The sequence below is a fragment of the Ictidomys tridecemlineatus genome, chromosome 7 (genome assembly GCF_052094955.1).
Source record: "Ictidomys tridecemlineatus isolate mIctTri1 chromosome 7, mIctTri1.hap1, whole genome shotgun sequence".
NCBI lineage: Eukaryota > Metazoa > Chordata > Mammalia > Rodentia > Sciuridae > Ictidomys > Ictidomys tridecemlineatus.
The window spans coordinates 170,267,630-170,491,598 of NC_135483.1; the positions used below are offsets into that span (position 1 = coordinate 170,267,630).

The following is a 223,969-nucleotide window of genomic DNA, read 5'->3' on the forward strand; positions in this document are numbered from 1 at the left end:
ATCTATGCGGACAGAAAGCAGATCAGTTGTTGTCTGGGAACAAGGGGAATTATTGTGGAGAGGGATAGGAAAGAGTTTACAAAAGGCCACAAGGATGCTATTTGAGGTGACTGATATATTAATTATTTTGATGATGGTGATTTTTTTTTGTGTATGTACTTAGGCCAAAAACTCATCATACTTGGAGTTGGAGAATATAATGCTAAGTGAAGTTAGCCAAACCCAAAAAACCAAATGCTGAATGTTTTCTCTGATATAAGGAGGCTGATTCATAGTGGGGTTGGGAAGGGGAGTATAGGAGGGGAGGAATGGAGGAACTCTAGATAGGGCAGAGGGGTGGGAGGGCAGAATGAGAGGGACAACATTACCCTAAGTACATGTATGAAGAATGGTGTGAATATACTTTGGGTACAACCAGAGATATAAAAAATTGTGCTCTATATGTGTAATATGAATTGTAATGCATTCTGCCGTCGTATATAACAAATTAGAATAAAAAATAAAGAGAGAACTGATATTTATGTTTATATACAAGAATATAAATATATTAATTTGTCAAAATAGTATACTATAGCAAATTAGTTCTATTTTTTTTAACCAAGTGTCCAAGTATTTTAGTGTTGTATACTGAATAAACTTGTTTTTCGAATTTTAGAAAAAAACTCATCATACTGTTTACTTAAATAGATACAGTTTATTGTATATCAATTACATATGCAAATAATGCTATAAACCAAAAAACCACTAGGCAGATCCAGACGAGTTAGGTAGCTTGTAGAGGCAGGTTTAATGAGAGTGCTGGCTGAAAGTAAGGAGGGGTGGAAAGTGGTTTTACAGAGGCATGGAGATAATAAGAGCCAGACTTCTCATTGTTGGAGATGAGTACAATTATAGAGAAAAAGGAAAACAGAATTAACTCAGTTATTGGATTGGAATTTGTGGTATCCGTGTAAGCTTAGGTTTTTTTTATGTATGTATCTATAGAACTATAGAGAGACTTGATGTGTGTGCATTCATATATATCCTACCTCTGTTCACAGAAAGGGTCTGGGAACAGTCATACCCCAGTTATAACAAGCTCAACCAGAAATACAGATCTTTTTTTTGGATTCTTTTTTTTCTTTTTTTATTGGTTGTTCAAAACATTACAAAGCTCTTGACATATCATATTTCATACATTAGATTCAAGTGGGTTATGAACTCCCATTTTTACCCCAAATACAGATTGCAGAATCACATCGGTTACACATTCACATTTTTACATAATGCCCTATTAGTAACTGTTGAGAAATACAGATCTTGAGCAAAAGTTCTCAGAAGCCTATGTAAAGAGACTTTCATTGGTCAACTCTGATAATTTGAGCATCAAGATAAATACTGGACAGTTATAGATGATAACCCATAGAATAAAATATGAACACGTGGCAAAAGAAACAAAAGAATAAATGAATAAATAAATAGGAAGACGAGAGAAGTGTCCCTAGGAGTAGAATGCCAATTAATAAATGCAGAAGGATTGATGATATCGGGAAATTTCCACTTGGCAACAATCACAGTAATTAAGTTTAATGGATTCGAACCAGTGGGTGAAGGTACGATGAAGAATGAGATTTTTACATAGACTCAAATTACCTTTCTGCAAAACATTGTTGATTGAAAAAGGGTGAAACATGACTTTATAATTTAGAATCCTGGCATGCACTGTCTTGACCAAGTAAAGCTACCACTGCCAGTAATGGACTCTTCAAATGTGAGATGGACTCTCCTCATCCCCACCCAACTGGGTCTGAGGTCTCGATTGATGTGGCCACGCACACACCAAGAGAATAGATGTGATTTATTATTCAATTTTGAGGCTTTCTGGAGAGAGTCAGGCAGACCCCCAGCCAGGTCTGAAAATGACTGGAAGAGTAAGGGGATGGTGAGCTACGACTTTTGCTGCAAATAATGAGTGGGATGAGGTCAGGGTTCTTGAGCATGGGCCAAGGCTTATGAGGTTTGAAGCAGAGCGCACCCAGTTGTGGGCAGAAGGGAGAGAAACAGGGCTTGAGTCTGTCAACTATCAGCAATCACACATCAAAATAGAACCAGATTAGGAACCAACTGATGACATATTTCACCCAATAGTGGCAATGAAAAGGATACATCTGTAATATTCCAGCCAAATACACATTATCTGGGACTAATTATAGAAATTGTAAACAAATCCACTGTAGAGATAAGAGTTAACATCGGGTCTGAGTCTGCTTGCAAGGCTGACCCTTGGTTGGTGGCTGGGAACTTGTGTATGGAAGTGTTCTCACCATACCAACTGAGTTGAGTGGTTCCCTGTGCCTTGTCTGCTTGTAAAAGAAATGTGGTTTATGCTGAATCTGCTTTCCTTTGGAAATCTGGAATTTGGGTACTTGTTAGAGTGTGCTTATGAGACCATCCCCATAAAAGCCTGGGGGCACTGATCTCTAATAAGCTTCCTCGGTAGGGAACATTTCGTGTGTTATCACCACTCACTGCTGGTGGAACTAAGTATGTCCTTTGTGACTCCACGGAGCAAGGGCTCCTGGGAGCGTGCCCTTGATGTTTTCTGGAGTTGGTCCATCATCTCTCACCCTTTGATGATTTTGCTTTGTATTTTTTGACTGTAATAAATGATAGTCAAGAATTCAACGATGCTGAGTCCTGGGAATCCTCACAGCAAATTGTCAAGCCTGGAGGTGATCTTGGGGATCCTGACACCTTTGCCTTGAAGATAATATTCGAAAAGATTGTCCTATAATCTTAAAAAAGTCTAGATCATAAAATTCAAGAGGCTGTTAACAATTTGAAACAAAATAAAATCTTGAACTGGATCCTTTGCTTAAAAATAAAAGGGTATTTCTGGATAATGATAAGTATAAGGTGTTCTTTGTGCCAACATTGCAACTTTTTGGTGGGTTTTGTTTTCCAAATTGAGAAAACATTTTATTAGTTATGTAATATTCAATTGCATAACAACTATCATAGTTTCCTTAGCCCAGTTGTTCCTAACTTGTAAGCACCTGAGGATCACTTGGGGAGTTAAAAAATACATGTCCAGATTCTACCTCCAGATATTTTTTTTCCTAAACTAGGGAGATTTTGATTCTGTTGTTCTAATTTGAGGACTGGGCAGTCTTTAATAGTTTCATATAAGCGCTTTATCATATATAAATGCAGCTTTTTCTTCAATGTGTGATTTATTTGCCTTTTAATTTTGGCCATTTTACTCTTTATAAAGAGTTTTTACTTGAGGATGAAAAAAATGTGCTGCATTAGTGAGAAGAGTTGCCAATTTCTAGGCTTATGATGTATGTGGAAGGAGTGCCAAAGAGACAGGAAAACACCATGAGCCAGAGTTCAGGGGTTTTGTTCAGAGGGTGATTTGGGGGTAAGGAATGTATATCAAACTCAACAGGATGTATTTTCTACTTCATAGGAGTAATGTAAATCCTCCTTGAAGGACTACATTAGAGTGAATGACACACACACTTGAGTTATTTTCTCCTTGGTCATAGAATATTTGGAAAATCAGATACTACCAAGTTAGTTGTACCACAGCTCCTGAAGATAAAGACTTGCTTAAAAATTAGTTCACCTTGGAAGTGTAGTGTGGACTGACAAAATCAGATGAGAATAAGCAGACTGTACTGAGAAAATATTCTGAGCTAATCCCAGTAACCATCACCACAGTATTCAATATTATTGAACAAGAACTCTTATCATAAAATGTTACTTCAGAAATCCCGTGGAAAATTTAGATCCAGAGAAGGTTAAGCGAAAGGTTCGGTCGACTTGAGAAATCTAGGCTAGTCTGCAAAAACCCATCAGCCCCACCAGGGGTAGTGGAAGGCTCCCACCACCAGGGGGAGCTCCCATCTCACTTCCCTTAGCTACCACTCCTCCCACAAAGAGGTTGACCACTGATAGTGAATTGGTCAAGTCTAACAACACAATTGAAGTCGCTGTTCTTGGAGCTGGAACTTTGGGCTGAAGGAAAGGCTAAACATGATTGCTGGAGCAAATTTGTCTTTTACCTCATTTGGTAGGGTTTTCTCACCTTGACTGGCTTTTGAAGAAAACAGGATTCCCACACAGCTGAGGTGATAAAAGAATCAAGTGTTCTGCTTAGATCCATGGATCCTGCTGCCCCCTGGAAGGTCTTCCAGGGCAACAGATGGATGGTTACCAGGAACTGAGAAAAACTCTTCTTTCCCTCCCTGCTTTAATTGCAATTTGAGTTGAATTGTCTTTTCTTTCCATTAGAGCCAAATGATAAGGCAGACTGTGGGCCAGGAATACCCTCTGGGTAATGAGCCAGAACTGTTTATTGTGGGTTAGGAATTCATTCAAGGGCAAAGGAATTGCTTCTCTCAAAACAGAGCTTCTCTGTAGATAGTTTTGGTCTGGAGGTATCTGCAACCAAGGGCAATAGGGACAATTCCAGAATTTTTCTTTTTATCTCATTTTTCTCAACCTGGGACAAGATAAAGCCTGATAATGGCATAGGTTTTGGAGTACTATATGTGTCTGATTAACAAGAGATGTGACGTCATCATTAAACAGATGCTGAGGGGGAAATGCCCTTCCCTGTCCTTCTTGTTCCCTCCTTCCCTCCCTTCTGTTCATTCATTCTTTTCCTTTTGGAGATGGTTCCATCTAAGACATCTCAATAGTTGTTTTTCCTATTTAAAATTGATTTTCAACCATAGGAGTGATTCCTGAATACTTTCTTCATCCCCCAATCTGGAAACCAACTGCTAAAGCTGCTGTTAAGTTATCTTTGAGCACCACCTCATTACCCCAATGCAGTAGCTCAGGCATCATAGTAGAATAGTTATGAGAGGGATTGTAGCCACATTGCCTAGGAGCAAATTTACCCGTACCAGTTAACTCTGCAACTTTAAGCAAGTTACTTAACCTATCTATGCCCAAGTGTCTTTATCTGGAAAATAGATTTTAATGCCTATGTCACAGAATGGTTTTGAGGATTAAATATAATAATGTATGTTAAACACCACATGGCACCTTGTAAGCCCTTAATGAATGAACGGTAGCTACAATAAGTCCACTTACTACTTGTGACATATACTTCTCTCTAATTCCTAGAGGTAATCACTAGTATGAATTTTCAGAATATAATTTGAGTATCAATGGTATGTGTGATTGACAGAATGGTACCATATTGTACATATTCTGCAGCTTGCCTTTTAAAATTAGCAATGGTGTTTTGAGATTTATCCATGTTGACACAAATGGATCTACTATCTACTTTTGACTGCTGTATATCTATAATTGTATATCTATTTTGACTATTGTATATCTATAATTGTCTTATTGTAGTTAAAATGCTACTGATTTTTGTCTATTATAAATTTTACCACATGGGACCTTCACATAAGTGTTTCTTTGTGCCTATGTGCCAGTTTTCTCTTGAATAAAAAAATCTATATGGGGAACTGCTGTGTTGTAGGGAATGTAAATTGTCTGAACTAATTTATACTTCACTAATAGTATCTCAAAAAGCCCACTTACTCAAAACCTTACAAAAATACTTTAATAACATTAAACTATTTTTCTCCATCTAATGGAAAGACACAGAATGTCATTTTTTGGTTTAATTTGCATTTTCCTGGTTTCTAGTGAGCTTGAGCATCTTTTCATGTTTATTGGCCATTTGCATTTTATCTTTTTTGAATCATCTGTTCATAATCTCTGCTCACATTTCCATTGTATTCTTATATTTTTATTATTGATCTAAAGGACAATATTTATTTTATCATTTATTTTTTTGCAGTGCAGGCAATCAAACCCAGGGCTTTGCTCATGCTAGGCGAGTGCTTCACCACTGCAGTACATCCCCATGCCCTGAAGGATGATTTTTTATTAAGTGTGTTCTCTTAATTACTTTTGCTCCTCTTTTAGCTTTGTTTGTAGAGTCTTTGGTCAAACAGACCTATTTTTCCCCCCAATATTGAACCTATTGATGCTTTACCACTAAGTTATATCCTAGACTTTATTAGTTTTTGACAGGTCTCACTAAATCACTGAGGCTAGCCTTGAACTTGTGATCCTCCTACCTCAGTCCCCCAAGTTTCTGGGGTTATAGGTATGCACCATTGCCTAAGAAATTTTTAATGGAGCCAAATTGATCAGTCTTTTCATGGTTTTTGTTTGTTTTCCATCTTCTTTAAGAAAACCTCATATGCATGTTATCTTTCTTTTTCCTAAATGGACCTTGCCTAGGCAGGAATGCATAATCTTCTTAGAAAATATAAAGGCCTTTGGAGCCAGAGTGCTCTGATTGTATATATGCTTGCTCAGAAGCAGGGAAAAAACTACAAAGAGGAGGAAGGATTCAAAATCTGATCTGGGAACAAAAAACATATTCTTTGACCGTTGGAAATGGCCAGTCTGGATGTGGAGAGGAACAAGACTTTAAAAATAGATTTGTTTTTTCTCTTGAGATCAAGTGAAAACAGAATGTAATTGGAAGGATGACATCAATCAGACAAACGTGTTAGCCTCCACGTTGTGAGGAGGACTGGGCCTACCGTAGGAACAGGTGAAAGTTTGGAAAAAAATATGAATCTACCTGCAGGAGACAGGGATTCCCTGGGGAAGTGGAAATGGAACATGAGTAAGGAATTAGATTGTGCTGCAGCACAGAAAAATGTTGTGAAAGGAGCACTTTTGCGGGCCAGCAAGAAAGCTAGGAAACACACGGGAGACAACATGTAGCTTGTCCTTGCACCATTAAAATCTTGAGAAACACCTCAACAGGAATTCTAGCTCAGAAATTTGTTGATGATGGATTCTTCAGCTGGTACAAATGAGGAGGCAGAAGGGCTATGTAATTCTGGGAGTGGAATTATTAGGACTGAAAATTTTCGAAGTATAAAATAGTTGCAATATAGATGACAGACCGAAAACAAATGATAATCCATGGTATCTGTTGGGAGATAGAGAAATGCAGAGGAGCAGGAAATTAGGACTCTGGGAAATACAAGGTCAGGAACATGGGATGCTTAGAGGTACCTTTCAAAAAAATTTTTTTTTAATTTTTAATTTTTTAAAAAAATTTTCTACTTTAAGGATAAAACCCAGGGTGTGATGCATATTAGGCAAACACTCTACCACGGAGCTAGAGCTGAGTTGGAATTTTCACATGGGGTTTCAGCTCAGTTTAGCATTTGGGCACCAAGAATATGGAGATAAATAAAAAAGCAAATGAGGAAGTTTTTAATATGCAGAATGAATACAAATAGGAATAACACAGCCCTAGGGATTAGTGAGACTCTCATTGCTCATTTCTGAGTCATGTAAGAAGAGGAGCCAGACTATAGGAGTGGTGAGTTTCTCAATGCAATTTGAAATTTGGTATCACAATTAATCTCTTGATCATTTTTTTCCCCCTGTATTTAAGGTCGTAGGAGTTGGCGAGGATAGAACCTAGAAAACAACACAGATTTTCTGGCATTCTGGCTAAGCTTTCTCCATTCCTTTCCTCTTTAGCCTATCTCTGTATTAGAGTCTTACAGCAAATGAGATTTGAGCATCACTGATTTCTTAGCTGATACATCTGCTATCTTTGGTTAGATTATTGCTGTCTTGGGAAGCAGGGCCATCCTGAAGCAAAACGGATGTCCTTTAATTTCTGACCCCTGATTTACAGGTTTATCTCTAACTATCCCCTTCTTAGCTTCTTTTCAGACTTCTCCATTAGTGGTGCAGCACACGTATCCTCAAAATGTTCTTCTATGTTCCAAACTTAAAACACGTAACTGTTAAACAAACAAACAAACAAACAAACAAACAACAACAACACACACATACAAAGCAAAAAACACCCAAACTAAATATTTTCGTGGCCTAGAAATAGAAACACTCCACAGTACATGGGGACTGCAGTGAGGCCCGATGGGCTGTGGGTCCAGAAATAGGTAGGGCTAGGAGCATGACTCCCACAGGACAATGAAAACCAAAGTGGCTGGCAGGTGTGGGGCACCAGAGCCAGCATCACTGTGCAAAACCAAAGGCTGGGTGGGACTGCCCTGACCATGAAAGGAGGTTGAAACGGCTCTGATCACTACTTGAAGCGGTGACTTTCTAAAGCTGAATCCCTGTAGGGGACGGGAGGAAGTAGAGCAAGCTGTGCGGCAGGACCTATTATTTTTTGCCCAGTAACTAGTTCCACAGTAGCCCCATCCCTCTGGGCCAGGAGCACCCTCCCTCCAAAGCAAGAGTGGCTTTTGGATCTGAGTGGTACTTGTCCCTGGGGACTGCACAGTGAAGGCAGAACACAGAGGAAGCGACACCAGACAAAATAACCACAAACCCCACCGGACCCAAGAGGAGCCCACCATCCCAAACGTAAAACCACTCTTAGGAAAACGGGAATGAAAAAGTCAACAAAATCAGAATTAGGAGATGAATGGACTCCCCAGTGAAACACTAAAGAAGAGAAAAATATCAAGTGATTTAAAAATTATGTTTCAGGGTTGGGGATGTAGCTCAATGGTAGAGAGCTTGCCTAGCATGTGAGAGGGCGTAGGTTTGGTCCCCAGCACTTAAAAAAAAAAAAAAAAAAGAAAAGAAAAGAAAGAAAGAAGAACAAGAAGCTGGGTGCAGTGGCACACTCCTGTAATCCCAATAATTCAGGAGCCTGAGGCAGGTGGATCGCGAGCCAGCCTCAGCAACTTAGTGAGACCCTAAGTAACTTACTGAGACCTTGTCTCCAATAAAAAATAAAAAGGGGCTGGGAATATGACTGTGGTTAAACACCCCTAGTTCAAGCCTCAGTACCAAAGAGGGAAAAAAGAAAAAGAACAAGAAGTGGTTATCTGGACTTGGGACTTTGGCGACAAAGGGATTGGTTACCATTGTGAAATAAAAAAAATTAAAGGGGAAATGAAAACAAAACCAAATAGAACCAAATAATTTGAGTCCTTTGTATATATTTGGAATAATGGACTAATTTATTCAAATCAGGATGCTCAGTTTTGACCTGTAAGGTGCTGAACACTGTTTGAGGCATGTGGGACACACCAGTGAACAGAATAAAGAATCTTAGCCCTCCTGAGCTTACATCCAGCAAGAGAGAGACAACAATTAATAATAAAAATAAATAATCAAATCACATAGCATTTCTAAAAGGGATGGGTATTGCAGGGGTGAGTATACAACCAGAGATATGAAAAATTGTGCTCTATATATGTAATAAGAATTGTAATGCATTCTGCTGTCATATATAAATAAAAATTTACATTAAAAAAAGAAAAGACGGAGCAGGATAAAAGGAAACTGTGGAGTGGGTGGATTAGAAATAAAAGTCTTCTTCATTAAAGGTTCTTTAAATAAGCTATATCTGATAAAATTTTAAGCCCAATTTAAGTTGCTATGTATATATTTTGAAACAAAACATGTCATTTAAAAATGAATTCCATATTTCCATTCAGCATGTAGGCTGTATTTACCTAACTAATGTGGCTTTAAGGTTTTTCTGCTTTTCAGTTGAGAAAGGAAATTCACTGAAATCATTTTTGCCTGGGAATATGTATCTGGCTTACTAATGTTTTTTGAGTTCTGTGGATTTATGACTTGTCAGAGGAACCACAAATCAGTGTTCCGAGAATTGACAAACCTAGAAGTCTCATTTGAGCTGGCAATCTGAGGAGAAAAGGTAGAGAGCAAAGGTCCAAGTGGGAGACACAGACCTAAGACACCAAGAGATTTAGAAATAGAGAATGGAAGCCAGAGGTGGGGGGGGGGTAAAAAGAGAGGGAAGGGGAGGAGCACTGTGGCTGCTCCTTACAGGGGCCTCTGGCCTTGGGTCTTGGTGGAGAAGGCAGCTTCAAGGGCTTTGCCCTAGCCTTGACACTTATATTTCTTTCTTATTAAAAAAAATGATTTACAATAGTCTTTTTGGTACATTTTTTTAAAAAAGAAATCTGCAAAATGATTGTTTTAATCTGTGGTCAGGAAAAGGAGAATTCCCACCAGGAAGTTGGATGATTCAGTCCTCTTCAGGCTGCTTCCCCTCCTGCTAGATCTTGATCGATAACAGCCAAAGGGGGAGATGAGGGCCAGGCACATAAAGGAACAGACGTGTACATCTGGGATATAGCTCGAGAGCCAGGCACCTTGATGTCATCTTTGTCCCCAAATTCCTTTTGCATGACTTTCCATCTTGCCTGAAATTCCCATTCATTCAGAGTAAGACACTTTTCATTGGAGAATCACAACACTGAAATGCAGTGTGTCACCTAAAAGTTCAGCTACAAGTTCATTTAGAAAATAAAGAACAGGGTCTACAGATGTAAGGACGCTGAGCAGGCAAAGAATGGGGGAATGGGGGTAGAAAAAGGAGACAAGAGTAAACCCATAGAGAACAGCTCAGGAGAAGCACTTTCTTGAGGAATTGTAATAAAATATTTCTGGCCCCCAAGAGGATGTAGGAAATTATCCAAAGAAGGCATATAGGAAAAACTTCCTTATATTATACTTTGTTTCTGCAACAGACATTCATAGATAATATTACCCTCGTCCATTTTCTGCAGGTGTAATAGAACACCACAGCTTGGATAAATTATAAGCAGTGGAAGTTTAGTGGCTCAAGAGTTGTGGAGGCTGGGAAGTCCGAGATTGAAGGGCTGCATCTGGTGAGAAACTCCTTACTGTGTTCTACCATCCATGGCAGAAGGCATCATCACATGGCAAGAGATCAAAAGAATGAGGAATAAAGAGATGGAGGGTGAGAGTGGGGAGAGAGAAAGGGTGTGTGTGTGTGTGTGTGTGTGTGTGTGTGTGTGTGTAGGGAGGGATGTGCATGAGAAAGCTCACTTTTTTTTTTTAATATTTATTTTTTAGTTCTCAGCGGACACAACATCTTTATTGGTATGTGGTGCTGAGGATCGAACCCCGGGCCGCACGCATGCCAGGCGAGCACGCTACCACGTGAGCCACATCCCCAGCCCGAGAAAGCTCACTTTTATAATAAGGCCTCTCTTGAGACAACTAACCATCTCCAGTGATAACCATGTTAATCAATTCTTGAGGGGGAAGCTCTCATGACCTCATCATTCTTAAAGGTCCCACCTCTCCATATGATGGCCATGGCAATTGCATTTCAACATAAATTTGGAGGGGAAATTCAAACCCTAGCAAAAATTCAAGAAATTTACCATCCATCCATGGATACTACTTCATTTGTGTTTCTAGGTTTTAAAAACGTTTACTATGGAAATCAAGATATGGTAGACCTTAGAGATCCAGGGAGGATTTTTGTATTTCACCTTACAGCTTGCAAGAGAAGGTGTGTCAAGATCTTTGTTAGCATAGCTCCAGTTCTGTTGGTCGCAGGACAGTCAAAGAAAAATTTACAGCCCAGACGATCACGAGGGGATATGGAAATTGGAAAGTGGAGAGTGACAGTGGAGCGGGTGTGAAAGCCCCCTGTTCCCTGTCTTGAGTCACTTCATGATGCATATAACAGTGGTTTTCAGGCTGTGTCTAGCTCTCAGTTAGTCCACTTAATAAAGTAGCAGTTCACCCTGAGCTATTTATCCATTTTGAGTGCAAGTGTTAAGGCAAAATGACTCGGTAACTTGTCTGAACAAGTAATTACCACCATATGTTGGAATATAGAATCTATCCAAAAGAATAACCCCCAGCTGCACAGGACAATCATAATGTGCAAACTAATCAATAAATTAAGTGTGCTAATAAGAAAACAACCACCTGTGAACTTACTGAATTAAATCAGAAGCATATGGTTGCAGGGGCGTATCAAACCCATATCAGAGAAAGGAGGCCCATAAGCATATCAAACACTCAAGACCACCAAATGATGCAGTCTCCTCCCTTGAAACACATGACAGAGAGGTATCCAAGACCCTGGCTGGGCACACACACCTCTTATCAGACCATCTGGTGAAGGCGGCATGAGGTGGACAGGCAAGAACTCCACCAACTCCACCAACTCCAGACTGAGTCCCCAGGGCTTCTGCTCAGCTTGATCTATAAAGTTTTTTGCCCTGAACACCTTTGTGCCCTGGACAAGTTCTTAGGCTGGTTTATAATCCTATCCAGCACCCCCAGGGATTCTTTTGGGTATGTCTCTGCTCTCTGCCTTTGTTCTCAGTCTGTGGAAAACCCGTGGCTGCTTAACCCTTTCTTAGCCATTCTGTAATCTATATATCATTGTGTAGAGTGTGATATGTGATAGATGTTAGTAATTAGAAATAAAACAGTATAAAAGAACCTGTGATTGCCCTGCTCAAGGCTACAGAGTGAACTGTAAGTATTCGGTGAATTAAAGTGGGTGAAAGTGATGGAGCTTCTGAACATGTTGTTATTGAATAACAATCAATTCTGACATTGTGGAAAGACACATCTGGTTAAAGGCATTGCTTGCTCATGATGGTGGGGATGATCTATTCTCTTCTTAGACTTTAGGTTTATGTGCCTGTAGCCTCAGCCTGAGGGAGGACCATAGGCCAGCAAAACATGGATGGTCAACCAGTCGGGAATGGGAGACGGCTTAGTGTGTTTTCAGATAACAAAGTTTTTACTTTGGAGTTTGCAAAGTGGTGAAATGACAAGCTAAGAAATTCTTCAACTATCCATAACTACTTTAAGATTATTTTTTAAATTTTAATGTAAAAGTTACAATCATTTTTTAAAAAAGTACACATTTCCTTGGTTTAGTCTACTTATTACCCTCGTTAATTTGATGGGTTAAGATTAATAGTAACTATGCAGATAGAATTGGTATAGAGGCTGTGCCGGGCACCCAGAGTTGGCAGTGTGTTGTCGTTAGCTTTGTTTCTCTTCCCTTCGTCCTCTTTAGAAGGAAAACATTTTCCCTCTACCCTCTTAGTTTCAATGTTAGGGGACCTGCAAACTAAACTGATGAAAGACAGATAAACAGGAGAAAAAAAGGTTTATTCATATACATATAGCAGCTAACTGGGGTAAGTTAGGGTTTATGAACCTAACCTAAAGGGAGAGGGAAGAAGCAGCTTCTATGAGGAGGACAAAGTTTCTTTAGGAAAGGCAAATGGATTTTGTAAGGAATAAGTGGAAGTTTAATAAGGCAGTTTCGATAGTGTTTGTTCATGCTGGTTCTTGTGGGCTTTCTTCCTTCTTCATGGTCATAAAACTCCCCCAGAGAAGGGATTTATGGTAGCCTCATTTCACAGAAATTGCTGCTTTCAGTCAGATATTCTGAGAAGGCTTCTTTCTGCATCTGTTGAACCTTAAATGTCTTTAGCTTAAAATAATCTTCAAACCCACTCTGGGGTTCTGAGTGGGTCCCACATCCCATTTAAATCTTTAGAATGTTTCAAAACTCCCTTATGTCAGAACACTCTTAGTTAGAGTTATAGAACACACAATCCAAACAGATTTTGAGGAAGATTTATTGATTCACTCACCTGGGAAGTTCAAGCGTAGATGTCACCACGCTCTTTATCAGCTTTTCTTCCTTCTGGGTTGTCTCTTTTCTCGGGAAACTCTCCTCTCTTGGTGGGAAGATGAGAGGGAGGTCCCTCCCCCATCTGCTCTAGCAAATGTCCAGAATTAGCTGCCCTTGATTTAACTAGATGATAGATCTGCCATTGTGTCAATCATAGTGACCAGACATGTACCAATCAGCTAAGCCTGGGTTGTATGCCCATCCCAAACCAAGTTGCGGGATCAATTCTTTTGAACCTTGTGTATTCAAAGTAGGTGAAAGATGGTTCCTGAAGAATCCGCTTACCAGAAGAAGGTAAAACAGAGTTTGGTATCCAAAACAATGCATGGTGAGTGTGTGTGTGTGTGTGTGTGTGTGTGTTGGCATATAGTTAAATAATATTTTTAATATTTATGATAAAGTTTGTGCTTTTTGGATGTTGAAGATGCAATATGATTCAGTCCTAGGATGTGAGAGGATATAGTTAATATATACAAGAGCCCCCCAAGCCAGGCTTAGGGGCACATGCCTATAATCCCAGAGACTTGGGAGGCTGAGGCAGAAGGATTACAAATTCGAAACCAGCCTCAGAAACTTAGCAAAACTGTCTCAGAATAAAACAAAAAGGGTTGGAGATGTGGGTCAGTGGTTAAGTGCCCCTGGGTTCATTTTCAGATAACAAAGTTTTTACTTTGGATTCCTGGTTAAAAAAAGAGCCCCCTAAAAGAGAAGAACAGTGGATAAGACTCTAGAAGGTGAATGAACCTAAACTGGAGAATTAGTTGTGGAGCATGGTAGCTATTGTCAACAAGGTTGCTAAGAATAGATCTTAAATGATTTCACTACAAAGAAATCATATGAGATGATTTATATAATAATTAGCTTGATAATCACTTCACAATGTTTATACATGTCAAAACATCATGTACATTATAAATATTAAATTTTTGTTTGTCAGTTATATCTTAGTAAAACAGGAAAAAATAAATACATTACCTGAATAAATATCTTTCCCCCCCAAAAGAACCACCTCAAAACTGAATTGAAAGAGATGATGTGTAGAGTCAGGTGTACGCTCTCTCCTGATAATGGTCTTTCCAATAATTGTTGGGTGTGGCTTGAATGGTGATAAGAGGGAGGAATTGACCTGGGCAGGAACTGTGAAAAATGTTATGACCCAGGCAGGGCTATAATTCCTGTACACTTCATTAAAGATGAGTTCTGGAGCTGGATATTATGAAATCAATAAAGGTCCTTAAGTTTCCATATTGACACCTGGGCTCTGGCCTCCTCGTGTTATCCTAGCAACCTCAGGGTGCTTGCTACAGAAGGTCTCAGGAGAAGTCACGTGGTTACAAGACATTTCTGCACTGAGTAAATTGGTTCTTAATATGTTTGTGTTCTTTTTCCTATTCTGTCACCTTCATAAAGCATGGTATTATTTTTCTTGGCTCTGTGCACATGGAGGGTGATTGAGGAGATGGATTGATTCCTGTAGTAGCAGAAGGACCTTTCATCACATTTGTCTCCCACTGTCTGCATTTTCAGATATCGCCCCTCCCTTTGGTTTCAGAAATAAATTTAATCAATAAAATAAAACTGGTTCTATGCATAAAATTAGATCCAATGTCAGTTGAAATGACTCATATTTTACCCTTAATATTTATGAATTACTTTTTCAACTGGCATGCAGCAATTCAGTTTCACTTAAACATAAAAGGTCATTCTAAACAACAGTGGATAAGTCTATTTAATGCATATTTGATTTCAGTTGCTGTCATTACAATTTTTATTCATTTCTGATTGCTGAAGTATTTATTTATTTTTGGGGAGTACCAGGAATTGAACTCAGGGGCACTTGACCACTGAGCCACATCCCCAGCCTAATTTTGTTTTTTATTTAGAGACAGGGTCTCACTGAGTTCCTTAGCTCCTCTCTTTTGTTGAGGCTGGTTTTGAATCTGTCATCCCTTTGCCTCAGTCTCCTGAGCCGCTGGAATTATAGGCATGTGTCACTGCACTCAGCTCCTGATTGCTATAGTATTTCTAAGCAAATGCTTAATGAGACCTACTGTGTACCAGGCATGGTCCTGGGAACTCATAGATAACAAAGATGATTAAGACAAGGTATTTGCAATAATTCCTATTAAAAGATTGACATATGCAACCGAACTCTTTCCAACAAGCTTGTGGTTCATAGATAAAATGACTTCAGCTGTTTGTATATGTTTAGATTAATAGCCTCCCTCACCTCATCTCAACTTTCCTCCTTTCTGTGAATCTGCAAAAATTGGATTTATTTTACAAAGAGTTTATGTCAGACAACCATTCTCCGTCATCCTTCAGTTTTGCTGATTTCCCTCATTCATCCTTAGTAACTATCTCTTGGCTTATCTACATTGATGATGCCTAATCTCTCTATTGCTCTACTGGGACTCTGTAACCAATGGCACTAACCTATGACTTGCCATTAGGGCTCACTGCTTTCTCTGCTTGGTGGCAAACTTTTTGCCTCACCTTTTGGCAGGATTGGACACAAGGGATAGGAGTGAAGTCGGGGAGAAAAAAGTTATCTGCTGGTAGAGTTGCTTAGGTTTATCTATCTATTCAGCACTGTTTTAGTCTGCTGTTTTGCTGCTGTGACTAAAAGACACAACCAGAACAATTGTAGAGGAGGAAAGGTTTATTTGGGGGCTTATAGTTTTAGAGATCTCAATCCATAGGCAGCAGGCTCCATTCCTCAGGGCTCAAGGTGAGGCAGAACATCATGGCAGAAGAGTGTGGCAGACGGAAGCAGCTCACATGGTAATGAGGAAGGGGAGAGAGAGAGAGAGAGAGAGAGAGAGAGAGAGAGAGAGACTGACTCTTAACTTTCCAGGTAAAAAATGTATACCCCAAAGCCACGCCTCCAATGAACCACTTCCTCTGACCCCACCACCCCACCTACCTCCAGTTAACACCCAGTTAATCTCATCAGGGATTAATTCTCTGATTAGGTTAAGGCTATAACCCAATCATTTCTCCTCCAAACCTTCTTGCATTGTCTCACACGTGAGCTTTTGGGGGATACCTCACATTCAAACCATAACAAGCACTTGTCCTCCATTCTGGTTCAGTATGGCAAACTCTCCTGTAAAGTCTGGCATATGGTAGATTGTATTAGTATTAGGGTTCTCCAAGATCCCATATATCTATATCTTTATCTATATCAGATCCTGGAAAAATGATCTTTTTGTTCTTTCTGGACCCCTGGACAATGGAATAGCTGGAAGCTATTGAGGGCAACTTCCACCTATATTGAGGGCAATTTCTTCCACATAGTCTTCTCAGACTTACATACTATGTATCTTCTGAAAACACCTTCACAGAAACACTCAAAAATTATGAGTTTATTTTATCATGTTTCACAGTTCTGTGGGTTTTCTGGGCTTAGCTGGGCAATTTTTCTGCTAATCTCCCTTGGAATCTCTCTTGTAGTCAGTTGGCAGCTCTATCTACATTTTAGTCATCTGTATTTGATTGGGATCACTGGACTTCTCATTCTCTATATAGCCTCATGGCTATTCCATGTGGTCTCTGTAGCAGGACTTCCTACATGGCAGCCTAGGGTTCCCCAAAGCAAATTCTAGATGGAAGAAACAAAGTATGTTGGTCTTTTAAAAGGCTAGAGTGGATAAAGTATTATATCATTTCTGCTGCATTCTCCCTGTTAAGTCATAGGTCAGCCCAAATTCAAAGAGGAACACAGTGCAAGGGCATGTGTATTGACTGGCTTCAAGTTACTATAACAAAATACCAGAGGCAATTAACTTATAAAAATAACTTATAAATAACTTATTTTGGCACCTGGTTTGGAGGTTCTAGTCCAAAATCAGGTGGCCCAATAGCTTTGATCCGATAGCTCTTTCTCTTTTTCTCTTACACACACACACTCTCTCTCTCTCTCTCTCTCTCTCTCTCTCTCTCTCTTTCTACATATATACAGACACACACCCATATACATATACTTATGTAGATATGTATATATATAATATTTTACTCCATATATATCATATTTTACTCTCTCTATATATACTTTCTCTCTCTCTCTATATATATATATACACACAAATGTAGATACACACACATATGTGTGTGTGTGTGTGTGTGTGTGTGTGTGTATATATATATATATATATATATATATATATATATATATAGAGAGAGAGAGAGAGAGAGAGAGAGAGAGAGAGAGAGAGAGTAAATGAAACAGTTCCATAATCTCCTTTAAGGGTAAGTCCTCAATGGTCTAAGGACGTTCCACTAGGTCCCACTTCTAAAATATTCCGTGACCTCCTAGTACTGAACTTAGCAACCAGGTTACAAAACTTTTAACACATGGACTTGAGCAAACACTCTTCATATTATAATCCATAGTAACACATGAATGTTGACAATCATGGTACAGTGCAGGGTGGGAGGGCATCTTTGGAAATTAGTTACTGTAGTCTACCCTCTGACTCCTAATGACTGTGACTGGTATCCTGGGGCAAGTGGGTCTCTCTTTCTATGTAGTTTCAGGCATCTTCTCTCCACATGGTATTTCTGTATTGTCTTTCTAGTTGAATAGCTGGACTTCTTACACTGTAGCATTGGACTCCCCGGATTGAATGTTCCAAGAGGGAGGAAGCAGAAGCAGTCAGTTCTTTGAAAGGCTGCAATAGGTAATGTGCACTTCGATTGCATCTTATTGGAAATCTTGAGTCTGTGTAGAAGGGGACTATACAAGGACATGGATAGCATAAGGCCTATGGTTTTGGAGCCATCTTTGGAGATTAGCTACCCCACAGTGTATGTCGCTAGATATTTGCAATTTGGAGACAGTAAGAATGGCATAGTTTACCTTAAATACAGTCATGATTATATTAGAAGTTCTGCTCCAGTTCAGCAAGGTACCTTCCCACATTTATTTAAATCTGTTTACCAGTGTAAACTGGTAAGCAGATTACCAGGTATTTGAAAATATATACCATCATTGCCCATGAGAGATAACACAGAACACTTACACATTGCTACATGAAGTGTTGTATAGGGGCATAGGAAATAGGAGAAATAATACACTGGGAGCCAGGGGATTCTTTACTTTACCCAAGGATGGCTATAATCCAATAGTGTGACCTTGGACAAGTTCCAACTTCTCTCTCTCTTCATTTCCTCCTCTGTAAGAACTCTTTCCTGTTGAAAATTCTAGGACAGTAATCACATGTTTTACGCCTCCTCATCTTTCAAGACAGAGCTGAAATGTTACCGCCTCCGTAATGCCTTCCCCCAAATCTAATCATGACTGTGCATAACAATGTCAAGTTCTCAGATTTGTGGCCATGAGGCTATGTAAAATAAATTTTAAGTACTTAACTACATCCATGGAATAGTGATTTGCTAAATCAAATGGTAATTTGCATCTTTTAGCTATGGGAAGAAAATACAGAATTTGCCATTTTTTAGATTTTCATCATGGATATAACACAGGTGAAGTGCTCTACATAGATGCTTGCTTCTATAATTGCTTAAATATGTATAATTAATATATTTATACCTGTTCCAGGCCAGACAGGCTGATGGCTGAAACACACAACCCAAACACTTCAGTGGCTTAATATGAAAGTTTAGTTTTGGGCTCATGCCATAGTTAGACGTGGGTGTTCATAGACAAATGGTTCTGGGCAGCTCTCGACCATCAATCCTTTTCTGTTTCTTTACTTTTTCATTATTTTAAAAAATGTCCTCTAGGGCTTCCCCATTCCACTGGCAAATGAGGTGAGAGTGGCAGAGCTATATATGGGGCATTTCTATGGTCTGGTCTCAAAGTGATGCTTGTGTCTTCTGCTTGCATTTCATTGGTCAGAAATCAGTCACATGGCCTCTCCTAACTTCAGGGGAGGCTGGGAAATGTAGTTAAGCTGTGTGCCTAGAAAAGAGGAAAATGAGATATTTGTGAGTAACTCGTACCATCTACCACAATGGCATCTCTTCTGTTCATTATATTTTACTCCACAAACTTTTGGAATTTATTTATCTCTATGTACTTTTTATTTTTTACTTTAATTTTAGAATGTGTAATTTAGAAAGCATAGAGCACATTGGACAAATTTCAAAGAATGTAATCTGACAGTGAATCTGGATTTTTGGTTGTGTGGCTCAGGATTATAGCCTCAGGGTGAGATGAGGGAAAGATCCTGGGTAAATACTTTCTCTAAGGTACTAAATGCTCCATTGGGGGTAAGGCGCAGACCTTTAGTTTAAAAGTGATAATTTATTAGCAACTAAAATGTTGTTTCCAGTAATTTCTTTGCTTTACCCCCATCATATTTAAATATATTTAAATACATATTTAATGCATCATATTTAAATACAAAACAATTGGCAGATTACAGTCTGAGGAACAGAAGACATACATTTCTCCATTTGAATGATTTTGCCCTCTTGGGTCCTTAGAACTGCTAAATTTCTAGCCCTTTCGAGGTGGTGCTGGACAGTAATAGGGCTTCCAGATGCTCATGTTGTCAGATCTCGGAAATATAAGAAAGATATGCCAGTAAATGGGGCAAAATTCCCTTCCAAGGAGGAAATGTTAACCATATTACCAGCTCCTGTCAACACAGATGAGCAGAAAGATATTCTCCTTGACCATATGCCAAAGGCTGTGCCCTTTTTTGGTAAACTCTGTACATCTGTCACTGCTTGATAAATGAATTTTAGTAAAACATGTTGAAGATGAAAAAGGCAATAAGGAGATATCATGGTTTTATTGCCTTTATGTCTGTTTAGGGAAGTATCTGTTTTTTGGAAATGCCTTACATTTAAAAACGAAGTTAGCCATTTGATGCTGGGCTGCAGAGAAAAAGTCACTAACTGTAAAAGCAGAGGAAACGTCAGAGCTTAGCTGCTGTTCTCAAGGCTGACTGCAGACTGGGGTATGAAAGTGGAGTTGAAAGGGGTCTTTTTAAAGTTCACAATGAGACTGTTTTATTCTCCCTGATGTTTTTGCCAAAGGCTTCTTCTTTGCATGAAAATTAGCTCCTCTCCAATTTAGCCTTACTTAATCTTCTACTTTGGAAATGCTACCAAGATTAGTCAGAGTTGAATTTTGAAATTGAAAACATGGGATTTTATTGTTTTTTCATCATAAAATTAATATATTTTCATTATTCCAAAATGAAAAACACAGAAAAGTGGAAAGGCAAATGAGAATTACTCAAAATTATTACCCAGGGACAATTATGGGTTATCACTTTGTTTCTCTTTCTTAATAATCACACATAGTTGAAAAGTTAAATAATTTTAGAATGATATATATATATATATATGTAACTATGCATCTTGGTTTTATTTTTGTTTACTATTATAAACATTTTTCATCTCATTACAGATTCCAGAGTCATGGTTTAACTAATATTTCATGAATTTAAAGTTAAACAATATTTCTGTAGAAAATTTGGAAAGTACAGAAAGATAAAGAGGAGAAAATAATGATTGCCCATAATCCCATAACTCCATGTTCATTTGGTCAGTTTTTGAATATTGATAAGTATATATACTTAAAATGGATAAAATCATAGCTCCTGTGCTATTTCAAATTCTGTTTCTATCACCTAATAATGAAACATAAGTGTTTCCTTATGTCATCAAAACTCTTTGTGAATGAAGTTTTAAAAACTGTGAAATTATGTCACATGATTAATCAATTCTTTGTTGGTATGCAAAATAATATTATAAAGAGTATCTTTGGCATAATTTTTTTTCCTTTTTGCATTTTTGAACTTTTTCTTAGGAAAAATTCCTAAAAGTCCAAAGGCATAAATATATGGCTGATGCTTGTTTACATTTCTATCAGTGGTGAATGTGTACCTAATTCACGCAGTTTTCTACATATTATTATTATTTAAAAAATACATGCAACTGGTAGATGAGGGTCAAGATCAAGATTCTCCTGATCAAACTGATTCAGAATAATCAGTCCAGTATCCTGGGGACTTTCTACCATTCAAATCTGGTGCTTTCCATTTGTTGTGGTCAGAAGGAGGCTACATGTTCATGCCTATCTTTCAATAAATATTTTTGGTTTCACCAGCTCTCTATTAGATTCTGGGGAAATAAAGGTAAGCAAGCTGTGAACTCTGACTTTAGGATTAAGTTTTTCAGTTGGTATGCATAGACTATCCATGTTATACATAGGCATATGTTGTGATAAGATCTTAAGCCTCTTGGCGTTTGAGGCACCTAGGTTGGACCTGAGGTGACCAGAACCACAGGGCTAGCCACTCCTGGCAGACAGCAGACTTCTCTGTTTTCCCAGATTATGAGTGAAAAGTACATAATAGTTTAAAAGTTATAGATATCAATGAGAATAAATACTCCAGGACTTCACCCCCTCTTTTAAGGAAGGGGCTAGTGCACTCATTTTAATATGAACATATCATGTTAAGAGGCAGTATGATCTTGTTTATTGTCTTAGTTTGAGATTAAGTATGATTTAAAGATATTTGTATGGTGCCAAGTTGGCGAGGGGTGACTTGTGATAGTTAATTTTATGTATCAACTCGACTGGACCATGTGTTGCCCAGATATTTGGTCAAACATCATTCTCAGTGTGCTGTAGGAATGTAGATTAAACAAAACAGATTGCTCTTTCTAACATTGGTGTTCCTTTTCCAATCAGTCTAAGGCCTAGATAGAACAAAACAGGTGAATGTCTCTTGGATAAGTAGTAATTCTGTTTGCTTGTCTGTGTGGACTGGGACATTGGTCTCTTGAGGCCACTTAGGTTGAAACGTTTGATTTTCTTGCATCTTAAGGCTGCTGGCTTCCAGACTGACATTTAGGCCATTCCCTTTCCTAGGTCTCAGGTCTTCTGACTTGGCTGGAAACATGCATTTTCTCTCTTGGGTCCACTGCTTAGCATCCATACACAGGTGAGCCAATTCTTTATAATTGGTTCTATTTCTCTGGAGAACACTGACTCTGACATAACTTTTTTTTTTTTCCTATACTAAGGATTGAACCCAAGCCCTCATGAATGCTAGATAAGCTCTCCACCATTGAGCTATAGCCCCATCCCTTTGTTTCATTTTATTTTGAGACAAGTCTTGCTAAGTTGCCAAGACTGGCCTTGAATTTATGATCCTCCTACCTCAGCCTCCTGAGTAACTGTAATTATAGGCATATGCTCTACTCCTGGCTTAGATACGTTTTTGAATAATAAGAACTGCCAGAATGCTAGGTCATGAGACCACCTTTAATCAAATAAACTGGGTAAAGTTTAGAATCTTTAATGTACTCTTCTGTAAACAATAGAGTATATAAGTATTATAGCAAAACCATTAAATTAAAACTTATAATTCTTAATTCATGGTGATAATTGTAAATTTTGCCACACATCAATTTTCTGATTAATCTAAGTTTTTCAAAATTCCATGTCTTGTCTTAAAATTTTGGTCTCAAGTCTACTACTAACAGCTAGTTTGGGAACAAGTCACTGACATTTCTGGGACTCACTTTTCCTATCTTTAATACATGGTGAAACTGAACTAAATGTTCTCTGAGATTACTTTTAGTTATAATGATCTGTGGTATTTCAAAATCTCCTGAGATGGGAAGGAATATGGCGGGTTGCATTTTCCAAAGGGCCCCATAAGTAGCTCCCCAGTTCTTTCATCAGGTTCTGTACAATTTGAAAGGTAGATGGAGGCCAAAGTATCACTCTATTACCCATGGATGCTACTAATAGAAAAATTCTGTTCTCTCTGGGTAACTCAATCCCAGAGGTGTTGTGAGCAGGTCTAGTTTAGTATTCAATTTAGTCATCAGATCAATCATATCTGAACCCAGAAATGTGAAGAGTAAAGGGCCAGAAAAAAGCCTGAAGTAGAATGCATAAACTTCTACCCCCTCGGAAAGAAACATCAGGAATGGAAGAATCGTTTTTTGTTAACAGTTTGTTACAGCAGAAGGTACAAACTGGAAGATTCAAATAGCTAACTGTGGGTCAGACCCAGACATATTTCAAATGCAAATCAATAGGGAGTCACTGTAGATACTCAAGAAGGAGCAAAATGAAAACAATTTAGGGAAAACTATAACCCAGTAATAAATAAATAAAAAAGAAAGTTTGGAGGGTAAGAACAAATAGATGGATTAAAAAGGTCAGAAGTATTAAAGGCTTAGACATAGTTTTTTTTTGGGGGGGGAGTTTAAAAAGGTAAAAAGTTTTAAAGGTTTAGACATAGTTTTTGTTTTGTTTTGTTTTGTTTTGTTTTTGCAGGGGAGGTTACTGGGGATTGATCTAAGGGGCATTCGACCACTGAGCCACATCCCAGCCCTATTTTGTATTTAGAGACAGGGTCTCACTGAGTTACTCAGGGCCTACCAGATGCTGAGGCTGGCTTTGAACTCTTTAATTTTACTTTTTTTAAATTTATTTTTTAGTTGTAGTTGGACACAATACAACTACAATACAATTTATTTTATTTTTATGTGCTGCTGAGGATGGAACCCAGGGCCTTGCACATGTTGGGCGAGCGCTCTACCGCTGAACCACAAGCTCAGCCCAGCTTTGAACTCTGGATCCTCCTGCCTCAGCCTCCTGAGCTGCTGCGCTTGGCATTAGACATTGTTTTTGGAGGATGTTTCAAGAGCAAAAAGGAAAAACAAAGGAAGAGGGTTATTCTGTGTGGCTGCATTGGGTAGAGTTACATAATGGAAAGTGGAAGTTATGCCAATATAGGCTGTGGTTCAATTTAAGGAGAAGTTTAGGATTAGAGCTTCTGAAATATGTATTGGCCATAGGCAGGATTTTTTTGTAGAGAAGAATTTACTACCATGAGCCATGTATTGTCCACGTTTATGTTTTCTTTGATTTCAGGTAGTGTTTAAAATAGAAAGAATAATTAACATTTAAAAAAAATTAAAGGCACTAAAAATCTGGATTTCTAGTTTCTCTTGCAAACTTAGAAAATCCAGCAACACTGGATCCATTTATCTGAAGACAACAATTACGTAGATTTGTATAGAGGCTGTCCCAGATGGTCAAACCATGTTTCCCTGTTGGCTGCAGTTCCCACCATTCCTCATAGTCTGGTACTTTCTCTGTTTTCACCACCTCCCTGAGCTCTGTAGGTTTTCCATGCTTTCACCCGTGTGGTACAGGGAATCCCTGCTTTGACAGGGAGGATGAATTCAATGGCTTTGACTCACAGCTTCTTGGATTCAGTGACCTTTGATTGTCTTACCTGGATTTTTAAGCATCTTAAATATGACCAGGTACCTTTTGGGATATACTATTTTAGTTTTTTATATCTCATTTATTTTTCTAGTAACATTTTGTTTTATTTGGGAACAACCATGTGAGGTTTTCATTTGGCAATAAAGCACAAAAAATGGCCAATGGAATTTGCAGATAGGTCTGATCCCAGGCCAGATGTGGATGTGGCCAAATTTGTTGAAGACATTGCTTCTTTCCCTCAGCACTGCCTTGATGGGAAGGGAGGCTCCCTTGAGTACTTGCTCTGGGAGAGTACTGTCCCAGCTTACCCTCCTTAGTCACTACTTAACATTACTTCACCGCACCCTATATAGCTCCTGATGGTCCTATTGAACAGCTTAGCCTGGCTTAACTTATGAGAAGTGATCCTAAACCCACAGTCAGCTCAAGGAAGGCTTAACCACAATGGAGTAGATGAGTCAGAAGATTCTAGAGAAGCTAGGAAGAGATGCAGAGGGCAGGAGCAATGGGGGTCGAGGGGTAGAGAGGGCAAGGGAGAGTACAATATGGCATAGGCACATTACAGAGTAGGTATAGGTTGAACTTTTTAAACTAGGGATTCTAAATACTGTTGCCACCTTTTATGTATAATTTGGTAATGAGGTGGGGAGGGTAATTTTTGTGTTTGCCACACCTTGTTGATTGAGCATGACTTGTATCTCATTCCTTTATAGTAATTGACAGGAGTCAATAAAATAGATGGACTTTTGCTTTTATATGAAAAGGAAAAAGACCCCAGATACCCTTTATCCTATAAAGAGTAAATGTCAACAGTGATAAATCCATTAATATAACATCTATATATGCAGTGCTTTACTTCATTGGGGTGACTTTTTGGCTCCCAAATGTTGCTCCATTTGTGAAATATCCCAGAAATGAAATAGGATATGTGCTCTTGGGTATCACAACACTAAAACCATGCTCTGTTCCAAGCCCACACTACAAAAAAGCATCATTTTCTTCATGACAAAACATCAAAGAGTAGAAACATATGCCAAGCCTGTTTTTTTTTTTGAATAATTTACAATGACTAGTAAGTATTTAAATTAAAGTAAGTTCCAAAATACAACAAATGAGAATTTTGCAGTGTGGTGTTTACTGAGTGCTTCCACAGGCATCAATTTCAAAACTCCTCATAAATCTGTGCCGAGACTTGACCTTTGATCCTTTGATCCTGAGTCGCATGCTCCTGTCTCTACGCGGTAGGTAACTGTCTTTCTGTGGCTTTCAGCAGCTCTTGACTTTTGCTAAAATGCATTTCCTGTAAAACCTTTAGGAAAGCAAATCATCACAAAATGGATTGTGAATTCCCAAAAGAGCAATGTAATAATTGAAGGTTGTCTTCTTGACTTAGAACGCGAAATATATCAAATAAATAAAAGATTGACTACCGATATTTCTTTTAAATGATAATAAAATTAAGTCCCATAAAGGAAGAGGAATGTCTGTATGTGTTGATTATACAAGAGCTCAAGTATACCATAAAGCCCAGAAAAATTTGAGCAATATCGGATCATAAATGTAACCCATCTAAGTGACAGAATACAACCAAAATAGAGTATCAGGTTTGACAATGTAACTAACTGTTAAGAACTACTATTTGTGTAGTATTAATAAATTATTTAATTGCTTTATATTTTGCAGATAGAAACTAGGCCCTTGTGAATGCTTGGCAAGTGCTCTATCTCTGAGTCACACCTCCAGCTCCCAAATCCATGTATTTTAATAAAGACAGACAAAGAAACGACTTGTGAAAAAGGAGTGTGGAAAAGGATCTACTATATCACCCTACTATTTTATTCTGGAAAATAGTTCTTTTGCAACATGTATTATTTCTGCTAACAGGAAATGGTTATTAGTATTATTCTAAAATTAATGAACTTTAAAAAGCTTTAAAAAATTACTCCATGAGCACTTTCTTGTTATTTTAGACTTTCAGAAACTTTTAGGAGATTATTTTTATGACCTGCATTTTTCAAAAGTTGGGCAAAACAGAAGGTTAATGACAGGTTGGGTTTTCTGGAAAGGAGACTTTGAGGTGCAGTGTCACGTACAGGAGCTCTTTAGGAAATGGCCTTGAGATCCGGTCCCAGGAAGGGAGGGAACTCAGGAGGTAAAGGGAGAAGGTGAGCAGACTGTAGGTTGGCACAACCCCCAGAAGGCTGTGGGGTGAGCGTGACCCATTAGGGTTGTATCGCACAGGGCAAGACTTGGGTTGCCAGATAAAAATACAGTCCACCTGCTTTGAATTTTGCAGACCTACTAAAAAATGGTTCATGGTTTGCCTGGAAATTCATATTTGACTGGGTATCTTGTATTTTTATTTGCTAAATGTGTTGCACCTACCCACAATGGCCAGGACTTTATATCCTCACCTGAAGCAGTGATTGGATATAATCACCCCACTCCTGGGCACCATAACTTCACCCCTCTAGCTAACCCTAAAAAAGCTGAGAGCTGGGGGTTGCCTTCAGACACCACCCCCTGCAGCTGAGGAACTAGATCCTTCCTTGTTGCTTTTAGTGTTTCCCTATAGTGACCAGGAATATTAAAAAAATCCTTGAAGTTGACCTTAGTACTATAATTAAAGATTGCCCTTCTCAACACCAGTCTTTATGGTATTCAAATATTAGACATATAAACCCACAGGCATAACCATTGTTTGTTCTTCCCACTGTGGTTGCTATCAGAGGCAGTTTCTGTTTATCAGTAAGGACTGCAGGAATCCTACATCTGAACTTGTCCAAGGCATTCTTGCTCTTTCACTCTAAGAAGTCTTGGCTCACTAGGCTGCTCTTGCTTACTGCTGGCAGACATCGTTTTGGTTCTGTAGACTAGGAGAAAAAGCTGCTGAGCTTTATATCCTCAGAGAGGGATCAACTCTATTGTCCCAGTTCCAGTTTTTTTTTTTTAACCCCAAATAAGGACTTTCATTGGCCCCATGGAGCCCATCAAGTGTGGCTTGAAGATGAAGCTCTTCGAGTGGTCCAGCTTAGGTCTGATTCCTGACACTGAATGAACTGTAGCTGGGTTTAGCAAGGAAGAGGAGGGAGCAAGACCATGTGATGCAGATATGACTTTAAGGACTTACTTCTTAAAATGTTTCCAAAGGGAGGGTATATCTGGCTAGGGAAGGTTCTGTAAGAGGAGCCCACCACCAACTAAGTTAGCATGATATACGGTTCTACTGGTTATTTGCCCAAAATTTGGGTACTGGGGATGGAACCTAGGGTTGCTCTACTACTGAGCTACATCTCCAGTTCTTTTTAATTTTCATTTTGAGACAGGGTCTTGCTAAGTTGCTGAGGCTGGACTTGAACTTGTGATCCCCCTGCCTTAGACTCCCAAATTACTGGGATTACAGGTGTATACCACCATGCTCTATTCTCCCAATTTTCAGATGCTATCCTTTTATTAAAATATTTCAGGAGTTGGATTTTTTTTTTAATCTTGCCAGATGATTTGGTTCTTTCTTATAGGGTTGTTCTCATCTTGGCCATTTAAAATGCTTTTTCATGGATTGCATCCAGTTCCTTTATAGTGGACTTGTACATCAGAGTTTGGCCAGTAATTTTCAATTTGGTTTCCGATATTGTTTTAATGGCAATTTTAGATTAAGAATAGATTTAGATTTTAGATTAAGTTGTTTATTCAAGGAATGGGCAATATAGACTCCACATTCTGCTTCCCACATTGAAATGGAATGTGTATGTTTGTGTGTCAATTTGTGTGTGTGCATGTATGTGATATTGCCAGTGGTAATTTGAATGTTAATATGTATGTAGAGATGTTTCAAGGAGGGATGTATGGCTGTTTATATATATATATATATATATATAGTTTACTTTTTCCAGAACTTGTTGATATTAAAACGCTTTTATCGGTTTTTGGGCCATGTCATAGAGCTTCAGAAAATCTGTTTATAGTTGATCCCAGTTCACCCAAACATTTAGTACATGCAAGAACTTAGTGTTTTCTGCAAGACAAGGCATTGCACCATGCACTCTTTCCCTCTGATAATTTATCAAAATAGCCAATAAAAGTCTTAGGACTGGACACTGGAGAATCCTGGAGTTTATCTTTTCCTTCTGGAGAAGTGATTGTTTGTTTCTACTCAATTTTTGTCTCTAAGCCATGTCCATATCCATGACTTGAATAGTCTAATCCATGACAACCCAACAGAAATAGTGCAGCTAGTTCAACTTTGGCCTACAAAAGACTATGCACTAAAAGACACAAGGTATGCAAAAGCATGTTGTGAATTCTAGCGGTAGCTATTCTTTTTGCCTTAAAACAGTAGAATAAAGATGTTTAATGGATTCTGCCCAGGGGCTAAACTTTTATAATTATGTTTTTAGAAATCTAAATATCTTAATATGACACAAGTTAATTTTATTATTTTTTTTTTCAAAAAATTTTAAAAATATTTTATTTTTTAGTTGTAATTGGACACAATACCTTTATTTATTTATTTATTTATTTTTTATGTGGTGCTGAGGATCAAAGCCAGGGCCTCTTCCCACATGCTAGGTGAGTGAGTGCTCTGTCCCTGAGCCACAACCCCAGATTCCTAATTTTATTATTTTATAAATGTAGGTTAATAAAGGTTGCTAATTATAATTGAACATATTAAACTAAATTTAATAGATGACTATGTTGGTTATTTTTAAGTTTAGAAAAAAGTTGGGCACCATGGTGTACACCTGTAATCTCAGTGACTCAGGAAACTGAGGCAAGAGACTGGTTCAAGACCTGCCTCAGCAACTTAAGGAGACCCTCAGCAACTTGCTGAAACCCTGTATTTAAAAAAATAATAATAAAAAGGACTAAGGATGTAACTCAATGGTAAAGTACCCCTGGGTGGAATATTCAATACTAAAAACAAACACACAAATAAATAAACAAACAAATAAACTTGAATTAACTGATAAGTAAGGATCTTGGGGTGGTTCTACCATAAGAAACAAATGTTTGGACCATGATTAGAGTTTTGTTTTGGAATTACACAAATAATTGTATATGATGAGTGTATTAAAAATCTTTAATGTAATATGAGGAACATAATTCACAGTAGTTGTGTGTGGATCAATGTCAGTGGTTTTAAATAGAAAAAAGTATAATTTAAAATTGCATATATAGTTTGAGTACCATGATTTCCAAATACTATAGTTTCTTTGTAGAGACTTTGAGGCATTTTGTTTTGGTCAAATAGACAATAGAATATCAAACAGATAATAAAATATGAGTATTTTTCATCTCTAACTTTTAACACAATTAGTTGCTAATTAAATGTGGAATAGAGAATCATATTTTAGTATTTTTTAGCATTAAAATTTTGTTTTATTACTATCTTTGGTTGACAATATTTGAGAATCATTATGACATCATTATGACATGGGAGTTTATGCTTTGGAGTCAGCCAAACATGGGTTCCTGACCTAGTTCTATTAGAGTTTAAACAAGTTAACTTCTCCAAATTTCAGTTCCCTCATCAGTAAAAATAGGAATGGTAATAATCAGCATTTCATTAGTATAATGAAATATCTGCAACAGGCTACTTTATGGAGAAAAAAAGGCTTAATTGGCTCATGGTTTTGAAGACTGGAAGTCCAAGCAGTATGGTACCACTCTGATGTGGGCCTCCCTTGGCTACGTCAAATCATGACAGATATCATGGAGATATGGAGAGACCCCATGGCAAGACAGGAAGCCAGAGAAGGGAGTGCTCAGCCTTGCTCTACCCTCTTGCAATAGCTCACCGGGATCCCATGAGGACTACTTTACTTTCTTCTGAGGACAACACCTCCAATAACCTAATGACCCTGCACTACGCTGCACCTCCTGAAGGTCCCACCATCTCTTAACACTGCCATCGGATCAAGTTTCCAACCCATGAACCCTTGAGGTACAAGACGCATTCAGTCTGAAGCATCATCCTTTTTCTTCTTATTTTTATTGCATTAGTTGATTTCTTATTGTTTCCTGAATTCTCTTCTGTTTCTAGTAAAATTCAGCACTACCTAAGAGGATTGAAGTTGGAATTGTTGAGTTTGTAAGATATACATACTAAGGACTGGATGATAAATCTGTCTCTTGGAAATATTCAAGACACAGAAGATAAAAGAAGTAGGAGAATAAAGTGGTTTTATTTAGATGGAGATCTTTCCAATTGCAAAAACATGTATGAAACTGGAGGACATGAAATTAGTCGGACAAAGAAAGATGAATACTTAGTGATCTCACTCATATGTAGAATCTAAAAATGTTACATATATAGAAGCACAATATGATGATGGTTACTAGGGGCAGGGGATGGAGGGGAAATTGGGATGAAAGAGGTTGAGAAGTAGAGTTGTAGTTATGTGGAATAAATACATTTAGAGATATAATGTACAACATGAGGACTACAGTTAGTAATATTTTACTATATACTGAAAATTTGCTAAGAAAGTGGATTTTAGGTGTTTTTACCACACACAAAAAAGGGGAAATTATATATGAGATGATGGATAGGGTAATTTGCTCAACCATAGTAACTACCATGTTTATCAAAATATTATGTTGTAAACCTGAAATATTTACAAGAAAAAAATGTTTTTAGACCTGGTGTGGTGGTATAAGCTTATAATCCCAGAGGCTTGGGAGGCTGAGGCAGGTGAGGCAGGAGAATTGTAGGTTCATAGCCAGCCTCAACATTTTAGCTAGACTGGAAGCAACCTACTGAGACCCTGTTTCAAAATAAAAAGTTAAAAAAGGGGTAGGGGGTGGGATGTGGCTCAGTGGCTAAATGCCCCTGGGTTCAATCCTTGGTACCAAAAAAAAAAATATATATATATATATATTTTAGGTTATTTGAATTTGCAGCCAGGATATAGAATCTCTGTACAAACCTTAGTCCCCTTGCATTCAAGATGGAGCTCCTGAAAAGAGTTAATAGTGACTGCTCTCTCTGCGTTGCAGGGTGGAGCATCACATAAAATAATACAGATAAAATAATTTCCAATGTGTAAATGCACAATAATTATTAAAGCATGTGTTATTAAAGGGCTTAGTGATTGTTATTATGCAAATGGAAGGATTATAATTAGCATATTAATTTTGTAACTGAAGTTCTAACCCTTGGAGATCAAATTCAGTTGCTATCTCTAAAGGTAGAAGGCTCCACCCTTCAACCCCTGACCTTAATTTGTGATCATTCTACAGAAACTCCTGACAGTGTTCTGTGAGAGTTTAAGAATTACACATCAATTTAGTGAATATTCCTAATAACATACTTGTTTATCCCTCTGTGCCACAGCTTGTAAACACACTGAAGTATGGAACAAACAAGACTAATGTTTGTGAAGTGTGGGACAAAATAACTCTGTTTCAAATTTATTGGGTTCTGTCATGATTTCCTAGTTAAATTTGATTTAACACCATATCTTTTAACAGGTTCATTTCTAGTTCCAGTAGTTTACCTCTCTTAGCTGTCCCCCCACTTAACACTTGGATGCATTTGATGTGTTCAGCTACTCAAGTAGGAATGTCTGTGATCCCTGCACTTTCGGTAATGCATACTTTTTCTTTGCCCCGTAGTGCTGGAATCAGTCACACTGTGACTTCTGAAATTGTCAAACTGTGGTCTGTCCTCCAGAATAAACAGTGGTAGATCAAATACAGACTTGGCAGGTTTATTTTTCATGAACTGCAGGTTGCCTGCGACTTCGTGTGTGGCTCTGTGCCTGGAGTGTTCACTCACGACCTCAATACCCTTCTCTGGGAGTGAGTCTGAGGAGCTCAGGCAGATCACTGATGGTGACAGGGCCCAGGAAGAACTGTCGCTGCATGTGTTACTCCATCCTCTGAACTGTCATGGTTGTAGCATCCATTCAATATCTCTCTGCTCACCAGAAAATGCAGCTTGGCAAAACAAAGGAAAAGTTTAATTTCTTTGATAGATTTTTTCTTTCTTTCTTTTTTTTTTTTTTTTTTTTTGCAAATGAGTTCTGATATTTTCTCCCTCATTTAAGCCTGGGAATTAATTCCAAAAGGAGAAATGCTTCCTTGCTTAGGAATCCCTTCACACAATGAACATCTTTGAAGAACTTAGTAACTATTTAGTGATTAAACCAATAAGTAAATTATGTGGAAGAGCAAGCTCTTCTGGAATTGGAGCCCTGTTTATTGTTGCACACACTTTTTTCTCTTCTTCTCTTCACAAACATATGAATTGATGCAGTTGATAAAAAATTTTAACCTTAACATATATTAATATGCAACTCACAAAAGCAACTTTTTTGTCGTTGTCATTAAAAATAGTGGGTTGACAAACTAGAGTCTGCAGGCTACACAGTTTCTGCATTTCTGAAATGCTATTTAAACATATAAAGCCCACATGGCCCAGAATATTTACTATCTGGCCTTTTCCAGAAATGCTTGCTGATCTCTGAACCACATGGAAAGTATCAACAATGGAGCCTCTGTACTTTTACTAAGAAACTGATTATGGTCTTCTCTTCAAAGCATCAATTTCCACTTGTAAAATCAGTCTTCACAGCCATCCCAGAAGGAGACTTTGAAAACTCCTGGGGATGCATCTGCCAGAATCTGCCCCTGCTCTAGGGCAGAGGCTGCTCTTCGGCCGGTGCTGCTGCCCTTTCGCCCCCCTTTGTGCTGTTTCTCTGCCCTCCACCTCTCCTCAGCATCAGCACCACCCACTAACTTGCACACACCTCTATGACCTTGTTTTCTAGGCCAAATGTTTGCACCATTCTCATTACGCTTATGAATCTGCTTTGCTACGCTCTTCTCCTTTTTCAACTGTTTTCATCCTCCAGAGCCCTTCTGGAACCACTTTTTTATCCCCCCACAAGAATCTCAGCCTTTTTGTGTCAGACATCTTCCAAATCTATTTCTGCTCCTATCTTTTCCTTGTTCCTATCCAGGCCCAGTTTTCTCACAGGATCCAGTTCTGCCATCTGAAAGAGATTAGCAAGAGAGGTCTTTGGGGGTCCTTCCTCTCTAGACCAGCTGCACAATCCCATTCCCCCTCCAGACATTACTTGCATGTACCTTCATTATTTTTGCCTGTTGTCCATATTGCCTTATATGATTTTCCCCCCATGATCTTCTGGATGCCAACCTTCACCTACAACCGCAGCAGTTTTCCATGTCTTCTGATGGTCCACTGATGGCCACGGGAGCCAACATGCAATTGTAACCTGAGCTGTCCCACCACTCAGACTTCATTCCAGTCCCATTTGCTGAATTCCCTCCCTTTCCTAAACTAAGATGTAGCCTTGCTCTCAGTACTATCCATGCTTGTACATGAATACAGAGCAAAGCAATAGGTAGTAAGTGATCAAGAAAGTCACTCATATTAGGAAAAAACAGAAGGAATATTTAGACATAAAATCTATAACAATAAAAATTCCCAACAACCTAATGAGAAAATTAGTAAATCTAACAAAGTAGCCTATTAAAGAATATTTGATCCTGTTTTTCACCTTCCCTTAAATCTGTAGGTTAAGGACTGCCAGTAATTTTTTTCGAAATAATTTGCTCTTTCTCTGATTCACTGTTCTATTTGCTGATGCATTATCTTTCCTCCAGTTATGTCTGTATACTTTAAGTTCTATAAACAAATGCTCTTTTTTTTTGGTTATGAAATGTAAGACAGCATCCACTGCTTGATAAAAATTAAATTGACAACAAATATATGAAAAAATGTTCAACATTTCTAGCAATTAGAGAAATGCAAATTAAGACTACACTGAGATTTCATCTCACTCCAGTCAGAATGGCAATTATCAAGAGTACAAGTAACAAAAAATGTTGGCATGGATGTGGGGAAACAGGTATATTCTTATATTGCTAGTGGGACTGCAAATTGGTGCAACCGCTATAGAAAGCAGTATGGATATTCCTCAGAAAACTTGGAATGGAACCACCATTTGACCCAGTTATCCTGCTCCTTGGCATATACCCAAAGGACTTAAAATCAGCATACAGTAGTGAAGAGGCCGCATTAATGTTTATAGCAGCTTGGTTATCAATAGCTAAGCTATGGAACCAGCCTAGGTGACCTGTAACAGATGAATGGGTAAAGAAAATGTGACACACACACACAGACACACACACACACACACACACACACACACACAGGAATATTACTCAGCTTTTAAGAAGAATGAAGTTATGGCATTTGCCGGTAAATGGGTAGAACTGGAGACTATCATACTAATTGAAATAAGCCAATTCCCCAAACACCAAACAAAGGCTGAATATTCTCTCTGATATGTGGATGTTAACACACAATAAGGGAGTGGGGAGGAACAATAGAAGTTCATTGGATTAGACAAGGGGAAATGAAGGGAAGGGAGAGGGGATGAGAGTAGGAAAGAGAGAACCACAAGAATGGGAAGTTATAGTCCATGTATGTATAGTATGTCGAAATACATTCTACTGTCATGTGTGACTAAAAAGAACAAATAAATTAAAAAAAATTAAATTGAACACTCTACCAGTACCACCATGTGCACGGAATGGTAGCTTCTCACTGGTGATATTCTGTTAGTCCAGTTCATCTGGAAGGTTTTTTTTACTAGAACAAACTTTGAAAGATTGTCACTCAATGGCAAGAGATGCTTTCTAAATAGCTTGCATGTAGGCACCTTTCTCCTTTCATTTCAGTCTCCTTTCTAATTCCCTGTACATTTCTCTGAGTTCCTTCCTCCCAGGTTCTTTTACAGGATATACATTGTATTAAAAATGAATTGGGGGCTGGGCCTATAGCTCAGCCCTGAAGCACTTGCCTAGCACATGTGAGGCACTGGTTGGATCCTCAGCACCACATAAAAATAAATAAATAAAATAAAGGCATTGCATCCATCTACAACTAAAAAAAATTTAAAAAAATAAAATGGGAAAATCTAGCAAGGACATGCTTGTCTGGAGGGAGAGGGCTGCAGGCACACTAACCTACAGGGAGATGGAGTGTTCACCACCCTGCCTCAAGCATATGTCTTTCTTAAGTGCACCACCTCCTTATTTATGTATTGTCACATATTTTCCAAGAGATATTCTAGGCCTTGGACACTATGCTAGACCCTAGGGCACACTGAGGAGCAAAAGGAAAACTGTTGCTGCCTTTATGTGGGGGAGGTAGCACCAGTTACAAATTTGCATTCATAAATATGTGTCAGCAAACACTCTAGCTCTGATATAGAAAGGAAGCACTAAAATTAGTATCTATTTCCCTAACAGCTCTGTTATCTTAGGTCTGCTTATGTGAACAACATGCGCTGTGTCTCTTTCTCCTCTTTTCCTTTTTGTTGGGTGGAGGTGGATATAAGGCTAACACTGTCCTTTCATGGCTATGGTGATTTATAGTCACATTTGTTTTTTACATCATGTAATTCTTGACACCCCCCCCTCCCCCGTAGATGGTATAATCTCAGTTTTAAATTAACAACATTATTATTTTTTAATATATTTTTTTAGTTGTAGTTGACCACAGTACCTTTATTTTATTTATTCGTATGTGGTGCTGAGGATTGAACCCAAGGCCTCGAACGTGCTAGGCAAGCACTCTACAGCTGATCCACAATCCCAGCCCAACATTATTACTCAGACTGTCATTGGGAGAGTGAATGAATGAGTGTTTGCACTGTGGGAGGTTAGGGGCAGAAATAAGCCCCAATTCTAATTTGAAGCCACCAAATGTAGTGGCTGTGAACCCGCCAAAAGCAGGAACCTTGGATTTACATTGTTTACAGCAGCAAGAGAAAATACCCCCTTTTCTCTGTAGAAGTTAGGACTGGATCTCAAAAATAGAAATGTGTCCTCCTAAACGCCTGCTCATCCCCATGGTTGACAAACAGCGATTTCCCAAGATAGCTGCCGCACACTCAGTTCCGAATCTCTGTATTTCTTCCTCTCCAGAATGTCTAAACCCCTCCTGATTGCACCCAGTCATACTTCCTGAACTCTTTGAGGAAACACTTTCAGGCTTCATATGCTTTCCTCAAAGCCCCTGGGCACAACAGGGGAGGACTCAGGCCCTGGCGGAGTACTCTTGCGTGGGGATTCCTGCCGCTCTGTGGCCCGCATAGGCCAATGTGCTTCCCAGCCATGGTCCCACTCGCTGTTAGCAAGCTGAATGAGAAGCAACGCTATTTTTACTACCCTGGCTGCAATACTTTATGTTTACTTGCAGAAAGAAAATACATAAAGGATAAAGATGGAAATGCTTGGCCTTAGTTTTTCCTAAGCAGATGGGGGTTGGAATAGGACAGGGTATGTAAGGTCTGGGATGGTGGAAAAGAAAGGTCGATTTCCTGGGCTGTTTTCTCCTGATCATGCCTGTTTCTGGCCCAGGAGTCCCCACACTTTTCTTTCTTTTCCCCAGACTCCCCCTTGATTGCCAGTCCCCCCCCCCCGCCCTCATCTTTGGAGGTGCCACCGTCACCTCTGATGCTGCCTGGGATGCTGCATCACTCTGCTGCTCCCCCTTTCCCCACAGTAAAGCATGCGCAGTGCGTCCCATGCCCGTCGACAGCATCAGCATCAGCATCAGCATCAGTACCAGGGCCCGAAACCCGTCTCAGGCGCGTTCCCGTGGGAGGGGCGCACGCCCGAGCCGCGCGTCCCCGTGCTGCTCGCTCCTGCGCGCCGCCTCAGCACCCTCAGGCCCGGCAGCAGCCCCCGCAGTCGCTTGAGCGGCCGCGCCCGCCTTGGGGAGCGAGCAACCGCTGAGGAGGCTCCAAGTTGGCGGAGCGGCGGGGACCCCTGAACTCCTCTGCCGTCCGCCCAGGGAGGGGCTGAGAGGAGAGCTGAGGAGGGCGCGCCGCCCAGTCCTGAGCCCCCAGCCCTGAGCCCCCTGCCCGCGGTGGCACCATGCGCGCCCAGCCGGCGTGACCGGCTCCGCCCGCAACCGCCCCGCAGACCAGCCTGGCGCTCTAGCTGGCCACACCGAGCGGCGCCCGGGAGCTATGAGCCATGAAGCCGCCCGGTAGCAGCTCCCGGCGGTTGCCCCTGGCAGGCTGCAGCCTTGCCGGCGCCTCTCGCGGCCCTTGCTGCGGCCCCGTCGGCCCAGTGCCTGTCCGCGCCCCGGCCCGCGCGCCGCCCTGTCTCCTGCTCCTCGTCCTTCTCCTGCTGCCTGAGCTCGCCTCCTCGTCCCGGCCCCGTGCCTGGGGGGCCCCTGCGCCCAGCGGTGGGTATGGCCCAGTGCCCTTTGCCTTGCTTTCCCCGCGGGGCCCTGTAGGGGAAAGCGAAGGGCACGCGGGTCCGTGCGCCCTGGACATGTCCCAGGCTTGGCCTTTCCGTGCCTCCCTGTCTACCTCTCCACCCTTCTCATTCCTAACCCCTTGGTTCATTCTAGTTCACTTTTGGAAGTCCATTTATGTTGCATTCACAAAAAACCCATCCCAATTACTGTGGTATCACTGGGAGGTATTTAGTGGATCCTGGGTCCTTCAGCGATCTCATGCAACTTGCGAAGGGGAAACCAGTGATTGGGAAATGCAGCAAGGAAGCAAGTTGCTTCTTGTGTGCTGGAGCCTTAATATGAATGCGGGGAGCATGCAATGATAATAGTGGCAATGGGTTGTTTCCTCAAATTTCCCACTGGGCTTATTCACTGCAGTTGAGATTAAGATGAGGGAGGCATACTTCAGGGACCAAAGAATGAAAGTGCAGAAGACATACTTTGTGCTCGACCTTTGGTTGTGATTTCTCAAAATGCATGTCATGAACAATTAAAAACAACACAATGTCCAATACATTCATGATTGGAAATCACTGAAAGCAGAAAGTTGGCCTAGGCAGGAAAATAAAAAAAGAAATCGAAGGCCGCAATATCCATATCCCTCTGTGGCAAAGGGTTTTTGCTCATCTCAAAGTTAAAAGAATGGGAAAATTTCCATTTTGTTAAAAGAATCAATTAAAATTCCATGTCCATGAAGTCAGCATTCAAGTTATCCTTGGAGTGTTCTTAGTTCTCAGATGGGATACTATGGAGCAGAGTACAGTTGAACTTCTGTAGACTCAGAGAAGGGGTGGAGATGAGGGTCAAGACCCCTGAACAAGTACTTTTAATGACTTTTCCCTAAGTACATTCTGCCCCTCCCCCCAATATCTAGATGTATAAATTTGAGACTGGCTAAAAAATGTATACTTGATTCTAGTGCATGATTGTATAAGCCTTATTGGCTGTTAACTTATTCAGGCCACTTCATTGTTGCCATAACTTGCTTTTCTCTGACTCCTCTTCTTACCTGCTTATAAATAGAAAACTTTGTTAATGTAATTAATGAAAAAATGCATTTTAGTACATATGTATTTATGGGGTGTATATATGTGTGTTTGTGTATGTTTGTGCTTCCTGTCCCCCCAGCTCCGCACTGGAATGAAACTGCAGAAAAAAAATTGGGAGTCCTGGCAGATGAAGATAATACATTGCAACAGAATAGCAGCAGTAACATCAGTTACAGCAATGTAATGCAGAAAGAAATCACACTGCCTTCAAGACTCATATATTATATCAACCAAGACTCAGAAAGCCCTTATCATGTTCTTGACACAAAGGCAAGACACCAGCAAAAACATAATAAGGTAGGCAGGAGGCTGGGCAGGAGGCAAAGTACCTGCCATTGAAGAGTTTTCCTTTACTTTGATTTTCTGCCAAAATCTGATTTCACAAATGTTACTGCAGCATTTCTTATTAAGAAATAAATTAATATTATTATAGGGGAGAAACTGGAGGAAATTAACTTGGGATCTACTGGATTACTATCTACTTGGGATAGGGTTACTGTTTGTTTCTTTTCTCTGACTAAACTGGAATTGGCAGTTTTGGATACCTTTATAAGCTTAGCAGTTGAAACATGGTCCATGTGTCTTTCAGGTGCATTGGGCACTGAGCAATAGCGTGACTGTGTTTATGTCCCGCCTTGATTCTGTGAGCCTTTATGTAAGGGTGCAGGATTCTACCTCCCAGGATGTAAAAACTCCATTCAATCTGCACACACAAGATTGTTGTAAGGGGCTGTTCGGCAGCAGTTTCCTCATCAATCTTTCCATTTAGAACTGGAGTGTTTAAGTTTACTCTTCCTTCAGTTGATCATTAGGAAGAAAATATTGCAATTCTATTATTAGTAGGTCAACAGTTTGACATTTTAAAAGATTATGAAGATTAGAAAAAATTATTTACATAATATGAACACCAGTTTTGGTTAACATAGTGCTTCAAAACTTCATCTGCATTGATTGGGAGGAGTTGTTTTACTTTCAGTTTAGTTCAGAAAGTGGCACTGATTTTAAAAAGGATATTCAGTGGAAGACAAAAGATGCTTAATGTCAAAGAGTTTAAGGGATCTACTTAAACTCTTCCAATTATTTATTTAAATTAATAATATTTTGGATCCAGGCAAGTTTACACAGTGGATTATCAGTGCCTCTGTTCTTTATTAGGAGCAGAAAATAGAGTCCACGTGTTAAATATTTCATTTTGACCTATATCTGCTCATTGACAAGCACAGGAACTGTCTAAGCTTCAAGAATTTAAGAAAACCATCTTTGGTTTATATTCTTGTTTTTACTTAGTTTTCTAAAATATAGATAAGTGGTAACAGTATTTATCCCCATTTTATAGATGGAGAGATAAAAATGTAAGACTTTGGGTGACTCTCCAAAGGCTGTGAATCAGCTACTATAAACTTCAAGAGGCCTGAATATTTAATTTTTATTATTTTTTAAAAGAAGGCAGGTCTCAGAGATGCTTCCTCCATATTGAATATTGGTGAAGTTAACTTTGTTTCACATTATTATAAAGTGGCTGCTGCCCACCTTTACTAAGATAATGGGTCTCTGTTCTCTGCCAGGTCTTTCCCACCAGAAGCTTCTCTGTTACTTAAAGGACTAACACATCATATCTACCCATTTGCCTTATTGAAATGAGTTGTGGGTGTTGCCTTTAGGAAGAGGCATCAGGGTCCCCTTGATAGAATGAATGGAGGTCCATAACTTTCCTTATGAATGAGACCTTCAGTGGTTAAGTGGCTAGTTCTCAGTGCCCTTGCATAGGCTGCTGGAGGAGAAAAAAACCTGCATTAAAGCCTATTTTAAAGTTTCTCAAGCCCTATGCAGCTGAAATGAGAAAGAAATTTCAGAAGAACTTTATAACTGAGGTATTGGGGGCTATGACTAATGCTTGTCTTATAGCCTAAGTTTGCGTAGTTGTTTTGTTTGTGGAATGTGATTTGACTAATATATCTGACTTTCTATGATAATAAGGTTGTTCAACCTTTACCCACCACTTGGGTAGAGGAATAGAATCTCAACTAGGGAGCACTCACTTGCTGTTGGAATGATTTAACCTCTCCACTCCCACCCTGGTGGTGGGTTTCTTTTCTACTTTGGAAAGAATGTTTATATAGAAATCATATATGAAAGCATTTTTCTTTTCTTCTTGTTGTTTAATTCAGTGGATTTTGTTGCACATTGTTGGTATGCAAGCTGTATGTGAAGGATTCACAGATAAGAACTGAGGGTGGGAGGTTGGAAAAGACATGCTCTGTCCCTTCAGGAGTTACACAAGTGACATAAGCAGCATTCTAAAAAGGGTTCCCGTCCAGGTACGAACAGGATTTTTCTGATGTGGGGGCTGCCTTGAAGTTGACCATTGTGTTCTGTGGTTTCCCTTCTGCTTCTGTTTTTAAGCATCTCTTGAACAAGTTGACAAAAAGGGTTCATATGTTTCCTGCTACAATTTTAGGATGACTTGCCTGATAACAGTGCTGGGAGACACACTTGTTAGTTTGGCTGCTTTACAAATGTTTCATTGAGAAAGTATGGAATGTTATTTTTTTTGCTTTTATAAAAAAAAGTTTCAATTTTAATATCTGTGTGCTATGGGTCACTTTTTCCTCCCCTAATTCCATTGCACTGAAGCACATTTTAATGAAATGCTTAGAAATGCCTTAGAAATGCTGAATCATTGTGCCTCTGTGCCTCTCTCCTGGATCCCCAGATTGGGGGTAGAAGTGGAGAGGGAAGTTCCCAAATATAGGTTGCCAGGCCAAGCTCCACATTTATGTCTGAAGCCGCTTCATAAGTACTCAGTAGTGATGGGTCCTAATTACTTAACAGCTGTGAAAGTTAAAATGTTTATTAACTCTTTCCAAATTGGAGAGTTTAAAAGCAGATCGTGTCAAGTACTTCTGAACATATGTTGTCATTGAAAACATTAGTTTCATTGTCAAAGAATGTTCAGGAGCCAGGCATAATGGTGCATGCAGGTAATCCCCCTGGCTGGGGAAGCTGAGACAGGAGGATTGCGGGTTCAAAGCCAGCTTCAGCAATGGCAGGTGCTAAGCAACTCAGAGACTCTGTCTCTACATAAAATACAAAATAGGGCTGGGGATGTGACTTGTTGAGTGGTTGAGTGCCCCTGAGTTCAATCCCTAGTACCAAAAGAAAGAAAGAATGTTCAGGAATTCTTTCAAATCTCCAGCTAGAGTAGTGAACAACCAATTGTCCAAATCTCCATTTTTTTGGAGGAGTGGGCACACTTAATAAACGTATCAGGATGAAAGGCATAAACCAAGATAATCCAGAGCAGATGGGGAATTTATAGACAACTCGGAATTAAATGATTATGTTCTTTGATTTTTGGTGGTTACGCAAATTCATTTCTTTACAGACAGTTATATTTTCTGATTATAGATTATATATATATATTTTATTACCTAGAAAGTGAATATTACTATCATGTGGCAGTGTTAATACCCCAAATGGAAAAATTTAATTTTGTGATGTGTGATATTGTGAAATATATATTGAGTCTTCATCCTGTGTTCTCCTAAAAGCCTTGGAATTTCCTGAGTGATAAAGATCTCTTGTATGATAATATGAGGACTAGTGTCTCGGGTCCTCTAGGTGCTTCAGGGTGGGATGGGTTACCAGAAAGACTGAGGAATGATTGGAGAGTTAGGACTTTTAGTCTCACCCCCGAGAAGAGGGGCTGAAGATGAAGTTGATCATAGACAGTAATGTAATCAGTCATGTCTATGAACTGAAACTTTCATAAAAACCCAAAGGAACTAGTTTCTGGAAGGTTTCAGATAGCTGAACATGTGGAGGTTCCTAGAGGGTGGCATGGAAGCTCCTTGCCCCTTCTCCAATAATGTGCTCTAAGCATCTCTTCCATATGGCCATTACTTTGTATCTTTTGTAATGGGTTTTGTAATGAGCCAGTAAATGGGCTGGGGATATAGCTCAGTGGGTAGATTGCTTGCCTCACATGCAGAAGTCCCTGGGTTCAAATCCCCAGCATCCCCCCCGACCCCGGCCCCCTGCAAAGAGTTCTGTCTCTCTTATTAAATTGATCCTGAGGAGGGCATCATGGGAAGCACAGTTTATAGCATGTCTTTCAGAAGCTCAAGCCCCCAACTTGGGGCTTGTGATTGGCATCTGAAATGAGTAACTGAAGTCTTGTGGGACTAAGCTTTCAATTTCTGGGCCCTGACTCAATCTCCAAATGGATGGTGTTATGAATCTAATCAGAGGACACTAGCATTGTGTTCAATGCAATGGCTTGGTGTGTGTGTGTGTGTGTGTGTGTAGGGGGTGCGAAAATATCCCCTCTACCTCTGGTGCCACTAGTGTTGTATTGAGTATCATGTGAAAATGGAGAAGGGAAAAAACACTTAGCTTAAAATCTATCTATCTATCTTTAACTTTTAAAAAATCAATTCTTATGAGCCATACATTTAGAAAGCAGGAGAAACCCTTAGATTCATTCATTCACTCACTCATTTATTCATTATGAGATAATCCTATGAGGTCTGTTCCTAGGGAAATTCAGAAACTTTTTTCCAGAAAGTTTTCTTTGATCAAAATTTACTTTTCCTCTATCCCATTCCCTTAGAATTCTTTTCTCTTCTGGTTGGGAAGGGATGAACGGGCTACATTATGAGTTCCACAGGGCATGGGGAAATGTGACCTAGAGTTTGGACAGATATAAGTGAAATCAAACAAAACTGCCTCCTGTCATGGAATGATATTTGGGTAAACAGGCCTTTTCTAATCTCTACCACCCCAGACCGAGGAGCGAGAGGTTTAGTGAATTCAATATTTATTTATTTATTAGTGCTGGGGGTTGAATCCAGGGTCTTAAGCATACTAAGTGTGAGCCCTGACACTGACCTACTCCCCCAGCCTAAGTGAATTTGGGTGACAGTGATTATGTATGCTTTCTACTTTACTTTTGGACAAGACTGGTTCCACATTTATTGACTTTTCAGAAGCTCCATTTTTCTTGGTGTGGTGTAAATGGTCCTAAGTGTCTTACATATGAGATACTCTCACACGATTTTAGAATTCTGGAACACATGTTTTTTGTGACACTTATTATCAGAAATCAATTTTTATTTTTATTAATTTTTATTTTTTTTAAATGTTGAGCTCTCCACCCTCCTTTTTTTCCCCCATTTATTTCTTAGTTGCAGTTGGACACAATATCCCTATTTATTTATTTTTATGTGGTGCTGAGGATTGAACCCAGGGCTCAGCACGTGCTAGGCGAATGCTCCACCTCGGAGCCACAATCCCAGCCCCAGGAATCAATTTTTAAAAGTCAATAGAAAGTCCCATATTCTGGACCATGGGAAGGTGGGAATTCAGCTTCCCAAGTAGCTGGGACTTAAGGCAAACACCACCCATGCCTGGCTGTTTAAAATTTTATGGACTACACTTTGGACATGTCCTTGCTTCTTCCTAACTCATTGTATAAAGTTAATTGTTTGACAAGTCTGAATTGTCACAGGGCCCTTCCTTAGATTTAATAGAGTGGCTATCTATTATATTATATTATAATATAATATAAAATCTATATTGTCCTCAACGGCCCCCTCCCAAATTTTCCAGGTTTTTAAAGCAGTCATTATAAAATTATGATATGTAGAATTCAGACTTGTAGTGGTTTTATTTGGAATCCTGGCTGAGAGGAGGCTTTCAGTAAATATCAGTCAAATGAATTGATGATTGAACATCCATATGTTAGAAAGCGTATAGTATAGCAGTTCCCATAAAATTTCATGATATAATCAAATCAAAATTAAAAAAAGATTTAGTGTTTTTGACACTGTGTTGGATCAATGGGAGAGGTAATTTTTTGGTCTTGAGTTTTTGGGGCACTGTATAAGTTATACTTCATGCTTTTATTGTTTAATATAGCAAAAATACCTATATAGTAGTACCCCTTATCCATAGCTTTTCTTTTTTGCAGTTTCAGTTGTGATGGGTGATTGAGGGTAAGAAAAAGGGTTAGTATGATGAGATTTTAAGAGAGAGAGAGAGAGAGAACATTTATATAACTTGTATCACAATGTGTTGTTATACTTGTTTTATTTTGTTATTATTAATCTCTTATTATCTTATTTATAAATGAAACTTTATTGTATACATGTGTGTACAGGAAAAAAATCACAATCTGTATAGAGTTTGTGACTGTACCTGGTTTCAGGTATCCACTGAAGGTCTTGTCATGAATCCCCTGAAGATTAGGGGGTGACTAATGTATTAACATTTCTTAGATGATCCCCATCACTGTTACTTACCATAATGGGCCAACCATGAGCTGACCATGTGATAGCTTTTGTCACTGTTATGAGATGGTTGCTTGATGGCACAGCAAGATGTGTCTCTCTGCTCATATGGTTTCTAGTAGATCAGATTCACATCTGTTAGGTGTTCAGGTTTGTTGGATTCAGCACACATTTACTGAAAACCTCTTTTGAATCGGGCACTTTGCTAGGCTCTGGGGAATAGGACAAGGAGAAACACTTAGTCCTTACTCTGCTCACTGGTGGGGTGTCAGGGAGCTGGTGGCTTGTGGTTCACATCTATGTAGTTACAGTTGTGAGAACAGAAGACTGTGGACACCCAAAGGGGAAAGTAATTTTTGCCCAAGGAAGTCATAGGAAACATCACAGAGGAAAAGAGAACTGGGCTGGTCCTCAAGAACTGTTAGGAAATGCATTTGTGCAGGAGGTGGAGAAAGGACAAGCCAGGGGAAGCAGAACAGAGGCTCTACTTGCACCATGTGTCCTGCTGGGTAGCAGCAGCACCTTGGATGTGGCTAAGTGTGAGAAGGGAAAACCTAAGTGTGGGAAATTTTAAAGAATCAGGCATTATTGTTATATTTGTAGTGACTTAAAAAAATCCTACTTTATTCTCTAGAAAAACTTTATTTATTTATTTATTGGTGCTGGGGATTGAACCCAGGGCCTTGTACATGTGAAGCAAGCACTCTACCAGCTGAGCTATATCCCCAGCCCCAAGACTTTTGCTTAATATTTTCACAAAGGATTAACAGCTAGTGAGCGCCACACAGAGCCAGGATTTGAACCCAGGTCTTTTCTTTGCAGAATCCATAGTGGAGGGAGATAGGAGGCATTGGGAGTGACCGGAGCAGAAGGTGAGGGCTGTGAAGGCTGTCTTGACACGAGGGGTTTGGTTTTGGGCTCATGTCTTATGGCATAGTGAGCCCTGGGGAATCTAGAGGTGAGCATGCATTGATTGAATCAATGCCAAGCATGTGGCTGCTCCTGGAGCTCACCTTCTAACGGGAGGGGACAGACCACAGCACAGCAGGAACAACAACAGCACACAGCGATTCCAGGCATTGACAAGTGCTTGAAGAACATAAAAAATGAACCGTGGTAGAAGGTGGTGGGTGCAGGATCACTCTTGACCGAGCAGAGCCATGAGGCTAAATCCACCTATTGTCAGGAAGTGGCTCCTTTTTAGATAGGGTGGACACAGGCCATTTATTGTCGCCCTCATTTCTTGTGCTGAGGTTTGATGTCTCCCCCCAAAAGTTTGTGTGTTGGAAACTTAACCTCCAAATTCATGTTAGTGGCATTTGGAGGAGGGGCCAATGGGAGGCAATTGGGATTAGAGGCAGTCATGAGGCTGAGCCCTTGTGATGGCTTCAGTGGCTTCATATGAAGAGGAAGAGGGACAGGAGCTAGCACATATGTTATCTTGTCATATGATGTCCTCAGCCATGCTATGATATGGCAGGAAAGCCCTCTCCAGGCAACAGAGGCCTGCTTGTGGACTTCCCAACCTCTGGAACCATGAACTAACTACACCTGATTTTCTTTATAAATTACTCAGTTTGTGGTATTATTCAGTTACAGCCAACAGAAATCCGACAGGTTAAGATACCTTGCTGCCCAACACCCACCCTTCTTCATTTCTGTTACTTGCTTGACTCCTGTAGGCATTTGAGTTTGGACCATAATTTTTGATTCTTTTCTTCCATAAAGTCTAGACCATTTTTGATCATTGTACCCTGGATTGATTTGAACAGTCCACAGCTGTCCTATTGAAAGTCTTGCTTCAGTGTGTGTCTCTATTTAAATAATCTGTCTGCTCAGGGGTTGACTCATTTTTGCTAGCTATGTAACTACTGGTGTTAGTCTGTCTTCACTGATTCTCAGTTCAGTTGACAGTGTGGGCCAGAGTCCTTCTCGTTGTAGCCAGTTGAAAATAACCCAGGCTAGGCATGGTTCATACCTGTAATCCTAGTGACTTGGGAGGCCAAGGAAGGAGGACTGCAAGTTCTGGGCTAGCTTCAATAACTTAGGGAGACCCTCAGCTACCTTGCAAGATCCTGTTTCAAAAAAAAAAAAAAAAAAGAACTGAGGATGTGGCCCAGTGGTAGAATGCCTCTGGGTTCAATCTGTAGTACCCAAACAAACAAACAGACCAACAAACAAACCACAAAATTTTCAGGAGCCTGTGCCTGGTGGCATTGCCCAGGGTTAGTGGCTTTATCCAATATGAAAGTAAATCGGGCAAGAAGGGAGTTCTCCTTTTGCTTAGCCCTGTTTTTCTTAGCGGTGGGGCTGGTTTCCCATCCTGAGAGTGAACCTTGGAGTCATCTTTGACTCCTCTTTCCTTCATCTCCTGCCTATAAATAGTGGCTTATTAAGTCTTGACGTTGCTCCCTTGAATCCCTTCCTCCTCCTCTCTCTGCATTGTTCTGCCCCCCCCCCTTGTTCTCTCTCTCTCTCTGTCAATCCATCCGTCTCACTGCTGACAGATTAATCTTAGTGGAACACTTACTTCATCCTGCGACTCCTGTTCTCCACATTCCACAAGCTCACTTTCAGCTAGCGACATTTTCCTGGGGGTGGGGGTGAGGGTGGGGGAGGAAGGAGAGGACAGAGACTCTCGAGAATTGGCACTTTCCTCTTCATCACGCTCATTTGCTTCTCCCTTGTCCTTCCAGCTTTTCCCCCAGGGCTCTTTATCCAAAGGCAGTCCATGGTTGGAAGTAATTTTGTCTGGATGATTCCATTCATATCTGTCCAAGTTCTGGGGTTAGTTGTGGAAACCCTTGTGATCCATGGTAATAACCACTCTGTCAGTAATGTATTCCCAGACTTTTAAGTTCAAGTTCTTGTACCTTTCTGCTGCAGGACACCCTGTTCCTTCCATTGTTAAGATATCAGTAATTAATTGCTCATTGAGGATGAGTTTTCTGAATGAAAGTATTTTTTTTCCTTTTGAGAACATACATAATCAAAAGGCTTTATTCTTACAAAGTGTTCTGTTCACGATTGCTATAGGAGCCCTTTAACCTTTTGAAAATTTCCTTCATTCCTATAATTCGTTCATTCAGAGCCCACTGAGTGTCTGAATTCTGCAATTTTACAGGGGCGCCTTTGTGTTTAGAATTTATATAAATTCAGTATAATTTTAACTGAATTTAATTCTAGGAATTCCATCATAAATGGGGGTAGACCCAGTGACCATATTTTGTATTCAGGATAATGAAAAGTCAAAAAACAATCATGTTCATTCATGGCATATTTGAATAGAATTCTCTGTCACTGGCTACCTATTCTGCCACAGTTGGGAATTAACTCAGTGCTTCAAGTACATTTTTGTTATATAGGTATCTTCACTGGCTAAAGGGTGGACGGAAGCTAAACGTTCCTTATCTGGAATTACAGAGTAAAGAATTTGAATTCTCCTTTTAATTCTATTGTAGAAGAAATTTATTTGTTAACAAGAACTACCTTAACACTAAATGTTTTTCTAAGCCTTCTATTTAGAGATGAAAAGGATGGAAATTCAAGCAAATTTCCTCTACCGATAGACACTAATTACAGAGTAATTAAGTTCAAATAAACCAGTGAATAAAGTATAAATAGGACCCCATTGCAAGTGACTACATTGCTCTGAGCTTGGCTGTGTAATTATATAGCTGGGGACACCCACCTCTTGCTTATCTGCATGGCAATGTCCACTTGAGGGAATTGTCCTGCCATATTTTTAATTCTAGTTGGGTTGTGTGAACAAGGTCATTACGTGCTCCTGGACTGCTTCCTCCTGCCTTTCCTGGAGGTAAAGATTAAATCTAGATGTAGTCAAATCTAAGCACAGCTAGAGACATATAAAAAGCCCCCCCCCCCGAAAGATGGAGAAATTGATGTTTGAGTATCTGCTGAATCCAGTGTCTGTTTTGGAGCTTCCTTTCCCTTGGTGTGGACATTTAAGAATTTGCTGTATCTAGCTATAGTCCAGGTCACTTTACTGGATTCTTTGTGCTTCTTCTTACCTGTTAACAGACCTGCTAATACACTATATGTGCAATAGTGGTATTGCCAATGGGTTCCATTAAGTTCACATCATTCAAAGCTTAGAGAAGTCCCCTCCTGTCAGCTGAGTAGAATGCCTTAAATCAACTTGCAACTCAACTCTCCAATGTCTTGATAAAATACAAATAGAACATGCAGCTTTTGTATCAAACCTAAACAATTTATTGAGGCACTGTCGTATCTATAATCTCACATGGTCCTCACAGTGTACTTACCAAGATTAGTATTTCTGTGTTCTTAAAGATGAAACTAAATCCTGGGAGGTCAGGTCAGTTGCTCTAGGTCTTCAGAATAATTGCTATGACCTGAAAGATCAGAACCTTGGTCTGTGGATTTCCACTTTCTTCTGTTTGTTTTTTTTTTTTTTTCATTGAAACTTTCTGTTCAGTGAGGAGGAGGTTTCTGTTCCTTTTAGGTATTTTTCCTCTTGATGATAAAGACCTATGGCTAATGACTTCTGAATCGTTTACATGTGTTCACACCCACACACTTCCCCTGGTATTCCTCTGCAACCAGCAAGGTTTCTAATCTCCCCTCCCCCAAAACTGAGTATTCATATAAAAAAATGTTGTTTAAAACTGGTGGCATTTGTAGGATATTTTGCTTGTCTGTTTACATTTCTTATTAACTTTAATTTTTTTTTCCTCTATCAGATTCTCCTTCCTTATATACTGAACAAGGATGGTCATGTTTGGTGTTTCCAAATTATACGCATACATTTTGAACCACTCTGAAGTAGTTTTTCTTTTTTGGGGGGGAAAAAACATTCTCTTATACTGTATAGGGATACCCAGCTTGAAGAAGTAGGTCTTTGAAACAAGCTGAATTTAATAAGAACTGGTTAAGCTACCCTTTATTTTTTTACTCTTGGAAGAAATGACATAACACCCAATTTAAACATTTTGTCAGCATGTGAAATTCAGGGTAACTAGTTTTTTGATGCTGTTTCATCTCAGAGCAAGGAAACTGGCATTTTAGTGATCTGGTATATCCATTTATTTGTGGGATAACTATGATTTGTACTATGCTGTTTAGATTATCAGAAATTCCTCGAACTTGCCTTACTACCTCTGTTGTAAGGAAGTTGTAGAAGAATTGCTGGGGGATGGGGGGTGGTTCTGAGAAATTTGCAGTTATATTTATTCAGACTTGGGTAAGTTGCTTAGTCTCTCTAACTTCTCTCTAAGCCCCACCGTCCTTATCAATAACATGCATAATCATAAAGTTCCCACCTCAGAGACTGTGCCTTGCCTAAATGGGATCCCTCATATAAGATGTGATTTGCCTAGTGTGTGGAAATACTTAGTAAGTGGTATTAATTACTGAGCAGCCTCTGGAACTGCTCTTTCTTAAATAAAAGCTTTCTTCTATTAAAACAAGAAGATGGGTTTTGAGGGTCATTCTGAGGACAGTTCTGGGGAGGGTGATTCTCAGAGTCTTCCTGGTGTTGTGGTTGCCATGTGCTTGGTTGATCCGTATAGGATAGAAGTGGCTTCAAGGAGTGACTACATGAGGATGTGTGTATGTCTAAGTCTGCAGTCCCCGAGCCATGTGAAGTAGATAAACTGGTGCTTGTACTCTGGGGGAGTAGAAAAGTGTCCCCATACCTTTGCTAATAATCTAAGCACTCAGAGAAGGTGTGGACATCAGGCATTTCAGTGAGTAGTAAGGTAAACCATTTTCTTCTTGGAGCTAATTGCTGAGTGTGTATGCTGTGGCCTCAAATACTTGTACTCTAAATAGCATACATTCCTATGACAATTTCTCCCAGAAATGTCCCAATTAGACATCCACTTCTCCTCCCCTCCCCCAATTTTCCAACCCAAACCAAACCCAAAAAATACTTTCAGCTGCCATGGACAGTTTTCTGGCTTTGGAATGAAATGTAACAATGATAAAACCGAAACAAATAGAATAGTATACAGACCTTCAAATAAGACAAAAATTAGCAGGGTAAAAATAGCAGATACACATTTCTGTTTTTGATTTGGACCCTTGGATATAATTGCTCAGGCTGTGACCAAGGGGTAAAATCTTGGGCTGTGTGCCTTTACTCAGAAGAGTACATACACTGATTCCTCTCCTACCATCAATCATTGCTAAAAACAGTGAACTCTCACTAATTATCTTGCTAATTACTGTGGGCTGTCCTGTGTGACATAATGGACTTGCATCTCTGCAGAATGTTCAAACTGTCAGGCTGCAGAAACACCATTGCTTGTTTTTTTTGTTTTGTTTTTCAGAACCAATGGGACATTGAAATGATGCTACCTTGTTCTTATTTTGGCTTCATAATGGTCTGTAGTAAAGTTTTCAGAAATGGTTAATCATTTTTCTTTCCCTTTCTAATTAAATCTATGTTTTCTTTGTATATATATATTTATATGGGTAGTAATCCTTTTCAGGCCTCTGCTGCAGTTACTGTTGCCCAAATATTAAGTTTATAAATTGTCCTGGCTGCCTATGAGGTCTTAAATTTATATTTCCACTTTAGTTTTCCAGGGGTCTTGGATTTCCCCTGAGATGTTTCCACACTCTAATGTATTAAAGGTTTATGACCTTATTTGATGGGTTTGTATGAAACACTGTTTGTGATGTAAGCTTTGAGAATCTTGGTGCTTTCACAGAGGCACCATCTTTCCCTTGTTATCTAGACTACCATTACCACTATTTATCTTAGGTTTCCATTTGCACATCTAATAGGCAACTCAAAATGGAGCTCTTAATTCTAACATCTCCTGCCCTAACCAGGTCCTCCAAGAATCTTCCAGTGGCTCAGGCTGAGACCCTTCCCTTCTTTTTCTTAAAAACAACACTTCTAGCCATTGAATCTCATTCTCATTTCAAATGCAACCGAGAATCTAAGCACTTCTCCACTGCCCTCTCTGGTCTAATCCACCACTTTATCTCTTGCTTCCATTGTTATATTGTCTTTCCAACTCTCTTGTTCCTGGTCTTGTCCTTCCTCCTCCACTCTGGTTTTGGTCTATTTTACTCACAGGGATCATGTCACTTATCAGCTCAACAACCTCCAGGAACTTCCCATCTACTTGGAGCGACTGTCCCCCCTCCAATCATAACATGGCCACTGAAGAAAATTAAGTTATTACTAGTAATTATAGTTGGATAGAAGGAAGTACTCTTTATGTTTGCATGTTTATACATATAACATAAGAAGATTAATAAGATTTAAATATCATGTTCACTGATGGTTTGAAAGTGTAATCAACTATCTTTTTTTTTTAATAGTTATTTGTTAGTTTTCGGTGGACACAACATCTTTATTTTTATGTGGTGCTGAGGATCGAACCCAGTGCCCTGCGCAAGCCAGGCGAGTGCGTTACTGTTTGAGCTGTAAAAAAAAAAAAAAAGAATCTATCAACTATCTTGAGCATGGTGATACATGCCTGTAATTCCAGCAACTTGGGAAGCTGAGGCAGGAGAATGGCAAATTTGAGATCAGCCTTGGCAGCTTAATGATACCCTGTTTCAAAATAAAAAAAATAGAAAATCCAGGGATGTAGTAGAGTGCCCTGGGTTCAAAATCCAGTGCTGGAAAAAAAAGTGTATAATAAACTAACTGGCTTACCTACTTACTATATTAGTCAGATTTTTTTTGTCACTATGACCAAAATACTTGACATACACAACTTGAAGGAGAAAAGGTTTATTTAGGCTCCTGGTTTCAGAAGTTTCCCATGGCCAACTGGCAGAAACATCCTGGTGGAAGGGTGTAGTGGAAGCAAGCTGCTCAGCTCATGGCAGCTGAGGACAGAGAGGGAGAGGAAAGGGTCCAGGAGTAAGACGCAGTCCCCATGGGCATGCTCCCAGTGACCTACTTTTTTCAGTCATGCCTCATCTACCATCTCCATCATCTCCAGTAGTTTAATTAAAAGATGAACCCATTATGTCCCATCATAACTGTTTATAGGACACCAATAAAAACTTAAATTGAGCAACTTTATGCGTTTCTTGTAAAACTTTATAAGTTTACGTTTTCATCTGCGTCCAATATGTTAGATAACGGGACATAATGGGTTAATCCATCAAATGAATAGATCCACTGATGAGGTCAGAGCCTTCAGTTATTTCCCCAAAGCCCCACCCATCTCTGGAAATTATTTAATTGGGAATCAAGCCTTGAAGTATGCAAGCCTTTGGGAGACATTCTAGATCAAAACCATAATGCCCACTGGAGACACATTCCAATTTAAGAATTTGATTTTTCTATTTTCAAATCCTAGACTATACAATTCAAATGGATTAGGTGATTTTTAAAATTGCAACACATAAAACAACAACAACAAAGAAGCAACACCTAAATGTGCTTATTAAGGTTGTGACATGTTCAGGGTTATCTTTTGCTGTCCAGAAATGCTTTTGATGTGTCAATGTCTTGATAGAAGATTGTACTTTTCACTAACCAGAGAAATAGAATTGATGCTTCTGAGTTCAGCAGTGGACTAAATAAGGGAAGTATTATTGCTGTGTAGACGTGAGGATTGGTTCTCATTTCCATGAAGAGGGGTGCTTTCTTTCTGGTGGCTGGGGAAGTTTCTTGAGGCCAAAGAAGAGAAGCTTAGTAGTGGTTACAGAAGTCTTCATGAATTATTTGGGGTGGGGCCCTTATGTGAAAGGAAAGTAGGTTATCCTGCAAATATTGGGCTTCCTAGGAAGAGAATGATCAAAGAAAATTGGGTATGGGCTGAGGTTCTGAAAAAGAATTGCTCAAAAGGAATATTTGGAGATGTGCTAAAAGTTGAGATTTGATTAGATGAACAATACAAATGAGAATAATGTTTGAAAAAATAAGGATGAATAGTTAAGTTTTTGCATGATTAAAATTGTTTTATTGTGAGAAAATTATATAACATAGAATTTACCATATTAACCCTTCAATTATACATTTCTGTGGCATTGAATATATTCACTGTCATTCAACCACAAGACACCACTTATCTCTATATCATTTTTTAAACTTTTATTTTTTTAAAAAAATATTATTTTTTTAGTTGTTGTTGGACATAATTCCTTTATTTTTGCTTTTATTTGTTTTTATGTGGTGCTGAACCCAGGGCCTCGTATGTACTAGGTGAACGCTCTACCATTGAGCCACAACCCCAGCCCAACATTTTTATCTTCTTCAACTGAAACTCTGTGCTCATAAAACACTAACTCTCCATTCCTTCCTCTCTGCAGCCCCTGGTAAATTGTGTCTCTGTAAATTGACCATTCTAGGTATCTCATATAAATGGAATCATAAAATATTTGTCCTTTTGTGACTAATTTGTTTCATTTATCATAATGTCAAGGTTCTCATGTTCTAACATGTATTGAATTTCTTTCCTTTTCAAGGCTGGCTAATATACCATTGTATGTTTGTACCACATTTTGCTTATCCATTTGTTCATTGATTGACACTTGAGTTGCTTTGGCCTTTTGCCTAGTGTGAATCATGCTGCTGTGAACATGGATATACAAATACCTGTTTGAATTTCTGCTCTTGATTCCTTTCAATGTGTACCCAGAAGCAGAATGATGGATTATATATACTTCTATTTTTAATTTTAGAGTAATCACAGAATTACCATATAATTTCCCATGGCAGTGGCACCATTTTACATTTCCACCAGTAATACCCAAGTGTTCTGCATCCTTACCAATACTTGCTATTTTCTATTCTTGTATTGACAATCCTAGTGAGTGTGGAATGGTGTCTCATTGTGATTTTGGATGCATTACCCTAATTATTAGTGTGATTGAACATCTTTTCATGTGTGTGTTGGTAATATGCATATTTTCTTTGGAGAAATGTGTATTCTATCCTTTGCCCATTTGGTTGTTGATTGAAGGATTTCTTTATATATTCTGAGTATCATTCCCTTATCAGATGTGACTTACAGACATTTTCTCCCATTCTGTGGGTTGATTTCCCATTTTGTTGATGATTTCCTTTGTTACACAAAAGTTTTTTTTTTTTTATTTTGATGATGTCTGATTTATTTATTTTTTTCTTTTGTTTCTTATGTTTTTGGTGTCCTACTTAAGAAATCACTGCTAGGGCCTATCTCCTGGAGGTTTTCCCAAGAGTTTTGTCATTTTAGGTCTCATGTCTAAGCCTTTGATTCATTTTGAGTTGATTTTTGTACTTGGTGTAAGGTAAAGGTCCAACTTTATTTATTTATTTATTGCATGTAGCTCTCCAGTTTTCCCAATCCCATTTGTTGAAAAGACTTTCCTTTCTCCTTTGAGTAGTCTTGGCACCCATGTTGAAGATCAATTTTTTTCTAGATGAGTTTTTACTGAAGGGCAGAAATTCAGCTTAATCTTCAACAGAATGAACAACTGCAACCCATTACAGTGTCTAAAAAGATATTGAATTTGGTTTTGACATGTGGGCAAAGTAAATTTTGGTTCTGTATGTTCATGGAAGGGGCCTCTAAAGGAGAGAATTAAAGTCTGTCATTAGTTGTCACACTGTATGCATAATGACTTAGCATGTTCCTGATCCATCATTGTGATAAATTATTTGTGGTTCTTTTCATCTGTCAGGGCTAGTGTGTTTTGTTTTGTTTTGTTTTAAGATAATTTGACTATTATTCTATTGGTCTACATGTCTTTCTTTATATCAATACCACACTATTTAGATTAGCACACTTTGTAATATGTTTTCAAACAGGAAGGTGGGACCTCTACTTTTGTTCTTTTTCTGTTTTTTGTTTTTGTTTTTGTGTGTGTCTGTGTGTGTGTGTGTGTCTGTGTGTGCTGGGGTTTGAAAGCAGGGTTTCACACATGCTAAGCACATGCTCTGCCACTGAGCTATGTTCCTAGCCCCTGTTCTTTTTTTCCTTTTTTTTTTTTTTTTTTTGAGACTGGTTTGGTTATTGGAGTCCCTGGGGATTCCATTTGAATTATAGGATAAATTTAAAATTTTCTATTTTTGCAAAACAGACATACACACACACACACACACATATACACATATACACCTAGAATAATAAGTAAAATCAACAAGAATTGCAAGAAAACAAAATCAACATTCAAAATTAAGCTTAACTTTCTATACACAACAACAAACAATCCGAAAAGGAAATTCCACTGGAATTTTGGAAGGAACTGCACTGAATCTGCCGGTTGCTTTGAATGTGGTGTTGGCATTTTAACAATGGTGGATCTTATCCATGAACACCTGATACCTTTCCATTTATTTGGTCTTTTTGTATTTCTTTCAATGTTTTGTAGTTTTTAGCACATAAGTCTTTTTCCTCCTTGACTACGTTTATTTATAAGTGTTTTATTCTTTTTTATTGTAAATGGAGTTCTTAATTTCCTTTTCGGATTGTTCGTTGTTGTGTATAGAAGTGAAGCTTATTTTTGAGTGTTGATTTTGTTATCTTGCAATTCTTGTTGATTTCACCTATTAGTTCTAGGTGTGTCTGTGTGTGTGTGTGGGGGGGGAGACTTTAGGTCTTCTACATTTAAGATCACGTCATCTGTAAACAGTGATAATTTTATGTCTTTCTTTCCAAATTGGATGCTTTTCTTTCCTTGCCTAATTGTTCTGGTTAGGACTTCCATCACTATGTTGACTAAAAATGGCAAAGCAAGCATTTTTATTTTCTCTTTTATCTTAGAGGAAAAGCTTCTAGTCTTTCACTGTTCTATATGATGTTAGCTGTAGATTTCTGATAGATGGGCTTCATTTCATTGAGCTAGTTTTCTTCTATTTATTTATTTATTTATTGGTGTGTTTTACCACATAGATTCCTTTAAAAGGGAGTCTGGACTAGGAGTAGAATAATTAATAGGCTCTGTATTAGGTAGCCAATTTGGGGAAAGCTATTTAACCTCTTTGGATTTAAATTTCCTCATTTAGGGGCTGGGGATGTGGCTCAAGCGGTAGCGCGGCCGGAGTTCGATCCTCAGCACCACATACAAACAAAGATGTTGTGACCACCAAAAACTGAAAAATAAATATTAAAAAAATTCTCACTCATGTGACCACCAAAAACTGAAAAATAAATATTAAAAAAATTCTCACTCACTCTCTCTCTCACTTTCTTTTTAAAAAAATAAATAAATAAATTTTCTTATATAAAGAAAATAAAGAGATTGAATTAGATTTGAAGATTTGAAACTTTACTGTGTGTTGGAACCATCTGGGGAGATAGTTAAAAAGATTTTGAGTTTGTAGGGCTGAATGTAGCCCAGTGATTTATATTATTATGTCTAAGGTCATTTTAACATGGGTGAGTTTATTCTCTAGAACCCCTGGGGATCCTAAAATTCAGTGAATTATCCTCCAATAAAAGGTGATTGGGTGATCATCAGAGATGATGAAATATGGATACTGGCTGGAGTTAGGAGTCCTTCATTATTGCAGAGATAGCTGGTTTGTGAAGTAGCTGCCCCCTGGGATGTGGGTGCGTTGGATGAAGAGTGTGAGTACTTACTATTTGAAAATGAAAAGAGGCTCAGGGTGGGGGGTGAGGTTATTTGAGGAGAAAAGAGTTTTTGGAAAGCAAAAGCAGAGGAAGGCTCAGGAAGAGTTTTGAATAGAAACTCATATGCCCCCGATTTACCACCAGCAAGTCCTTGGCAAGACAGTTTCTGATGAGGAAATTCTAAATAGCAGTGTTGGCAAACCACTGAAGCAACATTACAGCAGATGAAACACTGGTGACCCATTTGCACAAATGTACACTCTTCCATGTAAAATTGATGTAAATTGGTGTAAATATGTTGTGTAAAATTAGTGGTTACTCTGATATATTTACCTACATTGTCTAAGAATTCAGAGTTCATTAAGTTATAAAATGAACAGCACTCCTCAAAGACTGTTAGATTTCTGTTTTTAGTTCTTACCATGCTAAATAATTTATCCCTGCCCTATTTTTAGATATCCATCAACCTAAGATATTATCTTCGGTCTACTGCTAGGAAAAGTGAATTTATCACACCATGGCAAGCTTCCTTCCTTTCTTCCCTGACCTCCTGATATTTCCTTCTTGCACATTTTGAATTTTCTGTGGGCTTAGCAGGCATTCTATGGTTAACATGGACTTGGAGGGGTGGGACTTAGGGTTAGAATTGTGGTAAGTGGCTGCCTTCTGCCTCTGGGGCGAGAGGTGAGCTTGGAAATCCAGGAGGAGCAGCCAGAACACGCTACCCCTCTATGATGGTTTGCCAAGAACTACTTAGCCCACAAGGCCTCTGCAAGTTCATGGTGAGGGATGCAGAGACAGGTTTGCCAAGAACTACTTAGCCTACTAGACCTCTGCAAGTTCATGGTGAGGGACTCAGAGACATTTTGTAGAGGGAAAAATAATTGCATATTTCCTGCTTCATTATTTTTTAAAGGCAAGAAGGGGCTGGAGAATGAAGGGCCTGTTTGGTTGCATCTAGAAGCCACTGATGGTTTTTAAGGGAGGAAAAAACAGTATTTGTTTAATACCTTAAAAAAGATCCTTTTGGAAATCCTACAAAAGATGGACTTTTAAGGGGCAAATATTGCTGCAGGGAGACCAGGAAGAAGGGGCTTACAGTTGTCTGATGTGGACGTGTACTGGAGTGGTAACAGAGGAATTGAAGATAAGTAGGTCAATTTGGGATGTAATTTAAAGGTAGAGCTTCCAGCTTGCTGGTGATTTGGAGAGTGGACTAGAAAAGGAGAGAAATTGTGGTAGGCAGAAGAATGCTCCCCTTCTTCAAAGACGTCCACATCCAAATCCCTAGAACCTGTGGACATGCTACCTCTCATGGAGAAAGGGACTTAGAGGATGTCATTGAGTTAAGGAACTTAGTGTGAGGAGCTTATTCTGGGTTATCTGGATGGAACAAGGGCATCATCATAAGGGCCCTTATGAAAGTCAGAGTCAGAGAAGGAGATGTGATGATGGAAGAGGATGTATGCTGTGGGGCGTGGGGGTGGGGGGCCTGAGCCCGGGAGGACAGCAGCCTGCGGAAGTTGGGGAACACAAGGAAACAGGTTCTTCCCCACAGCATCTCAGTGGAACCAGCCCTGCCAACATCTTCACGTTAGATTCTAGATTCTGCTTTTGGATTTTTGACCTCTGGAACTGTGAGATAACAATTTATGTGGTTTGTAGCCATAACACGTACGGGAATTTGATAGAGTAGCAATAGGAAACTAACCCGGGGTGGAGAATAACTGGCAGACCTTTTCCTGGGGAACAGTGTTATCAGTTTTCAGCATGGATAGGTTGAGGAAGAAAGCTTGGAAGAAGGCCTAGAGGAAACTGAACCTGTTCTGCTCTGGAGGATGGTTGATCATCTCTGTGACTTGGTCTTGTGTCAGGGACAGGTGGGGATGAGATGGAAATGTGGGAGCCATCAGCAGGCAAATGGCACTTACAGACCTGGTAGTTTCACCCACGGAGTAAAGATGTTACATGAATCGTGGAAAGGCAACTTCGTAGCTTCCAAACAGAGGCCACATACTGACTTATTCCCTCTTATTTCTTGCTGTTTAAATTACAGTTGTTTTCTTTTGAGTCACCAAATGACATTTCAAAAGATAATAAGAAGCTGCCACTTTGGGAGGGAAGAAAGCAGCATTAAGCATCCTTTAAAAAGATTAAATTTTTGGACTGCATAATTTATTTCTTCACCGTTTTTTGAAGGATAAAACTTGACAGATTTAAACTTGGAATTTAATTTGGGGTAATCTCTGTGGGTATACATTTTTAAAAAATCTGATTCTTTTCAGGTGGATTACATTTCACTGGTGAAAGAACCATACTCCCCTTTTATATTTGCATCAGTTGCTTCCTGCTGTTTTGTTTCAAGGGTGATGGTTGCAAATGAACTTTGAACACAAGGTTGAACAAATTTTGTGTAAAGGCAATGCATCTAGAGGAACACAAATTCATATAGCTTCTGTGTATATATAGAGAGGGGTCTTAACGGGGAGCAATGTTGGCCCCAAAGACATTTGGTTCTGTCTGGAGATATTTTGGGTTGTCACAGCTGGGAGTGATATGCTACTGGCATATTATGGGTAGAGGATAGGGATACTGTCAAATAGCACAGTTCACTGATATTCCCCCTCTCCCATCAAAGAAGCATCCAACCTGAAATGTCAATAGTGCTGTCAATAGAAACCTCACAATAGAAAGCTAAACCTGTAAGTTAGGAGAACTGTTATCTTTCTGTCACTATTTCCTATGTTACAACTATTTACATACCAAGCCAGCAGATGTAGTCTTTTGCTGCCTTGATGTAAGTACTAGAGCATTCTTCCAGATTCTATAATTTTTATTTTGTGGGAAACTGGGTAATTTAGTGTTCGCTGGCATAGAGGACAGAAAGAAAAGTTTGCTAGCAGTCTCATTTAAATAGTATTTTTTTCTCTTTTGGCCAAGATAAAAGCATTAAATTTATATAGTCTTTCCATTTTTGGAAAAATTTATGTTCTCTAAGTAGTTTTTATTTTGGACTATTTATCAAATATTAATAACATCCTGTCCTCTCTAATCATGACTAAATCCTTCCCTGATATAGTTCTCTGCTTATTTCAGATAATCAAAAAAATCACCTGAAATAACTATAATTGAAATAATATAAAATTGTGAAATTACTTTATGTGTTTCTTATTCGTTGGCACTATTGAAATATTTTGGAGCACTGTGATTTGAAGAATAGTATTTCTTTCGTTTGCTGACTTAAGTAGCAGCTCAAGGGACAGGTGTGAGAAGTAGAGAAATTTGTACAATGTTGTGGAGGTTTTTTGTTTCTATTTTCACAATACAGACTTAATTGCTAAACTAATAAGAGACTTTGATGAACCTACATTATTTAGTAGGATGTCAGATGTATGCCTTAATCTCTGTGACATAAGATCAGGCTGCAGAGAGGAGATACAGATAGTAAATTAAAATCAGTAAGTGTATACCTTCCAAAATTCCTAAAATGAAATATATGATCATGTATTTCAAAAAGCAAGAAAAATTTGAAATATTAAAAGTTGTCAAGATAACTTGCAAAATACAGAAATAGGTTCTCCGAAAATAAAAAAAAATTATATTGTTGCTTAGGTTCTCATTTGATAACAAACCTAAAACATTACATAGATGTTGTGAGAGCCAACATTTGCTTATTAAAAACAGGTAAAACATTTTATATCATGTCCAATATTCTACAAATTATTTTAAAAAATTGGATGAACACTGGGTAAGTGGTTGACATTTTGCAGAACTTTATGGAAGTTGCATGTTAGAGAGAACATGAGGGTGCTTGGGTATTGCTTTTTCCACACCTAGCTTTGGGTAAAATATGTGTGTCACACATGGTATTTGTTTTGAATAAAATTGTGAAACAGGACAGATTTGAGCCTCGTGTCAGGAACAAGCCTTAAGGGCATTGCTTAGGGAAGTCCAATGGCACCTGCATATTTGAAAATGGAGAAATCGATCTTTGGCATGACCCCCAATTTTAAGGTTCCTCTTTCCATCCAATGGGGCAGAATGCAACCCATCAAATATCATAGATATGGTCAAGATTCAGAGCAAAGGACAGAGCCAGAAGCCGCTGAGGATCAGAAAAACTGACCTCTCTCTAGTCCATAGAGTGGATCACTGTAGACAAAAGGAATACATGACTTGTGACATGGATCTTGAAGAGGGTAGGCAAGGAAAGCATACCTCTTTGAAATACCATTGTCACACAGCTGTCTCTTTGGTGTGAACTTGGAGCAATCTCATCAACAGAGCCAGAAAAAGTCCTGCAAATAGAAATAACTGCTCTGGTTTAGCTATCCCAATAAAAATCCCTGGACAAGAATTATATGAGATCCACTACTGAGGATCAGTAGAATCAAGGTATTTCAAGAGAAGAGAGGTCTCGCTGGGGCAGGTCTGTTCAGCCTCCCTTAGATATATGTTTTGAATAGTTTCTTAGTAAGGGAGAACTGGAAATTAATACTTGAATCTGTTCTATATCATTTATGGTTTGCTAAATATAACAATGCACAAGTGAACTGTGTAATTACTGGACCATAATTCTCACTTTGTATCTCAGACTCATTCATTCTTAACTAATCCTTCTGTGGACGTAACATGCAAGTTAAAGAACCTTATTTGGCCCTGGAGAGAGATTTGAATTGACATAAGTCCACTGGGTTGCCGTAGCCAGAATGCCAAGGACAGGGCAACAGCCCAGGGCTCCTGATGGAGCTCTGGCTTTAGGGGGCTTTTTTTTTTTTTTTTCCCTGTAAGGATAGTATTAACATTATATAAGCAAATTTAAAAAGCTGTCGGGTAATGAGTCACAGACATTAATCATGGAGCTTGCTGGTTTTTGCTTTCCATACCCTGTTCTCTTCTTTTATTGAAATTACTTAGTGGGTGTTCAATAATTCTGTCTAGAAAGACAGAATATGTTCTTGCTTTATGACAGAATTATTAGCAGAGAGAGAAGCCCTCCTCAGAGCGGTGTGGTGCGGCGATGTAGGAATTGATGAGGAGAAAGAACAAAATGAATCACACCTTAGCTACTAGATTAATGCATCAAATTAAATGTTACTATTCAGGAAGGCGGCAGAAAGGAACTGCTTCCATGGCAACTGTTGTCATAGTTGTATTCTTACTCGTCTTTCAGAAAATATATGAAAGCTAAAGAATACAGCTGTAGTGATACTTGCAATGCTTTACTCATTTTCCCATTGCAAGTGGTCTGAAGGCTGGTGATTCATTCTCTCTCATTAGCTGGTATTGTCAGTTTAATATCCAGAAAAAGATTAATTACCAAAGGTAAATGCACAGAAGACATTTAATGTGAATGTCTGAAGACGACAGTGAAAGTATATCATTACAGGGTCCACTCGGCGGGTGGCTAAATAATCACTAAGGAAAATCTCGGTTTGTCTTCCTTCTCGAACTATTATATGAAATATAGCTTCTCTTCTTTAACATTTAAAAAATTTGAAAAGAAAATTTTCATATAGCGAACCCACAATTTATTGACTGGAGTATCCAGGCCTGTCATCTTTCTTTCTTTTCAGTGTTTTATCTTTTGCCTGTATCAACTTTAAGAGCATCTCAAACTGATGGTGGGTAAGAAAAGGGCAGGGGACGATAAAAACTGAAAATCTCTTTAAAAAATTGATTAATTTAGAAAAGAGCTCTGGTAGATGATTGATCAGAAGTTTTGCAAATCCATAAACCTATGCTTTCCTTTCTCTGTATCGCCAGATTCAGTAATTGAATATTGGTTAGGTTTTTTTCAGAGACGAAGTTTCATCTTTCCTGGCTAGGTTTCACAGACAACAGAGTCAGTGACCCGCTTCCTTTATAAGGAGGTGCCAGCCTCTGGCCTGTGAGCTGAGTGTGCTTTTCTGATCTTTTGGTCTTCTTTTTGTACTGTCCTCCAAAGGACATGGTTTCAGCTTCCTAGCTCAAGGCTAATGATACATTTGCTAACAGAATACATAAGCATTTTTTGGACTGTGTATGTGTTCACACCATTTATTGATCTCATCAAATGCTGTATTTTTATGCTCAACTGTCATGTTGAATTCTCATTGTTATCTAAATTGCATTTTAACACTCCAGAATGGAAGGCATCCTGTGTTTTACTCCAAAAGTATGTTTCCGGTACACTTATTTATTAGCAAACACTTAGGAAGACTGGGCAATTTTATCCTATTAAATCTTAGAGTTATCTGAATTCTATTTGTTGAATGCTGAGGATAACTTCCCAGTAAACTTTTCAGCTCTCTCCAGCTCCCAGAATTCTCCCTCTTCAAATTCAAATGTGCCTGTGGTCCATACTCCAAATTTCATAATTAACCATGCTTAAATTACGTGTGACATTTTTACAAAGTCATAATATTATTTTTTAATTGGCTTATTGTATTTTCACTCTTTGTGCTTTCTCATTTTATTTCCCCAATAAGATTATAAACTTTTTGATATGAATCCTAATTCTGCTATATCTTCACATCTGCTGCAGTGTTTCACACATGGTAGGTATTCAATGGAAATTCGTTAATGTCTTAACCAGTAATACTGTGAATTGGAACATGGTAGAAAAAAAAAACCATGATGATATTCTCTTCCACGAGCTACCTATTTAAATGCATCTTGGCAAGAATGTTGAGCAAATTACCTTAATTTGCAAAACTGCCTTCATGTAACGTTTGCAGCTGTTTCTCTTCTCAGGAAAATGATTCATATTGCTTTAGAGACACGACAACTTGAACAAGGTCAAAGTACAATATATAACGGTAATTAGTAATTAAAAATATAACATTTGCAAATTCTGCAGAATATAAATGCATATTGGAATTTGCTAGAAGGTGGCCAGCTAGACTGGAAGAGAATTTTAAGGTGGGGCTGACTGATCCCTTTTCCAAAATGTTGATGCAATTTTTTTTTCTCCCTTTCTCCTTCTACTTTGGTGTCTCTTCTGAATTATTGAGCTCTTTTGATGTGGCCAACCTTTTCAGAAACTTTCTGCTACATTACTGTATAATTTAATCCTCACAGACATCCTGGTGGTAAGCTATTGTTATTTATATTTTTATGATTAGGAAACATTGAGGCTTGGAGGTTTAAGGACTTCTGGCATAAACTTGGCACCTCTCACTGAGCTGAAGCTAATACTGCATAAGTCTGATGTATGTCCTTGGACAAAAACATCACTTAACCTTTCTGTGCCTTTAAAGATTGTTTTTCTTCTATAATAGGGTAGTCAAAAGCTCAGCCTTATCACCTACATGGTATATTGTCCTAGTTAGACACGAAGATGCCTGGAGATGATTAAAACAGGAGAAAACAAGGTGTTATTATTTTTATTATAACACGCATCTGCACATTCCCCAATGTACTAACTTCTAATAAGAGATGAGAACCAGACTGCAATTAAAAATGGTCTGTTGACATTTTCTTTGGGGCTTTAAAACTATATTTGGGTTTTGCATTGTATAGGAAAAAGATCTACAAGGTGGATGTTTGCTTCTGCAGTGTCAGGATAGCCTGACTAAGCATCTGCAGAAAAACCCTGTGATCTAAACTGACTTGTTGTTCTCCAGCTTGTGTCAATTTACACTCAATAGTTTATTGGTATTTAATTATTGGCATTTATTGCATTCTGTGCCTCCTGTTATTATGTAAAAGGAAATCATACAGAGCAGCCAAGTTGTCCAAAGGCTTCCTGGGAAGTGCCCTCTGACTCCAGCAGCTCAGCTCATTACAGCAAGGCAGGCTCCTAGTCTAGTCTCAGCTTCCTGGCTTCCTCTCCCCCTACCCCTAACCCTTCTTACCTGTCGGTGAATTTCCAAATCTGTCTTCTCTGAAACATCAGAAAATGTCCTGAATCTCAAAAAAAGATGATGTTTGAGATTCTGCAAACTTTCCCCACTATATTTGAAGAATATGAAATAGAAACTCTTGAAGGGGCTATTTAAACACTGTAAGTGTAAAAGAAAGCCGCATGCAACAAGGTAAAGGAAGAGAAAGCGCCTCTTGAAAAGGTACAAACCTGCTGCATACGTGCACGGCGTACATATTCAATATTTTAATAAGCTTAGGATGAGAAAAATTATCATAGTGGTGAGGGACATAAAAAATAAAAACAAGAAAAAGATTAATGCAGTTCCATTAGTAGTCAGCTTTTAGCTGCTTTACTTTTCCTATGATTCTTTCAAATGAGAAGAAAGCTTAACACTCAAATGATCACATTTTGCTCTCTCTGGCGCCCTCCTTCTTGGAAGCTTAGATCCACAGCCCCGTTTAAAGAGCAGAGCTTCAATCATTTCACTGGCATTTGCTGGGACCTGCTCGATGCCCTTCAGGGCCTCTTACTTTCATTTGGAAAACATTTTCCTACCTTATTGATTTGCTACTCTGGACATATTTTCTTCATCACTTGAACGAATGTCTCCCTAATTAGAAGACATCTATCCATTGACAAGCTGGAAAGCTACTTCCAAATTCTCTTCTGCTTCCCAAACTGTGTATGATATAGAACATGTTAAAGGTAGGCATGTGGTGATTGACAGCATAGACACCCACTTTGTCAAGTGGCTCAGTTTCTCCCGAATTATGAAATTCAGTCTGGAAATATTGTCTGAATTTTGGGAAAGTGGAGGCTTTCCATTTCCCATTTTTGGTTCCAGTTATAGATACATGCTAGAGAACTTACAGATTCTTGCTAAGTGGCAGAGAGTCCCCTGTGAAGTATAGTTACATGAAACTCGCAAACTCTCAACTGCCTGCTTTTTACTTCTATAACGAGATGGTTATTTTTCTCTTGTTTTAATGTACATATTAACTGTTCTAGAAAACAGCCACATTTCTTCAGCTTATCACTGGATACAGTGTTCTTTACACAAAATTGAGCATATACAGCTACTTACTGTCCCAGCAGTGCTTGATAATCAGGTGCAAAACAAGGCTTAGCTGAAGAAGCTAACGGTTTTCTCAGTTATTTAACATGATACCATTAGGTGCCATTTACTAGGAACAAAAAAACAGAAAAACAGAAGCACACTGTGAAGATGTGTGAATTGTTCTTCAGTGAAGGAGGTTTGTGTATATAATTGAGTTTAGTTGTTTTTGTTTATAGAACTCCTGTAATTTCCCTGGGCCAGATTCTGAGTCAAAAGAAAAATACCAATGTGCTGAGGCAACAGCTGTTCCCAGTTCTTCAGGGTGGTAATTCTGAGCCCAGTGATGTGCTCATTCTTCTTGTGAAATGATGCTTTTTGGTTATAAAACCTTGTGTTCTTCCCCAGTGCTACAATAGTGGATGTTCTTATAAAAACAAGGCTGTTTAACAGATATTCTGAAGGAGAGAATAACTATGACCTCATGTGTGGTTCATGAACCCTTCTCTGAAGTATTCCTGTAATCTGATTTTGTATTGCTGAGCACATTTTTAAACCTCACCATATAGTTCCATCTTTGTAAAAAGAAGAATAAGACTGTAGGTAGTCTTTGTATTTTCAGTAATGCTTGTCAGTTAGGCAGTGATAACACTGTATTAAATCAACCCAAAGTGATATGGCTGTCCTGTCAAAACCTCATCTCAGCTATTCTTTCAATTTCCAACTGTTAGGAAGAGGTGTGCTAATCTTATTATTAAATTTTTTTTTAATTTACTAAAAAATAATGAGGGCTCACTTACCTGGTTCTAGACCATATTTAAAATGGATATTTATCAAAACTGTATATTATTTTGTTAAAGAAAATGTGATAACTTGCAATGGAATAACATGGGGGCCAGAAGTTAAAAGCTATTTTGTGTCGAGGACAGGGCGCAAATGACAGATTGATAGGGAAAAAATAGCACTTTTCAGATATTTGTTTTGGTGTGGAGAAGAATCTGTACTCTGCACACAATTGCACAATGTAAAGCAGAGGAAGGAAAAGCAGTGCAAGGAAAGTAACATATAAATAATGTGTTGAAATTACTTAAAAAGAATGTAACTCTATTAAATGTATATACAGTTTGTACCTGATACATAGGAAAGATACATGCATGGGGAAATCTGAAATTATCTTAAAGAAAAAAGTGCAGCCTCATAGAATTAAAATAAATTAAAATGATCAAACACTTTTACTGATGAAAGTTCATAACATGAGATTCCACCCCGCCCCCTCTGTGGAGAAACCCGTATGTTGTGGCTGACGTGGTGAATTGTTTAGTTCTGATCACGTTTGATCATGTTGTTGATGGTGGTGATGATGAAGATAAAATGTGCCAGACATGCTGAGTGAGTCGGGGGAATGGACATAGCTCACTCTCTGGCTCCATGAACATATTTGACTTCATTCCTGTCATTGAGCATGTCACACAAAGCTCTCCAGTCTGCAGTCCACCTTTTCAGAGTCATTGTCATTTTCTCTGAAGGCTATTTTCCTACATGCCACATTCTTTTTTTTTTTTTAAATCAAAAAAGTTTTTTTTCCCCCACACTCACGTTTTCACTCGAGTTTAGTAAATATTTTCTGCCGCGCCCTGAATACCCTGAATGCCTTTTCTTCCCCTGACATGTGGATTCTTACTCATCTTTTGCAGTTTTGTTCATATAGCCATCCTGTACCCCTCTGCCCCTGGATGTGCTCAGTCTTGGTTGCTGTGGCCTATTAGATGCTGAGGCTTCCTCCCTGGAAAACAGCTGTTTTTTTTGAGGTCCAGGGCTGTGTCCCAGCCATCTTTTTACATAAGATGAAACTTGTGTAAAAAGTGTAGAATGAGTGAATGAAGAAGCAAAAGGAAAGCTCAGTATTATTTGCTAACTCCTTCATGAAATTCTGTCAAACTGAAATGTGTCAACTTGATTTGGCATAAATGTGTTTTAGCAATTAATCAAACTGTAAGTCCTACAGTTTGATTAATTGCTAAAATTGTTTGATTAATATAAAATTGTTTGATTAAAATAGTTTGATTAATTGCTAAAATTGTATAAAATGGGGGTACTGTGGTTACCACGGGCTACCTTATTTTGCATTAGGGTGATGTTGGTATTTGTACTTGTCTTGTTGCTTACTTGCTACAAAAGGAGGCTTTTACTGGGTCACTGACAGTTCTTACTGTTTATAAAGAAGCTCCAGGAGGTGTATTTATCAGCTCCTTTAAGAAAGGTTGCATTGATGAACTTTTCCTCAGCTATGTAGTATTCTTAGAAGAAAACATGCTTGAGGACCTATCTTTTTAAAAAAATATTTATTTTTTAGTTGTAGTTGAACACAATACTTTACTTATTTATTTTTATGTGGTGCTAAGGATCGAACCCAGGGCCTTTCACATGCTAGGTGAGCACTCTACTGCTGAGCCACAACCCCAGCTCAAGGACCTATCTTATTCTCAGAAACTTTTACATACTTTTTTTTTTTTTTTTTAACTTTTGGAATCCAGAGCTGAAAAAATCTTCCCTACAAAGTATTCATCCAGGTAAATATTTTCATGCAAAAATATTTACTTCAAGATGCAAAATAAATGCATGAAAAGATATTTGTATTAGCCAAATAAAGGTTTATTTGCAGATGACATAGCCCACTTTTGATGTGATAGATGTTTCTTTTTCATGCAGTAGTTTGGATGCTGGAACCCAAGAGAAGTCTGTGGCCTTGTTTTAAGTGGTGATTTGGAGTTTGACTTGACATCTTATGGTGTTAAACATTCAGGAATCTCTTATTCTTTTGTATTTAATATTTAATATTCATTAATTTCCTTTGAAACTTTTGTTTATTGATCTTATTGAGTGACTATTTAATTGACAGTTGTGCTTGACTGGAAGTAGAAGTCATAGTTTATTCATGGTGTTTTATGGGTTTGGCATGGTAAAGCAGTCTTGACAATAAATAATTGGGGAATTATTGGAAGCTTGGATATTATGGAGGAGGGTCATTGATCTATATCTGTTTGCAAGACTCCTGTGATACGTGTGTGGAGCTCACTGTCCAGGGAAGGATGAAGGGTAGCACTCATCTCACCAGACAGAGGGGAGAACAAATTAAGTGATCCTGAGGCTCTGAGGACCAAGAGTTTATTCCTAGTGTGTGAAGGAGGTCTCATGGGGAATAATCCAACTGGACTTCTCTGGAGGATGGGGGGAGTTTTAATAATAAAAATGGAGTCAAGGGCAAAGAGGAGCGGAGAGGTAATGGGAGAAGGTAGGCATATAAAGTACCAGAAGGAGTGTGCCTAGTGTGTTCACACTGGTATCCTGTTTCCATGTACTGAGCGCTTCACAGATGCGTCTGGAATGTAGAGAGGAAGGACATTTGTGAGTCAAGGGAGGGGGTATAAACATTGCATTTATCCTTGTCCTTTTTTTTTTTCTCTTTCTGATAGGACGGTGAAGGTAAGTTTCATCTTGAAATCCTTGATAACACTTAATTGATTTTTTAATGTATATTATTCACGATGTTTCTTTGAGCTACACTAATCTTTAACACCTCATAAATATGATTTGAAATGAAATTATCTTTGTATTTTTGAATTAAGGCGTCATAATGACAGTATTTGTAAATGTGTGACTTTTAAAGGGGGACATGGACCCTGAGTGTTCCCAGAGGGGCAAGCTGTAAGTGCTTTCTGAAGTCAGAAGACTGCGCAGTCCCATTTTACTGTCATATTCTGCCAATACATCATTTAGAGAAAGTTCCAGAGAAAATTCCAATTCCCACTGAAGATCAGAGTGATGATAGGATTTTTCACTTAGGTTTGCAGAAAGGTGTAGTTAGCTTTGTGCACAAAACAGGCTGAAATCAAGCTTTAAATTAGTTAGACTTTTGCATATTTCATCATAGTCACTTTGGAAGTCTTGCAGAATATGTTCTTGATTTTTATCTCAAAGGGTTCATTTTAAAGGACTGGTTATCTTTTATTAGTTCTTTGCTGCTCAGATATCTATATCTTTCCAGCAAAGCCATGACAACACACCTAGTCTTTTAAAGAAATGAATTGATATATAAAAAAAGTTGGTCCTGTTTAATAACATTCTTGGTATGAAAATAATCAATCTTAGAGACAGGAAAGTAAGTTAAGGTTCTTTTGTCTTTTTGCTTCTACAGGCCGTCCATCTGGCCCAGGCAAGCTTCCAGATTGAAGCCTTTGGCTCCAAATTCATTCTTGACCTCACACTGAACAAGTAAGTATACCATCATAATCCTCTAAAGCAGGTACCATAAAATTCTATCTCTAAGACACTGGTTTAGTAAAAATAATGTCTGTTACCATTGAAGCACTGTGTTTTCTATCAGATTATATGTCATAGAGCACTTAAAGAAAAATACAAAACTCTGAACAGTGAATTGTCTTTATATCCTTTTCCTAAAAGAAAAGACATTTAACGTATTAAATATCTCAAATACAGCACTTACATATTATGATTTTGAAGAGAATAAATATTTGAAGTAATGCTATTTAATTAAATGTTAACTTGAATCATCACTATATATGAGAAGTATGATAAATTACTGATTGAAGTATAATTAGACTTCAGTCTAGAGATTTCTTTCATTTTACCTTTTATAATTCAATGCACATGACTCTGTAGGAAGAACAAAGTAAGTAATGACTTGCAAGTCCCTATTTTGAGAAGGCTCTTTGCTTCATAATTTGCTTTAAAATAAATTCTTAGAAATTTGGTGCTGTTGAAAATTTACCCAGTTGTCTCCGTGCATGTGTTTATATTGATATTTAAATGCAGTTTCCTAATCTGGAACCAGTTGTACAGATGTTTTTGTACAAAAGTAAATAAGAGATGCCATCTTAACCAGGCTGAAGAGCTCCAATAGAGCTAGTGCTGAGTCTTTCTTTGTGAAAGGGATTTTCTGTGTAATTTTCTTCAGTTACAGAAACTTTAATCAGTATTTTCAGTTCTCATCAGTATTTGGACCAGGACTGCATTTTTGCAGGAAAAAAGATCACTTAATGTTATTGGACACTATAATGTAGGTGACTGTAGCCAATATCTACAGGAATTACAAAGGACTATAAAGAACAACTATTAAATTTCTTGCGTGCCAAATTCTGTGAGCTCTGCAGAAAAAAAAATGCAGAGTCAGCTTGGGTGCTCCTTACTCAAGCATTATTGCAGCTTGAAGTCAGAATGAATCAGCAGAACTTAGAATTTCCTGTGTTAGAGATATTACAGGTTTTCTTCTTTGGTTGAGTTCCATTTCACCACGCTGTATCAGCACTGTGACTGCTGAAGAGATTTGTCTTGCCAAATCAGACTATGTTGAGTAGCAAGATATGGCTAATTTTAGTTTGTTTGGGTCCTCTATTCTTTTAATGCTTACTGCAGTGCACACCATCATTCTAGAATTAGCATGATGACAGTAACCACCACTGCTATATTTTGAATGTTAAAGTATTATGACCACAGCAGAGCCTCATAAACAAATAGTGGATGACTAAGAAAGGGTCATACGGGATGTACAGTGTACTTAAGAATCCTGGGAACATACCAGAAATCATTTATCACTAATATTTAAAATGCAAAAGAATTACATTGAATATCTATTATGAATAGATATTCAATGTAAGGAATTCAATTGCATTGAGGAATTTGGAGTGGGGGAAGTTTTATAGATGGATTTTAAAAATTTTTTTAATTTAATTTTTTTTTGTACCGGGATTGAACTCAGGGGCACTAGACTACTTAGTCACATTCCCAGCTCTATCTTATTTTATTTAGAGATAGGGTCCCACTGAATTGCTTAGAACCTTGGTTTTGCTGAGACTGGCTTTGAAATTGCAATCCTCCTGCCCCAACCTCCCAAGTTGCTGGAATTACAGGAGTGTGCCACCATACCCGGCAGATGAATATTCTTTTAGAAGAGTGGGAAATGTGTCTTGCTGGAGGTTAACATGGAATGTTATGGTAGTATAACTTAACACAAAGGGTTCCCCTCTTTGGTGAGTGCAAAGCCAACTAGCATAATCAGGAGATAGAAGAGTGAAGAAAGTCTTTTACTCACAGCAAGTAAGGAGCATGTTGGAGATGACTCCCAAAGCAGCATGTCTCTGAACATGGGAAGACTCCTGCATATTTGTATAGGAAAGACTTATCCCAAATAGAGGTGGGCATATTCCTGAGCATGCTCAGTTCAAGTTCACGCTTCTTCCTACATTGCATATTCAAAAATGGTGGATGGGAATGCCTCTGGGGTGGACATTTTAACATGATAAAAAGATTATAATGAGCAAAGTTCATTGTAGGTCACTTAAAAGAGTGACTTAGCAATTTTGCCTGGTTCAAACCATTCCTTGTGGTTTTCTTTGAAGGACTTTATCTGAAACAAACAACAACAACAACAACAAAAATAAACAACTTGAAAGGATGTTAGCAGTCATTTGAAAGGGCAGCAGCTCCTTTCACTGCAAATACCTGTGTATGTCCCTGAAAGTTCCTGCCTAGCAGTTAATGGTCACATCAAGGAGAGGCAGCTTCTTGGGCTGGAGAAATGTCAAAAGGCATCTTGGAAAAGGTGATGTTTGAGCCACATCTTGGAGGACAAGTGATGGTCAGGAAGGGGAAGTGTTGGAGAATAGGAGGGAGAGGGAATAAAAGGAGAAATGTGGTCTAGGCATGTGAGGCCGTGTTTGCTAAGGAGGCAGGGCCATGTGGAAATGTGGCAGGTTGAGGGAGCTTCAGATGTTTGTTGAGCTTCCTTGTAAATTACAAGATGGCGGCAGAAAAAGATCATTCAGGAGAAGTAAAGTCTGGGATGTTCCTGGAGTCCTGGGCTAGAGGGGAGCCTTTCTTCAGGAAGTCTCTGCAAATCAAATCTGGCCACCTACCTGAAACCAAATGGAAAAAGGATTGGAGAAAGGAAGGAAAGGAATTTATTCAGTATGGTTTTACCAGGAAGACAAGGGGAATCAAGCATGCTCAGCCCTTTCCTCAGGGGTACTGGCATGAGTTCCCCCATTATATAGAGAAGCAGAACCAGAAATGTGCATAGTCAAGCAGTCTTGGTCAAACTGTGGACTGGTTGATCATTGTCTTAGGATTGGAGTGTGCTGTTGTCTGGGGTAGTTTCCACTCATGGCAGGATGTTCACTGATCAGACCTGCTGTTGCTGGCCTCCAAGGGGACTGAAGGAGAGAATGACTCAGAGAAAAGGCAGGTCAAGAAATCAAGATGACATTAGTTCCTTCAGGTTTGGAGACAGGATGTTGTAAAAATTGGCATTTGGCTATGTTGATTATGATGTCCCTTCAAATCTGGAAAATAAGGCTGGGGTTGTCACTCAGTGGTAGAGCACTTGCCTAGCATGTGCGAGGGTATGGGTTCGATCCTCAGCACCATATAGAAATAAATAAATAAGTAAAAGTATTATGTCCATCTATGACTAGAAATATTTTAAAAAAAGAAGCAAATTTGGAAAATATCTTAGTTACTCTTGTTAAGGCTTGATTCTAAAATTTCAAATAAAACTCTGGGTCTTTTTGAAGAAACGACAGAGTATTTATTCTGGTCAGGGCCAAGGAAGCAAAAAGTAGACAGTTCTGCAGTCCAGGACAAAGGGTGCAGGTGGAGAATCAAGCTTTAAGAACTAAAAACCACAAAGGAGCGGGAGGGTGAAGCATGTACATAAGTCATAGAAGTGGAAAGTACCAACTAACAGAACATTCTTAGAATTCATATTTCTCGTATCTACTCAAAACAGCTCCATAATTTCTGTGGCCAGGGTGCAAGTGGGGGTCAGCTTCTATGCAAGTGGACTCGTGAGGAAAGGGTTGGGCAATTCTGTGCAGGGTGAGATGTCTGAGCAGAATGGAGTCAGCCTGACTTAACTTTCAAATCAGCCCATAACACTGTGTGTGTGTGTATGTGTGTGTGTGTGTATGTGTGTGTGTGTGTATGTGTGTGTGTGTGTATGTGTGTGTATGTGTGTGTGTGTGTGTGTGTGTGTGTGTGTGTGTGTGTGTGTACTAACCCCAGGGAAACCCTATCACTGAGTCACATCCCTATCCCTTTTTATTTTGATTTTGAGCCTGGGTCTTGCTGAGTTTCCGAAGCCTCAGATTTATGATTCTCCTGCCTCACCCCGAGTCTCTAGGATTATAAGCTTGTACCACTGTGCCCTGCCCTTAGTTGGTGTCTTCAGCTTTAAAGGGGTAAATTACCAGCTTTAGATGAACACTACTTAAATGATTAGCATGCCTACACACAGAGCTGAGCAGGAATCTGAACCAAAGTTTAAGATAATGAAAGAGAGAGGTACAAAATGAAAGAAGAGATGCCAACCTTTTAATTTTGCTTATAGTTTACACCCTGGACATCTGCAAGCCTGTGAAGAGTCAGTGCCTTTAATAAAAGCACTGGCCTCTAAGTCCCTTTTAAAGGGACAACTCAGTGCATGGAAGATCAAGCTCAAGTGTTTGGCTGTTATCCCTTGGACTGAGAAGAAGTCAAGGGGAGCAAACAAAGGTCTTATTCTCAGGCAGGGAGAAAGGCGGATTTTCAATAAATCTTCAGTTGATAAAAAGTATTAAAATTGCCTCAACTTGGATGACAAAGCAGATAAAAGAATAAAACCAATAGAGGAGCCTTGACTGGACAGCTGGGCAGAAGGTGGACCAGCTGCCACATGCAGCTCCAGGGAATAAACAGGTTAAGTGGTGAAGGGAAGGGAAGTCAGAAAAGACAACAGAGTTGAGGGGCTTTGGGACACACATGGGCTCATATTTAGGGAGCAGTTGAAGTAAACCTTAGGGGAGAGGTGGAGGCTAGAGAGAGTAGACTTGAGAGTCACTTCCATATAGATATTAATGATAAATATGGGTATAGATGAGGTGGCCCAGGAAGGGGAGGTGGAACAAGAACAGTGGTAGGGAGAGGAAGAAGAGCTCGTGAAGGAGACTGAGAACGAGTGATTGGAGAAGTTGGTGGAGAATAGGGAGAGTGATTAAACTGAGAGTTTCAAAACAGAAAGGTGTGGTTTACAGCATCACATGCAGCGGAATGATCTGGAAGGAGCAAAAATTGCCCTTTGCATTTTCCAATCAAGTTGTCACTTATGGTCTAGAGGCAGCAGTTTCAGGGAAGCTCCCAGAGGGTGGAAGGCAGGGTTAGGGTATAGTGGGCTGGGAGTGACTGAGGAGAGGTGATGTGGAGACAGGAAGTACCCATTGAGGAGGTTTGGGGGAGAAGAAAAGAGCTGGAAGACATTGGAATTAAGGCAGTGCTTTTTAGTGATAGAGGAACAAGCTGATCAACTGAGAGATGGGTGGTAAGCGTGAGAGGTGGAAGACACAGAAGAGAGAGGAGGTGATCTGCAGAGCAGGATTGGGTGGAGACTGAAGGAGTGAGGTGGGAGTGCAAGGACAGAGTGCAGCTCTAACCAGGAGAGGCAACCCTTCTGGACTGGAACGGAGGTGTTAGGGTGTGTGCAGGGGGAGAGGGTTTGCAGAGGAGGGAAGGGCATCGAGGACATGCAACTCTGAAGATCTTCTTGGAGACAGCAGTGTCTGCGTGCGGCAGGCTCATGATGGCACAAAGGGTGGCTGGGGCTTGAGGAAAATGATCAAAGTTTAACAGCTGAGGTGAAAGGGCAAGGAAGCTCAACAAGGTCAAGTTAAAGAATTTATGAGCACCTTTCATTAAAGATCACATGTCAGGTGTTTAGTCCTTGCGGGTGTCTTCCTGACGATGTTGGTTAAATTTAGTTTTTCTTCTGATTTGTAATCTCTGGGCTCCATCACTGCGGTATTTTGAATGGAAAAGGAAGAGCACAGTGGAGAGGTTCGGTCGGTGAGGCAGCAGAGGAAGAAAAGTGGAGGCAGAGCTCTTTGCACACTGCAGAATTACTTGGGTGGTTAAGCATCAGGCTCTAGCCTGGGTAAGGAAGAGCTGAGGTCTGCAGGAGGCTTTCGGACTGGGAGAAAATGGAGGTTTCTGAAGGGATGAGTCAGTGCAGTGGGAGGGAGGCCAGGATCTCCTCTCTGCAGAGTCCTGAGCCTTCTGAGTGCAGCATGAGTACAAAACGGGTATGACCTGGAGCAGGGGAACTGTTTAGAGCATGGGATGTGTTGGGGGCGGGGGTTCTAGTTTTAATGACCTTTAATGGCTGAGAATAATATACAAATCAGATTCGTATTAGAATACACTTGAAAATTTAAAAAAATGTTGAAAGCAGACATGGAGGAACCAAAAAGAGCTTCTGAGGAAAGAGATCTCCTTTCTAGCCTGGGGTAATGATTGCCACATTGCATGCAGCAGTTTTAAATTATCAGAGGAGGAAAAAGGGAAAAGTCTTGTGGTAAGTACCTGGCTCGGTGTGTGAAGGAAGGAATGAGAGCATAAAGATGTCACTATCAACTAATCCAGGCGGTGGATGCAGAATGTGGATGTGGATTCTCACCAGCACTGGAAGGCCAGCTCATGAGGCCTGCCCTGCAGGGAGTTTCAGTTGGGAGAGCTTCTCTGAGCCCCTGCTCTCACAGATTGCACAGGGAGGCTTTGGCCTGCTGAGGCATCTCATGGTGGTGCTGTTTTATTCATTGGTTCAGCAAATGTTGAGTGAGCATCTGCTACATGCCTGTGATTCTGGTAGGTGCTAATGTTGCTGGGACTAAGACAAATGAGATCCCTGCCTCCCAACATGAGAGGTTCATTCTGGGGCAGGAAGCAGACAGTGACCCAGTACATAAAAAGTATGTGGAAGAAATTGTAACAGGGCTGTGTGATGGAGGGGTTGATCGTGGGGATGCCCAATGTGATGGTGAGGAAGCAGCAGGCTGATCTGAGGAGGAACCTTGAACTGAGGCGTGATTGTTAAAGAGGAGTCACCTGTGATACCAAGGGAGGGTTCCACAGCATGAGGGGGACATGGAATGTTCAAGAGGGATGGAGGCTGCTGTGACTCGAGTGGAGGGGGGATAGTGGGGAATGATAAGCTCAGAGAGAAGGCCACATAGCCAGGTCACATAGGACTGTGGTCCATGGTGAGGGGTTTGGGTGGATTGGGTGGGAATCCATGGAAGGCTTGGAAGTGGAGTGGTTAGATCTACATTTCACTTAGCCCAGAAAGTTCTGGTTGTGGCCTTAGGAGACTTTTAGATACATTGCTCTCAGGATACTCTCTTTAAATTTTTTTTTTTTTTTTTTTGTCTAGAACAACCATTGTTTCTAGTTACAGAGGATTTTTAGATAAAATTTTGCCAATGATACCTTTCTAAATGTTGACCACATCTCATTGACTTTTTTCTTTCCTTTTTTGGTACCAGGGATTGAACCTATGGATGCTTAATCATTATGCCACATCCCCAGCCCTTTTTAAAATATTTTTTTAAGAAACATAGTCTCACTAAGTTGCTTAGGGCCTTGCTAAATTGCTGTGGCTGAATTTATGATCCTCCAGCCTCAGCTTTCTGAGCTGCTGGGAATACAAGCATGCACTATAGCGCCCCCTTCTAATGGACCTCGGATGAACAATTTTTAATGTTCCTCAGTCCTTAGAGGTCCAATGGGTCTGAGGATGGTCTGCTAGGTCTCTGTTGCCTACTATTATATTTGCTGATGTCTTCAACAAATTTTTTTTTGGGAAAAAAAAACAAATAAGAGCTACACAGTGTTTGAGGGCACAGGTTCTGGAGTCTAACAGAGCTGCGTTTGAATCTGAGGTCTGCCATTTACTTAGCTATATGATTTTGGGCAAATTTCCAAACTTCTTCCAATCTTTTTTTCCTCCTCCTCCTCCTTTTCTACCACCATCACCATCACTGGCACCCATGCCAGAAAATTCACACCTTTAAAGTATATTTATAGAATTGTGCAATTATCATTGTGGTATAATTCTAGATCATTTTCTTCACCCCCAAAGAATGCCTGCATCTAGTAGAAACCACTCCATTCCCTTTTCCCAAGCAGAGCAACCTCTAATTTGTCTCCTTCTCTACGGATTTGCATATTCTGGACATTTCATATAAATGAATCCATACTATGTATGGCCTTTTGTGACTGGTCTCTGTTATGTAGCATAATGTTTTCAAGGTTCCTTCATGTTGTAGCTGGACAATACCCATGATATGGGCATATTTTTAACTTTTTAAGCTTTATTTTCCTTCTTAATTATAGATTGTCGTAAGGATTAAATGCAATGATGTGTGGGTACTTTTGCATGGTTCTTAATTGGAAGAGTGTGTTCAATATTTGTATTTATAATTCATTATTATTACCACAGCAAGATAGTCAGTGGACTTGGTATTGGGGAACTGAGCATCGAAGAACTGTTGTTGGGTGTATAAAGTTTATCATCTAGTTGAATAAAGCCCAAGTCTTATATAAAGGCCTGCTAGTTTTCTTTTTGGTTTCAGACAATATATTTTTTTTTTCCTCTGACTTTAGTAAATGAGGTGGGGGTGGGTGTACCATGTGATCTTTTCCCTCTTGAATGCAAACTGAAGAAAACATTGGAGATGATTTGGCAGGCCCTTGGTTGATGTGCATCCAAGGGAGTGAGCATTTTTTTTTTTCAGATGCCATTTTTTCATTGAGTTGAAAATATTTGTGATAACATTTTTACTTCTGTTGTCCCACAGCAGCTTGCCAGACATTCGTTAAAAATTTAAAAACATGGCAAGAGGTGGTTAATGAATATTTCATTATTTAAATCTCCAGGACATCTGATTGGCTCTGAGATAACTGCCCAGGTCCCCAGCATGCTCTCCTATTTATTTGAAGTGAAATAAGTCCTCTGATCTCTGCTTGGTCAGAGAAGGAAGTGAAATGAATCCCTGCACCTCTGACTTCTGCCAGGTCAGAGAAGGAAGAATTCTCAGAGTGCCCCAAGTGTACAACCCCCTATGTTAAAAAGACAGCCGTGTGTTCCTATGATAACGTTGCTCCAGGGAGAGAAAGTGGGGGGTTCTTATCAGCCTCTCTTGTACATTGACTTTCACAGTGTTCAGGGAGAACTATGTACAAATTCAAGAGCAAGTGGCTGTAACTTACAACTGGGGAGTGGGCCTGAAATTCGGAGAGTAAGGTATTTACTTTGGTAAGAACCAAAGGCTAAGAGGAAAAAAACTTATATTGGACCAGAGGGGAAAATGCTAAAAGTTGTCCTGGACCAGCAGGTATCTCAAGAAAGAAGATTGGATGTCATATTCCCAGTTACATGAGTGCACCAGCCTCAATGCTGGCCTTCTTCCATGCAAAGACCATCACACTGATTCACAGTGACGTTTCTTTTCCCTCAGCATGGTGTTTGAGGTACACAGTGACGAGGGTCAGTGCCCAGGCATGGCGGGGGCTGGGTTCAGATGATCGTGGTGATCTCAGTGTCTCTGCATGGTCAGGGGTACCCTAAATGAAGAATCGAGTAAGAAATAAAGGTAGGATAAAAATCTTGATGTGATACATCCAGTAAGGTAGTTCTGGATATAGAAAAAGATTTAGGAATAAGAGGTGTTTGATTTAAGATGAACATCTAGAAAATGCTGATTTTCAGAAAAAAATTGCATGCAGTAATTTGCTCATTAAAAGTTGTTCTCCCTGTTTCTTCTTATAAACCAAATGTCAGTCACAGGCTAGGCCTTCTGCAGGGCTGTCTGCCTGGAGCCTCCTTCACCATAGCTGTGGTGTCACAGCTTTGGATTATCAGTTTAGTAGGTGAGCGGGATATCATTCCACTGATGCACATCTGTTCCTGTTAACTGAGGGAAAATGAAATAATTTTGGTCAGTTTTCAGTAATATGAAGAAAATGCAGAAATCTTTAAGGTGGACTATTGTTATAGGCTGAACTGTATCTCCCCCCGCCCCCTAGATTAATACGCTAAAATCTTAAATCACAGTATCCCAAAAGGTAACTGTGTTTGGGATGAGGTCTTTAAAGAGGTCATTAAGGTAAAATGAAGTCTTTAGTGTGGACCAAAATTCAATGGCTGGTGTCCTTAGACACCAGGAAGAGGACACTTGGACATGTGCACAGAGAAGAGGTCATGTGAAGACATAGTGAGAAGGTGCCCATCTGGAAGCCCAGGAGAGGGCCTCAGCATGAAACCAGCCCTGCCAACGCTCGATTGACGGCAGACTTCTCAGGAGGTGAGAAAATACATTTCTATGGTTGAAGCCACTCGTCATGGAGCTTTGTTATGGAACCCTTAGCAAACAAGCCCGTCATTCTAGTCCACTGCAGTGAGACATTCATTCAGCGTTACGTGCTGCTCTTTAATGGGTAAATCTGTTTGTCTCTCTTAACGGATCACCCTACTGTCATTTCCTAGTGCTGCTTTGAGAGAGTGTTCTCTTGCATTTGGATACTTTAGGAAGGTTGGAACTATTTTGGTACTTTGAAAAAAGTTTCTGCCATAATAAGGATTCTTAAGAGCCAAAGAGCCCCAGAGTCACTATAAATATTGATTGCCACTGTGCCTTACGACCCACGGTAGTTATTCTGAGCTTTCCACTGCTGGTAGAAATGAATTGCTGTGGGGTTTTCTTTCCTGAAGATATCTTTTCCTGCTTAATTATGAGCATTTTGAGTATAGAGTGCTAGGTAGCTCTTATTTTTGCCACATAATCTCTGATCAGGTGAGTACCTATCAGGTCTTACCTCAGCATTTTGGGTTGAAAAGCTAAACTGATATTGAATACTTTAGATATTATCATTATCATTTGCTCTTGATAGCTCATCTTTGTGTTGGTAGAACAGACCCAGAAACCTCTTGAAAAAATTTAAAATAAGATAAATATTGTTTAATTTTTAATAGGCTCAAATTCTATTTAAGATGTGTATCCCTCTCTTCTTCCAGAAATGGTTTGAGAATGACTTTCACAAATAAGCATAATAATAACAAGGGCATTAAAAAGTAAGACCATTGGTATTTATGTGTGATTCATGATTTCCACAGATGGACAAGCTCTACTGTAGCTCTCTGGTGGTGAAGTGCAGGGATGTCACCCTCTGTCTGTAAGAAGACGCTTTCTTACACCTTATTGCTATTGGCAAAAATAATTTTGGGTAAATGGACTCAGAAAGATCAAACACCAGGCTAGGGAAATCAGGAGGGCCACAGGAGCTAGATTTAGATTTTCTAGGTTCCAGGAGATGAGAAGATTGTGAATGCCCAGAAGAGAAGAGCCAGACTACAGTCATTAGCACCCAGGAGAAAAAATATGGCCAGTAAGAATTTCTGGTAGAATCAAAAGGACCTAATTTTTAGTGGGATCACATTTAACTGTTTTGTCTAGGTTATAAAAGATGACCTAGAGCATCAATAGACTATTTATTTTTTGTGTATGTGTGTACTGGGGATTGAACTCAGGTACACTTGACCACTGAGCCACATCCCCAACCCTATTTTGTATTTTATTTTGAGACAGGGTCTCACTGAGTTGCTTAGCATCTTGTTGCTGATGCTGACTTTGAACTTGTGTTCCTCCTGACTCAGCTTCCTGAGCTACTAGGATTACAGGTGTGCCTCACTGTGCCCGGCTAAGAGACTATTTCTTGACTGATGGATAAAAGGAGACCCTTTATAAGTGTTCACTCCCATGCAGAATGTAGGCAAATAAAACTTGAACTTGGTTCATTCTTCAGAGTACTGCTTGGTATTTTGAAGACTAAATAATGCATAAAAATTCTATCAGAAATTAATCATGACAAAAAAAGTGAAAAGCACAGAGGATTAGATGTGACTAGGCATTTGAAATGAGTTAATTACTGTAGAATTTAGATTTTACTTTTCTGACAACTAAATGAGAAAGGCAACATATTAGGTTGTATAATTTTCATTATCTGATTAAAAAAAAGTTTGTCCACAGATATAAATGTTTCCCTATCAAGGAGGAGTTTATCCCTTTGGATATAGTAGGACATTCAGTAGCATAATGGTTAATATGTACATCCATGGTTTTGCAAATGACCAGAAATAATACTTAAATGGATTTCTCATATTGACTCTGTATTAGCCAAGTACATAAAGTTCTTTCTATGCTCAGTGGTTGATCAATAGATTTCCATTGATGGAAGTCTTTAATGAACCATTCTTAGTACTTTTATTTCACAAATGTTTAATTAGTGCCTGTGAAGTGCCAGGCTTTGTCAGAGGCACCAGAGACAAGTCTTCCTCTTATGAAGCTCACAGAGCCGCTGGGAGGAAAGACAAGTCCACAGGTAGTTAATGAAAATCCAAGGAGTACAATGGATGGGGAAAATACAGGATGCTTCTACTTCACATAGGAGGGGCACCTGACTCAGGGTAGGGGTGGGAGTAGATAGGGAGCTAACAGTTTATGGAATACATGTTTCAACTCAGACCTAAATCTTGTTTAAGAGTTGCCAAGATAGCTGGTAGCACATGCTGTAATCTCAGCTACTGGGGAGGCTGAGGTAGGAAGATCACAATCTTAGGCTGGCCTGGGCAACTTAGTGAGACTCTGTTTCAAAAATAAAATAAAAATAGGGCTGGGGATGTGGCTCAAGTGGTAGTGTGCTCGCCTGGCATGCGCGGGGCCCTGGGTTCGATCCTCAGCGCCACATAAAAATAAAATAAAGATATTGTGTCCACTGAAAACTAAAAAATAAATATTAAAAAATTCTCTCTAAAAAAAAAAAAATTAAAAAAATAAAATAAAAATGGCTAGGGATGTAGCCTAGTGGTAGAGTGCCCCTAGCTTCAATCTCCAATACTGCCAACAGCAGAAAAAGAGAAAAAGAGTTTTGAAGGGAAAGAGAAGGGGGGCAAGCAAGAGACCTTCAGCATGCAGTGAGGAAAAAAAAAAAAAAAAAAAAAGAAGGCTGCTTAGAGAAATGTCAAAACTTCACCTACTAGGTGATAGAGCAGGGATCAGAACCCAGCATTGTTCACCATCAAAACCTGGAGAGCTGAAATAGTACCTTAGTCCATTTGTGCTTCTGTAACAAAATACCACAGACCACATAGCTTACAAACAATCCAAGTTTACTCTGCAGGGTTCTGGAGGTTGGAAAGTCAAAGACTGAGGTCTGGCGAGGAAGGTCTGCTTCCGTTGTTGCTGCATCCTCACAGGGAAGAAGGGCAAGGTGTCCCTCACATAATAGGAGAGATGGGAGACCCAGGAAGCTCTCTGAAGCCTCTTTTGTGAGGGCATTAATCTCATTCAGGAGGCTAAAGCCTTTAGGACCTAAGCACTGTCCAGAGGCCCCACCTCTTAATACTGCATCACCTTGGGGTCTAAGTTCCAACCTGAGTTTTAGAGGTACACATACATTTAAACCATAGCAGATATTTTTTCAGCGATACAGAAATCTGATGTTGTGTTTGAAAACCTCTATCAAAGGAGAAACTTGGAGAAATAAAAAAAGTTTATATATTTTTTTGTCTTTTATCACTTGCTTTATTCTTACTAATTCTATTCCTTGAATAAATCTAGCTTCAAATCATAATTTATTAAATTTTCCTCTTGATTCAGTATAGATTTATATAAAGTTAGGGCTTGACATTAGATGAAATGGCTCATTAAGATTCTTGGCGGTGTTCTGTTTCCAGTAAGAATTGTTTTGATGATTCATAGACTAGAATCATCGTGGAGAGTCATTTCCCTTACTCTTTTAAAATTAATTGTAAATTACAGTCCCCAATATTAGAGTCCTAACTGTGGTTCATTATGATTTATTTTAAAAGTGCTCTTCTTAAAATGTCAGTTAGTATTAATTTATTAGGCACTGACCTGGTATTTGGCCCTGAGAAGATGCTTTGCTCTTCAGAGCTATTCAGACAATGCTAAAGGGCTTCCTTACGTGACTCCTAGCACTTGCCCACCGACTCTCCTTTTCTTCTGCTTTTTGCACTGTGCTGGGTTATGGGGAAACAAGAATTAGAGGTAGTCCTTTTAAGAAACCCATAAATTAGGGTGGGATCAAGAAGGGATACACAGAGGAGAGGATGGTTGAGCTGAGTATTTAGGCTGAGGAATTCAAGCATGACTAATTTAATATTTTTGGATGTGATGAAAGACAATAACTCATTTTCACAGATGAGTCAGTGTTTAATATGCAGTGTTTGCTAGATCTATACAGGAGATGGACTGTTGACACGGGGTAGCTATTTTGCATCTTTTTTTTTTTCCCTCTCACTAGTACCTCTGCTTGATAAACTTTAACAGCTAGAGGTTTTATAAGCCGCAGAAATGAAGTACTGATATTTCAGCTGAAGTGAGGAATATCTATGTGCCTTTATTCCTTTAGAAGGTTAATTTACTCTCATCCTTATAAGATCATTCATTAATGTATACATGAGTGAATGTAAACATTTGGTGACAGCAGTACCTTCAGAAGGAAGTCATATTTCTACTTTTTCATCCATCTTTAACTCCTGGATTCTTTGTGTGCTTTTGATTTGGTGAGCTGTGAAAAATGAGCAAACTGCAAGAAACTATTAGAAATTCTTTCTCACAAAGACAGTTTGAGGCAAAGTTTCCAGGTCTGTGGATTAAAGGCAGCAAACTGTTCCTGCACCTGGCATCGTGAATGAAATGCTCATACTGCATTTTCCTTGCTTTGAATTTGTATCTCTCCTTAAGATATGCTGTTTGGAAGAATTTTTTTTTTGATTAAAATATTGCATGACTTGTTTGAAATTTTATCTTAGATGTTCATTAAGCAGGGATTTCTTCTTTCTTCCTTTAAGGCTCAGGATGTAAAGCTTGCTTAATGCTGGGTTGTAGTGATCAGTGTGGAACATCTCATACTCAGGTGTTACATGTTGTACCCATTGTCACATAGCCAAGCCATATAGGAAGTCAAAAGAAGCCAGTATTTTTGCCTGTTTCTTTGAAGGCTATTTCCTGGTAAGTGATAATTAAATTTCATGGCTCTTAGAGTACAAAAAGAACACAAATCTTTAGATATTATTTAACATGTGTGTGGCACGGATGTGCAAGCACACTCATGAAGAACGGGTGCTCAAATGTGGCTTTTAGGAAGGAAAAAACCCTTTTATGTTGGTAAGATTTAACTCTACCTCAGCAGGGGATGATAGATGATCTGGAATAAAAAAAATGTATTTCTTAGTTTAATTTAACTAACAACTCTGTAAGCAATGTTTTCCTTGGAACAGCATAGATGCCGTCTTCTCTCCTTTGTACATAATCCAGAGGGGCAGACTCGTCCTTGCTCTGCTCTTGGCATCAGGGGAAGTCCAGGAGGCTGAGGGTGTGTGTCTTTGAACTGAGTCTCCTGCCATCTGCTTCCGCCTGGGAGGGGAGTCCATGGTTAACAGCGGGATGCTTTCCTGCCACCTTCCCCTTCCCCTGTTGACCCCTCTGTCATCAGTCATCTCTGGTAAGGGCTTGGAATGTACCAACCCCACACTTTTTTCCTTAAGTAGAAGATGTAGTTTTTTCACTATTGAAGAAAACATGATGCAACTTGTCCTTTGTGAGTTGGATTTAATCTCAGAATATTTCCTGCTTTGGTGTTCTTCTAAGTTTTAAAGTCAAGATATAAATTTCCTCTGGAAGCTCTTGCTTTTTTGTATGACTAGGGGCTGTTAGGTGGGAAGGGCTGTTAGGCTGCCCTTTTAACGACTTGGCTAAGTGTGTAATTTTTGAATCTTCACTTGGAAGTTGGATGGGTTTATAATGGCTGCTGAATTGATGAAAAGAGCTTTAATTAGGACACCCCAGTGGAAAAAAAAAATTACTTGCGTACTTGTTTCCTGTTTCCAAGAACAACTTGTGGCTTTAAAAAAAAATATGGATTTCCTTTCTATCATGAAACATCGGGGTTAGATAAATCTATACGGGCCATGCAGGCTGCTCTGCAGTTGATTCTGCTGTCCCTTCTTATCCCCACTGAGAAGTCTTCTGGTGTATTTCAGAACACATTGAAGCCTGATGTAACTGATTTTTAGACTATGGGGACTGCCAGCAAGCCCCTTTTCTTTGTCTTTCTGTAATTTTTTTTTTTGTCCTTTGTTCCCAGTTTTTGTACTTAAAAGCCACACACTCATGGACACTGAATACTAGTCTACTTTAGGCACTTAACCACATCTTTTGGAAATTGGTTCCTGAGATTGCTATTGTCCCAAAGAAAATAGCCAAAATTCTGTTCATATATGTTCACCTAGAATACAAAATAAGAATGCAGGCTATTTTCCAAGAAGAAAAGATTAGAAAGTTTTAAAAAAAGATTTTTTTCTAATACTTGAAAAATACTATATTTCAAACATGTAAGAAGCTATTTATAGTTTCTCCCTGCCAGTGTTCAGTACTAGTGAACAGCGGGAGATTTTTGTAGTCTAAAAAATGGTATTTTGAAGTCCTTGAGAATTTTCTGTAAGGTGAAAGCCATCTCCAGTTGAATTCTGCCAGATTTTTGCTGCCTTAATGTTTTTCAGATTAACTGAATTTAATGCAGTTCATTAAAAGAACAGTTGATAACTAACCATCAGTTAGAAGATCCAATGCGTTAAATATATGATAAATTGCATGGAAATGTGATAAGATATATTGCATTTTGGTGAACTGAAACACAGTAACTTAAATATGGTTTTAGTTTCTTCTTCAAACAAAACATTAGGCTATTGCAAAAATCACATTCAGTGCTAGAAATTAATCTGTACCTGACCTGATAGATTGGGAAAAATAGTATACAAAACACACTGACTTCCTTTGTCTTAGTTTGGGTAGTGATGATGTTGCATAGAAAAATAATGTAGAAAACATAGTATGAATTGTCATACTTTTGTATTTATTGTTTATTATTCTTTAAACATCTGCTATCCAACTCTGATTGGAAAGTCTCCTTTTTGCATGCACATACCAGCTTTTATGTATTAGGGTATGCTGTTTAACTGGGCTATTTGGCCATTGTCTTTGTTCCAAACAAGTCACTCTTTGATGACTTTATATAAAAGCATTTCATTAATAACTGTAGTGATTTTCTCCTGTGTTACTTACGAACCAGCAGAAACTTTCCCTCCGTGTTTAGGCATTTAAAAGGCTTTTTTATTTTCTTTTTTCTTAATTTTGTAATTATAACATGCTGTTTATTGAAATCTTTCATATGTAATACAAATATTGGTGGTAAAAATCAGTAGTTTCCATTGATTTTGAAGAACAGTAGAAAAGAGGTCAAGCACTCATAAATAGCATGTTTTGGTGGTTATAACTTGAACCCTTTTCAGTTTCAAATGAACTTCAGGCTCAAAGGGTTGCATTACTCATCCTTCTCATTCATGGTATGCTGTGCTATTGGTATGGGCAAGCCCTCAATATTTTTAAATGTTTTCCTTCTTGTCTATCTCTAGACCCTTCTTATTTTCTCTGCCCACATCCTAATAAGGTAACTATCCTAATGCATTTTACATGATCTTTTTATTTATATGTGATCTTATAAAAATCATGATTTTGTGAGCATAAGTTGTTTTTCATATAAATGGTGTTATGCTATATAGACCTCTGCTCAACACAGTATTTTAAGACCTTTGACTGTTAACTGTGTGTATCATTTCCATTATGTCTAATTTATGGCAGAGTATTTTACAGAGTGTATCCAACACTTTTTCATTCTCCTGGGGCATAAATCTAGATTCCTGTTGGCTCTCTGTGATCACAAGCCATATTATAATGTATATGTATGAGTCAGTATAAATGCAGCCCATGTGCTGTGTAAGAATGTCTCTGATGCATATAGTTAAGAGCAGGATTACTGGCATACACTTAATTTGATGATGTACTACAGGATTGTCCTCTAGAAAGTCTGCACTGGTCTGTTCTTCAGCAAAACATGTTACTCAGTAGAGTGTTTGAATTCCACATTCACTTGTGGGATGGACCAAGTGATTTATTTTTTTAGACATAGTTATTCTAGGTATGTTGAGAGGCTAATTGATTATTTTTATTGGATAATGATTTCAGAAATATAAGATTCAGCCTTATGTGTTGAAGCAGCATCTCCTTTAGTGTAAATTAGCTCCTGTGAGATTGTATTGATTTGTTCAGGTCATGATGATCTTTTGGAGAGTAAGATTTTGCTCTTCTTGTCACTATGTTGTCTGGTACTGTCATGGTGTTAATTTGAAAAGTTAGAATAATTAAAAAAAGAGAAGCATATTCACTTTTTCCATTTTATAGGATTGGATTTATATTTACTTAAAGTCGTGTGTCATTCCATGTGCCAAAAGAGCCCCCTCCCAATACATGTGGAACAAGAATATGAATTTGAGTGACTGATTTCTTACAGTGGATAGGTTAAGAAGGCACCAGTCTGAAAGTTAGATGAGAAGGGATATGATGTAAGAAAAAGAAGAGGAAAGAAAGAACACATTACCCATCAGCACCTAAAACTCTGCTGAACATACATAGAGGCTCGGTCAGAATTTGTGCAGTAAGTGCATTGGTAGTATGGTGTGGTGGACAGTATTCTTTAGATTTGTAGCAAAATATTTTGATTTGCATTTTTATTCTGGTGCTTAGGGAAATCATGAGACCATGCTGAGCTTCTGTTTATTAAACTATAAACCAAGACTGGTGGGAGGGCTAACTGAGAAACAGCATGAGAAAAGGACCTGCATACATAATAGGCACTTAACAGGTGTTCTGTTCCTTTGGCAACTTTCCATTCCCTGACCAGCAATCAATTTGTTTTGCAAATATTCCATCAAAAGTTGATTCTGGTTCTTGGCCTTTTTGATAGTTGGTAAATGGTTTATAAGTAGTCTTTTATTTCCTGTTTTGCTATTCATGGAAGCACTTGATTGAAAATATTTAAAAACCACTCAAAATGATCATGGCTTCTTTTACAATTGTATATGCTGTGACTATGTAAATTTTGACCTATTTTTTTCCATCACCTAAAAACACATGAGGGACTATTTTTAAAGATATACTGTGAAGCCTCATTTAGTCAGGGTCACTGGGATGAATTGTTTTACATTAAATGGGTTTTTCGGGTAACTAAAATTTATGCCTTAACATGCTAAACTTTTTAAGATTACTTTAAAATCTGTTAAATTCTTTCTTGTTTTTTTGGGCAGAATATATTAGCTACAATTTTACTTTTTTTTTTTTCTATACAAAGTTATTGTTTTGCCTGCTTGACCAGCAACAGAATAGGGTTTTATCACTTTTGGTGCCAGTAAAATTGTTGTTTCAGCTTAGGTTTTATTAATTTGTTCCATTTTAATATGTTAGAGCAAGAATAAGAAATAACCAAATTTTTAGTATTTTATGTAAGTTAAGGGTTATTAACCTTGAATAAAGATTTGAGGTCTCTCTGTCCCAGTGTAAGAGATGCCCCATCTTTAAAATAGGGATCTTGGGGTTTGATAAATGTTTTTGCTTTGTGCATTTGATGCTGGCCATGTTCTACCTGCTTAAGGAATCTAATCTAAATTAAACAAGGGGTTTAATTTTAAATTTTATAGCAGAATAACTCCGGTAGCTACTGATTTGACATGGGCTTTGTAATCATAGCACTTGCATTGAATCCTGTCATTGGCAGGTGAAGACTCTAAAGTTAGTAATAAATTCTTTTTTTTTTTTGGTACCATATTAAACTCAGGAACACTTGACCACTGAACCACTGAACCATATCCCCAGCCCTATTTTGTATTTTATTTAGAGACAGGGTCTCATTGAATTGCTTAGCACCTCGCTATTGCTGAGGCTGGCTTTGAACTCAAGGATCCTCCTGCCTTAGCTTCCTGGGACGCTGGGATTACAGCTGTGCCTGCTGTGCCCAGCAGTTACAGACTGTTTTGCTCAAGGTCATCCTGAGATGTGTTGAGTCCTGGAGCCCAGAACTCTATAGACCTGCAGCTCGCAGCTCTTGTCATTCTCCTTTCAGACTAGGGAGTATGGCCAATAGGGCACTTATGTATGTGGGCTACAGATTATGTACATGGAATTGTTAAACTGTGCACTCTACTTAAGTAATTCAGAGTATTTAAATAATAAAGATGGAGTAGAAAGTAGAATGAATGTGTCAGACTTTGGATGAGAATTCTGGGACTGAGAATGTGGGTTTGGAGGTTAAATGCGAGACTGAATTCCTATAAAATTTCCTCTCCCAACTTTGGTAGAGCCAGCTGGCTTGCAGTGACAGGGGGACTATCAAGCCTACCAGTTATCAGATTTGCAAGCGGATATGTATATTCCATCTCAAGTTTTTAACAATGATGGTTTAGGTCTGGTTTTCACCTCCAAAATTATCAGTGAGAGGATAAAAAAATTCAGCTTAGACTAAATTAGCAGGATTTGGAATTTAGGCAAAAATAATAGAATTTCTGAGCATTTCCAGGGCGTGCTGTGGTGTCTGAAGTTCCTTATGTGAACTGACTCTTTTATCCTCCCAAGAACCCAGGGAACAGTTTCTGTTATTATCATCCCTGTTTACATCTGATGAAACCAAGGCTTGGAGGAGTTAAGTCTTCCCATAAGTTATTTACATAGAGTGTAGCCCTGGGATTTGATGAACATTCTGACTCTTTAAAAAGGCAGCCATCTAGCTGTGAGTGCACAGGAAATGTGGCTCTTTAACCAGCACTTTCCAGAGAGAGAGAGAGAGAGAGAGAGAGAGAGAGAGAGAGAGAGAGAGAGAGAGAGAGAGATTAATATCATGGGGGCAACATGGATTCTACAATGAATTCAATATCAATTCATTGATATTCCTTGGAAGGTCCAGCCTTTCTTCAGGGTGCGTCGACACTTTATAAAATGAATCATCATGTTAAGAAGGGTTAGAGTTTAAGTTTAGAGATCTCATACAAAAAGAAACAATTTCTTTTCCCTCAAATTAAATTTTGCTTCTCAGAAGTCACCAGGTGCCAAGGACTTTCTTACCCAAACCCTAGGCAAGCTGTTTTTCTCTCACCAATAAAAGCTAGTCTTTTTTCTACATAGTTATTTTTTTTTGCCATATTTGAACTAGTTTTATAGAGGACAGGGTTTATGCAAAGGGATTCTTGAACCTGTGGGGTGGTGTGAGAAACAAAGTGAGAGCACTCCAGGAGTGCAAATAGTGGTGAGTAAAATGTGAGAGGTGATGGTTTTTGTCTCCATTCCTGACCTCAGACCTCTGGGGGTAGCTGGTGTTTTGCTCAGCAGAGAACTTCCGATTAGGAGCCTTTCCCCAGGGCTGCACTACCTACTCAGTACCAGCTCTCACATACCATCCTATTCCTAGGTTCTCTGGCTTTTTACACTTCCAGACATTTCCTCACTTATAGCTTGAAGTCTGTATTTGCATGTTCAGGTCAACAGATGACAGTCAACTACATTTTACCTTCTAGCACTGCAGATTCAGTCTTTTTGTTTGGTTTGGATATGTGCTTTCTGAAGGATAAAACTGTATGCTTTATCACCATTTGTTAAAAAAATAATTTATTTCATGTTCACAAAACAGTCTGTTTCTTAAACAGGGGTATAGTTACATCCTTTAGTTTTATCTAAGTGGAATGAGAAAAATCTAGTTTTCCAGTTAATTATACTTGTATTTTGACATTGAACAGTGGGCATTTGTCAGCATTAATGGTTGTATAAACTGAGAAGTATAAATGAAAAGAGTGAGAAGGGTGAAATCAATTTTCCAAAATACAAAAGTGATCATAAGATCTAAAAGACATTGTGGGATTGGATTTTATCTTATCTTGGAATAAAAAAAGATTCACATCTATTTTAAGGGCTCTTGGACTTTCAACATTCATGGTGGATATTGGGTTATTTTTTTTTTCTATAAGAAAGTGTATTTAAAGTTTTGACAGTTAATAAAATCATGGCATTTAGTATAAGTTGCAGTGAGATCCTTGCATGGTAGGATTTAGCGTATGGATTTTCCTAATTTGCTTCATTCAAAAAGGAAACTTTTATTAATAAAATTTTGTCTGAATGTCCAGTGCTGAGTATTTTCAAGTCATAGTTTTTTGTTTGTATTCAGTCTCTCTGATGTAAAAAAAAATGTAAATATGATTTTTAAGTTCCTACGCGTCTTTAAACTTGGCGGGAATGCTCTTTCTTCCCAGTGGACTTTATTCTAACCCTTATATGTATGAGCTGGGTGCAGATTATGATTTTAGAACACAGCTCTGCATTCCAGTGATCCTCATGCAGACTACTTGGGTTTCCTTTATTTCTAATACCTTTACCTTTGAGGTAAGTGTATTATGGGTTGGTGTTGGGGAGAGATAAAGAGGTGACTTTCCTCCTTTTAAAAAATTTCCTTGTTCACCTTAGCCTACTAATAGGCCTTAGAAATGCAAAGGGCTTAGTTAAACCTACTCTGTCTTTCAGATATCAATGCAGCGAAGAATTGTTAGCATGCATCAAGCACCCACCAAGTTCTAGGTGTTGAAGTAGAAAATAAAAATAAAATTATTTTTGAATAACAAAAACCTTGTCTTATTTCTGAAAAAGTCAACAGTAACATAAAACTTGAAACAGGGTACCTAAGTAGCTCTATGGATAGATAATTCTTTCAATGTTTCTTTTTGAGATCACCAGCAAAGGTCAGTCTTATTGATTTCCATCCAAACGTGGGGGCTCATTAAAATAGCAGTTTGACTTGATGGAGCAATGTCTCTCCCATTATTTGTTCATCCTCGATATTGAAACTGCAGACCTGCTGTTACTGAAGCATCCTGTAAGAAGCAGCTCATGGCAGATGTTTGGATGAGTTTTCTTTTTGTCATTAATCTTTGTACTTCTGAGGTATAGCAGAGTAGCTGTTAAATCAAAAGCAAGTTTTTTGAAAGAAATATCCTATTGTTTTTATAAAAATGCTACTACTGCTCATCATAAAATTTCAAAATATAAATAAAAAGTGCAAAGAAAAAGTAAAAAAACTGATTGTTATTGGGAAATAATCATTATTTATATTTGTAAGCTTAACCAAGAGCACTCTCTTTGCATGTTGATAGGAGACTTGGTAGATAGTTAGAATTTTATCATAGAATAATCCCTTTTTGTAAACTATTTTAAACATAAACAACAAAATTTGAACTTCATAAGTATTAAATTTAAAAGAACAAATAACAAATCAAAGGAATCACTGAGGGATGAATATTTATTTTCAATAAAAGATATTACTTTCTAAGAAAATTCCATTAAAGTTATGAAGATCTTGGTTTGAAGTTGTTTAATGAGAAAATTCTCAAGTAGATTATATATTTAAAAGAGGGACTTAATACACCAATACTTCTTCTACTTTCCTTCATCTTCACCTGTTATAATACTCCTTACCTTGTAAGGTTCATAAGATTTCCATTCAGTAGCTACAATTCACAGCATAAATGTTCATTTTTACCTAAAATAACTTCAAAGACCTAACGTAGTTCCTTTTATTATGATTATTGCATTCTTCCTGGGTTATTTGTGTTTTGCTTGACTGGAACTAATTGAAAAGTAGATTACCTGAGATAAAATTTTTTTCTTTTGTATTGTATTTCATGAAGGTTTTTTTTTAAGTAAATGTTTATTTTTATTATCCTTATACTTGAAGAATAACTTGGCTAATTATGAAATTTTTTGAGCCCCGCTTCCCTTGGGACTTTATAGAGATGGCTCCGCCGTCCTTGAGCTTGAGAACTGCTGTGAATGAGTCTGCTTTCTCCCCTCTGTGAGAGCTCGCTTTTTTCACCTTGGATGATCATATGATTTTTCCTTATCAGTATCTTCAACAGGATCAGTAACACCATTTATGTTAATGATGCTTTATCAATTTTTCTAGCATCATGCATGGTTTGCCTCTTTGAGCAGCAAATTCAAATCTTCTTTGATTTTTTAGGAAAGTCATGTTCTATTTTTGTCTAACTTTTCTCTTTCATGTGTTTTAAAGTTTTATTTGGGGGCATCCAGAGTGTGTGTATATATTATTTGTCTGTCATTTCTATATTGATTCCTGACTAGATTTTCATTCTTATTCCTGTTTCTGATTTGCTTTGCTTCCTTGTAATATTCATTTTTTATTTCACTTTTTCCCTCTGAGTTTACCAGCTACCTTTTCATCTTCTTTTATGATATTTCTTTGAACTCCTTTTTAAAATAAGGTTATTTCTATAATTTCTTTGAGGCCATAGTACCTGAACATTTCCTTTTTTTTTTTTTTTTTTTTGTGCTGCATATCCTTCATCTCCCCTGGACTTGGGCAGTTTTCTTCCTTTTTTTTTTTTTCTTCTTTCTTCTTCCGTGTCTATGCCTAGGTCTCTCTCCATCTTTTTTGTATGGTTCATCTGTGCATGGGGACAACCATTTGTGGAAGCAGAGTTTGGGAAGGCAAGTGGGGGGGAAGAAGGAGCAAGGTACGGCTCCTCAGCTCACTGGGGTATGTTGCTTTGCTTATTCTCCAGTGGTTTGTCCTCCTCCTTGGAGAGGAGCACCTCTCATGGGTCAGGGGAGTCAAGGCAGGCCTTGGGGCTCTGTGTGGTGAGCGGGTGTTTGCACTCCCACTGTCCTTCACGTCACCTCTGAAAAGTCCTCTGCCTGTTGAGATGCTGGGGAGGTATGTGTTGGCTCAGACTTCACAGTTTTGAGCTTCACAGATTTTAGTAGCTTGAAATTGGAAGTCATTGCTTTTTATAGGAAATGGGTAGATTAATTTATTTTTTTGTTCTTCTTTTTAATCCTTTGTTATTTATAAGGAACTTATCTGTGTAAGGAATCTGAATATGGAAAAAATCAGTGGAAGTTTTTTTTTGTTTTTTTTTTTTAGTTGTAAATGGATACATTATCTTTCCTTCTTTATTTTTATGTGGTGCTGAGGATCAAACCCAGAACCTCACACATGCTAGGCAAGCACTTTACCACTGAGCCACAACCCCAGACCCCTTGGAAGTGTTTTGACCATTATGTATTTCTCTTACTTGTGTTATAGTGGCTGTAGCCTTGGACTTCCAGAATGAATGACTCTGTATCAGTGGGGGTCTGTTGACTAGGAACATTCACTGAGTTACCCATCACTGGGTGGAGAGGACTGTGATTCTGGGAGTTCAGAACATAGCTTCAATGGCACATGTGGTGAAGCTCAGGCACCTCTAGGAGGGGATGCAATGTCAGTATCCAGATAAAAGATCTAAAGAGAACTGATATCTAGCTGCTTTTTACCTGTGGTTATAGGATAAAAAATCAGAGTTACCGTCTCACTCATGTGGAAGTTAAGAAAGATGATTTCATAGGAGTACAAAAGTAGAAGAGTGGTCACTAGAGGCTAGGAAGATGAAGGGAAGTTGGCTAAGGGTGCCCAAACAGTTAACCTGGGAGGAATAAGCTCCAATGTTCTCTAGCACAGTAGGGTGACCACAATTCACAACAATTTATTCTGAATCTTTTTGAAGAACCAGTAGAGCTAGGTGTGGTGGCACACGCCTGTAATTGCAGCAGCTCGGGGGGCTGAGTCAGGAGGATCACAAGTTCAAAGCCAGCCTCAGCAACTTAGAGAGGCCATAAGCAACTCAGTGTGTCTAAATAAAACACGAAAAGGTCAGGGGATGTGGCAGTGATTAAGTGCCTCTGAGTTCAATCCCCAATACCAAAAAAAAGGTCGGGGGGATTTGGGGGTTCCCAACCCAAAGAAATGATGGAGGCTTAAGGAGAGAGAAATACTGACCACCCAATACAAAGACACAGCAAATTATCACATTGTACCCTACAAATATGTGTATTTATATGTCATTTAAAATTAATATAAAAATTTAGAGATATCTTTCAAATTTATAAAGAAACTGTTAAATATCCTCATACCAGAAGAGTGAACTAGAATTCTCTTCTAGTTAAGAATTATAGGACCGGTCAGGCACGAAGCACTGAAAAAAGAAAAAAAAAAAAAAAGCCCCATTATGCAATTTTCACTCATCTTTTCTGATTTTGGATTGTATTTTAGTGTGGGTGTTTAAGTTATTAGCCATTTCAAAAATGTCTTCTGGTTTTAGATATGATTAATCATCTGAAAAGGCTATTAAGTGCCACTACATGGCCTTAGGATTTAAAAAATTATGTATAAAAGCAGAGCAATTTATAATACTGATCTGAACCTTTGATTACACATGCGAAAAACACTCCTAGAAGAACCCTCTTGAGAATTACAGGATGTTCTAAGTATTCTCACTCCGTGATATATTGTCTTTGATGAAAAAGTAGGAACTCTGAAGAAGACTTGTTGAGCAAAAAATACCCGGAAGTGGCTTGGACAGCGTAAGTGAGCATACTTCAGCACGGTCAGGGTCTTGCTTTTCCCCAGACCCACCACTGGTGTTCCATCCGTGGATTTCACCTTTCTGTGTACAGACACATCTCTGAGAGAAAGTGGAGTGTGAAAGGGAAGACAATTGTTGTCATAGTGGATTCAGAAAATGTGTTTTTCAATGATCATCAAAATAATTGAGATAGATATTTTCCCACCATGACAGTTTTGGTGATTGAAAACAAGGCTTTTTTTTTAAAAAAAATCAAATTTAGGTTTCTAGAGTCTTCCAGGCAGTGGTAAAGGATAGCATCACTTGCCATTTTATTTTTTAAAAAATATTTTTAGTTGTTGATGGAGCTTTATTTAATTAATTTATTTTTATGTGGTCCTGAGAATCGAACCCAGTGCTTCACACATACTAAGCAAGGGCTCTACCACTGAGCTACAACACCAGCCCACCTGCCATTTTATTTCGAAACCCGTTTTGTCATAGCTGTGCTCTCTGTGATCTATAGTCCTCAATCTTCTGTGAACGTCCATGGATAGCCAGTTCGGGGAAGATTCTCTTTGTCTCCCTCCTTTTTTTTTTCTTTTTCTTTTTTTTTTTGGTACCGAGGATTGAACTCAAGGACACTTGGCCACTGAGCCCCGTCCCCAGCCCTATTTTGTATTTTATTTAGATAACAGGGTCTCACGGAGTTCCTTAGTGCCTCGCTTTTGCTGAGGCTGGCTTTGAACTTGCCATCCTCCTGCCTCGGCCTCCTGAGCTGCTGGGATGACAGGTGTGCGCCATTGGGCCTGGCTCTCCTTTGGCTTTTTTGCTGGTTGGCCCTCTAGTTTGAGAGTTAACTAGTTTGGCAGTCAGGTCACAGGAGTCGTTTGCACTCCGTCAGGACTGTTATTTTGTTCAATTTCTGAACTTTTCTTTGCTTTACTTTCCTGTCCTCCAAGAACTTCTCGTCTCTTTCTAAGTTTTACTCTTTTAATAGAAATGGACTCCCACATGCACACTGGCATCTCCAAGCCCTGACAGTCCTGCTATTTTTAGGGAAGGAGAAAGTTGCCTTTTGTTGTCTGCTTTTCACCTCCCACGTGTTCTTTAGTTTCTTCCCCCTCTGGTCTTATAGTGACAGCTTTCTAATTCCAAATGCTTTTTCCGTGGTCTCTTTCTGGCTGTATTTGTCTTACACTCAAAATTCTTAATGTCAGAATGGGAGTAGGCTCGTCTGTTTCTTTTTTTTCTGTAGATATTTTGGGTTCCTTTTTCCCCGATTTATTAAAATCACAAAAATCTATACATAGAGGAGTGGAAAGTATATTTGTACAGTTTAAAGAAGGAGAAGAATAAAATGAACTTTCCTTAATACCCAGCATCCCTGTTGACAAATAGAACACTGGAAGCTGTCTGTGTGTCCCTCACTGTCACATGTCCTCCACTCCAACCTCCAAATTGTGGTGACTTCTCATCCTGCAGCTTAGGTAGGAGATTTGGGAATTAAAAAAAAAACAACAAAAAAACAAAACAACAATAACAACAACAACAAAATGAAACAACAACAACAGCCAAAACAACAACAACAAAAATTCTAAAAACCAAACCAAGAACAACACAATAATGAAATGGAATAGAGTCCTCAGTGATAACAATAGCATACACACGTGTGTATTTCTGATATCCATAACAAATTTTTGTTTAGAATTGAGAGGAAGAACATCAGTTGTCTGGTCTGCTTAGGCTGCTAGAACAAAATACCATAAACAGGATGATTGGAACGACTGACGTTGATTCCTTAGAGCTCTGGAGGCTGGGAAGCCTGACATCTAGATGCCTGCAGGTGCAGGTACTGTGAAGGCAGGCCCCTTCCTGGCTTGCACATGGCTGTGTTTCTGTGTCCTAATTGTGGGGACCAGGAAGAGGGAGGGAAAGCTCTCTTCTCTTGTTTTTGTTTTGTGCTGCTGGGAATCAAACCAAGGTCCTCGTGCACGCTGCTCTCTTCTTATAAGGACACTAACCCCACCATGGAGACTACTGCCGTGATTTCATCTCAACCTAGAGCCCCCCAAGGCCCCACCTCCTAATGCCATTTTCTTGGGGGGTAGGGCTTCAATATATGAATTCTAGAAGGGTCCTGAATTTTCTTTTGAAGGGTTTCAGCTGTCTTACTGATGTAGTTTGGATGTGGTTTAGTTATTTAATTGGGTCCCCCGGGAGTCCATTGTGATTACAGCTTTGGTCCCCAGGTTATGGGCTATTGGGAGGAGAGACCTACTGGGATGTCCTTAGGTCACTGGGAGTCTTGGAGTGTTGGACTCCATTCTCCTTCTTTCTGACCTCCTTTTTAGCAGAGTAAGCTCTTCCTCACATCAGGGCTTCTCTCATGGTGTGACTGCTTCCCCTGACATGAGTTCCTGCTATTGCCATCCACCAGCCATGCTGGGCCCCTCACCAGAGCCATACCCTTAACTACACTCTTTGGTCTTTCAGCCTCCAAAACCTTCAAAGGTTGTGAGCTAACCAAAGCAAACCTTTTCTCTTTGTATAGTTAGCTGCCTCAGTTACTTCACTGTAGCAACACAAAACTAATTGATACTCTTATTAGAATTAATGTAAAAAGAGTCAAACATATATAATACAAATATTCCATGGGCTGACCCCAGTCTATTCAGCCGCTGTTATAAGGAATAATTGGAAATTTCCTATTTTTTTTTCCTTTAAGTTTGAGGGTGAACAATGTCTTTGACTTCAGTGACTCTTTGCTACCACTGTCATGAGCTATCTGAGGTCCCTCATTGCTTCTCTGGATCCTGAGCTCAGTCTGTAGGACTCTTATGTTCCCGTGGATTCCTCAGTCTATAGTGTGATGTGTCACATCTTGTCACATCTTTTTAAAATTTTTTTTAGCTTTTTGATTTGCTAACTTGCCATCAAGAGAACATGGTTAGGAATGCCTATTCTGTGTAGGCGCACCTGTACCTAGAACCCTGGCTGCAATGCAGTGGCTGCCTTTTCTCTGAAATGGTAGTTTGGCAAAACTTACTTAAGCATGGGCTGGTGTGATCTGTAGCTGCAATAGGCACTTCAACTCCCGACTCTTCTCCTGACCCAGGGTTTTCACTACCAGGTTGGTAGCTTCTGGATTTTTCCTAAAGTAGTTCACTCTTTTCTGACCCCTGTCATGAGTTAGTAGTTTGGATATGGCTTTACTGGATATGAATCAGATCATTTTGGATCCTTCTCTTTTACTGTCACTTCCAATCCTGACCACTCATGGCCCTGAAACTTATATTGATACTTATTTGCTACTATGGATCATATACAGTTAATGTTAGAACTTCTACCAGTGTTCTAAAAATGTCTGGTTTTAAGATTAAACTAAAAATAGATCCCCTGGAAGACCTAAATAGAATAGTTTCTCCTTTTTTCTGTGTCAGTCTCTCTGGGATTTGACTGCTTCTGGAATTTTATAAAGGTTTTGCTTTTGATCCAAACATTGAGAGGCACTTTATGAATGTGAGATTGTCTACCTAGACAGAAATTTAAAGACTGTTTAATGAAAGTTGTCCGACTGTAGGAAAAAAGGCAATTTATAGAAATTTTCTTAAAACTCTGATTTAGAGATCTGTTGTTCTGCTTTTTTTTTTTTTTTTTAAAAAAATAAAAACTATCATTGATTTGATATCATCCCTGGCACATCACATATACATTAACAGAAGGAACATATCTGTCTATAACTTATTTTTGATGATTTTTAAAGATTCATTTTTAGAGCGCCAAGTGCACATAATGATCTGAATAGCTTTTAAAAGATAAAAATTCAGTTTTAGTATTATGCAGAATGTCTAGACTCTATAATTAGACTGGAGTAGATGAAATTACTCACCTCTAATCACTATTTTATACACGTCTTTCAAAGTGACATTAATTGTCATCAGCTTTGCTTATCATAAAATACTTTTTGAGGATGAGTACTAATTTTTCCCTGTTACACTTGGTTTTTCATGTCTCTGTGATAAAGCACGTTAATATGACGCTAAGATTTTGATTAATTTTAGTCACAGTTAAGTAATGGCTTTGTAATCGTGTTGTTTGTGTTTCAGCAGACAGACCACTTTTGAAGTTGATACAAATGTAGCTTTAGCAGATCTAGATCATTATCTCTTAGATTAGTTTCTATGTAAAAGTTTCTTGTTATTAATCTAATCTGTAGAAAGAGTGTATCTCTTTATGTCTTGGAAATTGAAGTATACCCTTTTGATGGAGGCACATAAAAATATGTAGAATTAGAACAAAATGTAGACAACTCTTTACAACATAGAGTGGAACTCTTCTTTCACCACCTTCTGGAAAAGACCGGCCTGAAGTCATCTCAGTGTACTGATAGCTGACTATTTGACAAAGCATTTACCAAATAGATGGTGTGTGTGTGTGTGTGTGTGTGTGTGTGTGTGTGTGTGTGTGTTGCCAATGCCCAACTCCTAGGTTGTGCTACCCAGAGCACAGGTTTATATTTAGGGCAGGAGTTGATGACAGCCATACTCACATTCACTGGAAAGTTTCCTTAGCTGTAATCCAACATTCTTGTTCTATATAAGGGTGACAGCTAGCTCCACGGTGCTAGGGGCTCCTCCCAGATCTGAGATGATCAGCTTCTGGATGCCTACTGAATTGGGACATCCTTCCTTGACCGAGGATGTGACTGTGAGCAAACAGGACAGGGTCTAGCCAGCAGGCTGGTGAGCCACACTGAATCCCAAGTCCATGCCAGCTGGAAGATTCCCCCCCCCCGCTTTTTTTTTTGAGAAGCCACAAATGAATGGTACTTCTTCTAATAAATTCTGTAATTTTCACAAGTCTCTTATCTTGGTATTATCTTGAAATGGCACATCATTTGGGAGAATGAAAATTGTCTTTAAAGAAATTAGTTGTGCATTAGGTAAATCATGACTTTTTTTTTGTTTTTAACCATCAAAGATCCAGTGAATAAGTTTTTATGCCTTAAAATGTGCTCAGAAGGTGGGCTTTTTTGAAAACATTTTTTTTCCTAAATCCTAACTAAAACAATAGGTGCCGTTTTGTATGATAGTTATTTTGGGTCTGAATGAAGAAACCATTAAAAAATTCTCTTCCTTTCCCTTTCTCCTCCTGCACTCCTTCTTCTTACTATGTTGTGTTCCCGTTTGCCTTAAAGATTTGATATTACTACAGAAGAATGTTTGCAATTGCCACATGGTGACAATTTCTTAAACAACCACAGTGTTTTCCCTAAGCATCCCTGTGGTGTGTGTACACGCGGTACCTTGATCGCACAGAATGTCATTTTCTGCACAGTACAGAGAAATCTAGGGTGTCAGCTTCAAATGCCTCTTCCTTTATTGGGCTGTGAAGACTCACCCTTAACCTGTATATCTTGGGGTCTTCCTCTGCAAAGTGGTGCCTGCAGTTAAGCTGGCAGATACCCTGCAGGCTCTGCTTGTGGCAGTGCAGTGTCCATAAAGGACTAGGCAATGCCTAGGTAGGGCAAAAAGAGAGAAGAGAGCACACAAAAGACAATTTTAGGTCTTCTAAAATATTAACTAGTAAGCAGCATAAAACTACAAACTATGTGTTAGCATGTGCATAACAAATTTTAGGGCATGTATCTATAATTTATAGTAAAAGTAAAGAAATAGAAACATTTTGATAAGATTAATCTTTGTTAATAATTTCTTTAATTCTCATCCTTTATTTTTCCTCCTTTTATTCTGTCTTCAGTCATTAATTGGATGAGTGAAGGAAAGTTAAAGCTACAGGTTTCATATGTGAAAAGGCCTCTTCCTGTTGTCTTTGCTGGTTGCTTGCCGGTCTCTCCTGCTGCTAACATTAATTACTTTGCTGATGGCTTTAATTGACCCAGTAAAAGAACCTTATCTGTGTGCAGCCTTCCCAGGCCCTAAAGTCTTTGCAGCCTCTGTGGACACAGACCGCATTGCTTGCTTTCAGCTTTTTATAAATAGCCTTGCACGTCCAAGGGCACTGTCCTAGAGCGCCCTTTCCTTTGAAAGTTCCAAGTCCTTGCTTAAGCCTGTGTACTCTCTGATCCCAAATCTGCCTTTTCAACATGATCTTTCCTTGTCATGGATGCCCTGGTCAAACAGAGCTTTTAGCTTTTCCTTAATATGCCTGCCTGACTTCTTGTGTTCATCCACCCTATTTCAGTCTAGAGGGTCTGCTCTTTGTGCAGACTTCGTTGTTCAAATTGTGTCTTGGAACCTGCCTGAACTCTACTTCTTTACTAAAGTGTTCCTGATAACAGTTGGTGTAATTCATTTCTTCTTTGAGGGCTGCTTCACGATTTGTTTTTTTATCTTATTAGGGTATGGGCTACTTCGTCTTATTTTATCTCTGAGCTTATATTCACCTTGAGAGTAGGGACTGCATTTTCTTTCTCTTTCTGTCCTTGCCCACTCCCTATAGCACGGACGCCTCCATGTGTTCAAGGAATGTCCATCTAATTGAGTCAGGGGACACAGAGACAGTCTAGCCCAGCTGCTGCTCTCTGTGTGGCTGGTGGTGACATTATGAATGTCTGCGGTCCTATGTCTTTCCTGGTCCTAAAATTACTCACTATTTTAATAATTCCTTTATTAAAGGAGCTTTTCTTTTCTTTCTTTAAAGAAATATAGCTTGTACTGTGGTTTGTTATTAAAAAGTGATTTATATATTCATTGTAAATACTTTAAAGAACATAAGTAAACAAAGGAAAGAAAATAAAAGTTGTACAGGAAGCAGTAATTTATTTTACATTTTTGGGTATGTTTTTTTCAGACTTTTTCCTATACGTAATATATACCTATATTAAAAAAATTATTCACATTTATTAAAAATATGTGAATATACACATATTTTAAAAAACCAATGAACCATATTTTCTCATTTGTTCTTTTTCTTGAGTGATGTTTTGAGCAATAGAAGAAGTGTCTATAAAAGTATGTATAAAGGTACTCACATCTACAACATGTGTGTCTGAGAATGTGTGCATTTGTCTAGTTATTTTCTTATAAGTAGATCTTGTGGACTCAAAGGCGAACATGCTTTCAGGGTGATAGCATTGTCAAATGTCCCCTAAAGTGCCGGTTTACCTATGTCCTTGCTAGCTTTTACCACTATCATTCATTTTTATTTTCTAAATTGAAGGAGGAAAATAATCTCTTATGTTATTTTGATTTACAGGTCTTTTATTGTTAGTACAGTTGTGCATTCATATATGATTAATCTCCATTGGTACTTCTTGTTTTCTTTTTTTTTCCCCCATGAATTACACTTTTTATGTTCTATTTTGTCAATGTCTTTTACTCAGTTTTCTATTGGACTGTTCTTATTTGGTTTGGTTTTTAAGGGCTCTTTATGTTATAGATAGTAACACTTTGTTTTTCATATATTTTCCGTAATATCTTCGTTTTCTTTTTGCAGTGGTGGGAACTGAACTCAGGGTCTTGTGCATGCTAGGCAAGCACTCTATCACCGAGCTTTATCTCCAGCACTCATACATTTATCATTTTTTTTCTCAATTTGTTTAAAAATTTTGTTTATGGTATGTATATCTTTTGTTATTTATGGAAGCCTGCATATTTTTACAGTCTTATCTATGTTTAGTTTTATGACTTCTGGGTTTAAGGTCATATGTTAAAAGACCTCTGTTCCTTAATGTTCAGCTGTGTTTTTTATGGTAAATATATTGCTTTGTTTCAGAACATATTTAGCTTCCATACATACATTCTTAGTTTGGTGTAAGGGGTAATGTAGGGATCCAACTGTCTCCAAATATTTAGTTATTTGTCTGAAACATTTATTCTTTATAGGTTTAAAATGTTGTTATTATTATATATTGAGTTTTTGATATGAACTTGACTCTCTTTCTGTCCTGCCCTCTGAACTGTCTAATTAGGCTAGTGTTCTTTATCTTTAGTTACTGTAGTAGTAACGTAAGGTCCTCTTGGTTACTATTTTTTTATTTGAAAAATGTTTGAACTAGACTTAAGCATTCTTTTTTAAAGATGAATTTTAGAATCATTTTATCAAGTTAAAATAAAAAGCTGCCTGACATTTTATTTGGAATTACATTAAAACTACAGAGTGGGCTGAGGGTAATAGACGTCTTTATAATATTGAGTGTTGCCATGGAGAATCAGGGGCTATGATTCATTCAGTAATGACTTCTTTTATGTTTTATCTTTTTAAACTAACAATTTGCAGTTAATTTCACATGCACATTTCTTCACATTTATTTAAACCTACATTTATTCTTAGATTATTTATGCCTATGTATGTGAATATATATCTATGTCTCATACTTATGAACATATATTTTATCTACATATATACATATGCAAAACTTGTTGACATTGCTAGAAATTTTTCCTCCAGATTATTTTTACTTATTTACATATAAATTATTTTATTTTTGCATATTTATCTCATAACTGGTCTTCTTAGTCAACTCTTACTATTTCTATTGTTTTTTTCATTGTTTTTTTAATTCTTTAAACATTTCCTATAAGCCTGAGAAGAACAGAATATTGTATAAACAAATGTGCAGTTTTTCTGAATAGACTAAAAAATGAAAGAAATATGGACCTCTTTACTAGGAGTGACAAGAACTGGACTTGGAGGAGAGCTGTTTCTTCTGGACAAGGTTATGAGAGGTCAAGGTTAATAATGGATTCTCCTCCATTCTCTGCAATTTTGCTATGTGTAATGCCTGGTTTAGTAGTTGTGATAATAAATATTGGGTATGTTAGAAAAGAAGCTGGATTAGCAATGTTCAACAGACTGTAATATTCATTATTTGCTTTGAAATTTGTGCATGAAAGCATTTCAGTCATGTGTAACTGGATTCAAAAGATGTGTCCTCTCTATTTGGATTCAGTTTTTCTGTTTAAAATTTATTTATTTTTTATAACCCATTGGGTTAAAACTAATTTTGTGAGCTTGTGATTCTGTCAGAGAAATCTCAGAATTCTGGTTTACTTTTAGAGACACTGGTGTCCATAACAATGGCTATTTAGCCACTTCATTTGGTCTGATGTCACCTGCTTAGAAGGGAACTCTCACTTGACTTGCTGGAGGACCAAACCAGTTGAGGGGAGGTTCTCAGCCTGTATCACCACCTCAAGATCATCCCATATTTCTCCTCTAACTCCTCCTTTCTTCACTCCACGGTTAACTTGCAGCCCCGTGTTTCTTGTGCTTCTTTTACTAGGGCTTTCTAAACTGTGTTATGGTGCATGGCCTCATCTCCTGGGATGTAGAAGCACCTACACGTTGAACTTTCTGCTGTAGTCTCTCATGTAGTTTAGGTACTCATTAAATTCCTGTTGTGATCGCAAAGAAGCTTAAACCCCTACGTCCTGTTCTTGCTGGGATTGTTCTTTTCCTGCAGCTCTGTTCCTATGAAATATGCCCACACACCTCAGCCTTTGCCTTGCATGGCATTTTTGTCTACCTTAACACAAAGCTTCTATCCAACCTGTAATTATTTTCACCCACTTCATACATCATTGCTGCACTCTATTTCCCAACCTTTCCGTATCTACAATATTTTGCCCAGCATAAACACCTTATTTTATTATTTACACACACAGGAATACATATTTTTCTAGCTCAAAAAACTTTTAACATAAAAACTATTTTAGGTAGTGTGAATCAAAATTTTTTTTCCCCTAAACTTTAAAAAAGTAGTAATTGAAAAATAATTTTACTTTTTAAGTCTGTTGTGTTCAAAAACAAAAGCAATGTAAGGACTCAAGCCTAATTGCAGGTTAGAAGCTTATGCTTGTATGAATGTACTGAGTTAAAAATCATGTGTCTATCTTCATTACCACGTACGGTAATTACTTGATGAATTCAAATTACCTTCCGTGTATAAAAGGGAAAGAAAACCTTCAAGTGGGACAAGGGAGTGGGTGTAATGCCGTTGCACAATGTCACTGCTTGAGGCCCTGTAAAGTTGAGGGTCTCCATGGTGACCAGCATTGGCCATCACTGAATGAATAAATGATTGTGAGACCTGGTGGGAAGGAGTGGCAGGGGACTTCTTGGAAGAATTTGTCAGGGGCCATTTGGGTGTGATCAGGGTTTCAAAAATTGAAAAGGTAAGCAAGCATTAACCAGCAGCAGTCAGGTGACTGAATTTGTATTCTGAAAATGGGCATTCATGGCACTCCGTTTCCAGATGTCATCTGCTGTTTTCACTCTATTTGTGTCATTACCAGTTTGAACACATAGGAAAGTAACTGACATATTTTACTACCGAGAATTAACTTTGAGTATTGTGCTACTACGTACCTAGAACAAAGACATTGTTTGGCAAAGACAAGTCCAGTGTATTACAGTGACTGGTGCCCCTGGCTTTCTGACTCCCACATCTAGGACTGTTGCCTGCTGAAGTTACATGCTGAGAGAGGGGACCTAAGCTACCTACCTAGGGCCTTCCGAAAATAGTGGCTATGTGAAGTGTAATCACAGAACTCTAAAGCAGTGGTGAAGGAGACCTATGCACTGACTGCTCAACTGATATCTCAACTAATATCTCAGCCTCTGATTATGCTTCACCTGTGCACTCTACTGCCCTCTCAGGTAGAACTTGATGTGTGTACCTTAAATATGGCTGTTAAGGTGGGGTGATCATGTGTCCTAGTTTCCTGAGGACAGTCCTTCCTGGTTTCTATATGTCTCTTTTGGTAGCACAATTACTAATATGCCTCTATCCACTCCAAGAAATGTCCTGATTTAGATGATAAATTATATGACCTTCTGGCTGGTGAGCCTTGGAGTTTCTATTCATCATCATTTCACCTTGCTCTACTGGGGAAGGAATGAATGCCCTCCACCCCCAGGTCCCTTCAGAAGAGCTTGTTCTCTCGGTTTCCTAATTAGAGATAGACTGTGGGCTCCACACATAATTTCAGAGAATATAGATTTTAGTCCTAGAAAAGACTTCTAGAGACTGTAGTTTGTTTATTTACATGTAAGTGAGTTTTTAATTTATATAGAACAAATGGTTTCCCTGGTGGTCTACTGCCTATCTTTCCTAGTGGTCTTTTATAGGTCAAGGCCCTGTTATCCTTCTTGTCTCATTCTGAGCAATTATTTTTCTTGATTAGCCCACTCCTGAACCTTCATGATCATCATTGCCCCAAAGAAGGCATATGGTTCTTTTTTTTTTTTTTTTTTTTTTTTTTTAAAGTAACGGATTTGATGGGGCTGGGGTTGTAGCTCAGTTGTAGAACACTTGCCTAGCACCTGTGAGGCACTGGGTTTAATTCTTAGCACCCAAATATAAACAAATGAATAAAAATAAAGGTCCATTGACAACTAAAAAATATTTTTAAAAAAGTAGTGGATTTGAGTTAGTTTCCAAGAAACTAGAAATCATTTACCCTTTCATCCTCTACAGGATGAAAATCATGCAGGGATTTTCTTGGTTAATAACTTTTCTAAGTATTAGGGAATCTTGATAACTTTTCCAGTTATTTAGCTTCTTGGCTTGTCCTCACTGAACCTTCTTGTAATAGGAGATGTATACTTTTGGGAGTTTTGGCTTGGCTCTTCACTTGCCTGCTTTTGTTGCACACATGAATCTCAAACTGAAGGATTCAGACAAACCTATGTATATATTTATAAAGGCAAAACCTCCATAATGCATATCCCTCTCTTTATGTGAATTTCCAAAAGATTAGATATAATAGCAGCTCTGTTTATATATTTGCTGATGATTATGAAATTCTTTGAACATAAATTTCCAAAAGGTTTCTTTGTGATAAATCCTGGAATTAGGATAGTTTAGACAGGGTTTCAGTAACAACCATGAAATCTGAGACTTAACATTATTAAATTATCATCTCTTCCACATTATGGTCAAGTGCAGGTTAAGTGGCTCTCCTAAAGCAGCTCTTCTCCAAATCCTGTCATAGGAACTAAGCCTCATCCATCTTGCAGCTATGCCATCCGCCATCTGGAGCATTGTGGCATCCAGCTTTGTCACAGAGAGAGAGCTTGGATAATCATGCAGGGATTTTAATGGTCACAGTAGAGGGGCAGACATCTCTTCCCCTCTCTCATAAGCCATAATCCAGTCTCCTGGCTATAACCTGACTGCGGGGGAAGGTGAAAACTGCAGTCTTCTGTACCAGGAAGGGAAAAATGAAATGGCTTTTGGTGGATACACAGCATTATTTCTGCCACAGTTCCCTTCTCTGACCTCACTCTTGGCTCCTTTACCACCTTTCAATAGTCTTGCTGTTCTCTGGCTCTTAGGAGTTCAGCATCTTTAAGACTTATCCTTGGCCCTTACATTTTGAGTAAAATTCCATTCAGCCCTATTCTAGAGTTCATGATCTTTTCACTTATCTGGTGGTGGAGGGTGACCATGAAGGTCCAGAGGGAGTGGGTTCAAGAGTTTCTTTGTTCCAGTTCTTCTACTCTCTTCCACTTGGCTTTGAACTTTCATCCTATACTTATCCCTTTACTCCCAAAGGTCATCCATTTTTCACTGAGTAACTTGCATGAGAAGTATGGTAGTAGCCTCCATATATAGATTTTCTGTAACTTAAATAATTGAAAAGGTGTTTAGAAGTTTACATGTTCAGAAACTCCCTTTCAGAAGTTCCTGCAAATTAATGGACTCTTCTAAACCAAACACTTAAATGGTAAATGAAAAATTTCAATTTATGTTTAGGTTAATAATTACTAAATATTAGCAGTACTGGTATTTTAGTCAGTTTTTATTTATTTGCTTATTTTATTTTTATTTTTTGTGACACTGGGGATTGAACCCAGGACCTTATGCACATGAGGCAAGCACTTTACCAATTGAGCTGTATCCCCAGCCCTCAGCCAGCTTTTTCTTTGCTGTGACCAAAACACCTGACAAGAACAATTAGAGGAGGAAAAGGTTATTTGGGCTCATGGTTTCAGAGGTCTAGTCCCTAGATGGCTGACTCCTTTGCTCTGGGCCGGAGGGAGGCAGAACTCCATGGTGAAAAGGCCCAGCAGAGGGAAGCAGCTGAGAGCACAGCAATCAGGGAGCAGAGGGAGCGCCACTCACCAGGGACACAATACAAGCCTCAAAGTCACACCCCCCAGTGACTTTTCAGCTCCAGTCACACCCTATCTATCTTCAGTTACCATCCAATTAATCCATATCAGTGGGTTAATGCACTCACCGATTAGGTTACCACTCTCCTAATCTGATCATTTCACCTCTGAAAAATTCTTGCATTGCCTCACAGATGATCATCTGAAGGACATCTCATAGCTGAACCAGAACAATTGCCACATCAGAACATTCTGTTTCTAGCAGGAGATTGTACGAGGCAAACTACTGAGATGTCAGTGTCTGTCACAGGTTCCTTGAAAAGTAGCTGTTTTTCTTCTTTAAGATTTTTAAAAGAGAATAAAATCATGGCATTTGCAGGTAAATGGATGGCATTGGAGAAGATAATGCCAAGTGAAATTAGTCAATCTCCCCCAAAACAAATGCTGAATGTTTCCTTTGATATAAAGAGGCTGATTCATAGTGGGATAGGGAGGGGAAGAGCATGGGAGGAATAGATGAATTCTAGATAGGGCAGAGGGGTGGGAGGGAAAGGGAGGGGGCAGGGGATTAGCAAGGATGGTGGGATGTGATGGACATCATTATCCAAAGTACATGTATGAAGACATGAATTGGGTGTCAACCTACTTTATATACAAACAGAGATATGAAAAACTGTGATATATATGTGTAATAATATTGTAATGCAAAAAAACCAAAGTACATGTATAAAGACATGAATTGACATGTACTTTACATACAAAGATATGAAAAACTGTGCTTTATATGTGTAATAAGAATTGTAATGTATTCCATTGTTGTGTATTTAAAAAAATAAAATCAATTAAATAAAAAAAAGATTTTTAAATTCAGGCTGGGGTTGTAGCTCAGTGGTAGAGCACTTGTCTAGCATGTGTGAGGCACTGGGTTCGATCCTCAGCACCACATAAAAAGAAATAAATGAAATAAAGGTCCAAAAATTTCTCAAATTCAAGAGTTAATAGACATAGGTATGGCCATAAGTGAAATAATCCCTTTAAAATGGCAAAATAGGATTATTAAAATGACCTTTATCAGATTTGATGACAAATGTTTTGACTGCCATTATCTACTCTTCTAACCACAAGCAAAAATAGTGGTCTAAAATAACTTTGTTTCCAACTCCTAGGCCTGCACCAGCAATTGTGTGGTTGAGAATTTTGAAAACAAGAAATTACTGGTAGAGAGATGCAATTAGATCCAGTTAGGGAAACCTCTCTGCTCTTGCTGTTGCCAATGCTTTCCTCAGAGAGGTGTTATCATCCAGGGCCCTGTTTATGTGCATCCACGGTGCTGGTAGTTGACTTAGTAACTGGCAGTGAAAGAGTTTCTGTACCCTGTCAGGCATTCCCATGTATATAGAGTTAGTAATGTCATTACTTTTACCAGTACTTAAATTTTTAAAAGGGAATTAATAGATATACTATAATTTAAGTTTTGAATGTAGACAGTTGTCAGTCAGTACACATTTGTTTTATAATAGGAATTGTGCAAATTCAGTAGGAATTGGGGAATTCAATAGGAAAATATGACTGAGTATAAGCATCTACTGTATTTCTGTGTTGTGAAGGTTGCCCTCTGCCACAGAGTACTGATCATACACTTGAGGTTCTCATTTGACTGCTGACTGGCTTTAAGCTACCCCTTTGCAACCCTCCTCACTGGATCCTGATAGAATGCATTAGGTGCAGCTCCCAAAATGATGCAAAACCAGAGTCCTCCCATTCTTCAGTTAAAGAAGAATGCCAAGGTTTCCTAATGTGGCAAAATTATAGAAAGTCAGAATTTCAGAATAGGAGGGACCTGAGGAATCTTCGGTTGTATTCTTTTGTTTTTTGCAAAGGGAAGCAAAGACCTAAATTTAGGATACATCAGTGGCTCCAAGTGGGACATACTGACCTCCGACATTACCATTAGAATTAAATGAGTTAATGCCTCTGTAGCCCTCAGAACAGTGCCTGGACACAGCAAGTGGTCAATAAAAGCCAGTATCATATGTTATCATTATTCCTAGTGGCAGACCCAAAAAGGAATACAGGTGCCCCTAATTCAGGGCTCTTTAGGAGATACAAATTTTATATTTCACACATTGTTCAGGGAACAACATTTTTAGAATTTGAGTTAAAGTCTCAGTAGTTATAGAGCCACAGTGCCTACTACTGGATACTTAGTGTTGATTTCTGGGCTAAGCACTTAATATTCATGGATTCATTTAATCCTCCCAGTGTTCTATGAGATTCACACTTTTGATTTTCCCCATTTGACACAAGTTGGGAACTTGCCCATGGACTTACCACCAATAATGAGGCTGGATGAGATTTAAGCCTGCTCTCTCTCACTTCAAAGTCTATATTCTTTACCATTATTTTTCACTAGGAGTTGCCAAACTACAGCTCACAGGCTAAATACAGACCTACCTATTTTTTTTATAGTCTGCATTCTAAGAATGTTTTTTTTATTTTAAAAAATTTTTAAATGGTTGAAAAAAAATCTAAAGATGAATATTTCCTTACACATCAAAAATAGCATGAAATTAAAATTTCAGTGTCTACAGATAAAGTTTTTTTTTTTTTTTAATACAGTCACAACCATTCATTTGTGTATTGCCTGTGGCTACCTGTGTGACATGGTGGCAGAGCTGAGTGGTTGTCAGAGATACCTGGTGGCTGGCAAAGCCTGAAATCATGTTTATCTGACCTTTATTGAAAAACAAAACTTGCCAGTTCTTGTTCTATGTTCTTCTTCACTGGTTAGGTTTTATGAAATTTCAATTATTTGAATATAATTGTGGGATTTTTGGGGGGAGGGCGGGGGTTCCTGTCTCCTCCTACTCCTTGCAGTTTAGTTTGTTCAATTTTCATTGACATATCAAATGAATCACACTTCAGTTGTCTGTGTCTTGTCTTTTTAAGCAGACTGAAGACCGATTTGTTTCTGGATGATGTTTGCAACTTGGTGATGACCTGTCTTTATACTACCGGTGGACTGTGACCATTGGTGCTTTGTCCCCCTGCGTTTATTTATTGAGCTGGCTATTTTTATACTTCCAGGGTTTCAGATGCAGAAATCACTCTATTTTCTTTCCTTTATAGTGGTTTGCTGTCTTCTGATTACGTGGAGATTCACTATGAAAATGGGAAGCCACAGTACTCAAAGGTATGGTTTGAAGCTTTGGGACAGCCTGTGTAAGCACACCCCTCACAGGACAGGCCCCTGCACCCCAGATTGCTTGGTGTGTCTGTCAACGAAAACACCTGGCCTCCTATGCAAGGTTACTGTGTTACAAGGAGAAATTCATTACAACATGCAAATATTTGAGGTAACATTAGAGATTCTGTATATCTGGAACAATATGGAAATGTTTATTGTTTTAGTCATGCATACAGTATCTTATGTAATGGTATAAAGGGCTGAACTTTCCAGATCAACACCTCAGTCCAAATTAGGCATCCCTTATTTCAAATGCTTAGCATTTTGGGGTTTGGATTTAAAAAAAGTTTCACAATGTTTTTGTAATTGTAATGAGATATTTTTGTGATGGGACCCAAGTCTAAACATGAAATTCATCTATATTTCATACACATAGCCTGAATATAATTTTATATAACATTTAAAATAATTTTGTGCACGAATCTCATAGTGTAAGATTTTCTACTTGTGGTGTCATGTTAGTGCTTAAAAAGTTTTTCGAGTGTTTTGGATTTCAGTTTTTGAGATTGGAGATGCTCAATTAGGCTCTTATAGTCACAGCATCTGAATTATAAGAATAGATGGGCTCTTAGAATGACTATTAAGTACAAGTTACTTTGGTGCCCAAGAAGGGGAAGAGGACAAGAAGAGGAAATGAGACTTAAGGAGCACTCTCTTCATAATCTTCACAGCAGTCCTACGGGGGTGGATATTATTACTCTTGTTGTGCGGAGGAAGAAACTGAGGCAGAGAGAGGGTAAAGAAACCTTCTTGAGGTCATTAAACATTGTCATATAAAGGTATTTGATTTCCTTCAGTTGGAGGTTAAACTTCCCTCTCTTCATGGAGGATCAATGAAGCGAAAGAGAGCTTAAATTAAAGCAAGAGAGAGTTCATTTGTAAGTAAAAAACGCAGTGATCTCCACCAGTCTCGGTGAAAGTCTGTGGAATGGCTACAGAAAGGGACTCTGATTTGGGTAGTGCCACTGAGCTTAGCAGTATCCATCAATACCATTGACACAGGAGAGGAAATGGAACAAAGCAAAGTGGGGAAATATCATTGATTTTGCTCTTTTCTAGGTTGCTAATGAGTGTCAGCATAAAAGTGGCATCTTTCATGTGTGGACTTGCCAAGCTGTGCAGCAGGGAGCATGGGGATCCTCAGTCTGTAGCCTCTCAGCAAATATTTATGGGTGGCCTTAATTGTAAATACTGCCCAGGGGCCATGGTATTTCTTAGGATCTATAACTGTCCAATTAACAGTGGGCACATTTGTAATTTGAAGTGTGTTTTAGTCTTTGAATTGTATGCCACAGATTCTGTTATTATTACTATTCATCAGTTCTTGTCTTAGGCTGCATCTTGGGGGTTTGTTGAATGGCCCTAAAAGTTAATGCTGTGGAAAGTGAGCAGCAATGCTAAATCAAGCACAGGAATGGTGCTTCCTGGCATTTGTACAAACCAAAGCTTCTGTCAGCTGTGCCAGTGCCCTGAACACTGCGGATGCTGAATCATGAGTCTGGAGTAGACAAGATTGCATGAGAACTTTATAGACTCAGCAAATGAGCAACCTTTGCATCCTGCAGTAACCTAATCTAAACTTCTCACCAAGAAGTTCAGTCGATTTTTTTTTTCCTTTTTTAAAGAAGCAGAATAGCTAATTGGCCTCCAGAAGTCATTTGAGGTCCTCAAAGGAAGCCTTATCATTACTAACACACTCCAGGCTTCCTGTTGATTGTAACTAAAATTTAAAACAGAGGATGGCAAAAGAAAACATGTTCACTGCAGTTTGTTTTTGTGTTTATTCCTTTTTTCTCACTATGACTCATTTTCTCCAAATAGCTCTCTGACGTTCACAGCCTAGTTGTACTAGTGCAGTGGGTAAGGTTGCTGAGAAACCAAGCAAGATACCTGGACATAAAATATGAGATGTAAGGTTACTGAAAAATTCCATTGGGTAAGATCCAATGGTGATGGGCTGGACAGATGTTTTATCAGGAAGTCCAGTGGCAACAGGGTGAACATCTGCACCTCTGACCCACATAGTACATCCAGTACCTTGTCAGGAAGTATCACCTCCTATCCCTTAGGATACTTTGTCTGGAAGCTGATGCCTGGATAAATTCTTCCCTCTCCATGGTTCTTTGGCAGTACCAGTAGGGAAAAGGGTTTTATATTAATTTGCTTAGTTCCTTATATGACCAGCATCCCAAGGAGCAACTATCTTGGCTTGCGTGCAAGAAAGCAGCTTTCCACAGATAACACTAACTTGCCCTAATTCCCAGCACACATGAGAGAAAGTCAGTATCCTTCAAGATAATACATATCTTGACATTCTGGCCCAGATGTCCTCTCATTGTTTCCTTAACCAGGCAAGTTTTTTGGGAACAGAAAGAGGCATTCAGGGGCATGTTCTTTTACTGTCTCCCTTTTTTCAAGAATTACACAAGCTTGCTTCACGGATAATGAGTTAATGGTAAATGCCTGTTTTTTATGTGTCTATGTTTATATACCCCTGCAAACCTCAAGATGATATGGTACACACAATTCTGTGGCAAGATTTAAAAGTTCTAATGATAGTATAAATACTTTGGCATGCATTAAATATCTTGTAGACCTTCACTTTTTAAAATTGCATACCATTCTTTTAAATTAGTTTGTTATAATTTGTTTGAAAATCCCATGGTCATTGACATTTAAATTGTTGCTAATCTTTCACTCCAACCCAAAGGAAAGAGCACATCCTTAATACTTCCTGTAGAATTAATTCTGAGAATTGGATTTTCTGGGTCGCAGAGTTTGTTCAATTTTTGGAAGGCTTTGGTACAAAGAGGCAGTTTTTCTTCCTGAAAGCTTATAGAAATTCACATTCCCACTAGCATTGCATACATGTTTTTAGAGCCATTTTACAGTAAACTTTATAATGATTACTTTCCATGTTGTTTAAGAAAACCTTTATACAGAGTACCAGAAAGACAAATTAGTATGTAAGAATGGCTAGGTTCAACTTGTACACATTATATAATCCTTCCTTCCAAAGATCACCAAAGTGTACACACATAAAGCCACCTGCCCACCCCCACACACCGTGTACTGTTCACAAGGTGAGAGAAGAATGGAAACACAGACACTTAGGATATTCTGGAAATTAATTGCAAACAAATGCCACATCCACCCTTGGAAGAGGGTTGTCTAGTTTTTCCCATTTCCTCTCTGTCAAGCCCTACTTCCCACTTGTATCTACAAAGAGGATAATGTCTTGGCTTTTACCTTTGTTCAATGAAAGTGGGATAAAAAGATTCCTTTCCAAGTGACACAAATACAGGAACTAGAAAGGTAAAAAAAATATATTTAAGCACATAATATAAGTGCCAGGTGTCAGTTGATGCATATGGAAGAACATTTTTCCTGTTCCCAACTCAGTACTTTTTTTTTAAAAAAATATTTATTATTTAGTTGTACACAATGCCTTTATTTTATTTATTTTTATGTGGTGCAGAGGATCGAACCCAGGGCCTCACACATGCTAGGTGAGTGCTCTACCGCAGAACCACAACCCCAGTCCCTCAGCAGTACTTTTTATTTGAGTTCACACTGCAGTACTTTTTATTTGAGTTTGCACTGCAGTACTTTGTACTTGGTTTACAATAAAACAATTTTTCCTACGAATTTAAAAAATAACTTAGTTATCTTTTGTTTGAACAAAATTATTGAGATCTAATTTGCATGCGGTTAAGTATATCATTAAATTGGTTTTAGTATATTTACAAAACTGTGCATCCATCAACATAATGTAATTTTAGAACATTTTCTTCGCCCAACAAAGAAATACTCCACTTATTAATAGTCATATCCTATCTTCTCTCTCATCAGCCTTAGGTAACTACTAAGCCACTTTTGTATATCTATGGATTACCTCTTTTGGATAGAAACAAAATCTATGTAACGTGTTGTTTTGTGATTGATTTCTTTTTTTTTTCCAGCTTTATTGAAGTGTAATTGAAAAATAGGACTTAAATATAATTAGTTACACAAGTTAGATTTTATATATGAGTTGTATACATTTAATTTGTGCAAAGCACTGTTTTGATATACATATACAATGTGAAATGATCACTACACTCAAGCTAATTAACATCTATCACTTTATATATTTATTTATTTTTGTAGTGAGAACATTTAAGTCTATCCTCCTAGCACATTCAAGATGCTATGATTAATGTAGAAACCGGTCTGCTCATTGGATCTCTCGATGGGATCTCTAAAATTCACTCCATCTAGAAACTGCTCCATCTTCAGATGAGATCTCTGGAATCCATTCACCTTGTATGACTGAAACTTCGTACCCTTTGAACAACGTCTTTGTTTTTCCTTTTCCCCAACATTCTACTCTTTGCTTCTAGGAGTTCTGATTACTTAAGATTCCACATTAGGAGAGATTGTGTAGTGTTTGTCTTTCTATGCCTGGCTTCTTTCAATTACCACAGTGTACCCCAGATTCATCTGTGTCATCACAAATGGCAGGATTTCCTTCTTTTTTTTTAACACAGAGTAATATTCCATTATATGTACATTTTTTTGGGTATTTGTTCGGCCCTCGATAGGCTGTTTTGCTGTTTTGACTTTTATGAACAATGCTGCAGTGAATGTGACAGTGAAGTTATCTCTTTGAGATGCAGATTTCATTTTCTTCTTATTTTTAACTTTTTGAGGAAACTTTATACTGTTTTCCACAATGGCTCTGCCAATTCTTATTTCTACCAACTGTTTACGGAGATTGCTGTTCTCTACATTCTCCCCACACTTCTTTAAAAAATTTTTTTTAAAATGATAGACATCCTGACAGATGTTAGATGATATCTTATTATTTAAATTTGCATCAGTTTCCCTAATAATTAGGGATGCTGAATACCTTTTCATGTACCCACTGGCCACTTTATGTCTTCTTTTGAAAAATGTCTATTCAAATCATCTGCCCATTTTTAACTTGGGTTATTAGTTTTCTTGCTTTTAAGCTTCGTTTCTTATATGTTTTGGATTCTAACCCCTTGTCAGATATGTGGTTCACAAGTATGTACTCCTATTCTATTATTGGCTGTTTCTTCTCTCTGTTGTTTCCTTTGCTTTTTTAGTTTGATGTAGTTACACTCGTCTGTTTGCTTTTTTTTGCCTGTGCTTTTCGTGTCATGACCCCTGCCCACACCACAAAAAAAAAAAAAAAAAAAAAAAAAAATGACTTCCAGGACCAATGGCTGCAAGCTTTTGCTTTGTTGCTATGTCAATCAACTTTACTCACGAGATTATTCCAAATAAGCTAATTTTTAACATTTCAGTTCTTATAAAAGTATTAGGCAGCTTGGAAGGCTGAGGCAGGAGGATCCTGAGTTCAAAGCAGCCTCAGCAAAAAAGCAACTCATTGAGATCCTGTCTCTAAATAAAATGTAAAATAGGGCTGGGATGTGGCTCAGTGATCCAGTGTCCCTGAGTTCAATTCCAGGTACCAAAAAATTAATTAATTAAATAAAAAATAAAGGGTTGGGCCCCAATATAATATTATAAAACACTTCTCAATTTCAACATGTTCCTGTTAAATCTCTTTTAGGTGAGCCATTAAGTGCATGCTAATTCTTTGATTTTTCTTCTTCTTTTAAAAGAAACTACCACCAGCAGTATATGATTGAATAGATGAATGAAATGCACCCTTCCCAGATTTCTTCCACCTTATTATAATTTCTTTGTCATTGTTCGGTGGGGAGAATGTCCTTTCTGGATGCTGGTTTCACCTTGGCTTCTTCCAGCCCCTTTTCTCACTCTTGCCCATGGGAGAGTGCACATGCCTATATAGTCACTCTCCTAACCCCCTGTTTGTGTGGGGTCCATCTAGGCTCTCAGTCGTGTAGTGACAGTCCCTGTCTGGGGGGTGTTTATTGGCTATGGGTAAGTCTGGCCCACTCAGGGAGGTAGCATTAACAGGCCTGTTATCTTCTCAACTAGTCAATAAGAAGGTGATATTTTGATCTCTGCATCACTTTCGTGTCACTCATTTGGTTTTAAACGTAGGTAGGTACAGCTGCACGCCCAGCTGATGGGTATAATAGAAAAGATGAACAATGAACGGCAAGTCCTAGAGAGACAATGGAGAAATTGAAATCCTCACGCCAGACAATTTGTCAGTTCCTCAAAAGTTTAGCCTAGAGTTACCGTATGCCTCAGTGTATATACCTCTAGGTATATATCCAAGTGAATTACAAACATTCCACGCAGAAACTTGTACATAAATGTTCATAGCAGCATTATTGATAATGACCCAAAGTGCACATGACTCAAATGTCCATCAGTTGATGAATGAATAAAGAAAATGCAGTATATTCACACAGTGGACAAAGTATTAATACATGCTACAACATAAATGAACCATGTAAACATTATGCTAAGTGAAAGAAACTAGGTGTAGAGGACCACATTTTACACTTTTTATGCAAAATGTTCAGAGTAGTCAGTCATATCCTTAGACACCGCAAAATGGGTTAGTGTTTTCCAGGGGCCTGTGGAAGGGAAGAAGCATGGAGAATAAATGCTAATGGACACAGAATTTCTTTTTGGGGTGATGAAAGTATTCAGAAATTAGTGGTGACATTTGCACAACTTGGTGAGTATACTAGATACTATGGAATTACACTTTAAAGACTAAATTTTGATGTGTGTGCATTACATCTCAAAAGAATAAAACTCTCGGGTGGAAGAAGGAGATTATTTACCCACCTTATTCAATACATCCGACCCTTTAAGATTGATCTTATGAATAAAACCTTCTTATTTACTCATTCAACACTGTCCTCTAGGTTCATCTATGCTGTCGCAATGGCAGAATCTCCTTTTAAAGGTTGAATAATATTCCATTGTATTTGCATACAGTGAAATAAACTGACACAGAAAGGAAAGTACTACATGGTTTTATTTACATGTGGAATTTAAAACAAGTCAATACACAGAAACAGGCAGGGTTTGTGGGTGAGGATGGGGAGATATAGGTCGAAGGGCACTAAGTTTCAGTTCTGTAGGATGTAAATGTAAGATATCTAATGTATAGTATGAGGACTATAGTCAATAATATTGTATCGTGTGGTGGAAATTTGCTAAGAGAGTAGATTTTAGGTCCTCTTATCCTATATAGTCACAAAAAATAAATATGTGGGGTAAGACATGGTAGTTTACTTGACTATGGCAACCATATCTATCTATCTGTCTAAAATATCTATATGTCTATATATCTATGTGTGTGTGTATATGTATATATAGTTATATACTTTAGATATGGACCATTTAAAACATTCTGTTCTTGCCCTTGTTCTTTTCATATAACCACAAAACCCTCTTAGAATGTCCTTTGTGTTTTTCTTGTCAACATCATGGCTCAGCTTGAGCTTTCATCAGTGAAGGCTATTGAGCAGCAGGAGAGTAGAGATCATCAGTGGACCCTATGTGTAGAGTTGCTGGAAGGAAGGAGTTCTGTGTAGAGCAGAGAAAATTGGAAGAACGAGTGTCCCAAAGACCCTGTTCAACGTAGTTGTCCCTCAGTTTCTGTGGGAGGTTGGTTTCAGGATGCCACTTGGATTACAGTCTGAGGATGATCAAGTGCCCGGTATAAAATGGAGTGGTCTTTGCAGGTAACCTCTGTACATCCTCCTGTAGACTGTTGATCATCTCTAGACGACTTACCATCCCTAAGACAATGTCAACGCTGTGTGAATAGCTGTTGTATGGTTTAGGGAATATGATAAGAAAAAAAGGCCCGGTGTGTTCTGAGTATTTTCATCCTGCTGTGGTTCAGTCTGTGGATGCTGAACCAAGGACGCGGAAGGCCGACTCCAGGGATGAGGGAGGGGTGGGCACTGTTGCGACTACTCAGAGCCGGGCAGGGGTCTTTTCGGTCACATGTCTTCATGTCTTTTCTAACTTTTTCTTTTTTTATTTCTTCTCTTCACTCCTTTTCTTTTGTTCCCATTCCTTCTTCTTTTATTATTTTTTTTAATAAATTTCCTCAGGCTGCTTTTCTTCATCTATTTTCCTTTTCCTCTCAGATTGTCATAATTGGATTTAAACATACATTTGTGTGTTCTTTTTCTAACCAAAAAGAAGTGATTTAAAGCTTGCTTTCTACCCTTTAGCTTAAATGAAATGGCTTTTTGACTAGTGTGTACATTTTGATTTTTTCATAGCCTTCGAATTAATAACTGGCTTTTAAAAACATTGCTCATCACTGGTAAATCATGAGCAATTTAAGTCATAATAAGGAAAGAAACCTTTTATATTAGATGTAGAATTATTGGTTATTTGAGTTTCAAATCAAAATTATTATTGCTAATTATTTTAAAAATTACCTTTCTTGGCAACATTCTGAGCACATTATAGAAAATGAAAGAAGCATGGGGTTAAAAAATGCCCCAGGAAATCAAGATAGTGACAATACTGACTCTTCAAGGCTAATTTTAAGGTTTTTCTTTTGTTTGTTTGGTGCTGGGGATTGAACTCAGAGGCACTCGACCACTGTGCCCCCTCCCCAGTCCTATCTTGTATTTTATTTGGAGACAGGGTCTCATTGAGTTCCTCAGTGCCTCGCTTTTGCTGAGACTGGCTTTGAACTCACAATCCTCCTGCCTCAGCCTCTCTAGTTGCTGAGATTACAGGTGTGTGCCACCGTGCCCAGCTGTTAATTAAGTTTGAGCAGTGTTGAACATTTATATTGCATTGGTACAGCCAGCCAAATTGTTCTGATACTTTATTAACAAACTGCTGCAAGAATGTTTTTTCCCTGTCTAATTTAATGAAGGTAAATAATTAAACTGGTGCTGGAGTTTCAAATTCCCTGATTCTCTGAAATTGTTTTTTTCCTTTTTCTCATTCTGCAGTCTTCCAATTCAGGTACATGCATCGCATTATAGATATCTTTTTTTTTTTCCTACTTATCTTTTGCTACCAGACCTCTGGTTTAAAAAATAGATTTGCATAACCAGTTAGTTGATCATTTGAAGTATTTAAAAATGTGTATGTAGAATAATAACTTGAGTATGATGTCATCATTTTTAGTCTATTCAGAACCTGGATCTCCTAACATACACCATTTCCTAGCCAAGATCTGGGTAGTTTATTTTAAAATGTTTATGCAGACCTTCAGGAGTTGATTGAAAATGTCAAGGCTGGGTCACCATGGATGTTCAGGTTTATGGGAATTTCTTAGGCTATGGGGATAATAAGAACCTGCTGGTGGAACTTTACTTAAGCAGATGAGGTAAACAGACACAATGGTGGAGTGGGACAATTTTAAAAAATTAAATGTTGGCTGGCTCCTTTATGTTTTTTTCCCCAATAGAACTTAGCAAGCCAGATGAAGCTCAAACCTGAGAGAGCCACCCCTTCCATCTGCTTTCCATCTCCTGAAATTTTATAGGCACTCCCCGTCTGCTGCCTTTTCCTCTCTTGTCTTTGTCCTTGTGGGTTTATACCCCTTTTTATTCCTTAACTGTTATTCAAGGGAGTTATTGGTGGCTCTCTTTTCATTGAAGGGAGGAGAATCACACCATTCCTGTTATTAAATCAATGGTATCAGAGAACCAAGTACTTTTTTCTCTTCCAAGTTTGGTATCACTAGAATTATGAAGTTGCTGTCCCTAGCCATACCTGATTACGAGGTGTTTTCAAAGATGCCTGTGGTCTCAGGATTTCTGTATTTGAAGAACAGGCCTGGGTTCGGAGCTTGGCTATCCTGGGGGGCAGAGTTCTGGTCTGAACATTATTTGGCTCGTGGAGTGTTCTGCTTCAGTGGAAGTGGTGGGTTGAGAAAGTTAGTATGCTTACCAGGATTTTAATTTCCTCTGCCAGTAAGTTCCATTTATCAGATGCTCTATTTTTTGTTGAATTTAATTAACTGACTCACAGTTTGGATGTGAAAATGCTGATGTCCGCGGGGGGCACACAGATAACTTGCATCATGTGCCTAATTAGCTTTCCTTGGTTCTCTTTCCTGCTGTTTGCTTAATCCATCTGTGACCACTCATAAGGGGCTGATGCTGGCCAGTCCTTGTGAATGGTCTGAGGCTTTCCTAACTGGAAAAAGAGACATTAGCTCAAGAACCTGAAGACGTGGAATTCAGTTTTGTCTATTGCTCTTGTTGGCAGAGCCTTCAGCACTTGGTGCCTGTCTCCCAATTGGTACATGGAGTTAGTGGTTTTGGTCATGCTGTGATTATTTAAGATGGCGGATTGTTGGGTGGGAGGCATTCCTGGGCTGACTATCCAGTGTCACTGGGAACCAGGCCCTCTGGGTGTAGCCCCTCTTTACTGACCCACTATCATTATGCTCCTTACCCCCAAAAGGTTGCCTCTTCTCTCTCAGGAGTTTATTTTATACAGAATACCTCAAGATCTTACTTACTTTGAGGTGGCATTTAGAAAATGCTATAAAGATCTGAAGAGTTGCCAAATAGTATTTTTTCTACAATACTTTTAAGAAATCTTATAAATTTAATATTAAGAAACTCAGAAAACCTTCTAATACTATAATTGGAAACTACCAAAATGTTAATAGTGCTTAATAAAACTACAATTTAGATAATAAGCTTTCTAATTATGCTAAACATTAAGGGGTGAATATTATCTTTGATCTCATTTAAGGTTTAGAAAACATGGTTATCCACATTCCAATATATAGAGAACTTAGGTTCTCTTCAGATAATATCCTACCTTAATTCAAAGGTAACAATGACCTTGACAGTGAGCATCAACCTTAACTTTCCATTGCAGATGAATGAAACTTAGATCTAAGAAAGGTCTTGGAAATACTTTATGGGGAAAAAAAGAATATTTTTAGGAAAATCTGGAAATAGCTTTTCTTAGAAAGGTCAAGTAAATATGAGAGCTTGCTATGCATTTACTTCTAACCATCACTTGACTTAAGATAGCTTTTTGGTGTGATACAAAGTGCTAAATAATCAATTTGATGGAATTTACAGTTACCCATGGCCATTTTTAGAACCATGTGAAGAATCTGAAATGTAAATTGCTGAATATTGACCTGAATTCTCAAGTTGCTGAGATATGTGGTACCATTTGTCCTTATAGGTTTCAGAGTTAAACACACACATAGAATTTAACATATGCAACCAATAACTCTATGCAAGTTTGCTATTTGAGGACAGAATATATATATATAAAATAACAGTTAAGGAGTATATATATACACAATGGCAAGGACAAGAGAAGAGAAGTCAGCAGATGAGAAGTGTCCATAAAATTTCAGGAGATTCAGCAGATGGAAGAAGGGTCCCTCTTTTGGCTTTGAGCCTTTCCTTTTTGCTAAGTTCTCTTGGTGGGAGACAGGAAGCAGAAAAACAATTCATGTCACTAAACTCAGAAAGGCTCAGGAATCAAAGGCGTTTGAAAAGAGAAAGTTGGTTGAAGGTTTACTTGAAGAGGAATCTCTGATTTAGACAGGTGGCCATTCCTTTCTAGTCTGGTGAAGGCGCTTAATCTGTGGAGAAACATGGAAAGGAGGAAATCACTAGAGAAATAATAAAAGGTAGTTTCCCAGAACTGAGTGCATGAGTCTTCTTGATTACAAAGTACCAGAGTGCTCAGTGTATTGAAGGAGAAATGACCCAGACCAAGGCACAGTATGGGACTGCATGAAAATGAGAATAAATAGAATTTCCTGAAGCCTTCTTAAAAGAGAAACAGCAGACTTTATAGAAACATCTAAAAATTAGAATAATGTTCATTTGTCACAGCCCCTTCAGAAATAAGAAGACTATATTCAAGGTCTATGAGATACGGAGAGAAAATAGTGTCCTATCTGGCATATTCTCTAACCGCCAAAACTGTGGATCTCCTGCGAGGGTTGAAAAAGAAATGTTTGTGCACACAAGTTTTCACTAAATTTATCTTCCATCATTGCTCTTCCAAGAAAGTACCAGAGGAAGTGAACCTCTCTATAGAGGGGAATGGGGGCCTCAGATGGGGAAGACATGAGTCTAGGACCCAATATAGAAGGAGGCAGGCAAAGGGTGATCTCAGTGCAGCACAGAGAACTCCTGAATGGCGGTTGTGCACAGGGCCTAAAAAGGTACAATGGAGACCAAAGCATGAGGCTGAAAAGAAACAAGGGGGGTGTCTCCAGGTGCAAAATGGATATGCTGTGTTACTTGATATGTTTGACCATATTGAGAGGAGTTTTAGAGTACTCTTAGATACGAGAGATGCATATATGGTAACTACGTGAAAAAATAAACAAGAAAATGAAGCAAAACTTTTAAAAAAACTTAAATGGAGGCAAGAAAGAAAATGTAATTATAGTATCACAGCTGTGAAAGATATTTGCAAAGTCATAATATAAACATTAAATTTGGATTTAACCAAAAACTGGTGATGTGTATTGGAATGCATTGAGGGTGAGAGGAGTTTTCATGATTCTGTATTAGGAAGATAATTCTAAAATGAAATAAATCATCAGGACATAGCCATATAAATATTCCATTAAAAATGCATTGGTAAACACAAGAAGAAACAACTTGAAGAGTTAAAAATGGTTGACTTGGAGGTTGGGGTAGTGGAGCAGGGGAGAAAGGAAACAGCTGTGTAGCATCTGGTAAGAATCTGCTCCTATAATACATGCTTAAGAAATGTAAATAAATTTTTTTTCACTTACATTGGTTTTATTCCCACTAGAGCCTTTACTCCTTCATTAAATTTAATGCACACATACTTTTATAGAAAAGTTTTAAAATTGTCTAGTCTCATTCATGACTCCACATAGGACCAGTTTCGAGGATTATTAATACATAGATTAATACATAGTGACCACACCTTCCCATCTTTGTTTTTGTTCGTCTGTTTTTGCTTTATAGAACCAACCAAAGAGTGATTCGCAGTGCATAAAATATGATCAGTCAAACCTTCTCTTTTGTAGGGTGGAGAACACTGTTACTACCATGGAAGCATCAGAGGTGTCAAAGACTCCAAGGTGGCTCTGTCAACATGCAATGGACTTCAGTATGTGGGGATCTCTTTGGACCCTCTTTCCCTCTAAGTTTGCTTTCATTGTTCACCCTTTCTATTTTTTTCCCCCCAGATATTTATTTCAGTGATCATCTGTGCCAGTTCCATGTTATGGACTGGATATGGAGTAGTTCACAGGGATACAGAGTTTTTCTCTCTTTAAAAAATAGGGTTTGCAGAAGATCCAGAGATTAAACAAATGATTGCACAGGATGATATTTAGTTACCATTTTGGTAGGTGCTGTGAAGGGGAAGGACAGGAGCACATTAGCTCTCTTTTTTTTTTTTTTCAGCTTCTGTTGCCATAACAAAAACCTCAAGATAACCAGTTTATAAAGAGAAAAGGTTCATTTTAGCTCAAAGTTTTGGAGTTTCAGTCTATGATTCATTAGCTCCATTGCTTTGTGCCTGTTTGGAGGTGATATCTCATGGTAGGAGCACGTGGAACCACAAAATTATTTATCACATGAACAGGAGGAAAACAAGAGAGTGAAAATGGTCCTGGGGTCCCACATGTTCTCAATGACCTACAGACCTTCCACGAGGTCACACCTCTTAAAGGTCGTACCCCTCCCAGTGGCACCATTCTAGGGATCAAGCCTTTGGCATACGGGCCTTTGGGGAATACTCAGGGTCCAAGTAGGAGGGATAAAGAGTGACTGAGCTCAGTTCAGGCAGGTTCCCTGAGGCATATTCCAGAGGATGCAGCAGCCGTTGGATCAAACCTATGTATGGCTAGGAGTTAGCCAGGCAAGGGTGGAACGATAAAGAGAGGCACTCGTGTCTTGAGTTAGAGGCAGGCTCTAAGAAACCATCTGTGAGCACTTTTGGACCCGAACACAGTAGCACCTCATGTGAACATCTAGTTCAGCCATGTGATGAAAAAGGCTTTTGACACGTTTTCTTTTTTCATACTTTATATTAAAAACCTCATGTCTGTCATAATTAAATATGATGTAAATGACACAATTGTACTGCTTGATGGAAATGTACTCACCATTTACAAGCATAAGTGTACGTCTGCTTTCCTCTTCAAAATCAGATGGTTCTGGATGATTCTTATATGAGGACCTGTCATTTCTCTTCTAGATGACACTGGATTTGCAAGCTAAGAAATTTGTACAAGTTGTACACGATTCTAAAATAACCTGAGATACTGCCACCACAGGAGTCATCCTAGATTAATGTTCTCATCTGCCCATTTGCTCTTAGAAACTAATTCTATCAAGAATATATATATATATATATATATTTGCTCTTGGTGGGCGTTTTTACACTTCTTGTAGCCTATGTGCTATCTAGCAGAGGGACACAGTGGGATTCTATACAGTCTCCACTTCCACCCATTTGCTGGATTTGGAACAGTTATAAAGGTGTCGGTTTAGATGCACTCTTTATTTTGAGGGCACCATTAGGAAGCTGACTTTTTATTTCTTGCCATTGCGGTATTTGCTCATTCTCTCCTTCGGTGGATTCTCTTGTTACAGTGGGATGTTTGAAGACAGTACCTTCGTGTACATGATAGAGCCGCTGGAGCTGACTCATGACGAGGTGAGCCTGACTGCCATGGGACATCAGTTTCCCTGTGGTGTTTCACTTTTTCAGCATCTTTGCCTTTGAGCAGTAAGAGAAAATGTAGATTGCAAAGTGTGCTTATCCATATTACCTTATTTCTAACTTAGAAGGGTCCTGTGAGTTTTGAAGCTTACATTGCATGTGCTGTGCCCACATACCAATAAGGGATAATCAGAGGCATGCAACTAGGGTTTTCTGTAGCTCAGGCCAGTTTCTTCTAGTCCACCGTGAGATCAGGAGTCGTTTTGTTTTGCAGTAGCCCTGCTCCTGCAAAACAAAATGGTATCCAACTTCCCTCTCACAGTCTCCTTTAGATAATTGTGGTTCTAACCATGTACTTAATTTCTGCTCCCTGAAAATGAGGGAATTTGATTATATGATACAAAATGTAAGTTTCAAGATAGGGAAGAAAATAATCTTTAGTCATGGGCACACCAGTGTGACCTAGATAAGAAATCACATAATCTTGGTCATGTGGTTCACTAATAGAATGTGACCAAACCTAAAAGACATCAAATCGTGTATGGAGGGTGTTACTACTTGCTGGGAACTATTTTAGGTGTTAGGGATACATTAGTGATAAAATAGACATAGAACCTCAGCCTAATGGAGCTTCTAGTCTACAGGGGCAGATGGGATGAACAGGTAATTACGTGTGGCATTTTAAATAATGATGCTTGCTAAGGAGAGAAAATGAAGCCAGGGAGAGAGGAGAGTTAAACATTATGTGCAGCGAGCAGGGAAGACCACATGGAGAAGGTGTTTTGAATAAAGACCTTAAGGAGATTAGAACATTCTAGGAGATGTGCAAATACAAAAGGCTGTGAAGCAGGAGTGAGCCTAATGTGTTCAGGGAGCTTTGGGGGACATGGTGAGGTTGGAGAGGACTGAATGGGGGAAGTGGCAGGAGGCCCTGAGAGGTAACAGTAGGGAAGTCAGATCAGTGAAGAGGACTAATAAAGGAAAAAAACAATATTTTGAGAATGACAGAGTCAGAATATTGCCGTCATTTGTTGGGGAGCAGAAAACATTTTTTTTTCTTAAAGTACACGGGAATATGGGATACCTTCCAAATCTGAGGCAGAAAAGTTACTAAATTGTAAATGGTTGCTTGTTTGAATAAACTTTTATCATTTTTTTAAAACCTAGTTACTTTCAAAGTTACCAGATAGTAAAGAAAACAGAACTTAGATTAAGATACTTAGGTTAAGTAAAGTGTTATTCCCCTGACTCCATTTATAGACAAATAGTCCATATGCAGCAAAATTTTTGGACTCATTCAGGAAAAATAAAATCACTTTGATTTTTGCTTTGATTAATGCCATCTTATCCTAAAAACAAAACCCCAAAGAACAAACAATCCAAAATAATAATTCTCTAAGCCTTAGAGTTTTAAAAATATGTAAATGAGATAATTTTACAATGCATCCCTAATAGGGTAATTTTGCAGATTCAGTGATTTAATAAATGTATGTTATGGTGCATGTTAAACTGCTGAAAAGGTTTGTGTGTATGTAAACTATGATTATCATAATGTTTAAAGAACTGCTTTCATGTTGTTAGGCCCATAATTATATAATACAGGAGGTGATTGTTACATGCTTATTATCTTCTCTTTTTGCCTGCCTTCCTACTGCCTGCCTTTTGTTCATGTAATGGTTTGTTCTCGTCCTCACCATGGGTAGAGGGAGAGGAACAGTGTTTGAAGCTTAAAAAATTGTGTTGCTGATCCAGTTGTGAATTTTATTACTCTAGATATCTTTTCACCTGTTATTAGAATCAAGTGTTTACTTGAATTTGGATTTCTTTTTTTTCCACATTTTTTTGTTTGTTCTTTTTAGATACACATGGCAGTGGAGTATATTTTAACCTATTATATATACATGGAGTATAACTTCCCATTTTTGTGGTTGTATTGGTGTGGAGTTACACCGGTCATATATTCATATGTGAACATGGGAAAGTTATGTCCGATTCATTCTACTATCCTTCCTATTCCTATTCTCACTCCCTTCCCTTCATTCCCCTCTGTCTAATCCAATGAACTTCTGTTCTTTCTGCCCACCTGCCCTTATTGTGTGTTAGCATCCAATTATCAGAGAGAACATTCAGCCTTTGGTTTTTTGGGGATTGGTTTATTTCACTTAGCATGATAGTCTCCACTTCCACCCATTTGCTGGCAAATGCTATAATTTTGTTCTTCTTTATGGCTGAGTAATATTGAATTTGGATTTCTTTTCTTTTTTGGGGGGGGTACTTGGGATTGAACTCAGAGGGACTTGACCACTGAGCTACATCTCATCCCTATTTTGTATTTTATTTAGAGTCAGGGTCTCACTGAGTTGCTTAGTGCCTGCCTGTTGCTGAGGCTAGCTTTGAACTTGCCATCCTCCTGACTCAGCCTGCCAAGCCACTGGATTACAGGCATGTGCCACCACACCCAGTGAATTTGGATTTCTTTATGTCCATATTATTTTTATTAATTTTACTATGCTTTGTAATAAGTGATACAGAAAGAATATTTCCATTGGAAATTCATTTTCTATCACAAGGAAAGTATAATCAGTAAAATTCTTCATTATTTTCTTTTATGTAATCTGTGAAGAAGGCTCTCCTTTATAAATATTTTTCTGATTATTAAATTAATATAGGAAATTTGGAAAAGCAAAGGAAATACTTAATTAAATAGTATCTATCCATCCTCAAAGATAACTTACCTTTATTTTTCTGCATAGATTTGTCCTATTTTTCAATGATATATTTCCAAACTTTTAAAAATAAATTGATTGGATAATGGTGATGATGATGATGATTGTTGCTGTTGCCCTTTCTGGGACCCAACCCAGGGCCTCACCCTCTGCCACTGAGCTACATTCCCAGCCTTTGGATCATTATTTTATAATATAATTTAACTCAAAGTATCTCTGAGTCTCAATATCTTTACTTGTTAAATAAGGATAAAATATATACTATGTGTTCTTGTTAGGAATAAATTAGGTAATATGTACTTAAATATTGCCTGGCACCTACTATCGTCTCAGTAATGAAAGCTGTGTTAGTCAGCTTTTTGTCACTGGGACCAAAATACCCAACAAGAACAGCTTAGGGAGGGAAAATGTATTTTGGCTTATGGTTCTAGAGGTTTAGTCTATGGTTGGCCAACTCTATGACTCTGATGAGATTGAACATCATGGCGGAAGGGAGCAATAAAAGAGCTCAATTCATGGCAGCCAAAAAGCAGAGGGATGGGGAAGGGCCACAGGGAAGCTGACCTCTTCTAGGGCATGGCCCCATTCACCTACCTCCTCTAGACACACCCTACAGGCCTACAGTTACCACCCACTCCATGCCAGCTAGGATGGACCCATTAGGTGGCAGCACTCCTAATCCAGTTATTTCACCTCCAGACATTCCTGCAATTAATGCACAAGCTTTTGGGGGACACTGCATATCCAAGCCATAACAAATGCTAATAGTAATGGTAATAGTAATGTAATAGTAATGGTAATATCATTCATAAAAGTGTAATTTATTAGGCCAAACGACATGAGTATTTTCAAGGTTTCTGATAGACATTGTTAAATTTTCTCTGAAACTATGATACCAATTTCCTTCCACAAACAATGTGTAAAGAATGTTTTTTCCTTGCAACACTAATTAACTATGGATATGACGATTTTTAAATCTTTACTAACTTGATGGTAAAAATTGGCATATCATTCATTTTAAATTTAGGTTTTAAAAGAATATTAAAATACTTAACATTCAGCATTTTCATATGTTTATTGACCCTTTGCGTTTATTTCTTGAGAATTTCCTACTCATAGCTTTGAAGAAGGTAAGGCTTAAAAAATAGCTAATAAAGCTCTGCTTTTATCTAAACAGGGGTATTGGAAGATGCTTTATTTTATTTAAAATTACCATTTCAATGAGACATATACTTTTCATTTTTGATAGCTTAAAGTTTGACATACGTGTTTCTGTTTCAGGAAGGACATCAGAGAAAGTTCTCACACCATTCCATAATAACTTGTTCACATCTCGCTTTTTTTATTGCCTACCATTGTTTTCATTTCAGAAAAGCACAGGTCGGCCACATATCATCCAGAAAACCTTGGCGGGACAATATTCCAAGCAAATGAAGAATCTCAGTAAGTTTTAATTAAAATAGCCATTCTAGTTTATGTGGTTGGAGCTGTGACTTGGTGGAACTCTGCAGTCACGCAGGCCAGACACGCAGGCCAGACACGCAGGCCAGACACGCAGGCCAGACACGCAGGCTTGCTGGAAAGTGGAATTACTCTGAGTTCTAGGGGTGAGACTGTGGAAGGCAGTGGAGTGAAACGAGAGTCATTTTGATGGAAAAACTGAAATATAAACCCCTGGGGTAAAACTGCACTGGGAACCAGAGAATGTGATCGAACTGAGAAAAGAGATTCACACCAAGACCCATCCTTAAATTTTCCTAATGTGTATCTCTTTGTCCAACTCTTATCACCTCCCTCTTAGGCTCTGCTTCTGAGGCATCGTGAGCATGCTCATCTTGGCAGAGGCTGCTTTTGAATTTGTGGGGTTACGTGATGCTATTCCTGTGTATTAGTGTCAGAAGTCTTTAATAATTTATGCAAAAGCTTATGTCATACATTATGTTTAATTCTAAAATGAATGAAGCATAGTAAAATTCTCTCAGATGTTCAGATATCATCATGTGGTTGTAGGCCAAATATATATTTCTAGTGAATCTTGAACACCCTGTTTTTCATGATGTTTGGAAAAAAACACATGTTTGAACTCTTTTTTTGGCCATGAGGGTGTGAAATGTATAATGAACAGTGTTCTCTTTTTCTTCTTAGTTTATCCCATTTTTTTTGTGTGTGTGTGTGATGACTTATCAAGCTGCTCTTCCTTCACATATTTTGAAAACATCCACTGGAATGCAGCCAAGCATAATTTTGGTGTTCATTTTTCTCTTACACAGGTACAGAAAGCAACGACCAGTGGCCCCTTCTGTCTGAATTACAGTGGCTGAAAAGGAGGAAGAGAGCCATGAATGTGAGTGTGACTTTGAGCCACTCGTGGGGCTGTCTACCTTAGGTTGTGCGCCTGTCCTGTGCAGTAGCTGTGTCCCTAGAACAGTTTTGATTTGGGAAATTTTCTCTTCAAAGCAAAACACGAAGAAGAAAAGCCCATGACTTAAGCCTTATCAGCACATTGCTTTTAATATATCCCTCCCTGTTAGTGATTCAAACTGATTTGTGTCCTATGAACCCCCCGATGTTATATAAATGTATTGGTTTTCCTCTATTTCAAAGTATCTTCTAAGGAAAATCATAGTATTTTTGTTGTTGTTGTTGAAGGTACAGGAGGATTTCTTGCAGGTTGGGCTGGAGGTGATATGGCTTATATAGCATCACATAAAACATTTTTGTCAACAAAAATGCAGAAAGAGTTAGGTTTTGAAACATTGTCTAATTATGTTTATATGTATTTCTACGAATTAAGAACTTAGTTATACCAAACTTTGAAGCTGGATGTGTTTTTTCAGAAAAGAATGGAATGAATCTATTTGAACACTAGTGATAAGACAGTTACTAAATAATTACATGATGAACAACTATTGTATACCTCACACATATTGATAAATATAGAGGGGTTTTGTATCTGAAATTATGTTCCTCGTCTTTTTCATAATAGCTTAGAAAGCCATAATGACGGGGACTGTTTAGTAATTACATGGTGGGTGCCATGTAACCGAGAATTAATTCCACAGCTTATAGATTGCATGGTAATTTACTAGATAACTTAATGGGTAATTATAGTGAAAATTGCACATTTTAGATAACGTTTTCCTGAATGAAAATTTTTTTGTGAAAAAATTAGACCACCAGCCCTCAAAAACTTAGTTCAAGGTTAAAGCCTTTCTTTTATGAACCTGTGTTGGTATTATGGTGATTATATATACACACTTTTTATTCTTAGAAATTTCTTTGTAGTTACTCTCGAAGAGGCTGTTGGCAGTAGCATTTTATATAGGCTTTGCTTTCCCTATGGTCTACCACTTAATTGATCAATGACTGTGTATGAAAAATAAATAAGTCTAAATGAGGGCTTACTCTTAAAAGATTTTCTGGCAATAATTAAAATTTAGAAGAATTTAGAATACAATGATTTTCAATGTTTGTTCCTTCCAGAAGTTGTGCATTCAGAACTGGTACATTATTATTAGAATTGCACTCCAGAGAAGCTAATGTTTCTGTTTATCTAAATAGATACTGTTTCAGATGTTCTGGGAGGTAATTATAATTTGTTATCCATATGAAATGAATTTTAAGTAGATTCTCTTTGACACTTTAAGTAGATTGAATATTTTTGATTACATTTTAATGCCAAAGAAATTGATAATTTACTAATTTTGATATAATTGTGCTATACATTATTGTATGGAATAATTTTGTATTTAAAGCCATCTAAAACTAAAATGGGCTCATGATAAGGAGAGACAGTGAAATATGGTTCCTTTCTGAATACTGGAGTGTTTAACAATTTTATAGTCACCTATAAAAATTTTTTTCCTTGACCAATTTCCAGATTTCTGATAGAGTTCTCTACAACTGAGCATTAGAGAAATTTTGTGTCAATCACTATTCTTATCAAATATTTTTATTTTTAACAGCCCTCTCGTGGTGTATTTGAAGAAATGAAATATTTGGAGCTTATGATAGTTAATGATCACAAAACGGTAAGAATACAGAATCATCAAGTTTTATACCCAATAGCTTACTTGAGACTGAGAACATTGTTAAGTATTAAAACCAAGATATTTAGACATTTTACTTTTTTGGAGCATTAAAAGACTTGATTTCTTGGTATTTGGAGACACTGACTGGGTTTTATAGAATTTTCACAACTCTAAACTTTTCCTCTATTTAATAGTGATTATAATGGATAGATTTAGCTATTTGACATCTTTCACTTGACTTTATTAAAAAGTCTCCTTCTTGCTGGGCGTGGTGGTGCAAACCTATAATCCCAGTGGCTAGGGAGGCTGAGGCAGGAGGATGGTGAGTTCAAAGCCAGCCTCAGTAAAAGCAAGGAACTAAGCAACTCAGTGAGACTCTGTCTCTAAATAAAATACAAAATAGGGCTGGAGATGTGGCTCAGTGGTTGAATGCTCCTGAGTTCAATCTCTGGTACCAAAAAAAAAAAAAAAAAAGTCTCATTTCCTACTTCATCTATGCCTTTGAACACTGCTTTCTATTCTATTTCTTGCCTTTGTTCTGCTAATGTGTTTTTTTTAGTTTATTATTTGTGAATAAATGTAATAAAAAGCAAGTGTAATAGAGGTCTATCTAAAGAGACTATCTGAACCAATGAATTATTTCACTGAACAATGGAAAGCTGAATAATCTCTGTTGTTGGCTCTGTGGAAGTACAGTATCTTTGGATGTGTCATTTCAGTAACACTTAAAGGAAATATGAGAAACAACCATCACTCTCCATTTACCTCTCTTCAAATTGAAGTCAAAACTCTTAACTGTACTCTACCTAACCATTTCCTTGATAAAATGCCTGGGTGGAAGACCCTCTAGGGTGCTATGTCCAGTACTAGTGGTATGTGATAAACTGTAACACCCAGTTGTCGGGCAAAAAGCACTGATTTAGATTACATTGGCTGATCTCCATAATGTAAATAAATAGTCAGACTTTGGTTGATTTCAGGCTACCAAGGTGAGACCATTAATTGAAGGGAGCTGGGAGAGGTTGGGTCCAGGTGGCTCTTGTGTGTTGCTGGGCGCTGGCGTCAGCACTACTCCACACTCCCCTAACTGTTTAGGCCACTGTTATTTCTGTCATCGTTACGTAATTTAATTCTAAAAACTGCATATGTTAAGAGTACTTGTTTTTATGAAAATGAAGTTGCCTTTATGGAAAGACTTTATAAAGATGAGAATCTTTTTAAAAATGTTTGAAAGTCAGATATGGGTAAAAACCTTGTAAAAGGTAGGAACAGAAATTCAGATTGCTTTGCACATATCTTTAAGTCTTTATTTTACTCTAACTAAAACCAGTGTTAGATTGGTAGATTAGATGATAATGTTGTTTCTCGCTAAAGTGACAACTTGAAGTTCCAGTTAGTAGACCCTACTTGAGAACTTCTTAAAGCTTGTATTTTTAAAAAATGACTTATATTTAAACTTTTGGGTCTCCTATTTAATGGATGTTTAAATTAATTATCAAATAACAATTCAGTTGTATTGAATATGAAGTTTTCCATAGAATTTCTCTTAGTTTTGTATGTGGATTTATTTTCTATGCCAGTAGGCTTTAAATACATTGCTTGAGATATGACAGTTAAGAAGCAGAATTTGGGCCTGGGATTGTGGCTCAGTGGTAGAGCACTTGCCTAGCATGCATGAGGAACTGGGTTCAATTCTTAGCACCACATACAAATAAATAAAATAAAGGTCCATCAACAACTTAAAAAAATTAAAAAAAAAAAAGAGAATCAGAATTTATCAGACTTACATACAATTCCCTGGTGAGAAGGAAAACCAGATATGTAGGCAGTGATTTCAGGTAATAGAGACTAAAATATGAGCTTCTGTAGGACCTTAACAAGGTAATCTTCTCATCTGATTATTTTTATTGATTGGAATATTGAGATTTTTTTCCCAGCAACTTCTCAAATCTGAGCACTGTGTCATGTTTTTTGAACTTATGGCTTTAGAAGCCTACGCTTGCCAGCCACAGTAGTGCATGCCTATAATTTTAGTGACTCTGGAGACTGAGGCAGGAGAATCAAAAGTTCAAGGCCAGCCTCAGTAATTTAGTGAGAGCCTAAACTACCATTTACTAAACAGCAAGAACCTGTGTCAAAATAAAAAATAAAAGGGTAGCTGGGGATGTAGCTCAATCTTCTGCTACCTTCCACCTGCCAACAAAAAGCCTAAGTTTTCCCTAAAGCTCCATTATGCAAATACTTTTAAAGCAGTGTATATAATAATTAAAATGTATGTAATTCCTTTTATTATACAAAGTACATTCCTAAATAATCAATAATCTATGTAATCAGTTCTCAAACCTTGACTTGCAATTCCAAATCTCTTCTTCTACCATACTATGTAAAAAAGTACATAGAGTAGCTTCTGTCAATCAGAGAGTAGCTTTCAGTAACTCTACAACATAGAAAACTTAAAAAAAAATTTAGATATTGTATATATTAAATTTATTCATTTAGTTTTTGAGGTGCTGGGAATTGATCCCTGAACCTAGTGCATGCCCTCAGTTGCACTACACCACTGAGCTATGCCCCTAGCTGCCCTGAATTTATTTTTTTCATCTTTTAAAATGTTGAACATTTGTATACTCTTATCTTTTTATTTATATTTTTTTAGTTGGACCCAATACCTTTATTTTATTTGTTTATATGTGATGCTGAAGAGAGAACCTAGTGCTTTGCACATGCTAGGCGAGCACTCTACCACTGAATCACAACCCCAGCCCCTATATAATCTTATCTTTATCTTACATGTAATGAAATAGCACTCTTCTTAAAATGTTGCTTTATACATAGGAAACTTCTGTAGAGTATATTGTATATTCTGTGATAAAGTTACCTTTTATGGCTATCACTTTTTTTGTTCAAAATTCAAATTTTTACCAATAAATATTGGTAATTCATCTTATTTTAATTATTATTAAAAGGGTAAAAGCTGAAAATTGAATATTTTCATGAATATTTTCTAAAAATATTTTCTTAGTTGTAAATGGACACAATACCTTTGTTATAGTTACTTTTATGTGGCGCTGAAGATCGAACCCAGGGACTTACACATGCTAGGCGAGCACTCTGCCACTGAGCCACAACCCTAGCCTCTGTTTATCTGTTTTTAAAACTAGAAATAAAGAACTGTAATGTGAACTGATATATAGAAGAAATACATGTTAATTTTTTTTTCAAAGCTTCTGGTTTGGGGTGGAAATAATGCCTGAGGTAGAAAGAAATTACTTAAGATGTTTTCTATTCTTTAAAGAAATAGAAAAAATATTCTTCTAGAATAACAAAACTAAATATTATTCTTTTTCTTCAAGAACATTACATTCTACTGTAATTCTACGTTTGATAGTCCCAAATGAGTGTGTCATTTTATAAAAATATTTTTCTTTTTAGAAAAAGATCCTTTTTTGAGGTGAAAATAGTTTTTAAATATGATTGCCACAAAGAGGTAGTAAATTAAAAAACATGGATTGGAGTACTTAAATTCCCATGTTGAAAGTGAAATTGAAGCAGAATATCTGTTCCATCTATTTTTTAATGTCTAGAGATTTGCCATTGGGATTTAGAATAATCATCCCACGGAAAACACTCATCTTTCAATGTTTACTGTGTGAGGCAGCAGTTACCTGATAACTCTTACCTTAGGGTTGAAAATAAGTTCGAATTTAAATTTTTTTCAAAAGGCAAATCTCTTAAGGTTTCATTTGTTCAGGAAGTAAAAGCAAATTTACCAGTTTAAATGTAAATTGTTTTCAGTGATCTGAAAACGTGAAGGTACATTTTATCATAATAGGAGACTGAACATTTTTCTTTATTTGCGAAATTAGTTCTCATTCATGCAGGAAATAGAAACATTTTGCCTATATTTGCATTCAAGCTTACCTCTAATTCACAGTAACCTAATATTGACTGCCTGAAAAATGTACATATCTTATTTGGAGCAGGCATCACACTATCAGAGGCTTTCAATTAGAAAGAAAAATCCATCAATTTCGTAGAAAGCATCTTAGTACCTGGATGGCGGAACCTAATTTGTGCCAATTACAGCTTTGATAAGAGTCTATAAACATCTCTTTGAACCACTTAAACTAAAACTAAATATTACAAACCCTATCCTAAGAGAAAATTGGTTGAGTTACTTTAAAGTGCATGAAAATCAAGTGTTTTGCTTCCATTTTTTTTTTTTTTTTGCTATATTCTTAAGTGGGAGCCAATAAGTGCAAATGGGTGATGATAATTCAAATATTTTTTAATGTATACCTCATTTAGTTTTCCCTACTTTAAAAGCACCATAATTTACATGCACCTAAAAATTACAAATTCTCATCAGTAATTATGATTTGTTGGGAATATATATGAACTATTTAAAAATAATTGTTAACTGAACAAGTTTATCTCCTGTCTTAACCTGGAGTAGGCTTTGAATTTCAACCATGTGGTCTTAGATGAGTTATTTGGGGATAATAAAATTACTTTCATAGAGTTTTTTTAAAATTTATTTAAAATTTTTTTTTTTAGTTGTAGTTGGACACAATACCTTTATTTATTTATTTATTTATATGTGGTACTGAGGATCGAACCCAGGGCCTCGCACGTGCTAGGCGAGTGTTCTACCACTGAGCCACAACTTCAGCCCCCTTTTGTAGAGTTTTGAGGAGCAAATAATGGTTGTAGGAGAAACTCTTATCATAGTTCCTAATCAATTCTAGGTGCTCAATTAAGTAGTGCTTCGGGTTAATAAATCTAGTGGTCACTGTTCTATCTTTATTTTACTCCCTCAGCAACATTAGACAAAATTGCTCTCTTTTATTGAAACATTTTCTTCCTCTCTTGTCGTCTATGACATGACAGCTCTTCTACCTCAGTGGCCATTTCTTTTAAATCTGACTCCTAGAATCATGGGAGTGCCCCAAGGCTAGGTTCAGAGCTCCCATTCCCTACTTCCAGAGTGATAACTTCTAGCCTCAAGGCTTTAAATAGTATCATGACTTTAAATTCTTAACTCTCTATGTTTCTAGCCTTCTGAATTCCATGCTCCTGCATCCAACTGCCTGCTTGACATTTGTACTTCAATATTGAGTAGGCATCGCCCATCTAACACCTCTCAACCAGAACCTGAAGGGTTTATATGTGTCCACTGCAAATTCCAGTGTCAAAAACTTAATCCCAATATTCACGCGTCAGTGGTATTTGGAGGTAGGGCCTTTGGGAAGCAGTTAGTGGCTAAGTGAAGTCATGAGGGCTGCCCCCTCCCCCAATGGCATTAGTGGCTTCCTAAGATGGGGTAAAGGGACAGGAGCTGGTGTGCTTACTCTCTCACCATGTGGTGTCCTCTGTCGTTATGATGTAGCAACAAGGCCCTCACCAGATGACGGACAGGTGCAGGAACCACGTGCTCAGGAAGTCTTTCTTCTCTCTACATCAACTCAGGCATTTAGTCGGACCACAGAACAAAGACTAGTTTCCTAATCCTAAACTTCTCTTTCCTACTTTCATTGTCTAAAAAAAAACCCCAAAAAACAAACAAACAAAAAAAAACCTTTTAAATTAGTTCTTCTTAGTTATGCATGACAATAGAATTCATTTTGATAAAATTATATAGGTAATGTCTTATTCTAATTAGGAACCCCTTCTTGTGGGTGGGGACACAGTGGTGGGATTCACCTAGGTGTTTGCTATCACAGTTTCCCATCTATTCAGGTTCACAGCCTGTGCCACCTTTTCTTCCTGTCCTGACTCACCTTCTACATCCTTTGGACCTGCAGGTCTTGGCATTTCTACCTTCATAATGCTTCTCAAGGTCATCTACTTCTCTCTGCTGCTGTCTGCTTTCATTACTTTTTATATGGACGATTGCAGGTGAAAAGGGGACCATTTCTCCAAAGCTCCGTCTGCTTCCATTCTTGATCTTCTCTAATTCACTCATCACACAGCAGGTTGAGTGATCTTTCTCAAAATAAAACTAGAAACTTGAAAAATTACAAATAAGAAATAAATGGAAAAAACATGGTGTTTGATAGATTTTAAAAAGACCTTATTGGGACTGGAGTTGTGGCTCAGCTGTAGAGAGCTCACCTAGCACATGCAAGGCCCTGGGTTCGATCCTCAGCACTACATAAAAATAAATAAATTATATATATATATATATATATACACACACACACACACACACACACACACACATACCCACACACCTTAGTAGTGTTTTAAACTTGCAAGTCATGTTTTCTATGACCATTATGCTATGAAAAAGATATCTCTAAAATGGATACATTTACATATTCAGAGCAAGATAAAATTCTTTTTAACAGGTATGTAACACCACTGCTTTAAAATAGGTGTCACCTAATATTTTTCTGTTCTTTACATGACATATGCTATTTAGCCTCAAGATTTTTTGAAGTCTGCAATTCATTAGCTTTTAGTAACTTCACATTGTGTGTAATCATCACTCTGTGTAGTTCTAACACATTTTCATCATCTCAAAGGAACTTTGAGAGACTTTTCCTTTTACTCTTAAAAGGTATTTTTTGAAAAATTTCAGTTTGTAGAATCTGCTAGGCAACTTAAAATGGCAAGCTATTTATAAAAATTTCTTTATAAAATTTGAAGTTTAAATCTGCTAAGATGTTTGAAAAATTTTAGATGAATGTGATATTTTATTACCCACTTATGTGCATACATAGAAACTTATTTTTAAAAGAATGCAATGAGACAATTTGGGCCCAATTGTGATCCACAGTGGTAGTAATAACATGAACAATAGTAGCAATATTATACCGGTAGTTATGAATTAATTAACGCTACCTATAGCAATATATGAATCAACTTATTACACATTTATCATGCAGCCTCTGTGTTCCCAGTGTTCTAAAAATAGGCATCAGATTTAATTTTAAAACACTTAGCCATACCTTTTTATGGTTGTTATTGTTTCAAAACCATAGTCACAGGAGTTGAAAGAGAAAGAAATCAAGGGGGTCTGGCAAATCTGTAGGGTAAAGGAGAAAAAAGAATATCATGATTTCCCAATGTGAAAATATTTTAAATCTTTATGAAAGACACATTATTTTCATCATTATAATTGAAGGCAGGTTTAAAAGACTTGTGGTACAAATCTGAATTGGAGTTTTTAAGTATATGTGCAACATATGTATATATGTTAAAAAAATATGTATTAAATATATGTATCCCCCCACCCCCCACAAAATTATAAGTTATGATGGCCTCATGGACCAGTAGAGGGCATGGTTTTCCCAAGGCAGACCTCAGCTTTCCAGTGTCCTCTTAATGACCTGTTCAGCAAAGTGCACTACTCCTGGCTAAAAGCATAGCCCTCCTGATGTTGTTGTAGAATGATTCTATTAATTTGCTTTTCTTTATTTACTTTGATAATCGTAAACGGCCATCAGTGCACTTTACTTTTATGTCTCCTCTTGTGTGACTGCAAGCTCTCAGAGGTGAAGGTTTCCTTTGGAGGTAACATTTCCTGTAGGGATCCTGCTTTCCATGTCATGGGCACTGTCTGAGGTGCTGCATGAGGAATTTTCTTGATTCATGTGTGGCCTTGAGTGTTAGGTGAGGGAAATGACCAATGAAGACTAAATATTTTGGTCTATGCCCTTTATAAACTGTGAAATGTCATTTCAATGAAAACAAAGGGTTGAATTGGTAGACATTAAGACAGTTAAAAATCTACTCTCAGGGATAAAGCTTCTCACACCTTTTCATCACCTAGAATAGCCTGGTGGGTGTTTTAGAGTTTTATTGCCTAACACACACACACACACACACACACACACACACACACACAGAGAGAGAGAGAGAGAGAGAGAGAGAGAGAGAGAGAGAGAGAGAGAGAGCCACCGTATTCAACATGGCACAAACCAAATTTTGTATTTTTGATCCTCATTTTTACTATTGTTAAGACATTTCTGCTTTTATGGAATTTTGAAATCTATCATCAAATTATAATTTGGCAGTGACTGATTTGGTCATCTTCTTCCCCCCCCCCCCAGTATAAGAAGCATCGTTCTTCTCATGCACATACCAACAACTTTGCAAAATCTGTGGTCAACCTTGTGGATTCTGTAAGTACTCAGTTTTCTTAAACCTATTTTAATGGAGATGGCACAGTTTATATCTCTATCTCTGTTTTCTGACTTGTTTTCTTAGCTATTTCCTGGGCAAAAGTAAAAATGCAATCATTAAGTTTGTCTGCTGAGAAATTTTAGGGTAGTCTGCTTCAGAAGCAGTAGTGTTTTCAGAGTTTCAGGGAGTTACTGAGTATTCTCAGAATTCCAAAGCTGCACTAGCATTGCTTCCTTTAAACCTCTATTTACTTATTTTTATTCATTATTATTCAAATTGTGTGTATTTATGGTGCAGTGTTATAATATGCTACATGTTTACAATGTGCAATGGTCAAATCAGGGTAGTTAGCATTTCTATCTCCTTAAACATGTAACTTTTTTTTCTTTAGCATGTAATAAATGTACAGTCTTGCTTCTAAGCAATATCTAAACCTTAGTATCACCAGAGTCTATAAGGGACAAAAAACAATGGATAAAATTAGCTACCCTAAGGAGTAAAAATTATACTGACAAGTAGAACTTTGTTAATAATAGGTGGAGCTTTTCTAGAATATGTGGCGTTAGAAAAGAAGAACTAATAGATTGAGGCAGAGTGTGTTTGGAAAATATAGATAATAGAAAAAGAATTTTAAAGGGAACAAATTTATTACCTTAGTATTCTCATTAGTGAAATGTTTCAGACTTTATTTCTAGATGACAGAATTAGGTGCAAGCCTCAAATAAAACTAATTTGAAAATATATATATATATATATATATATATATATATATATATATATGTATATTTTTTCCTTGAAAGGCTTCTAATTCTTTAAATCCTTACTATTGATATGTTCCCCTCCCTACCTGCCCCATTTTATGTTACAAAGAATGATTGTTAAGATTTTCTTCCTTTTTCTGCTTTGGGTAGGAACTCTGTAGAGCTGGATATTAAGCATTCTGTTCCAATGAATAATTCAATTTGACTAGCATACATTAAATACAGCATGCTACTTTCTATATTGTAATGCAAAATGCTATTTTGTTCAGCTAAATGCATTTTTATCTGATATTTATTGTATGTTCCTTCTTAATAGTGAAAAAAATCTTTTATAACTTGCTGAGCATCTAAGTGATATTTATTGACTCTAAGGAGCTGCCTTCTTTTCTGCCTTTTAAACAAACTAAGAACCTCTAGCCATATGAATTCTCATAACATACATTATGCATACCTAGCTTATGTTATGTGCCTGGTGGCCACTGAGGAAATGAATAATATGAATGGATGTGCATAGAATGTATAATATAAAGTTAAGCTTGAACCTCTGAGAGCCAGTGTACACCTGGTCGATTAATTTTAATTTCAGGTCTTGTCAATCTTCTTAGAGGAAAGTTGTTAAGTGAAAATGAAAAAGAGAATCATAAACACATCATTTTCCCTGAAAAAGCTGTTTACTTGGTAGCACGTCTTTGTTAGTCATCTCAGCATGACTGAACAGAGTCACATCTTGCAAAGTGTCATTGCCATATAAGGTTCTGGAGCTGATCACTAATTTTTAAAAGACATTACGCTTAACTCAGTTTTGTGTAGAGTCGTGATAGCTTCAATTTGACAATGGCATCATGATGGTCCCCTTCAGTGTGTTCACAGATCACCCGTTGTTTTCTTAATTCGTTGGCAAATAAGACAAAATGGAAGCACTCACTGAAGTTGCTTAATTGTGTGAGTTATTCCGTTTGGGGGCCAAATGTAGAGAAACAGAGGAGAAGGGTGACAGTGTAAATATTGGGAGTGATCCTCCCTGTGGCAAGGATGAGGTGGCTGATATAAATCTGATCTTTTCCTCTTCTGATCTCAGCTCTGTGATTGCTTCCCTGTATTATTTTACTTTTCATATAACATGGCTCCAAGAACAAGCCAGCCACTGTTTGTTGGCGTGTTCCAATCCTGCAGGAGTAACTGGTTATATTACACTTAGAGTCACTCCGTCACACTCAGCCTGTTGCCTCCTACGAGGTTTGAAAGGAGATTTTTATGAACCCTGTTCTCAATTTATGTCCTGACTTTAGAATCTTGACATCCCTACACCTGACTCTCTATACCCTCGTGAAATGTGAGGCCACCAAATGTACAGATCGGGTGGAAATAACCTTATATGAGATAAGGTGATGTGGGACTGACTTATATAGTTATTCTTTCTTTCCTTTTGCTCTTGGGAAAGAGAAAGGAAAAGCAGTTTCTCTGTGATGAGCTAATTCTGACCCCGTGTTCTCTCACCTCCCCCTTCCTGTCCTTCCGCTGACTCTGACTCACTGATCGTGCATGTTTGACCCAGTGTTTTCCTCCTGCACCTGTCCTGTTGTCTACCCTTAGATTTACAAGGAGCAGCTCAATACCAGGGTTGTCCTGGTGGCCGTAGAGACCTGGACTGAGAAGGATCATATTGACATCACCACCAATCCTGTGCAGATGCTCCATGAATTCTCCAAATACCGGCAGCGTATCAAGCAGCATGCTGACGCTGTGCACCTCATCTCGTATGTACCTGTTTAGGCTTCTGTTATAGTCTTTATTCCTTTGTGGTGTCAGTTAAATTATGTATCAGAAAATAGTGACTTGAACAGGACTGCTGTTGGTGCCTCTCTCCATTATCTAGGAAGCATAGAGGTAGGATCCCAGTACTGGGATCCCAGTGCTGGTTCCATGGCCATAAGCTCTACCTTCAGAGCATATAACTTCCATCCTCAAGGTCAAGTCGCAACCCAAGATGGCTGCTGGTGCTCCAGCCTTCCTTACGGGCAGTTGAGTCAACTTTTGTAAAGGACATTTCCTGAAAGTTTGCATGCATCAATTTCACCAGCAAATCTTTTGCTAGATCTTAGTCACATGGCCAAAGAAGGCTAGGAAAAATGGTCTTTGATGAACCACCAAATAATATAATTGAGTTTCCTCACCAAGGAGGAGGAGTACTATGCTTTCTTCCTTCCTGTAACAAGCTGTTACCTTCCCTGCTTATAGTGAAGACAGTCTTCTAACATTCTTCCTAGAATCACACCAACCAGTGTACTCCTCATTCCCCCCATCTTCACCCTTTACTTTCTTTTCTTTCAGTCTTTAATTATCAATTTATAATGATCAGTAATATTCTGTAGAACTACTAGATACTCTCTTCTAGAAAAGGATCCAGAGCTGTGGTCTGTTAATCTCTGTATCTTTAATTCCTGTGCTGGTACTTGATGCTTGCTTGGTGCTCAGTTAATGCTGGCTGAACTGAGATTGTTTTATACATCATAAAGGTATTTTGGCATCATAAATTTAAAGTGTATTTAAAATACCGTTTTTATTCCCTAAGGAGGATGGTTTTGGGGTGTTCAGTGTAGGAGAGCAGACAAGTTTAGGGAGCCATTATATGGGAGTCATTACATTGGTCTTCTAACAGCATTTTTTCCCTTAAGGCGCGTGACATTCCACTATAAGAGAAGCAGTCTGAGTTACTTCGGAGGTGTCTGTTCTCGCACAAGAGGGGTTGGTGTGAACGAGGTAAATTTTGTCAGTTTTCCTTAAGCAAAAATTTTTCTTTGCATATGCTCACTTTCTTCTTTAGGGCCAGTTTACATTCCTTCTCATGCTTGTTTTAAATTCTGGTGTTGAGACCGTGGCATGAGTGGCTTAGATTAATCCAAAATAGACGGTAGGATTCATGATGATATCCTTGAGGTATGATAATCATAATTTTGCATACTTATCAGGTAAATGCAAGCTGAAAACCAGCTTGGGAGGTTTTAGGTGTCTATAGAGAAGATGTTAAATTTTTATAAGCTTTTTAATCCTTTTCTTATAATTTTTAAAGTTACAGTGTGCTCTTCTGTCCATGTTAGATTTAATTCATTGAAATCAAAGTATTTACAATAGTATTGTGGGGTTTTTTTTCTCCCTATGCATATTTATTCATCTTTATGCCTTCTACCTTCCAATCTGTAGAATGAATCAAAACAAATATTTTCTTAATATCATTGTTTGTATTTTGATCCCTTTATTTTTATAAAGAAGATTCTTAGTTGGCCAAAGTACCTCAAAAAGCGTGACCAACTATATCTAAATTCTCATCAGTACTAGAATATGTTTTACCCCGTTATCCCAATAGCCATCATTTAGTGGGGGCCTCTCGAAACATAGTTGTACTAAGTTGAATTTATTCTTGGCTTGATATGGGCTGAGTCAGAGACTAGTTTTTTGGGACTTGTCATTATATTTCCATGATAGAGCTTGTTTTGAATGCCCTGAGAGTTCCTGCTTAGGAGGAAGGGGCCTTTTGCTTCTTGGGCCTAGTTGCAGGGAAGAAGTGAGAGGGAGCATAGGCCATCTTTAGATGTTGTGAGGTTCTGCATAGGGAGTTGAGATGATATGTGGTAACAATTAAGAAATAATAACTAGCTTTGTGCACTCTCTCAAATGTTTCCCACACACTTTCAACTCTGAAAAACAGTATGGTCTTCCAATGGCAGTGGCACAAGTATTATCACAGAGCCTGGCTCAAAACCTTGGAATCCAATGGGAACCTTCTAGCAGAAAGCCAAGTATGTACATTGACCTTCTCACTCACTTTTGTGGGCCATTCTTCTGTATAATGCATGTCTGGGCAATACATATTTTTCATTCTGAAGCCATTATAAGTTTTAAAACAAGCAACTTAAGATAATTCTTAATCTAGTCCCCAGCTGGTGTACCAAGATGGACACTACTGCAACTAAATATGGTGGAGGAAGGGGAGGGGAGGAACCATGGGGGCAGGAAAGACGGTGGAATGAGATGGACATCATTACCCTAGATACATGAATGACTGCACATATGGTACAGTGCTACTTCATGTACAACCAGAGAAATGAAAAGTTGTGTTCCATTTGTGTACAACGAATCAAAATGCATTCTGCTGTCATATATACCTAATTAGAATAAATAAATAAATTTTAAAATAATTTAAAAAAGATAATTCTTAATACATTTGGGTTATAGAAATTTCCTCTTAATAATCCGTAAATCATACTCAGTTGCTCAGGACTTGAGTTGGCTCTTTTTCACATTGCAGAATCGTTACAATTAGGAGTGATGGATACTCCCATTCTGAGTTCTAACCAGCTGAGTATGGACACAAGATGCTCGATAAAAATCCATCACCAGATTGGTAGTAGTATAGTTAGATTGGGAAATAGCTTACATCTAGAGTTAAAAAGGATCTCACATTTAAACTTGAAATAAACTTACCTACCTAGTCACATCAGAAAAGTCAGAGAAAAAAGGCTCCCCTAGACACAAGCCTGTCTCAGGCCTTTTAAGCTTGGAGCAGGTGAGATAGAACAGAATTCTCTCTGTTGGGCAGGCAGGTCCAAGATAGAGTCCATACAGGGTCTCAGATCCTTTCAATTAAAAAGCCAAGATGTTAGGCACTACTTTCTTCACCAATCAGATGCAAGACAGAAAGACAGGGCTGACTTACCCAGTGAGCTAAGTGTCTATGACCCGTCATCATTTTAAGGGCTCGGGAAAATGTCTAATGTCTTTTAAAATTATAATAAAGCCCAACCTGAATTATATTCTTTTTTCTACCAACAAAATAGTAAAATATAATTTTAATACTTTTTTTTTGGTGGCAGAAGGCAAGTACCTATGGCCCACAAACATCATTAACTAGAAATTAAGTAGAATCCCCGCTCCTCTGGGTAAATATGAGATACCAGGAATAAGAGGTCTTCCTTCCACCCCAATCTCCCTCCACAAAAAAAAAAAAAAAGAAAAGGGAAAATCTACTGTAGCATTATATTACATTTTATACTTTTTTGGTCATTAATGCCTAATAGTATGAAAAAATGAAACAAAATATATATACCCATGTGCTTACTGAATCCTTTGATAGGTATCTTAAATATCAAGTACATGGTCATCACAGCTGTCTGGAGGCATTTTGCAAATCCCCATGAACTTTCTAATATCTTGCTCAAAGTATTTGCTTCTCCAAAGAAACACTCATTCCACATTAAAGGGATGTTTAGAATTTCATGAGCTGTCATGGAGACCTTAAAACCAGAAAGGTGTATAACTAGATTTATGGCCTTGTTTAAAATCCTCGAGGTTGGTGTCGGGGTCAGCTGAGAAGTATTACAGGGGTGGACAGGCCAAGGAAGGGGTTCATTCCTAACGTCCACCATGCTCCTTCCTGTCTACAGTTCTGTATTCTTTCGTGAAAAATGTTTGTTTAGGTAGTTGGTTCCTGAGTTCTAAGCTTTGAGTTAAAAAAAACAAAAATCCATTTGGAAGTCTTTCTTTAAAAATATCATCACGATAGAAAAGAGAATAGAAAAAAAATAAATGAAAGGAAGAGCCCATTTTAGTACCAGCATGTGGGTTTCTGATATGTATATTAAACTTATGATTGGTATTTAAGTGATTATGTGCGTGTCTGTTTAGACTGATCTCTTCCGCCAGACCTTTTAGCACAGTGTTCCTCAAGTCTCTGACCAATCCTGGCTTTGACTCAAGCAAATCAAATTCCCTGCTCTAATCACCAGTGTGACTTTGTTAGAAGCACTTCAGTGCTAATTCATTGTGTTCATGGAGAGCACACAGCGCACAATCTCTGTGAACCCCAGAATCAGTCTGATAAAGACACAATTCCCATTTTAGAAGTGGAAATGCTGAGACCCAAGAATGACTAAGTCACCTGCCTATGGGACCCTCTCATGTGGTGGAACTTACGCTAGATCTCAGGCTTTCCAGTCTCTAGAGCCCTTAGGGTACGTTCTCACTATACATTGGAACTAGGAACCTAATTGAGTTGTCCAAGTTAGAAAAATAAAGAGATGCATAGTTTTATTTCCTGCCAGGTATTATCTTAGGCAGCAACCTGTGCTTCTGGAAAGGATAAGGAAATATTGCTTAAGTGAAATAAAATTTTTTCCTGAGACTACCTACCCATTCTCAATCTATTGACATGGAATTGGTAATGAAGGATTATGTAGGCACTGTAATACAAATTAAAGATGTGACTTTGTTGTTTCCCTTTTTCCTGTTCCATTGGACTAGAATGTGACTGCACAGAATCCTGGGGTGGCTGCATCATGGAGGAAACAGGGTAAGTTTTTACACGTGCATTTGACATAGGCCTTTTGCTAAAATTGCTACATGTAATCAGAGACACACTCTCTCAGTTACTGGTCTTTTAGGCTAAACAGTTAGTGTAAATTCAATAATTAAATCTCTGATATTTTAAAGTGGTCAGTACTAATTCACTTTATATTTTAATTTTTAATTTAAGTTTTGTGATAAAAGTAAAATGTATTAGCTACTCTGCTTCTTATTAAGGAAGCACATTTCTATATGCTTCTAAGTTTAGGGGAGACATTCATTTTTTAGTACATGGGAATAAAAAATGGTACCTGATGCAGTCAATGAAAATCAATTTAGGCATCAATTTACCTTTTAAGGAATTATAAATATATATGCTTACACTAGTAAAAATTGTACTACAATGAAGCTTTTTTTTTTCTTCTCAGATTTATTGTGTCAAATACTAGTGGTAAATTTTTTTAACATTCACTCACCTGTCCTCTCTTTTCTCTTGAGGATACTTTAGAAACTAGAGCAGTTGCCCCATAGCTACTGTTGAGTCAATGAATCCAGGCTCTGAAACACGGCTCTTTCCCAGGGACCTGTGCCCCATGCAGGCCACTGCCCTGAGGCCTCCTAAGCTATAGCCCACTCCTAGTAGAGGGGAGAGGTTTCCTTATTTAAGCCCCTCTCCTACTGGACACCTGCCCAACACATTTGGCAGGACCTTGGTGTTCCTTCCAACTGCGTCTTATTACCAGAAGCCCCTACCCACCTGTGCAGGCCCCTTCTTTATTCTACCATACCCTTCCAGGAGTCCAATTCTTGGGCAGAGAGGTTTACACAGTCAGGCCCCATCATCCTTGCAACTTTACAGCATATTCCTAGAAGTGAAGTTTATATTCAAAACTCATAGCTTCCATTGTTGCATTACTCTTGTTCCACAATTTAATAATTTAAAGGTATACAGGCATTTCTGAGGACCGTTGTAGGAAGGCAGCGCTATTTTTAATATTGGTTTTACAAGGAGATTTTTTTTTCTTTTTCAATTTCTAATTTCTAAATGAATTTTTGAGCCGATTACTCATGGAATATAATAAAACTATTTAAGGCTAATGTATTTTTTCTCAAGTATATTGTTTTTGTAAGATATCACTGTCAACGGTGACAGGTTTTATTTACTTCCATAAATAACCCTCATCTCTCATATACTATTGTATTATATCCTGGAGTAAGTAGACTGTCACTCTCAAATCAATTTCTGAGAAATCAGTATGTATGATTCACCTTAACCTTGATCATATAATGGCATATATATATATATATATACACACACACACACACACACACACACACACACACACACACACACACACATTACATATTAATATACATTTAAAGCATATAATATTCCCTGTGTGCTGACACACATAGAGGTATTAATTTGATTAAGTAAATCACAGAAAGGCTCATTTTATATTCCTGTGAATTTTTTTCCTATCACCCAATAATATTTGAAATTGAGAATGAGGAGCTGTTATTTATGGGAACTATCCTAATTCTGTTTTTCCTGTGTATATACACACACTAAAAGCATATGTACACGTAGGTGTATGGTCCAGCACATCTCTGTACAGTTTTCTGGTTTACCTGAGTCACTTTGTTGAAGGCTGAATTGTAGTCTTTAAAGAAATATACCCTCCCAACTCCTTTCTCCAGAATTGAGTCTTATAGGCTTATGAGCTCCTTTTATTCAAGGCACAGTCAAAAGAATGTCTTTATTGAGACATAGCAAATAAAATGACCACACTTTAAAATGCAGCCTAGATGAAAGGTTTTGTAGTGAACTTTTAAAAAAAAATGCTTCAAGCAAGGTCACAAGAGGCCTTGAAAGCTAAGGAGGTTGTGACCTTGTCCCCAGTTCTGTGATTTTCTTTGCATTTATATTTTTTACAAACTCACACATTTATTTTATAATTGGGACCATAAGTACCTTGTCAAAATTTGTGTAGATTCATCTGGATTCAGAATGAACATTTTGTTCTCATTTAGGGGTCTTGATTTTCTTCTCTGATGACTGTTTTTGGTATATTATTTACATCACTGATGCATTATTTCCTCAGGGTATCCCATTCCCGAAAATTCTCAAAGTGCAGCATTTTGGAGTACAGAGACTTTTTACAGAGAGGAGGTGGAGCCTGTCTTTTCAATAGACCAACAAAGGTTAGTAACTTCAGAAGTGTAATTATCTCTCCAGTGTTTAACGATGGAACAGTGCCAGATAGCATATAATTGTCTTGGAAAGCAAGTTTCTTGTCAGTCAGATTAATGCTTAGTTACAAAAAGTCTTTATCATGTGGAAGATTGAATCCTGTTTGAATGAATGACCGAGCTATAAATCACTGTTCAGTTCTAGGTGCACCCCAAACCCTCTACAAAGCAAAACCCCTTCAACTTAATATCTTTGATATTTTCATGCACCTCTCTACTAAGAGACAGTGCATTACACTAAGAAAGTAACCCGTTTTTCATTGTTTCTAGGTGTCCAACTTCTTCCTCCTCATTTTCATCTTTCTGTCCCTTTGCCTTTCTTCCCCTTTGCCGGCCTGCCTAACTCCAACCCCTTCTCTACTTCTCTGCTCTCCCAGGCAGGAAACATTGCTAATATCAGCCAGCCAAAACATAGTATTTTAGGGTATTTATGGCTGCCATAAAGACCATAGGTATTTATACCCCATAGTCTCTTCACCCAGAGGAGGTCCACATTGTCCTGGCATTTCATCAGAACTTGTATACAGTGTCAAAAATCCCTTATTCCTAAATCCTGAGTTCAAAAAACTGAAAATTTCTAAATGTGGTTTTTATGAGTTTGCAGAAAACACATTTAACAATACAATTACATTTAAAATCTGTATTTATCCCCCATAGGGTGAATACATGCAAGTCTTATTGAAGAAATGTTAATTTGTTCAATTGTAGTGTGTGTCCCAGGCCTCTTGGGACTGTTACATAGAACATGGACAATCATCATACTTTGATAAAATGCAGCAAAACCAGAATCCTCAGACTTTCTCACTATAGAGCTTTTGGATAAGGATCTGCTTGGAAAAAAAGTTCCTCAGCAGACAGAAAGATAGGATCAATGCTAATGATCAGATGGTATAGAAATTCTAACACAGAAAATTTCATATTTTCTTTAAAATACTACTTTATAAGTCAAATACAGTTCATTACTATAAAAATGTTTTTAATACTTTGCAAATGAGATCAGTGGAATCATGTGAGATTTTCTTAAAAAAAAATCAGTGCTAAAGTGAGTAACTGATAGAGTAACTCTCCATATCCATACTCTCCATAATTAAGTGATACTGCTGGAGTCAGCAGATGGTAGCTAATGTCTGATATCTGTATAAAATTTCAGTAAAGCTGTGGAAAAAAGAAACTGAACTTTTAAAGTGACCTTACATCATTAATGTAGGCTGCCTATCTTTTATGGCATTGATCTTAGTGCACCAGAAACCTGAAAGCTTTGAAGTGTTTGAAATGGGTAAAATCAGTAATAAAGAAATGATGCAAGATGCTGGCATTTTTTAATTGCTGTATACATGGCTGATTTTACCTAGCTTGCAGAGTACCAGCTAATTATAAGCAACATGCTTGAGGAAATAACACTCACTGATTTGGGAAGGATAAGGTTTCTTATATATGCATTATAAGGATTCATCGTTGCTTTTCTCAAATTGCCCATGAGTGGGAAGACAATTATTGCAATAATTTGGAAACTGTATAAAAGTAACTATGTATACATCTTCAATTTTGAAAGTTAGTAAGTAAAGAATTATTTCTCTTCTTAAATTACATATTACAACGATTTTTTAAAAAGCCCTGTGGATTCTAGTGGAATAGTTTATATATATATATATCAAATAACTAATTTTTCCCAAGTATTTTTAGTCAATGAGGGTATATATATGCATGAGTTCTGTGTTGCTTTCATATTATTAATGTGCATATTTTGTGTGCTTTGGGAATCTTCTCATCTGCCATATTTTTCATCTGGTTTGAGGTAGTGACACATCTCAGGATGGAGAAAGAGCCCTAAGAAAGAAAGGACCAGAGGCCTAAAAGAAAGCACTGATGGTGTTCTCACCGGCCCTTCCATTTTACATTTTATCCTAAGAGAGTGCTTGATGTCACTCACTGAACTTTCCCCAGTGGAGTCTCACCCAGCTAGGGTGGGAGCTTCCTTGCTTCTTATAATAGTTTGGCCTTCCTGGAAGTGGAAGGGAGGTCAGGTCTTTCATGGGTAGACTTGGTAGAAGGTAACCTTTCCTCAGGGTGTATACAGCTGTTGGGGACAGAGTCTCTTTCTCTCTCTCTCACATCCAAGGTTCTGAGCATTTTGTGTTACAATGTGCTTCACCCAAGGTAATGATCATGCCCAGAGAAATCCTTCCCCAGGGAAGTGGGAAATAGGGCTGTTTCTCATAAGCTATGTGCTGCCTCAACAGTTGGTCCCTAATAGCATTTATCTAGAAGCAAGTTCATGGCCCCAGTAGGATGGGTTATTCTAGAAATTTGATGGTTTTATCACTCCAGCTATGACTGAGATATTGAGATTTCTGTAGATTCACGCTTGTGTCTGCACATTCTATCCAACATGTTTCAGACAGATGCAGGTTTCTTTTCAAAGAGGAGGATGGGCTTGGGTTTCTTGCAACATTGTTTTCTAAGTTTGTTTGCATTGACTTGATTTTATGTATCAAGTTTGGCTGTGACTGAAGAATATTTATCTTTTTTGACAATTTTTATGTCTTCTGATCTGCCTTGAGATAAGTCAGCAAATTAGATATCTGTGATTCTTATTAGCAATGCATTTTAGCTCCATTAGCAAATATGAAAAATGATCTATCCCTCTTGACAGATTATTTCCATAAAAAGTAACTCTAATGCTAGAGGTCATCTCTCAAGCCCACTACCAGTGAAACCCCTTGGAGATTTCCCACCTTTCACGTATGGTTTTAGAAGTTTTATTAGTAAGTGAATAGTGTTTCCCACCCAGACATCCTGTATAAGATGACTTAAGGGACTGGGATTGTGGCTCAGTGGTAGAGCGCTTGCCTAGCATGTGCCGGCTCCTGGGTTCAATCCTCAGCACCACATAAAAATAAACAAAGTAAAGGTATTGTGTTCAACTACAACTAAAAAATAATTTTTAAAAAGATGACTTAATAACAGGTCATAGAACAATACCATATGATAGCTGGGTGTAGAGCTATGTATGTGGTCTGGTTGGTGTGTTGATTTTCTGTGATAAATTATTTTCCTTTTCTCTTCCTAATCTCTTTCAGCTATTTGAGCCAACAGAATGTGGAAATGGATACGTAGAAGCTGGGGAGGAATGTGACTGTGGTTTCCATGTGGTGGGTATAAGAAGGGACTCTACCTTCAGTACAGCTCCTCCATCACTAATAAGAACATTGTTAGTGAGAGGCGTCTCTGCTGTTCATTGTCGCCCCACTGCCTTTCTTTCTGACTTCTCTGATCAATACTCCTTCCCAATTTAGACATGCTAGCATTAGTCATGTCCTTATGGGCCTTGTCTGAAAAGGACAAATGGATTGTTCTAATCAAATTTCCTACCTCTTTAAAAATCCATGACTCATATCAGGTTGGATAACTTTTACCAAATCACAAAACACTTTTTTTTCCCCATGCTCTTTATTGCTTTTGCCTTTATAAAACTTAACTAGGTAGTAAGAATGTTAGTAGAGCTAACCAGGGGTGGGGCACTGTTTAACAATTAGATACTCTTTGAGAGAGAAGTCCTTTCATAGGAGATCATGCTGTGCTAGGAAATGTGGCAGGAAGGAGACCACAAAGTGATCTTTCTTTGCTAAAATATTTGCTTATAATTACACATGTTTGCTCACTTGGATTTTGCATAAGGCACATGTAGAGAGAATGTCAAGAGTGGCTTTACTCATTTAAGATGTTTTTCTCTAGGAATGCTATGGATTGTGCTGTAAGAAGTGCTCCCTGTCCAACGGGGCCCACTGCAGCGATGGGCCCTGCTGTAACAATACCTCATGCCTTGTGAGTTACCCGACAGCTTCGTCTTTCTTTTAATTGACAGCTTAACCAAATATCTCAGTATGTGCATTGAGCATTTGTGTAGCTTGTCATAAATGTGTGAATGTTGGCTCAATAATTTTGTAGAATCAGTAATTCCATCCAACTTTGGTGGTTCACAACATTTGCGTTTACTGTTACTCTGTATCCACTGTCTTATCCTCTATCATCTCCTTAAGAAAATATACCTATGCAGCTTCCAAAAAATAAACATTGGGAGTTGCCCTACTAACACAGATGAGACTCAAACAAGTCATTGAATAGAAGAGGGACAATACCTATTATCTTTTTGATAATAGGACCTACTTATAACTTTTACTTCAAAACTTTCCCTAATTCATTTTAGACCTCAAGTATAAAAGGTAGTGTTCATATTTTTCCACTTGGCTTTTTGAATCCTCTATGTAATCAGGAAAGCTAGATAAGAGCGTAATTATGTATGTTCATATATGTGTATGCACAATTTGTGTGTGAATATGTGTGGACACAGTCTTCTATTTATAGTGATCCACAGTTTTTGAAAAGTCATTTTCGATATTCCTTTTCCTAATATATGAGGCCTGTGATATTTCCTGTAAGTATAAAATTACATAGTTTTACTGATTTTTTCAATACAGAGGGATATTCTATGGTACTATATTCTAGAAGATTCTAGCTTAGTTTATACTTGCTTCATGCCCCCTACCAGATTATAAATTGCTTAAAGCTAATGAGTCTTTTTTCATGTTGTACTCATCCTTTCCCATATAAACAAAATGTTTTGTACATCATAGGCAATCACTGGCATCACTGAAGGTAATTTATGTAGATTCATTGTAATTTTATTGTATATATTTAGTTAAGGTAAGATTAACATTCAAGCTAAATATAAATTAAATAAATTAGTGCAGGTTGGAAATGTACATCAATCGTTTAGAGAGATCTTAAATGTTTATATTACAGTGTTTTGCTCCTCTGTCTCAAAATGAATCAGTGTTTCTTCTTTACATAATTTCCATTACATTGCTTTCCTAAAATAATATTTGGAGACAGTTCGATTGAAGCCTGAATACTTAATGCCTTGGCTGATGACTCATCTTCAGTGTAGACAGTCTCGTCTGGCCTTGTATCGTCCTGTAGTTATTGTATTAATTCATCAAAAGGGACTGGTGGTAGTTGGTTACAAGATTATTACTGCTGAATTTAAGAGTAACTTTTTCAAAGATTAATTAGTACTAGCTCCTAATATTGGGTTTTGATTTACAGTTTCAGCCACGAGGTTATGAGTGTCGGGATGCCGTGAATGGGTGTGATATCACTGAATATTGTACTGGAGACTCTGGCCAGGTATGGCAGACTGAGTTTTCGGTAATACATTGTACAATGTACATATTGAAACTTTCCATGTAGATTACATGTGTGAACACGTTTTCTTTCTTGTTTTATGTTTTGGCATGTTATGTTTTCTAGTTATTTTTAACTCTTCATCAGACTTTTATTTTAGGAAAGTTGGGCATGTTATTTTTGGACCCATACTTTTTTTTTTTCCCTTCCAAATTTCCCCTTCATAGGCTTTTTTAAAATTTATACCCTATTAATTGATTTTTTTCCCCTGGTCCTAACATCTTAAATAGTACATTAATGAGGCACTAATATACTGTTTCAAATATTTTATTGCTATAAACCCAGTCTTTTAACAACTTTTGGATGGGAACCCACTGTAGAAAACTAAGGACAAGCAGCACTGTCCTGAGGTGGCCTGGGTGCGCAAGTCTGCCTTCCTTAGTCTCTTGATGCCTCCACCCCACTACTTAACCTTGGCTTCAAGGCTTTTACATTTTAGCATGATTTTCTTTTTTTCCCCTACTTTTTTTTTATTGATGCATTATAGTTGTACATAATGATGAGATCTGCTGCGATACATCCGTACATGCAATGCACACAATCTAACAATCCAGTTTGATCAATGTCACTCCCCAGCACTTCCCCCTTCCCTCCACACCTCCCACCCCTTGATCCCTTTCCTCTATTGATCTCTTTTTGATTTTTAGGAGAAGCCTTTGAGTTTTGATATGACTTTTTCTCCACTAAGTGATTATAACATTGCAATTAATGTTGCCTTCTAGAATTCCCTCTTTATATACTTTTTTAAATGTTTTTGATTATGTCAAGTCTTTGTTATTCAAATAAACATTTGTTGAATTATGTGTCCCGCAATGCTGTAAATACCAGGACATGGGAGGTTCTTGTGGAACCTACCTTCTGCTGGTATAAAAGGGCAAATAAGTAAATAAACACGTTAGATTGCATAAAGAAAACTCCTGTGGAAAAAAAGGATGGCGTGGGGCCATTAGCCAGGGTGATCAGCTGTGCTTTCCTCGGATAAGGAAAGATACACATAAGAAGGAACTAGTTTGTGAACAGTAAATGTAGAAGCTTGGCTTCTACCAGAAATGGAAGGAAAGCAAGGAGAGGGGAAAAGATTCAACAAAATGTCAGGAATCAGGTCAGGTAGAAACTTGCAGCCATGGTAAGAAGTTTGGATTTCATTGTACCTTCATTTTTATTCTGATAACCCTTCAAAAACATTTTCCTATGCTTTGCACAGTTATTATAATTATTATTTTCTTGTAGATTTATCTGTTGATTTATATCCAGTGATGGTTTAGATTTTGGAAGTTTTTAAAATTATTTTATTAGCGTGGTAGTGAATATCTTTGTGCATTTTAAACAGTGTTTCTTGATTGAGGTTAACTCCTTAGCATAAGTTCCCATCAGGAGGATTACCTTTTATAAGATATTGTAACTTCCAAGGTGCTCCCAACAGATAGAATACAGTTGGAGGCCAAAATATCACTTTTTAAGTTCAAAAGAGCAGGTTGAAGGCCATAGCTCAATGTGAGGGCTAAATGAGTCTCTTCATAAATCTTGGTTCTCTAACAGGGTACTGATAAAATCAGGTCCATTATGACATCTCCCTGCAGGGGTAGGTCTGTCATGGAGAAGTAGTGGAGAATGCATGATTTATGTGGGCAGGCTTGCTTCTAAGAGAAGAATGACAGAACAGAGCCAGACTGCCTAGTTTTTCTTCCCAAACTTATCTGCCGATCACTCCACTTCCATGTGGTAGAAGTGAATCAAGGAGCGGAACAACTGAAGTTAACACTGAGTGAGCTCTGTTCACTGGAAGGAAACACAAGGAGAGAGAGAAATATTCATAACCATTTTTAAAGGTCTGTATATTTATTATCTAAGGCTTAATTCAAAGGGACCCTTTCAATGGTATAGTATAGGGAAGTATGTTCAGGCTGTGTGTGTGTGTGTGTTTGTGTGTGTGTGTGGAGAGAGAGAGAGAGAGATTGATTTTCATGCATATCTGTTTCTTATATTTAAATATATAAAATAAATATATAAACAGGTTTCTTTGCAGTTTTTCTATAACATAATGACAGAGTATGAGAACTGTGTGTTCTCCTTTTCTTGACAAATGTACTGACAATCTTGATAAACTATTTCACTGAATTATATGGTTAGTTTTGTAGAATAATATTATTTTTATAACCACCATAGATGGTTTTAGTTCTTTGTATTCAGTCTTTTTTGGAAGTATAGTTTTCTCATTCCAATTTTTAACTCCTGATTTGCCATGAATTTACTGAATATAGGGCTTTTATAATAGGGCCTCTTTGTTCAACCTGAGAGTCTAATGTCTAAGGAAAACATTTTTTCCTTTTCACTACATTGGCATAAGTTAAAAATTTTAAAGTTAAATTAATTTCTCATTGGCATATTAGAATAGAATATTTTCTTATTATTATCATGTAAAACATGATCAGAATGATTTCCAAATGGACAATTGGAGTAGGAGTAAAAGTCTCTCAAAATTTTTCTTCTTTCAGAGACAGTAAACTTTGAATCTAATTGAGACTGATAATTTTTAAGAAAATAGAATCTCTGCAACCTCTGTAAATCAGTTTCTATAGGCATTTTTTATTTGCTATTTTTAGTTATACATGACAGTTGAGTATATTTCGACATATTTATACAAACATGAAGTATCTTATTTTAATTAGGATCCTGTCACCTGCAACCTGTATGGGAATGGAATAAGTAACCCTCTGAGGTGTGGGCTGGCTGGAAATGAAGAGTCTGAAAAAGTAATATCAAGAAATAAAGCATGGGGCTGAGGTTGTGGCTCAGGGGTAGAGCACTTGCCTCACACGAGCAAGGCCCTGGGTTCGATCCTCAGCACCACATAAAAATAAATAAATAAAACAAAGGTATTTGTCCAACTACAACTAAAAAATAAATTTAAAAAAAGAAGAAAGAAAGAAAACAAAGATTCAGGAAAATATTTGAAGAAGGGGCTTGATGAGTGGAAGAGACCTGATGGGTCTGATCCTAACAATGGGAAAAGCTCAGGAATGCTATATTTATAGTGAAACACACCAAAGGGATTCAGTGAGGAGCTTCTTCAGGAAAACAGGATAAGAATGGGGAAAACAAGTTGTTTGGGGCTTAGCAGGTTATGCCTGTCTCCAGGTGGCTGTGTTTGAACATAGTGCTGTGAGCTGAGGTAGGGAAACAGGATGATCTGGGCTTTCTTAGACCAGGGAATTTCATCTAGGAGTTTCCCCAAAAGTAGCCTCCTTGCCTTATGATGATTCAAACAAGCCCATAATTTATACACAACTTCCAAAATTGCCCCCTTATTTACTTTTTAAATGCAAGCAGTGTGCACTTACTTGGAGTTCCTGGATCTTTGTTCTGAGAGGAGGACAACCTAGTATCATGACACAAAAAAGAATTAGTATCAAACATATCATTTCAATAATATGCCATGCAGAATGCGTCAACATATTTCCAGGAGTAAAGCCATTTAATTCATGAAGTATTTGTGTAGCTGGAGATGCAGGGACCATGAAATCAATTTTGCTTTTCTGAATATCCTGGATGTGATGATGTAACTTCATAAGGTCCAAGTTATTATTATTGCTATGCCAAATGCCCACTAGATGATTTTTGACCTTTTCCCAATCCCACTGGGAAGCATTATTTTGTCTGCAGCATTGCAAACATATTTATAGCTGGCATGACGGCTAAGCCTTTGTTCAAATTTGAGAGTAGAAAGTTTATCTCCTATATTTATGACAGTAGCTTTCAAAGCATTTAATTTAGTCTCAATCTTTTCACCAATATTTACCTAATTCCTTCCAAGAATTATGAGGCTGAAAGCTCAAATGTGTCTGGTTAGCTGAGCATGTATCCGTTGCAAAACTTGAATCCCGGCATAAGCATATCATGGCCCTGAAATGTTAGCTGGGAGTAAGGCAAAGGAGGGTTGATGAAGAATCAGAGTTCCTTTCCCTCTATTATACCTAGTGATGCAATTAGTCAGATTACACCTTTTACAAGTTACATGACATTATCTTTTTTTCTTTACTCTTACATTTCTAGTAATTAAAGCGTAGGAGATTGGATAGGCTTACAGGCCATTGCAGAAGCCCCCCTTCCAGTTCCTGCCTTTAGAGCCAACTGTATAATGGAGAAAATCTGAGGCTGTTATTAAATGTCACAGATCTTTTTGCATGTTACCTTCATTGAAAGTTAGAATATTACCAACGAATACTCCAGGGGTCATGGCATCCAGATGTAGCTGTCTCTTATCAATTCTTGGAAACCAATCCAAAATCTGTCCACCATTTCTAGAAACTTTATGTTGCATTGTCAAGGCATCTGTGCATTCCAGCCATTTAGGGAAGGTGCCAAATTCTGTTGCAAAACTATTAGGGCAGCAAGGTACTGGTGGATGTTCCCTGGAAATAATTGGCTTGTTATGGGAAAGTCCCACACTAATCCTATGATCTTAGGTACCAAGGGCCAGTATTATTGTTTGATACAGGTCCCTTATTTGATGTCTTTTACTCAAAAGTTATTTTGAACAGCCAGCATGTTTATCATGAGACTAACATATAGGTGGATTCTCACTGTACCTAATATGATTAGATCCAGTGGCATGAATATAGGTGTAATGTGTTTGTCTGTGAAACTTCCCATTATATAAATATCATTAGTAAATACTGGAATGGATTCTTCAGTCCACACAGCTGGATGTCCTAAATGTGGATCTGGGAGATGGGTCCAATAAGTGTCTCCGTGGACTCCAGTTACCTGACAGCTCAATAGAACCAGCATAACCACAAACATTGAGATTGGAGTCTTAATACCTCCTTGTTGTTGAACCATCTGCTCAGCCTCAAGTGTCAGGTCCTTCAGTTGTCTCCATGATGACAGGTTGGGTTTTCTGGAAATATACAAGCATAGCTTCTACCCTGTATTATTACTGAATCTTGTTTATTGTATTGCTGCATGTGTGGCTCAGAAGCAGTGAGAATTTTAATATTATAATTTAAAAAATTGTTTTAAAGATTTTGTGAGATTTAGTGGGGTTATGTGGGGGCTCTGTCCCCACCCTTTTTTTAAATTGTAGGAAAAGGTTGATATAAGCTGGAACATCATTAGCCTTAAATTGAAGAGAATGGCCCAGCACTGTACAAGTATTTAAACAGTACAAAGTGACTTAATAAATATTTTTATTTGGCCAGGAAAATTAACAGAAGTTACCTGTTAGGCATGTGAGGATTGCAAAGTCAATGTTGTTGAGCTAAAGAGGGCACCACAGTAAAAGAAGACCTAGTTTTTACCAACAGACTATGATATTTTTCTATTAATGGGTTGAGCAACAAAATATGAAATGGGGATGGTATAGATGCTAAAAGCCAGTTTTATGACCTTATTATCTTAAATTAAGTTATATTAGAATTTGTACTTGTGTAAGGTATTAACAGATAATAGTTGTAAAGTTTGTAAGGAAAATACAATATGAAACTGACAAGAGTAAAAACATTTAATTTTTATAATAGTTTGAACCTTTACTTATTTATATATAGTATTTTTTGTTTATTTTAGGAATATAATAATTTTTATAACAAAAATCTATCTTTTGAACTTAATTTTAAATGAACTTGAATAATTATTTTAATCTTGAATGAGATAAGAGGCAGTCTTAAATGAGGTGGCCTCTTGGCAAATCTTAGGTGAGGTGCTTTAATTTGAAACTAATCTTAGTTTCTTACTTGAATATTATTTTATAAAACTTTTATATAACATGTATAATTTTTGAATTAATATGAATTGGTTAACATAATGTAACATGAAACAGACAAGTTAAGCGAGCTTTTGACCCCCTCTTGAGGGAAAGTAGCAAAAGTTTTATATCTCATATTGTTAACCTTTAAATAAGTCAGGCTCTCTTTATTGTCCTTTAGAAATATAGTTAAGTTTACTTCTCAGGGTAGAGAGTAACATAAAATTCTATAACTTATGTTTATTCAATTACAGAATATTAAATGACATAACTAAATTCCCAACTAAATTTTTATATTTGTGTAAGTTTGTAAGAGACCACTTGTAGAAAGCTTTAGTTTGGAGAGCATCATCGGCTTAGTAAAATCTTGTAAAGACTTGTTTATTTAGGAAATAAAAATTTATTTAGTAGATGTAGAAATCAATAACAGTATCACAATTACACTGATTTTTTTATATTAAAAACAAATTAAGCTTTTAAAGAAAAATTTTGAAATCTGGAATGTAATGTGATACTTTAAAACAACAGTTATTGTTTTACCAATATTGTACAAATCTTAATTCCTTTAAAACTAGTTTTTCTAAATAATAAAACTCCACAGACATAAGAAATTATTTTATTTGAATGAGAGTCGATTAATGTTTTAAGTGTTTCTTTCTTCTCTCTGTCTTTATTTAGAAGGCCCAATTAACAGGGGTCTGTGTAAAGAACTCATCTTTACTTGTAAATAGGTCTTATGTCAGAAACAGCACAAAGCCAAGCTTTTCTTTTTAAAAGAGTAAAACATTTTAAGTAACCTTAGTTGATTGTGTTAATTATATATAACCAATTTAATTACATGTAAAATTTTTGAAATGTATTTTTTAAAAATTTCTTTTTTAATATTTGTAGATAGACAGCATGGCTTTATTTTATTTATTTTTATGTGGTACTAAGGATTGAACCCAGTGCCTCACACATGTTAGGCAAGCGCTCTGCCACTGAGCTACAGCCCTAGCCCTTGAAATATATTTTGTACAAATTTAGACATTTACAGCCTTTTACTTTACCAGGTGAAAAATGTCTCAGACCCTTATAAATAAATCACATCTGACAGAAAAGAAGCTTAAGTCCCAGCAACTCCATTCTCAGAACATAAAGAACAAAGGAATTATAGACCTTTTTTATATTAACCAAATTACAAACATATTAACATTTAAATACACTTTAGTTAAGAATGCTTGATGTTTCTATATTTAGTAGATGATATTTTAGCATTGTTTGTAAATTAATATCTCCTTTAATAAAGACTTATATAATTAATTCCATTTATCTTAAATTTAACTTATTCTTAACTGTAAAAGCCAAGACATCAAACAAATGTAGATAACAGTGCTAATCATCTCTTTCCTGTTGAATAAAATTGTTAGAAACAAATGGATATAAAATTTAAATGTTAGAGGAATTAGCAACTTTATTAATTATCTGACCAGCTGGAAAAACCTGTGTCAATTATTTTAAAGACATTTTTATTTTCATCTGTTTACCCAGTTTAAATTGAATCTTTTTAAAATCGCATGAATGAAAGGAATTTGGATCCATTTTTAAAAAATTTTAATTAATGAATGCTCTTTCACCTATCTGCCAATTTTGGTACCCTGTGAATAACATATAGAGAGGCAACAATAAAAACACTATAGACGAAGAATCAAACCAAGAAACAAAGATTCATAACTTTTATAAGTGAAGCTCCACAGATAGGAAACAAGACTACAGATTTTTATCAAAGCTTTGATTAGATTTGACCTGTTAGAAATTAAGATATTAGAGCCAATCAGACTTTTATATGATTTAATTATAAGGCAGGCCAGTGTGGATGGAAATACCAGGTCTAAAATCTGATAATCATGAGGACATTGAAATAAAATATTGCAGATTGCTGGCTTATTGTCCTGATGATTGCTAGATTCACCCCTAGCATCAGTCCCTCCTGGAACTGCCTTTGAACAAAGAGTGAAAAAAACTTGCATAGCTAAATAAAACTGATTAGAAAAATACATGAATTTAGAAACATCCAAAGAATGCAAAAGCCTCTAAAAAAATCCTTGTTTTAAAGGAAAAAAAAAAAACGTGTACATTTAGGATCTTTCCATATTTCCTCTCCTGGTGCTGTAGAATTAGAAAAAGAGGTTGTTAACAAAGAAGTGTGGTCAAATCAGAAACAGTTTGAGTTTTAAGGTAAACTTTGTTGTTGTCGTTGTTGTAAATCCTCTAGGATTCGCAGTGGCAGCATAGACATAGTTTTGGTTTGTTTTTACAACTAGGCAGCAGCCTGCAGTTTGAGGCCAAATCACTGTTAAAATATCTCCCTCTGGAGTTTTATTTCCTGGAAGGTTGAAAAGTTCTTCGAAAAAGCATTGCGGGAGTTTTGGCTCTTTCCTTCACTTCCTCTTTCTGCTCTCATAGGCAAAGACTGAGAAGGGAGAGGGTAGAGAAAAATGCAGGAGGCTGAAGATTCTCCCTTAGTTTTTTGTATTTTTTTTTTTTTTTTAGTTTTTTGTATTCTTTAAAACCAGAAATTGAGTCAGAACCAAACATTTTCCATATTACAAGGTGGATAAAGACAATTTTTAAACCGCAAGATAAATGCTCCCACAGGAATTTTATCTGGTCTCTGGGCCGGAGAACTAATCTGTTTACCAAATTTCTTCCTTTCCTGGGCTGCACTCTCTGTTAGGCAAAGAAGCTTCAGAAGCCAGGCAGTCTGGTAGCCTCTGACAGCACTCTTTTTTTGTTGTTGTTGTTGTTGTTCTAATTAGTTATAGATGACAGTAGAATCCATTTTGGCACATTGTACACAAATGGAGCATAATTTCTCATTCCTCTGGCTGTACATGGTGCAGAATAGCTCCAGTAGTGTAATCATACATGTATATAGGGTAATAATATCTGTCTCATTTTACCATCCTTCCCATCCCCACAGACCCACCCCTCCTCTCACTTCCCTCTACACAAAGTTCCTTCATTCTTTCCTACCCCCCTGTAGGGATATGGATCAGCTTATCAGAGAAAACATTCAGCTGTTGGTTTTTTGGAATTGGCTAATTTCACTTAGCATGATATTCTCTAGTTCCATCCACTTACCTGCAAATGCCATAATTTCATTCATCTTTAAGACTGAGTAATATTCCATTGTGGATATTTTCCACATTTTTTTTTTATCCATTCATCTCTTGAAGGGTGTCTAGGTAGTCCCATAGTTTAGTTATTGTGAATTGAGCTGCTACAAACATTGATGTAGCTGTGTCACTGTGGTATGCTGTTTTTAAATCCTTTGAGTATAGACGGAGGAGTGGGGTAGCTGGGTCAAATGATTGTTCCATTCCAAGTTTTCTGAGGTGTTTCTGTATTGCTTTCCAAAGTGGTTGCACCAATTTGCAGTCTTACCAGCAATGGACGAGTGTACCTTTTCTCCAACATCCTCACCAACTCTTATTATTGCTTATATTCTTGATAATTGCCATTCTGAGTGGAGTGAGATGAAATCTTAGATTAGTTTTTGATTTGCATTTCTTTAATTGCTGGAGATGATGAACATTTTTTCATATTTTTGTTCATCGATTGTATTTCTTGTTTTGTTCAGCTCCTTAGCCCATTTATTGACTGAGTTATTTGATTTTTTTGGTGTTAAGTTTTTTTAGTTCTTTATTTATATATCCTGGAGATTAGTGCTCTCTCTGATGTGTATAAGGCAAAAATTGGCTCCCAAAATGTAAGCCCTCTCTTCATCTCATTGATTGTTTTTTTTCTTATTTATTTTTTATTTGTAGTTGGACACAATACCTTTATTTTATTTATTTACTTATATGTGGTGCTGAGGATTGAACCCAGGGCCTCACACGTGTTAGGCGCGTGCTCTACCGCTGAGTCACAACCCCAGCCCCTGATTGTTTCTTTTGCTGAGAAGAAGATTTTTAGTTTGAATCCATCACATTTATTGATTCTTGATATTACTTCTTGTGCTTTAGGAATCTTGATAAGGAAGTCAGGTCTTAAGCCAACTTGATGAAGATTTGGGCCTACTTTTTCTTCTAGTAGGCACAGGGTCTCTGTTATAGTGTCTAAGTCTTTGATCCACTTTGAGTTGATTTTGAGCAGGGTGAGAGAGGTTTAATTTCATTGGCTACATATGGATTCCCAGTTTTCCCATCACCATTTGTTGAATAGGCAGGCTATATTTTCTCCAATGTATGTTTTTGGCACATTTGTCTCATATAAGATAACCATATTTATGTGGATCTGTGTCTTCTGTTTTGTACCATTGGTCTACAAGTCTATTTTGGTACTAATACCATACCTTTTTTGTTACTATTGCTCTGTAGTTTGTATCCTTTAAAGTCTGGTATTATGATGCCTCTTGCTTCACTCCTCTTGCTGAGGATTGCTTTGGCCATTCTGGGTCTCTTATTTTTCCAAATGGGATCATGATTGCTTTTTCTAGTTCTATGAAGAATGTCATCGGGATTTTAATAGGATTGCATCAAATCTGTGTAACAGTTTTGGTAGTATGGCCATTTTGACTATATTAATTCTGCCTCTCCAAGAGCATGGGAGATCTTTCCATCTTCTAAAGTCTTCTTCAATTTCTTTCTTTAGTGTTCTATATTTTTCATTGTAGAGGTCTTTTACCTCTTTTGTTAGACTGATTCCCAAGTATTTTATTTTCGAGGCTATTGTGAATGGGGTGGTTTTCCTAATTTCTCTTGCAGTGTATTAATCACATATACATAGAAATGCATTTGATTTATGGATATTGATTTTTATATGCTGCTACTTTGCTGACTTCACTTATTAGTTCTAGAAGTTTTCTGGTGGAATTTTTTGGATCTTCTAAATATAGAATCATATCATTGGCAAATAGTGATAGTTTGAGTTATTTTCCTCCATTCTCTCTCTCTTTAAATCGACTAGCTACACTTTTCTATGAGGGAGGGCCTGACACCCACCTGACACTTTTTCTATCTGAATTCCTCTCAAGGGTCCCTGTTCCAGGTGCCAACTGTCATGCACAACCTGCATAGGGATGGAATAAGTAACCCTCTGAGGTACTGGGCCTCCTGGAAATTAAAAAAAAAAAAAGTATGTAAAAAATAGTATTAAGAAATAAAGCCAAAGATGCAAGAAAATATTTGGAGCTGGGGCTTGGCTGGTGAGGAGACCTGATGGGTCTGATCCTAACAAAGGGAAAAGCCTGAAAATGCTTTATTTATAATGAAATACACAAAGAGATTCAGTGAGGAGTTCTTCAGGAAAACAGGATAAGAATGGGAAAAACAAGTTGCTTGGGGCTTAGCAGGTTACGCCCGTCTCCAGGTAGCCTCGTTTGAACTGAGACAGGGTGTGAGCTGAAGCAGGGTGTGAGCTGAGACAGGGTGCCAGGAGGGTCTGGGCTTTCTTGAACTGGGGAACTTTACCCAAGAACTCCCAGAAAAATAACCTCCCTGCCTTATGATAGCTCAAACAAATCCATAATTTATGCACGGCTTCCAACAGGATCCTAGTCTTGTGGATGGACATCATGTTGAGATTCACTGTGCTGTATTCCTTCATGGCCACAGGAAAGTCATGTTAGATTTAGTTCACAGTCTTTCACATTCCTATTCCCCCTTCTTTCCCTTCATTCCCCTTTGTCTAATCTGCTGAACTTCTATTCAGTTGACTGCTGTCCTTAGCATCCACATATCATTTGACTTTGTTTTTTTGGGATTGGCTTATTTCACTTACCATGACAGTCTCCAGATTTCTCCATTTACTGGCAAATGCCATAAAGTCATTCTTTTTATGGCTGAATAATGTTTCATCATGTATATCATTACTTTATCTCTTTTGCCTCATGTTTTTTTTGCTTAATTTGGTATCAGGTCGGAGTATCTTGGAGCGACTTTTTAAATTCACAGTTTATGACAGAATAAATACCAGTACAACTGAGAGAAATCTTTGGTGAAAAATACTAGATGATATAATAAAGATATCTAATAATGTGGGAAATGTTTCTGTTGGCACTAGGAAAGAGGTCATCAAACTGGGGAGTATAGTATATTTTAAACACATTTAAATACTGTTGTACTGTTGAAGATTGCCTTGAGCAACCCTGCCTACACAGCATTAAACCAGGGCAAAGTGACATTTAGTGATGGGACCCATACTCTTCTTAGTGAGAGAGGTACCAGAGTTGTGATTCTTCTGTTTTTAAATATCCCTAGAAAATGTAAGAAGCCCCATAATTTCCTTGTTAAACATTTCAGTGATAAGCAACTGGATTTTATTGGCCTAAACTAAAAGCAAATTGTTTAGAAATCTTCTCACATGAGGCTATGGCAGTTTTTAATAAAGTTTGTACCAAAGACTTTTTTTTTAGTAAAGAAAAGAATTTTCCTTCTTTTTTAAAATATTTTTATTTGTTATTGATGGACCTTTATTTTCTATTTTTTTTAATACGTGGTGCTGAGAATCGAACTCAGTGCCTCACACATGCTAGGCAAGTGCTCTACCACTGAGCTACAAACCCAGCCCAGAATTTTTCTTCTTGAAAATTATAACAGTGAAGCATGGGAAATTAATTTTAGGCCCTCATGTGCCTATTCTAGTAGCAACATTTTTTCCCCCACCTCTGTTTACCATGGTTGCATTAGTTTTAGGGTAAGTGAATAATTAATGATGGTTGATTGATGAAATAATGATCGTGTTCAGAGTGCGTTTAGATGGATGAAAGAGGCCTCAGGGATCCCTACTTTTGTGCAGTTGGCTCAGGATTCCAGGTTTTAGTGCCAATAGTTGCATCCTTTAAGTACTTACAAACAGGTTTAACGGAAAGCAGTGGTGAATGAAGCTTGCATTACAGTCAGTTATTCTTTAGAACAATCTAGAACTAAAGTATTTTAGCTCAAAGTATTCTTCAGTACTGCTCCTTAAGCATGATAAATTAATTCTATTATCCCTCTGAGATAAACCTGATAAACAGCTTGGTAAAGTGCAGAGTCGAATAACTTAATTGTGTCTGTATGAGTCATTCATTTATTTTTCTCAGTCAGTCGATAATAATTAAACACCTACAATATGTCTGATATGGTTCTGAGTGCCAGGAAGGTAGCAGGGTACAAAACCTGCATTGATCTCACATGGATCTCTCCTTATTTTTGTTAGGAACAAAAATAATGAATGCAGAAGTATAAAATGTATGAACCGTCAATTGGTGCTAAGTGCTATGGAGAGGAGACAGCGGGGAATGGGGAGTGGAGAAGGCCAGCTTGGGAGGGAGATGGGCTTTAAAGAGCATGGCAAAGCCTCTTTGAGATTATCGTACTTAGGCCTTTGACTTTTCAGCTCTCTGAAATGCATGCAAAATTTAAGTTTACTTATTCAGAATAATATTTGGGGAAAATAAAGGATACCTTAAAGAATGGTTTGATAAATGGGCCTGTAAGATGCAATAGCCTCGACATCACAGATTGCTCTAGTAAAGAGTTTGTGGCTTGAGAGGTCAGAAGGATCCTGACGATGCTGCATTTATATTGTGTTGAAAAGCATTCTGTTTCAGTAATGCAGCCTAAAGGTGAGCGTCATGGTGTCACATGCAGATTTGACATTTTCATGGAGCTGAGCAAGGTCTTGCAAATTGGTTCCCAAGTGTGTCCACTCCTACATAACAAGCTGATTCATTTCCTTCTCTGTCCATTTTAATTCCTTCTACTTTTATCTCCATAGGCAAGTGAATATATTATTCTAGTCCACCTCACAGTAAACAGAGAAGCTTATAAAAAAAATAGCCACTTTGTGGGCCTTATTTATTTATTTTACCACGAATAGAATTAATTTGGATAACCTACTGGAGGAGTTGCATATGTTTTTCTAAATGTTCCTAATTAGATATTCACCAGGTTTTCGCTTTTTTGCATTTTTAAATATCGAGCACAGTGTTTGAATAAGGTGATTAGCATGCCAGACTTTAACTAAAAAGCTGATATTTTTTCAGTGCCCGCCAAATCTTCATAAGCAAGATGGATATGCCTGCAATCAAAATCAGGTATACTGGTCTATAAATTTTAAATATAATTTTAAAAGAATTAGCTGGAAAGGTTTTTGTTTTGTTGATGAATGTAATTTTGAAAGGAAATTATTCAAGAAAATTATTGCAATGAGGTTCTAATTCAGAGTTGCTTCACCTCATACCAAATATTAAATATACTTAACTCTGGTGACAAATTGTCCAAATTGAGGGAACAGAAAACAACAACAACATAATGGCTGAGGAATCAGAAATCTAATTTTTTAAGTTGTGACTATTTTTAAATAATTTAAACCTATCCATTATGGGAAAAATGACTTACAATGCTTTTGAAGCCATTTTATAACTATAACCATGTACATACTGGAGAAGCTAAATATCATTTTGTATGATACAAAAAACTGCCAATTTTTGTTTTCCATAAAATTCAAATTTTTAGGCAATTAATTTGGATTTTAAAAAACTGCACTATGAGATCTGTTTCGAGTTTAAAAGTTTAACTCTGTAGGATTCTCTTAAGATTTCTGTGATTCTTATTGGTCACTATGAAAATATTAGTGTATGAGATAGGAAAAAAAAATTTAAAAAACCTTACCTAACTGAACTTGAAAGAGACCTTGTCATTGGAATTTGGGGTAAAATGAAACTGGCTGTGTGTGCTTCACAATATGTGCGCTCTTGTCCCCAGGGCCGCTGCTACAACGGCGAGTGCAAGACCAGAGACAACCAGTGTCAGTACATCTGGGGAACAAGTAGGTCACATCTTCCTGCCTAGTGGTCATACACACAGTTTTCATTTAATATTGTTCTTCTCTGCCACGTATGCTGACAGAGATACACGGTTTGGAGTGATGTTTAAAAAGAAAGGAATCTAGAAAAGGGTGAGAATAAAGAGATTTGTGAATCTCAAGTCACAAAAACGATAGAGGGGTTGAAGTGTGACTTAGAGTGTGAGAGAGGCCCTGGATTCAACCCCCACCTCCAATAGTACAACAAGATACCTAATACAAACTATGTAGAAAACAACCACACAAACTGAGGACTTGTCTCAGAACCCAATGGTGTCATTCAGTGATTGTGGCTGTCAGAGAAGAATATTGCAAAGATGATTTGAGTGCAGAGGTCAGAGTCACTGTCCTGACACTTGCATGGTTTACTTTGTACTTTGGCTCCAACATGTATCCACACCACCCCCGCACCCGCAAGTTAGCTTTCTGTTTTTTACCCCAGAAGAGTGTCAGCCTTGATTTTTAAAATTTGTGTCACTCACTATCTCAGATCCAGTGAAGAAAAGCAGGTATTTCTGAAGAGCAGATAGGTACACGGTCCTGTCTCAGCACATTTCTCAAATGTTCATACACATATTCTCTTGATGACATTTACAGTGCCTCTCCCATGAGCTTCAGTTCATGAGAGACAGACAGGAAGCTCAAGAAATGGGTCTTCCTTGCTGACTGTCATTGGCCAAAAGAAAAGAAAGGACACAAAAGCAAAACAGAACCCCTGGCAGGAGTGATTTCAGTTATTAACCAATATCATTTATCTGAGATTTGTGTTCAGTGTTTCAGTTTTCATAGAGGAAAGATAATAGACACTTATCGTCTTTTCAAAGATTGAAATATCAAAACCCAACGATCAGTACAAAATCTCAGTGGGCTGACTTTATAATTAATCTCCCAATATCAATATAGAACAGAATTAAGAATGTATGTTAGATTTCCATGTGTCATTTCACTAATTCCTCCTGATGATTCTTCCCACTACCTACCCTTAAACTCACCAATGAGAAATTTATTTCTCACATTAAACAAATTGTATTAGGACCTTTTTTTTTTCTCCCCAATACTAGGGATTGAATCTCGTGGTATTCTACTACTGAGCTCCATCTCCAACCCCTTTTTATATTTAAAAAAAATTTGAGTCGTCATTTTGCTTAATTGCCTAAGCTGGCCTTGAACGAACGAACGTATAGTTCTCCCTTCTCAACCTCCCAATTATCTGGGATGACAGGCGTGCGCCACTGTGCCTGGCATGTGTTGGAGCTTTTTGGAATAAACCCACAAGAATCATTGCTAAAATTTTAGGAATTTGTTAGCTTAAAATCAGTCCTGGAATATTTATACTACAGAAATTGGCAGATGCTACAAATCAAGGTTTTTCCGTCTTTTTCTGGAGAACCAGTTGTTAAACATTTAGTGATGCAGTACTGGTTGTGATTAACAAAAAAAAAAAAAAGAACTAAAATTAATTTCCTTCCCTTGCCAATCTCCAACAGAGGCTGCAGGATCTGACAAGTTCTGTTATGAAAAGCTGAACACAGAAGGCACAGAGAAGGGAAACTGCGGCAAGGATGGAGACCGGTGGATCCAGTGCAGCAAACAGTGAGTGCTCAGCTTTGGAGCATAATGACTGCACTGGGAGGTCCTGATGCAAATGCAGAATGAGAACAAGACAAATGTTACTCGATTTTCTTTTTAACATTTGTTTTTTTAGTTTTAGGTGGACATAATATCTTTATTTTTATGTGGTGCTGAGGATTGAACCCAGTGCCTCATGCATGCTAGGCAAGAACTGTACCACTAAGGCACAACCCCAGTCCATGTTACTCATTTTTATAAATGTCTGGCTACTCAAAAACTGAAGCATGCATTTGAAAAATTCATTGGTGTATCTGATGTCAAATGATAATAGGCAAAACTGATACTATGCAACAAACTAACAGCCTTTCGATAAAACTCAGAAAATCCTCATATGCTGTATTTCTGTATTTTACCTGATTCTTGTTTTGAAGTGATACTTTGCCAGGATATTACAAATGAATATCAGGTTTTAATTTCCTACTTTAGCTAGAACATTTGACCTATGAATGTGCTATTTGCTATTATACACAGAGTTGAATAGGTAAATTATATAGACTGTATATTTTGGAGTCTATTCAAAGTATACTACTAATATATTTTTTGTCATTTCACATCATATGTGCAGCACCTTTTGATTTAATTAGCCATCAAATATCTATATCAGATATCAGAGGGTTTTCCCTTCTAAAAAGCATCTGGTTAGCACATATTAGAGGCATCCTTACTCAGGAAGGGAGAAGCTTTTAGTATACATCGATTATATTTCCCTTGGGTTTGTTGATGAAAGTTAGAATTGTGATTCAATAGTTTATTCAGGTTAATCCAGTGATCCAAGTCAGTTGACTTAGTTATAAGTTAAAACTCCTCTATTTCTTTCCCCTAACAGTGAGGATTTTTCTCTTAATTTTTGGATTGAACTCTGGGCACTTGACCACTGAGCCACTCCCCAGCCCTATTTTGTATCTTATTTAGAGACAGGGTCTCACTGAGTTGCTTAGCACCTCACTTTTGCTGAGGTTTGCTTTGAACTTGTGATCCTCCTGCCTCAGCTTCCTGATCCACTGGGATTACAGGTGTCTGCCACCATAGCTGCTCTCCCAGTTTTGAAGTAGAGCAAGGGAAGTTCTGTTTCTCCTGTTAATGATCTCTATGCTATACTTCATGAAAGTTTGCAATTCCACATAGTGTTTGATAGTGAATGAGGCCTTACCAGGCAATGCGTCTTTGACTATCATTTCTTTAAAATTAAACCAAAATGACAGGGAACAGTTTCCCAACTGATGACTTAAAAGTGAGGTATATATATGCTATGATGTTGAGCCTCAGTTCTTAAGGTGCTAGGGAGAAGCAGGGAGAGGTCTGATGTGGTGAAAACCCAGGGGGTTGGGTATCTCCAAATTGATTAGCTTTATCATTAACTCCATGTCTTAGACAAATCTGATCATTTCTCCTTGTCTCTGTAACTTTAAAAAGTTTGGGAGGCATTGGATTAGATCATTGTTGAGAGCCACAGCCGAAGGGGCCCCAGCAAACTTCCAGCTGCCAGATCATTGTAAAAGATAGCTTTTGAGGAAAATTGCTGTTTTTTTTTTTAAACTTTAAAAAATTGTGACATATAATATGTAAACTGAAAAGTAACCCAGGTATGCCTTTTACCAAATAATTATGAGGTGAGCCCCCATGTAACCCCTACCTGGGGCAAGAAATAGAATGTTGTAGCATCCCAGAAATAATGTCTCCTTCCCCAACAACTTCCCAACTCTTTTCAGGAAGTCCCTTTCACCCAACTTTTGTGACAATGGTTTTCTTGCCTTGTTAAGAGTTTTTTTTTTTTTTTTCTTCTTTCAGTACTAGGGATTGAACTCATGGACACTCAACTACTGAGCCACATCCTCAGCCCTATTTTGTATTTTATTTAGAGACAGGGTCTCACTGAGTTGCTCAGTGCCTTGCTGTTGCCGAGGCTGGCTTTGAACCCATGATCTTTCTGCCTTAGCCTTCCGAGCTGCTGGGATTAAAGGCATGTGTCACCGTGCCTGGCTGCTGCCTAAATTTTTAATCCCTAATACTTCACGCATTGTTTGATAGTTTGCTTCTGAAGTTCAGCATTTTAAGAGCTTTTCCTGGTGTGTATAGCTGTACTGTTTGTTTCATTTTTGTACATGCACATACTAACATACTATAATTTAGTTTCCATTCTATGTTGATGGACTTTTGGGCTATTTCTTTGTTTTGGCTGTTAGGAACTATTGGGCTATGAATATGCTCGTACATGTAGCCTAGAGTACCTTTGCACACATTCTCTAAGGCCCTGGTTGAAAAATTGCTAAGTCATAGGAAGTGAATATCCTCAGCATCACCAGATGATGTCAAACTATTTTCTAAAAATAGTTTTACTAGTAAACTCTGCCATTAATAATATGAATATGAGAATGTTGTACCATATTCCCACCAACACATGATCTTATCAGATTTTTTGCTTTTATCTATTCATTTGGGCGTGAACTACTATCTTATGACTTTCATGTGCATTTCCCAGATTCTAAATAGCATTTAGCATATTTTCTTACATTTATTGAATATAGATTTTTTTTTTTTAGTGATGTCACTTCAGTTCTTTGCCCCTTCTTTAAGAGTCATGGTTTATTTAATAGATGGGCTGGAGGTAGGTGCCCTCATGGTGGATGAGTTGTATAACAGTGTCCCCAAGGACCTGGATCATTTCTGTCCTGCTGCATGTTGATTTTTTTTTTCCTGTCTGTGATCTTATGAGAGCAAGGTAGGTGCAAAACTGCACATTCAAAGGTAGAAAGTAGGGGTAGGAGTAAAGCCTTTTCCCTATTATGCTCTAACTTTTATCCAGAAATCCTCCTAGCAACTCTCTTGCTTTCTCTTCCCTACATCTCTATGCCCTGAACCCCTTTTAGCTATAAGGAGTCGGGTAGAGGGCTGCGTAAGAAAGTGGGCATGGGGAATGCCACAGGTAACTGGGACTTGTCATGATCCATCTTTCAGGCTGTCTGCTTCACTGCCCCAAGCAAAAATGTGGTCCTTCTGGCAAGAAAGGGGGGAATCATAGCCAACTATAATATCTAAATACATATTTCTATTTTAAAGGAAAGAGAATATTTAAATTATTTGAATATATGTACACTGAATACTTTTTTTTTTTGAGCTTGATTTCTCTTGCCTTGTTCTTTCTTTCTTTTTCAAAAAAAAACATATTCAGTGACGTGTTCTGTGGATTTTTACTTTGTACCAATCTTACTCGAGCTCCACGTATTGGTCCCGACTTCTTTCTATCATCAAGGCCGAGTGATTGACTGCAGGTAACACAGTAAATGTTAGCCTCATGAAGCATGAGAATTACAAATTCCAAAAAATAAAATTTTGAAAAAATAATTTAAAAAAATCAAAGATGTTCTTACAAGAGGAAAGTTGACTTAGATTTTATCATCATCTTTCATGAGGAAAATCACTTAAAAAAGAAAGTATTACATTGATTTGCAAATTACACTTGTTCCAAATTGTACTAGTTAATACCAGTGAAGCGTTCTTTTAAATCATGATCTGAAGAGTAGAATTATCATTTGAGTATCCCTTATCTCAAATGCTTGAGACCAGATGAGTTTTGAATTTCATATTTTTGGGGATTTGGGGATATATATATATATATATATATATATATATATATATATATATAGATATATATATATATATAGAGAGAGAGAGAGAGAGAGAGAGAGAGAGAGAGAGAGAGAGAGAGAGATATCTCATGGGGTAGGACCCAAGTCTAAACATGAAATTTTTTCATATTTCTTGTACACCTTAAACACATAGGCTGAAGGTAATTTTTAAATTCTATGTATGTATGTATGTATGTATGTATTTTTAATGGGGTTCATTGTGATGTTTCCAAAAAAATCACACAGCATGCAGTGATTATTTCCAACCAAGCTTCTCTCCTCCACCCCTGTATCTTTTCCAATCCACAGTAATCACTATTATTTTGGGGAGGGTGTACCCAAGATTGAACTCAGGGATCCTCAACCACTGAGCCACATCCCCAGTCCAATTTTTGTATTTTATTAGAGACAGAGTCTCACTGAGTTACTTAGCATCTCACCTTTGCTGAGGCTGAGGCTTTGAACTCCAGATCCTCCTGAGCCTCCCAAGCTGCTGGGATTAAAGGTGTGTGCCACCTCGCCCGGGCCAAGTAATCACTATTTTACTTTCAAGTTAATTTCTTTTTAGTTTTTACATATAAGAGAGAGCGTGTTACTTGTTTTTCTGTTTAGCTTATTCTGCTTAACAAAATGTCCTCTAATTCCATCCATTTTGCTGAAAATGACAGGATTTCATTCTTCTTTATGACTGAAGGATATTCCATTGTATTTATGTGCCTTGTTTTCTTTATCTATTTGTCTGTTCATGGGCCCCTAGGCTGATTTCATATCTTAGCTATTGTGAGTAAACATGGGCATGCAGGTATCTCTTTTATATGCCAGCTTCATTTCCTTTGGATAAATAGCTAGTAGTCAAATAGCTGGATGATCATATGATAATTATAGTTAGTGTTTTGAGGCGCCTACCTAGTATTCTTTATAATGACTGTCCTAATTTACATTCTCACCGACAGTGATTGTAATAGTTCCTTTTTCTCCCCATCCTGGCCAGCATTTGTTTTTGGTTTTGTTTTGATAATAACTATTCTAAGTGGGATAAGGTGGTATCTTTTGTAGTTTTATTTGAATTTTTTCAATGGCTAATGATAGTGAGCATTTTCCCACACATAGATTTTTTTTTTTTGGAGAGAATCTATATTTTTTATAAGCACAAACATATGTATCTATTGTCATTCAAGATATTCTTAATGCATTTGATGAAAAAGAAAGAATCTGCTTCATGGATGTTGAAAATATCTAACATTTACTATTTCTCCTTCATATTAAACTTAATCTTTTTTTCCATATATTTATTGACCACTTTTATTTCTTCTTTTGAGGAGTGATTCTTATGTAGTATTTTTAGTGCACTTCACTTTTGAATGTGACTCATCTCGTGATCTCAGATGTGTACTTTTCCACTTATAGTGTCACGTCAATGTTCAGAAATTTTCAAATTTTGGAGTGTTTCAAATTACAGATTATTGGATTATGGATGCTCAACCTGTATGCTTTTTTAACCCAAGATTACAATTTTGAGCAGGGAATATGTCACTATTTGAACACTTTTATTACATTTTTATCAAAAAAGAGCTTAGGCTTTGTATAGCATATGTCTGGTTTAGAATATGGCTTAACAAATACCCAATCACATATAGAAAACATTGATTAAAATATTATTCATAGTTGTAAGCAAACATTTTATGTTCAGTTGTCTTGAGAATACATAGGATATAGGTATGAGGCTTATTTTTTAGCCAAGAAATTGTAATATATTCCAAGTGAGTTCCCTTCAAGTAGTCACACTTCTAAGACACCATTCTCTTATTTAAATTTTCTGGTGTTACTTGAACTGCTTTTTGGATTTCCCCTATAGAATAGACTTTAGCATCTGCACTTTTGTTTTTAGTAGCCCAGATACAAAATCTTCAACTGATGTGAGTGAATAAGATATGAGGAATTATCCAAAAGTAATTTTGAACAAATTTTAGTAAATTGAGTGAGTACTATGTTGTATTGGTCAAGTGATTGCTGTTTTTTTTTTTTTTTCCTGTATTTTTAAGTGGATTTAAAGGCAATTCTTGCCTGGAATACATTTACAGTCTCCCTTGCTTGTTACTTGGAGGCACACAAGTTTTCTTTGTATATGTTTTTATATGTCTGTAACAGCCTCGTTAAATTACACTGTTACATTCTAAATTAGCATATTTGTAAAATACTCAGCAAGATACTCTGTTAGTAATTATAGCATTATCATTTAAATTCATGTTGTCCCTAACTTTGAAATTTTGGAAGTAAATATCAATAGAAAAGCACTGGTTTATTTTTTCAATTATGAATAATCAAGTCCTTCCTCTAAAGTAATAATTTTCAGAATACTTTCATTGCTCTTTTTGCTCAACGTCTGCTTTTTTTTTTTTTTTTCCTCCCCTACCACATCTGAAAGCCTCAGAGAACTCCTGACATATTTGCTTCTTTTGTTCTTACCGGAAGGCTCTCCCCTCATCTTAATATTGGGTGAGGGAAACAAGTGAAGATTCAGAATGTACATAATGTGAACGATGGTTTTCCTGATGATGGGCAGTGTAATAATGATAATGAAAGGGAGGTGTTTTTTTTTCATGATCTTTTATTAGGGGACTGGAAAGGGGAAAAAGAAAAGAGAAGATTGGGAAAATACTAAGAGAAACTTCTGTTCATAGACACCCTCTTCAGTTCATGCTGACCCTGTATTTCTAAGTATGCTGCTAACGATTGTGTGGATCTTTTTTTCCTCTTAGTGGTGCTCATGTAGTTTTAGATGATGATACAGACGTGGGCTATGTAGAAGATGGAACACCATGTGGCCCATCCATGATGTGTTTAGATCGGAAGTGCCTACAGATTCAAGCCCTAAATATGAGCAGCTGCCCACTTGATTCCAAGGGTAAAGTCTGTTCAGGCCATGGGGTAAGTAAGCATCCATGTTCCAGCTCGAACCTCCATTGTCTGGTCCCCTCAGGGTGCACAATGGCTGGACTTCCGGTTTAGCCATCCTCCTAGGTGATTATTGCCAGCATCTAGGCATGGATTATGACTATTTTCTTAGTCCCCTTATCTGCTAAGAATGTGCCATGTATTAATTTGATTTTATTATTGTTCTTTTTTCCTATCTCTGGCTATTTGTATTCACCACATCTCTAAGATATTATTTGATATCCATATGAGTATTCTGCAGAGAAACAGAACCAGTAGAAGATAGATACATGTATGCATATGTGTATGTATGTATCATCTGGATATATTATGAGCAATTAGCTCATGTGATTATGGAGGTTCAGACATTCCCAAATTTACTGTCAATAAGATGGAGACTCAGTGTTATAATTGTCTTGAGTTCAAAGGCATAAGAACTAGAAGAGCTGCTGGTCCTAGGACTAGAGAAGATGTACGCATTCAAGTAGTTAAGCAGGAAAAAAAAAAAAAAAGGTGTGTATGTGTGAATCCCCCTTCCTCCTCCTTTTTGCCGTGTTCAAGCCCTGAATGGATTGGGTAATGCCCACTCAGGTTGGGTAGTCAACTGATTCAAGTGGTAATCTCACCTAGAAACAGTTTCACATGTACATCCAGAAATAATGTATCGGACATCCCTTAGTCCAGTGAAGTTGGCACATAAAATTCATCATTACAACAGCTAAAAAGGTGGAAGAAAATTGGCGTGGGTTCCACAGAAACTATAGATCGCATGTGACTATTTTGTATAATTCAAAACAATTTAAAACATTGGGGTAATTCACTGTCATGAACTCAATATGCACAAACTGAGTATCTAGGTGCCAGTTCACACTGGGCTAGAGGTTGAATCAAAGATGATATTTGCAGGTTTAAAGTTATACACAGTTATACATGGACAGTTGTCAACCAAAGAGAAAATGCTATCCCTCTTCACAACCACATGTGTCTTTAATTCTGTGAACAAAGTGTTTGGGCAAGTTGCCTTTATTGGTAAATCTAAGCTGGATCCCAAAACACAAAATTAACTGTTATTTAAATTGGGCTTATCAAAAGGAAGGCATTTCATAATTGACACAGAGTCGGGTACAGTGGTACACACCTGCAATCCCAGCTGCTAAGGAGGCTGAGGCAGGAGGATCGAAAGTTCAAAGTCAACCTCAGCAAAAAGCAAGGCACTAAACAACTCAGTGAGACCTCATCTCTAAATAAAATACAAAATAGGGCTGGAGATGTGGCTTGATGGTCGAGTGTTCCTGAGTTTCATCCCAAGTACTTCCTCCTACCTCCCCGCCCCCCCAAAAAAATTGATACAGACTTCAGAAATGGAAAAAAAGAGGGCTGTGAAAAAACTGAGGGCAATAATTTAAAAAGGGAGGTGCTAAAATGAATGTAAAATTAATTAAAAATTGATAGACTGGCAGGTGATCTGGATCAGAACAAGGTGGAAAGGCCCAAGAAACTTGTGTCCAGTGATCTTGAGATTGGGATTTTGTTGGAGGAAAGACTCATGCAGATATAGTATAGTCCAGTGATTTTAAAACTTGGATTTGGGGGCTCAAATGAATCATGGGTTTGAATCCTAGCTCTGCTTCTTGGTATTTTGGTGATGTTGGACAAGTTACCCTCTTGGCCCTTACGGTGCTGGAATGGTGTAAATAAGATGTTTTACATAAAGTGTCGGGCACAAGTACTTGGCACATGGTACGTGCTCAGTAATTGCTAAGTTAAAATAAAGTCAATGGCCAGACTTATCAGGTATTTCAGTTACAGCTCTAAGAACATAAAGCTTAGTGCTTAAAAAGGCTTGAATTTCTTTCCTCATACCCTCTTACCTTTTCCTCTTGTTTGTAAAAAGGTCAAATTCAGCCTTTTTAATCATAATCAGTATTATAACAGTTCAGATTCAAATACTTCTAAGTTTGATTTTATCATCTCTAATACTCTGTCTCTGAATGTATTTCACAGGGAGGTAAGGCTTTCAATACCCTTGTCTCTAGTTTTCAGATGGTTATTTATTTCATCTAAATTGCAAGTTCATTCCAGCTAGCTGTTTGGTCCCTGGAGAAAGAGACAGGAGATGAAGATCACTCCCAGGTTTTCAGCTTGGCTGGCTGAGAAAGGTAGTGATACCATGGACCGGCAGGGAAGGTGGGATGGGTGCTTGTTTGGCAGGAAAGTGCCACCACTGAGTTTGGTGTTGGACATTAGTCATTTGTGTCTCCTGGAGTTTTATCTCAGACAGTGCCACTGTCTTTAATATTGGGCAGTTTCTCTTAAGCCCACTACCTGTTAATTTACTGAATTAAGCATATGTTTTTCTTGTATGTTCCTAGAAACAAGTATGTATGAAAAAACTACCTTGTAGACATTAATGTGCAAATTTATATATTTAAATAATATCATCATGAATAGTACAAACTTAAGGCTTTGTTCTTCTTAGTCTTTATTTTTATATAATAAACAGAAAATATATTCAATGATTTGATCTACAGATTGTTGTCCCTCATCTTCATCTCAAGGTGTGGAAAACTTAAAAAAAAATATTTCCAATGAATTTTTTGGTACTGGGGATAGAACCCAGAGGTGCTTCACCACTGAGCTATATCTCCAGCCCTTTTTATTTTAAGAGAGGGTCTCATTAAGTTGTTTAGGGCCTCACTAAGTTGCTGAGGCTGACCTTGAACTTGTGATCCTTCTACCTTAGCTTCATAAGCCACTGGGATTACAGCAGGCACCACCACGCCTGGCTCCCAATTTTTTAAGCTTTCTTCCTGCCTATGTCTCTTTCACATTTATCACCACTCCATGAAGCACAGTGAAAAGGCTCCATCTCTGTTCTTTTGTTTTTACAGGTGTGTAGTAATGAAGCCACCTGCATCTGTAATTTCACCTGGGCAGGAACAGACTGCAGTATACGAGATCCAGTTAGAAATCCTCACCCACCCACGGATGAAGGACCCAAGGGTTTGTGTGATTTCAGTTTCTATTCTTTTCCTAACTTCATTCATTTTCACTCTTCCAAAGCACCAGCACAACACTTTCATGGATTTGAAAGGAGACACATAAGAACATCTCTTTTTTTTATTATTAAAATGTATAAGTCATTTTACTGCAGAATTAAGCATCCTGTGTATATCATATTTATAAAAATGTGTTTGAATTACCTCTTAGCCTAGAACAACATTAGGAAGAAGTATGTCAATGTTCTCTAACCCAGTTTCCTTTCTCTCCCTTAAACCTCATCCTTTTTCTATGATCACAAATGCTAAATTATTTTATAGTTTTTCTAAACTATGCCAATTTTCTAATAGAGAAAGTCTTTGGGGCTGACACGAGACTCTGATCTTTCCTCAGTATTTGAATCCCTCCAGGGGGATGTTATTGCATTCCATGCTTTTTTTAAACTCAAGTTTTTGAAGGAGTTAAATTTTTTAATACAGCTTTAATTCTTCAAAGAAGAGGCAAAGGATCTGAACCTTTGTTTTAGTCAGTCCCTAAGAAGAAAAAAAATTAGAATTTTAGAATTAGGAGTCTCCATGGCTGCTCAGAACCACCCTCTGATTTTGCAGTTGAGAATGCCCAGCTCCTGAGGTCAGGTGACATATAGTTTCCCAGGCAACAAGAGACTGAGCTGCAATCAGGAACCAATTGCCTGACCTGAGACTTATGCTCTCTTCCATTACATATTCTTAAAATGTAATCTGTGTTGTCGTGAACATGGTAATCATTTTCTCATTATTCTTCCCATTCAATTCTAAAAGATCTAGAAAAACCTTCAGTCACAACTGGTTTACTACAGCATCCATAGCATCATACCTGAGAAAAAATTAACTACTAGAACCAATTTTAACATACAGAGATGACATTGTACATCAGCTTCCTTTTCATGGTACTCCTGGCGGTATTTTATAAATGATAGCCTTGCTTTCTCCTACAAGTAGCTAAATACACATAGGAATGATATGATGTTGATCATCTCCATTTTGGATGAAAATTCATTTAAACTCTCTGAACTTCAGTGTAGTCTATATGGAAAAATATGACTCCAAAAGCAGATGAAGCTCTGTAGTCTGCAGTTCCTAAAGAGATTTAAGCTAGTTTGGATGCATGTGAATTGTTCTGTAATAGTGGGTGTGTTAAAACACATCTCATGCATTTGCTTAATATGCCCTTGATATTAAAATTCTATAAGAATCATTATCACACCCTCACAGTCTATTTCTATTCTTTTTCCATTTCTAAAAGTGAAACTATCCCATTTTCACATTTTGTCTTTTGTTACTTTAAAACTAGAACAAAACATTCTTGGATCCACCTTCAGAAGTTAGATTTAGAGATTTAAGCTCTGACAAGAGAAGCAGAGGTTCATTCTCTCCAGATTTTCTCTCCATAGCATGTCTGTGATTTTTAAAAAGATCTAGATGTATATCCTCAAGTGAGGCATAAAGAAATCTGAACAAAAAAGCAGAGCTAAACTTACTTGGATTGCTTTTCTTTAGGCAGAGTAGGGGATTATTAATTGTCTGGTTCTATTCCCTATTCCTTTGCCCACCCATCCCTAGCAAAGCTAAATTTGAGTTAAAGAGCAAACAGGTGTATTCCAGAGAAGAGAAAATTCACAGCTGCCTCTTGTTTTTTATTCTCTTAATGTGGTGATATTCTATACTATCTTTTTAAAAATAACTGTTTTGATCATTCAAATGATAGATGGTTGTTATAAAAATTTTCTCCAATAGACAATATGTAACAAATACATGTCTGTTGTCAAAAATAGAGAAAGGATCAAAAAGACGATAGAAACCAGTCTTCATTCCACAACTCATAGGTAATCAACATAAGCATTCTGTCATATTTCTTTTCTGTTGCCTATTTTCCTTTTTTTATTCTAATGAAGACAATGAGCCATTGGAGTAAAAATTTACCCATTGGTGCCAATATTGTTAGAATCCTTATGAATCTCTAACAATTTTGATTAAATTGAAAATAAGTCATTAGTGTAAATGAAGATCAGTTATTTTTGTACATTTTTAGATTTCTGGAAAAATCGAACAATTTTAGTACAACTAAATAATAGCATCATCAGTATTGGCTATTTATTTATTTTAAAACCAATTTTTCTACCTTTATTTTATTTGTTTATATGTGGTGCTGAGGATGGAACACTTGCACGTGCTAGATCAATGCTCTACCTCTGAGCCACAACCCCAGCCCTAGTATTGGCTATTTAGACCTTCTCGTTCTGTATAGAAAAACCTATTAATGTAGTAGTAAAATGCTAACAGAAACCAAACTTTTGAAAACTTTGTTATAGATTTATAACTTTATCCTCGATATTCTTGTTAAAAGAAGATGCTAAGAGAGAAACTATACATCTTACTTTTATTTTTGTTCATTTAGCAGATATTTTTCAAGTCTCCACTGTTTAAAAGAGAGTACATTTTTGGCACATAGTAGGCATTCATAAATATTTCATCCCGTTTTTGGGGAATACGTAAAAGAAATGGGAAATGCAGCATGTTGGTGCTGATTTTCACTTTATCCGTATGTATTTGTTGTATTGGCTTGCCAAAGAGTAATAGGTAGTGAAATTATGATATTGATTAAATCTGTACTTTCTCAACTGTAGGTTCTGCAGCATTTGGGGTGCCAAGTTTTTCTCCATAGCTTCACACTGTATCTTGCTGGCACTTGCTGTACTGAGCACTGTGTTTGGGTCTTCCCCAAATGCACAGCATGTACAATGATCTGGATAGCTATAGTCATTCGTAAAAATGCAGTGAGAAGGTATTACAAATATTTAGTTTTATTTAATTTTAATGGTCTTCTTTGATATGGAAAATTCAAGAAGCAAAATGAAAATAATTGCCTTTTTATTATGAAATCTGGGCAAAAAAAGATGAATTGTACCCAACTACATCCCTGTAGATCAACATCAAATTAGCAAAAATAAGCAGGTTCCATGGAAGGATTTTTCTTTTCTTTTCTTTTCTTTTTTTTTCTTTGTGGGTGTGTATGTGTGTGGTGCTAGGGATGGAACACCTAGGGCCTCACACATAAAGCACTCCACCACCGAACCACATCCGCAGTTCGCTGAGTTAAGTATTTTCAAAAAAGATTTTCTATTGCAAAGGTCACTTCATTTTTTCCTATGCAGACATTTATTCCATTTACAAAAACTCTTCTCTCAACTTGTTTCTACTGAAATCCCTGAAGGAAATTATTTTTTTTTCTACAAGGATAGAATACATTTGAACTCTTTTAAAAAATTTTCCACTTGCTGTAAGGACAGTGTAATTTAATTTAATTTCTATCAATTTGTAGACACTTCTGCACAATGCTTATTATATTATACAGGAGGACTTTTATCCTTTGATGGTCATCTGTTATCACCATTCTAAGAGGGAAGAGAAGAAACTGGCACATATAAAATACTTTCAGTGACATTTATGGGCAGAGATTGTCACTAAGAAGCTTGGTCTTAATCAATACTACCATCGTCATCAAATTAGAAAGGACCTTAGAGGCAATTCATTCCAGTCTTATCGTCCTACAAATGAGAAAACTAATTTAATTATCAGGGTTAACAGCTCATTAATGGTAGAGCCAAAAATAAAATGTGATCACCTGAGCTTGAGTCCAACACTTTTTCTGTTATTCCGGACTGCCTCATTTAAAGCACAGTATTAAGTTATTTTGTTCATTCTTTGAGCACAATAATAAATAGAAAGGGCAAAACAATAACCAAGCAACAATTAAGCTTATTAGCTGAGCCATTATTTGCCAGTGATGCTTATTGTGAAATTAGAAGAGAAAGGCAGTATCATATTGTTAGAATTCAATTTTTGAAAACAGTGGTTACTAAATGTTAATAATACCCTGAGGAGTGTTATTTAGTGTTTACATTTACCTTTTGCATATGCCCTTTTGATGACTTTCTTTGTGTGGATACAAATCTATGATTTTATAGTTCAGGTCATGAGATTGCAGACGTTATCACTATCATATATGTTTATGCTCATGTATAATTATATGTCACCTAAGTATTTTTCTCATTAACCATAACCTCACCAATAATTTAAGGATTTGCCAAACTTTAATAAAATATTTTAGTAAGTATGAGTTCATTTTGAGTTAATAAAAACCCCATATTTTCATTGACAACATAAGTTGGAATAGTATTCTTAATGGAATATTTATTTGGTATTCTATCAGGCACTTGTTCCAATATGTCAAAAAATGAACTTTATTTTTTAATTCATAGAAAAGAATAAGAAAATTTGATTGAATGTCTTACATTGAAATTTTAAGCAAGATGGAATATGTAACAGAAATATTATACTGTGAAGTATGAAGAGTTTATTTGCTATTTACTTCTCAGCCTAAATTTTAGTGAAGTAACAAATCTCTGCAGAAAGAACTTTGGTCCACAGAGTACCGATGAGTACATTTTTTGCTTCCTGCCTTTGAAGTACACAGGGATGCAGTATTTTAGCCCCTTTTGAGTCATTGTAATCACTTGGTGAAATGGTGTACCTTCCTGTTTCAGAAACTCTCTAAAAGAAAACATCCACTCGGTTTCAAACAAGCACAATTTCTAAATGTCTGAAGCATGCTTTGCAGAGGAATTCTACATATAAAATAATCTTAAAAAGGAGAAATTTTAGTTTGATTCTTAATATCAAAATACACTTATCAGAAATTCTGCCTTTTGGCCCAAGTGAACTGAGAGAGTAGGGAACTAAGACTAAAATTAATAAAACCAACAAAACCCAGAAATAACATGAAAACATACTGGTAGGTAATAAACAGGACTCACAAACATGTGAGAGTGACAGGTAAGTGGGTTCAACCCTCAGGGAGCAAATAAGCTTGTAATATGAAGACTGTGTTTGCTGGAAGCTCCCGGTTCAGGTTTGGTAGGGTGAGTGGGTAAAAAAGGAAACTGGTCATGTGCACAGTGTCATGCCTAGGAGAAAAAAGAGGCTTTGAGTAGGTAACGAGTGAATGAGTGAGTGAACAAAAGCAGTTAGATACTAAATAAACCAACACAGAAATACAGCTGTGTTATAGGCCCAAGAAAAAGGAAAAAATTACAACGAGGAGATAAATTCTTTGTGGTTGTGAAAAGCAGCTGCAGCAACCTTCATTTTTAAACATGATCCCTGGAAAAATCCACCCATCTGTGGGCCAATCGGTTACCTCATGGCTCCAAATGACAGAGTCTGATGATCTTCACAGGCCTCATCAGCACAGCAGAACTAAAAGGAGCAGGAGGGAAGGAGAAGGGGGGTAGAGGAAAGTTCTGGAAAAGCTTTCTCCCCACTTTCTTTTATCTTATCTTGTGTTAAGAGTACTTATTAGTTAAGCCTTTGAGGGTGATTATGCTTTCTCAAGGGAGATTATGGACTCTATCCTTTTATCTGGAATACACATTTGAAGCCTCTGGAAATTTCTTGTTCCCGTGGTTGGGTTTCTAACACTGGCAGGGCTGGATGGGCTGCCTAATTCTGTTGTTTCTACAGTGATAAATTAGTCCACACCAAATACAAAAGGCTTTTCAAAGTTGGTATTTTTATTCATTTTTCATCTTACTATAAATTTTAAAAATTAACAAATATTCACTTAGCATCACATTTTATGGGGCAGTGTTTTCCATATAATTGATCTGATATGACTTATGTAAAAATTAAAGAGATAATAAGACTGTTTCCTGTATTTCAGCTCTGACAGCCAGAGCTTAAAACCTAAGGCCTCCACCTCGCCCCCCCCCCCCCCCGCCAAAAAAGTTATAAAATTATGTGCCTTAGTTAAGTTAGTGTCCTGAGAAAGCAGTGATTTTTAAAGGGGCTTTAAAAAATGAAGCTTTATATTTGGGATACCTTTCCATTCCAGTATTTGCCTCCATAATTTGAAAGTCTGAGCTGTGGTTGAGGTTATTTTGGATTACAATGTATCATCACATTTGAAAAAACATTACCAACACCTTATAAGTTGGTCTTCTTCCACTCCCTTCAGCTCTCTGAGTAGACTGTTTTCTGTTGTGACCCCATCTTTTTTTTTTTGTTTTTTAAGAACTTGGGTAGTGTGTAGTGAAAAACACTAGACTCGCTCATTCCTATTATTTACCCTGTGATAAAATGAAGTAATTGTGCAGTTGGTCCACAGGGTTAGAGAAGTGAGGTTCTTGCTCTTCCTTTGGGAGAACATTTACTGAAAAGGTCAATCAGCTCAATATGGAGCCTTAAAAAATTATGACTTTGAGTCTTGTTTCTTTGTTTCATTTCACTGTTTCTCATAGCACACAGTCTCTGTGAAGTGCAGCTTTGTGGAAGCTGATCTCTGTTTTCATTGGCAAGGTCAGTGGAAACCAGTCCTTTTGATTTACATAGAAACATGAGGGTAAATGCACCCATACACTTATAAATTCACACACACACACACACACACACACACACACACACACACACTACCCTAAATAATCCACCTTCCTACTTCTACCCCAGATTTCATCTCACCTATGGGCACAGATGTGTTGATGCACATGTGTTGAGAGTTTCTGCTCTGTCAGCATTGGCTAGCTTGGTGATCTGCCGCAGCTAGTGAAGTTTCCCAGAGACCTTAATGTTCTCTCAGTGCATGGTCATACACTGAAGTTTATAAACAAAAACCTAAATGTCCATATTCTAAGACAGCAGTTCAAACTTTGCAAAGCTCTTTGAAATATACCTTTCTATAACTTCCCAGGTAAAAAGTGCTTAATGTAAAAACGACTCTGTTTTAAACTTCTAAGGATTTTCGCAAAATTGAGTTATATATTCTGAATTTTGAAAAGATGTTGGGCATACTTTCAGTTTGAGAACTTATGACAATATGTATTAATAACTACTTTTTAAATAAATACAGATTTGCTCTTATATAACTTAAGTTACATTTGAGTTTTACCTTGCACTTAATAGGAACTGGAACTCAAAGTGGACTGTTTGTTTTAAAGTATTTATGAGAGATTATGTTTTAAAGTAGGGTATGTAGAATTTGAAGGTAAATTCAAAATTATCCTCAAATATTTTCAACGTAGATATCAATCTTAATTTCAAACCTTCAAACAAAGACATCCAGATTTATCTTACTTTCAAAGTATTTCCTGAATAGATTATTTTGTATGTGAGTGAAATCAGTGTGTATTTTTCTGTTAAAAAATGTCCATTTTCCCTCCACACAGTGAACATGGCCACAAGCAGGCTCATAGGGGCCGTGGCCGGCACCATTCTGGCCCTGGGGGTGATTTTTGGAGGCACAGGGTGGGGAATAGAGTAAGCATCCTTGTGCATTTCAGAGTGTTTCTGTTCCGTGCCTGGTGTGCGGGGTGATGCGTGGTGCCTGACTTCACCTGTGTCTTGCTGGCTGTGTTTCCTGTGGTGGTTCAACTTGTGGTATGATTTGGATGTGTTGGTGTCTTGTGATCTTTCTCATGCAATGTAGAACCTTCTCCTGTCTGGAACAATGTGGGGCATAAAACAACCTTGGGGGTGCTTATATTTTTACAATTAATGCACTAATCCAAAACTTCCATTGCTCCTCCACTTATAAAAGTAATTTTCAAATACAAGCCTTAACATTTTTTTATCATTATTTGTTGGCAAAAATGCTCTCACACTAATGTTTTCTTAGGATTGCTGTCATAAATTTAATCCTCACCAATCAAACGAAGCCACCTATACAAGTAGGAATTATCCACAGAGCATTCTTTATAGATAATAAGAATGATGATCACTGAATGTTTTCTCCGTTTATTTAGAATGATATAGGAGTTTTCAGCGCAATGTTTTTTAAAGAGGATATTTTGACGACTGCTTTTATTTCTTTATTATAAAATAGGTTAAAAATTCAAATGTGAAGTTCACATAAATATTTGGGAGCAAGGAACATTAAGAATCAAAAGATATTTAATCCAAACCTGCACCACCTTAAGTGAAAAGCTGCAATTCATCTAGTGGGTCTGTGTTAAAAGTATTCAGTGTATAAATAAATGTGTTGTGTGCCACTTGCCCATTAAGCTCTCAGAAGCACAGTTCTCCTGGTGTCTTTATTTAGGTTGTCCTGCACTTGATACACATCCTCAGAATAGCTGTCAATTCTCCATGTAATACTACCAAATGAGATTGTTAATCTGTAGACTAAAAGAGTGTTGGGATTTTTTTCTCTGGGTGTAGTTACAGAGAGAGCCTTTACAAATAGCAGAAGTAGCCAGTCACACTTTTTTTTTTTAAATTTTTATTTTTTACTGTGGTAACACTTCACTGTGACTCAAGAAGAAATTACTAGTGTCTTAAGGAATCACCAGATACCCTTTACCCAACCAGCCCAAAACACAGGCATGTTGATGATTTCAGCCTCTGTCTACCTTAGTCCCCTTAGTTGGTGACACCTGGATGTTCTTTTATGAAAGTTGGGAAATCCAAGAACTGAAATACCATTAAGAGGAGAGCAGGTCCCCAGGTTCACACTTTGTGGAAGGTGACAGAATTCTCCTCTATATGGGATCTTAACTCATCTTTCATCAGTATAGACTGTGAAGCTAGTTAGGCCAGGAGAAGTTGAACTACTGGAAAAGAGATTTTTGTTTCTCCTTACTTGTCAGAAAATAAAGTATGCAACAGAGGTAAAAATATTTAGAGAGAACAAGAACTTTGCCCTGTAAAATTTCACCTTGGATCCATTGACTGAATTATACATCCCAGTGACATTCCTTTCCAAGAACAGTTCTATAGATACATTTATATGAGAGACCTCTGTGAAGAAAGGTAGTTTTCTAAAAATCATCCCAAATGTGGATTTTTTTTACATTATTTATTGGTCATAATTTTGTCATCCTGAAATATACTAATTGAAGGGGTGGATTTTAATAATTCTTCCCTTGAGTCTTAGAGATGGGCAGAATCAAAATGGCCTTGGTAGTAAACACAGTCCTGTTTCCAGTTTGTTTCTATCATCCATTCTTTCCAGTGTTGCTATTTCTAATTGTGACAGGTAAGTGTGTATAAGTGTATAAAAATTGGTCTGTTATTGTTTCATGAACTGTTTTTGCAGTTTTCTGACTTTTTCCCTTCATATTCCAATTTTGACCTGATACCAAGTAAATATAGCATTTACAAAATAAAATTCACATAGTAAAATATAGATTGTTTTAAAACTTTCTACCTTAAATAATAATGTCTTTTTCATTTAGTCACTAAGGGTTCCTTGCACAGGTTTAGTTTCCTAAACATGTCTGCTCAGTTTATAATTGTAAATCAGAGATCAAGAGATCATTTCTCAAGGATTATGTATTATTGTTTGATGCCCACCTGTGTTTTCTAAGTTAGTAAAATGCAAGTTATCTGCCGTTTTGAGTGTGTACTTGGAAATGTGAATTTTTTTAAGTGCTTGTTCCAAAATTTGATTCCTTCCTGAAAGGCGGGGAGGAAATATATGTAAATGGAATCAAGTTCCATCAGAACAAGAGTTAGCAAACTTTCTGTAAGTAAATAGTTTCAGCTTGCAGGGGTACAGGATATCTGTTGCAACTTTTCAACATTGCTGTCTTAGCAAAACAAGAGCCATGGCAAAAGATAACAATATGTAAATGAATAAGCATGGCTGTGTTCCAATAAAATGTCTCTGGAAAAAACAGATCGTAGGTTAGATTCGGACTGTGAACTCTAGTTCACTGACCCTTGATTTAGTGCATAAGTTTTAGAGTCAGATCTGTGTTCAGATCTTGCCTTCATCACTTACTAACTTCTAGAAGCTTCTGTTCCCTCCTCTATTGAACAGGGATAGTCATAGTTCCTACCTCATATGTGATGTGGAGGATCAAGTGAGACAATATGTCAGATGTTCTGATTTGCACCTGGCACATTGTAAGTGCTCATTATATGGCAGCAAAACTGCTTTTATTGCTCTCAGTTTTGTTATTTATTATTATTGGCATATCTCTAAAGGCCATTGAGATTCATGTTCTGTAGAACCACAGTAAAGCCCAGGCACCTGAAGAGACCCACATCCTTGGGACTCCACGCAACTGTCGTGGACCTGCCTGCTCGTGTCCACAAGCACTGGCTATTCTCTGGACAAAAACATCATGCATACAATTTTAGTGCTGCTGAAAGTGTTATCCATTTATGTACACAGCTGAGGGGACTAATGTGAGCAGAAAAGAGAATTTTTATGTGGAAATGAATGTGTAAATGGATGTGAGGATTTTAGAAAAAATAACAAGGTTGGCCTTGTGACTTCTGGGAAAGGGCTCCATGGTTAGTATTTTGTTGTTAGGGGCATGGTACCTGCATATATTGGCATCCTAGAGGATGTAACATTTAAGGCAATTCTTGTACTAAATTTAATACTGCTTAGATTTTGAAATGTCAAGTGAAGGAGAGTAATAGAGTTACTGCAATGTATCATTTCTTACTCAACAATTGGTAGAAGCTCTACCTTCTAATTTCCTTCCTGTTGTCTGTCCTTCAAGCTTCTTATCTTCCTTTCCTTTTCCTTGTCCCTCCCTCCTTCTCTCCCTTCCTTTATTTTTAATATCTCCAAGCCTCCAATTTCTCTTCGTATGTGGGAATTTAAAAGACAGTCTCAATTGAATCTCTTTTTCCACTTACCCAAAATTACCCAAATGAGTTTTGCGCTTCCTTTATGTCTTACCTTGGACCCCCATTTTGGTGTTTAATACAGAAAGAACGGTGAAGAATATCTTTCTTTGAGAGCAAGCCTTCAGAGTCAGGTCTTTATTGATAATCTCTCTCTGACTTCTGAATTTTAAGTGTCTCCAAAGTGCAGAATAAAAAAGCACTCTGACGACTTTTGTGGAATCAATTTACTTCCTCTCGTGCCCTCATTTGTCAGTCTGCTAGAGCTAATTCTAATGCAGTCGCGTTCTCTATGTGCGCGTTTATTTGTTTGATTTATGGAATTGGGGAAGGGGAAGGAAGAGATCCAAGACGTGCAACGAAAGCGAATGGGGCCTCTGTGCTTCAAATTCTGCGAAAGGTGAATTTAATGAAACTTAACTGTCAACAGTGCAGAAACTTGAGATTTAAAGGCATATAAATCACCGTGGAATCTAAAGTACAAGTAAGCTAAGTTTTTTTTTTTTTTTAAAAAAAAAGCAATTTAAATGTTTAGCCATCTTGTACAACAGAGTGTTTACTTCCTGAAACCGCTGAACTGCTTTTCCCTTGTGGTGATGAAAGTGGTCGGCTCATATGACTTTCTTCCTATGATCCTTTGTCACAGGTCCTAGTGCCACCAATCTCATAATAGGCTCCATCGCTGGTGCCATCCTGGTAGCAGCTATTGTCCTTGGGGGCACAGGCTGGGGATTTAAGTAAGCAACGCCGCATGTCGTCTTCTTGGTGGCTCTGGCACTTCTTTTTTTCTGCTTACGTAACCAAGTTTTGAGTTCCTGCTACAAGATTTTAACAGTAAAACTGTAAAGAATAAATATTTTTACTTTAGAAATGGGTTAGAAAGGAAGGAACATGGAGCCTCAAACGCCATCTCAGGCAAGTGGGATAACATTAAAAAGTAGAAAGAAGCTGGGCGTGGTAGTGCATACCTGTAATCCCAGTGGCTTGGTTCGGGAGGCTGAGGCAGGAGGATCTCGAGTTCAAAGCCAGCCTCTGCAATTTAGCCAGGCCCTAAGTAACTCAGCAAGACTCTGTTTCTAAATTATACATATAAGCTGGGGGTAGGGGGTGCTGGCTCAGTGGTTAAGTGCCCCTGGGTTCAAACCCTGGTTCAAAAAAAAAAAGAAAAAGAAAAGAAAAGAAAATTGCATGCTTTCATTTAAGAGCAAAGTGGCTCTTCAGTAGAAGACATTGGCTGTAAGAGCCAGTCTTCTGAGATACTTTCCTGTATACACAGGTAATCAAGGAAGCATATTGGAAATAAATCAATACAAATCCCTATTAATATCTGTATAAAACTGGCTTATATTCTGGTGAAATTTTCACAACCTCAGTGACCTGGTAGTCATTATTTTCCACATGTAACGTATTATATGAGATTTGGAAAAGCTTCCTTGTTTGTAAAACAAGGTCGAAAAAATATTTTCATTAATTCCGTAACCAGCTAAATTGGTTTCCAGCTGGAATTTGAAATCAATGACTTTGTGACACTTAGTATTTTCTAATTAACTGCGAGTATTGACATAACTGACAGGCCTGGTGTGTTGTCTGAGTGACCTTTTACTTTGGATTGCATATCGATCACTTGACTAAGATTTTGCTAAAATAGACCACAGTGAATAATCACAAATAAGCCTTAATTTTGATCAAAACTTTTAAACCTGATTTATCTAGTTTGATTGTTTCTATATCTTAGATTCATTGGATAATCACTTTTTATGCTATGGTGACTTGATTATTATGATTTGTAGGTAAGCCTCCCATGTCAAATATTCCCTGTGATAAATTAGGTTTCAACCAGATCTATTGAAATAACTTGAAGTAGAAAATAAAACCCATTAGCCAAATTCAAAACCCACTTTGCTTCCTTCCAGTTATTCAATATAGGAGGCTTTTTCTTCCAACTAATGGAATAATTGTCTTAATTATGAACTTTTTTGTAATTAATATTTGGGATACTGAATTTGATGTATTTAAGCCAGCTAAAATATTATTAGAAGCTTATTATGACAGATGAACCACCAAAATATATTTTAAATAAATTCAACATTTTCTATTTTTTTTTTTTTTTGTTATCAAGATGTAACAAATAAGCCTACAGTTTTTGAGTGGCTTCAACTTGGAAAGATAGTATCAAATGGTACTTCTTTTCTATAGAGATATTATGAAGTTGAATTTGTTCAGTGAAATAGTAGTTTGGTATCAGCACATTTGCATAACACATACACAAAATGGGCACTGATATATGGATCTCTCCTCATGGCTTTAATAAGGCATTGCCCAGATGGTGGGTCACTCATGTGCCATCTCATAAGAATGTGTTTTTGTTTGGGATGGTCAAATTCTAGCTAAATCTTAGTGTCCCACAGTAGGGTTGGGGTTGTGGCTCAGTGGTAGAGCACTTGCCTAGCATGTGCAAAGCCCTGGGTTTGATTTCTACTACTATTAAAAATTTTACATCATTCTACATTATAGCAATACCACAGTTCATTCTTATTTTATAATGCTCCCTGGCCTTTGTCATAAATATGCCCAGGGATATGCCTTCTTGACATTAAGATACCTTACCATCAAAGACCTGGAAAACGGTCCACCATTCATTGTTGCCATGCAACCATGTATAATGCCAAATTTACCATTTTAGTGTTTGGAGACAAGAGCACACTATTCTGTAGCAGGACCTCAAAACAGTGGCCTGGCCTAGCTCACAGCTTGAATTGCATGTTTCTTTGGGAAAAATGGAAAAGCCTTTATCACTGTGTATAGAAGTGGATTAGGCCCTGTGCTGATGATTTCTATTTGTGAGAGATGAAGAGCAGGAGAAGAGGTGGCGCTTGATACTAAGTCACATAGGGAGTGAGAACCAGCCTCTGCGGCTTGCTTGGTGGAGACTGCTGTGTGGGTACGTGCTGTGTGGGTACTAAGCAAGTCAAGGCCCCTTCCCATCCCCTGTGACTCTGAAAATCACTTTAAGGGTAAATTTTGTAGAAAGTCACATGGATTATTGGATGCTACATGATTTTACTTTTTGATTCTAGTGGTAGCTGTGTAGTTTGTTTTAAGCTTGAAACAGTGACTTCTAACTGTGAATAGAAGACTTTTGGTGCCAAATGATCATCTTTAAGTTTCCTCCCAACTTGGATAGTTTTGTAGACTATTAGTCTAGGGATAATTCGGAAGTACAGTTATTTGCTAGTTGAACTGAAAGCCTTTGAATGTTTCATTGAGCACAGCAGAAATTAAACCAAAAAAAGAAGTTCCTTTACAATATGAAGTTGAAAATGATTTGTAAAGAAGATTGTTCTAAATATATTCCTACTGGGAATCTTTTCTGAAATTAGTTTTGTATTACTAACAGAGAAATTAGCAAAGTCTCCTGAAGAATTTGAGAGTGTGTAAACTTTCAGGTTAAAGGAAAATGTATTAATTGCCCAAGGACATATTGCTTTTTCCTAATGTCACATTCCTTTAGGTGAAATACTCTAAATAATTTAGATGTGAAAGTGTCATACCATCCATGTCTTGCTGCAGTATACAAGCATAAGTGAGAAATCCCTCTATACTGTGAGCTGTCACATAGCCTTTTTAAAATAATTCTTTTCTTCTGAAATAAGTGTTAAAAAGCATGAGTATATGAGTGTTTGCACTTGTGAATGTATGTACTTTGTGTGTGTAAGGTGATGAATATTTATCAAAATTATTGTGATCCTACAATTAATACATATTTAGTAAAACGGTAGAGTCTGAAAGCTTTGGTTAATGTAAACAAGACTTCTGCAAGCAAGATTGGAGAATTCCCCTAAAGAAGAAAATACTTCCTTCCGTGAGTTATTACTGCTAATTTACACATTCTGACCTGTTGAGTAAGGTGGTGGGTGTATTTTGGTAACTGCTCTGGACTCCAGAGGTGAGGATGCTGAGGGATCATTAAGTCTATAGGTTCCCAGGTGTTCACAGTCTCAGAATGTACTCTGAGAAGTCCGGTGGAAAATGAACATAGGAACATTGCACACCAATTTGTCCACCTTTCCCCATATCTATTATTTCTGTTCACCTTATACTGCTTTGCCACTTCATCACCTACCCACACAGAATAATGTCATCAACAGCGGCACAGAGCATTGCTAACCTCTGTCCTCGTTGACTCACAGAGGCTCCTGACACGTAATGCTGAATAACATGCTGCTCCGCTAGATAATTAAAGCTGTTGTTTTTGCCCAATACTGGAACATGTCAGGTAGATGATGGATCATTTCAGTAGTATCTTCCCTCAAGCTTAGGAGAAATGAGGCATGAATTTCTTATGTGCAGACTCTTTGGCCTTATTACCTTGGACAGGGATATTATATACAATCTCTAAATTTGGGTGTAGGAATTTATGATTACTTTTTTCTTTTTCTTTCTTTCTTTCTTTTTTTTTTTTGTGTGTGTGTATGTGGTGCTGGATAGGGATACCACACCCAGGACTTCACACATGCTAAGCAAGTACACATCCCCCACCCTGAATACAGGAATTTAGATATCAGTAAAGTGATCACTTACATGCACACATCATTTATCAACACCATGGTTGATGGTGCAGAGAAATAGGAGCAGAGAAATTCTCAGTGATGGTAGGAAAGAACATGAGGGTAAGAGTGACAGTTTGTTGACAGCTCAAATCACATGGATTCTAGGATTATTACTGAGCTGTTCAACCATCTTATAATATCTTAGTCTGTAGAAACCACTACCAACAGAGACCATACTGGCTTGCCGGAGCAGCTCCTGACACTGAAGGTGTTCATTTGTTAAGCATGTAACTATCAAATGCAGTTTTCTGTCTCTGAGAAGTTACTTGGTCTATGAGTTCATACCAAGCCTGACTTTGGCTCTAAGAGACTCTTTTAGGCCTGTGTTCCATTTTGTTGGACATGCTAAAGAAAAGATTATTTACGCTCACCTATAAAATGAAATTGAAAGGGCTATATCTTGTTACCTATATTATAAAAAATAAAGTGCCTCATTGGGGGTGGGAGTGGAGCATATTTTGATTTTTACAGCATTAGGAAATGGAATCAGTTTTAGCTGGTCTCCCTATGACTGGGTTAACCAGATGCCTGCTTTTCTAAATTCCATGACCATATCCCAGTACAAAATAAGGAGCTGGATTCCCTTAATGCCTGGGACTCCCAGGGTAGGTACTTCATCATCCATACTTAGCAGATGGCTGACCAGGAAGATGCAATGTATTTCCACGACTCTTTCAACCCTGAGGATGTGAATTCAGTCCAAGGTGGTCTAGCAGAAGTTTGAGTGAGGAGTCCTTGGTGGCAGGTAGGGGTAAGGGGACTAAGTAGAGAAAGATAAGAACATAATAGCAGTCAATGACCACAGACCCTGCAAGATATCTATAGCTGTAAGATTGCTGTTGATACCTGGGTGGTAAATTTTAAATACATGTGTATAATATGTACCTTGTAGACTAAAGCCCAAATTTTCAGAAGTAGTAAAAATTGATAAAAACTGTATCACTGGAAGGATCATGCTAATATTTTATAGTGACCCAGAAATACTTTAGTGGCTATTAGAAAGTAATTGCCCTCAGAATCTCAGGAGAGGATAACCAGAGGAAACCGTTTGGGAGGGGAGACAACAATGACCTGCCCAAGAAAATTATACTTTCACATTAAAATTGAGCAAAAAGAATTTTGCTTTCATATAAAAAAAATGCAGGACAGATGATTTGCAATGTCAGGTGGATCAGGGTGGTTTTGTGGTTCCTCTGTGAGGAGGCCCGGCAGTGTCTTGCTGCAAGGCTGTCCCCCTCTGTCCTCATCCTCCCCTGTACTGTAGCTTGCCTCTGACCTGCTGGAACATCAGTGGAAGGGAAAAGGTCCTGGAATCCAATCTCCCTATTCATATTCCGCAATGAAAATATTTTTCATCTGACCAAGGAACCCAGTGTAGAGCATTGTTTCTATAAAAAGTACAAATAAGCTTCAGAAATCAACCTTTAAAAGGAGCACATGCCTTTCAACACTGTAGATTGCCTGGGTGCCAGGCTGAAATAGAATGTTATATCTCCTCTAAAAACAAATCGCACTACGGTTACAACCTTGGATGCGAGAGTTTATCTGATATTCCCTGCATTTGAATTAAGGGATTTAGATGTGTGCAGTACAGTCATTTATAAGCACAGTCCTGACTTGGTTTGTTTTTTCCTCTACATTCAAATTAATTGAGGAGACATTAGTTTAACCCTTCTCCTGAGTTCAGCAATACACAGCTAACAAGGTTGGGGTCTCTGGTCTTTCAGGGTCATTTCTCCAAATCAGGCAGTCTGTGTTTCTCTCACCTGACTCACAAAGGGAAATGTAGCTCCTTAAATTTCTGCTTCAGGGAACATGAGCTTGGGTAGCAGACACAGATTCTGTGCTCCACAGTAAACGAGCTCAGTGGAAGATACATTATGAGAGACTCTCCCATTTTTTTTTTCCTCTTTACTGGGCAGGATCAGCATTGTCTCCTTTTGAGAATATTGACTCAAAAGAGTGGGTGGCAATGGTGAAGAGAACTAAGTAGGTCTGTTGCAAATAGAGTTCTCTGCAATGGATTATCTGTTAGGCTGATGAGCCACATCCTCTGGCCATTCTTGATGTCTTAATGGAAACATTTTTAAGAACAGAAAGGGAGGTTTGCCTTCAAGGTGGTCCTTTGGAAAAATAAAAACTTTGCAGAATGCCTTCTCCATATTTTGATCTTTGGTGGTGTTTTTATTTTGGATTACTCATGGGGGAGGAGGAATCTGTTGTCATCTTTTTGGTACTTAGGGCCTGCCAGGGTATCCACTGGCGCTGATGAGTGGCAAGGGAATGAGGAACTTGGGGACTCCTTGGTCTCCAGTTTTGCATGATGCCTTGGTGGCAGCAGCATTGCACCCGCCAGTATGCAAAATAATGCATGAGCCCTTGCTTGATGCCCCACATGAAGCCAGACCATGGGGAGGTTGCAACCAACTTTTGTTGTTGCCTTGTAGTGTCTTGCTGGTTTTTTTTTTTTTTTCATTTCTCTTTTTAAACATAGGAATCACTTTTTAGGAGACTGGACACTGTGAGCAAAGCAATGTAACTTGCTTATTTTCAACTAAGCTAAACTGCTGCATTTGCTTAACTAACCCGAGCCTGTGTCCAGTCTCCTTTGAGTGTGCCACCTAACTGTGTACTCTGTTTCTGAACTTTCTAGTATGAAAAATGCTTGTTCCATTGTGGGGAAGGAGCTCACACACCCAAGGCAGAAGATAACTAGTAGAGCAAGGCTTTTTTTTTTTTTTTCCACCTTGGCAAAGGCCAAATCCTCTGGTCCAGAACTCTGGAGGCTTGAAGGGAAAAGCTCTAAGATTTTCAGAGTTTTTCTCATTCTCCCAGGAGCCTCTACATGGAAGAGGCCTTCCTGTAAAGATTTTCATCTAGTGAATGAGCAATGTCATTTACTTCTGAAATAAGGGTAAATTGGGCCACAGAGTGTGCCTGTGATTGCAAATGAATAATTTGAAGTTTCTTTTGCTTTACACCCAAGTGCATAGTCTAGTGGGGAGGTACAGTGATATTCAAAGGCATTGGCTCTTGTGTGTTTCAAGTTATTTGGGGCTACTGCCTCTGTGTGAGTTGATTGCTTAGCTCTGGAACTAGCGTTGCTATCATCATCATCATCTCTCTCTTATCATCATCTGATTAATATTGTGGATTTCCCCCCCTCTGCTTGCATCTTGTTTTGACGCACTCTGGAAGAAATGTCAAGAAGAGGAGGTTCGATCCGACTCAGCAAGGCCCCATCTGAATCAGCTGCATGGGATGATGCCACCTTGCACTACTGGGTCCTGGGTGTGACACACTTGCCGCGACTATGCAGGAACTCTTAAGTCTGTAAGCAAGAACACTGGGTGGTAATGACTACAGAGCTGAAGTCCGGGTGATGGGGATGGGGAAAAAGAAAACTGTCCCTTTTGGAAATAATTTCAAAGAACCCCTCCCACAACCTGTCAATAAAAGTGGGGCAAAAGACCATGTTATCAAAAGAACTGTTTGGAATCCTTTTTTTTTTTTTTCCTAAGGAAAGGAGAAAGGAACAAAAAACATTAAGTGCAATAAAAGAACCATTAAAAAATAGCAAATGATTATCCCCCCCTCAGCCTGCTGGCACTTAATATCTTCTAAATGATTTGGCATGATTTTTTTTCTTTTACTACCAATGACAAACTCCAGTGACATGAAGATTCAATTTTTGAAAGGGTAAAAACTGCATGGCATATATTACTAGAAGCTAGCAAGCCAATCCTCAGCAAAACCTGCAATGGAATTCCTAAGGGGAAGATGACAGATGACCACGCAGAAGCTGCCTGGGCCTACAAAACACATCCTCACCCATGCTCACCCCCTGTGGCCCCTTCCCCAGCCCCTTAAGAACCCCCAATCCCTTCTAGATGAGTCCTTGGCCGAACTTCGTGGGACCATGCTCTTGTTGATTCACTTTCCCTATTATTTTTCCTTCTGGACCAAGCATCCTTTGGAAATGGGAGCTGGAATTTGAACAATGATGCTATTGTATAGTTCTTTTATAAATGTAAATATGGAAATAAGAGATTTTGACACATCATTTTCACTTGTCTGTACTGAGATTTTTTTTTTTCCTTGTCAAGATTCTGTGTAAATTCAAGTTTGTTGCTTGCTCCCATCTTTTCTGTTTCTTTTCTTTCTTTCCTTCTTCGTCTCTGTCCTCTCTTGTACCATGTCCTATGATTGTTGGGCTTGCTAAAGACAGACGTAGCCACAGATGCAGGGAGTTTGAGCACAAAACAAGTCTAACTTAAAGTTAGTATGCTGGAAACCAAAAATAAACAAAAGGGTGGGGGTCACAAACAACAAAATAACCCATATCAAAACAACAAAAATTATGTAAATGCAAGTGAAATGCACTGAAGAGTCTCTAAAATATTTTGATGTCATCATAAACATATGTATATAATGTAAGAAAGTAGCCACCCTCTCAAATTAATCACAGAAGTGCCAAGCTCATAATTTTAGTTTTTGGTTTTGACAATTTTCTTTCCCTATCCTTAATGTGAAAGGAGGATAAACTTAAAGCCTTAAATAATAATAATAATAAAACAGTAATTTTTAAATGTTGAAAGCTTGGGGAAAAGTTAAACTTTCCATTTTATTCATATTTTGTCTATACTCCATCTTTCTCTCTCAAAAATATATATGGTAGAACTCCATTGTAACAGTGGGAATGGAGACAGAAGCAGCAATTAACCTTCTTGTTGGCATTGTTGTAACAGGCTGTAATTCTGTGTGCAGTATTTTCTGGAAGCCTCGTTTGGCCCACAGCATTTTGTTGACACACAGAATGTTGTGCTGGATTATAATGGGATTCCACTATATGCAAATTCATGTTCTTCTTTTCCCTCCAGGAACATTTGCAGATAAAATCTTGGGGTTCCCAAGTCCCTCTGAGTTTCCTTCACTCTCACTGATTTTTTTTCTGTTTATGGTTAATGTATAGCTTCCATTCAAGTGCTAAGCAAACAAGTTAATAAAGAAATTTGGCCAAAACAGCTTTGTTTCCCATGCACAAACTTTTGCATCACCAGTGAGCATCCATGTAGAGACGAGTTTCTACTAAAGGTCCCCATAGACCCACCCTGCCAATTCTCCATGTCTCTGTTTTAGGAACAGGACACTCCAGTTGTACTATTCATTTCTTCATGGTACCCAGTTAGTTTCTAGATTTAGCACTAAGTCCCTTTTCAGCAAGATTCATAATATGAGTTTTATAACTTTTTCTTTGACTTTGGAAAAGGTGATGTTCTAAAAATGTACTGCTTAAAACGTTGGGACTTCCCCCTAGGGTATCTTTCATTATAGAAATTTCACAATCATAGAGCAGAAACCTTAATTTCCATATGCTACCATAGACCACAATTGAACATTCTAATCCTGTTATTGCTTCCTGAGTAATAGGTGCTACACAGGTATGCAGCCTTTCTCGAGAACTTGCTCCATGTTTATATGGTAATAACAGGGCTATCTAAGAGGTTCATCAGCCTTACTTCTGGTTTCACGTGACACAGGTTGTATTCCTTTACTGAATGGAAATGGCTCTTCAAGTTCAGAGGAAGGTTGGAGGAAACTCAGATTACTTGGTATCTCTCCCTGTTGCTGCATTGCTTAGTGGGTCCTCACCACTAGGAGATACCAAACTGCTGCTAACAACACACCATATGCATTTCCCTCCTGTTCCAGAGGACCCATGGTGACTTAATAGACATAAAACCATATGGTTACAAAAAAAAATCTCTATTGTTAACTTTTGAACATTTCACAAACAACATTGTAAATGTGCGATGTTATGTTTTAAATCAGACCACAGTGGTCCCCAGATATTATGTACATATGGCAAATGTCAGTATAACTTTTTGTTATGCTGGCAATTTCAAGGGTAACCAAACCTATGCTCCAATGTCAAATTATTTGTGTGTATATGTAAAATACACAAGCTTTAAGCTCTGTGTGTATGAATATGAAAGATAATGCAATCATATTGTAAACAAAGGATAATAATTATTTTTGGTGGTATTAGGTTATGTAGTTTCAAACTCTGCTGTATTTCCTCTCGCACCTGCCATTCATTTGCTGATTTCTGTGATGTGAATTCTCCTTTTTATTAGTTTGAGCTCAAAGCACAAGCAGATCACTGTTTAATGTTACCCAACAAGAGTGTTAAGTGATGACCAAGTTCCCATTTCACCTGCTATACTTTTACTGCGATAAATAATGACATCTGGATGAGGAGGCGTGCGCTAACTTCATTGCTCACCTGGGACAGTGCATGAGCCCACTGAATTAGAGCTACTCCTACTAGACAAATGAGCAGTATCCATAGGTGCATGTTATGAAACATGAATCACATAGAGCTGTGGAGTTTTACCAAGTGATGTATGTGTGTTTTTTGTTTGTTTGTTTGTTTTTGTTTTTTTACTATGCAAAGATGGGAAATGCACAAACTTTTCAGAGACTGATGTCTGAAGAACTCTACAAACAATACTTGAATTCTTTCTTTAGTCATCCCATCGTGTCTGATAGTCATTGTTTCTTCCATTGTTAATTTCCATTTCTAAATGATTTGTAATTTTTTTAAGTGCACAACCTGAAGTTTTGTTTGAAGTTAATAAATTCATTCACATCTTGTTGGCCGCCTACGAATGGAGATTCAGTTATTGTACGCATCTTTCAGTCAAGTGTATATTAAAACTTTCATTAATGTAGAATGTTGTAGCTTTATGCTTTGATCACTTATTCCCAAAACCTTTTTCTGTGTTCTCTTGCATTGTTGATTAAATGACCATGTGCCTGACATCATCAGAGTTTTAACACCAATCCAGATAAAAGGCTCACTGAAATTTTAAGCAATCAATGGAGCAAAATAAAATCTGACTAGTGACAAATGTTTTCCTGATTAGGATTCAATTTTATTGGATTGGTTGGAAATTCTTTGCTTCTTAAAAATCAGAAAGAAAAACAGAACACCTTATGATCATACTGCTATCAACTTCTGTTGAAATTTTTTTTTAATTGTAGATGGACACAATACAAATACCTTTATTTACTTATTTATTTTTATGAGGTGCTGAGGATCTAACCCAGTATCTCTTACGTGCTAGGCTAGCGCTGTACCGTTGAGCCACAACCCCAGTCCTGTTATCAACTTCTTGTTTTTAAGTATCCCTCTAAGTTGAAAGAGTGGTGGCTAGTAATAATATCCACATTTCAACTTGGCACCACATTAGAAATCAAGATATTTGGGTGCTGGAGTTGTAGCTCAGTGATAGCACGCCTGCCTAGCATGTGTGAGGCAATAGGTTTGATCCTCAGCACCACATAAAAAATGGATAAATAAAATAAAGGAATTGTGTCCATCTACAAGTAAAAACATTTTAAAAAATAAATAAAATCAAGATATTTTTAAAACAGAAGAAAGTCTGGTTCTGCACATCAAAAACATTCAAAGGAAGATATTTCCTCCCAGCTCATAGTCACCACGTTATAGTCCTTCTTCGTGAATGTCTGCAGTATATCTTCCCTCTACCTCACTGCCATGCTTGGTTTGGCCTCTAGCATATATGAGACACAGCACTGATGCCCAGAGGTGCTGACAGACTAGCGAAGCCTGCTGGGGCTCTTTTCCCAGAGGATACATTCCAAGTTCTGCCTGCCTTTTGTGATCTTGCCCCTTTTAATTAATTTTTCTAGCCTTATTGATGCTCATCCTTTCTCAGTCACTTAAAGTTCCCCTAAAAAAGTCTTTTCTAACCAAGCCTGAATAATCTTTAAATTTAATGTCCATTATCTATAATCCATTTATTTCAATGTCACTGCATGTAATAAAGTGACTTTAAGTCATAAAGAAACACTTAAAATAGCACAAATATTATACTTAAGAAAACATATTGGAGTGTCCTTTATATCTGATTTTAAAGGAGTGATCTGAGTTTTCAGTATGTTGTCCTTTAAATCATTCTCTTTTTGAGGTTGATATTGAGATGTGCTCTACTCTGCTTCCTGGTAACTGATTGAGAAAGGTGACAGAAATTCCCTAGATAATAGAACAGTTACTCTAGAGTTAAAAATTGGCTGTGAATAATTAGGTGAATAATCTATATGCTGAAGATAGAATTCGTAAAAAACTTAAATTTAACCCTTTAGTTTAATATATAAGATTCAGGGAATTCTTATTCATTTATTTATTCAGCAAATATTTATTATGCCATATACTTTATGCCAGGGACTCCTATAAATAGAAGGAACAAAAGAAAAATATCAGCCTGAAGTTTAACAGCAGTGTGTGTGTGTGTGTGTGTGTGTGTGTGTGTGTTTATAATTTTAAGTCTCTAAACCCAAAGTAATAACTAAAGTAAACTAATGGAGAACTGGGGGTAAAAAGAAGAGGACTGATGTCAGGTAAGAGAGGGATACAGGAAGGATTCCTTAAAAACAAACAAACAAAAAAACAAGTGAGTTTTGAACTACCTTGAAAGATGGTAAGAGTTCAGCATTCTGATAAAATGGAAAATATATTCAAGGTACAAGAATCGACATGTGCAGAGACCCAGCAGGAGAAGCTAGACCCTTGGGTAAGTAGAGCTAAGCGTCAATCCATTCAGAATGTTTCCTCCCTCATCTATCTCCCACAAACACTTGACCTATAAGGATCCTACATATGCCATGCCCCAAGGGCACAACAATACACCTTCCATCCACACTTAAAAGCAATGTGAGTCCAGATTACACCTGTAATCCCAGTGGCTCTGGGGGCTGAGGCAGGAGGATCATGGGTTCAAAGCCAGACTCAGCAATAGCAAGGCGCTAAGCAACTCAGTGAGACCCTGTCTCTAAATTAAATACAAAATAGGGCTGGGGATGTGGCTCAGTGAGTTTAATCCCCATACCAAAAAGGAAAAAAAAAAGTTATGTGATTATTGCCCTAGTAGATATAAGGACTAGATAAGAAGAGAATAGGAAGACTTCATCCTGGATCTTGGGAGCAGGAAGATTTCAAAGAGGAGGTGGTGTTTGAGCAAAAGTTTGACCCTGTGCAATGGAACCTAAAACCATGATTCCTATTGTTAAATTCAACCAAGGCTAACTTATTCTGATGGGGGATGGGGCAATCCATTCATGAATACCGTGGAAGTAGAACAAACTATCCATGTTCAGATCTAATTGTCTACTCCAGATCTCTAGGTGTCTTGTTTGGGTCAGGATTATGATTTCAGTTAGATTTTATATTTTTAGATGTTTTCCTACTAATGTGCTCATCATGAGTCAGACCCTTATGCCTGAGGCTGTCAGTAATAGCAGAGGACTTCTTGACCTAGCTTGTTAAATTCTAGTATTTTCTTAGCATAAAGATTCCTGGCTAATCTCAGACTGGAGTAAGGGGGTGGATAAGAAGAATCACCAATACTTTTAAAGCATCATTTAGTAACTCCCTTCATCATCAAAGGGTCAAAATCATTTCCCAAATGCAGTCTCACTTCCGGTCCACCAAAGTTAGGGTTGTCTATCTGTTATGCCTTGGAGGGAAGGTTGCCTATCCTCAGCCTTTTCAGAAACCTATCAGCAGTTCTGCCTCCCTGACTAGAACACGTTCTCAGCCCCATGTATGACTTCTGGAGGGAAAGGAAATGCCATGGTCCCCCATCACATGGACCCGGTTGTCCTGCTGGGGTCTGCCCGTGCTGCCCTGCCCATTGATTGCTTGTGTCCTGATGTGTCTGTAAAGACCTCACTTGTAACACCATGGAGCTCACCTTCAGGAAAATATTTACTAGCCCAGGAAATCAATTGGTCCTATAAAAACAAGGCAAAACAAAACAAAAAAAAACTCTTCATCCTGAATGATCAAGAGTAAATCAAGATATCCTCGGATCTCTTTGGAGCTTGAAATAGCTTTTAGCCTCAGGAGGTAAATGAGCTTGCAGTGGAGTGCCTTGATTCTTCAGGTCCAGGTCCCAAGATAGAGACAGAAAAGGGTAACTTGGATTGTAAATGACATCAGGGAGGCCTCTGTTTTGCAGTGAGACATAAGTCGTGAAGCCACTGTAACTTCCATAAAGATATTGAATGGCAGGTACGCCGCTTTAAATTGCTTTACATTTAAATTGTAGGTGAGATTACTATAAAGCAAGGATCACAAAACCTTAAGGTCCTTGGGAGAAAAGCAGTTACCAAGGTGAATAGAAAGGGGTGGTCAGTGGAGGAGAGGCCTGAGAGTGACTGAGCTGACCTGGTCAGCACAAAACACTTGTTTTGAGGGAGGAGCTTCCACTCAGCTCCACCCAGTTGTCACTCTATGGAAAACTGGGGCTTGTTATTGCCTGTTCCATTTATCTTTCTACTGTCCAGCAAAAACTGTCCAGATTTTTGTATAAAATTCTTATTTCTTAAATAATGATGCCCATTCATATTTTTTAAAAGAGTCATATTTTTTAAATTTTTTTTTTAGTTGTCAATGGATCTTTATTTTATTTATTTATACTTGGTGCTGAGAAATGAACCCAGTGCCTCACAGATGCTAGACAATCACTCTACCATTGAGCTACAACTCCAGCCCCCCCATTCATATTTTAAAAATACTATGTGGATCAAGATGGTGCAAATAGAATCTGTCTTCATAGCATTGAGCCTATTGGCTCCTTTGGGCAAATTCTGTCTAAAAGAAATAGGACATTTTCATGTGTGATCCCCTGAAATCATCTGATAGTTCTAATGTATATGCAGACATGGCCTTGCTTCTAGTCAGGGTAACAGATTGCCCTGTGAAGAGTCAGACAGGTGGTCTCCTGTGTCTGCCCTGTGAAATACGGATTTATAGTTGTTTTGTATGGACAAGGAGCAGCTACCGAAAGCCGTAGCATATCAAGGAACACCTGCCTGAAGGTAGTTCATTTTGGTGGTGCTTTGCATACCGAGTTCCTTCTGATGTGATCATTTGTTGGAGATAAATTAAACCTGCATTGGCAAATAAGTTTCATCTCAATATTCACGGAGGCTTTGTCTCAGTGCTCACTAAGTTATCCTAAGTGACTCTCTCTAAATCCTGAACCATGTCTACCATCAGTTAGAGTACTGTAGTTGGTTATGGATGTCTGTTCCCTGGCAACCAGAAGTACTTGACTAGATCCACATCAATCCTAAAACAGTCTTTCTTTCTGTCTTTTGACTCTCAAGGCCAATTGGATACAGGGATAAATCAGTCAATCAGGCTAATCCAGGGATCCCTGTGTAATAAAGGGTTCTTGGGCAACACATAAGCTGAAAAATACAGTAGTAAGGGACAGCTGTTCATTTTAAAGTATCATATTCTGATTATATGAAAGTTAACATTGAAATTTTGCAGATAATTTGGAAAACAAAGAAAATTTTAAGAAAAAAAATTAAAATCACTCTAATCATGATGCAATCTCCACGAGTATTTTGTTCATTCTTTAAATTACTTTTTATTTTTGGGTTTGTCCCACAATTACAGAAGCAGCCTGCAATGGTAGACAGCCAGGGGATCCCTCAAAATGCTCTGCCTTCCCATTCCAATTTTCTGTGTGTGTGTGTGTGTGTGTGTGTGTGTGTGCGCGCGCACACACACACATACCCATGTGCCATGTTTCATGTTCTGAAGGCTCCAGAAAAAGATGGGTCAATGTCTAGAAAAATAATTACATTCTAGCCTCTTGCATTGGTTCAGGCTATTTCTGCTTTCTTGTATTTTCCTTGGTCCCTGTCAAATGCATCCCTGAGTGTCACCTCAAACATTACCTCCTTCACAACATCTTTCCTTGTGCTCCCATGACATTCTAGGTACATTCATGAAGAGAATACAGGAGCTCCAGTTCACGGTGGAGCTCGGAGGAAACCCAGCTCTGTTAGGCTTTAAAACCTGTGCTCTGATTTCATCACTTAATTGCCCCTCTTTTGTACCTACTTTAGAGTTGACAAAACTCCAATTTGGAGAGGCTTAGCATCTTCCTTGAGATCACTGTTCTACTAAGCTGGTGCCAGGACAAGAATCACAATGCAAACAGTCCAATTCTGGGTCCTTTTCCGAACACGGGGAAATAAGGAACATAGCACATTTGACAAGAGAAAAAAAATGCAGAAGGGTGGCAACAGGAGAGAGAGGCATTTGCTGCCCGGCTCCGTGGGCTGATTCTGCTTGGAAGCTGCTGGAACTCCACTCCTTGCCAACCACAGGACGGGGGGCGGGGGGGAGAGAGAGAGAGCGAGCGAGCATCTAAGCTGGGAGGATCTGTTTGAAAATATTCTGCTCTCTTAGAACTAGAGTATGGAGTGAGGTTGGGTAGGAAGACCCATGGGAAGATTGAAAGTTAATTCCTAGATCACCCTACCTGAAAAAGAGAACATTAACAAGCTTGAAATAATCTACAAGGATAAGAGAAGATTTTTCTTTCATTTCTGATGATTAAAACAGTTTTCTGTTACAAACTGATGAGTGAAAAAACTTTAGGAAGACCTTATGAAGAAGAACTTCCTCAAGTCAACACATAATGCAAATATCTACTGAGTAAAAGATTTGTTGCTAGACATGGTAGGTCAGAATTTTGCTCAGATTTAGTCCTGTAAGGTAGAGGGTTGAGAAATGGGGGAAATAATTCAATTCCATTTATGATGAAATGGTCATGTTCCATAAGAAGAATACAGCTAATAACTCTGGAAGATCAACAAATCAATGACTTATGGAAGGTCACCATTTCCTAGAGGGGTATAGGAAGAGGTCACCACATTTGTATGGCGGAAGGTGCATTTGAACAACTAGGGAACTATGGATATCTGGAAATGGACACAAAATTGTTGAACATCTCAGGTGGGATTCAAATGAAGTCACCATGATCAGTATCCCAGGGACTTAGACAAGATAGAAGTCCTCTCTTGAACAGCAGTCCAGCTCGGGTATGGTGGCTCCACACGCCTTCCGTCTTCTTGCTGTGCAGTCCTTAGCACCAGCTTTACCTCATGGAACCAGTGAACTGTTCTGGGTCCCACCTCCCTGTCTGCCTTCCAGGAAGCAGGAGGTAAAGGAAGAGCTGTGGAAGGCCTCTAGATACCACTCTGGTGGTTTTATATATCATTTTTTATTTGCGTGTATTGGTCAAAACTTACCTAAGCATATGTAATTGTAAAGAAAGGTAGAAAATATAATGAGGGGGTTATTATTAAGAGAAGAAAGGGGATTAAGAAATATCTAGCAGTCTCTTATAGTTTCTTTTTGTATGGCTATAACAAAATAATTTACAAAAAAAGTAGGCTTATTTTTCTGGAAAAATGATTCTGGGAAATCTAAAATCAGGTGACTACATATAGGGTGGGCCCTGTGCTGCTTCAATTCATGGCATAAAGGGTAGGGCAAGTGGGCACATGTGAAAGAGGCAAAAGGTGAGGACTGGACATTCTTTATAACAATTCGTTCTCCTGGTAACTAATCCAGTCCTGCAAAGAGTGAGAACTCACCCAAGAAAGGCATTAATCCATCTATGAGGGCTCCACACTATGACTCCAATACTCTCACTAGGCTGTACCTCCCAACACGTTCATATCGAAGAATGAAGGTTCCTAACATGTGGACTTTGTGGGGACAGACCCAAACCATAGCACATCTGCCACTGAGCTTCAAGGAAAGTGCCTGTGGGGAATTGCAGGTCAATTCGGGTGCCATGAAGTGCTGCCCAGATCTACTTTTGAGAAGGGGTGATGAAGTATAGATTATATTCTCCATCTTCCGGGCGTTGTCATGAGAAGTCAGGCATCAACTGTTGGCCCTTTGGAGGGTTGCCTTTGCTGAAGAAAGCAGTCTTCTCAATGAAGGTCACATCTACTGGTGGGTGAATCAGCTTGGGGCTGTCAAGGATAGCTCTGAAGAGTCATATTCAATAGCTCTTCTTCTTTGGGTTTGCATGGAAGTTCATCTCCCTCCATTCAATCCTACTTCCGTCCCTCACCTTCCACAGCTGCAGAAAAAACAATCCCTAACAAACTTCCTGTTTGCTACTCTCTGGCCCAGAGACTGTTTCCTGACAAAACCTATCTGCAACCATCACCAAACCAATCTGATTGGTTTTATGTGAGCATAGAGTATTTAAAGGGGAAAGGAAAAAAAGTAAGGAATGAATGTAGCCTTGGGTATGGGGTCGGAACTGTCAGGTGTTGGACTTGATTCTACAGGCACTTGTGAGCAGGTTCTACAACATGAATTGTGGAAAAGAAAGCTAGGAAGGTCACCAAGCCAGTTAGGATACCAGGGCCATACCCCAGATCCAAGATAATTAAAAACTCACAGGGGCTCTGCTAATGCAGAAGATGGGACAGATGACTCATACAGAATCAGCAGACTGAACAGATCTAAAGGAAATCTAGGTGGGCTGTGGTTACAGCTTAGTTGGTACAGTGCTTGCCTCACATGCACAAGGCTCTGGGTTCAACCTCAGCACCACAAAATAAATAAATAAATAAAAATAAAGGAAATCTAGGTGACGATGCCTGGCAGGCTACTGACATGCGAACTCATCAGAGGGGTTAAGATAGAAATATTTACTTGAGAGCTATCTATAGATATAAAAATTTAAGTCACAATTTAAGGTAAAATCATTTAAGTGACAATTTCAACCTTTGTTTGTGGTACTGGGAATTGATACCCAGGGCTCTCTATCACTGAATTACCATCCCCAGCCCTTTTTATTTTTTATTTGAGACAGGATCTTGGTAAGAGTTTTCTACGCTGATCTTGAATTTGCAATACTTCTGCCTGAGCTTCCTGAGTAGCTGGGATTGCAGGCACACAACACAGCACCCATAGAAAAGGAAAGGAAGGGAAAAGAGATAGAAGAGACTGAAGAGAATATGGAATACATGCATCAAGGAGCCATCATAGAGGTTCTGGGATTACTGACTGCAGGACTGAATATTTTGTTGGTCCTAAGAAAAGAATTTAGAAAGAGGGTGAATCAGATCCTCCTGCAGTAGCAATGATTTCAACTGATATGGAATTAATAGTGGCTTTTCATGGGTAACTGGCAACCTAATTATCAATAAACCTGGGGATTTTACTGGAATATATGAAAAAAATTTTTTGAAAGAAACTGAAAGGTCCACACTTGAAGAAACTTTTGACAATATCTCAGTGTAGCAAAAGAATGATTTTTTTTAAAAAGTAACATTTACTTCCATTACTATGAGCTCAATTTCATTTTCTTGAGGCCAAAGCTGAAATTACAAGCATTTTGGCATTCCAAGAACGAGAAATGAGAATGACACTCCCATACATATTAGAAGCCAATTTTGATTTATCAGTGGAGTAGCTGTTTATCAATAACATCACAATAGCTCTCCACAGAAAAAATATTATTCTTGGGTCACCACGACACAAAAGCAGACGAGTGGCATAGGGTGGAATACAAAGAAAGTCATAACTGTTCTTGAGTTTCCAAATTACATTCTCAGTGAGACACAAAGGAGAGGTGAGATGCTTAAGACATTTCATCAGACATTTAGTATTTTGAGAGATACGAGCTGAACAGTGGAAATAAAAGGAGGCAGTACAAGCAGAACAGCAGGGTGCAATGTAGTGGCTCTGACTGCATTTCTGTGAATTCTCAGAAAGCTGATGCCCGCCCCCCACTCTTTCTCTCTTTTTTGTGATGTCTTGCCTGAAGCCATACATGGAATGAAAAAAATAATATTTTCTTTGTTAAAATTGAAAAAAAATCCAATAAAGCCTCATACTCAAAATGTTTATATGAGACCACACACTCAGATGAAAGGAGAGAAGTGTAACCAATTCAGTGCATTTTGCTTTGTTCTCAGGACATATACCAAGTGGATAGAGGACCAAATGGAACAGAAGGCCTTCAGTTTTCTACAGATAAATAAAGTACAGAATAATATCCCTAGAAGAAGTCCTTTGATTACCTGAGTTTGTATAATTACCAGTTACCCAGAAAGGCAAACAATTCATATATTCATAAATGGCCATCCTTTACGTTTGTGGATTATTACAAATATTTTGCTGTACAGATGATCTCTTTGGTTAACTTGGCTGCAATACTGTGTGTGTGTGTGTGTGTGTGTGTGTGTGTGTGTGTGTGTGTGTGTTGCTAGGGATCAAACCCAAGGCCTATTTTATTCTAGGTGAGTGCTCTACCACTAATCTAATCCTAGTCCACCTGCAGTATTTTGATAGTTAACTAAGTAACTTTGCAATTTGTCTGGTTAGAAAGTTTTGTATGTATTTATTTTTATTACAGGAAAGACATTCTATATATAATCTTTTTTAATTCCTTGCATGGAATGTGATCTACATCAAAAATTGAACACCTTACATAAAAAGTGATTGACAGCTAAAAAATCATGGTGAGATCTTGCTTTTGAAAAGATCTTCATTTTGTTTTTGTTTTCATCATGGAAAAACTAAAACAAGGAAGGATCCTGTTTTAGTTGAACTTTTAGCTGCTGTGACTTAAAGATTCAACCAGAACAACTGTAGAGGAGGCAAAGTTTATTTGAGGGTTCACGGTTTCAGAGGTCTTAGTCCATAGAAGGCTGGCTCCATTCCTTAGGGCTTGAGGTGAGGCACAACATCATGACAGAAGAGGGCAGAGGGAAGCAGCTCACATGAAGATCAGGAAGCACAGAGAGAGGTTTCCACTTGCCAGATACAAATATAGACTCCAAAGCCACACCCAATTCCCACCTCCTCCAGCCACACCCTACCACTTCAGTTACCACTCAGTTAATTCCTATCAGGGGTTAAATTCAATTATTATTAATTGGGTTGAGACTCTCACAACCCAATTGTTTCTCCTCTGAACCTTTTTACATTGTCTCACACATGATCTTTTTTGGGGGATACCACATCTAAACCATAACACATTCCTAGCAGAATAATCTTAACCCCTGAAAAGACTCTCCTTGCTTTGAAGTATTATGAGGGGTTGGGTCTGCTTGCCTGACCACTGCCATCATGAGGGAGGCTGTTGTATAGAATGTGTTATGGGGCTAGCCCTTGTCCTGGAACTATTTTAGAGAAAGGGAGAAGTGGAGTGCCTAGAAATTTACTGGGCGGGGGGGGGGGGCGGGGGGCATCAAGGTTTTCTTTGGCATGTATTTGAACCATGGTGAATGAGGTAGGTCAGACTTACAAATACGACTTTTTAAAAAGTGGTCTGAGAAAGTGGGCATGGGTGTACTCGCAGATAAGCATGGCTTTAATTTTATTTTTGCTGTTTTGATTTCCTCCCCTGTTTGGGGGTTTTATGTCTGAAATGTTTATAACTGGGGAAGGTACAGAGAGAGTCAATAGCCTCCCTAACCTGTGGCTCACCAAAACCTGCTGGGCATTTGATGAAATGTCTAATGTGAATTCTTCTGGTATCAACTGCTGCCTGGTGTCTTTCTGGTCCTGAAATGGATCAATGCAATTGTTCTATAATAGGTTTCCTGAACAATTCTCTCACTTGTTCCTGTTGTCTAATGAGGAACACATATTGAACTAGAAACTTAAGTGACTTGTGCCAAAATCATATATTATTTTTCTAGTGGGGATGATAAACCATGTTGGATATCAAATGCAAATATCATGTTTTTTAGAGGAGAGATGATCAACTTTCTTTTCTTTCTTGCTTTCTCTCTAAATCTATTTCTAGATCTTAATTTGTTTTGTTTTTGTATTCTAGAATAGAGTAACTCTTTATTCTATAAAACAGAGTGAGTATTCCTCAAAGTAGTCAGTTTTCAATTATAATAACTATGTATATTTTTTACTTATGTTTATAAAGTTAAATATATATAAAAGTTGGTATATAGGAAGTGAAACACTTCTCACTAAGATTTAATTGCAGTCTTGGTTGACATCACAACTCAGGGTCTAGAAGTTTTTTGCTTTGCTATTAAATTAAAGCCATGTAAGAATGAGTGCCCCAAGATGTGGGTTGATTATAAATCTTAGTCTGAATACGGGATCCCTAAATAGCATGGAAATTATATGCATATTGTTTCTATGTGTTATATGAATACATGTTATATACCTATTTGAATAAGTAATTTGCTTTAGGATATGACCCTCAGACATGGCAGAACCCATGGCAGAACCGGAAGTTGTTAGAAGAAATTTACTCTACTTCAGAATCTGCTAGCTGCTGCAGTGGAGGGGGTGAGTCACCTGTGTTCCTGAAGGTTTTCAAGGAAGCGGGGGCTGCTGGACAGGAGACTGATTACAGAGTGGGCAAATGGAGAAAAGGCTTATTTAAGCTCTGTATATACACACTGGTTAGGTTTCAGTGGTCTCAGATGTGTATGCCTAATGACACTTGAATCTGGATGATGCAAGTCAATTTTGTAAGAATAAGGGGCTGTGATTTTGTTCAAATGAGTACTGATGCAATTTCAAAGCTTGCATGGATTGAAGATCTAAAAAGTTAGAAGGACCAGAGTTGTTTGTGCTCTTACAGGAATGTTTTTCTCCTTGATCTCTACAGTACTGCACATGGCTTTATTGCCTTCATTTCACTTTTGCTCTAATTTTCTTGTTTGTTTGTTTACTTGTTTACTTAGCCTTCTCTAGTAGGTTGTTAAGTTCTATGAGAACAAAGACATTACTTACCTTCTTCATTGATGTACCCATTATGTCCATGGCAGTGAATACTACATAGTTTGTGATTATGTACATATTTGAACAAATAAATTGCTTTGGCTTGCGTATGTGTCATTTTATTTTTGTACTTTGTTCTTTACCTATTTTTGTTGACTGTGTTCTCCATTAGCTTGAGGATTTTGTCAGTGGTTTAAAATGTATCTCAATGATCTCTCCTGACACCCAGCAGAGGATATGCTTTGAAATAGCAAGTATTTAAACATCTCAATAATTACTTAGGAAGAGAATTAAGAAGGCACATATCTCATTGTGGTGACCCCTGTGCAGAGAGGGACCCTGGGGGCCACAAAGAATAGATAGTGTCCTACCAAAAGGAAGCGGAGTGATAAATTTCTTATTTTCTTCTGTGTTTTACTAGCACTAGTTAAATGACTAGATGCTCTCATTGAAGATGTCTTAAATAACCAAGAAAATTCTACTGTTTTTGCTGAATAAATGTTTTCATTCTCTGCTTTAGGTGAGGAAGGAAGAACTCTAGCTGAGGATAAAGCGCTTCTTTTTTTCTCTTACTTTTAATTTAGGTGCACAGAATGGGGTTAATCATAATCCTTGGTTCTTGATTATCCTATTGTTAGTCCATTGGGATTTTGTGTGTATATGTATTTACTTACATAATTATTTGATTAACATTGTGTAAGAAATACCCATGAATCTACCACTCAACAGGATAATTAGAATATGGGCCTTGACTAGCAGTTCCTATGTATGTCTCTTTTATCATGTCCATGCCTCTCCCAATAATATAACTACTTCCTTGACTATTGTCATAATAATTTCATTGTCATTTGAAAACATACATATATTCTTTTACCTATATTCTTAATGTGTTGTTTAGTTTGGGTTATTTAAACATTATAGAAAGAATATTGACATTCTATATATAATCTTTTGGGACTTATATTTTTCTTCTTAATATTATATTTTAATAATCCTTCTATGCTGTTCTAAGTAACTACTTTATTAATTATAACCGTTGTGAGAGAGTCTATTGTGAAAACCATAATTTGTGGCTTCATTTAAGTTGTTTCCAGATTTGCTATATGGTAGTGTTTCTAAAAATATCCTTGTATGTTTCTTGGTGTACAAATGCAAGAATTTCTTCAGTGTTTATATCAAGGGATACAATTTCTTACAGTGATATATACTACTTCTAATTTTAAATTTCAACAATTTGCTAAAGTGCCAGAATTTCCATGCATTTAATTGTGGATTTATTATAGAATAACAAATTGATAGAATAAGATAGAATTTTGACTTTACCTAATTGAACCTGTTCAATTTACAATGGAGAACAGTAATGTATCAGACAGGTGACATGAATTACTCTAAGTCCCAGAAACAATAACATGTTCAGATGCAACCCTAAAGTTTGTACAAGAACACACGTCTTCTATTTCTCTAATATATAGTGTTATGTGATTAATAATAAGTCTTCCATTTTTTAGGATAAGGAAGTTGGGACCTAAGAAAATAAAACAATAAGCAATGAAAGATTTATCCCAATATAGAGTTAAGCATGAATTTATTTGATTCATGGTTTCCCATTAGCTCATATCACCTTGTGGGGTTAATCTTATTGATTAAAAAAAAAGCCATTTCCAAGTCTCCAAGTTCTTAGACATTAGGCTTTAATCTTCCTATTGGAGCTCTTCTCTGCAGACTTGCATGTACTAATAATGACCATGAACATGTGACCTACTTGTAGCACATGAATATCAAGCCTAAATCCACTGATAATATGGTATAATAATGTTTTTGCTTTCTTGTTTTAAAAGGGACATATGTGGCTGGCTAGAAAAATCCTCCACCTCCTTATTGCCTTGAATGTATATGTGATGTCTGAAATTGTGATAATCAACCTGTAAGCGCAAAGAAGGTCAAGAGAATCATAGAAATGTAGGACCTAATGTCCTTGGATCACTGAGCTAACATCAGTAATCACATGCTTTCAGACTTCTTAGTAAGAAAAATAAAGCCCTTTCTGTTAAATCTACAGTCAGATTTCTGTGACTTGAAGCTAAATGCATTCTCATCTGATGCACCATGTTACAAAAATGATCTCAATCTAGATTTAGAACATTATCATTTTCCATTGACTGAAATTTAAAATCCCATCTTTGAGTGAGAAATGTTTTTTTTTCCTTAGGGAAAAATAATTTTATACTTTTATGCTTGTAATATACTTTAAAGATTATAGTCTTTCAACCAAAAACTCTATTTCATAGGATGTGTTCAAAATCCCTATTCAGTAAAGGCATAATTAAAAATTTGAACAGTCAGCAAAGAAAAAAGAAAACTAAATTGACTGATGCTTTTACTACTTTGTACAGACATAGGAAAGAAAATTCATCAATGTCAATTAGTGAGTCTCACTACTGCAGTCTCAGGTTCAACATAGTACTATCCTCAAAAGTAAATTCAACCAACATTGATTAAGAAATTATTGTATGTGTGTTTGGTAGTGATATTGAAAATAGTTAAACATGATCCCTACTCTAAGGTGCCAGAATCTGGTTGGGCTGGAGGTGGGAAGATTAGCACAGACAGGTAGGCGTGAAAAACAATTAGAATACAGTAAGCAAATAAAGTATGAACAAAATTGTATGGGAATCTAGAGCAGAGCAGACTTAACTCCCTAGACACGCACAAATTAAGGGAAAGTTCCTCATCTCAGGAGCCCTGATCTTACTCTAAGATGTTTTGTGCATTGAGCATGTAGCATTTTCATTTGTCCCTCCCTCCCTTCCTTCCTTCCTTCCTTCCTTCCTTCCTTCCTTCCTTCCTTCCTTCCTTCCTTCCTTCCTTCCTTCCTTCCTTCCTTCCTTCTTTCTTTGGTACTGGGGATTGAACCCAGGGGCTCTTAACCACTGAGCTACATCCCCAGCCCTTTTTTGTATTTTATTTAGAGACAAGGGCTCACTGAGTTGCTTAGGGCCTCGCTAAATTACAGAGGCTGGCTTTAAACTCGAGATTCTCCTGCCTCAGCCTCGTGAGCCACTATAGTCAGGCATGAGCCACTGCCTCAGCCTCATTTGTCCTTTTCAAAGATGATTTTTTTTTCAGTACTGGGAATTGAAACCAGGGATATTTACCACTGATCTACATCCTCAAACTTTTTTTATTTATTATTTTTTTAAATTTAGAGACATAATCTCACTAGGTTGCTGTGGGTAACCTTGAACTTGTGATCCTCCTGCCTCAGCATCCTGAGTAGGTGGAGTTAAAAGTGGCCACCATGGTACCTGGAAGATGATTTCTTCTTGGCAAAAGTCTGATTATCCCCAAACCCCTTGTTTTCTGAGCTGTGAATTTTTCTCCCTATATAGTATTGTAGAGATTTTACATTTTGTTTTGTAACTATCATCATTGAAGACTTGGGAAAAAGAAATTTAGTATTGCTAAAACCTTAGACTATTGTCATTGCTTCCTTTGTATGTAAACCAAATTGAAACAAATCACTTCAGTCTCCTTTGAAAATGAGTAGGCCAAAAGACAGGACAATTCTGAAAGTCAATACCTGTAATGGCTACTTTTGAAGTGCTAGAGTACTTGCAAGAGATAAAACCCAAGTCTTGACAAAGCCAAAGGAATCCTTGTGGGCTTTGCAACCTTAAGTAAATAATGGATAAAGGATGGTAGAACTTTGAGAAGCACCCTGAAAAGAAATCACCACTACCCTTGCAATGACAATTACAGTACATTCAGTTGGTCAAACAGAAAAAAATATGAATGAAATATCCCTGTATCCCTGAGTAACTTTCCTATTCCTCACCTTTTGAAATCAGTGTTCAGTATCATCTGACTACTTCATTTAACTTGTCCTTATAAATTTGATGACACTTAAAGAGTGACTCATCCACTTACCCCAATGGGCATTCCAGGAAATTGTTCCTGTTTATTACCATCTTCAAATGATGGAAAAGCACAAAAGAATGAGAGAAAAAATAATTATTTTTACAATCTGATCCTAAATGTTAAAGAAGCACCCTATTCTTAAAGATCGTCCCCATCATTTGCAAATTTAATGCACTGCTGAAGATGCAAACTATCTATATAACTGCTCTTGAATTTCATTAAAATTAATCGGAAGTCCTATTTAATGTCTCTGAGAATTGCTTCAAGTGGCAAAAATCAGAAAATCTACCCATGGGGCACATTCAGCTAATTGCAATTTACTTCTCAACCAGTCATTCCTTAGCCCTAGGCTGCAGCTGCATAAAGATGAAACAACTTTGGATGACAAATGCCAGTCAAAACATTTATTTTGCGTCATATAATTTTCAATGACCCATTGGTTTCCTCAATATTTGTCTTAACAAGTAAGAATGATGATGTGATAAACCAAGCCTAGATGTAAATTGTTAAAATTATTTTCTCTGGAATTTGGACCTATCATTTGCTCCCTCCCGGTTGGTATTGGAAATCAAATAGGGAAATTACAAGAACAAAGAGGGACAGAGCTTATACTTGCATGTGCAAACTGTTTAGGACAGATAACAATGTATAAAGTGAAGTTTTGGAAACAGAGTCATACTCTAATTCTCACCAGCCAAGTGAGTAGGGACAGTCTCTTTACTTAATAGCAAAATGGGGAAGAGGGTAGATCAAAATAGTGTTTTCCTTAGGATTACATGAGATCATGTACATGAAAATAGTGTTTTGTAAATTGAAGGTGCTGAGCAGATGTTAGTTACTGCTAGACAGAGCCTAGTCTATGAAAATGAAGCCATAAGGATAAATCATAAAATCAAGCATACTTATGTGTTCAACAGAATATAGAGTATTTCATTCAAATTGCAGTTGGGAGGGAGGAGGAGTGAGAAAGGGGAGGAAATGCTGAATGAAATCAACAGTTTATGAATGTGCATGTATGAATATATCACTATGAATCCCACTATTACATATAATTAAAGTGTACCAATTTTAAAAAAGTAAAATAAACAAAAAGAAAAACAGAGTGGATAACAGGGGTCAGAGGAGAGAGAAGAGGACAGAAAAGGGCAGTACTGGGAATTGAAATGGAGCAAATTATGTTATATGCATTTGTGAATGTGTCAAAATGAACTCCACTATTATGCATAACTATGGCACAAACAAAAAACAAAATAAAAAAGAACTTCATTCAAATGATTTAGTGGTGGTTTTCCTCTCATCTAAATGTAAGCATTGGTCTGTCATTTTCCTCTTGTGATTATCCAGCTGATAGTGAGTTTTAGGGTTTAAAAACAGTATACATTCTCCTTTTCCAGAACATCTCCAAGTTTTCCTGAAAGTCAAAGAATATGAATTAATTTGTTACAACAAAGTATGTAGTTGTTAGGCTCTTATTCTAAATAAAAATGTTGAAACAAATGGTTGCTTAATTTTTAGGTGAAAGTGTGTATTTATAAGAAATGTTTATTCAGGGAATTTTATTCTAGTATGGCAATGTAAAAGTTTCACCAAAGGCCAATACTTCTATTCTCAAATAATTATATTGAAAAAAAAACATCTGAGTAGACACCAGCTATACTTCAAAAAATAATTTTTCTTTGTAGAATCTTTGCTCCTATTGACAAGAGCTATTTCTAGACCAATTGGTTGGAGAGCAGTGTCTCACACCCTTATCTTCTATAAAACAGGAGTGACCATTTCAACCCATTATCTTCGGACTCTGAGTCTTAATCTTCCACTCTCTGACTATAAACTCCCTAATTTTCAGCATCCTCTTACTCTTCTTACATTTTCCCCCTTCATTTCCTCCTAGTCTTTAATCTCTCTACCCCTAGTTTTTTTCTAACCTACATACATCTTTGATTCTCTCATCTTCCCAGAATACCTTTAACATTGAATCTATGTCATAGTGACCATTCTATTCTCCAGACAGTTGACCTCTGTGAGAGAAAAAACAAAAACAAAAAAACTTTACATTCAAGTACTTTTTACATGTAGCACCTTTGTTAGTTTTTTTTTTTTTTGTGGTCTCATTTTGTCTTCACTAAACATGAGGAAGATTTTTGCCCATTTTACAGGTAAGAAAATGTTTTCACTGAGGTTTATTAACTTCTCCAAAGCATTACATCAAATCAAAGATGCCGTCAATTGTAGACACATTATTTTTTAAAAAAGTTTAAAAATGCTATTAATCTAATTACAAGGTTACAGTTACATCTTGATTTCAGCAGAAATGTTCGAAGTACAAAAAAAAAATATATCTAAGAATCAATAAAATTTGACAAGTAAAAACTACACAGTACAAACCCAGGCAGTTGGTATCCAGACCATAATAGTGTTTATCATTTTGTTATTCTGTCTCATAAAAAACATCCAAACATACAAAGTGGTATGTTAAAAATTCATAGTCTCAGACAATATCTAAAGTTTTATTCCTGTTCTTTAGTCTCTGTCTTCTCTCTTCTTTTTTTTTCCTTCAGTGATTTTTTCAAAGCGTTTCTAGCCTCTATAGCTCCCTACCTAATACTTACCCTCCTTTTCTTTTTTCAGGTAAGCATTCATTGTCATTGAGAAAATTGAGACATGAGTCACCCCTTCCCTCAGCCTCTGCTCTCTTCCACATTACTACAGACACACCTATAGTCCAAAGGCAGCCTTCCTTCTGACCTGTTTCAGAGGGTGAGATATCTCCCTTCCTGTTAGATGCTGACTCCCTCCTCCTTATTCTTTTATCCTTATTGCTTCTGTGTCCTCCGACATTACTAATCATCTTTCCTTCCTGGGTTTCAACTTCTCCCTCTCGCTTAGGTTCTCTCCTTCAGCCTGTGAGCATGATCAAGATCCAAGCCTAACCTTCTGTTCCAATTTTTCACACTTGTTTTGTAAAACCTTT

At 37.7% G+C, this 223,969-nt stretch overlaps 1 protein-coding gene across 1 annotated transcript; it reads left to right on the forward strand.

Moving 5' to 3' along the window:
• The first annotated feature begins 37,324 nt into the window (after positions 1–37,324).
• On the forward strand, positions 37,325–205,376 carry Adam23 (ADAM metallopeptidase domain 23). The gene is given in 27 exon segments (XM_013362781.4): positions 37,325–37,962; positions 39,145–39,362; positions 70,969–71,045; positions 113,221–113,284; positions 126,279–126,361; positions 127,855–127,918; positions 132,021–132,093; positions 132,921–132,994; positions 134,616–134,681; positions 142,739–142,810; positions 145,166–145,329; positions 146,248–146,332; positions 147,279–147,369; positions 149,870–149,918; positions 152,017–152,116; positions 155,245–155,316; positions 155,900–155,989; positions 157,271–157,351; positions 171,163–171,213; positions 171,884–171,947; positions 173,471–173,576; positions 176,785–176,841; positions 176,843–176,884; positions 180,001–180,169; positions 183,067–183,178; positions 194,495–194,585; positions 201,657–205,376. Coding segments are annotated over 27 exon segments (2,478 nt in total). The 5' UTR covers positions 37,325–37,748; the 3' UTR covers positions 201,706–205,376.
• The last annotated feature ends 18,593 nt before the right edge of the window (positions 205,377–223,969 follow it).